The sequence below is a fragment of the Lepus europaeus genome, chromosome 23, assembly GCF_033115175.1.
Source record: "Lepus europaeus isolate LE1 chromosome 23, mLepTim1.pri, whole genome shotgun sequence".
NCBI lineage: Eukaryota > Metazoa > Chordata > Mammalia > Lagomorpha > Leporidae > Lepus > Lepus europaeus.
Window position 1 is genome coordinate 16,904,233 of NC_084849.1, and position 284,741 is coordinate 17,188,973.

The 284,741-nt window shown below is 53.5% G+C and overlaps 2 protein-coding genes across 4 annotated transcripts; one reads left to right on the forward strand and one right to left on the reverse strand.

Moving 5' to 3' along the window:
* Positions 1 to 1,717: 1,717 nt before the first annotated feature.
* Positions 1,718 to 121,734, forward strand: WSCD2 (WSC domain containing 2). Its single transcript, XM_062182557.1, has 9 exons — positions 1,718 to 1,931; positions 70,696 to 71,604; positions 83,678 to 83,792; positions 86,281 to 86,465; positions 98,227 to 98,348; positions 102,097 to 102,271; positions 108,261 to 108,425; positions 112,399 to 112,599; positions 121,280 to 121,734. Exons 2-9 carry the CDS (start codon positions 71,226 to 71,228, stop codon positions 121,630 to 121,632), a joined length of 1,695 nt encoding a protein of 564 aa, XP_062038541.1. The 5' UTR covers positions 1,718 to 1,931; positions 70,696 to 71,225; the 3' UTR covers positions 121,633 to 121,734.
* Positions 121,735 to 143,437: 21,703 nt separating this feature from the next.
* Positions 143,438 to 179,553, reverse strand: CMKLR1 (chemerin chemokine-like receptor 1). 3 transcript variants are annotated; one of them, XM_062182565.1, is made up of 2 exons: positions 179,286 to 179,553; positions 143,438 to 146,906 (listed from the first exon to the last, which is right to left on the reverse strand). In XM_062182565.1, the coding sequence occupies exon 2, from the start codon at positions 146,901 to 146,903 to the stop codon at positions 145,785 to 145,787; it is 1,119 nt and encodes a 372-aa protein (XP_062038549.1). In that variant the 5' UTR covers positions 146,904 to 146,906; positions 179,286 to 179,553; the 3' UTR covers positions 143,438 to 145,784. The 3 variants fall into 3 exon arrangements, with proteins under 3 accessions (XP_062038549.1, XP_062038550.1, XP_062038551.1); XM_062182566.1 differs by lacking the exon at positions 179,286 to 179,553 and adding an exon at positions 162,576 to 162,689; XM_062182567.1 differs by lacking the exon at positions 179,286 to 179,553 and adding an exon at positions 161,950 to 162,020.
* Positions 179,554 to 284,741: the final 105,188 nt, after the last annotated feature.

The following is a 284,741-nucleotide window of genomic DNA, read 5'->3' on the forward strand; positions in this document are numbered from 1 at the left end:
TGAGAGACAAGTGTGCAGTGCTCCATGTGCCCGTGAACATGCACCTGCTGGAACCAGGTGCATCCTCCCGTCACCACTGCAAGGCATCTATATTCTCATTTTACAGATGAGGTATGAGAGCGAGAGCGAGAGATCAGTTGATCAAGCAGCTTACCCCAGGGCCCACAGAGATATCTGGGTTCCAGGTGAACAATGAAATAAGCATAACTATGCCTCATGTAAAATTTCAGATTAATGCTGAAAACCGACGTTGGCATTGGCCTCAGCACCCTGTATTTTATCTGGCAACCTGAACGTCACACTCACTTCTCTGTTATTTCAAGGGCACCCTTTATCATGGGAGGTCTTCAAAATCATTCATGGGAAAAGGCATGTTATGAGAAAACCATGGATTTTTTTAAAGTTCACTCAGACTTACCTCTTCACTCCATTGCCCGTGAGCCTTTGAAGCCCCCTCAGGCAGGAACCATGAGCTGTGGAATGTGCGACCTTCACTGGCCGACCCTGACCGAGCGCTGGCCCCACACTCCACACTCATTTCCTCACATTCCCTGTGAGGTGGGCACCACATTTGTTCCCATTGTGTGAGGATATGGAGGCTCCTAGAGATGAAATAACCCTGCTAAGTCCCTGCTGGAACCCCGTTCTGCTTTGCTCAAGAATCGTCATTCGAAATACAAGATTTTTTTCCAAAGTTAAAAATTTAACCCACAGAACAGTGTCGGATAATAAAGGCTCAGTTCAGTGAGCTGTCACAAACATCCTTGTCACTACCATCAGGTGGGCGTTACCATCACCCCTTAACCTTACAGAGGAAGATACAGAGGTTCAGAGGGAGCCCCTGACTTGGCCAAGGTCACAGAGCTTGGAAACAGGCACAGAGAGGGTGGGTGATCACCGGGAGGTCACACAGCTACAAACTACCGCCTACTGAACACCAAAGAGCAAACCTGCCCCTTACTGGGTGTTTGCTACTTCCAAGGCGCAGTGTTCGCCTCTTGAACCCATAGAAGCAGCAACAAGAGCGCTTACTCCATGCCAGGCAGAGTGACACTTAGCATAATCGGTTCGGTAAATGCTCTCCAAAACCCCATGCTGGGGTCTTGAGCCCATTTTACAGGCAAAGACACTGAGGCTGGGAAGCTGAGGCCCCTGCCTGTGCGCCGCAGCAGGCCAGGCTCCGGGTCCCCCTAGCTCCCAGGGAGGCGGCGGGCGGGCCAGGTGGCACGCAAGGAGTTAAGCGGCAGGCTGAGCGGTGGCTCCGTGCGAGGAGCGCGCCGGGCCCAGGCGCGCTGCTGGCGGCGGCAGCGGAGGCGGCAGCGGCACCAGGAGCTGGGGCTGGGATTCGTGAAGTGCCGGGGAGCGAGCGAGGCAGCCAAGGCAGCCGCGAGCGGGAGGCCAGGCGGCTGGAGCCCCGCGCCCAGCCGCGGCCGGCAGTGCTGCACGCACCCGGCCCGGGCATCCCCGGGGCGGCTGCGTGCGCGGGGCCTCGCCGCGGCGCGGGGCACCCGCAGTGCTGCCCGCCAGCCCGCCCGAGCGCCAGGCTTGCGGGAGCCCAGCTTTCACTTCCTCTCGCCTCCACCCGCCTCCCAGGCTCGCCGGCTGGCGTCGCCACCTCCTCCTCATCCCCTGGCCACCGCTGTCGCCGCTGCTGCAATCCAGGGCGCACACTCTCCCACTTTCCCGCTGGAGGCGCAGAGGATGCCCCTGGCACGAAACCCGGAGAAATAGCCCCCGGCCCGCCTGGAGGAGCCTCAGTGGCCAGACCAGAAAGCCCGGCTCCGCTTTCCCGGGTAGCACTGCAGCAGCTGGCAGCAGGGAAGGCACCCACGGAGCGGGCGCGCTGGGCGGGACGCGGGATTCGCAGGCAGAGACCCCAGGCGCCGGCTGAGCTCTGCTGGCGGAGTTGGCGAGTGGCTGGGACTTCTCAGGTAAGAACTAGGGGCTCTGGACCTGGGAAGAGGGCTCCTTAAGGGAGATAGGGCACCGAGCTGCTGTGAAAGATTCCTACCACCCCCCCCCCCCAATCTGGGCTTCTAGGTCCAGCTGCTTCCCCCACCCCACGCTCAAGCTGGGAGCCCAGCTGGGTGAGTGAAGAAGCCAGCATGGTGACAACTGAGCTCTGGGAAAATGACAAACTTTCCTCTGGCCCAGGAGGGGACCTCCTGGCTCATCCAGGCACGCTTCCTCTGGGCATGTCTCTGTCCCGGAAAGGCGTGCATTTAGAGGGCGTCTCTGGCAAGGATGGCCCAGGGAGAAGGCTGGGGGCCCTTTGAATTTGGGGTGGGCATTGCCCCTTGACTGGTCTGGAGTGCTGAGAGAGAAGGAGCGAGTCCTCTTTCAGAGCTGGCGTGCGAAGGTGCTTCTTGAGGGCGATACTCTGGGGAAAGGGGTTCCCTGTGGTCTGGAACCTGCAACTGAGGGGTATCCGGCCAGGGGCTTTGCAGACCTGTTTATCTCCATTCTCCCAAGGTGTGTGTGTGTGTGTGTGTATAAGGAAAGAGAAAGAACTGGAGACCGGGGGACTCCTCTGGCAGGATCATATCCGAGCCCTTCCAGCAACCCCACATGTGGTTACAGGAGTCACCTCCTCTCCATGGCAGAGCCCATAAGGAGGGGTGGGGGTCACCTCCTGTTCCTTACAGCTCCAAAGGGGCTGTTCCTTAGGGGAGCAAAAAATTGGGGAAGTTTCCTGGGCTGCTCAATGAGGCGGTTCAGACTGGAGCCAGGGGAGGTGCAAACTTTCGGCAGAAAAGGGGCTTGAAGGGACCCGTGTGTAGGGGTGCCTGGCATTCTCATGCCCAGCTCGGGGCATGGGGACAGTGTACGCCTCCACACCGCAGGCCCCTTGAGGTTCTGCTGAGCCGCACGTGTAGCTTGCTCCAAAGAGGCTGGTCGTCAGGGATCATTTTGGAGCCACCCCTCTGATCACAGCCCTGTGGATGACATCATGCTTCCTCGCTGGGGTGCCGGCCTGGGGCTGTGATCGTCTTCATGCCCTGGTAGGTACCTAACGCGCCAGGGAGCAGGTGTGCTCTGGTCATGACCCTGGTTCTGTGTCTGCCCCTGGCTGTCTGCCTTCAGAGAGCAACATTTCTGTGCAGTACTTGAACAGTTCTCTGGGCTTCAGGCAGGTTTTCAGGATTGCCCATCCTTGCGTGGGGTTCTGATCCTGCACCAGTCTAGAAGCTGCTTCCCTAGGCTGCTGGAATCCAGGAATTCCTCCAGGGTGTCAGAGGCTCGTGCTGGGTGTCTTGGGAAAGCCCCAGCTCTGGGTCAGGAGGTTGTGCTTCACATTTGCCTGTAACTTGCTGTGTGACTTGGGGGGGTAAATCTAGCCCTCTCTGAGCTCCAGCTGCTGCTTCTCGGACATGAAGGGAGTTTGTGTATCCTCATAGGGTGACACTTGAGTGATGTTACAGATGAGATTTGAGTGTTGTTGGAGAGACCTAGGACTCAGGTCAGGAGTAAGTTTGGCCATTCACCTCCCTCTGCAAACCTTGGTTCCTCCGCTGTAACATGGGGAGTTCACAGTTCCTGCTCCAGACGGGTGTAGGGAGCAGAGATGGTGCCTACAGAGTACTCAGCCGAGCGTCTCACAAACATGGAGCTCACAGTGGCCGCAGCAAGGCTGTCTGTTTTGCGGTCTTGTACATGGGCATCTGGGTGCTGTTTTCCCCAGGGATGCTGTCCCTGTCCTACTGGAGCACCAAGTGATCCTTGACCGGGGGGGCTGGGGGTGGGGGCAGGGCCCTTGTTCTTGCCAATCACCTGATTACCTGCAGTCCCCGCCCCCTCCCTGCTTCCTCATAAAAGCGCTGCTGGACCGGCCGCTCCTAGTGGGGAGCCCTGGGCGGTCTGGGAGGGCTGGATGCACCCAGCTGCTGTGTCGCCATGACAACAGGAGGTGTTGAGGTAAGCTGTCTCGAGGGCTTCAACTTTGCAGCTGTCTAGGGACCCAAAGCAGAGAAGTTCAGTGTGTCTGGTGCCAGGCACCCAGGCTGCTGAGGGGCTGAGGGCTGCCCCACGCTGGACAGGTGAGGCTGCTGTTCCTGATAGGCACGGCCATACGTGTGTGTGTGGTGGGGAGGGTGCTGAGACTGTAGGGGGACACAGTGTTCTAGTCATTCCTATTTCTTTCCCAGTGGTCCTGAGGCTTGGGGGGTTGCCCCACGTTCTTTCTGGAACCACTGGGGAGGCGCAGCCCTCATCCACTGCTGGCTGACATGGAGTGAGTTCATGGGCATGCAGTAGTGGCTGGGGCCAGAGACATTCCCTCCTGTGCTGGCTTAGTCTGCACACTTGACTTTTAGGATTCTGAGAAAATGAAGTTGGCTTTCTTGTGGAGTAGGGTTTGTGTGTGTGTGTGTGTGTGTGTGAATTCATATGTGCACCTTCTCATGTAGCTTTGTGCACATGTGTTCGTGTGGGTATGATTTATGGGAGAACCTTAAGTGTGCACATCTGTGTGACTAGAGTAAGTAAGGACGTACTTTATGTCAACTATATGAGTGTGTGTGTGCGTCTGAAAGAGTATAGTGCCGTGTGTGAGTCAGGGTAAGTGAATGTGCTTGTGAGCATTAAAGCTGTTGTGTGTATGTTACATGTATGTGTGTGACCAGGCAGGTGCGTGCCTGCGCAGATGCCCATGTGTGTAGTGATGGTCTTTGTGGGAATGCCTGTGTTTGAAAAACTGTGCCTGTGTTAGTAACTGTATGTGCTGTCTGCATATGTTCGTGTGGGTGTTTGTGTCTGCATATGTGTGAGTATACACATGAATGTGCAATGATGTATGAGTCTAGGTTGTGGACTTAGTGACATATGAGTCTGCTTTTTCAGTGTATCTGTGTGTGTGCACACTCAATTGTCTGTGTGTGCACCTATTTGCCATGATGTATCTCTGTGTCTGTATCTATGCATTGCATGAGTTTCTGAGTGTGTGCACTTGTGAGTATAAAGTGTGTCTTTGCATCTCTGCATACGTGTGTGTGTTTCTATGGCTGTGTGTGTTGCAGTTGTGTGTACACACATTTCTGAACCTATGCCTGTGTGTAGCATTGAACACTTGGTCATATCTCTGTGTATGCAAGTGTTTCTGGGTGTATTTGTATTTGGATGTGTTGTTTGCGGTATGTATTTGAGTGTGTCTCTGTGTGCATGTGAGTGTCTCTGAAGGTGTGTTTCCATGTGTTGCAGTGTAACCTTTGTGCACGTGTATGAATGGCTTTCAGAGTGTGCATACCTGGGAGTTGCACTATAGCTTCTCACGTCCCTGAGTGTGTGAATATCTCTGTGTGTGCCTGTCTGCACAGCAGTGTAACTTTTGCACCAGTCTGTGTCTCTGCACTCCAAGTATGTGCATGCTTGAGTGTGTGCAGAGACGTCAATGTGTGTGTGTGTGTGTGGAGAGAGATGAGTGGTGTGAGCACACCCGAGAAGTGCCCATTAGGAACCAACCCTGGACTCTTCCCTGTTCCTCGTGTCTGATGTCCTCATTCTGTGCCTGATCTGAGTGTTTGCTCACCAGTCGGTGTTAGCTCTGCACAAAGCGTTGGGAGGTGGCGTGTTCATTTTTCCAAGTGCCTATTCCTTGCAGGGCTCCAAAGCCCCTTGGATTCCTCGTGCCTGCCTCCCTGGCTCCAGCAACATCCCGAGTCTCTCCCGCCAAAAGCTTCCACTTAGGACGCTTTCCGAACAAACCGACAGATGTTGGAAATGCAGGTATAATTTTAGGCAGAAGGTCTGAAAATAGGCAGCCTAGGATGTGCCGAGATCTCGACAGCAGTGTTTCTAATTAGGAGCAACTTGTTTTCCTTAAATAAACAAATCAAGTGAGGAAAGAAATTGCCCGAGATTAATGGCTCCCCGGAGCAGGTCCAGATGTTGGAAAGATGGGAACTAGGACGGGGTCCCCGTGGGCTGCAAATGCCAGCACTCAGGGTCCCTGCAGACTGTCACCCAGAGCTGAGGAGGCAGAGGGGAGGAGCAGGTGAGGAGGGCCAGCATGGGGCCCCTTCTGAGGTCTGGCAGGTGTTTGATTATTGGGGTGTGCGCATTACTGGTGCAATGCCTCCCTCTTCCAGCATCTCTGGCTTTCCCCGTGAGACTGTGATATTCCTACTCAAAGAGCAGGCAGGGTTTATGCCCTTGTTCCTTCACATGGGGGCCAGCCATGTGAGTCGGTCTGGCCATTCAGTGAGGCAGGGGCGACTGCACTTGCTCCAGCTTAGGTCTTTGGGGGCATGGGTGTTTGTGTCATGACTGAGAGAACAGCTCCCCTGCCATGGCTGCTGCCACCTCACCTAGCCCTAGAATGAGCAGACATGGAGTACCCCCAGCCTAGCTCAGCAGATCCCCCCTCTGACCACACACAGGCTGGCTAAGTAAATGATTGCAAATGGACGAGTTGGGTGTAGTGGCTGCTTGTTACGCTAACTGATGCAGTCATCGGTAGGTAGCCTTGATTGCTTTCTCTTGTTGGGCCACGGAACTCAGAGCTGCACAATGAGCACCTGTACTTCTCCCTGTTGCTGTCTGCTGTGGATGAGATGTGGTTTGGCCCTCAGGGCACTTGTATTGGAAGCTTGGTCCTCAGAGTGCTGATGTTAAGAGACAGTAGGACCTGTACTATTGGGGGCCTAGTGGGAGGTCCTTAGATCTATTTTGGGGCTCTCTCTGGCTCCCACCACTATCATGTGCTGAGCTGGTGTTGGTGTCGTGGCCCTTGAACCTCCTGAACTGTGAACTAAACAAACCTCTTTTCTTTACAAATGACCCAGGCTCGAGTGCTTTGTCATGATACAGTATCCCAGCCCTACCTCGCTTCCTGTCCATTCCAACGTTGATAATAATAGCAGACGACACTGGGGAGTGTTTGCCAGGGACCACACATACCACACATCTGTCACTCAGGGTAACCCTGTGCACTTGTTTCTATTAGTCTTCTGTTCTGATCTGTAAGGCTCAGAGAGGTGAAGACGTCACCTGGATTTTCAGTCTACCTGACCCTGGAGACCATGTTTTGGACCATGATGTCATATTGCCTCCCCAGTGCCAGTGTGATCAACATAACTGACATCATAGCATACTTTTGGGCATTCTCCCCTTAACTCACCTGGAACTTGGGGTTGGCAGGAATGACCCCTGTCACAGAAGTGGGAAGGGTCTGTTTGAATGTGGGTAGGTGTGATCGGCCATTCATTCATTCATTCATTCACGTTTCCCCTCCTCCCCTGTGTGGAGGAGACAGTGTCACAGCCAGAGCTGTTCTGAGGTGGGAGAAAGAGGGCACACAGGGATTCCAGACAGGGAGGTCCATCATCCTGGCTTGCTTGCAACTGAGGTTATTCCAGGCTATGAGACTCTCAGTGCCAAAACTGGGACAGCCCCATGCACACCAGGACACATTGTCAGTCTAGTCCAAGAGGAGAGCTTGGGGTGATCCAGACCAGGGGTCAGCAGATCTGACCCTCTGCCTATTTTGTAAATAAAGTTTTATTGGAACAAAGCCAAGGCTGTTCTTTTATGTATTGTCTGTGGCTGCTTTTAGACTACAATGGCAGAGTCAAGCAGTTGTGACAGAAACCATATGGCCTGCAAAGCTTGAAATATTTATTATCTGGCCCTTGACCGAAAAATTTTGCTGACACCTGGGCTAATAATCCCAGCCAGAGTCTTGGGTGTTGGCCAAGGGAGACTGAGACATGAATTCAATGAACTCGGATGAATCACTGTGGGTCATGTGACAGGTGAGGTTTGTCTCCATCCACAGGTGAGGTGCCCAGAGGGTCAGGAAAGGTACGGCAAACTTGATGACCTGGGGAACTCTCGGATGGGCAGACAGAAACCTAGGGAGGGGAGGAGACATTGCAAGGCCACAGAGGGAGGCAGGTGACTATGGCCTAAGTTCCACATGCAGGTAGGAGGACAGCTATGGCCCTAGTCTCAACTCCGGCTGGCGCCTCCTAGGGCCCTGGGGCAGCAAGGCCCAGCGCAGCGTGATACTTCTCATGTCTAGATATTCTTGTTTCTAGCGTGGCTGCCAATTACTGGGTTATTTGCTGACTGCTTTAAGTTCTCTGTGTTATAAGTGTGGGGCAAAGAGAAGAACCTTTGAGTGGGAAGTGAAGAGATCTGAATACCGGCTCTGCCACCTGACCTGGAGGCCAAGAGCAAGTCCCTTCCCCTTTTTGAACCTCGATTTTCCTGTCTATAGATAGGGTGGCAGAGGAATCATAGTTGATCACTGAGAGGTCTTCTCCAGTCTCAGCCCTTATGGTCCCATTCCTTTTCTAACTGGAGTGATTCCGAAGCCGTCCAAGCCGAAGCCGTTGCAAGGTGGCCCTGCAGGACCCTGATGTGCAGACCCTCCCGATGATGCTGATGATGGTGATGGTGGTGGGGGTGGCTTCTGTTTGTGGGATGTTGCAGTGCCTGGGGTTGTAATCAGAGCTTTAGTTCCATCCTCTCATTGAACCCCTGTGACAGTCCTATGGGTTAAGAAACCCCGTTCTCCATTTTAAGGTTGAGGACACTGAGGCTCAGAGAAGTTCATGTCTTGTCCAAGGTCACACAGAACTGGACTCCCAGCTGCCCTCTCACCTGTCGACCCCTCCCAGCACCACTACCATATGGCCCACTCTCTTTCCCAGGTAGGGATGATGGCCCACTCTTTCCCAGGAACGCCTCCGAGGAAGTTCTCTCTTTTCTTTCTCTCATTTGTGAACATGGAAGTGGCATGAGCCAGGCCAGGGGCCACCCTCACAGGCGAACCTGCATCTGTCAGCAAGGCTGGGGGCTGGCAGGACAGGGGACTGCGAATGGCTGGAGGGTCCCCCATCAGGACAGGTGGGTCTCAAGGGCTGTGCACTGGGCCATGGCTTTGCAGGTTTATGGCAAGTGCCTATTCCTCCAGCGAGCTGAGGCTGTGTACTGTTTGCTAGGATAAACTGTGTGGAAGTATCTGCCATGGCCTGGAGGTGGCAGCTCACCCATGTTCCTTCATCTGCTGAATTGCCCCCAAGGTGAGTCCCACTTTGCTGAGATGGCCTTGAACCACCCCACTACCAAGTAACCACTTATAGGCCACTTGCCCAGGCTCTTTGCATTTTGAGTGCCTGCCTTGGGGGACATATAGAAGACTCAGCAACTTTGGAACAATCAAACTAGTTTTCTTTTCTTTTCTTTTTCTTTCTTTTTTTCTTTTTCTTTCTTTCTTTTTTTTTTTTTTTTTTTGACAGGCAGAGTGGACAGTGAGAGAGAGACAGAGAGAAAAGTCTTCCTTTTGCCGTTGGTTCACCCTCCAATGGCCGCCGCGGTAGGCATGCTGCGACCGGCGCACCGCGCTGATCCGATGTCAGGAGCCAGGTGCTTCTCCTGGTCTCCCATGGGGTGCAGGGCCCAAGGACTTGGGCCATCCTCCACTGCACTCCCTGGCCACAGCAGAGAGCTGGCCTGGAAGAGGGGCAACCGGGACAGGATTGGTGCCCCAACCGGGACTAGAACCCGGTGTGCCAGTGCCGCAAGGCGGAGGATTAGCCTAGTGAGCCGCGGCGCCGGCCTATAGTTTTCATTTTCAAATAGCTCTTAGGTGTAGCACCATAAAAATCTGTGGTCCAGTTGTCCTGGAAACTCAACTCTATAGAAAACAGAAAAAAGGGCTGGCATTTCGCATAGAGATTAAGATGCCAACTTCCACATCGGAGTGCCTGGGTTTGAGTCCTAGCTCTGCTCCCAATTCTAGCTTCCTGCTAATGTGCACCAAGGAGGCAGCACATGATGGCTCAAGTCCCTGGGTCCCTGTCACCCATGTGAGAGACCCAGCTTGAGTTTCTGGCTCCTGACTTTGTCCTGGCTCAGCCAGGTTTTTGTGGGCATTTGGGGAGTGAACCAGTGAGTGAAAGATCTGTCTGTCTGACTCTCTCCCTTTCAAATAGATTAGATTAATACATTTAAAACAATAGAACAGGTAATTGGTCTAATTCAGTTGCCACAGTGTCCATACCGGAAAAGAGCCAGTGTTTGAGCCCTTCTTGGCATACCTTTCTGGTGAGCTTCGTGACCTGAGCCCCCAGACTTAGCATATACAGGAGCAAAGGAAGGGGTGGAGGATGGCTGAGAAACACAGTGACAGCAGCCAGACGCAGTGACAGCCCAGGGACAGGGTACAGATGAGGAGCTGACACAAAGGAACAGGGAACTGAAAGAATCAGCTTGGGGGAATTTAGCACAGGGGTCGTGATTGCTGTGCTCCACAGTCCTGGCCTCTGTGACAGCCCTGAGGAAGAGTTGAACACCATTGAGGAGGCAGGGCGACGAGCGCGGAACCAGCCATTGTCTAAAACAGTTTGGCCCCTTGGATGTTTCTGTGTATGCAGCCGCGGTGTCTGGAAAACTCACTTCTGTGGGACATTTCCTTTTCACAGTGTTGGGTAATTGACATTGAATGGTACCCAGAAGAGTGTCTGGCACATGGTAGACACTCAAGAAATAAACATTCTTTGACATTCAGCCGAATCCAGGTTCAGATCTGAGCTGCCTGACAACAGCGAGTGGCTCCGTCACTGGCCTCAGTGTCCTGCCGTGTATGTTGAGGACAACTACAAATGAGCTACAGCCGCCGCTGCCGCAAACCAAAATGACTTCTTGTCTGTGCTTGGCAGAAAGAATGGCATGAGGGCCTCTGGTTTGTGATGTTTGCTCCGGTGTTCTGCAGCTCATACAAGACTACTCACACACAGAAACCAGACTGCCAAGGGCTTGGAGAAGCAGGGTTCTGGCTGCCCGATGGCTAGCATTCAGGAAGGTTCTGACTGTCCAGTGGTTGGCATGGAGCACCCACCACCAGGACCAGGTCATTGGGGTTGAGCTGAGTGACCCAGGCTTACAGAAATGCAACAGCATCGTGCTATGTGTCCACTAGCTGCCCGTCCTGTTTAACTCTGGTTAGATTCAGGTGTGGAGACTTAGTGTCTACTCTTTGGGGTTTAACAGGCTCAGTGTTCTGATCTCTCCTGCTTCCAGGCTGTGTGATCCTAGGCAAGTTGTATGAGCTCTCTGTGCTTGCATTTCCTCCTCGGAATAGGAGTAATAATGGAATAGGAGTAATAATGCCTGCTTTATAGGATTCTTATGGGGGTTCAATGAGCTAATAATCAGTACTGAGTAAGCACTCAACAAAGATCATCTAAGTCAGAAAACCCATCGTTTTCTTGAATGGGCACACATGACTATGATTCCTCCTGGCACCGAAGTTGTCCATGGGCTTCTATTTGGGACCAGGGCAGAAATGAATCTGTCAATTTCTGCATCTTCTACAAACCAGCTGGGGCCTCCCCAGTTTTCTAAGTGTGAGCTTCCTCTTCCATGAACATTGTTTAGTGAGTACATGGATTCATAATCTTCTTTGTTCTTTCATTCATTTTTCCAGCATTCCTTTATTGGGCACCTACTTTATACCAGAGCTGCCAGGTCTTGTGCTAGATCCCGAGACTTGAGTCCCTTTGGCTGGGGCTGGCAGTGATGTGTCCCTGGGAGGAGGTAGGAGGCCTGTGGGTGACTGTCCTGGGAGGGCAGGGGGACTCACAGTCACAACTGTGCTCCTGTGCCGAGGCAGGATGGGCACGTAGTAGGTGCTCAAGGTTTGTTGAGCAAACAAAATGAATGAGTGTTCAATTCTTAGCACCATTAGTTGTACAGATCCTGTTACTATCGAAACCCCAGCGTTCTTGGGTCCCAGGCTAAGTTTATCAGTTTATCAGCTTAGGAAAGAAAAGAAGGAAGATGTGAGTGTCCAGATCATTTCTTAGAGGGTATGTCTGCAAATAAATTTGATGACTGCATGGGGTGGAATTCGTTGGGGAGAGAACTGATGGCTGAGTGCCTTGTGATATTCTAGGAGGTGGGCTTGTTTCCATTTGTATCAAAGGCTCCTGCCCCAGCCCTTCTGACCTGGGAACCTGGAACAGACCCAGAGCCCGCAGGAGACAGTTCTGGCTCAGCATGGGGTGGGGAGGAAGGGCTCACTCTCCAGAATGAGCAAATTAGAAGCTATGTAGTGTCAGAGTTCACAGTCTGCATTCAAGCTGCTTGAGCTTCACAGATCGGATCTGCTGCTCACTCACTCGCTTTGGGCAGGTGTCTTATCCCCTGAGCCTCAATTTTCTTATATGTATGATGGGGGGAGGGTGATAACATCAGTGCCTTTCCCTAGGTTTGCTCTGAGTATTTAATAAGCTAATACACACACACACACCCCTCGCACAAGGCCTGCCAGAGTCAGTCCTGTATTATTATCAGGGAGAGACTAAGCCTCCTCGGGCTCTGAAATGCCTACATAGAACACAGATGGCTTTACATAAGAGAAATGCACTCAGCCAGGCTGGAGTCAGTGGTGGATGGGACCCTAGCTCGACAGCCAAGAGCTACAGAGGGGCATTGGATTTGGGGTCAGGCAGACCAGACCATCGACTGAGCAAATGGCCTTGGGGCAGTGGGCATCATTTTCTGTGCCTCAGTTTCCTCACCTGTAAAACAGGGATGGTGAACTGGTGTCTCTAGGACTGTTGCAAAATGATGTGACCTTGTCCATGGACGGTTTTCAAAGCAGCAGGAGCTCAAAAGGTGCACGGGGGTGGGAAGTTAGAGCAATGCCAACGCGTGCCTTGAGACACTGCCTGGGTTCCGATCCCAGCTCTGCCGCTTCTCAGCTCAGTGGCCACGGGCCAGGATTTAACCACTCCATGCCTCAGTTTCATCGTTTGTAAAACTGAGATGATAATACTGCTGTCTGCCTGGAAGGACTGTGGGAAAATTCAGTAACAGAACATGGCACAGTGTGGAAGCTGTGGCAGTGCTGGTTAGTAACATTCTAGTTGTTACTAGGTAGCTCCTTCGCTATCTACAGGCAGAGTGTTTGTTTCAGAAAAGGAAGAAGTAGCTCCGTGGCTGTCTGCAGGCAGAGTGATAAGGTGTGGGGCACCCCCTGGTTTCAGGGCTTCTCCCTATAACACACACACACACACAGACAGAGTTATATATATAGAAAGAGACACACAGAGAGAAACATCTTCCATCCACTGGGTTCACTCCTCAAATGACCTCAATGGCTGGGGCTGGGCTGATCCAAAGTCAGGATCCAGGAACTACATCTGAGTCTCCCACGTGCGTGCAGGGGCCCAAGCACTTGGGCCATCCTCCACTGCTTCCCCAGGTGCATTAGCAGGGAGCTGGATCAGAAGGGGAGCAGCCAGGTCTTGAACTGGTGCTCATATAGGATGCTGTTGTCACAGGCAGTGGCTTAACCTCCTTGCCACAATGTTGACCTTCCCACCTGCCACTCTGTGGTCCCTCTGGTTTTGGGAACTGGCTGATCTGTGCCCAGAGGAGAGCCAGTCTGAGGGTGAGGCTTGGCGCTCTCATGGCTCATTCCTTGAGTGCCAGCGTTGAGGGTATCAGTGGCACCAAGGACTTCCTGAGGTCCTGAGGTCCTGAGGTCTTCTGCCCCTGGTGGATTTTACTGCCCACCCGCCATGTATCCTGCTGGCCCTTGGTGCAGTCTGTGGTCTCCAGCTGCTGAGACCACACATCTTTGAGTCTGTACTTCAGCAGAGCAGCTCAGCCAGCCAGTGCTGGAGGAAGTGCCAGGAGCAGCCCGTCAGCTCACCCCCTCCCTGGACATTGAGAGGTGGGATTTGTCTGAAGTCTGGCATAGTTGGTGGCAGAGCTGGGGCTCCATTGTGGACCTTCTCCCTCCTCATGACAGGCCCCATGGTCCGTTAGATTTCCTGCCACTTTCATGTGTGAGTGGATGAGTCTCTGTGATGAGACAGCTCATGTGGTGGCCTAAGTGATACACATCTGTGATCCTGTAGTTCAGGGGTAGGAGGTCTAAAATGGACAGACCAGCAGGGCTGTGTTCCTTCCCGAGGCTCCTGGGGAGAATCCACTTCCCAGACTTGCTCGGCATTTGTAGGCTGCCCGCATCCTCTGGCTCATTGCCCCAAATCACCGTCTAGGGTCTATCTAGGACATGGGGGTGCACAATGAGCAAACTGAGTTCCTGTGCCCTGGGGATGATTCCGGGGTGGAAGTTAGAATACATCAACCAATGAACGGTGTAGGTTCAGATTCTGGTGTGCGGAAAGCACAGCAGGTGATGGCAGTGGTGGCTTCTGACAGCTCCCCTCAGGGCTCTTCCCCCTTTGGGAACCTCCTCTTTCCCTTCCGGCCCAGGGGTTGAACCTCCTCCCCACTCTTGCTGGTGTTGCGTTTCCTGTGGCTTCCTCACTGCCCCCACCCCCATCACTCATGTTCTTCGGTCACTCAGGTAAGAGGAGCCGTCTGTGACCTACTGGGTCCTGACATGCAAACTCATTGATCCCAAAAACAACCCTTGAGAAAGCTACTCAGTTATCTCCATTTGCAAGTGAAGTTCACCTGTGTCCACAGCATACCTGATCACAGTGGCCCACAGGTGGAAGCAACTCAAGCTTCCATTGGATCAACAAAACATGGTGGATTAACAAAGCGCGATGCCTAGTGTATTGGCCAGCTTTTCGTCGCTTCGGTGAAACACGGGAGCAGCCCAATTTTACAAAGAAAACAGGTTGATTTTTGCTCACGGTCTAGAGTACAAAGTCCAGATGGCCTGGCGCTGGTGGCTGGCAGGTGCTGGTGGTGGAGCACTTCCCCAGGAAGGAGCCCATGGTGAGAAGGAAGTGGAGCTGAGCCCACACTCGGGCTTTCCTAACATCCTCTGGCAAGAACCCCCTTCCAAGGCACACCCCCAGTGACCTCCGCACCTCCCATGAGGGCACCCCCCACGCGCCATCACTGCGTTAAGTGCCCACCCTCTTAGTTCCACTAACTCATGACTTTGGAAGTTAAAGCCCTACGTGAGTTCAGAGGCCAAGCCATACTCAAACTGTAGCGCATGTGAGATAAAATATTAGCCTTAAAAGGAAGGAGATTGCGATGCGTGTCACAGCAGTGAAACTTGAATGCACTCAGCTAAGTAACACACATCAGGCATGAAAGGACGAACGCCGATTCCGCTTCCTGGAGGAGAGACGTCACAGGGAAGGAAGGTGGGATGGTGGTTGCCAGGCACGGTGAGGAGAAGGGAATGGGGAGTCAGAGTGGAGTGGGTACACAGGTTCAGTTTTACAAGATGATAGTTCTGGAGAAAGATGGTGGTGGTGGTTCAACCATTGGAGGGGTTCAGTGTCACGGAGCCGTACACAGAAAACGGGTTAAAATGGCACCTCTCATGTTGCGTGTATTTATCACAGTTAAAGTAAGTTAAGTTAAGGCCTGCAGAGACACAGTGATTGCTTAAGGCCAAGCATGGCTCCCGAGAGGCAGTGTTAGGGTTTGAACCCAGGTCTGACCCTACACACAGCCTGTGCTTGCTTTCTGGCATGGAAGGTCTCACCCCGCAGTGTGCCGTGTGCACCCAAGGGTGGAGTGGGTTTTGAGACAAGCTAGAGAGGGTGAGCTGGGAGTCTGAGACGCAGCAAGGGGAGGCCAGGCGTTGAGAGAACCCGTGTCATGCAGGTGCCATGTGCTCCCATCCCATCAGGGTCTCCTTGTTTGTTCAACAAATCTGTAATGAGCACCAACTGTGTGCCTGGTGCCATAGAGAGAGTGCAGAGAAAAACAAGACACCGCCCTGCGTAGAATTTCAACTCCAAGTAACAACCAGGAAGGGAGGGAGCACACTTTGGAGAGCACTGGACAGGAAGGCTGGGGTCTGAAAGATGAGAAGGAATATGTAGGTAAAGAAAGCCAGAAAGAGCCTTCTAGACAGAGGAGCCGGCATGTGCAAAGGCCCTGAGGTGGGAAGGAGAATGGCACAAGGGCATCAGAGGTTTTTGGGCTGGGAACGAGCTGGTGTGTAATGAAAGTGGACAGTCCTCAGGGCCTTGTGGGTCCCTACGTGTGTTCTGCTCATTATCGTCCCTGTGGTGGGATGCTATGTAGAGAGTTTGAGTCAAAGGGAGCAAATTGACTCCATTAAACCCAGGTCCCGGCAACAAAAAGCAAGCACATCCCCACATGGGGTGGGAGCCCATTGAAATGCCAGCAGAGGGCAGAGGGAACAGCAGCTATTTCTGTCTTATTATGCAAAACGCACAGCCTTGCAGGGGAGAGGTGAACACTGGGAAAAAAAGTCAACAAATTACTCTTTTAATCTGCTTGAAGTTGTTAAAATGCCTCTGTCTTCCTTCCATTGTCACCTGGTGGCCTGTAGGCTATTTTAACTTTTATTAGACATTTTTTTTTATTAAAGAAGCTTTCTTTTTGAAAAACAAATCCCAGCTGTGTTTTGATAAGATAGAATTAAAAATGGCAGTGGGAAATGCCACAGAGAGCTTTGATTTCTCTCCTTGCCATATCTGAACTGATTTAAATAGTAATTATATATTTTATTTCAGCTCAGCCTTCTGTCCTCCCTCCCTCGCCACCCCTACACACCACAAGGCCCAGCAGCTCGGAACACACGCTCTGTCTGGAGTCTCTGGCTGTCCTCTCCCAGAGGGACAGTGCTGTAGGAGACCAGGGTTCCTGACCCGACAGCTTCAGGTGTGGGCCAGATCCGGCTCCAGTGCAGGTGCTGCCAGCTCACAGCCGTGCGGCCCCGCGGGGTTTGCGTCCATCTTCCTGACCTCCAATTACTCACGTGTAAACTACAGATCAGACTTCTCTTAGCTGGAAGTGGCAGGAAACTCAAAAGGCATGACATTCTCTGTTCTTAGTTATTAAAGGAAGATGTTGGCGCCTGTGACTAGCGTCTAGCTTCAGGCTTGGCTGCACCCAGGAGCTCTGCAGCATCTCAAGTCTCTCCCCTCCCTCCTGCTCTCTTCCCTCCCCCCTCCCTCCCTCCTCCACCATCCACCCTTCTGCTGGCTCTCCTTTTCCTCTGGGATTCCTGCTGGGTTGGCTCCCTTCTTCTGGGCACAGATGCTTAACCACAGCTCCATGCTTATGTGGTGGTTGTGGTGGCCACCGCAAGCCCAGGTCTCGCAGTTCTGAAATTGACAGCTATGACCTCCTGGGACCCCATCCCCGTGTCCAGGGAAATGGGCTGTCCTGTTGCTGCAGGTCAGAGTCATGTGACCAACACTAAGCGCCTCCTGGGGTGGTGAATCACTGTTTGTACCTTCCTGAGCCACAGAGACCTGTAGTGGGGGAGGGGCGGGTCCCCACAGGAAAATCAAGACCCAGTGAACAGAAGAAGGGGAAGCGATTAGTGTTCACGTGAAAGGGAGCAATCAATAAGCCATCCAGTCCTCCTCTCCGAATTGCAGGGAAGAAAGGAAATCAGGCATGCAAGGTGTTTAGCACCCACCCCAGCATGCAATGGGCTCAGTACATGCCACCCATTAACACTCCTGCTGTGATTGCTCTTGGCATGCCAGTGGCACAGGCCAGGCAGGGCTGCAGTAAGATTTCCTGACAATGGGAGGAGCCCATGAGGAGAAGGTCCAGCTTTCTGTTCCTGGGGCAGCCTTGGGCCAGTCACTTCCCCTCCAGCTTTGGGTGACCAAATCAGCTGTTTCCTTACAAGCCCCCACCTCCCTCATGTGTCCCTTTACCAGCCGCAAGCTGTGATGACTCCGTGGGTGAAGGCAGGGGTCACAGATCAAGCAAACCCCAAGTTTCAGCTGTGTCCCGTAGTAGGCGTGAAGACAGAGCAGAAGGACTGTGGTGAACCTGCAACCAAGGGCCCTGTCTACAGGGGGCAGCTGCACCTAGCCCAGCTCACTGTGTCCACAAGAGAATGCGGGCCCAGGGTGGCGATGCCTCTTGATTTTTTAAAAAACGATTCTATTTATTTATTTGAGTGGTAGGGTTACAGAGAGGGAGAGACAGAGAGAAAGGTCTTCCATCCAATGGTTCACTCCCCAAATGGCCACAATGGCTGGTGCTGCGCCCATCCAAAGCCAGGAGCCAGCAGCTTCTTCTGGGTCTCCCACGTGGGTGCAGGGGCCCAAGCACTTGGGCCATCTTCCACTGCCCTCCCAGGCCACAGCAGAGAGCTGGATTTGCAAGCACTGCAGGCAGAGGTTTAACTTATTACGCCACAGTGCCAGCCCCTCACCCCCTGTTTTTTTTTTTTTTTAAGAGTTCCAAAGTTACGTGCACCATGTACCCGGGCAGCATCATTGGCTACCAGCTCCGGCAACTATAAAACTCAGGGCAGGCCAGATGAGTGTGTCTGTGAGCTCAGCTGGACCACTGCTTATAAAGCCAGGTCTCCCCAGTGTGGGGGACGTGGAGTCTGTTCTGTCTGAATCTCAGAGGGCTCTTGCTGTAGGTGACCTTGGCAGAGGCTCCGGCCCATTGTTCTAGAAATGTGGGTCCTGTGTGTTCCGCGTTTAGCGCTGCCTTTGATGGCCCCGGGGAGCACCTGCATTCCTCTGAGTGGCGCCATTTGTAATGGGCTCCGTGGATGGGATTCAGTGAGGATGGCTGCTCAGAAGCAGTTCGTTTTGCTGCCTGAGATTATGAATGTTCTCTCTGATTTCCTGCTTTGCACTATTGATTTCCTGGAATAAAACTTCTGCAGAGGCTGAGAAAATAATTCAGCCACCGTCCCTCCAAGTCAGGGAGGATTCCCTCCACTCTGGCTCTCCCGCTTCATAGCTGGGGGACAGAGGGCAAGTCACTGCATGGCTCTGAGCCTCCGCTTTCCCATCTGCAGCATGGGGATGTGCGTAGCTCCTGCCTCCTAAGGAGGTGTCAAGCACACAGTAGGTACGCAGTAAAACTTAGCTCCTCCTGTAAAACTGTCACACTGGCAGCCTTGGGGACAGGAGACAGATGCTGCTGCTCCTGTAGTTCCCGGTGCCAAGCCCTCCCCAGGCATAACCTCCTGTTCTCCTCCAGCAGCCCCAAGGGCCGTGGCCTTCTCATCCCAGTCCTGTTTGTTACAGATGAGGAAACTGAGGCTCTGTGCGGCAGAGGGACCTGCCCATGCTCACACAGCGAGATCACAGCGGACATGAGGCTTTGGCCTCTGGTCTGCCTGAATCCAGAGGTCCTGTTTCCTGTGAGCAGACCCTGACTTCTAACAGAACCAGTTTGCATCCACACATGGCTGCCCCATGGGCACCTGGAACCGCTTAGCAGGGGAGTCCAAGCCGAGCTCTGCTACTAACCTGCTGTGCCATTGTAGGAAACTTCCTTGAATTCTCTGGACTTTTTCTTCTTAAACTCACTCTGCTCCCTCCTTCCTTGGGGCCTTTGCACGTGCTATGCCATCTTGCCCAGCATACCTCCCCCTCTACCCCAACCGCTTTCATCTGGTTAATTGCAGCTCCTCCTTCAGGTCCTGGGATGAAGCATTGCTTGTGCGAATTCCTCTGGGGTTCTCCTGGAACCGGATCAGATCAGCCTTTGATATGTGATCTGCCAGAGCCGTATCATTCCTTCAGCACTGATGGTTACAGCGCTGGGCAACGAATTAAACAACCTCCATCACCCCTACAGGACCTTCTGCTTGGGGGTCAGGGACCTGGCTAGACTGTATCTGCACCCTGCCTACACGCCTGTGCCACGCCTGTGCCTACAAGACAGTCGTGGAGTGAACAGAGGAAGCTAGAAGGAGGCCATGGGACACACACACTGCTGGTGGGAGTGTGAATTGGTGCAGCTGCTTTGCAGACCTGTTTGGCAGCATTTACTACAGCAGAGCGGCACCTCCCTTACGACGCTGTAGCAAGATACACACTCTACAGGAAGAAGTGTGTGTGTGTGCTTTTGGTTTTTTTTTTTTTCCAGTATACTCATAATTGCAAAAAACCCAGAAACTACTCAAATGTCCAATATGATGAGATAGACAAGTAAAATGAGGCAGAGACATCCCAAGGGACAGTCCATGGCAGTAACAATGAGTAACCTATAGGACTGTACCACAAAAGGATGCCTCGTGCAAAAATCGTGCCAAGCCAAAAAGCCAGACACAAAAGGAATACGTGCAGCCTGGTCCACAGTAGGAACAGCACAGAACAGGAGGCACACTCTCATGTTTAGCGATGCAAGCTAAGGTGGGAATCCTATAAAGAAAAACAAGGAAGAAATGGCATGGCCATAATGTCAAGAAGGTGGTGGTCTTGGGCAGGGAAAAGAGGGGGCTTTGGGGGCACTGGGAATGGTGTTTCTTGCCCTGGGTGGTGGTTCCATGGCAGTGTGTTCACTGTGCAATATTTTTGTCATCAAAGTTAACATTTTTATTTTGTGTTGTTTTCTGTAGGTGGGTCATAAAAAAATCCCTGCCATCCCCCCTCCCCACCTTTAATTACCCCACTGGGATCATCCCTGCAAGCAGAATATCTTGGGACACCCTGCTTTAGCCAGGTATCTGTCTGGCTGTGCCGCCCTCCGTCCTGTGAGCCACCTGCCCGGAGGACACCGTTATCCACTTTTTTAGGATGTGATAAGGCTGGAAGGTTGATTGCCCCAGAAAAAGAAAATAAGAAAGAAAACACAAAAGAGAAAAATAAAATATGAGAAGCACTTTCAAGTCCCCGGTTTGGCAGGGTGCCGCCAGACAATGAGATGAGCTATCCTGGACAGAGGGGCCGCTGGGACAGGACTGGGACAGGGATTAGAATGAGGACATGGGGGCAGCTGAGGTCCAGGCCCACAGTGGGCTGGCATCCAGGTCCAGGAGAATTTCTTCCGTGGAGTTCCTGCCCTGCTTGTTTCCCCTGAGCTCTCTTTCTGCTTTTGAACCTCGGCCCTGCATAGAGAGCAGAAGCAATGTGATTGGGGGGGGGGGGGGGGTCCTTGAAGCTTGAATCAGGGTGGATTGAGGTTGAGTTCTTCCAGGGGTTCCCAGAAGTCTGGCTGATGGTTTTGGATTGTTAGCTCACTGATGATGTACTCCATCCACCTGCCACCCACCCATCCATCCATCTGCCACCCACCCATCCATCCACCTGCCACCCACCCACCCATCCATCCACCTGCCACACACCCATCTATCCATCCACCCATCCATCCACCCATCATCCATCCAGAAAGCATTCATCTCTTGCCATTCATTGAACAGGTAAGAATTGAACTTACCTTGGACTAGACTGTGTTAAACATCAAGGATAGAATTAACAACCTTTTTTGGTTTGCCTAGGATTTCTCCAGTTTTAACCATCCTGAACACCAAAGTTCCAGGAAAACCTGGACGATGGGTCACCCTAGAATAGTGAGCAAGATGCTCTGATAACCAGCCTCATGGAGCTCACAGCCCAGTAGGCGGGGCAGGAAATTGCAACCAGCATGGTCAGAGAGCATATTGCTGGAGGAAGCACAGGGCACTGCTAAAGCCTGGAGGAATCCCTTCAAGTAGCTGGCTGGTGCCCAGGAAGACTTCCTGGAGGAAGTGGCATTGGAACTGAGCCTCCCAAGAGGTGTAGGGAAAGGCAGGGTGGAGAGTGGGGCTGGGGAGGGGGTAAGGGGCCCAGAGACATCTTGTCTTGGCAGGCCTTTGGGTCAGGGTGGGTACCACTGAGCACTGAGAGCCTTGGGCAGGGGAATGAGGGCATAAAATTTCTATTTAAAAACTGCCTGGCTGCTGCATGGAGACTGGAAGATGGGTTGGCAGGGGAACGGAGAGTTACGAATGAGGATCAGGAGACCAAGTGGTGGGCTGCTGCGTCTGTTTCTCCTTCCAGACGCTCAGGGCAAAGCCCCTGGGGTCATGTGGGCTCCCTTCTCTCCTACCCCACGTGAGCGTGTCCGTAAATCTCACCACCTCCACCCCCATGCCTGCCTTTCCCCAGTTCTTCTCACCTTCTGGTCCACGACATGCGTGGCTTATTAGTTTGTTCACTGTCTGCATCTTTCCCCCAGAACAGAGCTTGGCAACCTTGGAATCATTGACATTTTGAGCTGAACAATCCCTTCTTGTGCGGGGGGAGCTGGTCTGTGCATGTGGGGTGTTGAGCAGATGCCAGCAGCACCATGGCCCCCTCCCTCGAGTTGTAACAATCAAAACTCATCTCCAGACCTTGCCAAGGGACCCCTGAGGCAGGGGACGGGCAGAGAAACTCCAAACTCCCTCCAGTTGAGAACTCCTGCACCAGTGCGAGTGCCACCAGGACTGGGGTGTTATTATGTACCTTCACCATGGTGGCCCCATGCCTGGGGTGGGACCTGGCTCAAAGCAGTGCTCGCTGCACGTTTGTTGAATGAATGCATGGATGGATGACTGTGGTGTGAGATGACAGGGTCCTGCGCTGGGGAAATGTAGAAAGAGAAGGGTTTGGAAAAGAGCTAAGTGACAGGGCTGCTGTTGCCTTTACTGCGGTCGGTGATCACCTGTCTGCCTCATTGTCCCCTCCAGAGCTCAAATTCCTTTGTCCTGTGACAGAGGAGAGTCACAGAGGGTAAGGGAGGTAAGAACTACACAGTAATGAGTGCTAGGACCAGGCTGGAGCCCAAGTCTTTGGAAACCAAGCTTAGAGTCTTTTCAAGTGCCGGGTGCTGTCACAGAACACGGCTGGGTACTGAGCTCTTGTTGCCATATGCCAGGCCCTGCGGATGGGGTCACCTCATCCGAGCCTCTCACCATGGCAGGAGATTGCTATTAACATCCTGTTGTACGGTCGGCACCTCTGAGCATCAGAGAGGTGGAGTGGTTGCCCAGAGCCACACAGCTGGGATGGAGCCTGGCCTGCCTGGCTCAGGAGTCTCAAGCTGACTTCAAGGCAGGGAGTGGGCCGCCCCACGAAGTGCCTTTCCCTTTCTTTTTTTGTGTGCAGAGAAGAAAACAATCAAAGGAGTCCCAAGGCCAGGTGAATTATTGAAGGCTCAGCCGGGGTGCCATGTAGAATTCACAGCCTCCCTCTACCTGGAGGTTCCTCGCCCACCGGGATGGGTGAGGGTTGGGCAGAGAACCAGAGGACGGGGTTTGGGGAGCACAGCAGATCTGCAGCAAATTCACCATGAGCAAGTCACTCCGTGAAAGGGAGGCCTTTCATTCCTTCCTACACAAGGTTAGCTTCATTCAACCTAGCAGTGGAAGCTGACGGTAGCAGTGGCTTTGCAGTTTAAAAAGAAAAAAAGAACCTCATACATTTTAACCCGTCCTTCCCACTTTCTGTTTATGGAAACTTACCGTGGGCCTGTCCTGAAAGCCGTTAGCATGAGCCCATGTTGGCTGAGCTTTAGCCAGGGAGATAGACAAACTCTCTAAGAGCCCAGTTTACAGACAGGAAAGCTGAGGCCCAACCTTCCTGGAGGGTCAGATGCGTGCTCTCTGAAAGCTAAAATGTTTTCTATTCCTGCATGACCATATTCCCTCTGGTCCAGGAGCTCACACAGCTAACCACTATGCTAACGATGCTGGTAAGTGTGATGATGACCACAGTAATAATGGAAGATTATTATCACATGCTGGTCGTGTTGCAAGGACAATCCCAATGAATCCTCACAATGACCTCACGGCAACGGTGCTGTGATTGTCTCCATTTGACAGATGGGAAAAGTAAGGCTCTAAGAGGTGAGCTGGATTGCTCAGGGGCACACAGTGGTGGCCAGAGCCAGGCTTTGAACCAGGGTTCGTCTGATGCCAACAGTTGTGCTCTTACCCATCCTGCTAACCTTGTCCTCTAGTCAAGCAGATTTTAAATACAACCCCACGGGGAAGGGCAGAGTACCAGGGAACAGAGGAAGGAGGCTCAGTTTATTTCAGGGGTTGGGGGGCCCTCAGAGGAAGGGATGTGCGGGCTGCTGTGGGGCGGGAGTAGGAACTGGCTGAGCGGAGGGGAGGTTGTGATGAAGGGAAGACGAGAGTCCAGGGACGGGGAGGGCTCACCACAGAGGACGGAGCTGGGGCTGCGTGAAGAGGGGGAGGGGGCGGGAAGGAGGTGGGCAGAGTCCTGGCATACAGCAGGCACTCGGTGCAGCTTGGGAATGGATCTCACTCCTTGTCTTCGACGTCCCTGCTGCCAACGATGACCTGACCTGATGCCGTGTGTGGGCGGCCTCTGGGCCAGGTGTCCCCAGGGGTTACAGGCCCTGGCGGAGACCTTAGTGAGAAACTCTGGAGAAAGGCCTCCTGTTACAGCCAGAGTCAGCCACAACCAGGCAGCCCCCAGAAGGTGGAAGCCTGGCCCCTGGCCCCCTGCTGCTCCCTTCCTTTGGTTTGAGGGTTTCTCCTTTGATGGGGAACCCCGTCCTCTGTCCTCTGAACACTGACCCATGCCCCAGCTGCTGCTCTTCTGCACCCTGCCCTGGGATCCTGTGTAGTCACCCTTCAAGGCTTCCCCTTGCCATCTTGCAGGACTCCAGCGAGGACCCTGAGCTTCTGGTCAAACTGCTGACCCACCAGCTATCGCAGGGGTTCTGTCAACGTCTGGAGCTGGATAAGTCCCTGTTGGAAGTAGGAGGGGGACCATCCTGTGCCTCGTAGGATGTTGGGCAGCATCCCTGATCTCGGCCCCCACCAGGTGCCAGGATCACTTTGTCTCCCAGTTGTCTCCAGACGCAGACAAATGTCCCCTTGGGAGGGGATGGGCAGGTTGCCTAGTTCAGAACCACTGGTTTGGGCCAGTGCTGCGGCTCACTAGGCTAATCCTCCACCTGAGGCGCCGGTACCCCAGGTTCTAGTCCCGGTTGGGGCGCCGGATTCTGTTCCGGTTGCTCCTCTTCCAGTCCAGCTCTCTGCTGTGGCCCGGGAGGGCAGTGGAAGATGGCCCAAGTGCTTGGGCCCTGCACCTGCATGGGAGACCAGGAGGAAGCACCTGGCTCCTGGCTTTGGATCGGCGCAGCACGCCGGCCGTGGCGGCCATTTGGGGGGTGGACCAACAGAAGGAAGACCTTTCTCTCTGTCTCTCTCTCTCTCACTGTCTAACTCTGCCTGTCAAATAAATAATAATAAAATAAAATAGAACCACTGGTTTGAACCAATCACAATACATTCCCTGCAAATGGAGAGATCACTGCCCTTCCCCAAGACAGGGGCTGTGTAGCTCGGGAGAGGGGAGGCGTGGCTGGAGGGTAGATAATGAGCAGCCTGTGCTGTGCTGCTTATCTCCCTCTAGCATTCTTGAACAGAAGTGGAGGACCCACGCTCATGTGGAAACTGAGGCCCAGGGAGAAAGGGACTTGTCCAAGGTCCTCAGCCAATTGGAAACAAAGTCAAGATTAAAATCTAGGCCTGACTTTGCCAGGAGCTTCCCCCTCCATGCAGCCCTCTGGGCGCCTCCCACAGCTCCCTTTGCACAGAAGCACCAGGCCATATTTATTAACCACGCGCACCCACTGGGGACTCCTTGGAGGGTGCTCCCTGGGACTGATCCAGTTCCCTGTCTAATCGCAGAGAGTTTTTAGAGATGAGAACCTACCCCATAGGCTAATGGCCAATTAATTTAACACTTCTCATCTTTTTCTAGAATGTGTGTTTGCCTCCCCTGAGGTCAAGCCAGTTCTTTCCAACAATTCTCTTAACTCTCTGGGTGCCCCGCTGTGCGATAAGAGTGCCATCGATCCCCTCCTAGGCGTCACTGCCCTCCTGGACCCATCTCAAAGCGTCGGGGATGCTTGGGTTACTCTCACAATGAGGGCATTTAGCCGGACTGGCCTCCCCCGGGGACGCTCAGAGGAAACCGGAGGAGGAGTCGAGGGAGGAAAGAGGAGAAACAAAACCCAGAAAAATTAGCCCATTCTGAGAGCGATGCACTGGGAGGAGGTGGCCCTGGGCAGCTCTGATTTCCAAAATCTTTAGGAAATATCTCTGCGTGGCTCGTTTCCCCCACTGGCCGGCTGATACGGGATGGTGCCCGTGGAAGGACAAAATGAGAGCCCCATTCAGGCCGCGGCAGGGATCCAACCTGAGCAGGGCAGGGTGGGGACCCGGGAGAACAAGGGCTCTGTGTGCTGCTGGGCGCAGCCATGTGAGCACTGTGCTCTCACAGGCTCCAGCCTGGCGCTGGGCACGATCCGAAATCCACAATGGCAGCCAGAGGAAGACAGGGTCACGCAGGCACTGAGACACGCTGTGTGCTGGAGTCCCCAGCAGGAGTGCTGTCATGGTGCACTACCTCGAGGGTGATGACGACTTCCCCTCCTGGTGGCAGAGCCTGCTCTGGGGTACGGATGACTCCCAGGAATTAACCACTCAATCCCAGGAGCCGGAGGGGGAGAGTTGGGTTCTCTTCTCCTGGGGACACAGCAGCCTCCAAGAAAAGGGTTGCAGCTGGCGCCTCGGCTCACTAGGCTAATCCTCCACCTGCGGTGCCGGCACCCTGGGTTCTAGTCCCGGTTGGGGCGCCGGATTCTGTCCCGGTTGCTCCTCTTCCAGGCCAGCTCTCTGCTGTGGCCTGGGAAGGCAGTGGAGGATGGCCCAAGTGCTTATGTCCCTGCAGCCACATGGGAGACCAGGAGGAAGCACCTGGCTCCTGGCTTCGGATCTGTGCAGCGCGGGCTGTAGCGGCCGTTAGGGGAGTGAACCAACGAAAGGAAGACCTTTCTCTCTCTCTCTGTCTCTCTCACTGTGTAACTCTGCCTGGCAAAAAAAAAAAAAAAAAAAAGAAAAGAAAAAAGGGTTGCAAATGCAAATGCATTTGGGGACCAGCAGGTGAGAGAAGGCAGGTGTCTCAGATGACGGTAGCGCACGGAGAATCCAGGCCACGTTTGGAGGCTCAGCTTACAGTGCCCACCCATGTGCTAGGTGCAGGTCCCAGCTCCACATGCAGCTGATGGACCTCAGTCAAGAGATGGAATTGCTGTACCTCAGTTTCCCCATATTTGAAATTAGCAAGGTGCTAGTATTCACCCTGTAGAGTTCTCTAGATGAAAGGAGTTGACACAAAAAGCCCAGACAAGGGTGGTTCACTTTCGCTTTCAAGAGAAGCACTGAGTAGCGTTCGTATTTAAAACCTCCCAATCATTAAGCGTCCACAGAGAATTCAAGTTTTAAAAGCAGGCAAATAATACCTGCACCCTAGCTCTGTGTAGCCCACAGTCCCCCGAGCTACCCTGGAAACCTCCCGCAGGTTTCACACAGAGACCCAGGCTCCAGAGTGGTTCTCTTCCTTCTTGGCTCCTGACCTTGGACAAGTGACCTGACTTCCAGCAGCATGTTGGTGTCATGCGTGGTATTGGTGGGGTCCTGGCTAGAGGTGAATTGTGGAGAAATCACTAGGGATAGTGCAGCACCCCAGAGTTAGCACCAATGGGCAGCTGCTCCACCCCCAGGCCCAACAAGACAAAGGACAGGGCCCTGGGGAAAGCAGCTGTGTGGTGTGGGCCACTTGCAGCCTCACGTTCTTTGGTTGAGGGGCTCAGCCAGCCTTGGCTGAGAGACAGAGGTGCGGGAGGAAGAAATCGATGCCCTCATATCCTGACTTCCATCCCCTGCTGGTGTCTCCCGTTGACTGACCTCAAGTGGAAGCCATGCAAACAGAGAGCACGCCTCCAGGCTCCCAGCAGGGCAGAGGGGAAGGGCAGGGCCTCCGGAGGGGCAAGGGGAAGACAGCGCTGGGTCTGAGAAGTGCAGGAAGCGCTGCAGCGTGGAAGCTGCTGGAAGGCTGCCTTAGTCTTGCAAAGTGTGATTCCAGACACACAGCAGCAGTAGTAGGTTGAAGGTATTCGTACTGTTACTGCAGAAGGGAGGGCAGAGGCCCTGGGAGCGGGGCACAGAGCGCCTCCCGACTGTCCTCCGAGTGGGCAAATGGCTCAGCAGAGACATTGAAGGATGTGTGTATTAGTTTCCTTTTGCTGTTATGACAAATGACTGCACGTTATTTGTCTCTCACAACTCTGAATGTCAGAAATCCAAAAGCTGCCCCCATTCCTTGGCTTGTGACACCCCCCCAGCCCCCACCACTTCAAATCCAGAAGTCCCATCACCCTGGTCTCCGCATCTGTGGTCATGTCTCTCTGACTCTGGTCCTCCTGCTATCCTCTTTTCCTTATAGGCATGCCCACAGGATAACCCAAGCTAAACTCCCCATGTCAAGATCCTTAGCTTAATCACATCTCCAGTGTCCCTTTTCAAGCAAGGTGACATCTTTGGGGGCCGTTGTTCTACCTACCACAAGGAGGTTCTAGGAAGCTTCTCAGAGGGGAAGCAGCTTCCCAGTGCAGTGCTTAGGAGTCCAAAAGTCCCTCTACAAATGCTTCTTTAGAATTAATGATATTCCCACACTGGAGCACTCCCCGATCTGTCTTCAAGAACTTTCCCAGAACCGTAAGTGTGGTTTTTTTTTCTGTAAGTCAATTCACAATGTCACTCGGCTTCATCCTAGGTGATAATACGTGGGAAATCAAAGTTTGATGTTCCCTTATGATTTTGTAACTCTTCTCACAAAAATAACTACATAATTACTGGTGCTTGAAGAAAGCTGGGTCCATGCATGACCTAGACATGCCATGGGCAATGCCCTGAGTGTGTGTCCACACACCTGATGGTGCACCTGCCCTGGGGCAGTCTTCTAGTCAAGGCAGATATACTGTTGGGAGGTGACTCTGCCCCCACAACTTAGCCTGAGGCTCCAGGGTGATAATGGGAGAGGGACTCTGAGCAAGGAGACTTGTGTTTTGGTTCTCTATGTGCTCTGTGACCTCCGTCAAGGCTCGGTCTTTCCTGGGGCCTCCATTCCATCATCTACATGGTGGGAACAGTTCCCAAGGCATGATGTGGTTTTGCTGTTAGCCTATGAGTGTGTCAGTCATGAGAGACTGGAACACAGGACGTGCAATTTTCAGTAAGGATGGAGGAAGGCTGGAGTATGGGGCAACATTAGGAGCATGGTAGAGGCTCACCCCACCCCACAGTCTGAATTCCTGTTCTTCCTGGTACCTATGTAGCACCACAGGCACATAGCAATCACAGACCTTAAATTTTATTCCACCTTGTAGCCACATCAAGCCTCAAATAAGGTTTCAGTATACTCAGTATTCTAAATGGCTGTTGAGTGACTGTTGAGTATGGCTTGTGATAGTCTACTAGGACAACATGATGGTCCCAGTGGCCACTGCTTATGGAAAGGCCCCCTGTAAGACTGGTGGCCATGTGGGCTCTGTGAGTCAGCTAGAACTCTAAATCAGAGTGCAAGTCTCGGCTCTACTACTTACAGGCTGTGTGACCTCGGGCAGGTTACTTCGTCTTCCTGAGCCTCAGTGGTCTCATCTGTAGTGGGCATAGTAATCATGCCTATCTCAGAAGTTTGTGGTGAGATTTAAATGAGATAATCCTCACAAAATGCACAGCTTGTGCCTGGAACATATTCCCTACATATTAACAATGACAAACACTATTATTGATTTTATCTCACTTCCTGCTTTGTCTGGAAAGATGCTGTCGTCTGGTAAGACCTCTGGCCTCTCCTGGGCCATTCAGGAGCTGTAGAGACCTGCTGAGGCCCCACATATGAAGTGGCCTGTTGGGGTCTTTGAAGTATACACTTGCACGCTTCCTCTCTCCTCTGTTCTTCACCAAGAAGCCATCTGGTGCAGCTCGAATATTGTTCAAATGTAATATTTTGAAAGTGTTTTTGAGATGCTTCCTAAGTGCTTGCCAAAACTCTAAAAATCTCACGTGAGCAAAAATAGAATTTGTATTTGGCTTTGCTTCATGTGCTAGAGTGTCAGATGGGGAGAAAAGGAAGGCAATAGATTTGATTCATCACAGCCAGGATAAGGGAGGGGCCTGTTCTCTGGAGCTAGGCAGGCCTGGGTCACACCCTGACCCTGCCACCTACCTGCAGGTGACCTCAAAGCAGCCATTCGGTACCTCTTGAGCAGTTTTCTGTATGATGTGCTAACTCACAGGTTAACCAATGAGGTTATCTCAGCAGCTACTAAGCACCCAACCAATACTAGGTGTTGTAACTATTTAAAACATGCCATAAAGAAGAATGCAATCCTGACATCTGCAGCGAAACGGATGGAACTGGAGATCATTATGTTAAGTGAAGTAAGACAGACAGAAAGACAAATACCGCCTGTTCTCTCGTATGTGTGGAGGCTAAAAATGTTAATGACAATATATTTGATCCAAACTTAAAGTAGTGATTACTGGGGGCGGGGAAGGGTCACGAAACAGATGGAAGGAGGTTGGCTAACGGGCCCCGAAACACAGCAGAGTGAATGTGACAGGGTCTAGTGTTTGCGGCACAGTGGGGCGGCTGTGACTCACAATGAGGTGCACTGTTCTGTATGAAGAACAGGAGTGGAGGCGCTGGTAGACTCCAAACACAAAGAAAAGATAAGGCAATGGAAAGGCTGCTTGTCTGGTGTGGATGGCGAAGGCCAATGTCCATGTGGTGAAAAAGTTGCACTCAAAAAGGTACAAGTATAGCAAGTTCATTCAAAATTGAGAAATAAACGAAAGCAAAAACAATAGTTGGGGAATGGCTGGCCCACGGGTGGGTCTTCATAAATGTCAAATTTCCCATAAGCCAGGCCCAGTAATAGAGAGATCAGTAGATGGATTTTGGTTCAATTTGAGCAGAGCCTTTCTAAGAATGGGTTGAAATCCAGCCCTGTCTGTCTAATTTAAGGAGCCTGCACATTTCAGAATCTGCTTTGACAGATTGCTGAATTCCGCTGGGGCGGACAGGTGTGGGTGGTGGGTATCAAGTAATCTATTTAAGACCGTGAATTCAGGTGTGCCAGAAATATCAACTTTCTTAAGTCTCTTTAAATTAGGTCACATTCAACTTGGAATCTCTACTGAGTTTAAAAAAAAAAAAAAACACACACAAAATTTTGGGGCTAGTGTTGTGTCACAGTGGTTTAAGCCACCACCTACAATGCTGCTATCCCATAGAAGCACCAGTTCGAGTCCTGGCTGCTCCACTTCCAATCCAGCTCCCTGCAGATGCACCTCAGAAAGCAGCAGAGGATGGCCCCAAGGACCTGGGCCATTGCAAACCACTTGGGAATTCCAGGATTCTGGCTTTAGCCTGGACCAGCCCCAGCTGTTGAAGCCATGTGGGAGTGAACCAGCAGATGGAAGACCTCTCTGTCTCTCCCTCTCTCTCAGTAACTCTGCCTTTCAAATAAATAAATACACACATCCTTTTATTTAAAAAAACATAATTTGAATCATCCCCGGGAATCCCTCAGTCCAGGACAGATGGGTGTCACCAGGGATTTGCCTGTCCCTCCTGGCCTCCAGCAAACCTCAATATTCCTTTCTATTTGTTTCCTCCAATTCTATAACTATGCTATGAGGGTAATTCCAAAAGTTTGTGGCAAAATGAAATTAAAAGATGAATTTATTTTGGTGCAAAAAAGTGAAATCCACGCATATGTGGGGTCTTTAAAAAGTTCGTAGCAAATGCATATGAAAAAAACTGTGCATACATTTCGAAACATATTTTGCATCATGATAAACGTATCCTTTCATTCCATTTTTCATGAACTTTTTGAAGTGCCCTGGTATTTCTGGGCCAAGCCTAGAGCAGGGAAACCAACACAGCTGGAATTTCTGGCGTCAAGGGGCCCAGCCAGGACTTGTTTACAACTTCTGGGCTGGTCCCTGTTGCACAGAAGTCATTCCCTGACCTCTAGTCTCTTCCCACCCACTGGCCCTGTGAATTCATCCCTGAGCACTCACCAGTTTGGAAATGGACAGATCCGAGTGGAAGGACACCCCCTACCTCTGGAGATGGTTCATTTTGAGTCACCGGGTGTTGCTTTGTTTTCCGTTTGCTGTAATGGACTTTATTTTGGAGGATGCATTTTCATTTACAGAAAATTTAATCAGAAAGGACGGAGAGTTCCTGTACACCCTTGCAGCCCAGCTCCCTCCATGTCTGGCTTGAATGTGGGACCGTTTGGTACAAATGCTGAACCAATAAGGACACATGGGTGCACCTGAGGGTTCATTCTGTGAGGTGGATCCTGTGTTCTGACAGGTACACAATGACAGGCAGAATGCCACTGCCCTAAGGGTCCTCCACACCCCGCCATTCATTTCTCTATAGCTTTGCCTTTTCCGTATTTTAAAAAAAAATAAGCAATTTAGCTCTCAAGATTTAAAAAGCAGATGGTTCAATATAAAAATCCAGTTGTCCAGTATCTTGTGAAAACTTGGAATGTCCCAGGCAAGCGCAAGATGGAACTGACTTTCGGGTGTGGCACCCCCCTCCCCCCAGAGGGGTGCAGGTACCTCTGTTCCTTCTTCCTCATGGACTCAGACTATTCTTCTAAAAGAATTAAAAGATAAGCTTAGGAACAGACATTTGGCTGAGCAGTTGAGATACCGGTTAAGGCACTTGCCTCCCACATCAGCAGGTCCAAGTTTGATTTCCAACTCTGGCTCCTGACTCCACTCTCTTGTCTGGGAGGCAGCAAGTGATGGCTCAAGTAGTTGGGTCCCTCCCACTCACATGGGAGACTTGGCTTGAGTTCCTGGCTCCTGGCTTTGGCCTGGCCGGCCTTTGGGGGATGAATCAGTGAATGGAACCTCCTCCCTTACCCTCCCTCCCCTCCCCTTGCTACTTCCCTCCCGTTCCTGACCTCTTTGCCTCTTAATACATGAAAAAAGATTTAAATTTGTTGTGGTGCAAAAAATTTTTTTGAAATTCATGTGTTGTTTTTTTTTTTTTTTTCACGATAGGCATTTTCCATGAACTTTTTGAAGTTCAAGCATAGCTTTCAAAGTATTTTTGCGCCAAAGTAAACCAACCTTTTAATTCCATTTTCCAGGAGCTTCCTGAAGCACTCTTATACTTGAAGCCCTTCCCCTCCCCTGGCTCCTGTAGGCCTTTGATTGCAGCCCTGGCTTGGGCTCCTATAAAGCCTGGAACAGCTTGTGGGCTGTTGCCATCTCCTGCCCTGCAAATATGTCCCCAAGGCTGAGTGCCACAATAAACCTGGCCACCTGCTTGAAAAACAGAGGGAAACAAATATACATTAATCTCTCTGGAAATTACCCTCCAATTCACGGAAGGCACATCCAGGCCTGCTCAACTGTGAGCTGTCTGAGGCAGGTTCAATGTCAGCCAACGTCCCCAACATGGCAAATTCTCCTATGTTCTCTGCACAGCCCGTACCCCAGCGTGGGCTACACACAGAGTCTTTCAGCAGCCCTCACAGCTCTGGGTCAATAATTTATGCAAATGCTGCAGTTCACTCTACTGACCTCCTTCCTGGAGCGACTCAGAGAACCGGACACCCGCGGATTAAGTTGCCCCTGGAGGGGTGTGGGTGGTGGTGGCTACAGAGCAGAGTGGGAGGTTCAAGGCCAGAACACGCCGCCAGGAAGGGAGGCAGCCCTTTCTCTCTGCTGCAAAGTTTTACTTGGGAGGAAAAACTTGAGTCCCTAAGTAGTGACACGTAACTTGGCGTGACACGGAGCAGGGCCTCATTCTTCTCCCCTGTAAGCCCCTGGGAGTCCACATGAGGAATCCTAGATGCAGAACCCAACGGCCGCCCTCTCTGTGCTGTGTCACCTTGGGAAAGTGGCTTCGCCTCTCTGAGCCTCCGTTCCTGACTCTGTGAAACAGGCAGCACTAATGCTCACCTCACAGCCGAATGCACAGGAGTGGCCAGTCCCTGAGGCCTCCTTGCCTCCTCTTCCAGCTCTGAGTCTACCCAAGTCATCATAGCCAGGTTTTTCTCTTTCTTGTCCTCCACATCTTTTTTTTTTTTTTTGGACAGGCAGAGTGGATAGTGAGAGAGAGAGACAGAGAGAAAGGTCTTCCTTTTTGCCGTTGGTTCACCCTCCAATGGCCGCTGCGGCCGGCGCATCTCGCTGATCCGAAGCCAGGAGCCAGGTGCTTCTCCTGGTCTCCCATGCGGGTGCAGGGCCCAAGGACTTGGGCCATCCTCCACTGCCTTCCCGGGCCATAGCAGAGAGTTGGCCTGGAAGAGAGGCAACCGGGATAGAATCCGGCGCCCCAACCGGGACTAGAACCCGGTGTGCCGGCGCCACAAGGCAGAGGATTAGCCTGTTAAGCCATGGCACTGACTATTGTCCTCCACATCTAATCTATGCACAACGCTTACTGAGCACCTACTATGTGCTGGACACTGGAGATGCAGCAGTGAGCAAGACAGACCGCAACCCTGCCCTCATGGAACCAACATCCCAGCAGTGACCGCCCTCGAGCCTTTGTGTTTTTGATGCCTGTACTGCCATCTCCAGCTACGCCAATCTAGGCCACCTCTGTCCCTTGCCTGGGTTCTCTAATATCCTCCACAAATGCAGAGGTCTTCATGAACTCCAACAATGGTCACTAAAGAGCTTCTGTGGCTCCCCATCACCATTTGTTTTTTTTGTTTGTTTGTTTGTTTTTTGGACAGAGAGAGAGAGAGAGAGAAAGGTCTTCCTTTTCCATTGGTTTACTCCCCAAATGGCTGCTATGGCTGGCACGCTGCGCCAGTCTGAAGCCAGGAGCCAGGTGCTTCCTCCTGGTCTCCCATGCGGGTGCAGGGCCCAAGGACCTGGGCCATCCTCCACTGCACTCCCGGGCCATAGCAGAGAGCTGGCCTGGAAGAGGAGCAACCGGTGTAGAATCTGGCACCCCAACCAGGACTAGAACCCCGGGGTGCTGGCGCCACAGGTGGAGGATTAGCCTAGTGAGCCGCGGCCCATCACCTCTAAAATAAACTAACAACTTACATGCTCCAGCCGCCGTAGCCTTCTTCTGTCTTTGAACCTGGTCTAATATCTCTTGCCTGCCGCTAGGTGTTTGCCTTGCTGTCCTCCCATCTGTTCCCTTTGCTGGGTGAGGAGGCGTCTTCCCAGATGCTCCTTGTTCTCCACTCGGCCCTCCATAGCTTCTCTGCTGCCCCACCCCAGCCCTGATGAGGCCCGGAGCCAACACGCGTACCAGGCTCTCTGAACGTCAGACTCCATTCTAAGCCCCCTGGTTGCAGGAGCTCATTCAATCCTCAGAACAGCTGTTTACGGCAGGGACAACTACTCGTGCCCATTTTACGGAGGAGAGAACCAAGGCCCAGAGAGGGCAGCAGCTAATGACTCATGACTGCCTCTGGCCCCTGGAGGCAGAACTGTCTTGTTCTTCTCTGTCTCCCAACACTCCGGGCCTGGCACACAGTAGGTGCTCAAGAAACTCTGAATGATGAATGTCCATCTTGCTGAATAAATGAGCTAGCAGCGGTGAGAGCCCAGCTCTAAGTACTCAGCATCCCCTGAACCTGGGGGCTCCTCATTGGTCCTGTCGGACTGTCAGTTGGTTCTGTCCAGGGAGGAATTTGTCTCCGTGCCCCTGAGGGCCCCTGGATGTCCCTGAAGCTGCTCTCCCCAGGGTACACAGTCACAGGGAGCAGCTTTTCTCCACCGTTTGTTTTTCTCAGTGCTGGTCTTTTCCAGTACAGACTGCCCCAGCAGGCCGCAGAACCAGAGCAAGCAGCCGCATTGGGGGTGTATCTGCCCACGTGGGCTCCTGAGGTTTCCCCCTGTGCCACGATGAAGCAGGTCTTTGCGATTGGAGTCTTAATGGAGATATTGGACTCAGTACAGTGACAGGAGAGTGGCGGCTCATTTGCTACAGCTTCCCAGTTAATTTAGGAGCTTGGCTGGCCCAGGGTGTGGGCAGCGTGGCCCGTGGAGGCCAATGAGGGCGGCGGCTGAGTGTTAGTTTCTTCCAAGACCCAAGGCTGTGGAAATGGACCACAGCCATGAGTCCTGCAGGAGGTGGTTCTTGGGAGGGACTTGTAAAAGCCTGAGTTTGACCCCAGCCTCTCTCTCTGCTTCCTGGCTTGCTGTGTGATGTCACCTCCTTGGGTGCTCTGCTGCCCTCCCAGAGACCAAACCAATGGGGCTGCCCAGTATTGGTCCTGAATCCTAAAAACTGGAGCGAAATAAGCCTCTCTTTACTTCTTAAGTTGCTCATCTCCAGTACTTTATTGTAGTTAGGGAAACACCCAAGTCTGCCAAGAGACCAGCAGGAGGCAGGGAAGAGGCCCGAGACAGTCAGAGGGCATCAACCCTAACAGCACCTTGTTCTCTGACTTCTGCCTCCAGACTGGGAGGTGACAAACTCCCGTCATTCACTAGGAGGTGACACTTTGTGGGCAGCCTGGGTGAGCTGACACAGGCACTTGGCACAGAGCTTGGCCTGAAGCGAGTGCCCACTGCGTAGTGGCCCGTTGTTGTCATCGTCTTACTCTGTTCTGCCCTGAGCTTCCTGATGAGAACCAGGGGGCGTCCTCTGCCAGGCTGGGCTGTGCGATGTGGGCAGGTTGCTCTCCCTCTCTGGGCCCTCGGCTCCCTGGTCTGCAGAAGGAAGGCGCCTGCTGATCAGAGTAACCAGTGAGACACCTCGTGTGCAGGAGGAGTTACTGCAGCGTCATGGCGCACTGTCTTCGCAAACCCTCACCGTAGCTCATATCATTACCATTGTCTCCATTTTGCAGATCGAACCACTGGGGGAAGACAGAGACGGACTGCCCATGCTAAGCATGGTCTGACCACAGAGCTCTGGTGAGAGCAGAGGGACTAGTGACCTCAGATTATCAAGCCTGAAGGTGACATTGGCCATGTCACTCTCACTTCCTCCTTGGGATCTCTCCAGCATCCCCCACCCCCCACAGGCTCCTGTAACCCTCTGACCTCTCGGAATCCGGCCCTTTCACTAGGGAGGGTCACAACTCCAGCTTCAGAATCACACTTGGAATCCCTGAGCACACACATCCAGGAAAATGGGCTGGGGGACCTCAGCCCCTCCAGCCGGCTTCACACGCAGACGGAAATGACACCGTTGGTCCCAGGGCTCCCGAATGAAGCTTTCTCATTCCAGCTTTATCAGCGTGCCCCGCACTTGCACGTGCCAAGTTCTTTTTTTTGGGAAAAGAAGAAGGGAAAAAGCTATTTCATTGCACATCTGGGCATCTGTTTATCTGTTTTCCCCACCGTGACAAGAGAATTCCATCTCTGATGAACAACGGGCAGCTACCAGAAGCGCTGAGATGTTTATTCCTTGCTGGGGCCAGGAATGGGGCTCAGACCTTCCTCCCTGAGCCCTGAAGAATGCATTCCAACATGCTCTGATGGGGCCGGGAGCTAGGACTTCCCTTTCCCCTCTCCAGGCAGCCTCTGCCCACACCTGGGGGTCCTTCGGGAAAGTTTCTGCGGGATTCTGGAACCAGACAGACGAGGGTAGGAAATGCCCAGCACCTAGCAGATATGCTTTCCCGTCAGAGTCATTCGTTCATTCAACACCACTGAACACACGGGAGGTTTGCTCACAGCGTGGGCTATATGCCAGGCTCTGTGGTAACTCCTAACTCCTCCCTCACCACCCCAAGCAAACCAAAGGTAGAGCTGAGGCACCCATTTCATGGGCGGGGTCGCCATCTATTCCAAGTCCAGGACCCATGAGGGAGTAGCTGACACTGTTGCTAGACCTAGAGCCCTTCATTTCGTTGTACTATTGTTAGATCCCCAGTCTTTTTACCGGGTGAGGCTGAAGTGTTTGAGAAACTTTTTATTTGGTGCAGCGGTTAAAACACTGCTTGGAACACCCACATCCCCTATGTGAGCGTCTGGACTTCAGTCCCAGCTCCGCTCCTGATTCCAGCTTCCTGTGGATGCACACCCTGGGAGGCAGCGGGTGACATCTGCCCAATTCAAGTAGTGGAGTCCCTGCTACCCTTATGTGAGACCCAGGTGGAGTTCATGGCTCCTAACTTTGACCTGACTGACCCATTTTGAGGGGTGGACCAGCAAATGGAGGTGTCTGTCTATCTATCTCTGTCTTTTTGCCTTTCAAATACAAGTACAATAAATAGGAAATTTCAAATATATATAGATATTTGATATATTCCAATATATAATATAAATAATGTTAAATGAAACTTCTTATTGTGGTATAACATCTACTTTCAGCAATGTAAAATATCAATAATTTTGACAAACATGTAGAGCCATGGAATCCTCACCAAGGTCAAGATACAGAACATTCTCATTACTCTAGAAAGTTCCTTTGCATCGCCTCCTGATAGATTCCCTGCTGACACCAGGAATTAGTTTTTCGTCCTTGAACTTCGTATGAATGGAATCAGGCATTGACTTTCCCTTCATGACGGGGTTCCTTCGTTCAGGGTCATGTCCGTGACACCGAGGCTATTTTATGAACCAGGAAATTCCTTCCTTTTCCATGCAGTTTTTTATCCATCCTCCTTTAGAAGGACAGGCAGCTGTCCTCTCCAGTCCAGGACTCCACTGAACAGAGCTGCCAGGATCATTCTTGTACGAGTCTTGTAGTTGGTTTTAAGCGCTCGTTTCTCTTCTATGTATACCTGGGAATGGGTTACAGGGTAATAAGGTAACTGGATGTTTAGCACTGGGTAGACACTGCCGGTTCTGCAGTGTGGATTGAGCTATAGGCATGCCTTCCTGGCCTCCACCAGCCTTCTCTCCGGAAGATCCGCCCTCCATCTCCATGCTGTGATGGCAGCCACGCTGGTACGCCCTCCAGCTCCTTGCTGTGATGGGAACCATACTGCAAGACAGGAGGCACAAGGGTCCCTCCCATTCCAGCCCAGGAAATCTTCATACACTTTCAGGTTTGGGGGAGGTGGGGTATGGGAAAGCATGGGGAGGAGAGAGGAGCCTTCTCTCCTTTTCCTATGGGTACATTCTTTCTATTAAAAATGCGTATTTTCATCTAATTGAAAGGCAGAGCAACAGGCATGCATGCACACACACACACACATAGGCAGAGAGAGTGAGAGCGATCGAGAGAGGGATATTCCAGCTGCTGGTTCAATCTCTCTCCTTAAGTGCCAGCAACATCCAGGACTGGGCCAGGTGGAAGCCAGGAGCCAGGAACGCCATCCAAGTCTCCCATATGGATGACAAGGGCCCAGGTGCTTGGGCCATCATCCATTTCCTCCCAGGGTGCATTAAGAGGGAGTTGGATTGAAAGTGGAGTAGCTGGAACTTGAACAAGCGTTCTGGTATGGGAAGCTTAACCCACTGTGCCACAGCACCCACCCCGGGCCCATTTATTCTATATTGGGTCCTATCTTCACTGGGTTGATGAGGAGGAAGTTTGGGGTTCACCTGGGCATTAGATGAAAACATCCTCCAAACCTAAGTCATTAGCACGCCACCTTCATGATTTTCCCTACATTTGCTGATTTATCTTTGACTTTTTTAACTAAAAAGGAAGTTCATGAATCTGCAAATATGAAATCGATATGACTTTCCCTAAATAAAGGTTAATCACTATAAACATTGAAAACCCAAAACAAGATAGATCAATGCTTGCCCAGACCCTGTTACCTGCCTGGGGCTCTGAGACCAAGGCCTCTGGATCATAAAGGCAGATTAGCGATCATTAGTGAGGCATTCAAGATCTATTAGCACCAAACCGAGACTTCCTTCTGGATGTAGCCAGAGAGATTGAATGAGACCTAAAAGTGAATTTTCTCACTTTGTGATTGAGATGGCCTCTTCCACTTCTGTTGAGGTCTCCTGGTGAGGGGGCAGACCTGTGTTGGAATGCTCCACTAGTCTGCAAGCCTGGAGCCCTGGCTTCACTTCTCGCCTTGTTTGCTGCATTTGTACAATGGGATCCTTGTAGCAGCTGCCTTGGAGGCCTGTGAGGCTGTCAGTGGCTGCTCCATTCTTGGTGTTGTCCTGAAGGGATTCCCCTTGGATGATTCTCGTAGCTGAAGACTGATGGCGGCAGGAGGAGTGAATGCCCAACATTTTTCTATACTGCACTTCTGCTAGGACTCTTACTCCTAAGCAGAGTCACTCGGTGGCTTCGGCAAGGTCTCTTCCGTTCTAGAGGAGTGTGTGTGGCCCTGGGGAGCCTACCAAGGTTAAGCAGAGAAAATGGCCCTGGTGAAATCCACCCACTTCATCCTTTGATCAAAGACACAGCCATGATGTCAAACCTGAGCCAAAGGAGGGTAGTAGGTAGTGAAGTGTGGGGAGCGGGAGAGTGGTTCCCTGCCAGACCCACCTGGGTCCAAGCCCAGCTCTGCTTTCTTTTTTGACAGGCAGAGTGGACAGTGAGAGAGAGAGACAAAGAGAAAGGTCTTCCTTTGCTATTGGTTCACCCTCCAATGGCCGCCGTGGCTGGCGCGCTGCGGCTGGCGTACCACGCTGATCCGATGGCAGGAGCCAGGTGCTTCTCCTGGTCTCCCATAGGGTGCAGGGCCCAAGCACTTGGACCATCCGGGCCACAGCAGAGAGCTGGCGTGGAAGAGGGGCAACCAGGACAGAATCCGATGCCCCGACCGGGACTAGAACCCGGTGTGCCGGCACCGCAAGGCAGAGGATTAGCCTATTGAGCTGCGGCGCCGGCCCCCAGCTCTGCTTTCTACTCACTGTGGGATCCAGCTTGCTCCTCTGTAAAATGAGGTAATGAGAAGGATAGAATGAGAAGATGCACAAAATACAAGAAGCCAAGTGTAGCACAGACAAAGGTAGTTGTTATAGCTACCCTCTTTGGAAGAGGCCGTGGACTACGTTTCAGTACTCTGCAGAGCTGGTTCTACCTCTTGCACTCATGATTATCCTAAATCTTTCTCTCAGAAAGCCCCTCCCACCCTTCTGCTTCCGTTTCATTGCCGCTGTTTTCTTGTGTGTTCCCCACAGCTCAGACCATGGGTGTTCACTCTCTAGGTAGGAATTCTCCAATAGCTCTGACTCAGATGAGATGTTTTAATATTGAAAGTGGCCGGAACACAACTAAAATGGACTTTCTAAAAAGAGAATAATTTATTTTGGCTCACAGACACCCACAAGTGTCTTGTTTCAGGTCTTGCTTGATCTAGGCTTGAAAAAAAATCCATCAGATCATAGTTTTTCTGCATCTCCATTTTTCCTAGGCTTTGGCTGTCTCACTGGTAGTAAATTGGTCCCAGGAGCCCAAGCTTTTCACTTATCCCAAATCCACAAGAAGAAATAACCACCCCTCTCTCTCCCAGTCAAAGTCTCATTGAGTCTCACTGGATTATCTACCTGTTCCTTAACACATCACCATGGTGCGAGAGGGAGGTGGGCTGTGCTGACTGGCTTAACCCAAGCAGGATTCATATTTGGAGCGAGTATGGGGTCAGCCCTACTCAAACGCCAGTAGTTAGTAGAGATGTGGATTCTGGAAGAAGGGAGAGACAGATAAAAAAAAAAAAAAAACAGATTTTTCTTTAGAAATTCCCCAATGCAGCAGGATTTTTGGCCCCCCTCCTCTCTCTCCCTCTCCCCCCAGTGCCATGTTGCCTGAAAATAACAAGGTTGAAGTCAGAGTGATGAATGGGGTAACATTGACGTGGCACTAATGTTGCCTGGAAGCCAGTCTATTTTGGGCTCCTGCTGAGCCCTGGTTTAGCTTAGCTGGTTAGAAGACCAGGCTCATGAGGTCAAGGGTATAAAGGGAGCAGAAACATGGGCCCAGAGGAAAAGTCCTGGACATGCTCATAATTCCACCACTCGAGCAAAAGTCACTTCCTTCCCCGGGTCACCATCTCCATGTCTCCTTCAAATGCTTTCTCCTCCTGACCCCAGCTCCTGCACCAGGTCCCCCCTGCGCGTCTGTCAGGTCAAGGCCTGACCTTCGTCTTTGCTGGAGTACAATGTCTCTCTATGTGCTTCTATAGCCTTGGACCTCTGGGTTCAAATCCTGGTTCTTCCACTTCCTGAAGACTTTGGGCAACTTCAGTGACCTCACTGCGTGTTAGTTTTCTCCTCTGTCAAATGGAAAGAATGTGGCTAACACCTGGTTCATGAGGTTGTTGCAGTGATACTGGTGGACAGTTTATGTAAGCATTTAACACAGGGGTAGGCTCAATAAATGCCATGGCTCAATAGGCTAATCCTCCGCCTGTGGCGCCGGCACCCCGGGTTCTAGTCCCGGTCGGGGCGCCGGATTCTGTCCCGGTTGCCCCTCTTCCAGGCCAGCTCTCTGCTGTGGCCCGGGAAGGCAGTGGAAGATGGCCCAAGTGCTTGGGCCCAGCACCCACATGGGAGTCCAGGAGAAGCTCCTGCCTTTGGATCAGCGCGGTGCGCTGGCCACAGCATGCCAGCCGCAGTGGCCATTGGGGGGTGAACCAACGGAAAAGGAAGAACTTTCTCTTTTGTCTGTCTCTCTCACTGTCCACTCTGCCTGTCCAAAAAAAAAAAAAAAAAAAAGCTACCTTGGCAGAGCAATGATTCAGAAGCCATGTGGAATACTGAGCAAATGAACTCAAGCTTCTCGTTTGCTGTCTGAGATCCTGGAGCTGGGATTTTGTGTTGTTCTCTCCAGCGCCCCAAGGCCTAGCATAGAAGCTGGCATATAGCAGGTGCTCAGGAAAATCTGTTGAATAGACGTTCCCGTTCAGCCTGCAATGGGCGTCCCCTTGGCTCTTCTGGGAGCACAGACTTGCACAAATCACACAGTTAGGTCATCTGCAGGCCTCAACAGGAATGTCAAATAATGTGAAAGGCCGGTGTGAACGGGGGCAGGCTTCCTGAGTGACTGAGTTGAGTGGCACTAAAACTGCTCCCTTCCTTTGAAATCCTATCCTGTGCTCTCTCCAGTTCCCACCCATCCAAGGGCTTGGAGTTGGAGAAAACACCCCCTCCCCCCAGCCCATACGCTTCTGCACATAAATCCGTTCTCAGTGTCCTGTCGCACTGGTTTTGGAGAATTCATTAGCAGTAGCAGCCTGTGGGAGCTGGGCACTGGACAGTCGGTTTTTCAGGGTCAGGGATGGAGGGATGAAGAAGTCACAGAGAGGCTACCTCCCTGGGAGAGAGGGGAGGTAGCCAAAGAGCACGTCTTTGATTCTGCCCAGAACTTGCCTTGCAGCGACTCTGTACACATAGCTGGTGGTGTTGGCAGAACAGCACGGACAAGGCCCCTCTGTGTGCACAGCACATCAAAGCCTGAGGGAGGCTGTTTGCCTTGGCGCCTTCCCTGCTGGGTGGCCAGGAGGCTGGAGGTGGGGGCTGTGCTCCTGTGCCTTTTTAGCCTGAGCAGGAGAAAATAAACTCCCCAGGACCTGGGCTGGGTAACTTATTTTTCCCCTCACCTCGAAGACATTCTGCAAGCTGTGTGCTGGCAGTGTTCTTTGGCCAAAGAAAATGTCCTACGTGTAGGTGTGTGAGTGTGTATGCGTGGTTTCCAAATGAGAATCGTCTTTATGGGGCACGCGCATGTGTGTGTGTGTGGGGGGGGGTCAAATTCAATTTACTGCTTGTCTAAGTCAAGAGACTCACAGCTTTGTGTCCAGTGTCCTGGTTAGTACTCACAGAACACATCAGAAGGCAGGAGATAATGATGAGGAAAAAGAGGTGATGATGACGACGGCAATGACTGTGACAATGTCCGTGTCGATGGTGTTGATGGTGACAGTGTTGAATGATGATGTTGAAAATAACGACAAATATCTCCTGCCCAGCACTCTTCTAACTGCTTTCTCTTAATTCCCTGACTTATTTAGTCCTCACAGCCACCCTTTGAGAAACTGAATCACCTTGTGATCTTGGATCTATCACTTGGTAGGTGTGTGATGTTAGGCAAGTTATTTCATGTCTCAGAGCCTCAGTGTCCCTCTCTGTAAAATGGAAATAAAATAGCAGTCCAGTGAAATATGCTTCAATCCCACCAAAAATGTTGAAGAACTAAAAGTGAATCCTTTGGGTTCCCCGTGTAATCCTTCTGTCAACCCAGTGAAACAGGAAGCGTTGTTACGACTTAAATTTTATAGGATGGAGGGTAAGTTCTACCACCCAGGAGTGGCTGAGCTGAGGTTCAGAGCCAGTCATGGCTTTGTCCTGTGGGCTTTCAGGAACTCTTTCTAGAAACTGCAGGGCTGTTCCTGATCCACAGGGGTCCCTGGACTCAGGCTGGGCTCAGAGGTCCAACCAAGTTCCACTCAGCTCCAGAGCAAGCAAGGCAGTCAGTCCCTAGCAGAGGCCTCAGTCAGCGTGACCTGGAACCACCCACAGGATGGACTGGGCCACGGTGGGAGAAGTCTGGTGCTCTTGTTCTCGTGGAATGAGTCATCGGGTACCTGGATGAGTCTGGGTGGCAGAGGCACACGTCACAGCGCTCTCTCACCTCCCACGTACAGAGCGGCAGAGCAGCTGTGACGATGCTTCTCGATTTGGAGCTGTAAGACTTCAGCTATTTTGTGCAACTCTGCAGATCTGCAGATATCTGTATCTGGGACTGTACCAGCCACTCTGGTGGCCGCTGGCCACATGTCGCTATTGAGCCCTTGAACTATGGGCTGGCTGAGTTGAAGTGTGTTCTCAGTGTTAAACACACCTCAGCTCCTAAAGTCTTGGTATGAAGACAGCAATGTAGACTAGCTTGTGAATGATGTTTCATAGTTGTTTTATGTTGAAATGACAATATTTATGCCTAGCGGGTTAAATTAAATATATTGGGCACGCGCTGTGGCATAGTGGGCTAAGCCTCTGCCTGTAGTGCCAGCATCCCATATGGGCACCAGTTTGTGTCCCAACTGCTCCACTTCCAATCCAGCTCTCTGCAGATGCACCTGGGAAAGCAGTAGAAGATGGCCCAAGTCTTTGGGCCCCTGCACCTGTGTGAGAAACCTGGAAAAAACTCCTGACTGCTGGCCTTGGATCAGCTCAGCTCTGGCCATTGCAGCCATTTGGGGAGTGAACCAACAGATGGAAGACCTCTCTGTCTCTACCCTTCTCTGTAACTCTTTCAAATTAAAATTAATTAATTAATTAAATACATTATCAAAATTTATTTCCCCTGGATTTTTTTATTTTTATTTATTTGACAGCTAGAGTTAGACAGTGAGAGAGAGACAGAGAGAAAGGTCTTCCTTCCATTGGTTCACCCCCCAAATGGCCACTATGGCCGGCACTGCACTGATCCAAAGCCAGGAGCCAGGTACTTCTTCCTGGTCCCCCATTGTGGGTGCAGGCGCCCAAGCACCTGGGCCATCCTCCACTGCCCTCCCAGGCCACAGCAAATAGCTGGACTGGAAGAGGAGCACCAGGGACTAGAACCCGGCACCCATATGGGATGCCGGCGCCACAGGAGGAGGATTAACCAAATGAGCCATGGCGCCGGCCCCCATTTCCCCTGTTTTTAAAAATATTTATATATTTATTTATTTGAAAGGCAGAGTTACAGAGAGAAAGAAATCTTCCATCCACTGGTTCACTCTCCAAATGGCTGCAGTGACCTAGGGTGGGCCAGGCCAAAGCCAGGATCCTGGAACTCCATCTGGGTATCAGGAGCCCAAGTGCTTGGGCCATCCTCAGCTGCCTTCCCAGGCACACTAGCAGGAAGCTGGATCAGGAGTGGAGCAGCTGAACTTAAAGAGGTGCACATATGGGATACCACCACCATGGGCATCGACTTAGTCCACTGCGCCACAATGCTGGCGCCTCTTCTTTTTTTTAAGATTTATTTATTTTATTTTAAAGGCAGAGTGCAGAGAGAGAGAAAGGAGGGCAAAGACACAGAGAAAGAGAAATCTTTCATCCACTGGTTTATTCCCCAAATGGTGGCAGTGGCTAAAACTGAGCTGATCCGAAGCCAGGAGCCAGGAGCTTCATCTGGGTCTCCCATATGGGTGCAGGAACCCAAGCATTGGGTCATTTTTTGCTAGTTTCCCAGGTCCATTAGCAGGGAGCTGGGTCAGCAATGGAGCAACCAGGTCTCGAGCCAGTGCCCACTTAGGCCCCTAGCCTGCTATGCCACAGTGCTGGCCCCTGGACCCTCTTCTTGCTTTATTAACATGGTTACCAGCAAATGCATACATACATGTGGCTCGTGTTGTGTAGATGTCTCTACTCCAGAGCTTTCAGTCACCTGCAGTTATTTAATAACCTGCTTTATAGCTACAGTGCCCGAGTCAGACAGAGCTGGATTCAAATCGCTAGTTAGCCGCTAAACAGCTGTGTGACCTCGGGCAAGTTTCTTCCCCTCTCTGGGCTTCAGTGTCCTCACTCATAAAGTAAAAGTAAGAAGGGTCTTGCCTCCGAGGGTCTTGTTCTGTGGTTCAGTGAGAGACAATGCGGGAAGTGAGAAAAGCAAGGCCATGCGCTGTATGACTGTTCCACAGAGGAGAGCGGCTATCGGGGGTCTTCCAAAAGTTTCTGGGAAATACGTGTCATAAAAAATGATGCATGGATTTATATGTTTATATATTTTATATGTTTATACTTTATATTTTAAGTATTTTTTATATTTACATTTTTCCACCAAAATAAACACTGTTCGACTCCATTTCCCAGTGCTTTTGGAAGCACCCTTGAGTTATTAAGCACTCTTGTTGTTACTGACATCGCTACCTCTTCAGACCCCCAAACTGCCGTGTTATTTCTCCCTTCTGTATTTGTTAATATTTCTCCTAAAGGGCATGATGTTAGGTAGGAATTTGTTTTTTCCAGTAAACTGTTAGAAGCAGTGATAATCACCAGTGAGGAACGCGGCTTGCCTTGCGCAGGACGCGCGCTAGCGCTGAGTCGGTCCAGTTCCAGCACCAGGCACAGAATGGCACCACTGCTCAGGATCGATGCTCAGTCTCTAGGAACCTTGGAAATCCTGGGAGATCCCACAGATCTACTACAGTGATCTACTATGGTCATCTACTACAGTGATCTCCTATGGTGAAGTCACCTACCTTGGTGACCACAGGTGAACGTGGGGACTGTGCGAGGGGGAGAACGGTGATCTCTTTCCATGGATGGTCAGAGATTGGGTGACTTTTCCAAGGTCATACAGCAAGTAGTTGTAAAAGCCTAGTTGGGGGAAGATCTGGGATTTGAACCCACATCATCTGACTCCAGGGTCTGTTCTCCTGATCACTTTCTTGCTAGACTTCGTCACTGTACCTAGTCATGGTGACAAGCCTGTTGTTGTCTCTCTTTAAAGATGAATAAACAGGATCAGAGAGGTTGAGACATTTGTAGTCACATAGCTGTAGGTGGCAGAGCTGGGATCCAGTGCCAGATATACTGGGTTGAATAGTGTTCCCAAAATTCCATGTCCATCTGGAACCTCAGAATGAGACCTTATTTGGAAATAGAATCTTGACAGATGTCAGTAGTCAAGAGGAGGTCCTACTGGATTCAGGTGGGCTCTAACTCCATTGGTTGGTATCTTTATATGAAGACAAAACAGTGGCTCAGACACACAGAGAGAACACATGTGAGAACAGAGACCCAGTGATGCATCTGTGAGCCATCACCTACCCATGGTTGCCTGCACAACCAGGAGCTTGGAGAAGAGCGTGGAATGGAATCTCTCTCAGTACCTCCAGAGGGAACCAATCCTGCTGAAGCCTTGACATTGAACTTCTGGCCTTCAGCTCTGGGATTGGATGGACTTGGGTTGCCTTAAGCCACCCCAGTCTGTGGTAACTTGCTACGGCAATCATGGAAACCTCCTAGCACACCATGGGCCGGGCTGAATGTGTGTGGTGTGTGTCCTCTCAATGCTGATTCAGATGCTGAGGCCCCCTGCCCCAAGGTGATGACATTTGGGAGGTGACTGAGCCATGAGGGTGGAGCACCCATGAATGGGATGAGTGTTCGCCTAAGAAGAGGCAGTGAGAGGTGAAGAAAGTGAGAAGGTGTCCAGCTTCAGACCAGGAAGTGGTTCCTCACCAGACACCAGTGCTACTGGCACCTTGACCTTGAACTTCCCGGAGGACTCTCAACAGCGAGAAATCAGTGTTTAGTGTTTAAGCCACCCGGTCTGCGGTTCATTTATTACAGCAGCCTGAACTAAGGCACCAGACATGACAGACAACCTTGTTTTAACAGGGTAAAAGCCCCAGCTCACCCAGGGAGCTGTCTTTCCTCCCTGTCCCCAGCCCAAACCCTCCCCCCAGCCAGCGGCAACTGCCGCTCCTCCCCATGCTCTGGGCTGCGGGCCCATCCCTTCTGCTCCCTGCAGTGTGAGCTCTTGCAGTTTACCGTTTTCAGTAGAAAGAGGCTCCAGAGGGCTCTCCAGCTGTGGCAGGAGATGCTGGTGCTCGTAAATTATTGTGGAGAAGCAGAACCGTCCATGGCTGATGGCTCAGAGCCCCCCACCCCGCCCCCTGCACCTGCCTTGGTCCTGTCCCTGGCCAGGCCTGGAAAGGCCAGTAGTACCTTTCTGTGGTTCCCACAAGGGCAGTCTTAGCAGGGGCCAAAGTCATCTGTGGGCTGCTCTGTGGCCTGGTCAGTGTCTGTGGAAAAGGGGTCAAGGGTGCTGACCTAGGCTCTCCAAAGGCCTTGGATGCTTGCCCACCCTGGTGTCTTATGATGGGTTAGCACATACACTAAGCCTTTATTTGCAACAATCAGTGCTTAGGAGGCCATTAAGAGTTGGCTCCTGCCTCAGTCTCTGGGTGTGCACGTCTGAGACTGTCAGGGATTTAAGCACCCTTGCCTTGCTGTGTGATTTGCCATACACTTGCTCTGTCTCCAGTGTCCACCTTAGCGGGGATAATGAGAGTGTGCCAGCCTCTGTGGTTAGAGCGATGGGTCCAGAAGAGACCGAGACAGGCTCACCCCCTCTCCAGGGTGCTGACCTGGGCCAGCATCCGCTGTCTCTGTGTGGTTTCCACCAGACCACATTTGGCATTATCCTGATTGTCATAGTGAGTGGAGGCTTCCTGGGGTCAGAGAGCAGAGGGACTGCTGAGTGTCCTGCAGTACACAGGTCACCCCCCACCTCTCCCAGAGAAGCAGCCAATCCTGCTTGTTAGTAGCACCGGAGGCTGAGAAAGGCTGGCCATGTGAACAGGTGAGCACCAGTGAGCACTTTGCACGGAGACCCCAGGATCCTGGGGGCTAACCCAAAGGAAATCCATGCCTCCAGCCTGCCTTCTTCCTTCAGCTACTCCCAGCCAGCCAAATCATCAGGCCTCCCCATGTTTAATAGGATCCAGGCCGCTGAGGCAAATGTAACAACAAAACTCTGTGCAAATGTGTTTTTATGTAAACACAGCAGGGGATGTCGGCTGCTTGCTGAGAAAGAACCCTGTGGCTGGTACTTCTCAGAGCAAAAATAAGCCTGAATGTTACCATTCTTGGAGCAGAGCAGGAGTGAGCACAGGGTCACGTGGGGAATCCAGGTGCTCGCCACCCGTTCCGGGCTGCGCCACCTCCTCCCTCCAGGTGAGCATCCCAGGCACCCGGGGTAAGTGAACAGGTGTTCTCTTGGAAGCATCCCTCCTTTCCTTCCGGAGGCAGCCAACGGAGCAGGAAAAAGCACAGTAGGTTGGTGTTTTCCATTGAGTACAATTTACCTACAGTAAAATTCACCCTTTTCAGTTTGCAGTTTCACAAGTTTTGGCGAATGCCTACGACCACGTGCCATCTGCCAGAATTAAGATAGACCGGAGCTTCATCAAGCCCTCTCTGTAGCCAATCCCCCCTCCCACCCTCTCCCCTGGCAACCGCTGCTCTGTTTTTTAGTTCGCCTCTTGTAGGATGTCATACAAATGAAAGCACAAAGCCTTTCGGGCCTGGCTTCTATCACTCAGCATGAGCCCTTTGGAGTTCCAGAGGACAGTGTGTCTGTCACACAGCTGGTCCCTCTTCACAGCTCTGTAGTACACCCTCACGTGGGTACACCTCTTGTCCATTCATCATTTGAGTAGACTTCATCGTTGGCAATTACAACTGAATCTTCTAGACACACTTGCTTACAGGTTGTTGTGTGCACACGGGTTTTCCTCTCTGGGGTAAGCACCTAGGAGTGAGATTGGCTGGGTTGTTGTGCTATATGGACTTTAGCTTTATAAGAAATTGTCAGATTCTTTCTCCAGAGTGACGGCACACCCTTTTGCATCCCCACCACCGACGCCTGGGAGTTCCAGTTGCTCCCCATCCCCTCCAGCGATTGCTACGGTTATTTTTGTGTGTCCGTTGGCATTCTGGCCATGCCAGCAGGTGTATGGTGGTCTCTCACGGTAGTTTTTGCTAAGGCACAGGTTTCTGAGTTCTGAGGTCCTGGTGCTGCTGCTTAGTGGGAGCTGGCAGGAAGCACCTGATGTCACTGGGTAAGGGCACAAGCTCTGCAAGCAGCCGTGCCCCATCCCAGCTCTGCCACGTGCTAGTCCTGAGATCTTTGATACAGGTCTCATCTGCTCTGAGCCTTAGAGCTCCCACTGTGAACGGGGTAATTGTGTTAGTGTCATCATGGCTGGTGATGCTGTGAAGTACACATTTGTCCCTTGTATCCATGGAAGATTGGTTCCAGGGCCACCCTTCCCCCTTGCCCATGCCCAAAATCTCAATGTTATGCCTTATATAAAATGGCATAACATTACATAGAACCTATACACATCCTGCAGTAGCCTTTAAATCATCTCTCCATGACTTCTTTTTATTTTATTTTATTTTATTATTTTTTTGACAGGCAGAGTGGACAGTGAGAGAGAGAGACAGAGAGAAAGGTCTTCCTTTTTGCCGTTGGTTCACCCTCCAATGGCCGCTGCGGCTGGCGCGCTGTGGCTGACGCACCGCGCTGATCCGAAGCCAGGAGCCAGGTGCTTCTCCTGGTCTCCCATGCGGGTACAGGGCCCAAGGACTTGGGCCATCCTCCACTGCCTTCCCGGGCCATAGCAGAGAGCTGGCCTGGAAGAGGGGCAACCTGGACAGAATCCGGCGCCCCAACCGGGACTAGAACCTGGTGTGCCGGCGCCGCAAGGTGGAGGATTAGCCTGTTGAGCCACGGTGCCGGCCTCTCCATGACTTCTAAACACCTAATATAATATAAATACTATGCAAATAGCTGTTGTACTGTGTTCTTTAGGGAACAATGACAAAAAATATCCGTATACATTCAGTGCAGATGCAATGTTTGCTCCCAAAGTCTGTGATTTGCAGTTGGTTGAATCTGAGAAGCAGAACCTGTCGATGTGGATGGCCAGCTGTGTGTGATATGGTTTGTGCCTATATGTAATCTGTGTATCGTGTGTGTGTTACCCTACATATTTTTAAAACCCTAAACTGCTGGTGTGAGAGCTGGATGGGTGTCTTGGCAGAGTTAGAGTTGTTGCTTCTAAGAAGTCACTATGTGTTTTCTGAGCACTCACTGCATGTTATAAAAGCAGTGAATGTAGTGAGTGGACCCAGACAGACCCACCCACACCCTCACTGTGTGGCCTTGAGCCAGTTACTGAACCTCTCTGGGCTTCTGCCCCTGCACTTGTGAAATGGACACAGTCATTTTCTCAAGATCATTTGTAGTGAGGGGCAGAGGAGCTGGGGCATGTAGTCTGGCTCCCTTCATTCCCTATATGACGCCCCAAGAACATACAGAATACATCCATACAGCTATGGTGACAGAAAAGTGATCATGGTGGGGAGGTAGAGATTACCCAGGGAGGGACATGAGGAGTCCCTGGGAGCGAAGAGAGTGCGTGATCTTCCTCTGGGTGGGTCACGTGGGTGAGTATGCTTGTAAGATTCCATCCACCTGAGCACTTGATATGAGCGTTTTCACCACACCATATTTGAATACTCTCATTGAAAAAAAAAAAAAGGCCTTTGCAGTGCTCTCTGCAGAGCCCCTGAGTCTTAGGCTCCTGGAGCGGCCGTAGTGAGCACCACACATTGCAGCTTCCACAACACCTTTACCGTCTCACCCTTCCAGAGCCTGGGCATCCCCCTTAGTGGCCCCACTGTCCTCTTTTTATAAGGACTCCAGTTTATATTTTATTAGTGCCCACCCCCAAGAGGCAATGATGCCATCAGAAGTCCCCCGGGTCTGCACAGTCCTAAATGATAATCCCACCTCTGCCACTTAGGAGCTGTGTGACTTCGAGCAAGTCACCTGACCTGTGTGCCTCACTTTCTCATCTGTGTAATGGGGAGAACAGCACTGTGAACATTAGGGCATTCTGCATCTCATGACCTGGAGCCCCAGCAAGCGTGATTGCAGTTAGTGCTTGAAACCAACACAGACCTCAGGATTTTCACTTTATTTAAAAATTTTTTTAATTTATTTGAGAGGGAGGGAGGGAGAGAGAGAGAGAAAATCTCCCATCCCCTTATTCACTTGTCAGATGCCCACAATAGCATTTTCTGGGTGAGGGCGACAGCCAGGAGCCAAGAACTCAGTCCAGGTTTCCTAGGTGGGTGGCAGGAACCCAGCTACCTGGGCCAGCACTGCTGTCTCCCAAGACCCACATTGGCAGGAAGGTGGAATCGAGGGTAGGAACTGAGAATGGAACCTAGCACTCCCATTTGCAGACATGGGCATCCTAACTACTAGGCCAAACATCTGCTCTGATTCCTAAGATTTTAAAAGCTACTAAGTAAGACATCATCTTCCCGATGGCAGGGGCCACATCTTCATGGCCTACAATAGGTACTCACTCAATAAATGTTTGTTGGATGAAGAAATAAGAGCATGCTCTTCCCCAGACTGGAGAATCCTGGGCTTGATGGATGGGAGCGGGGGTGTTTGGAGTTGTGGAAGGAGAGGTTTTCCCTAAAAATATGCATTTGTGCAGCGTGCACAGGAGCCCCGCTTGCCACGGAGAGAACCCCAGGTTCATGCCAGGCCCGTAGAGCAAACCTTGAATTGACACGTGTCTCACGCTCAATGTTGAATGAATGAATGAATGAATGAATTGTAGTTATAACATTGGGGACGGGAACAGGAAGTAGGAACCAGGAGAAATTTTAAGGTAGTTTTTGTTTTTGTGTTTTACTAAGGAAAAATCGGAGGAACAGAGAGGGTAATCCACTTAGCCCAGGCCACACAGCCTTAGAGTGAGCCTGAAAGTTGGGGGACCTGAGCCTCCCCAGGGGGCCTGCATAAAGCAAGGGCTTTCAAAGTTGTGAGCCGCCTTCCACCCCCAAACCACCCAAAGACCAGTGCAAAGTGAAGAGCAGGGCCTGTCGTCCAAAGGTAATCAAGCACAGCAGAGGGGCAAACCAGTCAGGAGCCCCTCCAGAGTTCAAGTGGGGCTGCACGGGTCAGGTTGCAAGAGCATGAAAAGGCCCTGCAAGCAAGGAGGCCCCTTGGGAGGCTGCAGGTCTCACCCAGGGCATCCAGTCTTGCAAGAGTTTACACCTGCGAACCTTAGGAGTCATTGACCTGACCCCCTCGTGGGACTGGACTTGCTGATGCTCTGGGCAGGGAGTGTCCCTTGTCACCTACTAGCCTGGAGAAGAACTTATTCCTCCCAGCCTAGCAAACCACGGTTGCCAAGGTCACGCTCACTCCTGTTCCCTTCCCCCTCCCTCCCTGGGAAGCAACCAGATAGACTACCCCCCCCCCCAACCACCGCCACCCCTGCCTGATTTATTCCTGGGGATGTGTGGGCGATGCCTGTTGCTGTGTGAGTTGTCTTAAATTTAAAGACATCATGACAGCAACGACCTATTAATGCTGGGGCTGGTGAGGACTCTTTGAAAAGAACCACAAATAAATTGAGAGATAAGGGGCGGCCCCCAGTTCTCACTTCTGTCCCAGTCCCACCTTTCCAGCCCTGCCTGGTCCAGTGCCTGTGAGCCCTCTGGCCTGGCAGCAATCAGCAGGCACTGGTGCCAGATGCTCACTGGGGACCCTGAGAGCTGGCAGATTGTACCCTTTTTAGAAGCAGGGTGAATGGAGGCTCAGACAGGTGCCATGCCCTGGCCAAGGTCTCAAGTGACAAAGCGAGAATTGGACAAGGACTCAGGTCAAGTCTTACTCTTTTCAGAATTCACCTGCCTTCCAAATAACAGTAGCCATAGTGCATATACACAATGGAATGTTATTTAGCCATGAAAAACTGATGCAATCCTGTCGTTTGTGGTGAAATGGATGGAACCAGAGGACATTGTGTGAAGTGAAATAGCAGAAAGATACTGTATGTTCTCTCTCATGGAAGACTGTCATTTAAGTCATGGAGACTTAAATGGAAAAAGTTGGTCCAATCAAAATAGTGATTTCTAGCATCTGGAAGGGGGGGAAGAGGGGCATGGAGAGGGTTTGAGTAACGGGTCTGGAAACCTGGTGAGATACAGGCATGGGTCCCAGTGTTCCCCAGCACAGTGGGGTGACTGAAGCTCACGGGAACATATTTTCTTTGAAGAATTAGATGGAAGAAGCTGGAAGCCTCCAGACTTAAGGATGGTAAGCCGACAGAAATGCTAATGAGCTGATTTGGTCAGTACGCACTGTGTCTATGTGTTGAACGATAGCACTGCCCATAAATACATGCAGATATTACCTGTTGCTCTAAAGAAAAAGGAAAGATATCTATTACCTACGGTTGTGTTGAGGTCCGGGAGTTCACTTGGCCCCATGCTTAAGCATTTTACAAGCATCACTTTAGCGACCCCTCACGTCAGTCTGGTGCAGTGGTACTTTATTATTTTTAAAAGACTTTTTTATGTATTTATGTCATTGTATTTGAGAGAGGCAGAGATCTTCCAACCTCTGGTTCACTCCTCAAATGCCCACACAAGCTGAGGCTGGGTCAGATCAAAACCAGAACCTGAGAACTCAATCCAGGTCTCCCATGTGGGTGGCAGGGACCTAAGTACTTGAGCCATCAGCTGCTGCCTCCCGGGGTGCACATTAGCCAGAAGGTTGGAATCAGGAGCACAGCTGAGACTCAACTCTGCACTCTGGTGTGGGATGAAGCATCTTCACTGCTGGGCCAAATGCTCGCCCCGTGGGTACCATCACCCTCATGCCATTTTATGCATCAAGAACTGTGGCTTGGAGGGGTTAAGTGGCTTCCTCAGATTCTCACTGCTGTTATATGAGGAAACCCAAATTCAAATCAAGTCTATTTATCGTCAAAACTCATGCTTTCTCTGTCTTCTTTCTTTAAACCAAAGCTGGGGCAAGCATGTGGTGCAGCAGTTAAAATGCCATTTGGGGCACCTGCATCCCATTTAGGAGTGCCTAGGTTCAAGTCTTGACTCTACGTCTGATTTCAGCTTTTTGCAAACACACCCTGGGAGGTATCAGGTGATGGCGCGAATGCTTGGGTCCCTGCCACACACATAGAAGACTTGGATTGAGTTCTGGGCTTCTGGCTTCAACCTAGCCCAGCACGAATTGTTGTAGGCATTTAGGGGAGTGAACCAACAGATGGTTGTCTGCTTCAGAGAGATTGTCTCTCTGACTTTAAAAAAAATTTTAAAAATAAATCAAAGCTAATTATGAAAAGTAAAACAGGAAAGGGCCTCCAAAAGTTCATGTGTAAATGGAGTTAAAAGGTAAGTTTATTTTGACACACACACACAAAAAATTGAGATCCAGGGCTGATGTGGTACAGTGGGTCAGGTTGTCACTTGAAAACCGGCATCCCATGTTGGAGCACCAGTTCAAGTCCCAGCTGCTCCACTTCTATTCCAGTTTCCTGCTACTGCTCCTGGGAAGGCAGCCGAAGATGGCCTGAGTAGTTGAGCTCCTGCCACCAATGTGGGAGACCATGATGGAGTTCCTGGCTCCTGGTTTCTTTACAAAAAAAAATGTGATCTGTACATAATTGTTTCATCAGGTGCATTTTCCATGAAGTTTTGGAGGCCCCTTCTAGGGATAAGCCTGGTGAGATTGAAAAACAAACAAACAAACAAAAAAACCCGACCTCGCTCCCGAACCTCCCACCAGAGGCAACGTCTTCACGCCTATCCGCATGTTTCCACTCAGCTGTTTTCCTCTGCTCAAGGGGAGGTTTTTGCTCCCAGCCGCTGACCCTGGGTGTTCTGTAATTGCCGAGCAATTTAGAGATGACTCGAAATATATAATTCATGGGCTCATCTTTCATCCCGGCCACTGGAAGGCAGCGAGGCATGCCTGTCTCCCAGGGAGAATCTCAACCTTGATGTGGGAGGAGATGGAGTCCTAGCAGTTTAGAGCAGAATTCCAGAATCAGAGACCCCTGCCAGTGCAGAAAGGGAGCCAGTGGTCTCGCATCAAGTTCTGGAAGCCAGGGACCCCATGGAACTTCACAGCAGAATCTTGTGGTAGAGCTCCAGGAGAAAACTCTCAATGGAACAGCACTGTGGACCTGGAGTCACAGGGAGCAAGAGTGATGCTCTCCTTCATTCTTTATTCTTAAGGGCTAAGTCTCGAACAGCACCCAGAGATTTTTTTTTTTAATTTGAAGGACAGAGTTACAGAGGAAGAAACAGAAGACATAGAAAGAGACACAGAGGCAGAGACAGTCATCCATCAGCTGGGTTGCTCCCCAAATGGCTGCAAGGGTCAAGGCTGGTCCAGGCTGAAGCCAAGAGCCTGGAGCTCCATCCAGCTCTCCCACATGGATGGCAGGGATCCAAGCCATTGGGCCATTTTCTGCTGCTTTCCTAAGTGCATTAGCAGGGAGCTGGATTGGAAACGGAGCAGCCAGGACTTGAACTACTTCAATATGGGATGCTGGTGTCACAGATGGTGGCTTAACCCACTGTGCCATGATGCCAGCTCTGAGAGAGATTTCTGATGGTCAGAACTTGGAGAGAAAGGGGAACAGTGCCGGCATCTCATGGGTGCAGACCAGGGGAGCCACTAAGCACTTCCCAAGCCCAGGCCAGCTCCCCTACACAATGAGGAAGCATCCAGTCCTGTAGGTCCATGGTGCTGAGGAAGGAAAACCCCGATCTCGACTTTTTAAGGCACATGGTGGTCTGCTCTTTGGCAGTCCCAGGGGATGAAGGAACTGTGTTTGCTTAGCAAAAGACAATTCCGTTTCTAATTTGATCCCGAATCCCAAGCATGTTTCTTGGGCAAGTTTCTTGGGCAAGTATCTGTTGTTGCCCATTTGCAGATTCGGTTTAAGGGTTCCTGCCGTGTGTTGTGAATGGGGACTAACATGGAAGGGTGAACATGCGTGTGCTGGGGGCAGAGGGAGGGGAGGCAGCAGGCACGGGTGTGTGCACGTGTTTACACCCACATGAGTCTCCGCTTGTATGTGCACCAAGGTGACCCCATGTCACCTTCCCTATGGTGTCCAGATGGCATAAAAGGAGATGAAGGATTGGTCAGTTGCTGGCAATGGGGGGCACCTCTCTGTTGGATGCTGGCAGAACTCCTGGGGCCACTTAAGAATGTGGTACAGATGCCACTGGGGCCTAGGGACCCTGTGCCTGCCTGAAGGTGCTTGTTCCCTACACAGTCTGTGAACACACAGAGGAGAAAGGCTTCCTCTTTTTTAAGGTCTATTTATTTATTTGAAAGTCAGAGTTACACAGAGAAAGAAGGAGAGGCAGAGAGAGAGAGAGAGATCTTCCATCTGCTAGTTCACTCCCCAGTTGGCCACAACAGCCGGAGTTGCACCAATCCGAAGCCAGGAGCCAGGAGCTTCCTCTGGGTTTCCCATGTGGGTGCAGGGGCCCAAGGACTTGGGCCATCTTCTACTGTTTTCCCAGGCCACAGCAGAGAACTGGATTGGAAGAGGAAGTGCCCATATGGGATGCTGGCACTGCAGGCGGGCTTTACCCGCTATGCCACAGTACTGGCCCCAAGGCTTCCTTTCTAATCACCCCTCTTCCCCCACAGAGAGGTGATTCCCAAGGTCAGTGTTCCAAGAATAGTATTGCAACAAGAGGTGACATCCAACAGGTTATTAAGGGTTCTAGAGTCAGACAGACCATCATAAGTCAGACATCTTGTGCTACCACTCACTTGCTCTGCCTTCTCATAAGTTGATCTAGGAAAATAGAACCCTCCCACCATGCAGAGCTGTGTGAGTGGAAGGGCCTAGCACATGGTAGGTGTGCAATCATTAGCAATTGATTCATTTTTCTTCCTTCCCAGGGAGAGCATTGGGTCTTAAGGCTGGGGTCCAGGAGCCCCGAGTCTGATGGAGTCACTGCGTGATCAGAGGGAGGCCCCCGTTCTCCCCAGAGCCAGTGAGGAAGCTGACCTGGAGGTTGTAGGGGGTCCTCCCCTTGTAGTGAGTTCACCCCTTAGTCCTACTCGGAGCCAGCTGCAGGATCCGAGACTCCTCAGCGGGCACAGGAGGCTCCACGAGGAAGGGAAACTTGAACCAGTGGAGCTGGGCTGGGACAGAGACCACACACACACACACACACACACGCATGCACGCCTGGCAGGAAGGTGGTGGCTTGGGTGCTTTGGGTGGGGACAGTGGGTCTTGCCAGGGAAACGCCTGATGGAAATTTCCTTTCTGGGGAAGAGTTGCTAATGGGAGCTGTCACGGCTCCTAAATTAGAGTTGAATCCACCGCAGTAAGCGTGGAGCTAGTGAGTAGTAATTTGCTTGTGGTTTCAGCTGGGAGTCTTGGGGGCTGGCAGGGAGCGGTGTACACACTGAGAAGAAACGTATAGGGCAGCAGGCCCTGTCCTGGGACCGGCATGGCGCTGATCCGGCTCTGTGGCCCTGGGTCACCTCGTCAGCCTCTCTGAGGCCTGAGTTCTTCAGCTGGGAAACATGAGAGTTGCATGAGCTGCTTTTTATTTATTTATTTATTTTTTGACAGGCAGAGTGGACAGTGAGAGAGAGAGACAGAGAGAAAGGTCTTCCTTTTTCCGTTGGTTCACCCCACAATGGCCGCCGTGGCCGGCGCACTGCGAAGCCAGGAGCCAGGTGTTTCCTCCTGGTCTCCCATGCGGGTGCAGGGCCCAAGGCCTGGAAGAGGAGCAGCCGGGACAGAATCCGGCGCCCCAACCGGCGCCCAGTGTGCCGGCGCCGCAGGCGGAGGATTAGCCTAGTGAGCCGCGGCGCTGGCTGCATGAGCTGCTTTCTAAGGACTCTATGTCATGACCACCACCACCACAGTAGCTAACGTTATCGAACACGTACTAGGGCCCAGGGCCTTGCACAGCACTTTACGTGGAGAGAGGCTAGCTCGTTAGGTTTTCTCTGAGCCTCACTTCCCCTTCACATCAAAGAAGTCTGTTTGGCCAGGGGTCGATCCCCAGGCTTCCTTCCAGCCCTTTGTCGCTTGCTCCAAAGAAGATGCTAAGTGGCCCATGGGTGGTCCTTGAGCTCTGGAAGTGGACAGGGCGACCTCCCCTGATGGGCCTGAGTCAGCACCCAATGCCGATGAAGATGCAGGACAGGGAAGGCTTTCTGCAGAGGGCCAGAGAGTAAATATCTCGGGCTCTGTGGGCTCCGTGCCCCAGAGCTCCATCCAGGAAGAAACCCTAGGGCCCGTGGAGCACCTACACTGTTGCCTGTTTTCAGTTCCAGCAATCAACAGGTTTTGAGCCCAGCTCAGCCCCCAAGAGCCATATCTCATTATGGTTTTAGCTTCTTGTTTTCCTAGCGTAGGATCTGAGAGTTCAGAGGGCTCTTAGAAACCTGCTTGCAGGAAGGAGCCCTAGACCCTCCTCCTCCAATCCCCCAGGAAAGAGGTGTGGGTCGGCTTACAGTTCAAAAACAGCCCTGAGCAGAAGCCAGGACCCCTGCGGGGTGGAACCCACCCCGTCCCACCCCGCAGGCTTTGTGCATCACCTCCCCTGCTACATCCTTGCCCAACGTCTTCCCCAGGCTTCCTCCTTCTTCTTCAGCTCTCAGCTCACCTACATTCTTCTTGGAGGGTCTTCCTGGGACCCCCACCCTGCACCCTACATAGCTCTCCCTCACCATTCTCTAGCACTAGGAGCTCAAATGAGCCAGACGGGCCCACAGTGAGAAACACGTTGTACACTGTGACGCATATGCACAGCTAATGCAAAGGTTCGCAAACTACTATTTCCCCTTTCTACGTGTGAGTCAGCACTCCCTCTATCCCATCGCCTTCCCTTCCCTTCTCTTCCATCCCATCCCAGTCCGAGCCCCCCCCTTTCCTCCCAGATCTCTGCCACCCCCTGTAGGTCTGCCCTGTGGGTAAACATTCTGCCCAGACAGAGCACAGCCATCCATTATCCCCCCCAGGCAATTAGCAACCTATTAAGGAACTCTATGCAAATGTGCACTAATTGACCCGCCACACAGCAGCTCCTGAAGAGCCTGATGACTCCAGATGGCTTCATGATGGGGATTTGGGGCCTTTATTTAGAAGTCCCTCTGGGGGGAGAAAGTGATCTGGGCTCCGAGAAGGGCTGCTGGCTGCCATACAGGGAATGCCAGGAGAATGGGTGGCTGCGTTCTTGGGTCCCTTCCTTCCAACTGCCAGACAGGAGGACTGTCGGCTAGCCCATGCATCTGCTGCCTACCCTGTCCCTTCCTGCATCCCAGTCCCTTCCCCTCGGCCCAGAGTTTGGGTGATTCCTGGATGTTGACCCCGATGAGTCCCTGCCTCTTCAAGTATGTCTGTTTTTTAAAAATAGACTAAAAGGAGTTTGGCACAGTGGTTAAGCTGCTGCTTGAGACAGCCACATCTCATAGCAGAGCGGCTGGGTTCAAGTCCTGATTCCAGCTTCCTGCTAATGTAGACCTTGGGAGCCAGCACGCAATGGATCAGGTAGTTGGGGCTCTGCCATTCCACAGCAGAGACCCACATGGAGTTTTGGGCTCCCGGCTTTGGCCTGGCACAACCCTAGCTGTTGTGGGCAACTGGGGAGTGAACCAGTGGATGCAAAAGCTCTGTCTCTGCCTTTCAAATAAAAATGAACATTAAAGGAAAAATAAAAATAGGCTAAAAAATTAAGTGGTCCATAACTTTACATATTTGTGGAATGCAGTGTGACATTTTAATATATGTACACAGTGTGTAATATGAGCAGATCAGGATAATTGGCACATCCATGATCTCAAATGCTTATCATTTCTTCGGGTGGGCAACACCCCAAATCCTCTCTATCAGCTATTTTAAAATATGCAATCAGTTGTTGTCAACCATAGTCATGTCACTACTGATGTTCAAAATATTTTATTTTATTTTTTTTTTGACAGGCAGAGTGGACAGTGAGAGAGAGAGAAAGAGAGAGAAAGGTCTTCCTTTGCCGTTGGTTCACCCTCCAATGGCCACCGTGACTGGCGTGCTGCGGCCGGCGCACCGCACTGATCTGATGGCAGGAGCCAGGTGCTTCTCCTGGTCTCCCATGGGGTGCAGGGCCCAAGCACTTGGGCCATCCTCCACTGCACTCCCTGGCCACAGCAGAGAGCTGGCCTGGAAGAGGGGCAACCGGGACAGAATCGGTGCCCCGACCGGGACTAGAACCTGGTGTGCCGGCGCCGCAAGGCAGAGGATTAGCCTAGTGAGCCGCGGCGCCGGCTATAAAATATTTTATTTTTAAGAGCACTTTTAGGTTCACAACAAAATTGTTCAAAAGGTGCAAAGGTTTCTCCTGGCTCCCACACTCACCCCCAACCTTGAGTGGTGGTATACTTGTTACGATAATTCAACCTATATGGATACAGCTTTGTCACCCAAACTCCATAATTCGCATTAGGATTCACTGTTGGTTTTGCCCATTCTATGGGTTGAAACAAATGTATGGCATGTGTGTCTGCCATAACACTATGATGTGCGTCTTCCATTACGTAGAATAGTTTCACTGCCCTAAAATTCTCCCTTGCTCTGCCTACCTACCCCTCCCTCTCCCGACCCCTGGTAATGACTGCTCCTTCGACTGTAGTTTCCACTGGGCCATTTGTAGTCAGAATCAGGTTGGCTTCTCTGCCTTAGTATTGCACATCTCAGCTTCCTCCATGTCCTCTCATGGCTTGACCGCTCATTTCTTTGTCACACATTGTCTGGATGTACGTAAGTTTCCAGCTCCATTGTGTAAACACCAGGGAGTGAGACTGTGATGTTGTATGGTAGGAGTTTACTCAGTTGTAAGTGGCTGTCTTATGAAGACTAGCCATAGTTAAAGCTTATTGAACCTTTGTGGGGTATCCAGTGTGATGGAAAGACAAGTACTTGGGTATTCTCGTTTAGTGTTGTCCACAACCTACAAAGGCTGGTACTTGGCCCTCCAACGTCAGGAGCCCAAGGCTTCCTCAGTCTGGACTCAGGGTCTATTCTGTGCCCTTCTACTCTCTTCTCCCTCTTCTCTTTGTTGGCTAACCTGTCTCTTTAGGCTCCTGATGACAGCTCCTGAAGTTACACGTCATTGTTCTGATTGCCCAGCAGAGACTGGGATGTCTCAGGTCCCAATTTCATATTTCTGGGGGCCAGTCCCAGGTAGAAGTCGACCTGTTGTCCACCAGCAATGCCGGCGGGCAGGATGATGTAAGCGGAGGGTGAGAATCACACTCCAGGCACTTTCTAGTGCGTCTTCCACACATCCCATGGGTGGTCACCAAGCACTGCACCAACTCATTGAGTCCTCGTCTTTTCCTGAGGCAAAGTCTGGACAAGTGGTACTGCATGAGAAGGGGGAAGTGCTTGGCTTAGTTGGCCAAAGTTACTGCAGGGAATGACCATCTGTTGAGAAGCTGTTGTGTTAGGCTTCATGAAGCTTAAGAGAGCAGACTCTAGGTCCAGACTGCCTGGGCTCACACCTGTTCCACCGCTCCCTAGCTGTGTGATCTTGCACAGGTGAATAACCTCTCTGAATCTGTCTCCTCATTTGTAAAATGGCAATTAAAAAAAAAAAAGGAACCTTTCTCAATGGATTGTTGTAAAGATTAAACAAGTTCCTATCTAGAGCAATGTCTGACACATGGTAGGTGCTTAATAATTAGGTCACACTATTATTTGTGTGCTACTTAAACATGTTTAGCCCATCTAACCCTCCTATCTCCTCAGAAAGGAGGAGGGGACCAGTCCCATTTTGCAGGTGAGGAAACTGAATGATAGATACAGGCTGCTCGCTGAAGATCCAGGAGCCACGGGTTCAAGTGCAGAGGCATCTGACTCCAGGTCTGACCTCCTTTCCACGTTTCCTCCCAGCAGCCATTCCCATTCACTGGGGCTCAACCTGATTGCCTGCAACAAGTGAGAACGGCCATAAAGTTTGCCCACGGAGCAAGAGGCACTGCAGTCATTATCCAGGGAAACAAAATTTTAATATTTATTCATAATGGGCACCATATGCTCACTCTGATTTTTTTATTTAATTACATCATGGCAGATGGCTGGGTGTTAAAGGCCATTAAGCTAATGGCACTTTGCCTTCCCATTTATTTTCTTGAGATTTGGGGAAGATGGATGGAAATGGACACGGATGATGAGCTGCGAGTGCTGGGTGGTGGCGGGTGAGTCCTCATCCCGGGGATGACGGGACGTGTGGGAGCTCAGGGGCCTCTTCTTGGCCGTGGCCTGAGTGTGTTCAGGAGGCAGTGCAGGCTGTGGTTAGGAACCTGGAGCAAGTTCCTCTTGTGTGCACATACGAATGTGCAGAATCTTTGATGCAGAAGTCCCAGTTTTTTGACCTTGAAAGTAAGTCTGTAATGTACAGACACACCCATTGCAGCTTTCCACTGAGGGCCCAGAAACCACTGCATGTTCAGGACGGGTCCACCCATGAGTGGAAGGATGTGTCCCAGGGGGAACCTACCCACTTTATGGGGGGCAAAGTTCTTCCCGTGGCTAGCAGGGTTCCCAGAATTCTGGATTTCTAATAACCATGAGTGAAAGCTGCAGATCAGCATTGGTTATGGCATTTCCTTGTAAGCTGTTTCATGACATCTTTCCCTGGCCATGTGGCTGGTCCGGGGCCAAGAAGGAAGAGAAGGAACTTTTTTTTTTTTACAGGCAGAGTTAGACAGTGAGAGAGAGAGAGAGAGAGAGAGGTCTTCCTTCCATTGGTTCACCCCCCAAATGGCTGCTATGGTGGCGCGCTGTGCCGATCCAAAGCCAGGAGCCAGATGCTTCCTCCTGGTCTCCCATGCGGGTGCTGGGCCCAAGCACTTGGGCCATCCTCCACTGCCTTCCCGGGCCACAGCAGAGAACTGGACTGGAAGAGGGGCAACCGGGACAGAATCCGGTGCCCCGACCGGGACTAGAACCCGGGGTGCCGGCACCGCAGGAGGAGGATTAGCCTAGTGAGCTGCGGAGCCGGCCTGAGAAGGAACTTTGATTAGAGGAGCTGGGAGCCCATCTACCTGGAGGAGGATTTGAGGGGTGGTCTTTCATGTGTTCATTGATGCTGGGATTCAATGGAGGGAGAGAGGCCTGCTTGGTGTCTATAGCGCATCCCAACATTGAGCCACAGAGAGTTTTCTGCTTGGATTCATGCTCCACTTCTTGCTAGTTTCAAGCGTGGGCAAGTTAATTCAGCTCTGTGAGCCTCAGTTTCTTCATCTGTAAAGTGGGCATGGCTCATCATTGCCTGTGCCTCAGCATTGCTGAATGTTGCCTTCCAGAACTCCGTGTAAAGATCTACACACCAGATGTCTGTCGTAGCATTGCTTGTTTTGAAGGGAGGGGAACTAGAAGCATTTACAGTCCAGTGATAAGCAAAATGTTGCATAAACCCTGGTCTCTTTCAAGTAATCGATATCATTGGAAATGAAGAGTAAGATGATTCTTCTGCTTCCTTGGATAGGGAAGGGAGACGGGAGGAAAGGAACCAGTAAGAGGTGTTACTGGGTCAGCTATTTTTGAGGGTGACTGTGGCTAAATCCCACAGGAGCAACTCAGGGAGTCCGTGTAAACACTCTCAGAGTTATTCCAGCTGAGGGGTGAGGGGGCTGGGGCATGTGTACCCCAACTCCCATCAGTCCTTGGTTAAGGCTGCCTCCACGTGCTGCGTCCCCAGCACTCCCAGGCCTCCAGGCACACAGGCACAGGAGCCACCCCTGGTGCTGGAGAAAACCCTCTAGCAGAGCGATGTAGACACGGCATTTGAAGCTTACTCTGCGGGCGGACACACACAGGCACCGTGTCTGTTACAGATCTGCCGGATTGGCGGAAGTGGAAAGGCCTCGCGACATAAGTGCTGACATGGACCTGGGGCAGCAGAATTGCTCAGTCAGGACTTGGGGGAACTGTGACTCTCACCACTTTGGGAAACAAATCGCCATTTCACAGGATAGTCCCAAGACGCCCATGCGGGAAGACCTGGCAGTTTCACTCCTGGGCTTGCTTCCACCCTGGGTTAATCCTCATGTACACGTACCAGGGAGGAGGATGAGAGTCCATTCTACCCAAGCCGCACCAACTGAGAATGAATGAGGGAAAAGGCCTGTGATGAGCATGGGATCCTCATGCCAGAGAACGGGGGTGATGGGCAGGCGAGCTGCATGCATTATCTGTCAATCATTATGATTACACGCAGCACAGCCAATATTTCTTAGTATAGTATACTTGCATATATTAACTCACTTAGTTCCCACATCAGCTGTATGCGATAAATACTCATGTCCCCATTCTCTGCAGGGGGAACAGGTTCAGAGAGATTGACCACCACGTCAGCTGATTACGGTGAATGCAGTGTTTCAACAGGGCCTGGCGCACCACTGACTTCTGACACAGCGGTCCCTCTATCCATTCACAGTCAACCATGGTCTGAACATATGAAACGGAAAACTCCAGAAATAACTCATACGTTTTAAATTGCGTGCAGTTGTGAGTAGCGTGATGGACTCGTGGGCCAGCCCGCTCCATGCCTCGGGCTGGTGCAGGCATCACATCCTCTCCCCACCCACGAGTCACGGCATCGCAATATGTGTGTTATTTTACTTAACAGTGGCCCCAAAGCACAAGGGTAGTGATGCTGGCCATTCAGAGACGCCGAAGGGAAGCTAAGAAGTGCTTCCTTTAAGTAAAAAGGTGAAGCTGTCACAAGTATGTATGTGAACGAAAAAAATGCAGTCTGCTAGGGTTCAGTACTATCTGCCCTTCCAGACATCCACTGGGGATCTTGGAACGAGACCCCATATATGATCAGGAAGGACAACTGTAGTTTTATTATTAGACGAAGACTAAATTTCACCTTGGACCTGGGTTCCCCATTTTTTTTTTGAGATTTCCCAGGTGGGTCTCCTACCCGAAACGTTCACAAACCTGGCTTCTAAGCAGCAACTTCTTGGCCAGGCTTGGGTAGTCAGGGGGTCAGCTGGTCCCTGAGCCTGCCCAGCCCTCCCCACCTGCCTCTGCCTCCTAAGTTAGGTTTCTGTGGGCCATAGAAAGGGCCTGTCCCCTCCCCAGAACCTGCATTTCACGGGTTTCAGCCCTGACCTATCTCCACCTCCATGACAAGAACCTGGAAGGGAGAAGCCCCCTCTGGCTCCCCGGGGAGGGCGCGGCAGGGTGGGCACAGCTCCTGTTCCTCTTCCCTGCAGGGCAGCTCCATCCCGCCCATCTTTTTCTTGGCAGCTCAACACCAGAGGTTCATTCTGGTGCTAAAAATAGGCTGTGTTTAGACACTCGGAGGCTCCTGCTGGAAACAAATCTGTGATCGCAGGACGCTGCCCTCCCCACACAGGGCAGCAGGGTTGGGGGCAGCCGCCACGTGCAACAGATGGGGAAACTGAGGCTCAGAGGGCCTCTCATAGAAGGAAGAGGGATGAAGGCGTGATGGCTGGCTCTTAGAAGCGCCGACTCCAGCCCCACGGAGAGAGGTGATCCCTGAGGATCGGCAGATCCTGCCTGTGACCTGGGAGGAGCATTCTCTGGTTGACGTGCTTTGTGGAGGGGAAGCTGCAGCCCACAGTGGGACAGTGAATGCCTGGAGAAGGTGTCAGTGTGATTGTGAGCCCCAACACCTGCTGAGCAAGGGCACACAGAGAGGGGAAGGGGTTTGCTCCAGGCCCACCACCCCTACCTGAGGTTGTAGATCTGTGGATTGGAAAGGACCATTACACCCACCTAGCAGGTCACCAGGAGGGAGGTGGATGTGTGAGTTTGCAAAACCTTGCAACTCGGAGTCTGGCATACAGTAGGTGCTCAGCCCCTGGCAGCTTCCTTTCCTCGATATATCTGGGGAGGGGGGCGGAGACAGAAAGAGAGAGAGAGAGAGAGAGAGAGAGAGAGAGAGAGAGAGAGAGAATATGGATAAGAGGTGGAGATTTGGAGAGACACAAATGACTGGCAGATGTGGGAGGTGGCAGTACCTTTGGAGTTCCTTTGAGGACAGGGAGCTATGGATCAGTGAGGGAAACCGCAGCACCACCCAGCACTGAGCAAAGCGAGATGCTACCTCTACGAGGTTATGAATTTACAGTACCCCATCACTGTCACCTGAGTGTGTTAGCACATGGCATGAAGCCATGGCTGCAGGTTGAAGCTGTGGGGGCTGCCGGGCACCCGCCTCTTCACTTGTTTACTGCACTAGTGTTGCCAGCGGTGGGCGGGGGCATCTACTGCGTGCAGGGCGCTGGTGATAAAGCAGTGACGGTGCAGACGCTACTCCACCCACCCTGGGAGTGGAGCTCAGATTCCTGAGTGCTCTCCCTCCTGGTGCTGGCAGGATGGTGGGGGTGGCTCACGCCAGCCCTTCCCTCCCCAGGGGGAGCAGGTGCTCCCAGAGTGGGGGTGGAGCAGTCCCACCCCTCACTGGGCCCCTGCATCTTGCACACCGCCAATGCCAGTCTCTTTCTGTTCCCTGCCTGCTCCTAGCATGCTCGTTATCACCCACAAGCCCACTTGGCACCACTTAACCACTTAGAGAAAAGATGCCACTGAAATCTAAGAAAGCGAGGATAAAACAGCAACCAGAAAAGCCGAGTGGGCCCAGAAACACCCGCAGAGAGGCAGAAGGACACAGGGGACGCGACAGCCGAGACCGTGGCCGTGACCTTGACAGCCAGTGTGCTGATGTGGCAAATGGAGTGAAAGTCCACTCACATGGGCCTGGCCATTCCTGGAGTACGTCCTAGGCACCAGCCGTGCTTCCTGCAATTTCTCGTTCAGTATTCCCAGCAATGTATTTTTTTTTTTTTCTGGCAGGGACGTCTGGGCCCTTAGCCCATCTTTACAGGTGAGAAACCCGAGCCTTGGTAAGAAGAGGGGTCTCGCCCCAGCCCCCAGTCACGCAGCTGGCGGGCAGAAGAGGCATGTTCAGTCCCAGAGCTCGTGCTCTGGCCTGGATGCCTCTAGAAGGGCTGGAGTGCCCCCGACTCCGCCCACCCCCTGGGGGCTGCTGCTGGCTATTTGTCAACCTGGCCCAGCTGCGGAAACAGCTGGCACATGTGTCCTCTGCACGGAATGCCACAGGGCCACCAGACACTGCTCTGAGGTCTTCAAGCTAAGAGATTGCTCTTTCTAAAGGGTCGGAGTGACCACTGAAGCACAGTCCAGGGTCTTGGGATTGGCATCCGAGGCTCCCTGTGGTCTTGTCCCTTGTCGCCTTGCTCAGCTGCATTCCCTCTGTGTCCCCGGCTCCTCTGCTGCCTCCACCCCATACAGCCCTCCTCGTGTGCTGTTCCCTTACCCCGAGAATCTTGACTCTTCCTGCAAGACCTTTGATGCCAGCTCAAAGACCCCTCCCTGGGGAAGCCCTCCATGATATCCCCAGGCCTCCCACCCAGGTAGTTCAAGCCACAGCCTAGGGACTTAGGTGCAAGGGCTCTTTCTGGGTGCATGCCTGTGGTCATCATCAAATCCCTGCAGGGATGTGAGGCCAGAAATGATGCACAGTGAGGAACAGAGGCTTTGATGTCAGCTGGTCCCAGATTTGCACCCCAGATACCACTCACCAGCTCTGTGACCTGGAAGAAATTACTTAATTTCTTTGATACTCATTCCCCTTCTCTCTCAGAATTGGTATGAGGGTTAAATCAGAGTACTTACATGTGTATAGAACAATTTCTGTCCTATAATAAATGCTCAGTAAACATTAATATTATCAATTATTGTTGCATTCTTGTACATACCAGGGGACTTCATAAAGTTCATGGAAATGGAATTAAAAGATTAGTTTATTTGGGTTCAGATAAATTTTGAAATCCATGCATATGAAGGATCTTCAAAAAGTTCATGAGAAGCATGTATTATGAAAAAACTGTGATTATAAAAATTACTTCACAGCAAAGTACACTTATCTGTTGATTCAATCTCCCACAAACTTTTTGAAGTGCCTGGGGGCACCTACTACAGGATTTATCATTGTTGGTCTAGGAGAGTGGTTCACGATGCTCGCTCTCTCTTGACTCTGGATTCTCTGAATTATTTATCCCGGCATCTCAAGCACACACCCATAGTACAGCATATATGTCTTTAAATTAATGAAAGATTGGGTCGATGACCGGATGGGGGAGAGTTGGATGGATGGATGGTGACAGTTCAGATGGATGGATGGATGGATGGTGACAGTTCAGATGGATGGATGGATGGATGGTGACAGTTCAGATGGATGGATGGGTTGATGGGCAGATTAATGAATAGAGTAATGATGGATGGATGGATGGATGGCTTAATAAATAGATAGCTAGGCAGACTGATGGATGGATGACTTGACTCCACTAGGACAAGAATTTTTATGTTTTGTTCATTAACTATTCCAGGTACCTAAGTGGATGACTGGTGCATAGAGAGTGTTCAGTACACAGCTTCTAAATGATTGGAGAGGCAGAGTCTATTCTGAACCACAGATGAGCTCCCCTGCTGCTGGCTGGCTTAAGAGAAGCTATCACAATTCGGATCTTCAGGGACTGACAATTGAATCCCACTGCATTGGCTAAGAGCATCCCCAGGCCACCTGCTGGTGGCCATGTGAAACAGCATTGCCCAAATGAAGTTACTCATTTTTCTAATTTACATCCTGTTTTCCACCTGGCTGATGACTCTGTTTACTCACAAGGCAGTGCTTATCAGCTCTGTGATCACTGCTACCATCAGAGTGTACCTTGCTACACCTGCAAGTGTTCCCCCTCAACCCAGATGATTCTGAAACACATGCCCCTCAGACAGCATCCTGAGGGCCCCTGCTGGTTATCCAGAGCTGTGGGGACTGTCTCTGAATTCCCCAGTGATGCACAGACCACGTGGGAAAAGGACAGAGTCAAGAAACTCAGTGGTTAAGAGCTGAGGTTTGGCCGGCGCCGTGGCTCACTAGGTTAATCCTCCGCCTGTGGCGCCGGCACACCGGATTCTAGTCCTGGTTGGGGCGCCGGATTCTGTCCTGGTTGCTCCTCTTCCAGGCCAGCTCTCTGCTGTGGCCTGGGAAGGCAGTGGAGGATGGCCCAAGAGCTTGGGCCCCTGCACCCGCATGGGAGACCCGAAATAAGCTCCTGGCTCCCGGCTTCAGATCAGCACAGCTCCAGCCGTTGTGGCCAATTGGGAAGTGAACCGTTGGGTAGAAGACCTCTCTCTCTCTCTCTCTCTCTCTCTCTGCCTCTCCTTTATCTGTGTAACTCTGTCTTTCAAATAAAAATAAATAAATAAATAAAATATTTTTTAAAAAAAGCACGAGCTTCATGTGGTTCAGACTCAGCCTGGTCTACCAGGTAGTTCAGCAAGAACCCACACATAAGTGTGTTTTTGACAAATACTGAGGAAACATGGAACAAAGTGTAGCCAGCCATGTGTATCCACAAGTTACGCCTCTACAGATTCAACCAACTGCGACTGAAAATACTAGGAAAAAGCTAGGTCTGCATTGTACCATAGAGACCCCTGAACAATGCAGTAGATGACTATCTACGTAGCATCCATATTGTCCTCAGTTATCCTAAGTGATCTAGAGATGACACCAGATGTTCGGAGGATGCATCTAGGTTATGTGCCGATGCTGTGCTGTCTTATAGAAGGGACTTGAGCACCCACGAATGATGGTGGGCCCTGGAAACCATCCCCCACAGGTACCAGGGGACGACTGGATACCACCTCTGTGCTCACCCAAGATAAAGTTCTTCAAATTAGGGCCCGGAAGATGCAAGCCCCCCAGTTGCCAGTTCAGAGAAAAAGGCAGTGTTCTGCAAGACCCAGGCCTGGGCTTCCAGCCAGCCCAGCTCCTGCAGAGCTCCCAATCATCACGGCTTCCTCCCATCCCGGGGACTCCGTGTCCCTGTTTGAGGATGCTCTGTGTGCTGCGCTTCTGTGAGGGACCCTCTCACAACCTGTATCTGTGCTGTTTTGCAGGTGGAAGCCCTGCACTTGGACACTTGACCGGATGGAGGCCCGCCAGCTTCTGCTCCCAGCAGGTGGACACACTGAGCTCGGTCCCCAGGCAGGGAAGAGGCCGAGATCAGGCCCCTCTGTGAAGTAATCCAGCTTCCACAGGCTGAGGAGCTGAGGGAGGGCAAGACGCGAACTGCAGCCGCTGCAGACCCGCCGGGTCCTCCTGAACTTGCTGTTTGTTAAGGCTCTCTTTGCAACTCTCCGAACTGAAGAACATGTAGGAAAATGGGACCGACTCCTGGGGGCCCTGAGCCTCAGAACCCCATTCTTGACCCGCAGAGGCTCACCCTGACTTTGGTGAGCTCAGTCCTCCTTTCTCTTGGCCTCAGCTTTGCCCTGGACGTGTCCTCCCTCTCCAGTCTTACCAATCGCGTTTGCAGAAGGAATAAAACAGAGGACCCCCAGGGGTTCCATCCCTAAGAGAAGCCCTCTGCTCCCCTTCCTGAGCCCCCTGGTCAAGCCCCAGCGAGCCAGTCCGGAATGATCCCACTATGGCCAAGCTCTGGTTCAAATTCCAGCGGTATTTCCGCCGGAAACCCGTGCGCTTCTTCACCTTCCTGGCGCTCTACCTGACGGCTGGGAGCCTCGTCTTCCTTCACTCTGGCTTCGTGGGCCAGCCTGCTGTCTCCCAGAACCAAGCCAGCCCTGCCGTGGGAGGCCCCGCCGAGGGCCCTGAGCTGCCTTTCTTGGGTGACCTGCATCTGGGCAGAGGCTTCCGGGACACAGGCGAAGCCTCGAGCATCGCCCGCAGGTACGGGCCCTGGTTCAAAGGCAAGGACGGGAGTGAGAGAGCCAAGCTGGGTGACTACGGCGGCGCCTGGAGCCGAGCCCTCAAGGGGAGGGTCATCCGGGAGAAGGAGGAGGAGCGAGGTAAGAGGGGAGGGGGCCGGAGAGGAGGGAGAGGGAGGGTAGGAACGTAATGACAGCAGTCAGTTCAGAGCATTTGAGAGGGACCAGCTGTCACGCAGTTAGAGCTGCCGAGCCCTAGTAGGTCTTGTGATTATCCCCATTCCACAGAAGAGCAGACTGACGTTCAGAGAGGTTAAGCAGCCTGCCCAGGGCCGCACAGCTTGTCAACAGCCAAGTCTGAACTTGAACCTCAGGTCTGTCTGAGTTCAAAGCAGGCCTTTGAAGTTATTGTTCAATGCAGATAAAAAGAAAAACCAACAATTTATTGAGCACTCACTACATACCCTGTATTGCTCTAAGCCTTACATGTATTGAAATGCTACCACAGCTCTATGGGGTCAGCGTTGTCAGTGCCATTTAATAAGTCGTGTCTATATTATTTATTTATTTTATTTTCATTTTCTTGAAAAGGGGTGGGGGACAGAGTTCATTCCCCAAGTGTTTGAAATAGCCAGGGCTGGACCAGGCTGAAGCCAGGAGCCTGGACCTCAATCCAGGTCGCCCATGTGGGTGGGAAGGACCCACATAGCTGAGCCTTCTGCTGTCCCCAGGGTGTACATTAGCAGGCAGCTAGACTTGGAAACAGAGCAAGGACTTGAACCCAGGTGCTTTGATATGGGAGTTGGGCCTCCCAAGCATTTTGACCACTGCACCAAATGCCCTATTACTTCCACTTTAAAGATAAAATTGAGCCCTAAGAGCCCAAGATTACGTAGCCACTAAGTGGCAGAGCTTTGACCCCACCAAACGACCTCTTGACCTCTTGGTCCACCATGCTGGATCCCTTGGTGATGGTTCTCAGGGGCTGTCACTGCCCCTCAGTTTCTCAGCCTTTGACAGACCACAGAGGCTTTTCTTTGTGAGTGCATTGTCTGGTTTGATTTTTAAAGCACTTCATGGGCTTGTGCAGAGCCCCTGTGATCCTAGGCCCAGGGAGCAGATGTGGAAACTGAGGCTTGAAGAAGTGAAGACACTAGCTCCAAGGCCAAACAGCTGCTCAGTGGCAGCACCAGAATTTAAATCAGATCCATCTGACCCGGATGCTTGGCTCTCTGTGTCTCCCAGAATCTACTGGCATCCGCCCACCCAACCAGCATGCGGGGGAGGGCCCCGCAAGCCTGCAGTCCATGAGCTGAACAGGAGTGGACAGCTCACGAGTCTGGGCCGGAGGGTTTGGGAGAATCAGCCGCCAACAGGCCAGAGGGGAAGCCCCAGCAGCCTTTGTGTGCCCTGACACTTGTCACACATACGAGGGTTCTTCAAAGAGTTCAGGAAAATGGAATTGAAAGATGAGTTCATTTTGGTGCAAAAAGTTTGAAATGTGTAGATATTTATCCTAATGTGCATTTTCCATGAAGTTCCCTCATAATTCTGTGACTCAACTCACTTCAAAGTCTCTTCTCCTACTGTGGAGGGACGCAGGGTTCTCGGTGGGGCTCCTGTCCTTGGAAACACAGTTCCCTGTACCAGGCCCTCCTTGAATCTGGCTTAGAACCTTCCAGAAGGCTCTACCCTCCCACATTCAGGAACTTCCTAGACTTCTGGCTCTTCAAGAACCCAGTGTCCACAGGGAGGTGAAAGGGAGGGTGACAGATGACAGAATGGATTGGGGGACTTGGAGTCACGTTCCAGCTCCACCTCCACCAGTCATGTGGCCCAGGCAGATGGCTTCACCTGGTCACACCTCTGTTTAGAAAACTGTAAAATGGGGGATAGCAAACCCCTCCCTTCTGGGCTGCTTCTGAGAGTTCAATGAGACAACAGTCATGAACGCATATAGCACAACGCTTGGCACAGAGCAGAATCTTTGAGGTGTTTAGGAAGTTCTTGCGGCATCCACCTGGGGAGGAGAGCCCATCACGCATGCACAGATGAGCTGTGAGGTGCTGGACAGAGACACTGTGACGTAGCCTCTCCCTCCTGTCTCTCCATGCATCAGGCTCCAGCTCACCCCAGCCACCCCAAACTCCAGATGGTTCTTGGAAAGCCCCAAACGTCTCACAGGTCTACACCTTGGAGTGTGCTCCATGTTATGCATAGGGACAGGCTCCAGACTCCCTCCCCTGGCTCACCTGTCTAGCCTCAACTTGTAATATCACCACTTCCTTTCTACACTCCACACAATGGCCTTCTTGCTGTTCACTGAACACACCAAGCCCATTCCTACAGATCTCTTTATTCAGCCCCTCCCATCTGGGATGCTGCTCCCCTACATCTCTGCATAGCCCCCTTTGTCTCTTTGAGTCTCCAGTCGAACTTCATTTTCTCATTGACACCTTCCCCAAAAGTCCTGACTCAAGTGGCTCCACTTCCCAGTCACAACCACATTCCCCAGGTTTGCTTACATCACAGCACTCATAACCATCCAAAGGTGTCTTGTTTATGCTTGTAGTTACAGCATCTTACTCCTGCTTCTTTGTTTGTGGTCTGCCCCCACCCCCAGGCTGTCAGCTCCGGAAGGGCAGAGTTGTTACCTGAATAGAATCTGAGCAGAATTGCTCAGATCTGTTTCGTCAGCACCTAGGACAGCGCCTCTGACAGTGCAAGGATGGCTCTCAATACCTACTTGTTGAATGGATAAGTGTTTGAATGATAAATGAACAGATGACTCCCGACTGCCTCTGCCTGGAGAACCTCCACAGGGTTAGCACCACTCTTCCTCCAAGTCTCTCAGCTTTGTGCATCTCCAGGAAATAGGCCCTGACCCTCTTCCAATCTTGATCACATGCTCCTCAAAGCTTCTGCCATGACTTTTGTTTGGATAGTAATCGCCTATTTTGGGGTAAAATCCCTTCATATTCTTGGTTGATCCCTGGAGAAAGGAGGTCCATGCAGTGACACTTGGAAATGTGGCTCCCCAGGAAGGTCACTGTACTTCGGTTGAATTCCTTGTGCACCATGGGTACATGCAGCAACACCCATCCTGTACTGTGAGGAGTAAGTACACTTAGCCCCCTGTATCCCCGTGTTCCTCCTCCTCAGATTCAACCAAACATTGACCTAAAATGTTCAGAAAACGATGTCTGTACTGAACATGTACAGACTTATGTTCATGCCATCATTCCCCAAATGAGATTGTGTAACAACTATTTACACTATGTTAGGTGTTATTAGGAACCTGATCTAAGGAGTCCAAGATTGTGTGTAGGTTAAGCGCAGATCCTGTGCCATTTGATAGCAGGGACTTGAGCATCCACAGAGTCTGGTGTCTGCCAGGGGTCCTAGAACCAATCCCCCAGGGATGTAGATGATTGCGCCTCTGCCACTGCTGCTAGTTATACCATTCTTGTGAAGCTGCCAGCCACTCTTCTCTCTGCTTTTCGTGATACCTGGATGAAATTATGTATATAAAATGCTCATCACATCTTCTAGCTCATGACCATGAGTCAGTAGGCAGTTGTCATTACAAGTAGCCAATCTTTGTTGAATGATCATTATGAGCTAGACCATGTTGTGTTTCATTGTTGTATTTAAATATCATAACTCAATGAGTTGGAGACTATTGTCCCATTTCACCGATGGTAAAACTGAGGCAGAAATCATTTATCCTGTGTTGTACAGGCAGCTAGCAGAGGAACTATGGTCTAAAACAGGGTTTGTTTAATTCCAGCATTTGTGACCTTCTTTGGTATCATGCTAATCACTGCCTGCCCAACATGTACTTATGCACTCATAATAACAATCTTATATATTTTATAAAATGCAAAAAAAGCAAGAAGATAAAATAGGAAAGTGGCGTGAGCCTGGGCTCTCAGCAGGCAGCCTTCGGAATCAGGCAGCGTTATTAAGGAAACACAAATCCAGCCCGTCCTTGATTAACTTATTCAGAGTTCAGCGAGGAAAGACAACATATTAGATTAACACTAATAAAAATGAGACACCTCTCTGACCTGATGCTAAACACATTTGATTCTCTCTGACGCTGGTGAGGGCTCTGTTGGGTGCAGTGATGCGGGACCTAAGCTATAGGGAATTCACAGCCGGTCCCCAGCTGGGATAGGGTGGGAGGAGCTGTACCTGGCCTGGGCTGGGCAGGAAGTCCATTCTTGGATGCCGCTGGTGTCTACACCATGTGAGTCCTTTACCTCCCACAAGTGCAGGGTTTGAATCCCAGGTCTGCACCTTGCTGGCTGTGCACCCTTGGGCAGCCGCTTCACCTCTCTGAGACTCAGTTTCCTTCAGCGGATGAAATGTCCCTAACATCTGACGCATGTTGGGATAATTACGTAAGGTACACACAGTATGTGCTCCTTAACATCACGTGCTCCTCCTAGCAATGCAGGGAGGTAGACGTTGATATTTACTCCATCTTATAAGGAGGAAACTCGGGCACAGGCAGGTTAGGTAACTTACCCAAGAGTACCCAGCTGAGGAGGAGGAGTAACCCAGTATTTGAGTCTTAACACCTGAACCTTAACCGTATCACCACCTCACTTCTTAGCACACAGAAGGCACCTGCCACAGCCTGGCATACAGTAAGCACTTAATACGCCACCTGTTTTAGTGAATACTGTGGTGTTTCAGGAGAACACAGAGGTGCATAGAGGTCATCTTGCCCAAGGTCACACAGTCAGTGAGGGGCAGAGCCAGGAGCCAAACCCAGTTTGATTCCAGTGCCTGTGCTGTTTCTGTTTCCCTGGGACCGCGGAGAGGCTTGGGCTGGGTGCTGAGGATGCAGTGGGAGATTTGGGCTGCACTGTAGGAAAGGAGGTGGTAGGGGCACCCCCACCCCCACCCCGTCTCCTCCTGCTGGAGATGCAGCAGCTGCTGTTCGCTGATGTCTGTTGTCTGTCGACTGTGCAGTCCCACTCTCAGCACAACCTCACATCAGCAACGAGTTAATGAGCATCGATTCAGATGAGAAACAGAGAGGCAAAGAGACTTGCCGAATACCACACAGTGCTAAGGGGCAGAGCAGACGTCAGCTGATTCTATCTGCATCCAACTCTCTTGTTCTTTTTTAAGGATTTATTTATTTTAAGGATAGAGTGACAGAAAGAGAAAAAATCTTCTACTCTCTTGTTCATTTTCCAAATGACGGCAACAGCCATGCCTGAGCTAGGCTGAAGCCAGGAGCCTGGACCTCTGTCTGGGTCTCCAATGTGGATGTCAGGGGCCCGAGTTCTTGGGCCTTCCTCTTCTGCTTTCCCAAGCACATTAGCAGGAGCTGGGTGAGAAGCGAGAGAGACACAGGTGGAGAGAAAGCTGCCATCCGCTGATTCGCTCCCCAGTGCCTACAATGGTCAGAGGGTGCTGAAGCTGGGAGCCAGGTACTCAACCCAGGTCTCCCATGTGGGTGATAAGGACCCAAGTACTTAAACCATCACCTGCTGCCTCCCAAGGACTGTGTTAACAAGAAGCTTGAATGAGGAGCGAGCAGGGACTTGAACCCCAATGTGGGAAATGGGTGTCCCAACTGATGTCTTAATTGCTATGTGAACACTCATCCTAAAGCCCTTATTCTTTTTTTTTTTTTTTTTGACAGGCAGAGTGGATAGTGAGAGAGAGAGAGAGAGAGAGAGAGAAAAGTCTTCCTTTTTGCCGTTGGTTCACCCTCCAATGACCGATGCAGCCGGCGCATCGTGCTAATCTGAAGCCAGGAGCCAGATACTTCTCCTGGTCTCCCATGCGGGTGCAGGGCCCAAGCACTTGGGCCATCCTCCACTGCCTTCCCAGGCCATAACAGAGAGCTGGCCTGGAAGAGGGGCAACCGGGATAGAATCCGGCGCCCCAACCGGGACTAGAACCCGGTGTGCCGGCACCGCAGGCGGAGGATTAGCCTATTAAGCCACGGCGAAAGCCCTTATTCTTAACCACTTAGCTATGCTACTTTTTTTTTTTTTTTTTTTTTGACAGGCAGAGTGGATAGTGAGAGAGAGAGAGAGAGAGAGAGAGAGAGAGAGAAAGGTCTTCCTTTTTGCCGTTGGTTCACCCTCCAATGGCCGCTGTGGCCGGCGCATCGTGCTGATCCGAAGCCAGGAGCCAGGTGCTTCTCCTGGTCTCCCATGCGGGTGCAGGGCCCAAGGACTTGGGCCATCCTCCACTGCCTTCCCGGGCCATAGCAGAGAGCTGGCCTGGAAGAGGGGCAACCAGGATAGAATCCGGCGCCCCAACCGGGACTAGAACCCAGTGTGCCGGCACCGCAAGGTGGAGGATTAGCCTGTTGAGCCACGGCGCCGGCCAGCTACTTCTTTCTTAAAACATGTACCCCCACCTTCCTTCCTTCTTTCATTCATTCATTCCATATGCACTGTGTGCATAGCCCTGTGCTGGGAGGCAGAGACACAGGAATAAATCCACCATTTTTCCTTCTGACAAATATTCCCAGCCCCTTGGGATGGTCAGGCAGGTAAAAAGATCAATTTTATTTTTAAAAAATAGAATTTTTCCTCAATTATCAAAGTCACACATGGTCATTGTCGATCCAGGAAGCTGGATCAGAAGCAAAATAACAGATTCAAACCAGGCACTTCGATATGGAATGAGAGTCCCATGAGGTAGCTTAACTGCTGCTCCAAATGCCTGCCCTCAAATAATAAAGAAAGAGAGATGACAATAAAAACGGTCAAACCCCACACCCAGGGCCAGCACTGTAGTGCACAAGGTGAAGTTGCCATCTGCAATGCTTGTGTCCCACATGAACACTGGTGTGCATCCCGGCTGCTCCACTTCTATCCAGCTCCCTGCTAATGTGCCGGGGAAGGCAGTGGAAGATGATGGCCTGAATACTTGGGTCCCTGCCACCCATGTAGGAGACCTGGATGGAGTTCAGGACTTTGGACTGGCTTTGGTCCAGCTCAGCCCTAGCCATTGCAGCCATTTGGGTAATGAAGCAGCAGACAGAAGATCTCTCTCTCTCCCAGTCTCTCTCTCTGTAACTCTGCCTTTCAAATAAATAATAATAAACCCACCATGCAGCAGTGTTCACAGTAACGTGGTGGTGTTACGTCTTGGCTTTCTCCTCTGTGTGTCCGTTTCTGAGGCGTGTATCCCATGTGTACATTACATTCTGCTTCTCCCCATTATAGCATTTGTACATCTTATTAAAAATTATTTTACAGTGTGTCAAAATTATTCCTTTTTTAAAAGATTTATTTATTTATTTGGAAATGTATTAGAGTTAGAGAGAGAAATACCTCCCATCCACTGGTTCACTCCCCAAATGACTGCAAAGGCTGGGGCTGGGCCAGGCCAAAGCCAGCAGCCAGGAGCTTCATCCAGGCCTCCCATGTGGGTTCAGGGGCTCACGTACTTACGCCATCTTCTGCTGCTTTTCCAGGCACATTAACCAGGAACTGTATTGGAAGTGGAGTATCTGGGACTCAAACCAACACGCTTCTGGGATGCCCGTGTCTCAGATGGCAGTGTAACCCGCTGCCCCACAATGCAGCCCCTGAAAATGATTTCTAATTTGAAAAACTCATGTATAGTTCTGGGGAATTGTTGAAGAAAGGGTCCTGAGGAGGTCAGCCTGGAGACTCCTGTAAGTCTCGGGCTGTATCACACTGCCCCCCCTACAGGGTCACATGAGGGAGGATGTGGCTGAGCCGCGGCCGGCGGATCTGAAAGCCTTGATCTTAGCACTGTGTTCCTTCTGCCCCAGGGATACCCACGTGTGAGCAGGAAATTCCATCTCTTGCTCAAGGAAACCCAGACAGTGCCGGGAGGTCATCCCGAGAGACCACCCCAGAGGGTAGGGAATCCCTAGCAGGAGAATAATTTCTCTTCATTTTAAAAAAAGATTGTATTTAGGCAGAGTACAGAGAGAGACATCTTCCATCTGCTGGTTCACTCCCCAAAGGGCCGCGACGGCCAGAGCTGGGCCAATTCGAAGCCAGGACCCAGGCACTTCTTCTGGGTCTCTCACGTGGGGAGCAGAGGCCTAAGCACTTGGACCATACTCTGCTGCCTTCCCAGGCATATCAGCAGGGAACTGGATGAGAAATGGAACAGCCAGGACTTGAACCAGTGCCCACATGGGATGTGAGTGCCCCAGGCAGTGGCTTAACCCACTACACCACAGCGCTGGCCCCAAATCATTCTCTTTAAAAATAAAAACTATTTTCACTTTATTTGAAAAGAAGAATGACAGGGATAGAGAGTAAGACAGGGATCTTCCATCTGAGAGTTCACTTCCCAAAGGCCAACTCTAGCCAAGACTGGGCCAGGCCAAAGCCACGTGCGTGCCGGGGACCCAAGTACTTAGCCATCACCTGCAGCCTCTCCAAGTGCACATTAGCGGGAAGGTGGCTGGGAACTGGGGCAGCTGAGATTTGAACCAGGTGCTCTGATACGGGATGTGAGCATCCCGAGCAGCAACATAACCACTGCTCCAGACTGCCTGCCTCGAAACAGGAATTTCTTGAGCCTCCTGTCTGTTTCAGGCCCGGTGCTAGGTCAGCGCTTAACTGAATCTTCCTTACAGTCACTCTTAATGACAGCCTTGTCTCAGTTTCCTGGGGCTGCTGTAACCAAGTTCCACAAACTGGTGGACTAAACAGCAGGCATGTGTCCTCCACAGCCCTGGAGCTGGGAGCCCAGAGTCAAGCTGCTGCCAGGGCCGTGCACTCTCAGGCTCTGAGGGAGACTCCGTTCCAGGCTCTGCTCCGGCCTCTGCCTCTGTGGTCACCAGGCAGTCTCTCTGCATCTTTCTGAGATCGTCTTCTTGTAAGGACCCCAGGAGCACTGGATGTGGCCGGCTTTACTCCAGGTTGGCCTGACAACTGAATTCTACCTGCAGTGCCTCTGTCCTCAAAGAAGCTTGCACTGTGAGCTCCTGGGGGGTTACAATAGCAGCCTCTCTTTCATTTTTTTTTTTAGGGAGAGGGAAGACAAAATCCAATTCACAACATCCCTAGCAGGCCCTCTGTTCCCACTCCTCAGGTGCGAGAACTGTACCTCCGAGGGCTGGAGTCATCTTTCAAGGCCTCTGCAGGGTCATGCGTGGGATTCGAACCCAGATCTGGTTCACCAGAGTACAGTGTGGGGCCGTGTGCTCTGAATCCATTCACACACAATAACTAAGAGCCATACAAATTAGTTCGTGTTTAGCCGCCCTCTTAACAAACCGCCTTTGCCAAAGAGAGCAAAATTTCATGAAAAGATTAATTGGAGCAAAAGATACCAGGAAAGGAAAGGAGAAAAGAAGAGAGAAGAAGCACACCCCCACGAGAGCTCTCTCGGAGGCTGGTGTCTGTGCTGAGATAAATAGCCCAGCCCGGGCAACCTGCTATCTCAGCAGTCTTGGAACAACTGCAGAGATGAGCTGATAGATGGTGCACACGCAGCCATTAATCCACCCTCAAGTGGCCTGTGATTCTGTCCGTTTTGCATACCTGCCCTCCCCCTTGTATCTGAGAGATTCTGTCACCGCAGCAGGATTGAAGGGGTGGCCCCGGGGACCGTGGCTGAAGAAGGTTGTCGTGGCTGGCAGGAGCCACCACACCAATGAGCTCAGCAGGATCACCAAACCCCAAGGATGGTGACCATGGTTGTATTGGCTGCAGCTGATGCCACTGGTCCACGGGCAGGGGGTCAGAGGTCACCCAGGAGGCAGAGGAAACTGACTCAGAGTTCTTCTCTTGACCCACAGAGCTCAGTCCATGTGTCAGGCCCTGGGATATAACACGCCCAGGTTCTCCAAGGCATTGATGAAGAGTCATCTTCCTCTCCCTCCTGTGGGAAGAGAAGGAAACAGGTCTTTGTGCACCTGTTGTATGAGGCATCTCAGCCTGCTGCCTGCCTGCCTGGCCTGGCAGAGGATGAGGGGAGGGGAACACGGACCTACAGTCAAACCCCAGCTCTTCTCCCAGGAGACCCCCCTCTTCCCGTGCCCCACTAGGACAAGTCTCTCTGGAGCCGGCATGGGCACGTGGGAGGGGCAGCTTTGGAATAGACAGGCTTGGGCTTGGGTCTGTTCCGAGGCGCTCACTGCTGTGGGACTCAGACAAGTTACTAAGCCCGAGTATTAGCATCTCAGTGCCCCGCTGATGGCAAGGGACAGAAATCCAACCTAAACCAGCTGAAGCTAAAGAAGAGACACCGTATCATGTCCCCAAGCTACAGACAGGGCTGTGGCAGGCTGGACTGTTTGAGCGACTGATGTGTGTTCTCTCAGATGGACTGACATAGATGCAGGGATTCCGGCTCTGGGCTTACAGAATGCCATCGTCAGAGCAGGCAGAGGCAGATTGCTTTCTCCCACCTGTAACCTCTAAGAATCCAACAAACGGGCCCTGGCCCTTCCCTGGAGCCAGCACTGTGGCTGCTGGCAAGGGCCCTTTGGTGGGCTCTGCCTGGGTCCGTGTATCCCCTCTGGTCAGGGCAGGTAAGGCCTGCTAATAGAGAAAGAAGACATGGGGCCGGCACTGTGGCGAAGAGGGTTAACACCCTGGCCTGAAGCGTCGGCATCCCATATGGGCACCGGTTCTAGTCCCAGCTGCTCCTCTTCCAATCCAGCTCTCTGCTAAGACTTGGGAAAGCAGTAGAAGATGGCCCAAGCCCTTGGACCCCTGCTCCCACATGGGAGACCCAGAAGAAGCTCCTGGCTCCTGGCTTCGGGTTGGCGCAGCTCCAGCTGTTACGGCCATTTGGGGAGTGAACCATCAGACAGGATACCTCTCTCTCTCTCCTCTCTCTGTGTAACTCTGACTTTCAAATAAATAATAAATCTTAAAAAAAAAAAAAGAAGAAGAAGACAACAGGGGTGTTTGGGAGGCAAACAGTACCCACTACAGTCCAGCCCCTCACAGTGCACATGGAGATGTACCTGCACACGTGCCATCTTATTCTCGTTAGTGCGTCCCTAGGCGTACAATCCTCTAGGGAACTACTGAGCTGAGGTTTGTGTGAAGCCCTTGCCAACAGGGCCCGTGAAGGTGTGGACAGCACCCACGCCCCGAGTCCAGTCTGTGATAGGAGGTGCATACTTAGCTGTGTCTCAGGTAGACCATTTGTCCTTTCTGGGCCTCTGATCAATCACCTGAGAGACGAGTGAAGATTCCCGTGGAGCACGGCGAAGATCCCGCAATTCAAGAAGCCAGTGGTTCAGAATGGGGGGCTCTGGAGCCAGGCTGCTTGGGTCCTGGCTCCACAAGTATGAGCTGTGTTACCTTGAGGAAGCGACTCAGCCTCTCTGGGCCCCAAGTTCCCCTTCTGTAAAGATAGGGGATCATATTTTCACAGGGTCATCGTAAGGATTCCAGGAGACAGTGGGGTCAAGCAGTTGCCGGGGTGCAAGTCTAGATAATAATGCTTTTAGGAACATGTGGGAAAAGACTATAAACCATAAAATGCTGTCTTTCCGTGGAAGAGTTACTGCTCATCATGAATTACAGGAAAATGTTCACACTTTAGGAAAATTAAGTGTGTGGTTTATAATTGGGTGGTTGTTTGACATCATTGAAAACTGTCCTTGGGGTGGAAGCATTCGCCTTGGCCCACAGTAAAGGCAAACTGTAAATCACGGCGCACAGCCCTGTCAGTGGCCAGCTTCTTCCTCCAGGACGCCATGGTAACAACACTTACGCAACCATTCTGTTTAGACCTCACTGGGTTGGTATTTTCAGCCCCACTACAGACAAATCCAGGCCTCTCCGAGATCAGCTTGGCTAAACTCAGTGGGCAGGAAGGAACTGGGGTGGAGTGAGGGCCTGGACCTTGACATGGCCAAGTCTGGGGCACTTTCCAAGGAAAAACGAAGCATTTGGAGGCAGCTTGTGGAAGCAGCAGCTGCTGTGACGTGTCAAGGCCTCCAGAGCTCTCCCAACAGGGTCTCCTCCTAGAGAAACAGGGGGCTCTGCTTGTGGCTTCGGGAGTGACCTGGGCCTGGGTCCTTGGCTGCCCAGCTGTCAGCAGGAGAGCCAGGGGACTTGGCTGGACCCCCCCTCCATGGGTGGCCCCCACTGCTCTGATTGGCCCAGACTCTGCCCAGGCACCTGAGTTTCAGTCTCTCTTGTTTCTGCGCAGAGGAAGGGATGGATAGCAAAATGTCAACAAAGCCACCCAACACCTGACTTTTCTTCTTTCCCCAAAGCCAAGTACATCGGCTGTTACCTGGACGACACCCAGAGCCGGGCCCTGCGAGGCGTGTCCTTTTTTGACTACAAAAAGATGACCGTCTTCCGTTGCCAGGACAACTGTGCTGAGCGGTAGGGCCCAGACATCTCCTTCATCTCAGGCCCCTTCCTGCTCAGGTTCCTTGCTGTGGGAGGGTACATAGGGAAGCGAACTCATGACCACAGGAGTGACAGGAGGGTGTGTGTGCGATGCAAAGGTGTGTGCGGGAGTGAGCAGGACTGTTTGAGAGGTGGTCTGCTGGAGTTTGTGGTTGCACACCTGTGCGTTTTAAGTGTAAGGTTTGCAAGGTCAGCTGGTTACGTGTGTGAGCTTCCGGCTGCTGTGTATTTGTCTTTAGCAGTGGCTGTTGTGCAGGCGTCTAGTACATATGTGTGCAGGGGCCCAGCACCATGCGTGTAGTATCTGGTTGCATTGCTGAATGTGCAACACTGTGTTGACGGCATGGGAGCTTGTGAGGAGTTGCACACCGCTTGGCGGCACACAATTGTGTGTACATGTAAGTGAACACCTGCAAGCTCATGTGAGGCTCATGCAATGTCTGTGTGAGGGGAGGTGGGGCTTGGGTATTGGAGGCATCAGTAGTGGCTCAGCATAGAAATACTTTGTTTTCCTCTCACTCACCCCTTTCCACAGTGTTTGCCAATCTAAGAAGATGATTTTTAAAAAATTAGAATATGCACTGGGCAGGGACTTGACGTTCCAAGTATGGGCAGGTCCCCAAAGGGCTAGTGAGCAGGGACAGGGCCCTGGGGCCACTGTGGGCTGAGCTGACCTGCTGTTCCCCTTGCCTGGGTCTCCTGATCTCATGCCTTGAATCCACTGAGCTCTTCAGTCCAGCTGGCTGGCTCTGATGTCCACAAGCTCTGCCCACTCAGCCGCATGGCTGCAGTGGGGGGGGGGGGTCAAGGGACTCTTGCCACTGTCCCCTTTGTTATCATCTGCCCTGGGAATCCACCATTAAAGGCCAGAGACCAGGGCACTCTCCAGCTTGGGAAGGACTCCAGGTCCCTGGTGATAAGGAGTCACTTCTTTGTCAAAGAGGGGAGCCAGAGAAGCTTTCCACCCAATCACTGTCCTCGCGGTGCTCACAGCCTAGAGGGGAGACAAAGCAACTGAACAGAAAGGGGCCCGGCAGTGAGCTCAGGACTGAGACGGAATCATCGCAGGTCGTCGGGAATGCTGGAGAGGTCCCGTAACCTGCGGGGATGTCAGCGAGGGAACAGCCAAGATGAGTCAGAGCTCCTCGGGCAGTTCAGGTCCTGCTGGCTGCCTACCTGGGCCAGACCAGCGCCAGGTGCTGGAGACGCAGAGCCCTGCCCTCGGGGAGCCCCGCCTTCAGGGAGCTCCACCTCTACTTGGGGAAACAGAGGCATGGCCAGGCGGTGCCAGTGCAAGAGCCGCAGCCTGCACTTAGTGCTCACGAGGCCCTGTCCTGAGCACCTGGTGAATGTAAATTCTTTAATTCACAAGGGCCCTGCGAGGTGGGGATGCAATGAACAGTAGATGAGGAAGCCAAGCCAGAGGTACCACACAGGTGTGGGGGAGTCGTGAAGGTGGGCTGGGGGGTGCCCCCTTGCCCCCTGTGCAGGCGGCTCCCTGTGGTTCTGGGGAGCCAGTCAGGGACCTCTGGGTGAAGGGGCTTTGCAGGGCCTGTCCTACCCCACCCCCACCCCGCTTTCTCCGTATTCCTGATCCCCAGCCCCAGAGCCAAGAGCAAGCAACGCCCTTTCCGTTTGTTTACAGAGTGGGGTCTGCTGAGAGTCCTTTTAAGGGAAGGATTCCATGGCTCCGAAAAAGTAACCACAAGCCTTGCAGTGCCTGGATTTCTTTTTTCATTTTAGGAGAAGGAATTTTTTACTTGGCTGCGTCTGTGAGCCCAGTTTTGCCATCTTCCGGAGATGAGAGCACCCCCCTCCTCACCACGCCCCAGCTCCCCTCGAGGGGCACAGAGGCATCATTCCTGGGCAATGTTTTCCAGAAAAATAGGGCTGGGCTCTGGAGGGATGAAAGCCTCCTGTCTCCAGACAGGGAGGGGCAGAATCTGGGGGGTGGCGAGTGTATCCTGTGGTGCCGGTGTGAGCAGGTGCGTGTGAGTGCAGACCTGGTGCGTCTGTGTGGAGGTGTGGAAGGGACAGTAGACTGCGGGTAGGGATGAAGGCAGCTGAGCATCCCTGCCCCTCCCCTGGGGCTCCCCATCCCCAAGGATCACCCTGAATTCCTTCTTGGCTTTCCTGCCTTCACGTCTCCCACCAAGGCTGTCTAACTCCTCAGGCTCTAGGACTCCTCTTGAGGTCTTCGCATCTCCAGATCCTATCAGTGTGCCCTGGAGCGTGCCCATCCCCAGGCCTCCTGGGTCCCCCTGCCCCCCTTCAGGGTCTCCTCATTTCCTTGGGGTACTCCTGTCTCCGGAGGGCCCCTATCTCTACTTGGCGTGGCTCTCCTGTCCCCTGAAATTCCCTATCACCCTCACCTCTCATCTTGGATCTCCCCACATTGAGTCTCCCTGTCTCTGGGGTCTCCATGGCGTCTGCTGCCCTGCCTGACTGCTGTCTCCCCCAGGGGCTACCTGTACGCCGGGCTGGAGTTCGGCGCCGAGTGCTACTGCGGCCACAAGATCCAGGCGGCGAACGTGAGCGAGGCCGAGTGCGACATGGAATGCAAGGGCGAGCGGGGCAGCGTGTGCGGCGGGGCCAACCGCCTCTCGGTCTACCGGCTGCAGCTGGCCCAGGAGTCAGCCCGCAGGTGTACGTGAGTCTGCCCTGCCCCTCTTGGCTGCTCCTCCCTCGCCTGCAACCCTCACCTACCCTTCCCAACAATCCCCTCCATCACCCCAAGTCCACCGCAACCTTGTCCCCGCCTTGCCGCCTACCCCATGTCCCACAAACTGCGAACCTTCTCACCTGGCCTCCTCTGCTCCTGCCTCCGTACCGGCTGCACCCCTCATTCTCACCTGTCTTCCACACTCAAGCAAGCTGGAGGTGGGGCTTGTCTCTCCCGATTTCCCCAGCATGCTTAGTCTCCAGGCCATCACAGTGATGAACCACAGCAGTGACAACGGTGACACAAACAACTGCACACACCTGGATGGTGCGTGTCAGCTCCATGGTGACTGGTGCCATAGGCACTGCTGTTCACCTGTTCCCATTTTACAGATGGGGAAACTGAGTCTCGGTATCACATAACTTGCAAGCAGTGGAGGTCACCTGACTCATGCAGACGAGAGACAGGCACGGAAATCCATGACGACATCCGTAGCTTTTTGATCAGAGCTCCCCCCAACTGGAATGAGTCTATGATTCCACACACCCCTCATCCGCCCCCTGCCCCACCCCAGATCTTCTTAAAAACGCAGATTCTGCCCCAGCAAGTCTGTGAGATGCTGCATTTCTCAGGTGCTCCCAGGGGCTGCTGGGCTGCTGACCACACCGCCAATAATGAGGCCCCAGACCTCCGTGGATTTTTCCGGAATGTGGCCCTTGCAAAAAGGCCTCTTTCACATGAAGTTCATCGTCTATAAAAATTCCTTGCTGGTTTGCTTGGTAATGTGTTCAGTGTTTCAAATCCCGTTAGAAAGCTACTTTATTTGAGAGGGAGAGGGAGAAACAGACTGACAGAGCTCCCATCCTCTGGTTCACTACTCCAGTGCCTGCAACAGCTCTGGCTGGGCCAGGCGGAAGCCAGGAGCTGAGAACTCAGGCTGGCTCTCCCATGTGGGTTGCAGGGATCCAAGCACCTCAGCCATCACCTGCTGCCTCCCAGGCTGGGTATCAGCAGGAAGCTAGAATTGAGAACAGAGCTGGGACTCAAACCCAGGCGCTCAGATAGGGGATGTGGGAGTCCCAACTGGCATATTAAACATTGTGTCACATGCCTACCCCATCACATCTCATATTTTGGAAGCTCTGTTCAAGCTTTGCTCCACAATGGGGCCAATGTGCCACCCATTTTTCAAAATGATTTCCACAAGTGGCTGTTTCCATCTACCCCCACCAGCACCACACACACACAGTTGCCACAGTTCAGGTCTAAAGGCTTGGCTGGCAGAGCCAAAGATGGGTCGTCTAACCCAGGATGGAGAATGCCCACCCAGTAGGCTTCTGGTTTGGCTGTTGGTGTCGTGAGCTTTTAACTTGGTGGCAGCTTTGTCATCCTCACAACCCATCCCTTTTGTGCCAATATTTGTTACTTTGATGGTGACACTTGGACCATCCAAAAAAGAGAGGACCTCCTTAAAAGAGAGAAAGCTGCTTCCAGGAAAACATCCTCATCCCAGAGGCTGAGATAGATAACAAGGATCGGGTTGTGTACGTGTCATCCAGACATTGCCTAGGCCTCTTTTTTAGTTCAAGTTCAGTTTGGCTGGATAATGTGATCTCTCTCTCTCTTTCTTTCTCTCAACGCACATGCACTCACTATTGTGAGCACCTGATATCCCAGCATTTTCCTGGGCTGTCCAAGCTGAAACATACAAGCCACAGCAGACAGGGATCACTAGAATCTGCTATGATAAGGTGCGTTCTGCACCTGTGGCAGTGGGGGGCCTGGGTGGTTGCTGGGGGCAGTTCCCAAGCCCGCCAGGACATTCCTCAGCTTGTGTGCCATCTGAGAAGAGCATCTTTGTCCTGGGTTCTCTGAGCCCACCCCGGTCCCTCTGCATGATCCTGTATAGGGTTTGAAGTTGGGGCACCTTCATCTGGAGACTCTAAGAACACATCAGCCTTGCTCACCTCGAGGCTACTGTGGCTGAGCGTATCACAGAGACAGCTTGGATAAGGAGACAGATGGGCAACAGTGTATCGGATTGGGTCTCCTGGTGAGCTCCCAGTTGGCAGTATGGTGTGCAGAGAGAGCACCAGGACTGCTCATGAACCAGAACACTCAGTGGGCTCTTCTGTGGACTGGGTACGGAGAGGTGCAGTGGGGAGGAAGGCACCAACCCAGTCCCCAAAGGGCTCATCATCTAGGGGGGACTGGTTTAACCACAGAGGGCACAAGCAGAGGATTGCACAGGCTCCATCTGCAGGACCCAAGGAGCAGCACCTGAGCTGACTCATTCGAAGGAGTCCCGGGGTGAAAGGGAGAGCCATGAGCACAAGTCCAGGGCAGCAGTGGTCATGTGTTGGAAGTCGTGTTGGAATCACCTTTCTCACATCCACATTTTACACTTGTAAAACCTGTGGCCTACAGTGCAGAACTGGAAAGTGGAATGGGGCTGGAGTAAGGGGCATTTCACTGGGGCCTTGGGAGATGCCTAGGATTTTGCCCAATAGAGAAGGGAAGGAAACACTGACCCAAGACAAGTCACTAAGGAGGAGGGGAGAAGACCACGGGGTCTCTTAGGGACTGAACTTGGGCTGGAACCCTGGTCTCGGACCTCCGTCTGTAGACACCCTGACCTCTTGTACTGGATTTAGGACTCTGTCTTCTCTTTTTTGGGGAAACATTGAGCTCCAGCTCAACTGCTTCCTTCCTTGGTCCCCGATCCCCCACCCCACCTCCAGATTCTGCTTTGTCTCCTGACTCTAAGAGATATGGAATCTCAGCATCTTTGTCTTGACTCAGTGGCCCCTTAGCTTCCTACGCCTCATATATGCTTTATACACAAGTAAATCAGAGAGGGATGTCTTCCCTGTCACTGGCACACACCCCCGAATGTGTGTTACAGCAGGCAGGGAAATGAGCGAACGCTCCAGGAAACAGATCTGGGGGAACCAGACTCCCTCTGTGGAGTCATTAGGTGGTACGAACACTGTGGCCTAATTGGGTTACCCTGAGCTATGGCACTGGACACAGCTTCGTGGTTGCAGAGAGCCGAAGGAGACTCATTATGTCCTGAGCACCACGTGTGTGTGTGTGTGTGTGTGTGATGGGAGGAAGAGGAGATCAGCTTTGGGTGGGAAGCCAGCGTGTGTTTCTGGCATGATGGGACCTTCCTGTGGTAGCAAGAGCACTGAAAGGTTTGACAGACACAAGTGCGCAGGTGCCCTGCTCTTCTGCCTGGACCCAGACTCTTGGGCTCGAGGACTCTTTTGCCCTTGTTACAAAACGTCCAAGCAATGGGCTTTCTTTGTGGCATTACATCTTGCATAGATAGCAGTTAGCAAAATGTGTTGGCAAGTAAAGCTCTCCTCCCAGGGGCGAGACTCACTAGGTGATTAAAGAGCAGGATAGTTTTACAGGATGCTGTAAGGAAATTCGTTTGCCTGAAGGATGCTCTCAGGATTTGTGCTGCAAGGTTCATTAGACACGGAGCTCCACAGGGCCGGCCCTTGGGGGTGTGTGGCTGTCCATGGTGCTGACCTTCTTTTGGCACTGGCCGGAACCCTGTGACGGCAAACCAGCTTCTCCAAGGGCTACACTGGGTTTTCCTTTTGTACCCCCCCCCAACACGCACTTTAATGAGGTTTACATAGGCACTGAAAAGATAGACCCCCGACTTACAGTTCACAACCTACATGGCAGATGCCTGCACTGTTGTTAGTTCTAGCAGGTGCTTTGTCTTAGAAATTCAGAAGGAGAATACTGTGCCATGCTTGTGCCTCGTGCTCATAGACTATTCCAACAGCTTCTGGGAGTCAGGGAAAGTTGCATCTCCTTGGGTGGAGCACGTCTAGTTTTCTTGCCAGGCCTGGAGGCTTCTGCTTCCTCTTGGAAAGACATGTGTTTGTGTCTTCAGGAGTTCCCCTGTGTATGGCAAAGGAGGGAAGTGATAGAATTTTTTCTCCTTCTGCACAGTGAGCAGGGGGAATTGATTTTCTCTTATTCCCTAATAAGCAAAATCCAGGGAGTCGGGGGACCCTTTTGGGTGATGTAGGTTTTGGAATCAGCAGGCGTTATTCCTAATCCAGCTCTCATCTACTTACTGTGTTGACTTTGGCCAAGCCATTGAATCTCTGTAAGCCTTGGGTGCCTCATCTGTAACATGGGGACAGTTCCAACCTGTCACGAATGATGTGAACCTAAAATGAGATAAAGTCTAGACACAGTGTGTCTAGCACAGTGTCAGTTACTGAGTGGCCATGGGGCCCCCCTCTTCCTAATGAAGACTCCCCCAGTTCACTGTGAAAAGCACCCAATTCGAGATATTTGAATTTCTAACAGCCTGCAGGAGCCTTTGGTAGCGTCTAAAAATAGCTGGTTTGAATTCTCCTCGGACAGTTAGGCTCTTTGTGCCATCCAATCTCTCTCTGATTATCGGTAGCTAGGTAGCCGAGAGCAGCTCCCAGCTCACTGCCGTTCCTCCTCGCCAGCGTCTTTAATACAGTAGAACCTGGCCTAATTACCCAGGGGGTGGTGGCCTCTTTCAAACCATGGAGAACTCTTCCATGCCTGCCTCTAAGCTGATGCCTGGTGACATTTGCCTCGTTTTTCTTTTTTTGTGAAGCCCCAGAACAAAGAGATGACAGGACTTCAGACACTTGCAGCTGGTTCCGGGCTGTTCTTCGTCTGCCCCCAGCCAAGGGAGCTGATGAATGGCTGCTCTGCCCACCTCTTGCTAGTAAAAGGCCCAAGCTGCTGCGGTCATGCACCGTCCCAGCTAGCCCGGCAGCAAGGAGCTGACACTGCCAGAATGTGGGGTGTGGGCTTCTGCCATCCTTGGGTCCTACTATGGGGCCCTAAGAGGGCTTCTGGGAAATTCAAGTGACTGGCATGGGGGTCTCTGGAGCCCCCCACCATGTTAGAATCAGGCAGGCCTCCTGGAGAACAGCAGAGAGGTGAGAAGCTGGGATGTGATGTCAGACAAGACGGAGGTCAAACCCCGGCTCTGCTCCCCACTGGCTGTGAACCTGGCAAAGCAACAGCAGCTTGCTAAACTCAGCGTCTCAGCCTGCAGCCCAGGCTGATGGTATTGTCTACCTCGTGGTAGGTACCACATGGAGCACGTGTGGCGTAGAGCACACAGCTGCTGTCGTCAGCTCTGTCGTGATTGTCTAGTAAGGGCCGGTCATTAGGAAGGCGCTGCTCAGAGTCGCTGACATTGCCATGGGCCGGGCAGTGCATGACCTCGGGGAATGCTGTCCATGCAGACTGTGGGCTGTGGGACGTTCCTTGTGAATTAAAAATGCTTAAAGATCCAAGATAATTTAAAAAAATTTTTTTTCATTGTATTTGAAAGGCATAGAGACACACAGAGAGGTCTTCCATTTGCTGGTTCACTCCCCAAGTGCCTGCAGAAGCCAGAGCCAGGTCATGCTGAATCCAGGAGCCCGGAACTCTGTCTGGGTCTCCCTCATGGGTGACAGCAATACTTGGCTATTTGAGGCATCACCTGCTGCCTCCTAGGATGGACAAGATGCTGAATCAGAAGCATGGGAATGGGACTTGAACCAGACACTCCGATATTGGATGTGGGCATCCCAAGCAGCACCTAATCCCTCTACCAAGTGCCCACCCCACACCCAGGATGTTTTAAGTTGGGATCCCCCAGAAGCAAAGACAGAAGCCTTGGTTGCCTTGCTGGTGATGCCGGGATGCACGTGTAAGGGAGTGGAGAGTGAGGGAAGGAAAGGTCCTCTACTGAGGGCAGCTAAGGCTGCATCTTTCTGAGATCTCTAGGAGATGCTACAGAATGAGCTTCAGTGCTGTCCTAGCTGAGGGGCCACAAGCTGCTGGGTTTATTCTCTGCCTGTCACCTGTCACTGGCTAAGGATGACCCCTGGGGAGATCAACTCCCTGGAAGGTTTGGCCTGTTTCCTCCCAAGTTATAAAGCACAGAGTCATGGTCACTCTCTGCCCATGCTAGAATGATGAGTGCCAGTGACAGGCATCTTACTGGGGACACTGACAGTGTCTATGACATACGATGTAGCCAGCCCCGGAGAAAGCAACAGGAAATAACATTGACGGAGCACTTGTTAGGTCTCACTGTTATAAATACGATTGTGTGAGCTCCCACCCCAGCCATGCAGGGCGGATTTGGGGAACTCAGATGAGGAAAGCTGAGGCTTGGTGCAGTGTAGACACCGAGGACACACAGCTAAGGAAGTGGCTGAGCCAGGTCTGCCCGACCTAAAGCCAGTGCCTTTCTGCGGGGCACCAGAGCTTTGTGCAAACCGGAAGGCGTCTTCCCACTACTGTAGAAATCCCAAATTCTGTGCACCATAGTGTCAGGAGGGCCACGGGGCCCACTGGAAACTTCCCTTCCATTTTCAGAGATGTTTCTCAGCACCAAAGGGGTAAACCAGGTGACCCCTGGTACAGATAGAGGAAGTGTGGAGGTAGGAAGATTTAAAAAAATTTTTTTAAGTTTATTTTGTTTATCTGAAAGGCAGAGAGATAAAGTGAAAATGAAAGAGAGAGGACACTCCCATCTCTTACTTTATTCCCCCAAAGCCTGCAAAAGCTAGGGCCAGGCAAGGCTGAAGCCAGGAGCCAAGAAGTTAACCCAGGTCTCCCAGGTGGGTGACAGGGACCCACGTACACACCTGGGGTGCACATTAGCTGGAATTAAGAGCAGAGCTGAGACTTGCACTCTGATATGGAATGCTGGCATCCCGAGCGACGTCCTAACTGCTGTGCCAAGTGCCCACCCCAGAAGCAGGAAGGTTAGGGTCTTGGCCACTGTGAGTAGCCTCAGTGTCCAGGTTACCAAAACACCATGGGGAACCACCTACAGACAGTAACGACCTTCAAATCACCCCCAGACCCCGGGGAATGGAACTAAACCATCCCCTTGCCTGCCTGGAAGCTCCTCCAGCCTTTCTCGATTCTCTCCAGCTTTCTCTCCAGCTTTCTACGATTCCATGTGGCATCTCCCAAAAGCAAAATGCGAAAAAACAATGCAGGCAGCCAGAGTTGTGGAACAGCGGGCTAAGCCACTACCTGCAACACTGGCATCCATGAGCGCCGGTTCCAGTCCTGGCCGCTCCACTTCTGATCCAGCTCTCAGCTAATGCACCTGGGAAGGCAGCAGAAGACGGCACAGGTGCTGGGGCCCCTGCCACCCACATAGGAGACCTGGATGAAGTTCCAGGCTCCTGGCCCAGCCCCAGCTGTGGTGGCCATTTGGGGAGTAAATCAGCAGATGGGAGATGCCTCTCTGTTTCTTGTCCCCCCCACCCCAAATCTGCCTTTCAAATAAATAAATATATCTTTTAAAAGCAACAACAAAAGATAGAATTTGGAACATTTTCAGCATAAAAAAACGTCAAATGTTTGAAGAGCTAAATGCAGTTACCCTGATTGGATATTATACAATGCATACATGTTCTGAAATATCACATAGTACCCCATAAATAGGTACAATTTTATGTCTGTTAAATTTTAAGTAAGTTCTTAAATTTAAATGTTTTTAAAAAAGCAGGACAGGCCAGATGCAGGGAAGTCCTGTATCTGGAAGATCCGCTGCTCCTGGAATTCAGCCTCCCCACCCCCCACCCCCAGCACACACCTCCACCTGAGACCCCTAAGACGCATGCACAGCAGAAGTTTCTCATCTGCCTCCAGCCCTTTAAGGCCTCTGCAAACCTTGCCTTGTTTGATATTCAGGGCACTCAGCAGAGCCCAGCTCTCTAAGCCCTGGAGTCAGGGACTCATTAGCAGATGCTTAAATGTCAAAGGGAGACCAGTCTCCCAGGAGCTCGGCCTACAAAGTCTTCTTCCTCCTCCCAGCCTTGCAGTGTGGCCTCCTGACGCCCAGGCGAGCTGCAGGAGACCTGCCAGAGCAGGGGCTCCCCAGCCCGCCCCTCTCCTTCTCAGCCTAAGGATGGCCGGCAAGTGAGACAGCCCTTGAACCACCCCCTGCTCAGTGCCCATAGCTCACAAGGCTCACTCCTGTCCATCTCTGAATATCCATGCCCCTATTGTACCAAAGCTCAGGAATGAGGAAACTCACCAGGGCTCAAAGGCAGGGAAGGGCGGAGCTGCTAGTAGGCACCATGGCAGAGGGCTGCCTCCCAGGCAGGTCAAGACACTGGCTTCCAGAGAGGAGACGCAGCTGGCCCTGGAACTTGCGTCTCCTCATCGTTAGTCTCTGTTTCCAAACCTGCAGGGCCAGGGACGTGCATGGCCTCCTGATGTGTTCTCAGGCTAGAAGGAGTCTTCTGAGACCCTGGATCAGGGCTGGGCCCTTCCAGGCCACCTGGAGATGCATGTTAATGAGGCCCGTTCAGAAGAGCAAGCCCAGAGATGGGTACCCAGCTGGGGGGCAGGGGAGAAGGCAGATTTGTTGGCCACGGAAGCCCAGATGAAGAGCACAAGGGCTCATGCAACCCTGAGAGATGCCCCGGTGCCTCCAGTTACTCAAGGTCGTGTCTGTAAGAGGAGGCAGGGGCGGCTCCTAACAGCAGGGACCCCCAAGATCACTGTGAGCTCTCTTCAGCACTTACATGCCCGCCATCAGAGGCATGCATTCTGGGGCAGGGGCTCCTACGGGAGATCTGCTGGGCCCATACCAGTAGCATCCCTGGCTGTAGGCACCAGGTGTAGGGGTCTCCATTGTTCTTGGTACCCTGGGGAGAGACTTCAACTGGGCTGGCCTCCAGCAGAGACACCCACCATCCTGTGGCTCACTCTTCATATGGTGCATTTCCGTTTGCGTTGGAGAAATAAACATTTTGTTCCAGAGTAGGTGCTGGCTGTTCAGGGCAATGCGAAAGCCCTGGTGCCATTGAGCCGGTTGGGAGGGAGCTTGGCTGAGGCGCAGCCTGGCGCTTTGCCAGGAGAGGGATGCCCTTCTCTCAGCTAGCTGGTTGCCAGGCAACCCACAGAGCGCCCTGGGGGGGGTTGTATCCACGTGCATGCAAACATGCCATGCTGAGACTCACCTCCGTCAGGCCTGATGCGCAGCCGCACAGCTGCTCGCAGAGGCACCCAGTCAGATGCCACGGCCACAGTCAAATGCTCACTGTCCCATCAGCCGGGTAGGCGGACACACACCTGCCCCAGAGTCCTCTTCCCCGCAGATGAGCTGGCCCACAGGGTCTCACTGACATTGTCAGAGTCCACATCCTCACTCTTCAGATGTGGGCCCATGAGCACCGCTGTGACGCACACAATGTCACTCAGCCTCACATGCACAGACACGGATGGTGCCCAGAGCCATAAACACATGGGTGTCACGCCCCATGCCCTCGGTGCTCAGCTGCCCCCCAAGTCAGCCCCATCGCTGCATAGCCAGATGCACACCCATACTCGTGTCCACCCACCCCCACCGCTTTTGACCTGGCCTTGACTGCTGCTTAGTTCTGTAGTCTTAGACCCCCAACAGGATGATGGGAGGGGACTTAGGGAGGAAAAAGCTCAGAGAACAAGAGGAAGTGGGCTTGGGACCCCTACAGTGGCCCCAGGACTGCCCCAGCCCTGAAGGGGCCTCCATTGGCTCCAACCCCCAAATTGCTGCCTGTAGCCACCCTCCTGCTTGTGACCCGGGGGCTTGGGGGACAGTCCCTCAAACAGGAGCCTGCTGTGGAAGAGAAAGGGCAATTTCTGATGGCTCTGAAGACTCAGAGGTCCAGCTCTGGACGTTTTGGGGATGCTTAAAGAGAGTCCGACTCTGGTGCCAAGTGGCCTCGGAGTGACAGCCCTGACTTCCTGAATGCTTTGTAGTCAAAAGTGGTATGAGCAGGAAGGGCAGGAGCGAGGAAGGATAAAGCCGTGGTGCCTTGCAATGCTAAGGCAAGACCTCGGTGGCTCTGTAGAGAGACAGCCCGGGGGGTGCGCAGGATCGGGGTTCAGACATTCCCGGATTGGAATCCTGCTGCCTGGGAGCTGTGTGGCCTTGGCTGAATCAGGTCCTGCCCCCCGAGCCTCTGTCCACCGTTCTGTATAATGGGGAGAGTGGGATTTTCCTGATAGGGGCCAGAGGGTTTCCCTTGGCTAAGATGTATCAGGTGTACACGATGCCTAGCACCTGGAGAGTACTTGATGATATCAAAAGGGCAAGGGGACAGACTGAGGCAGACTTAGGTACCGTCTCAGTGCTGGGTCTCACCTGGTGGGCGACCTGTGTCAAGCAGCTTCAGCTCTCTGAGCCTTGAGTTTCCTTATCTGTAAAAATGGGTGAACTTCCCAGCCGAGCTCCTGGCAGTCAGCCTGTGTCAACACATGGCAACACTAATGATACTACTATGAGCATCTAATCCTACTAACGGGATTAGTATTGTTATTCTTGGAATCAGCCTCGGCTTTGGAGACAGGGAAAGCTGGCCTTGATAACTCTGTGGCACTGGAAGCCCACAAGCCTCCTTGAGCCTCGGTTCTCTCACCTGTAAAATGGAGCCAGCCAGAGCACCTGCCGTACCTGGCTCTTAGGAAGATGGAGATGGGTCCCAAGTGCCCAGCACAGAGTCTGGCACCAGCCTCAGCAGGAACCCAAAAAACACTAGTGGGGTCAAAGGAGAGGGGCCTCCGTTGCCTCCCAGAGCAAGGCCAGCATCTCAGTGCCCTGTGGCCTGAGTTAGCATCTGGATGACTGAGCTTTCTGGTTGAGTGAGATCCACCTGCCTCTTTGCTGCGAACCATTAGCCACAATGCCTACTCCCCTCCTCCCCGCCCTCGCATTGTCCAACACATTCTGTGAGCATCATTAAGTCTTCCTCTGGGCCACCTTACAGGGCCTCCCTTGAGTGCCCCAGGCCACAGGATGGGAGTCTGTCCGGTGTTTCTCCATGGGGCACTAGTGATGTTAGGGGGAGGGCTCTCCTCTGCAAACCGAGTGCCATTGAGGCCTCAGCAGTGGGAGCCATCAGAGGTGGCCTCACCCCTCCCTGGATGCAGGCCTGAGTGTCATTGCATAGCCTAACCTCTTCTCCCTCTGCATATGTGGGGAAACTGAGCCCTAGAGGGACAGCCCTCCCCCCACCATGAGTCAGCCACATCCCAGTCACCACCACCACCACTGGCTCCTCTCCCCAGATCGGGGCATCTTCTCTCGAAGAAATAGCAATGACCTCCAAGCTTCCTCCTGTGCACCTGACATATTTCTGGATTCAGTCTTCCAGATCTATCAGTCCCCTGCAGCCTGTGGATACTCAGCACTAGGTAGGGAGAGACTCCCGAGACGCAGGGATTTTCCGCTAAGGTTCAGGATAGCGGGAGGGAGAGGGGAACCCTGGTACTGGCAGGCAAGGAGAGAGAGTACAGCCCCGGGCCCTTGGAGTCTCTCCATCCTCAAACACTGTGCTTCTCCCACCAAAGCCATGGAAGTCTTCCATGGACTGTGTCAGTTCCCTGAACGGAGAATTCGTGTCACTGAGTCTGAGGCACAGCCATGCTAACAAGGAAAAGGGAAGGAGCTCCATCTCAGGGCCTGGGTTGTTGACACAGTTACCTGGGTTGAGGGGAGCGTTCTTTGAATTATCGATCCATTGACTGTAAACAGACCCGCTCAGGAACAGAAAACGTGGCTGCTGTCTCTGCCTCTGCTTCTGCTCCCTGTGTGACCCCAGGCAAGGCTCCTGCCTTCTCTGGGCCTCAGTTTACAAGAGCTCCCTTCAGAAGGCGCTGGTCCCATCCAGATCAGACCCCTGCTAGATCTGACTATTCCTTTTCCCTCCGGCTCTTCAGATGGAAGCGCGGTGTTCCGAGGCTGCTTCCGCAGGCCCGACAACCTCTCCCTGGCCTTGCCCGTGACAGCCGCCATGCCGAACATGTCCGTGGACAAGTGCGTGGATCTCTGCACGGAGAAGGTGAGCCCAGAGATCTGCTCACAGAGCTCGAGCGGAAGGAGCAGCCGAGGGAGCGGGATGCCGGCCGGAGAAGCAATGGCTGTGTGGGGATGGCCGTGGGTTGTGACCTGTGATGGGGGAGAGGGATGTGACCATTCCTGTGGACCCAAGGGGTTGGAGTTGCGTGGGGAGGAAGTGTGTCTAACAGCAGGGGATGCTCTGGAAGGAGGGTGGCATTTGAACCAGACCTGGACGCATGAGTAGAAGATGGCCAGGTAAAGGCAGGGACAGTCCCACCTTGGGCCAAAGTGAGCTCCCTGTCCCTGGAGGTGTGCGAGCAGGGGCAGCACCCAGAACCCTGGGCGTTGGATAGCAGTTGCCCTGGATGACCCACGGTTCCTTCTCTCAGCCTGAGATCCTTACTAGCTGACGGTTTACTGCGGGGCCTTGCACACTTGGTGTGTTCTTCCACCCTAACCCCAGCACAGCACTGAGCGTACAGTGGCACTCGGTGACATCCAGGGGACCCCAGGTTTCCCTCAGGATGAGCCGATTCCATGAGTGAGCTGTCCCCTCCCCACCACGTTAAAGTAGTTGGGCATTTCATTTACTCACTGCCAAGGTTTAATGAGGACTCGCTATGTGCCAGCCCCAGGCTTGGCACCGGGGTGGTCCCTGTCCCCCAGGAGGCTGGCATTCGCATTTGCTCCTCCTGAGTGCTCGGAGCTCACCACCTCTGGCTGCCCCCTCCTGCCCCAAGCCCTGCTTGGCTGTTCCTCCCAGGGAGGCTCCTGAACCAGCATCGCTCCGGAAGCCTGAGAGGCTGCAGCTTGCTGGGAGCACACTCCGTGCAGCCCTCCGCACCCTGGCTCCCATGGCTGCCTTCTCCTGATATCCTGGGCATTGGGTACCTCCATCCCCACTCCACAGCTGAGAAAACCGAGACTCAGGCAAAGTCACTTACCCTAGCTGATGGCACCAGAGAGCGGCAGAGCTGGGGTTGACATCTGGGACTGACTCCAAAGCCATGCTCTCAAGTTCTGAGCGACCACAGGGAGGCCTCCAGGAGCTGTGCCCGGGCACCAGACTCCTTCAAGTCGCCCAGCTTTTCCTGAGTGCTGCCTGTGCTCCTCACGGGCATCCCGGAAGGTGGGGAGTGGAGTCTGTGAAGTGAAAGGAGGCGTGGCCATCATGGAGTCCCCCATCCTCGTGGCATCCCCTCCGGGTGCACATCCCTAACTCCCTGAGGGCCCTAGAGGAAGCTGCAGATGGGCTGGAAGTGAGTGGACAAACAAGCCTGAGACGGTGAGGTCAAGGCAAGCCAGTAGGACACTGCAACTGCACAGCCTGGGGAGGAACATAGGCGCACATCAGTGGACAGGAAGATCCCTCTGCAGATGTCCACTCCCCACTGTCTCTGGTCTCCTTGGGCACCACAGGAGAGACACTGAAGGGGCCAAATGGTAGAATATAGAGAGCCACTTTGCCACGTGGTAGATGCCCTGAGATTGAACAGGTCAGGGAGGCACCATGTGGGTTACTAGTTAGAAAATGTCATCAGTCATGGTCCATACAGACACACCTGCATAGCAGTGCCTCCCCTTCTCTCTCTCTCTCTCTCTCTCTCTCTCTCTCTCTCTCCCCCTCTCCTCTCTCTTCTCTCTCTCCCTCCCTCCCTCCTCTCTCCAGCTAGGTACCACAAGTCATATTTAATATCTGTTAGAAAGAAACCAAACCTGGGGTGACAAGTCTCACTGGATCCAGCCGTATACACAGGTGTGACCTTGATCTGTTACCCAGTTCTTCCAGCTACCAGGGAGGACTCTGAGCTGTGGGTCGGGTTTAGAGGCAAATTTGACAAGGACAACTCTTTGCCCTCAAACCCTCAGGTCCGCCCTGCTCCTGTGTAGCTGTTCGGTAGAACAAATGAAGCAATCAGGAGCAGCCCTCCCTGTAAACCCTGCACACGCATTGGTATCAGTATTCTCCTTGGCTTCAGAGAACGGATTCAGACAGCTTTCCCCAAGAGCAAGTGCTGTGTCTCTGTCAGACCAAGAGGGCATTTACCATGGACTATTGCATGATACTGAGAGAGCCATTTCTTTTTCAGTTCTCTTTCAAGTCCTCCAGGAGACAGCTCTGTCTCCACGCTAAAGTGCCTTTAATGTCTCTATCCTCCACTAATCTCCCCTTTGCAGGAAAGGTGGAGACAACCTCAGGCTCAGAATCGTGGCAGACAAGAGTGCCCAGGTAGAATTTAATTAGTCTTTGCTCAGGGTCCGCAGGGGATTGGTTCCAGGACCCTGCAGCTACCAGAATCTGAGGATGCTCGAGTCCCCGATGTAAAGCGGCGTAGTATTTGCATCCAACCTACACATGTCGTCTGTGCCTGTAAACCATCTCCAGATTGTGTGTAATACCGGACGCAGGTCAGCAGTCGCCGCACTGTATGCGGAATAATGACAAGGAAAAGAGTCTGTGTGCGTTCAACACAGATACAGATTATTTTTAAAAAGATTTTTATTTATTTGACAGAGTTACAGACAGTGAGAGTGAGAGAGACAGAGAGAACGGTCTTCCTTCCATTGGTTCACTCTCCAAATGGCCACAACGGCTGGAGCTGCGCTGATCCAAAGCCAGGAGCCAGGTGCTTCTTCCTGGTCTCCCTTGTGGGTGCAGGGGCCCAAGCACTTGGGCCATCCTCTACTGCTATCCCAAGCCATAGCAGAGAGCTGGGCTGGAAGAGGAGCAACCAGGACTAGAACCGGCACACATATGGGACGCCGGAGCTGCAGGCTGAGGATTAACCTAGTGCGCCAAGGCGCTGGCCCCACAGATACAGATTTTTAAAAGGGTTTTCCATCCACAGTCGGTTGAGCCCACAGATGTGGATTGCTGTACTGCATTTACTGTATGCAGCTGTGACTTGTCCACAAGGAATACCTGGGGTGGCAACACCAAGGTCCCTTTGCAATTTGAGTTCCGTTTATCCTAAGGAAATGAGAGCAGCATATGAAAGGAACACCTGCACTCCCATGTTTATAGCAGCTCAGTTCACGATAGGCAAGATATAGGGTAAACCCAGATGTCCATCACCTGATGAGCGGATACAGAAGACGTGGTACAGACAGGCACTGGACTATTACTCAGCTACAAAAAAGAGTGAAATCTTGGCATTCACAGCAGCGTGGATGCAACTGGAGATCACTATGCTAAATGAAGTGAGCCAGACCCAGAAAGACAAATACACGTTTTCTCTTATTTGTGGCAGTTAATATTCAGAGCGAGTATCAGAATTGCACGGATGACCTATCATTTGGTATTTAGTTGTAAATACTGCTTCACTGGCTCATAGCAGGTAAATGACAATATATTCTTTTTTTCCCATGTTAAGAAACTGGAGTGCGGGAAATAGTGAGGACTCTTGAGGTACTAATTATGATATTGTTCTTAACTCGGGTGTTGGTTATGAGTGTACTTGGAGCACAGAAAACTCATATGTACACTTTTATGTCCATTTCTTGGTGTATACACTGATTTCAATATAATGTTAAAAAAAATAAGCCCCCAAAAAATGTAGGTTTCAAGAAATGAGCTGAGTTAAAGGAAACAAATAACGGTACAGAGATTACACGGATGGGGTGAAATGATAAAGGCGGGGTTTCCTGGTGAAGGTTTGGGGACCCTGAGTGGGGGGGAAGTGGACATTGGGAGCCCAGATGGCCCAGGAACATGACGACTCTTCCGTCTTTTCCCACTCCGTCCCCAGGAGTACCCGCTGGCGGCTCTCGCGGGCACCGCCTGCCACTGCGGTTTCCCCACCACACGATTCCCGCTGCACGAGAGAGAAGACGAGCAGCTCTGTGCCCAGAAGTGCAGTGCCGAGGAGTTTGAGAGCTGTGGGACTCCCAGTTACTTCATCGTGTACCAGACACAGGTGCAAGGTGAGCCCAGCCTCCCCTCCTGGGGCCCCAGCTGCTCTCCCAGCCCATTCCACGAGGCCTGGAGCGAGAAGAGACTGGTGCCAGCTGGAGGGCAGAGGGCAGGGCTGGGGAGCCTGGCCCAGCTTCTGTGTCTCGGGATAGGGGTGGGAGGGTCGAATGACCTCACCGCCACCCCAGCCAGTGAGTGCTGCTGCCCACTCTTCTCTTGTGGTGGGGGCAGTGAGACTGGGGAGGCCGGCCTCCCACTGGCTCCTGCCAGATCCACTGTGTGTTATCCCCCTCTCCTGGGCCTCAGTCTCCTGTCTGTAAAGTGGAGCTGTGTGCTGTTGACTTCTAAGGATCATTGATGTGTAAGATCCTCTTTTCTCTCTCCTTCCTCTTTCTGTGTGTCACTCATCCTTCCCACTTCCATCCTCCTTCTTTGACTACTGGCATCCACACTCACTGTTTATGCCCTCTTCTACCTCCTGGGACTTTCAGACATGGTGATGGTGATGGTAGTGGTAGTGATGGTGATTGTGATGATGATGATGATGGTGATAATGATGGTGATGGTGATGGTGGTGGTGATGGTGATAACAGAGTAGTAATGGGGTGATGATAGTGGCAATGATGGTGATGATGATGGTGATGGTGATAATGATGGTGATGGTGATGATGATGATGATGGTGATGGTGATGATGATGGTGATGGTGATGGTGGTAGTGAAGGTGATGACAGAGTAGTAATGGGGTGATGATGGTGATGATGATGGTGATGGTGATAATGATGGTGATGATGATGATGGTGATGGTGGTGGTGATGATGATGGTGATGGTGATGACAGGGTAGTAATGGGGTGATGATGGTGATGGTGATGATGATGGTGATGGCAGATAGTAATGGGTGATGATAGTGGTGATGATGGTGGTGATGATGGTGATGTGGTGATGGCAGAGTGGTGAGGTAATGATGGAGTTGATAATGATGTCAACATGATGATAGTGGTGATGATGGCGGTGGTGGTGGTGATGGTGATGATAGTGATGATGATGATGGTGATGGCGATGGTGATGATAGTGGTGATGATGATGATGGTGATGATGGTGATGATGGTGATGACAGAGTAGTAATGGGGTGATGATAGTGGTGGTGGTGATGATGATGATGATGGTGATGGTTATGATGATGGTGATGGTGATGATAGTGGTGATGACGATGGTGATGGTGATGATGGTGATGATGATGGTGATGATGGTGATGACAGTAGTAATGGGTGATGATAGTGGTGATGATGGTGATGTGGTGATGATGATGGTGATGGTGATGATAGTGGTGATGATGATGATGGTGATGACAGAGTAGTAATGGGTGATGATAGTGGTGGTGGTGATGGTGATGATGATGGTGATGGTTATGATGATGGTGATGATGGTGATGGTGATGATGGTGATGTGGTGATGGCAGAGTGGTGAGGTAATGATGGAGTTGATGATGATGTCAACATGATGATAGTGGTGATGATGGCGGTGATGAGGCAGCAGCACTTGGGTTCCTCAGGGTCTTTCTCTGGGCCAGACTCCGTGTTGAGTGCTTCGTGTGCATTTTCTCACGGCATCCTCTCAGCTCTCTAGTGAGGTGGAGCAGTCATTATGCCCCACTTTACAGGGGAAGACACTGAGGCTGGGAACACTGAGGGACTTGGCAGAAGGCACAATGCTTATGCCATTTCTCAATGGAAACCTATTCTCCTGACCAAGACAAAGTGGGGGAAGATACCTGGGTGGGGGTTGGGAGACATCCCTTGCTGGAACCCTCAGCCCCAGAGAAGCCCCTGAGGTCTACCTCTGTATCTGAAACACTGACCATGTACTCTGCACTAGCCTCATCTCATTTAGTGATGCAAAGTCCACAGTAAGTGGTATCGTCCCGATTTTATAAACGAGAGAACCAAGACCTGGAAGCATTGGGAGCTGGACACAGTTGCACATCTATGAAAGGAATTTGCATTTAGGCCTCTGATTCCAAGGCCCCTGTTGGAAACCTTTGCCCACAGTGCAACTAACACTCCTCCCATCCCAGGGAGCCACCAAAACACCTTTGGGCCAGTCTTAGTCCTCCCCATCCACCAGGAACCTGTCTGTTGTGTATGGATGAGTAGGTTGGGCACTGCATAGGCATGGCCTAGGAAAAAACTGGTCCCTGAAAGCATCCCACATGCTGTCTGTCACACTGTGCACTGCAGATGACAGATCATCTGCCCAGAAGAAAGAGTGAATGCCTGGTTCTGATTTGCACAAAGGTGATGTAAGAGCTGGAGACAGCCCTCATAGTAGCCATCCCCATTTGGCCTGATGGGGTTCCAGGGTGGCCAACTGTGCCTGCTTCCATGACAGCTGAATTCCTGCTGAGAGCCTAGTGTGCAAGTGTAGGCTGGGCTCTGTTTCTAATCCATCGGAGAAAGCTGAGTGTTGAGTTTCAGGGGAAGTGTTGGTCATTCTGTGTGGCCTGGAAGTCAGGGTCACACACAGATTAGCTACCCTGTGACCATGGAAGGCTTTGATGCGGCCAGAGCAGATACTGGAGCCTTTCCAGCAACAGACAGGGAGTCTCTAATTGATGAGTTTACTCGTCCCCATTACTGCTCTCCAGTTTTCCATGTCCTTGCACTCTCTGCACACCGAGAAGGCATGAGTGGCTGCAATTCATCGGGCTGCCCAGAGCCTGGCCCACCATGCCTGCCACATACTGAGCACCTACTGGGTGCTAATTCCTGAAGTTCCTGCTGGGAACTAAAAAATTGCGGAACACTTAGAGAGTGCTAGGTGCCGTCTAAGCCCGTCATCTGGTTCAACTCATCGAATCCCCCCAGCAGTCCAGTGACATGAGCCCTGTTAGCATTTTACAAATTCAAGCACAGAGAGTTTGAATAGGCCTGTTAGAGTCACTCAGCCAGGACAGGGGAAGCTGGGATTCAGGCCCAGGCATTGGGGGTCCCCAGATTCCCAGAAGAATCTGTGATCACGTCACATTTGATTCTGTTGAATCTGTAAGGTTGGTTGGTCCTGTTTTATGGGTGAAGAGACTAGAGCTCAGAAAAGTGAAAGTCTTGTTCAGTGTCAAGATGGAAACTGGGGTCTGTCCGCATCCAGAGATGTACATAAACCGCCTCCGGCCATCTGCTTTCAATTATGGGGCTGAAGAACCAAATAAAATTTCTTTTTAGTGCTGAAAACAAACAGCCTTTGCTTCAGGGTTGGCCGTGACTTCCCAAGAAATATTTGAATGGAGAATTCTGTTTTCAGGGGGAATGAAGGAGCCAGTTCCCCTACCCTCAATGTTTTCTTATGAGAAAAAAATGCCAACCCTCCAGAAAAGTCCAAGGAATTACACAGGGAACACCCATCTACTCACAGATCTGACATTTGTTAGCTCTGCTACACTGGCTTGGCTGTCCGTCTCTCCAGGTCTCCATTCCCCCATCCTTCCTCCCAATCCATCATTGTACTTCAGTAGGTTTATCACGGATTATAATCCACAGCATATTCAATACACTTGTCACTTCTTGAAGCAACGTTTCCATACAGCGAAACACACATTTTACGCGTACTTAAAAATCAACTGGTTAGCCCACAGCCCTGTCAAGATATAAAGTGTGATCCCAACTCTAGAAAGGGCTCCTTTTTGCAGAAGGTTCCCGTGAAAACCACTCCCAGATCAAAGCCACAGACATTCCTTGGTTCATCGTCTCCGAAACCTGCGCTTCTCAGAAGCAACAGATTAAACATGACGGGAGAAGAGACCTGAGTCTTGATACAACAATACCGAGGGCTACAGTCACTGGCTCTTAGCGTCTGTGAGTCCTGCACACAGCGTGCTCTGTCCATTCCAGGATTTAACCCCCCTACCATTACTGCACCACAGCCCCGTTTTACAGGCCAGGAAATTGAGGCCCAGGTAAATCAGTATTTCAAGGTTACCCAGCAAATAAGAAGCAGAATTGGAATTTAAAGCTAAGATTTCAAACTCCTCCTTTGGGGCTGTTGTCAGAAATCAATGAGGCTCATCATATGACGTCAGTAAATGAGAGCTAATGGAGAACAGGAAAGACTCAGGTAAAACCCCGGGAAGGAATTATCAGAAGAGCAGAGTGACGTCCTGATGCTGCCGAGTGGTCACAGGAGGTGACGGGGCTGCACTTAGTGCCAGGAACTCAAGGGGAGCCTGAGCGAGAGCTGCTGTGGCAGGGGAGCAGGGAGGAGACACATACAAGGGTTGAGGAACGTGGATGGGAGGAGATGGTGCGAGGTGGACAGCTGTGTTGGACGTGCAGCTGTGATGGGGAGGAAGGGGAGGTGGTGGGTGCTGGAGGGGAGTTTCCTAAGTGCTGGAGCCATTTGTTTGTGTTTGAATGCCAGTGTGATGGAGCCAGCTTAGAGGGAAGATCTGTAGGGGAATAGATGGTGGAAGAATCCAGATATAAGGGCAGGGAGCTCAGAAGTGGGAGAGAAGGCAAGAGAAGGGCCAGTGGAGCCAGGGGAATGGCACTTCCTGGGAATGGCAAGTGAGGCCATCCACCCAGAGTGACGAAGGCAGGAGTGAGACCTGAGGCCTCCAGATGCAGACCTGGGATGCCCTCTTGTTCCTTTTCTTCAGCAGGGCCACCTATCCTGTAGGGACCATGAGAACCCACTGTGCCTTCCTAACTCCGTAAGGTTGCAGTGGGAGGTGCTGGGGCTGTATTTTCCTTTAACCACAATGATCGTGGCATCTCCAGGTGTCTGAAAATCCAGAGAATCAAGATATTAGAATGGCACTCCCCAGCCCCCAACTCATTTCAGAGGAGGACACTGAAGCTAGAGAAAATAATAACTACCCCCTTTTGAGCTCTTATATTAACACATTATAGGTATTATTATTTTATTTAAGAATTGAAAGAACCCTACAAAGTCGATATTGTTATCATCCACTTACCCATCTGCCCTCTCATCAATCCATCCACCCTTCCACCACCGTGCCCCTCCCTCATCTGTCCATCCATCCACTCCTCCATCTGTCCATCCATCCACTCCTCCATCTGTCCATCCATCCACCCACCATCCATCCAAACACCATTGCACCCCTCCTTCTGCCATCCATCCATCCATGCACTCATCCACTTACCCACCCACCTACCCATTCAGTCACCCACCTGAGAACCATTAAGCACCTGCTGTATGCCAGATTTTATAGTGGGCACAGCCCAGCACAGTACAGACGGGATTTCTGACCCAACAGCTCACTGCACAAACCCGAATCCACTCACATGACAAAGTCACCTAACGACACATTTCTCAGAACATCTCCCCGAGGTTAAGCAATGCATGACCAATTACTCCAACTGCGGTTGTGCTAAGAGATGTGGAGGAGACGGGCATGGTCGTCACAGTGCAGGGCGATGGGAAGCGGGGAGGACACAACCATTCTGCCAGGAGCTGAGAAGTAAGAACCAGTGGTGACGGGGACAGCGTGCAGGAAGGTGCCAGCCAGGAAGGAGCAGAGCACAGAGGAAGGGGAGGGAGACCTGGTGGGCGGGAGGGAGAGTGGGTGGACGGGGTGATTCTAGGGATATGCAAGGGCCAGCCACGCAGAGCTTGAGGCCATGCTAAGAGCCCTGGAAGGGGCCCCGTGTGGATGGACGCCGTTGAGAGTTTCCATCTGGGAGGGGGTGAATGTGAAAGACCTGCTCTGCTTGGGTGGAGACAGGCTGAGGAGAAGTTCGTCCTGCCGGCTGACTTTTACTGAATCCCTGCTCTGTGTGAGGCACACGCTTAGCCCCTTCACACATCATCTCATTAACCTTGATGCAGGAGGAACCATTGCCCCCATTTCGCAGATGGGGAAACTGAGGCCCACAGAAGCTTTCATCCTGGGTGCTGGGTCACACAGCTGAGAGGTGGCAGGGGTGGGACTCGTACACAGGCTCCATCTGCCCCTGATGCCGGACCCTGTGTGTCCCTCACTGTGCAGACAATCGCTGCATGGACAGAAGGTTCCTCCCAGCCAAGTCCAAGCAGCTCATCGCACTGGCCAGTTTCCCCGGCGCCGGCAACACGTGGGCGCGCCACCTCATCGAGCTGGCCACCGGCTTCTACACTGGCAGCTACTACTTCGACGGCTCCCTGTACAACAAAGGTGAGGAGACGGGATGGGGAGGGGGGTGGAGGCAGCAGGCAAGAAACTTCCCTGGGCTTGGGAAGGGATAGCCCTTCCTGAGCACCTACTGTGTGCTTACTGAGACCTACTGTGTGCCAGGAAGGTTCCACCCCTTCCTTTACTTACCGCAAACACATCCTGTGTATCGCGTCCTTCATGCCTCACCTGCACCCATGCAATAACTGACATTATCAAGCCATTGTCATGCACCTGTCCCTCTCCTGCACTTAGGTCACCACAGTCATTCCCCAAGCACCTACTGTGTGCTGGGTGCCTCACCACAGGTACTTACTGACCAAGAACTCTATGCTGCCATAGGGGTACGTAACTGTGGTCACTCCGGGAGCACTAATTGAGCACCTGCTGTTCACTGGTTGTCTCCTCTGCATTGAAGTGAACAGTATTTGTTGTGCAGGGTGTTCGTGTTCATTGCATTCATGGATGCAATTCCAGCGTTTAGCTTCCCAGCGTGCACTTATGGGGCACCGGCTGTGTGCCAGGTACTTCAAGTAGGCTCAGATTGCTGTGCATGATCTTGTGGCCTCCCAGGAGGCAGCGAGAGCAGGGCCAGGTGCCGCGTTCTTACTTATCTCAGCACAGGAACCCTGGGAGGTGGTGTGAGGGTGCACTGCCCACACAGGGAAACTGAGGCTCAGAGGAGAAATCGCTTGCTCCAAGCCACACAGTTTTTTCAGCTGGCTGATTGGAAATTGTCCCCTAGAATGTCCCAGTTTCAAAGCCCACGTCTTTCTTACTCTATGACATGGGTCAGGAATCCCTGGGCGGCTTCCTGGGAAGCCAGAGGCCATGGACGAAATGGCCCCCGGGCATGACGCCCCGTCCCAAATGGACATCAGGGCGGCAGGGTTTGTGTCGGCCTGTGGAGCAGCCCTTGGTGATGCCTTTGTGTCTGCACATCAGCTGAGGGAGACTTCCTGGCCGGGCGACCTTGGGCGAGAGTCTCCCGTCTCTGAGCTGTCACTTCCTCTCCCGTCACACAGGGCTGTCAGTGCCCGGCTCAGTGTTCCGAAGTGCAGCAGGGTACTGTTTGTGAGCTGACGCCCACGGGGCCGTGGTGTAACGTACACATTTTTATTTCTGTAAATAACATTTAACCAGGACAGCCGGCTACCTAGTCAGGGTCCAGGGGGCTGGCTGCTCTCTACACGGGAGACCAAGGGAGAGGCCCAGGGAGGGCTTTGATGGTCTGGGCACCCGGGCTGCACCCAGGCAGTGGGCCTGGGGCCTTGGTTGTTTTAAAGTTGCCCAGATGATTGAAATGTAAGGACCCCCGGCCCGAGACTAAAACCACAGAAGTTTTATTCCAGGCCTACAACATTCCCCAAGTTCAACTTTGGAATATCAACAGAATGAGATGTGTGCTATAATCTAAACGTGATGGGGTGGGGGGAGGGATGGGGAAGAGAGAGAGAGAGAGAGGAGAGATCCCAGACCTGCCATGGCAGTCCCCCTGCCTCAAGCTATGGCTGTGCCCTGGGTGGTTCCTTACGCCCCACTGAGAGAGGCAGGGGCTTGCGGTGGTCCCAGGAGCCCGGGCCCTCAGTGTCAGTGCCTTAAACATGCTTCCTGCAGCCTGAGCTCTTGTGGGGAACAGTGAGCTGTCCCTGGGAGCTTGGGTGAGGAGGGTCCCTGCCCCCAGCAGCACCAGGCGGCCTCGCGGCCCCCAAAGCCCTCTCCATCTCCACGCACATTGAGAGCCTTCGCATTTCGGAAGACTTCATCTCCTCAGGGCACGGAGGGCGTGGAGTTCTGTCCATCGCCCCTGCGAGGCAAGGCCAAGGCCAGCCCCTCCCTGCCAGGACGTCCCTCTGCCCTGATTGCTGCTAACGCCTCCACTTCCCCATCAGCAACACCAAACATAAACCGGCCCAGCCCTGTGACGGGCGCCCGTCTGGGCATGCGTGCCCTGGGGCTGGGTGGGGCCTGCGCAGACAGAGGAGGGTGTCCCAAGCAGAGCCGCGGCGGGGACGGGGATGGAGGAGAGCGGCACGGCGTGCTTGGTGGATGAAATCCTTTGCGGGTCCTGGACCGTGAAGGGGTGGGTGTGGGACAGTGGAGCAGCCAGCACTGGGCCTGGCAGAGCACCTGCAGTGCCCTGAGAGCCATGGGCGTCATCCTGAGGGCGTGGCCCGGGCATGGGTTATGGAGGGGGGATTTTAGGCGCAGGCGTGGTGTGCTGAGACTACCTCTGGGCAGTCCCCTCTGGCCATGGATTTGGCTTCGGACTGGGACGCATGACCGGAAACCGTCTCCGTGCTGCTGGTGGCTCATGTTTAGGTCCCAGACTGTTGTCTCCTCCCACGCGCTGTTCCTCAGCCAGCAGCTTTTCCTTGTCGTTGTGTTCCCCGGGCCGGCAAGGCCATGAACCGAGTGCTCATGGCCACGGGCCAGTGCTGATTTGCAAGGCAAGGCTCATGCCCATGACTTGACTTCCCAAGTCCCGTGGTGGAACCTGACCCAGGAAATCCCATTCCCTGCCTGGCTCTTCTGCCCAGCGACCCTGGGAGGCTCCGGGAACAGGGGCAGGTGCCAGGCCAGCCTTTACCTTCACCTTCGCCCACCTTAAAAGCCAGAACACAAACCATTAAGAACTTTTGTGAGCAAGCAGGCAAGGAGGACCCTACACTCCAAGGCCGGATGAGGCAGGGCGGCTTCTCGGCCCCTGACCTCACCCAGGTCTCCTCCTGCTCCACTATGGGAGTCTTACTACCCGCCCCATTGACTTCTCACAATGGCTGTGCAGGAGAGAAGGTGCATGGTCCCATTTTACAGGTGAGAAAACTGAGCCCAGAGAGGTGATGTCCAGGATCGCGTGGGTTGGAAGCACAGCCAGTATCGAAGGCCTGTGCAGCTGCATTGCTGCTCGGCCTTCAAGGTTGCATCCGAGTGCCTTAGCTCTCCAGAGCACGCGAGGCGTGGAGGGCCTGGGCCTGGGCCCTGCTCCCTAAGTGGGGAGAGTTGCTTGCCTGCTCTGTCTCAGTGCCCTCGTCAGTAAAACCACCCCCTGGCTCGTGGAGAGGATGGAACCGCTCACTCGCGTGTAGGGCTCAGGCCGGCATCCAACGCAGAGCCGCGGCTCTCGGCTCAACCCTCGTCCCCAGCTGCACAGAGCTCCTCGTGGCTCCTCAGCTTTTGGAGTGTGGCCCTCCTTCCTTTTGCGTAAATTCTCTTAAAGGCCTCCCAATCTCTCTGGTCTAGCACCCCTCCCCCCAACAGCACCCAGCCTCACACCCCCGCCCCCTGTGCTCCCTCAGCAGCCACTCACGCGTGACCTGCTCTCTCCACCCAACACAGGGCCTTTGCACCTGCTGCTCCCACTCCCTGGCCCTCCCTTCCCTCCTCTCTTGGACCAGCAAATTCTTCCCCTTCCCCCACCCCCAGGAAGCCAGGATTTGGGTTAGGCTGGGTGGGCTGCTCCACGCCGGGCCACAGACCGGGGCCACGCCTGTGCTTTGTGCCTCTCACCATCTGGGACCAGGGCCGTCCCTGCCTGCCTCCGGCTCTGCATCCTTCTCCTGGTGATGGTGCAGGGGCAGGAGCCCGAGCAGTTCCCTGGGAACTCCCCTCATTCCATTGGCCAAAGCAAGTCACACGGCCACGCCCCCGTTCAAGCCGAATCCTCTCACTCGTCTCTGTTGGACCCCTCTCCTGTCACCCAAGCATACATACTCCTCTTCTGTAGCCAGTACTTTTTTTTTTTAAAGATTTGCATCATTTGAATAATGATGGCTCTCAAATCATTCCTGTCCTACCTCCCAGCACTGTGCCTGGCACATAGTAGGTGCTCAGGAAATCTGAGCGTGAATGAATGAGTGAGTGAATGAGTGATTCCTGTGGCAGCCCACAAGGGGGTGGGGTGGGCCCCGCTCACCGGCTGTGTGCCCTCTCTGGCCCCGCTCACCGGCTGTGTCCCCTCTCTGGCCGCGGGAAGGCTTCAAGGGCGAGCGGGACCACTGGCGCAGCGGCCGGACCATCTGCATCAAGACGCACGAGAGCGGCCAGAAGGAGATCGAGGCCTTCGACGCCGCCATCCTGCTCATCCGTAACCCCTACAAGGCGCTCATGGCCGAGTTCAACCGCAAGTACGGCGGCCACATCGGCTTCGCCGCCCATGCGCACTGGAGGGGCAAAGGTACTGTGGGGAGGGGTGGGCGGGGCCGGGGCAGCGCCAGGGGTAGGTGTGGTCTGGACCCAGGTGGCCCGAACAGGGTAATCTTTCACAGGAGGAACCCAGGGGGGGCCTCCTGGTGGGCGTGGGTGCCACAGTGTAGACCTGCGTACCGCCAAGAAGGTGGGATTCCCACGACCCTCATACCCACAGGCGTGGCCCCGTGAGCCAGGCTGGTGCACCTCTGCCAGGCATTCAAGTCCCAGCTCCACGCGTCCCCAAGGGGTCGCGTCAGCTCTCTGGACTTAATTGTCCCATCTGTAAAGTGGGCATGGCAAAGCCACGAGGCTTTAAGAAATTAGTCCTTTATGACGGGGAGCTCATGAAATTGACGTGGGCTTGACTGAAGCAGGTTCAAGAGTCCTATCCTGGGAGTCTGGAAGTCCAGCCCAGCTCAGTGCCGAGTGGCTGTGTGGCCATGAGGTCCTAGTAGGTCATGGGCAGAGACTCAGTTCAATGAACCCTAGCAAGACCCCTGGGTAGGGAGGCTCAGGTTAAATGACTCGCCCCACTCGCCCATCACACCTCTGGGAGGCAGCAGTGTTGGCCCCCAGGCCCTGAGTCAGTTAAGATGACCTGGCTCAGGGCTTCAGCTCCAGCACTCCCAGAGGGCTGGGGGAGGACGCAACTCCTTAGTGACAGCCCAGGGTAGCAGCCAGAGCTTGGACGTCAGACCCAGCTTCAGCCACCGTGACTTTCTTTTTTAAATTATTTATTTATTTATTTATTTGAAAGGCAGAGTTGGGGCCAGTGCTGTGGTGTAGTGGGTAAAGCTGCCGCCAGCAGTGCTGGCATCCCATAAGGGTGCCAGTTCGAGTCCCGGCTGCTCCATTTCCAATCCAGCTCTCTGCTATGATCTGGGAAAGTGGTAGAAGATGGCCCAAGTGCTTGGGCCCCCAATCCCATGCAGGAGACCTGGAAGAAGCTCCTGGCTCCCGACTTCAGATCGACTCAGCTGTAGCCGTTGCAGCCAATCGGGGAGTGAGCCAGCAGAAGGAAGATCCCCCCACCCAGCCTCTGCCTCTATGTAATTCTGTCTTTCAAATAAATAACCCAATCATTAAAAAAAAAAAAAATAGAAAGGCAGAAGGGGAAGAAAAAGGGAGCTCTTGCATCTGCTGGTTCACTCCCCTAAATGGCCTCTACTTCTGGGGCTGGGCCAGGCTGAAGCCAGCATCCAGGAACTCCCTCTGGGTCTCCCACATGGGTGCAGGACCCCAAATACTTGGGCCATCCTCTGCTGCTTTCTCAGGCCATTAGCAGGAAGCTGGATGGGAAGTGGAGCAACCGGGACTTGAACCGGTGCCCATATGGAATGCCGGTGTTGCAGGCAGTGGCTTTAACCAGCTGCACTGCAACACCAGCCCCCACCTTGATTATCTTTAACTCTTCTGAATCCCCTTCCGTTAGGACCTCCATCACCATAGTGAGAATCACCCCAAGTGTCTGGGAAGGAAGGGGTTAACTCCTTAAACTCCCAAGGTAGTGACAGATAGCACCACGGAAGCTCCTTGAAGTTCAAGGACCTTTTGCCAGGGACAGGAGGACATGGCAACCGTTTGACCAGGGGAATAAGTTCCAAAGAGCTGATCTGCAGCATGGCGCCTGTAGTTAACAAGAGGTGTTCTGTACTTACAGTGGAAGGGGGTGGACTTCGTGTTACTTGGTCTGAGCACACGGACAAAAAACAGACAGCACGCACAAAGAAACAGTAACTACCAGGAAACTTTTGGAGGGGATGGAAATGTTGCTACTGTTTCAAACCTGGGTTATGGTAACAGAAACACAGGGTATCTGCATATCCAAACTCATCGAGCTGTATATATTGATTGCTGTATATCCAAACTGATCGAATTGTATATATTGATTCTGTAGAGTTTTTTAGTACACCATTTGTGCCTCAGTACAGCTGAGTGGAGAAGGAGCTTTTGCATGAAGCGGTGCATCTGGGATTTGAACACAGGGAGTCTTGCTCCTCCGCCTGTGCCCCTAAGCACTGCAGCATCAGAGTCCGTTCCCTGCCTTTCCCTGAGGGCAGCTGGATGCCCGGAAGGCAGAGAAGCGGGGTCGTGGCCAGTCCAGCCCTCCGGATGGCCCGCAACATACTGTGGGCCCTCCCCGGTTAGAGTTTCCAACTTCACAGTGGTGCCAAGCACACAATCCATACAACCATCCTGTTCTTCACGTTGCAAGACAGTTCTCTCTAAATTACACGATATAGCCAACCCTGTATGATAAAACGGGCTTTGTGTTGGGCCATTTGACCAACGAGAGGCTAGGCCACGCTATGCCAGGTACATTAAATGCATCACCACACGCAGTGGGCGTGTTGGAAATGGGAGCTGCATCTAACATCAGGAGCTCCAAAGCCCTGTCCGTCCCCAGAGATGACCAGAGCACGGCAGGATGATGCGAGCTCAGCGGTTCCCCCTCCCACCCTCTACATCAATGTCATCACCCCGAACCCTTGGGCCTGCCCAACCAGCTGTGCCCGGGGTTCCCGCTGTCCGAGGGGGCCCATCTGCCCCTCACTCTGCCTCACTTCTCCTCTCAGGCACGGGCTGCAAGCTGGAACAGGTGGTGGCATTGGCTCATGTATCCCCAGGAGGAAAAAGTCCCCTGAATTATTTATTTGTAGAACAGTCAAAAGTGCATGCTGGTCAGAGCCAGGCGGAGACGTCTGTGGGTGCAAGTGGCAGGAGCGTGGCCTGAGAACACGGACTGTTTGTCAGAGCTGCAGAGGGCCCGAGGGGTCACCAGGGCTACTGGCCCTCATTTCCATCCCCTCCAAGTCCCCAGAGGAGCATGGGAAAATCCCATGCGGACCGCACCCTGGACCACTACCAGGACGGAGCCAGACACTGGTATTTTCCAAAGCTCCCAGCTGGTTCCAATGCGCAGGCAGGGCTGAGAACCAATGCGCAGACTCCAGCTCCTGGTGGAGACCCCGAGGTCACTAGGGCACCTAGAACCCTGCTCCTCTGCCTTCCAGGAACCCAGTTGTCCTAAGGGAGAGGGAGGGAACTAACCCTGGGGGGCGGGGGCTCACGTGGTCACTGAGCATTCGCTGTCTCACTTTACTCTCAGGAATGTGAGGGGTGAGAAAACCACCCTGGGGGAGGGGCAGCTGCTTAGCCAAGCCCCCCGCGGTGACAACGCCTGCCCCCCCCCACGCTTGGACCCAGTGGCGCTGCTCACCTTCCAGTGTTCCCAGAGCCTCTGCCCTCCTGGATGGCTCCTTGCTTCAGGCTCAGATCATTCTCCTAAATGTTTTCTTTAATAATTCCTTTTTAGAATTAATTGATTTACTTTATTATTTGAAAGGCAGAGTGATGGAGAGGAAGAGGCAGAGAGAGAGGTCTTCTATCCACTGGGTCACTCCTCCAAGCGGCCAGAGATGGGCCGCACCGAAGCCAGCAGCCAGGAACTCTATCTTGGTCTCCCACGGTGGGTGGTGCGTTAACAGGGAGCTGGATGGGAAGTGGAGCAGTTGGCACTCCAGCTGGCACTGTGATCCGGCATGCAGGCGTCACCTGCCACCCCACAATACCAGCCCTCAGTCTCCCAATTTTGTGGAGCCACCTGAAAAGAAGAAGGAAAAAGAAAAAGCACTAAGGCAGGGTTCAGGGCTGGCTGCACCAGGAAGCTGCAGGGGCTACAGGTGGGGCGAGGCAGCACGCTCGCCTCCTGCTGGGGTTCTGGGGCCCCTCCCCAGGTCTCCAAGGGCCCTGGCCCAGAAGCTTCCCCGAGAGGCAGAACGCAGTCTGCACCTAGCCGCTTCCCCTTGCTAGCCTGTGCTACCCGGCCCCCTGGGGACTGGAGTGAGCGACCCCTGCTGTCCAGCTCTGAACCAGAAGTGGCACTGGAGAGCTTGTTAGAAATGCGGACTCTCAGGCCCCGCCCCGCCCTATGCCAGCAGAAGGTCTGGGAATGAGGCCCAGCCTTCTGTCTGCCCTCCCCGCCAACCCAAAGTGTTGACATCCCTGGTAGAGTCGTATTTTTATTTTGTATTTTTTTTTTTTTGACAGGCAGAGTGGACAGTGAGAGAGAGAGAGAGACAGAGAAAGGTCTTCCTTTGCCGTTGGTTCACCCTCCAATGGCCGCCGCGGTTGGCGCGCTGCGACCGGCGCACCGCGCTAATCCGATGGCAGGAGCCAGGTGCTTATCCTGGTCTCCCATGGGGTGCAGGGCCCAAGCACTTGGGCCATCCTCCACTGCACTCCCTGGCCACAGCAGAGAGCTGGCCTGGAAGAGGGGCAACCGGGACAGAATCCGGTGCCCCGACCGGGACTAGAACCCGGTGTGCCGGCGCCGCAAGGCAGAGGATTAGCCTAGTGAGCCGCGGCGCCGGCCTTTTGTATGTATTTTTAAATGCTTATTTGAGAGGCAGAGAGACAGACAGATCCTATCCACCGGTCCGCTCCCCAGATGTCCACACATAAAGACCAGGGCTGGGCCAAGGCTGAAGCTGGGAGCCGGGAGCTCCATCCAGGTCTCCCACAGGGGCCCTGGAGCCACTGCTGCTGCTTCCCGGGAAGCTAGAGTAGGAGCCGGAGCACTGGGAGCCGGAGCTGAATCTGGGACTCGGGCATCTTAATCGCCAGGCTGAGTTCCTCCTCCCCAGCCTCCTCCTTCAGCCCCAGCTTCCTGGATCGGAATCTGCATTTTAACAAGAGCCACCCTCACCCGGGGGCCAGGTGTGGCGTGTGCTTCAAAGTGTACCAGCTGTTGCTCCAGGATGCCCGTAGCGTGTAGAAGGCGCAGAGGGGAGGGGCATCCCTGAGAGCAGAGATCACCTGGGGGTGAGCACGTCCACCCCACCGCCCCCGGCCCACCCCCCATTATGGCTGAGTCCCGGCTCCCACGCCCTCCCCCCTTTTGGTTCTGTAACGTTAGTTTTACAACCTCCCTGGAGTGAGTCCAAAGCAAAATTTTATGTGATGTGATTACACAAGGTGAATTCTCCTGGATCTGTGTAATGAAACAGATCCTGTGTTTAATGATTCCGCGGGGAATTAAGTACAGTGGAGCTATTAATCAGGCCCCGGTTCCTCCTGCCGCCGACAAGACGGAGCAGCCACGGGCCCGGCCTCTGCCCCGCCAGGCTCACCTGCAAGACGGTTCTGGTTCCGGTGGAACCGGCCCTCATTAGTGCAGGTGCCGCTCCCACCTGGCCACCGCCAGGAATGCTGAGCTAATCAGAGGCTTTGGTTTTTAATAGTTATTCTTCTTTCTAAGGAAGTTTCAAGTAAGCTTTGCTAGAGGAGGGGGCGGGCAGACACCTGCTGAGACAGCTGGGGTCTCTATTGTGCTTTGGGGGAGGGCGGGAGTTCTGAGTAAAATAACAAGGCCAGTGGGTGTCTCACGCGATGTGAAGACGGCCTTAAGCAACATCTATCAAGTGTGTTCTGTGTCCCAGGCGCCACGCCAGGCTCTTTGCAGATTTTGTCACACTCCCTCTGCGCAGCATCCACAGGAGTGGAGCTGATGGGCACCGCTGGCCCGCAGATGGGTAAACTGAGGCCCACGGAGCGCTGATACCATCCCCACAGCCGCACGGCACCTCCGGGCACTTCCAGGCTCAGCGAGGCTGCCGGGAGCCATGCCCAGACTGCGACATGGGTTTGGATTCTGCCTTGGACATGCACTGTGTGGCCCTGGTCAGGCTGCTTCATGCCTCCGACTGTCCTTGTCCCCAGGTCTGAAACGGATCTGGACTGTCCTGCTAGGCTTCTCGGGATCATGGGATGAGCGTCCCATGTAGCCCCTGATGCCCAGTAGGTGCGCAGGCAACACACCTTCCCATCCACTCCTCAGACAGAAGAGCCTGGTGCCCCACAGAGACTCGGCATCCACAGACACAGGTCACCGCCCCCCGCCTGTGTCCACAGTGAGAGCACCTGGACTTCCTGAGGGACCCCAGCCACCATGCTAACCGGCCCCTCCTCCTGCCCACGCCCAGCACCGTCGCCATCATCCGGGCTTCCTCCCCACACTGGGGAGCAGCTGCCCCCACCCACCAGGGACACTGGGAGGTGACTCAGGAGCGGGGAAGCCTGAGCCGGTGCAGCAGATCTCACACTCACTCGATCTTTTCTAATCGCTCAGATCCATCTGGTCTTAAACCATTATAACAGTACGGGCCCAATTAGCCAGAGACATCATAAATAATCAATGTTAAGAATTTAAAAAAAAATAGCCTTGTCACCAGCATAAATATTTCCGAAGCAGCCGTGCTGTTCCGGGGGGCGGCCGGGGGGGCGGGAGCTCTCCCCACGGATTCTGATGTGCTCTGCTAGGAGAAGGGGCCCTAGATCTCGTCGCAATCTGGCAGCTGAGAATTTCAATTTAGTTCGGCAGCCATGCACTGAGCCCCTGTGGAGCACAGGGGGGGTGAGGGGGGCAGGGCAGGGCGGGGCCCAGGCTGCAGCGCCTGGGAGAGCCCAGGACCTGCACCAAGGCCTTGACTGGCAGGCCAGTCCGTGCTGGCTCCTAGAGCAGGTCAGACCCTGGTGACAGGCCCACAGTGGTGCCTTCCTCTGGGGACAGTTGTAGTCGGGAGGATGACACGCGATTGTGGGAATCGCCACCCAGCAAGGGGTTTGGACTTAGTTTTAAGGAACAGCGGGGCTCTGCGACCTAGCCTGGGGGCCTCACTGATACCCGTTCATTCAGTAAATGAATTCCTCCCTGGCCACCCTCCGGGGTCCGGCGTAGTCCCGCGAGAGGCCGAGTTTCAGTTCTGGGCTGCGGAACACCTGCTCTCTGTGTGCAGCTGGGCTCAGCAGTGAGGCTGTGGTTCCTGGTCTGTGTTCTGGCCCACCCCGCCCACCCCACCCCACCCTCTGCAGGTGCCTGGTTTCTCCCCGGGTCAGAGTCTCAGCAGCTGCAGGTGCTGGCTGCACCTGCCTTTGAGGCCCTCTCCAGGGCTCCCCGAAGAACCTCCCGTGTTCCCTATAACTGGTCTTCAAAGTCAGTCCCAAACGCACCCTCCCAGTTTGGGGTAGGACCCACACTGTCCTTCCAGTGTGGCAAAGTAACAGAACAGAAAGCAGAAATAGTGTGTGCTACTCCAGTAAAAGTAAAGACACACAGGGGCTGGCGTGGTACAGCGAGTGAAGCCGTGGTCTGCAATGTCGGCCTCCCATATCAGAATGCAGGTTCGAATCCTGGCTGCTCCACTTCTGATCCAGCTCCCTGCTAATGCACCTGGGAAGAGGGCAGATGATGGCCCAAGTGCTTGGGCCCCTGCCACCCATGTGGGAGACCAAGATAGAGTTCCTGGCTCCAGCCTGGGCTAGCCCTGGCTGTTATGGCCATTGGGGAAGTGAACCACAGGATGGAAGACCTCTCTTTCTCTCTTTCTCTCTCTGCCTTCAAATAAGTAAAAAAAAATCTTAAAACTTATTTTTATAGAGTGTAAAGTTGAGAGTGTAAGTGACCTGACTTAAGCTGTAACCCCAGATGCCTCATGGTCTGTCGGGGTCAGAGGTGACCCAGGTGGGAGTGACAGCACCGTGCAGTCAGTGCAGTGGGGATGGGGGGGGCGGGGAGCAGAGGAAGGGATGAGGCCCACAGGAGGCACCTGCTGAGCCCGGGGGCCAGGCCAGGTATCTCACCTGAGAACAGAAGCAACAGTAGCAATGCAGCCAGGCTGGGCACCTCCAAGGCACCACGCCAAAAAGCGCCATAGGTTTTCCCACTCACTGTGCAGTCACACAGGACAGGCTCTGAAGCCAGGGTGCATGGCTCAAACCCTGCCCTCTTTTTTTTTTTTTTTAAGATTTATTTATTTATTTGAAAGTCAGAGTTACACAGAGAAGGAGAGGCAGAAAGACAAAGAGAGAGGTCTTCCATCCTGTGGTTCACTCCCCGATTGGCTGCAATGGCCGGAGCTGTGCCGATCCGAAACCGGGAGCCAAGAGCTTCTGGGTCTCCCACGCAGGTGAAGGGGCCCAAGCACTTGGGCCATCTTCTGCTGCCTTCCCAGGCGCATTAGCAGGGAGCCGGATCGGAAGTGGAGCAGCCGGGACTGGACGGGTGCTCACATGGAACGCTGGCGCCGCCACAGGCCACAGTTTAACCTGCTGTGCCAGTCTCCTCTCCTGTCCAGTGGGAGGGAACCCTGCCACTGACCTCCTAAGACTGAGGATCGAGTATAATTAGCAGCTTCATTAATGCGTATTTTGAGGCCTCGTTATAACACAGTATATAATACTACAAGGGCACTTCAGAACATTCATAGGAAAATGGAATGACAAGTTTCTTTTGGCGCTCAAAAAACTTGAAACCTATACAAAATTTTTCTCGAAATACATTCTCCATGAACTCTTTGAAGATCCCTCTTATATACAATTTTTAGAAGTCTGCCCCCAAAATAAACGTTCTATTTTAATTTCACTTTCCCATGAACCTTTTGAAGTACCCTTGTGTAATCACAGCCATCTAGAATAGGAAATTAACAGATATTCACATACATCGGATTTCCTACAGTTTACACCCTGGCATTTGGTGAGCCCCGGTCGCGTGTCGCTGCCATCCCGGGAGGGGGCGGAGAGGCCGGGGTGGGTTCCACGCCCAGAAGGGACCCGAAGGGACACGGGGCAGCCCCCCGCTGACCACCTCCACCACCCTCTCTCCGCAGAGTGGCCCGAGTTCGTGCGGAACTACGCCCCCTGGTGGGCCACGCACACGCTGGACTGGCTCAAGTTCGGCAAGCGGGTGCTGGTGGTGCACTTCGAGGACCTGAAGCGGGACCTGTTCGTGCAGCTGGGCCGCATGGTCCGCCTGCTGGGCGTGGCCGCGCGCGAGGACCGGCTGCTGTGCGTGGAGAGCCAGAAGGACGGCAACTTCAAGCGCTCGGGGCTGCGCAAGCTCGAGTACGACCCCTACACGGCCGACATGCGCCAGGCCATCTCCGCCTACATCAAGATGGTGGACGCCGCCCTGCGCGGCCGCAACCTCACGGGCGTGCCCGACGACTACCGCCCGAGATGATGCGGGCGCCTGCATGACCGCGGAGGCCCCGGGAAGAGCCGGCGCTGCACCCCTGCCCACGCCCCGCCCCGCCCCGCCGCGGGCTCCGCTGGGCGCCCCTCGCGAGCTCCGCTTGCCACCTCCACGCAGGAAGAAAGGGTGCCGCGGAGTTTCCCCGTGGCCTGGGCCTCTGGGTAGCGCGGGCGGGCGGGCGGCCCTGTGCACAGGAGGCGACCTGGCCCCGCCGTGTGGGTGTGGGGTCCCCGGCCTCGTGAACCCACCTGCCCCCAGCCACCGCGCCCACACTGCGTCTGAGACACAAGCTGGTTGCCTTTCCACCTCCAGGGCTTCAGTCCCGCCCCCTCTTCCCTCCCTGTGCCTGGGAGGTGACCCCGGGGTCCTGGATCCCGTTTGTAGGGCACCACAAGCATTCACAACACCCCCCTCCCCCAGGGGGCCCCAGACCACGCGCAGGGTGCAGACCAGGGTCAGGGCCCCAGCGGCCCGGCTCTCCCTTCGGCCTGACACGTCGATCTAACACTGCCCTCCTGGTCCCTGCTGCAAACCCAGAGGGACTGTGCCGGGAAGAGACCTCTCCCCAACTTCCCCAAACCACCAGTCAGCCCTTGGGTACCGCCCGGAGTGTGGGGGGGTGCATGCCATGGCCCCTCCTTTCCACGCAGGGCCCTTGTCCTGATGCTGAGACGCCAAACCAAAGGATTTCGGAGGACCTGACTCAACATCATCTTACAAGGCCTTGATCCAGGTCCGGCCTCTTCTCCCGCCTTGGGTACTGGTGGCTTCATATCCAGCCTGCACCCGCTCCCCCGTACCCCCGCACCTTCCCACCGCATAGATGCAAAAGCCATAGGTCACAGCCTCCTTGCTGTTCCGCCAGAGCGGCCCCCACCACCCCCGAAGCAGTCGCTCGGAGGCCTTGGGGTGCAGATGGATGCTGGCTCCCAAGCAGCAAAGAAACCCTGGAGAAGGCGAGTGTACAAAGATATATTTTTTTAAGAGGAATATGACCAATACGTCCCGCCCCTCGGACCCCGGCCATGCAGAGAAGGGCGCGAGCACCAGGCCAGCGCTTCCCTCCCCAGATTCCCTCACACGTAGACCTGGGGCCACCCAGGGCCCAGGCACGGGGCTCCGAATGTATTTTGTACTGTGTTTCTCCTCCCCACCCCGGCGACTCTCTGAGGCCAGCTCCCTCTGGCTCAACCCCTGCCCCCGCCAGTTCTCTGCGGGTGGGGAGCTTCCTTCTGAAGATCCCTCAGGTCTACACCCTCATTAAATGCGAGTTTTGTTGATTATTGCGCCGGTGGTGGAGTGCTGTGCAAGGCGGGGTCACACAAGGATGTCCCCAGGGTGCATGTATGTGTGAGAGACACAGGGACAGGGTGGAGAGGCCCTGCGCAGTGCGCGGTGGCCTGTGTGTCTGTGGAACTTGCACACCCGCCTGCAAAGCCCTGCGTGCCTCCCCTAACAGTGTCACCCCGGGCTGTGGGCCGCATCTCCCAACAGGTGTCACCAGCAGGTATTTTTTTCTTAATGTATTCATTTTTATTTGAAAGAGTGAAAGAGGAAAAGGCGGACGGGACAGAAGTAGGGGTGAGGGGGGCCGTGGGGGGGATGGTCCATCTGAAGGGTTAGTGTCACTCAAGTGCCCACGACAGTTGAGTTTGGGCCACGTAGAAGCCAGGAGCTGGGAATTCAAGTTTCCCTTGTGGGTGGCAGGGCCTGCTGCCTCCCAGGGTGCCTGTTAGCAGGAAGTTGGAATCAGGTGTGGTCTGAGCCCAATCCTACGGCCTTGAACCTGGATCACAGCTAAGCCCTGATCCTGCACACATACACATCCCTGATCCTTGTCTCACGCTGATCCCTTATCCCAGTCCCCGACTGAGTGAGTCCCAAGACTGGTCCCACCCATGCTACTACTGAGTCTTGACCCTGGTCGCTGACTGCTCTCCAACCTGGGTCACAGGCTGAGCCCTGATCTGCCCCAGAACAAACACGGATAGTATCTTGACTGAGCCCTAATCCTTGCCAAGCTAAGCACCGAGTCAGTCCTGGCCCTGGGTGGGTCCTGGCCTTGCTCACTCTGAGCTGTGACCCTGGCCTCATTCTGCCCCCCCCCATCACAGATGAAGCCTTGACTCTGAACCTTGGCTGAACCTGAACCCGTGTCACGCCTCTAAATATCGGTGTGATCAAATCCTCCCTCCCTGCCAGAAGAGCGGACGCCAGGAAGCGTCCTACCCCAGGCTCTCCTGCACCCTCTCACCCTGCGGTCTCAGGGATCCTGTGCTGGGGCTGGGAGAGGCAGAGTAAAAGCTCTCCAGGCCCGAGGTGGGGCTGCCATGGACAACCCGCCTTGCCTGCGGCCAGAGCCCGCCTGACCCATCCCACATTGTGATTCCAGACCAGAAGGAAGCAAGGCGGCGCCCATGCACTCATTCATTCATTCAGCACTGTCTCCCGCGCATCTGTGCGCCAGGGGCTGCTCTCAGCTCCCGAGATAAGACAAAGGAGCGGAGCAGGCTGAACCCCCATTCCGAGCTCACGGGGACGGGACGTGGTGGGGACGAAGAAAGCCAAGAACTCCAGGGGCTCCCGACCCCTGTGGGAGGCTACGCAGCAGGAGCAGCTGCGCTGGAGCCCCCGGGGGGCCCTGGTTCCAAGGGCTTACAACTGCCTTCCACGTGCAGAGTGCCAGGGCCCTTGAACACGAGAGGGAGGCGCTGTGGGCCCCGGGGTCCCCAGAGCCTTGAGCTCTTTCTCTGCTGTGCCCTCGGCTCACCGTGACTCCAGGAGCCAGCATCAGATGGCGGGCTTCCTCCCCAGAGATGGCCGTGAACAGAGCCCAGGGCACAGCGTGGGAGGGGAGAAGTAGGCCCAGTGGGGTGGGGGGCAGGGGCTCCCCTCTCCCCTTGCCCCCATTCGCTGGTTTCCTGCCTGCCCCCGCCCACCGCCTCCTGCTCTGTTTCCCTCTTTGTGGTCTGTGATCTGCAGCTGCTGGTTAACCCTCCCTCCTCCTCATCCTCCTGTTCCCTCTCTCTTCCTCCACACCCCCTCCCTTCACCATCGTCTGCTTCTGCTTGTGCCCATGTCTCGCCATCTCTGCCTTGTGCTCTCTGCCCTCTCTTGTTCTCCCTCTCAGTCCCTCCCCACCCCTGCCGTCCTCCCCCAGGCTCTTCAGAGTCTTCCTGCAGAGTGGGGGCGGCTCAGCGGGAACCGGGCACAGGGAGACAAATGCTACCCAGGCTGGTAACCAAGGAAGTGGTTTCCTTAGCAACACAATCTGCAGGCAGTGTTCCACTGCCCCACGCCTTAGTTATCGATGGGGGGAGATTGGTGGAGGGAGCTTTAAGACAGTCAGTGAAGACCCTACCCTCATCGTCCCCACGAGAGGGGTGGTGACATACGAGCAGCACAGTGCCTGGCACCTTGGGGACACTCACAAATCTGAGAGGTGTGGGGCTGGGGGATTGGAGATGCATATAGAGTAGGGGGAGAGCCCACAGGACTTGGTGACATGGGGACAGGGAGGTGACAGGGCCACAAGGACCCCAAGGCTCTGGCCTGGGCAGCTCTGAGAGGGGGCTCCTTTGGGAGGGAGAGCACAGGGCAGGGTGGAGACGAGGGGGGGAAGAGGGCGCTTCAGTCCACCAAGGGTTGTGCATGGAGTGGACCGGGGAGGGGGCAGAAGAGGGAAGCAAGAGAGATCCAGAAGCTTCCTCTCACCTCTCCCTTATGAACTGCCAGTGCAGGAGGAGCCTGCGGGAGCCAGCCCAGCCTCGCTGGTGATGGGCGCCTCCAGGAAATCGGGGTTCAGCTCCTGGGTGGGGCGGGGTGGGGTGGGGAGACCCCACAGTTGGTGCCGCCCCTTGGATTTGAACCTGGAGCCAGCTGGAGTCTCCACCAGGGTGGAGTATGGAGAGGCGAAGAGGGAGAAAGAGGGAGACCTAATCCTGGAGGGGGCCCTCTCTCCCACCGGGTAAATGAGATCCTGCTCAGGTTTAGACACCAGCCCGGGGAGACAGCCACAGCTGGCGCTGCTACAAATAACCGTCCCCAAAGGAAACACCTGTGAGGACGCAGGCACTTCGGGAAGAGGCCTCGGTCCCCTGGACGGAGGCGGGGCCCGGCCGGGCAGGAGGTCGATGCGGGCCGCGTGGAAGCCCACGAAGCAGTCGGACGTGCGGGTGAGGGATGGTGACACCCGTCCTCGCCAAAGCAGCGTGTTTGTTTATCGCGTCTGCCGCTTTACTGCCTCCCCTTAACATTTACGCGCTGCAACCTGGCGGCGTGCGGGGCGGGCGCGCGTGGGGGCGGGGGCGAGGCGGCAGAACTCCGAGGGGAAGAAATGATGTAGTATTTACCCGCGAGCCCGCGCCTGGCTGCTGCGTGCGGAGGGAGCGGCGCTCCGGCCTCTGACGGCTGGTTGAGATGCCCGAGCCGGGATGGAGTAAAAAACCTCAAAGGCTGGGGCCAGTGTGGACAGAGAGCGGCCGGGAGGGAGGGGGAGAGGCGGCCCCGGGTGGGGGTCGGGCTTGTGCGTGTCCTGGAGTAGGGGGAGAGAGAGCAGCAGGGGAGGTGCCCAGTGCAGAACCGGGGCCCCCCAGGCTCCCAGAACTTGAACCGCTCAGCCCCAAAGATGGGGCCCAGGATATGACCCCCAGCCAGGTGTGGGGACCGGCGCAGCGACACGCGCGTGTGTGCACCTGGCCCGCTGTCCCCAGGGCAGTCCCCGCGGCAACAGGGGAGGACGAAGGGTTGTGTAGCCATCGCGAGCAGGAGCACGGGACTGGGTCCCCGCTGCTTTTCTGGGCACAGGAGGCAAAGGATACTGAAAGATACTGACTGACTGGGCGCGTAGCCACTAACCCCCGGTCGGTCCCCCCGCTGCCTGCAGTTGTATTTCCAGCGACCTTGAATTGTTGCTCTTCCTCTGTCCCCTGCGTGGGCCCCAGAAGCTGACGCTGCAGAGCGGCTGGGTCGCCCTGGGACCCCCGAGCCACGCATGCGCACCTCCTCCCAAGCTTCATCTCCATCATCTAGGGCCTAACTTGCAAGTGCCCCAGCTGGGGACACTCACACTATAGAAATGGGTGACTGCTGCCTGGCAGGAGGATTTGGGGGTGGGCGGTGGAGCCCGTGGTTTGGTATCGACCAACGCACCACCGTCCGGAGCTCAGAGGCACACACACACACACACACACACCCGTCTTCGCAGTGTCTTGCGGTCCCTGTAACCCGCCTTCGTGGGGCCCCCGCCTCCGTGTCTCGCCTCTTCCTCTTCCAGGCAGGCCTCCCCGGCCACAAGACTGGGCTCAGCTTCTCCCACCACTCTGCTCTGGACGTGGCAATTTTTGCAATCACTTAACAACCGTGTGTGTGTGTGTGTGTGTGTGTATGAGAGAGAGAGAGAGAGAGAGAGAGAGAGAGAAGGGTATTTCACAGCCCCACCAGGGTGAAACCAAGTCTTCACCTCGGGGAGTCCTGGGCCTCCCAGTGCAGACCAGGGAGTGAGCAGATACCAAGCTCAGGACACAATGCGGCCATCCCTGCACTCCCAGGAGCTTTGGGGCAGTGAGTAGAAGGATGGCCTGCCCACACGTTGCCCCAGGAGAAGGGAGGATGGGAGATGGCTCTCGGTGTGTACCCCCCGCCCCAGCACCACAGTCGGATCCTCACTTGTAGCACAGCGTGGAATCGCCACCAGCACCCTGACAAAGGGGTTCTGATTTTCCCTAATTTCCAGCCAGGGAACCAAGGATCAGAGAAGTGAAGTGATTTGCCCAAGATCACACAGCTCAGAAACGATGGCTCTGGACTTTGAACCCAGGCAACCTGGTTCCGAGGGGCATGGATTTAGTCCTGGTGGGAGACCAGAGTCCAGAGCCTGGAAGGAAGGGGTGCGTCTGGAAAGAGGAGAGGGGAACTGGGGGGAGGGCGGGGGCTGCGCAGCACAGAGGGTGGGGGCAGAAGCCCCCTGTGCCCCGGATCTTCCTGGGCTGGGCCCGAGCCAGAGGCCTGGCCTGGAGCAGGTTGAGAGCAGGGGGCCCAGCACCCGGGTGCTTAGCGGAGGGTTTGGTTTCCAGGTTCCCATGGCAACTGCGCAGCCCCAGACCCATCCATCCCGATGCTGGAGGAGTGGGATTCGGGTGGGGGCCAGGGGAAAGGGGACGAGTGCCTTAAAGCCTTGGAGGTCTCCTGGTCAGACAGGGACGAGACTGGTTGGGGGCAGGGGTCTCCGAAAGCTTGAATTATCTCCGCAGGAGCCTGTGTGGACACACACGCACACGCGCACACGCGCACATACGCACACACATGGAGTCTTAAGGCACAGTTTCAGGGAGCGCTGAGGACTCTTGGGGCCTAAATCAGGAAAGGAGACTTGGTCTGACCCAGCGCGGATCCCCAAGGCGCCTACTCTCAGCCCGCGCCACACTGCACTCCTCGGGCCGTCGGTGGCACCTGCACGGAGACTTTTGCCGCTGGCGTTGATCGGGTGGGGCCAGCCTTGTGGCTGACCACAGCGCAGCACCCCAGCCACGACACAGCACCTGCCACCCGGCCCCAGGGGTCAGCAGGGGTAGGTTCCACTGGCCCTGGCGCCGCCTCAGCAGAGGGGCCGCTCGTCCTGTGCCCACACGGTGCATGGGCGGGGAGCAGGACCGGGAGCTCCCCCAACCTCACACAAAAGCAAAGGGACCCTGGGACTCAGCTGGGTGGGATGGGGAGAAGAGCACAGATGGGATTAGTATGCCCATGGTTGTGGATGTTGTGGAAGGTTTGCCAGGGAGCAAATGCATCTGTGGCAACCCAGGAGCGCGCCCACGCCGGCTGCCTTGCAGCGTGGAGGAGAGCTGGTGAGGCGGCGGGGGTGGGGGGCAGCTACGGCGACACAGCCGGGGTGCAGCTTATTAACCAGCCCTGCGGTGCCTGAGGGTCTGGAAGAAACTGGACGGCCCACAGGTGTGTGCGGTGAGGGAGTTTGTATTAAACTGCCTTCCACGGAGTAGCTGCTTTGCCCAGTCCCCAGCGTTTATCTTTGGAGTGAATACTGATTGAAGAAATCTAGCTTCCACTGCTCGTCCTTGTTTGGAATCCCCCAAAAGTGGCCCCTGAGGCAAGGATTTATGTTCGGGTGGTTTAACTGAGATCCGGCGAGGGGTACAGAGAAGCCAGACAAGGACGAGCAGAAGCCCACGGAAGGTACATTATCGAAGCCGGGCCTGCCAGTGGTGTGACCAGCGCAACCCCACCAACAGCTCCTGCAAAGGCTGCAGACGGTCCCACCTGCCAGGACTTGGAAGCATCTACGCATCAGCCTCTCTGGTTGCCTGGTCCCTGGCGCTGCTGACTCCGTATCACGGGCCAAAGCAAGGTGCAGCGGAGTGCGTGACACCGGGGAGGCCCAGGGCCAAAGTCAGGCTGTGTGGCACCTGCCCGAGACAAGACACGAGAGAGGGAACCAATGGGGGCCCTCGGAGGACTGCTGGCGCCCACCCCAGCTGACGCCGGAAGGGAGCTGACAAGCCCACGCCAGAGCACCAGCGGCAGGTGCCGCGTGGACCCGTGATTCCTGAGGGCCTTGCTGGGCTCCTGCCTCTCCCCCGCCCACTGTGCAGCTCTGAGCTCTGGAAGGTGCCACGCCAGCCCGGTCTCGGCCAAGATGAGCTTCCGGGTGTGAAGTGCCCGGTGCAGGGCGGACGCGCAGTGAACAGAAGCTGCCTCCCCTGGACCCGAGCCGCAGCCTTGGCCCCAAAGCCGGAATCTGCCCCGTGTCACGGGCCTGTCTGCCAGAGCTGTGCCGGGCACACAGCGCATCCCGGGCGGGACCTGCGATTCTGCAGCTCGGATACCAAAGCTGCTTTCGTGGGCAGATGGGCGGGGCAGGAGGAAAGGCACCTCCTTGAGCCTTGGGGCTCAACAGCACCATGACTGTCTCCCGCGTGCGGGCCCATCAGTCACTCCCCGGTCCCTGCCAGGGGCTCCTGTTCAGAGCAGGTTCCCACCGGCACGGGCTCACGAGCACAGGCACAAATCTTGCTTTCCTCTTCCAAGTAGAGAAACCGCCAGACCCGCTGAGGTCGCAAGGTCAAGTGCTCGGGGTTGCAAGGAAATGAATCCTCCTGCTCTGACGTCCTGGTAACCCGGGGCCTCCCCGGAGCCCTTCACTGCTCGCAGAGGTACACAGGGGAATTTTTCTCTCCTACAAGAGAAACCCACCAGCAGTGGTGCTAACTCTGTGTGGAGGAGGCAACAGGGGACGGTGGGTTGGTGACCTGGATGAGCAAGAATGGGGGAGGCAGCACTGGGTGCTGGCCCCAGACTGGCAGGAGCCCCCCCCCAATCCCGGGCCAAGCCACACCCACTTCCTGCTCAGGTTGCCTTGGGGGAAGCCAGCCACCCATCTACCCTTCCCTCTTGTTTTTTTTTTGGAAAGCGGTTCCTTAATAAGCATGCCTTTAAAGCAGGCCGATGTTAAAGGGTGATATTTAAGTGCTAATTATTGTTATCATAGGCCGCTTTCCACCTCATTAAGTGCATGAATTTGCTAATTGTTAGCTAATTCACAAAGAGAACTCAGGGGCCCCCCAGAGGTGGTGTCAAAACTGCAGCTTTGCGTGGGGCAGCCAAGGTGGCCCCGAGCCTGCACCACAGCGCCACCTCCCTCTCTGCCCAGTCCGGTCCCGGCCTCTCCCTCCCCTAGCTGTGGATTCCAGGACACCCCAGGAAAAAATGTCCTGCTGAAACCCCTGTCCGACTCTCTGCTTCTTGGAAACCCCTGTGTGCAACAGGTGGGCGAACTCATGTCCCCTGCATCGGCTGTAGAAGTTGTCAGCTCGCCGGGCCAGCTCAGCTGCAGGCAGGCACTTGACGGAAGCGGCCAGGCGGGAAATATTTTAGGGTCTCTGTCGCAGGGACCCAGCTCAGCCCTTGCAGCCTGCAAGCCGACCCGGATGAGATATACATGATGGCTGTGCATTTCTAAAAATGGGCTGGGAGCCGCAGGCTACAGTTTGCCAACCCCTGAGCTAGCTCGACTCTCCCATTTTACAGCTGGGTAAACTGAGCCCTATAGGGGAAGAAACTGTTGAACAACAACCATGTGCTACAGAGCGGGCTTTTTGGCTTGCACCGTCATATGCAATATCGGGGACCCCATGGAAAGCCCCTGGTGAGAGGCCCCCGCTCGTGTCCGTGGGGTTCGCACCCGTGCATCCTCAGATCAATCAAAAACATCAAGCAGAAAATTGCATCTGTACCCCCTTTTTTTTTTGGCCATTTTTCCCTCGAGATGACTTCAAGGATTTGGGAGAGGGAGCAGGTGCTTCGCCGAGCAGGTGAGACATCCCCAGCCCACCCGAGGGCCTGCTTGGGTTCCCAGCTCTGGCTCCCGACCCCAGCTTCCCACCGGCGCAGCCCCTGGGAGGCTGCAGTAATTGAGTTCCTGCCATCGTGTGGGAGACCCGTGGGAGTAAAGTTCCCGGCTCTGGCCCAGCTCCAGCCCAGACACTGTAGGCGACTGGGGAGTGACCCAGCAGAGAGGAGCCCTCCCCCACCGTCTGTGTGTGTGTGTGTGCCTACCTCTCAAATTTTTATTTTTTACTTTTTTATTTTTATTTTTGACAGGCAGAGTGGACAGTGAGAGAGAGAGAGAAAGGTCTTCCTTTGCCGTTGGTTCACCCTCCAATGGCCGCCGCGGTTGGCGCGCTGCGGCCGGCGCACCATGCCGATCAGATGGCAGGAGCCAGGTACATATCCTGGTCTCCCATGGAGTGCAGGGCCCAAGCACCTGGACCATCCTCCACTGCACTCCCAGGCCACAGCAGAGAGCTGGCCTGGAAGAGGGGCAACCGGGACAGGATCGGTGCCCCAACCGGGACTAGAACCCGGTGTGCCGGTGCCACAAGGCGGAGGATTAGCCTAGTGAGCCGCGGCACCGGCCTCAAATTTTTAAAATAATAAACTACGTGGGGTGTCATTTTACATCAGGGACTCAGGCATTCTTGGATTTCTTTATCCTTGGGGATCCTGGAACGAACCTCCCACCCGGGGGTCCTGAAGGCAGGCTCTGCGTTCACTGTGCACCGAGCCCAGGATCTACTGTGTTTGGAGTGCTGCCTCCCCCCTCCCCAGCCTCCCCACTTGGCCTCGTCACCGCCCTCTCGGACGATGCTCTCATAAGCCCCATTTTACAGACACAGAGGCTGAGGCCGAGAGGCGAAGGATTTCTCCGAGGTCACACAGCTGTTGGGAACCCAGGTCGGGCTGTCTCCACCCACTGCCCTGCTCTGATGCAAGTGGAGGTGATGCTGGCTGGGGCTTTCCCCCAGAAGCGCCCCCTGGAGCAGGTGCGCCACCTCTGGTCAGGCTGGCCTGGGGCCGGAGACAGACAGCCAAGTCCCTGTAAGAGCCGGGGCCTCAACGTCCCACCCGGCCAGCACCAAGACCCCCACTCAAGAGAAAGACCACGTGGGAAGCCGCGGCTTCCTGGGGCGTGGATTTCACATTGTTTCTACGCGGACTCGCCTGCCTGCTGCGGGATGCTCTTGGGGGGTCCGGGGAAGCAGGAAATCTGGGATCTCTAGGAGCCCCCTTTTTCTCCAGCTCCTCTGTGTTTTGCGGTCCCCAAGCCGAGTCTGCCGTAATCCAATTAAAACGGACTTGTTTATGCTTATCAGCTCTTTATTTGGTTTGTTAAAAATGTGCAAATTACCCAGAGGCCTGCACACACCCTGAACCAAGAGGCATCAATAAAACTATTAAGCGAAATCCAATTAAATGCAGCTGCTGGAACGTGAGCTCCGTGGGGGTAGAACAGAACTGAGGGAGGAGGAAGGGCAGGGCTTCTCAGGGAGAGAGGAGATACCTGCTGTGGCCTCCTCTCGTGGCCCGGCTCCTCTCCAGTGCTCCCTGGGAGTGGTGGGGTGGGGTGGGAGGCCAAAGGAGGCCCTGGGTGTCTGCACAGCGGATCTCCGTTGTCTCATTTCAATTACAGCTCCAGCTCCGCCAGGTGGCTGCCTTGGGCCCATTTTACAGATGAAAGAATTGAGGTTCAGAGAGATGAAGCAACTTGTTCAGATGTCACGTGACTAGGAAGTGGCCAAAGCAGGACTTTACTGTCTGCCTGGGATGCTGGGGGGGGGGGGGTGTCAGCTCTGAAGGGGTCCCGAGAGGCTGCAGTGGGAATGCACACCCCCAAGTTTCCACATCTGTAAGATGGGCACAGCCTCGGGCTGGCGAGGGTTGGAGTGACAAGTTTCAGGAATACCTGGTGGTGGGCGTTCTCTCAGAGGGGAGCACGGCGTGGGACGCCCACGTCCTGTATCAGGGTCCCTGGGTTTGAGCCCCAGCTCTCCATCCAGTGCAGCGTCCTGCTGATGCAGGTGAGGGCTCCAGTGCTTGGGCGCCTGTCGCCCGTGTGGGAGCCCTGGATGGAGTTTCTGGTTCCTGCCTTCAACCCGGCCCAGCCTGGATCATTGTGGGCATTTGGGAAGTGAGCCAGCAAACAGAAGCTCTCCCCCCCCCGCCCCCCTCTCTCTCTCATTTTTTAAAGGCCATGTAGTTAGGACACCAGCTAAGACGCCCGCATCCCACATCACTGTGCCTGAGTTCCATTCCCAGCACCAGCACCTGATTCCAGCGTCTGACCAAGGCGGAGCCTGGGGGTGGCAAGTGATGGCCCAGGTGATAGCATCCCTGTGGCCCGTGTGGGGTTGAGCTTCTGGCTCCTAACTTCAGCCTTGGCCCAGCCCAGCCATGGCAGGCATTTGGGGAGCGAGCCGTGGTGGGGGGTAGGGGACATTCTCCTTGCCTTCTCTCTCTCAAATTAAGAATAAATGAGGGGCTGGCACTGTGGCACAATGGTTTAAAAGCCCTGGCCTATGGTGCCGATATCCCGTACAGACACCGGTTCAAGTCCTGGCTGCTCCACTTCTGATCCAGCTCCCTGCTAATGTGTCTGGGAAAGCAGCGGAGGATGGCCCAAGTCCTTGGGTCCCTGCAACCAGGCGGGAGACTGGGAGGAGGCTCCTGGCTCCTGGCTTTGGATTGGCCCAGCTCTGGCTATGGCAGCCATTTGGAAAGCGAACCAGCAGATGGAAGACCTCTCTCTCTGTTTCCTTCTCTCTATCTGTAACTCCACCTCTCAAATAAATACATAAAATCTTTAAAAAAGAAGAAGAAGAAGAAATGGAAATAAGGCTCATTACTCCCATCCTACTAAGCCTTTGGAATGGGGTAAGAGCAGGCAAGTTATTCCATGTGTTCCAGAAAGCGCTGTCTGGAGACCGCGGCCAAGGATGCCCCCCCCCCCCCCCCCCGAACACAGGGAGCAGCCTACGCATCTGCTCTCGTCATCTCCCAAGGGCCTGGGTGAGGTTTTCCTTCCTGGCAAGCTCAGAGCCGGGAGACACAGGAAGTTAGAAGCAGGTGCCCAGCGTTGCTGTTACAAAGACGCGAGAAACCTCCAGGGCTGGCAGGAAGCAGCCTGCTGTCCACGGAGCTTCCCGAACCCTGGCCCTGGCCCAGCCCCGGGTTCTCAGACATCCGGTAGTCAGTGCCACAGAGCGCAGAGAGCGCAGGTGCAAGCCCCCGGGAGCCTGAGCTGGGCGGCACCACGGCGCAGCCAGACAAGGCAAGGCCGGCCGCTGCTCCCACCCCGGCCGTCCCCAGCTGGGCCGCCTGGGGCAAGCGACGCCCCCTCTCGGAGCCTCCGATCCCTCCTCTGTGAACAGTGGGGACACGGGTGATGATGAGGGTCCCAAGAGAGAGCTCTGTGACTTTCGCCTGCCCGTGTTTAAGGTTCAGAAAGCCATGGTCGGAATACTGGTGTCCCTTCCAAAATGCGTGTGGAAACTTCAGGCCCGGGACCGCAGCATCAAGAGGCGGGGCCCGTGGGAGGTGGGGGGCCGCGGGGACCCCACCCTCACGGACAGCACTGGCTCCCCAGGGGGCAGGGAGCAGCCGCCAGACGCCAGTCCTGCCACTGCCTCCTGCTTGGCCTCCCAGCCTCCAGACGACAGGAGACGGACGTCTGTGATCTAGAAACCAACTGGCTTCACATCACTAACTGAAGACGGAAGACAAGGCGTTGGGAAAGAAGGAGGCTGAATTTGGTTATCGTCCTGGAGCTGGCCCCACGGGTCCTGCTGCCCGGCGAGGCTGGCTGTGGCCGTGGGGTAGGGGGGGCGAGAGGTGCGTGATGAGCCAGGAAATTGGCGGGGGGAGGTGCCTGGTGAGCCAGGCAGTGTCTCTGCCGCCCAGCAACACTGCTCTGAGAACACATGCCAAGGGCCCTCGCCCAGTGACCTGTGCACCTCCCCAGGGCTACGAACTGATGCATTTTGGGGTTCATCTCTGCATGAGCTGAGAAGCCAAGTCCTGGCCCAAACCACAGCACCAGGTATTTTGGTGCAAAAACACAAAAGAGACTAAGACACAAAGGCCGCCTAGAATAGTAGGCAGCATCCCAAAATAACTCTGGACGCTGTCCCGGAAGCGGTGAGGGGGCTCCAGTGGAGGGCTCCCGGGACGCTCTCTTTGTCCAGTTGGCACTGAGAGTCTGTGTGTCTGGGGGGAAGCCAGCATCCTCCACTGCTTTCCCAGGCCATTAGCACGGAGCTGGATGGGAAGTGGAGCAGCTGGGACTCGAACTGGAGCTCATCTGGGATGCCAGCACCGCAGACAGCGGCTTAACTGGCTGACCCACCAGGCCGACCCCTAGATTTTAATTTTTTAAATTTATTTACTGGAAAGGGGGAGAGAGAGAGAGAGAGAGAGAGAGAGGAGACTCTTCCATCTGCTGCTTTGCTCCCTGGATGGCTGCAATAGCCAGGGCTGGGCCAGGCTGAAACCAGGAGCCAGGAACTTCTCTTTTAATTCCAGTTTCCATGAACTTTTTGGGGGCCCCTGAGAGATGGCCATCTCTCCCTGTGACTGCACCTGGTCTCTGTGGCCACCTCTCTCCTGTCACAAGAACACCAGCTGTGACCGGTGCTGTGGCCTATTGGGTAAAGCCGCGGCCTGCAGTGCTGGCATCCCATATGGGCGCCAGTTCAAGTCCCGGCTACTCCACTTCCAATCCAGCTCCCTGCTATGGCCTGGGAAAGCAGTGGAAGTGCGTGGTCCTTGGTCCCTTGCACCCACGTGGGAGACGCAGAAGAAGCTCCTGGCTCCTGGCTTCGGATCAGTGCAGCTCCGGCTATTGTGGCCAACTGGGGAGTGAACCAGCGGATGGAAGACCTCTCTCTCTCTCTCTCTCTCTCTCTCTCTCTGCCTCTCCTTCTCTCTGTGTGTAACTCTGACTTTCAAATAAATAAATAAGTCTTTAAAAAAAAAAGAAGAAGAACACCAGTTGTGCCAGATCATGGCCCACATGGCCCACTGAAGGGCCTCACTCTAACTCGCTGGTCTCTGCGGAGACTCTGTCTCCAAAGAGGGTTCTCTCGGGAGGCATGAGGTTCGCACATCAGCGTCCAGGTATACGGGGACACCCTACAACAACCAGGGCAAAGCTCAATTCTTTGTTCTTTCATTTTTTTAAAGTTTTCATTTATTTTATTTTTATGTATTTGAAAGGCAAAGTGACACATGCAAATTCCATCCACTGATTCACTTCCTAAAGGCCTGCAACAGCCAGCGCTGGGCCGGGCCAAGCCAGGAGCCTGGGACTCCATCCGAGTCTCCAGCATGGGTGTCAGGGACCCAAGGACGTGAGCCATCGCCTGGAGCTTCCCAGGATGCACATGGGCAGGAAGCTGGAGTGGAGAGCGGAGCTGGGACTCAGACCAGCATCTTGGGACGGTGGCAGGTGTCCCAGCTGGCACCTTAACTGGCACACCACCTGCCTGCCTGTTTTTTTTTTTTTTCTCATGTCCATGTATGCTGGGAGAGGGGGTGTGGGAAGGGTATAAAAAGGACCCGACCAGCTACAGAGAAATTCATTTTCTTCGCACACTCCAACAAGCAAGCGTTAAACAGGCAACCCCAATACATGCTTTAGGCAGATGCGTGCAGCCTCCGGAGTCAATGGCCTGGATTAGGCATGGCCCCAGAGATAGCAAAGCAAATATAGTCTTGTAGTTTCGGTTAAAAAAAAAAAAGAAGAAGAAAACACGACGGCCGCGAGAGCTGCTTGGGTTTTAAGCACAGGCCATCTCCCAGGAGCTGTGTGAGCTCTGCACACGGCCCCGCCGGGTGTTTCTGGGACACCCGCCGTCTTCCCGGCGGAGCAAATGAAGCTCCGAGTGGAAGCTGGCTGCCCAGAGGGGCCGGACGGCCGAGTTGGAGCCCATGGGCTCTGCCCACCCCGTGCCCTCTCTCCCCAGCTGCCCGGCCTCTTCTGGAAGCTTCCAGAGGGCTCTTTCCTGTGCTTCAAGGGCGGGGCAGGGCTGTAAGCACAGGCAAGTTAGATCTGCCAGCTTCCCAGGGCTTGCTGCCGTCGGCAGCTCCACTCTGCCCGAGGGGGACCCATCGAGGACTCACAATCGTGATAACTAGAGTAACATGTCCTAGAAAGGAAACAAACTAAGAGGCTGTCACAAGGGCTGGCCGAGATGCACCATGGTGCTTCTGCTGGGTCTCCCACAACCACGGCTGCGCAGAGAAAACACTCGGTGACCGGTAACAGGAATAGCAGTGGTGCAGAACATGGGGTGGGGGGCCTGGCACAGCAGTTGAGACAGCACCTGGGGAGCCGGTATCCTGTATCAGGTAGCCTGGGCTCAACCCCAGCTCTGCTTCCAGTTCAGCCTCCTGCTGATGCTGCAGGCCCCGGGAGGCAGCAGGCGAGGGCTCAGGTGCGTGGGTCCCCGCCGCCCCGGCGTGGGGCTACTCCCGAGTGTCTGGCCGAGCGTCGCGTCACAGCGTTGCCCGGTGCCCAGCACAGCGATTGCTTCACTCATGATTCCCAAGAGGAGGCATAAACACAGGAAGTTTGTGGTCACAATGATACCAGCCAAAGCCTTCACGGAGTCCTGGCCAGGAAAAGGTTTACAAAACAATGGGGCGGGGGGGGGGGGGGGGCGTCTGAGTCTTTTCTTTCTGGACTGCAATAAATCAGGCGGGGGGGGGGGGCAGTGGTGGGGGAGGGACAAGCACTCAACGGGAGCCTCCAGTGTCTCTCATGGCTCCTTTGCTTCCAGATTAAGTGGCCTGGGGTCTCAGTTTCCAGGTCTGTGAAATGGGGGACAATCTTGGCCTCCCCCGAGTTTCACTGAGAGAGAAAGAAACATGACAACACTGTGGAAGGGCAGTCATCCTGGAGGTGGTGGTGGTGATGAAGGTGATGATGGTGATGGTGATGGTGATGAAGGTGATGATGGTGATGGTGATGGTGATGAAGGTGATGAGGATGGTGATGAAGGTGATGGTGATGAAGGTGATGATGGTGGTGATGGTGATGGTGGTGGTGATGAAGGTGATGATGGTGATGGTGATGGTGATGAAGGTGATGATGGTGATGGTGATGAAGGTGATGATGGTGATGGTGATGAAGGTGATGATGGTGATGGTGATGGTGATGAAGGTGGTGATGATGGTGATGGTGATGAAGGTGATGAGGATGGTGATGGTGATGAAGGTGATGATGGTGATGGTGGTGAAGGTGATGAGGATGGTGATGGTGATGAAGGTGATGATGGTGATGGTGATCAAAATAAAGGCAGCTTGTGGTTACTTCTCCCTTCGCTTTACGAAAGCATTTTGAGCAGCTTTTCTGGGCCAAGCTCTGCCTGCAACGCTGAGGGACATCGCTGTGGACAAGACGGAACAGGGACCTGCCCTGGCAGAGCTCACCACGCAGGAGGACCACAGACTCCAGGGAGCAGCCACATACATCAACACAGTGATCTCAGAGGGCACTAAGCGTGGGGCTCTGAGAGACAGGGACCGGGGTGGGGCCAGCTTCGAAAGGCCTCTGAGTGGGTGACGACTGAGCAGGGACCGGAAGCAGGTGGAGGAGTGGAGGCAGCGTGGCCCAGGGCCAGCAAGTGTGAAGCCTGCAGCGGACCCGGGCTGGGTGGGGGGTGCTGCCGCTGTTTTGTTTTGGGGAGACGGGGAGGGCTGCCTGGCTGGAGAGTGGCACGGGATCAAGAAGGGGAAGGAGTCCCCCACCAGACCTGTAGGGCTCTGTGGGCGGGGCGGGGCGGGGTGATGGTCTAGGCGGGCGCTCCCTCTGGCTGCAGCGTGGTGAGGGGGTCATGGGGCAAAGCTGAAAGGGAGACCAGCACGGAGGCTGCTGCGTGTGCAGACGAAGGGGGCTACACGCTGCCCCACGGCGTCTCGTTCACCCTTCCCAGCACCGCGGAGGCTGCACTCTCCTGTGAAACCCGCTCTACCCGGGCGGGGCTCTGGCACAGCCCTGAAGACACTGCCGGGGACACCCTCATCGCGCACCAGAGCACCTGGGTCTGAGCCCCCCAAGTCCAGCTTCCTGCTGATGTGCGCCCTGGGAGGCAGTGGTGATGGCTTAAGTGGCTGGGTCCCTGCACCCACGTGGGAGCCCTGGATGGAGCTGGTGGCTCCCAGCCCCAGCTGTTGCAAGCATTTCGGGAGTGAACCAGCAGCTGGGAGATCTCTCTCTCTCTCTCTCTCTCTCTCAAGTAAAATTAATTCATTAAATTTGAAAGCATTTTACAGATGAGGCTTTAGAAGTGTTGACTACCTTGCCCTAGACCAACCCTAACCCTAACCCCCGCGACCCCAGGCCATAACCACAGATGGAGCTTCTCCACATCAGGGCATGGGGAGGGGGCTCAGCGCTTTCTGGAACTCTGCCTCTTCAGCCAGGCCCTGTGAGACCACCCCCTTGGAGCTGCTCTCTTAATTACAAAGACGCCCCCAGAACTCCTGCTACCAGCTGCCAACGCGTCCCTGTGGGCGCCATTTTTTAAAGGAGCCCTATTAACGCGAGATTTACTGCAGGGGAGTGCACTTATATGGGATGTGAGATCAAGAGGGTTTTGCTTTAAGAAAAAAGACTTATTTTATTTATTTGGAACTCAGAAAGAAGGTAGGGGGAGAGAGAGAGAGGGAGAAGGATCTTCCAACCATGCGTTCACTTCTCAAATAACAAGAGTCAGCCCTGGGCCAGGCAGAAGCCAGGAGCCAGGAACTCTATCCGGATCTCCCCGTGGGTAGCAGGGGCCCAAACACGTGGGCCATCTTCTCCTGCTTTCCCAGCCACATTAGCAGGGAGCAGGATCAGAAGTAGAGCAGGGGCTGGTGCTATGGCTCGGGGGCTAAGCCTCCACCCGCAGTGACGGCATCTCATATAGCAGCGGTTCGAGTCCCGGCTGCTCCACTTCCGACCCAGCTCTCTGCTGTGCCCTGGGAAAGCAGAAGATGGCCCAAGTGCTTGGGCCCCTGCACCCGCATGGGAGACCTGAAGAAGCTCCTGGCTCCTGGCTCTGGATCAGCTCAGCTCCAGCCGTTGTGGCCATTTGGGGAGTGAGCCAGCAGGTGGAAGACCTCTCTGTCTCTCCCTCTCTGTCTGTAATTCTGCTTCTCAAATAAATTTAAAAAGAAAGAAAGAGAGAGAAAGAAGTAGCAGAGCAGCCAGGACTCAAACCAATGCTGAGGGAGGATGCTGGCACTGCAGGCAGCAGCTACACCTGCTGGGCCCAGCGCTACGTCTGAGGGCACCCACGCAGCCAGTGCCTGGGTCAACGTGGAGACGCCCTCTCCCACAGCCAGGACAGTGGGAAGGAAATCACACTTAGGTCCCACACACAGCATGCCCCTTCCTGGAGCTGCCCAGGCCTCTTCCTCCCCTTCAGCCAGCTTTCTCCTGGGAGCCCCCAGGCCATGGGCAGGGGTCCTGCAGAGCAGATCAGCGCCACAGCCCTGGTTAACGAAGCAGTGAGCAGGGCAGTTGGTGAATGCCGGGTCTCTGGGCCTGGCGGTTCATGCTGTGAAGTGATGCCCACGAGCACTTCCACAGCCCTCTTCCCCCCAGCGGGGAGGCAGGCGGCCCCAGTCTTGCTAGCCAGAGGTTCTCAGTTTCATTATCTGTGAAATGAGGGCACGGGGAGGAGCAGAGTATTTTTCCAAACTCAAAAATCCCTATGGAGGGGCCGGCATCATGGTTCACTTGGTTAATTCTCTGCCTGCGGCACCGGCATCCCATATGGGCGCCGGGTTCTTGTCCCGGTTGCTCCTCTTCCAGGCCAGCTCTCTGCTGTGGCCCGGGAGTGCAGTGGAGGATGGCCCAGGTGCTTGGGTCCCTGCATTCACATGGAAGACCAGGAGGAAGCACCTGGCTCCTGGCTTCGGGTCGGCGCAGCACCAGCCGTAGTGGCCATTTCGGGGGTGAACCCATGGAAAGAAGACCTTTCTCTCTGTCTCTCTCACTGTCTATAACTCTACCTGTCAAATAATAATAATAATAAAAATCCGTATGGAAGGGACAAGTTCCCCCAGACACCCCTGTGTCCTCCCTCCGGAGGGAAGAGCAATCCACCAGCCCCCACCGCCCACTCCCCACCTCCACCTCTTCAAAACCTGATGCTGGAAGAGAGAGCCTAGCTCCTTCTACCCCCTCCAGGGACGAGTCTTTCCAGAGGGCACTGTCACAGTTACAGCGAGAGCTCGGGAGATCAGCAGACTGGGCTTTGAGTCTCAGTTCCGTCACTTTGTAGCTGTGTGTCCTTGGGCTCTCTGAGCCCCAGCTTCCTCTGCTGTTGGCCCTGAAACCATTGTACGGATTCGCCGAGACAGCGCAACTAAACTGTGCGCCCCAAGCGCGGACGGATGATTTGCCTCAGCTGCTCCTGCAGTCGCGATGGGAGCTTTGTGCACCAGGTGGGCGTTCTGCGGAGGGAGGTGCGCCCTCCTCCCATGGCCAGTGCTCCCAGGCCCCACCTGCCTGGTTCCCAGGCATCTCCAGCAGTGTCTAGACCCCTGGAAACAAGGCTTCTGGGGTGACGTGGGCGGGGCTCGCCCTGTGTCCTGGGGGAGAAACTTCTGGAAGCTCCTCCAGGTCAGACCTCAGGTGACTTCCGAGGTTAAAGCCCATGTCTGTCCGTGTACTTGCAGTTCTATCTGCATAAGTTTCCACAATCCGGCCCCCGTAGCAGCCATAATGAGCCTCGGAGGTTAATATGCGCATTATTTATATGGCTTCCTTATACACTCACAGGGCTCCCCAGGGGGATATAATTGTGCATTGGGAGGGAAATTTGAATAATATTTACAATTAATTTCCACCAATAAAGCTACACGCGGAGGCCTCCGTGTAGCAGCAACGGGCCCAGGGTTGGTTTCCCGCTAACGGCTCCCCTGAGAAAGCTTGGGCCGCGTTTAAATCTCTCTCCGAGAGTCCTCTTCCTGCTACCTGAGCTTCCCCAATTCCAGCACCCATCGTGGCCCAGGAAGGCTGCAGCAGGCCCCCGCCCCGCTCTCTCCAATGTGTCCCTTGCAGAACAGCCCGGGACATCGGGACATCGTGCAGGTCTCAGTGGGCCCCCGCCCGCCCAGCACCTGGTGCTACGTTCACCCCCTCTCCAACCCGTAGGCTGCAGCCCCCACCCCCTTTTCAGTCCCTGGTGATCACTGTTCCCTCCCACACCAGCGACACTGCTCCTGCTGCCTCCTCCACCTAGACCACCCCCCCCACACACCTCCCCACCAAAGCAATGCCCACCCCTCCTCCCCAACGCAAATGAAGTGTCCCTCCCCAGGGACGTGGCCTTGGCCTTTGAACAGCCCCTCTCTGACGTGTGGGTGGCACCTGCAGGGGCTGCTTTCCACTGGGGCTGTGCGTATTTGGATTACTGGCGGTCTCTCCCACTGGCAGAGAGGAAGCTCGTGAGCACAGAGACTGGGTGTGTCTTGGTCACACCTGGATCCCACTGCCTACAGGGCCTGGCCAAGAGAAGAAACCAAATAGGCTTGTTAGGGAATGGTGAATTGGTGGATGTCAGGGTGGTTACGTGGACGGGTGGGTGGATGGATGGTTGGATGTCTCTCCCCCTCCCCTGTTTCCCTCTCCCCCTCTCCCTCCCCCTCCTTCCTTCCCTCCTGATACTGAACAAACGCAGCCCAGGCAGTAGACCTGGTTCATCACGTAGCCACCTGTGCAAGCCAGAACAGGGGAGGGTTGTCCTGGGACCCCACTCCCTGTGTCACCCACGTGGGTAGGACGGGCCTCTTCCCAGAGGGCCAACCTAGGCTTTGGAGGTTTGTGTCTGACGCACACTGGATGCTTGGTGGAAGACGGGTGCCTTTCCCTCGCCATCATGTCCTCCCCCTTGGTGCCCCCGCCCCCAACGTCTTCTCCTCCTACCCCTCTGCCTCTGATCCACCTGTCCAGGAGGCGGCGCTGTGGCCCCATGCCTGGGTCCTGGGTCTGGGCGGGCTCTGGGGCACTGGACAGGCTGCTCCCTGTGGACTTCCTGAAAACTGCAGGTTATGTGCCAGGGTGCTTTGAAAGGTTTTTGGGAAAATGGAATTAAGAGATAAGCTTGGGGCTGACACTGTGGCGTAGCAGGTAAAGCTGCTACCTGCAGTGCTGGCATCTCATATGGGTGCTGGTTCGAGTCCCAGCTGCTCCACTTCTGATCCAGCTCTCTGCTATGGCCTGGGAAAGCAGTAGAAGATGGCCCAAGTGCTTGGGCCCCTGCACCCACGTGGGAGACCAGAAGAAGCTCCTGGCTCCTGGTATCAGATCAGTGCAGCTCTGGCCATTGTGGCCAATTGGGGAGTGAACCAGTGGATGGAAGTGCTCTCTCTGTAACTCTGCCTTTCAAATAAATACATAAATGGCTTTTAAAAAGATAAGCTTGTTTTGGTAGGAAAATGTTTGAAATCCATTCAAGGCTTCAAAAACTAAAAAGTCATGGAAATGCATATTATGAAAAAACTATGTGTGGCTTTCAAAATGGATTTGCAGCCAAACAAACCTGCCTTTTAATTCTTCCCTGCAGTGAACCCGCGGAGACGTGCACAGGCAGCAGTGGGGTCCAGAGCAAAGTGGAGGTCATGGTTATGTTTATGGACTTGACAGGAAGCTACACTCAGACCGGGAAGACCCGGGCCGGCCAGAACCAGCCAGGCCTGGCTCCGAGGAGGAAAACAGCCGGCCTGACGTTCGCTTCTGCTGATGACAACAAGATTCCTGGCTCCCTCGGGCTGGCCAGGCAGAGCCCCACCCCGGGGCCTGGGAGGACCTGGGCCTCTGTGGACTGCGCTGGGACCTGGGACAAAGCGCACGCTGTCCGGGCCTCGGCTGCTGCATCGGGAAACTTGGGGACAGCAATGACAGGGGACTCTGGGTCCCGGGGCCATCGCCTCCTTTCACGCCAAGGCTATTCCAAGTTCAGATCCCAGGAGGCAGCCGGAGGCCCCAGGGTGGGGTCGCTTCAGAGCCACCTCGTCCCGCGTACCCAGAGCCAGGGACAAAGGAACAGCTGTGTCTTCAGGAGGTGTGAGTCCAGGAGCCCAGCGCCGGGCCTCCGTGACCTGTGCTCCCTGTGTCTCGCTGGAGAAGTGGCTTCACGAGTAGAGACCAGGGTGCGGGCACGTTGAGGCCACGGGACCGCGGGCACACAGGGGCTGCCTCCCGCCAGGCGCCCAGCCCCGGCCTGCTCTCCGCGGGGCAGGAGGTGGAGCTGTTTGCGGGCTGCCCATGTCGGGTCTTTGGCAAACAATTCACAAAGCTTCTTAGAGGCCACGTACATCTGCTCAGACTCAGCCCCGGTCTCCCCAGTTTCCTTCCCGACGCTGACTGGCAGACGGAGACTCAAATCTGGGCTCTGGCAGAGACCAGCTGGGTGCCGCTGGGTAAGTTACTTAGCCTCTCTGAGCCCCGGGTTCCTTGTCAGTAAAAGGGGAGTGAGACTTGTACCTAATGGGGGGTTGCTGGGAGGAATAAATGAGACAACATGTGTAAAGTGCTTAACATAGGAGGTGCTATCACACTCCAGTCTAGAAAATTCTCCATAGAAGAATGTAGCCAGACAGAGCCAGGGCTGGATCTGGTCTCTGACCAGCTGTGCGGGATGCTGGGCAAGTTTCCTCCCCACCGCTGGGCCTCAGCAGTGACACCCTCGGCAGGTGTCGGTGCCGGGTGAGGACCGTGGTGCCCCGCAGGTGCACACAGGCGGTGTCCACAGTCTGCATCGCAGGAGCCACTGTTCCCAGAGTCGCCGCAGGCTCTGCTCGGAATGCCGCGCTGAGTCCTGGGACCTCCTCCTCTGCCTGGGAGGCCGCCGAGGTTGCTCCCTGAAGCTGCACGTGGGGCCAGTCTCCAGCCAGGCTTTGAGACGCAGGAGAAGTCCCACCCCTTCTGCCCCCACCCCGAAGGGTGGTGCTGCAAGCTGAGTGGATTAGAGGGGGAGGGAAGAATCCCAGCAAGAGGGCGGGAGCTGCAGGTGCGCCCCCCCACCCCCACCATGGCCCCACTGCCAGGTAACAGATGCTGGGTGAGAGCAGGGGCGAGGGCTGGGGGCTGGCACCCCCCACACCCCTAAAATCCTGCAGTTGAAAGCACCATTGCCCCAGCTGCTCCACGTCTGCCTCCTCTGAAGGGGTCTTTGCTCCTCCTGTCCCATTCCTTCCCCGCGGCCCGCAGCCCTCACTGACCCCCGTGCTGGGACCTTGCAAAGGGCCCACGTGGAAGCCATGGTCCCAGGAGCTCAGGGGTTAAACTGTGCCACCTTCCTCTCCCAGGCAACCTGTGCACTTCCACCCAGAGGAAGGCCTTGAGGGGCGGGACTCTGGCTAATGATTGACAATGGCTGACATCCGTGGAGGTGGGCAAGGTGGGATTGGCCTGGCACTGGGTTTCCTCTGACCTCCCCTGCCCACACCAGGAGGTCGTTTGAGTCATCTCTGGGGCACACACAGTAGGGAGCTTAATCCCCCTGCTTCTTACCCACCCCGGACGAATTCCTGACAACTCCTTTTTTCAGAATGTATCCTCCCGTTGGCTTTGAGTTGGTCGAGGCTGGTCTCCCAAGAAGCACTGGTTGCAGGTCCAAGGCTGTGTCATGGCAGACCCTCCCCCTGTTCCATCCAAGCCCTGGATCCCCAGTTCTAAACACCGCCCTCCCCCAGGCAAAATGCAGCGGGCACTCAGGGTGCCGAAGAGGTTCTTGCCTTGGTCTTCTGTCCCTGGGGGCTGGGAGGGGGGGTGGGCGTCTCCCAGGCGAGGCTCAAAGCATGCTGGTCTCCCTCTCGTTCATCGACGTCCTCTCGTTCACGGACGACATCTTGGTGAAGCTCCTGTGGCTGGGGAAGGAGGAGTGGCCGGTGTCTTCGCTGAGGGCATTGACCAGGCGGGAGAAGAGGGTCACCTTGAACTTCTTGAAGTCCTGCCCCATGAAAACGTACAGGATGGGGTTCATGCAGCTGTTGGCGATGGCGATGGCGGTGGCCAGGGGCACACCCAGGCTGAAGACGGAGCCGGGCACGGCGGTGTGGTGCAGCTCAAGCAGGTAGAGCGTGTGGTAGGGGCACCAGCAGAGGAAGAAGGTGATGATGATGGTCACGATGATCTTGAACGGCTTCTTGTTCTTGGCCAGACGGTTGCGCTGCAGCTTACAGACGATGGTGAGGTAGCAGGCCGTGATGACGAGCACGGGGACCAGGAAGCCGCAGAGGAAGCGGGTGACGGTGACCACCACGTGCCTGCTGTACCCCACAGCGTCCAGCTGGGCGTGAGCGGGCCAAGGGGAAGAAGGGCCGGCCGCGGACAGGCTGAAGTTATTGAAGCAGGATATTTTCCCGTGCAGGTTGGCCGTGTCCCGGAAGACGAGGGATGGGGAACTCAAGAAGAAAGCCAGGACCCAGATGACCACGCAGGCCATGTAGGCCAGCCGGGGGCTACGGTGGTTCTGGGACCAGACGGGGAGGAGCACGGAGACGCAGCGGTCGAAGCTGATGACGGTCAGCAGGAAGACGCTGGTGTACATGTTGTGGATGAGCAGGAAGTTGCTGATCTTGCACATGGCCGTCCCAAACACCCAGTGGTAGTCCATGGCGGCGTAGGCGATGTGGATGGGGAGGAAGACGTTGAACAGGAAATCCGCCACGGCCAGGTTGAGGAACCAGACCGTGTTCACCGTCTTCTTCATCTTGAAGGTGGCAATGACGATGACTAGGCCGTTGCCCAGGATTCCCAGGAAGCAGACGACGCTGTAGACCGCCACCAGGCAGATCCTGGCCACCTTGGCCTCCAGGGGAGAGAGCTCCTCCAGGACCACAAGGGAGTCAAAGTCATCAGGGTAGTCGTCTCCGTAGGCGAGGGAGGCGTTGTAGTCTTCTTCCTCCATGCTCTGTAAGAGATGCCGGGGGCCGTTAGGGCAACAACCAACAGGGCAAGGGCAGCGGCGTCTTCCCCAGCTCTGAGCACGGCGCTGCGGCGGCTCAGCCATTCCCTGCTTTGTTCCTTCGTTTACGGAACAGACTCTCCTATGAGCCAGGCACGAATCTAAGGACTTGGTGTACACGGGCTCTCGTAACCCTCACAGCAACTCAATGATGGAGCAAGGTTTTAAACCCCGGTTTTCAGGTGGGAAAATGGAGGCACACAGAGTTAAGTCACTTGGCTAAGGTCATACGGCTGAACAAACACAGAGCTGTGGTTCAAGTCCAAGCTCCTGTGTCCCCCCAAAAAACAACCCTGGCTTTTCTGAAGTCTAGTGGGGAAGACAATTAGAAAAACATGAGAAAATTGCCAGCGTGCTAAGTGCAATGAAGGAGAGATGTGTGGGACGGTGAACTTGGCCCCAACCACACTTCCAAAAACCTGCACGGACAGTGACCACTGACTCCCGCCCCCCACTCCCACCAGGTCAGTGGTCACTGGTCTCCCTCGGAGACACGAGTCCCTCACCGTTCACTGTTGTGCTAGCCAAAGCTGTCCAGGGTGGGCCTCAGCCAATCAGTCTCTGGGCACAGCAGGAAACAGCACCGGGAAGAAAGGGAGGCGGTGGTGGGTCCAGGTTCAAGAACCAGAGAGTTGAGTGGGCTCAGCGCCACACACACACGCATACACGCACACGCACACGCACTCCACTGTCACTATCTCCAGTTCACAGAGAAGGAGACAGAAGCTGGAGGAGCTGGGAGGTGGTGGAGCCCCCGGAAGCTGCATCGATGGCTCCGCTCAAGACGGCTCTTTGATCCTGGCCTAGTCCAAGGCTGTTGCAGCCATCTGGGGCGTGAACCAGCAGATGGAAGACCTCTCTCTCTCTCTCTTTGTCTCTCCCTCTCTAGCTCTGCCTTTCAAATAAATAAATAAATAACTGGTACCAAATAAAGACCCTTGACCGAGCACACAGGCACAGGGGAGGACAGCCCGGGTTTGAGCCCGGTCTGCAGAGCCTGGGCTTGTAGCCGTCACCCCGCACTGTCCCCAAATCATGATCTGTCCAGGTTGACGGCCACCACCAAGCGTGTCCTCGAAGAAGAAACGGCTGCATCCACGCGCTCCGGGCCAGGCTGGGCAGCCCCAGGGCTGAGGGAGTGGCTTTGCTCTGGTCCCCTCCCACAAGGAGCTCACAGCGAGGGCTGGGGCAGGACAAGCTCAGGTATCCTGAGACGCCCAGAGGAGGGGCTGGCACCCAGCCTGGGGCCCCGAGGCTCCAGGAGACAGGTGGCATCTGAGTTTTGCTTTTTAATATTTATCTATTTTTATTTATTTGAAAGAGCCGCAGAGAGAGACAGACCTTCACTCTCCAAATGCCCATAGCAGCTGGGGTCGGGCCAGGCCACACCCAGGAGCCTGGAATTCCATCCCGGTCTCCCATATGGGGTAGCGGGGCCCCAAGTACTGCTGCCTCCCAGGGTCCACACAAGCAGAAGCTGGACTGTAGGCGGTGGGACCTAACCCAGGTGCCACAGCATGGGGTGTGGGCCTCCCGAGGAGTGGTTTAACCTGCTGTACCACACTGTCCACTTTGCCTCTGAGTCTGAAGGACAGGTGTTAGGAAGGGGGAGGGAGGACCTGCCTGCTCTCTCTCCAGCCCTGCAGCCCTCCTTGGCGGCACTGGGCTGGCTGGCTGCTCCCCATGGTGCCTGCAGAGACATGGCTATACACAGATAGCGTCATGTCTGTCCTCCAGCCGGCTGGAGGCAGCTCAGGGTCAGAGGCCACGTCTTTGTGTCTTTGAGCCTCTGCCAAGTGGGGCAGGGACCGGGTGGCTCTGACATCCTCTGGGTGTGTCTGTCCACCCCTCCCAGCTCATCCCACTGGGACTGACTATGTCAGCATCCCCCGCTGGTGCACACCCCACCCGGGGCCTCTGGGCCCCTGCATGGAAAGATACAGATGGGCCCCAACTTTGCCCTTAGCTCCTACCCTTTCCTTCCTGTCCTGAGCCCCGTGTGGCTCACAGCCCAGGCAGAACAGTGGCCCCTGGGGCCCAGCAGGCTGTGAGCAGCTGTGAGCAGCTCCTGGGTCTGCAGGAACCCCCCTGGGACCTTGGGCAAGAGAGTTACTTTCTCTGCACCACAGCTGCCTCACCTGTATAATGGGCGTGATGATAACAGTTCCTACCTTGCAAAGCGGCGGTGTCAAGGACACTCACCCCTCCGTGTCCACGGGAGACGGGTTCCAGGACAACCCCGCCCCCAACCCTGCAGCTGCAGAAATCTGCAGGCGCCCAAGTCCCTTCTATAAGCAATGCAGCCTCCCGTGCACCTCACAGCCTCTCTAGCTGACTCACAGCACCTTGTAGATGCAAACGCCACAGAAAGTGTTATTAGAGCCTGCATCCGGGGACTCACAACAGGTGACAAAGTCTGCACGTGTTCAGGCACAGTGCTTTTTCCTAAATGTTGACGGTCGACGGCTGGTGGAGTCCACGCGTGCACAGCCCCTGGATACAGAGACCACGGGAACACGCGGCAGGGCCTGGGATGAGGCCGGCACTGCTGTCGCCATGGGTATCACAGTGATTTCTCCGGCGTCCGCTCTCTACTCACTCCTATGATGGCCATGGCTGGCACAGGTGGGCAGAGGCCAGGGTGTCCCGAGGACCACTGCGTCCTGTCCTATTGCCTGTCTGGCCCTGGGTTCAACGGCAGGTCAGGAAGGCACCACTAGAGATGTTGCTTCTCTAAGCTCCAGGCTCCTCCTCCCTGCATAGAAATAAGACACCTGCCTCGTGTGATGTGAAATGCCCCCGGTCCTGTGCCGATTACCGATGTCCAAAAGCTGTAACTAGCGACTCCTATTCCTGAAAACCTGCACAGCCAGGAAGCGTCTTCATGCTCATGGGGGAAGCAGCATGTGTCACTCTACACGAGGCTACCTCCAAAAGTTTGTGGGCAGAGAGGCTTCTTCCGTTTGTTTAGCTGCGAGTGTTTGCGAAAGCCGTGCCTAGCCTTTTCGCCGTATGCATTTCCCTTGAGCTCATCTCGTAAGCACGGATTTTAACATTTTCTTTTTGGCACTGAAATAAGCTTGCCACTTAATTTCATTTCCCACAAGCTGCCTAAAGCTGTCTGAAACTCGCTTATGCCGTTTGGGTCTGCACACAGCTAACACCTACTTGGGGGCTCATGCTGTGCCAACACGGTACCACGCGAGACCCCATGCGCGGCTACTGACAGCCTTGTGAGGATAACTCCAGTGCGCAGGCCCAGTGCACAGGTGAGGGGGAGACCTAGGTTCAGAGAGGGGAAGCCCCTTGCCTGAGGATCCCAGATTAAAAGGCTCACTGGCTCCCCCTGCAGGGCTAGCTGCCCCCAGTCCCATCCACCGAGAGCCCCACAATCCTCAGATCCTATGGAGCCCAGCCCCCCAGGGGTCTGCCTTCCCAGGCCACCTTTATCTTCCCCTCCAAATCTCCAAGGGCAATGACCCCACAAAAGCCACACCTGCGACGCTGTGTAATTAATCCCTCCTCAGTGACATAGCCCTGAGAGCCGAGAAATGCCCTGAGAATTAGGGGTGAGAACAGCATTGCTTCCCCTGGGGGGAGCTGGGTTTCTTCCCCATTCTTGGTCACCGGAGAGCTACAGATGGACACATTTCCTCTCTGATGTGGCCACAAGGGAGCTCAGAGGCACGTGTGCAGGTCAAAGGCAGCAACTCCCTAAGGAGTCCATGCGTGCTGCTCTGCAGGTGTCTGACCGGGCTTGGGATGCGCCTCAGGTCTTCACCTAGTAACACTTTCTATTGGTTCCTGCCCCTTGTGATGAACAATAATTGACTGACTACGCCCAGGAGTCCAAATGCCACGAGGCCCTTTAACTGCATCACTCACCCATCTCTGGTCACCTCCAGGATGCCTCCCGTGGCGAAGGTCAGAGTGAGGCTGACGTCACAGTCAGTGAGGGATTCCCAACCAGGTAGCACGACTGCACAACCTGCTTTTGGCCACCTGGAGCTCCGGAAAGCAGCACAGTTTTTGGCATCTATTCACACCCTTCCTGGTGCGCACCCCCAGCCCCACCTTGCAGGGACACCCTCTGTGTCGCTCCATTTTGCTGACCCCTCAAGGAATCCACCTGCTCCATTTTCCAGGACAATCTGGCTGAGGTCTGCGGCTCACGTGGGGCTCACTTTTGTCAGAGACCACGTTGTCCACCCCACTCCGGAGGACAGATGCACGCTCTGCAGGCATGCACACACACACACAGAGGAACACATACACACACAGGGTACACACACACACAGAGGAACACATACACACAAAGGTGTACACATAGAGAGGTGCACATACACACACGGAGTACACACACACACAGAGGAACACATACACACACAGAGTACACACACACAGAGGAACACATACACACACAGAGTACACACACACAGAGGAACACATACACACAGAGTACACACACTCACAGAGGTGCACACACACATAGGTGCATACACTCACACAGAGGTGTGCACGCAGACACAGGTACACACACACAAACACAGGCACACTCACACAGAAGTGCACACATATACAAACTCACAGGGCACACACAGGCAGGCACACTCACACACACATACACACTCCCTGCCTCCACTGGAGGAAGACATTTAGAATCCACAAACCCAACATTGCCGTCTAGGAACTCCTTCTTGCAAATCCAAAAAGAGCAACTACAACAGGAAAATGGGTTGAAAGCAGGAACAGGCGATTCACAGGAAGGAAACCAGACCCAGACATGGGACACACTGGAGATCAAAGACATGCAAAAGCATGACAAGGTAACACTCTGCTCCCACAGGCTGTGGCCAGAACTAGAACGCTGGGCCCTACCCCGCTTGGCCAGGCGGGGGCACAGGGAGCTCTCTTCAGGCATCTGCAAGCCCCCGTGGCCACTGCAGAGTGAAGACTCCCAGGCAGTGCCCACAGCCCCACAGAGAACTGTGCAGAGAGAATACCTACAAGCAACTTGCGTGGGATGTGTCTTCTTTTTCCAGAAGCAAACCCTCAAATGAGGAATCCCACAAAGTGATCTGAGGAAAGCTTCCAAGAAAAATCAGTCAGGGAGTGTAGAAGTAGGATTGGGAAGGGGAGTGGCCACACAAGGGGCAGCATCCGACAGAGTCCCACAGAGGGCGGCCGAGACTCACGCCCAACAAGTGAGCACTCTGAGAATTGCTGGTCACATCCACGAAGCTGGGTGCCTGCATCCCTCCACCCGGCCTCAGGTGCTGCTGGCCTCTGAGGTCAGTCTGCCCACAGAGCCGCAGGTGCCTGCCAAGGAGAAGACCTCACAGGGAGTCAGGACCCAGGCACGCACGGCACAGGTGCATGGCAAAGGTGCATCGGTGGAAGGCTGGAGGCCCCGAGCGTCCATGGTGGGAGAGGGGCTGGGTGAGATGGGCTCTAAGAAACAGCAGCTGGTCCAGTGTCCACACACCAGAGTGGGGCAACCTGAGCGCTGAAGGGGCTGTGGCCCCCACGAACGCCAGAGCAGGTGCCTCAGAGCAGCCACGCGCACCAAGTAGCAGCGAGACCCCCGCTGGGGTGCTTGGGAACGGATCAGTGTGGCCTGGCGGGGGTAGGGCAGGGAGGGGAGGAAATGGGAAGGCAGTGAAGAGAGAAAACCGGAGGACGATGGTGGCAATGCGGCTGGACAGAGGCATAATTATGTCAGCTCTGCCTCCTTGCCTGAGGGCCAGAGAAACCCCAAACAAACACCCCAAATTTGTGCCCAGGGTTCATCCTTGGGTGGTGCCCAGCCCAAAGCCTGGGTCATTGATTCCTTGACCAAGCCACACTGGGCAGGCACAAGGCCAAACCAGCAGCCTCCAGAGCCCCAGTCCACAGTCCTCTGTTGAGTAGGAAATGAACTTGGACTTGGAGGCACCAAGGGAAGTAAGAGCTCTGGCTCAGGTAGAAGCGGCTGTGCAGGGCCCCAGTACCTCCTGGGCGAGTCCAGCCTGTGCCAGGGCCGGGTCGGTCACCAGGCAGATGGCCGCGTCCTGCCCACACCCCCACCGCAGGACCGTTGCTGGGAAGGGGGCACATCTGGTTCCTCCGGCTGCAGAAAACAGGACCTCAGGTGGAGGCCATTGGCTTAAACTGTGTTAAAGAAGTAATCCCACCACCGTCCTAGGCACTGTTAAAAAGGCGGAAGCTGGGCCACAGAGAGAGCCAGCCATGGGCCCAGGTCACACAGGTAGCTCAGGGAGGTGACAGCGTCACATCAGCCCTGCTGGACAGGGGAGCAAACCCAGAGCAAACTCTGAGCCTGTGCATAGCCTGACCCACTTCCTTCCTCGCCCCCTTGGAACCTTCCAGAATCCTTTGGCCCCTGCCCCAGTGGAACCTACCATGAGGGTTCAAGAGTAAATCTTCAGATGGGGCAGGCGGAGGCTCTAGGCCGCCAGTGCTTGCCTCTCCCAAGCCCCTGGGCCCCTGGTTGCTGGTCTGGGAAGAGCGTGTGATGGCTGACCTGCAGCAGGAGCTCTGTGGAGTGGATCCCCTCAGCCTCCCTCCCAGGGTGTGGAGGCTTCCGTCCAGGCACGGTCTGGATGCTGGGATATGGCAGCCCTGTAGTCTTCGGTCTGGGCACGGCCTGGATGCTGGGATAAGGCAGCCCACAGCAAGGCCAGTGCCACGGGCCACATGCTCCCAAGGCGATGCTGGGGGCTGGGGTAGAGAGAGCAGGCATCTTGCCTGGGGTCTCACCTCACCCCTGCCTGCTCAGCGGCAGCACAGGGATTTAAGCCCATCTCCTCCAGCTGCTTCCTGCTGGAGCTCCCAGCTGGCCGGGGTCCCTGGGGGCTCAGTGGGCCACGGGTCATCTGGGCAGCAGATGGTTGCCTCTGCTTCCGCTCCCGTCACTGCCTGCTCGGCCGGCCTCTGCCTCCGTCTCTCCCTCCCAGTCTCTGGCCTCCTCTCTGTGCCTCGGCCTCTCGCTTTCTCTTCTCTCTGTAGTCTCGCTCTGTATGCCCCCCTCCCATCTCCTGCCTCTTCTCCCATACTGCACCAGCGACATCACTCACCTGTGTGCCCCGCCAGCCCGCGTTGCCAGTGGCCACTCTCCCAAGGCGCTGTGTCTCCCCTTGCAGGCTGCAGCTAACCTACTCCCCACAGCTGGACCCAGGGCCAAATACAGGGGCCTTATCAGAGCCCGTGGGTGTGAGAGCCCATGGGGAGACTGGGAGCCCTTCCCTCTGTCTGCACATAGCCCTGCTTGGCCCAGCTCCTGCTTCCATCTCCCACCTCCTCCAAGGCCCACCCTGACTGTCTGGCTGGGTGGCCTGGACACCTCCTTCCGCTCTCAGCCTGCAAAGAAAGCCTCTGAGGGCAAGGGAGGCCCCTCGGAGAGCACCCTGTGTTGTAGCTGGGGAAACTGAGGCCTGGAGATGGAGAAGAGGGGCTTGCAGTCTGGAACTTACGCCTCAGCAGGATCCGAGTCCTTACTGCACAGATTTGCAAACACAGGCTCAGAGAGGGGGAGTGAGCAGCCCAGGATCACACAGCCTTTAAGCATCAGCTCCGGATTTGAACCAAGGACTCGGACCTCAAAGCCCCGACATGGCCTCTGCCAGTGGCTGAAATGTCGGGGGGCTGCCAGGTGCCTCTGGGGCCCTTGACATTGCTCCTTCTCAGCAGCCGCCTGGACAAGGGCGGGTCCTGACCGCTGTGCCCGCGTCCTCCCACGCGGAGACAATGGGCCTCTCGTGACGCTGGGGGCCCCCAGGGGCCCCTCAGGGGCTGGAGTCCTGCATCCCCGAGGCCTGGAAACCGCACGGCGCCTGCAGATGTTCCAGCCGCAGGCCTGGCTGCCAGCCCCGGGACGGAATTAGCTGCGTCGGGGAGAGAGTTTCCTCCCGAGCTGCACGCCCACGAGCAGGCTGAGTCACCCAGCAGAGTGGGAGGCCCCCTTTGCCTTGTCTGGGCTCAGGACCCCATGAGCCCCGCCCCTTCACAGCCAGAAGGTCCCCGGGGGTCCCTAAAATCTCCCTGCGGCTGCTGGCATCCTCCCCACCCCCACACCGAGCCTTCGAAGCATCTCCCCTCCCCAGCAAGCTCTGGCCCCAGATCCACCCCTCTCCCTGCTTGGCTGCCACAGACTGAAGACCCCTGGGTCCCTTGCCCTCTGACCTCCCGTTTGACCAATGAGAGTTTCCGGCAGGAGGGCCAGATGCGCATTCTTCAGGTGTGTCCTGCAGGGTCTCCGGGGTCGGTCACCCCGAGCCGTGCCATGTGTGGAGCGCTGTGGGGTCCCTTACTCTGTCCACCCCTCTGGGAGGCCCAGGCTCCCATCAACCACCTTGTTGGAATGTGCTGAAATACCCACTGTGCCCCAAACCCACGTGTGACCACTCCGTGTGTGTTAAACCTGAAAATGCGCTCAGACGTGCTCACGAACGCTCCCTGTCTGAGTGGGTTGTCCGTTTCCTGCTAAGACCCTGACTCCGGAACCGCGCGTCCCCCGGTCCTCAGCCCACGTCTGCCCACAGGCCCTGCCCACTGTGGCCCCTCCACAGCCCTCAACTCTGCCTGCCTTTGTGGCTACCCCTGGCTCCTAACCAGACTCTCGCTTCCACTCCGATTTCATTGTCCACCTGGTGGACAAAGCGCAAGCGGAGCCGCACCCCTCCCTGGTGCAAACCCTCAGCAGCTCTCCAGCAGCCTCAGCATCCCCAGGACTGCAGGTCCCGCCGAGCTTAGGCCCAGCTGCAGAGCCCCCGCCAGAGCATGCTGGCGGGCATGCGGGCGTCTCTCCCTCTGGGCCAGAAAGCCACGCCGGCCCCCAGCAGTGGGTCCCCACAGCCTCCCAGCCCACACCCAAGGCCACCAGACAGCCCATGCCTTTTCCTAAACACCGCTCAGCCCTGGAGGTGGCCGATAAACAAATGTCCTGCTTTGCTTACGTCCCCAGGAGCCTGGGACGCGCAGCTCCAGACTCCACTAATCCCCTGAATCAGCCCCGAGCCCACCCCTGCTACGGGTCCCCGAGCTGTGTACACAGCGCTCCTCGGGGCGCTGATGGGGACCGTTCAGGATGTGGTCTGAGAAGGCTGCAGGGGTGGCTGACTTCCCCCTACGCTGGGAGCCAGCCTAGGGCACGTGTCCAGGATGCTGCTCAGAGCGTGGGCTGCTGAGGGCCCCCTGAGAGGCTGGGAGCCCAGCCCTTACCCTCCTAACCCAGGCCAGAACAGCCCATTCCCAGCCAGGCAGGGCAGCTGAAGCTAATATGGACCCCAAGCATCGTGTCTCCTCCCTGGCGACTGGAGATAGCCGGGAGGTGGCAGCCAGCAGTGCCGCGCGTGCTTATGGGAGAGCAGAGCAGAGAATGGAGACCCCAGCCTCCTCTGCTCCTGGGGGTTTGACCTTAACCCTCACCATGCACTCCTTCCTTCCCGGCTGCTCCATCAAGCCAACGAGAAAAGCAGCTCGCCGGCCCCTCCGTCCCACTCCAGGGCCCTGGCCATGGGTAGGAGGCCCAGCAGGCCACCCTCCAGGGACCCTGGAACTGAGTGCAAAGGTCATGGTCAGCAATACCATGGGGCTTCAGAAAATGCATGGAAAATGGAATTAAAAGAGAGGTTGCTTTGGGTGCCCAAATGTTGAGAGCCACACATAGCTCTTCCATTTTCTATGCACTTTGGGAAGACCCCTTGTGTTAACAGTAACGTTTGATTGCACACCTGTGTGTATCATTCGAACCCAAGATCCATGGGACAGTGGCCTTGACGATGGCTCTGTTGCAGGTGAGGAAGCTTAGGTCCAGCAAGGGCTAGTGTCCTTCGAGAGGCCAGGAGGACAGTGAGCGACAGAGGTGATGTTTAAACTCAGATTAAGGATCTTGGGGCCAGCGCTGCGGCACAGCAGGTTAAGCTGCTGCCTACAGTCCTGGCATCCTATATGGGCACTGGTTCGAGTCCCAGCTGCCCTACTTCTGATCCAGCTCCCTGCTAATGGGCCTGGAAAAGCAGTGGAGGATAGCCCAAGTGTTTGGGCTCAGGTACCCATGTGGGAGTCCCAGATGGAGTTCCTGGCCGCAGGCTTCGACCCAGCCCAGCATCGGCTGTGGAGATCACTTGGGGAAGTGAATGAGTGGATGGAAGATCTCTCTCCTCTCTCTCTCTCTCTCTCTCTCTCTCTCTCTCTCTCTGTCACTCTGCCTTTCAAATAAAAGCATCTAAAAAAAAATAAGAATCCAGTGCTCCTTATTACATCTCTCACAGCCCCTACTTACAGATGTTCTTAGAGACACATCTGGCCTGTTTCCCTGGAGATAAAAGAAAGCAGTTAGAGCTGACGATCCCAAAAGTTCCCTTCCATCTAAAAAAATCCATCATGGATTGGGCCCGGTGTCTGCTCCCAGCTCTGCGCTGGGGGCTGATAAAATGACAGTGCCACTCAGCTCCATGCTGTGTGGTCCTGGGCAAACTGCTTTGCCTCTCTGAGCTGTGGTCTCATTGCCCATGAAATAGCAACAATGGAACTTGCATTTCAGGAAATTGAGGAGGGGACGTCAGCATAAAGCTGCCTTTTGAGACCCCCCCCCCCTGCATCTCTAAGATCCCCTGGCCAGAGGATCAAGGTCACTTTGCCACCCTCCCTAGAGCCCTGCCACTGGGGCCCCTGCTGACTGCGACCAGATTGTCTGAGGCTCACGCCCCAGCCCAGGCTGCATGGTGACTGACGGCCCACACCACAGCGTCAGCCGGACCAGGCTGCGAGACCAGATCACCTCTCTTCTCTGAGCCTCATCTGTGAAATGGGGCTAACACTGTTACCTCCCTCGGACGTGGACACTGTGCCGGGCGCCTGAGGGCGCTCAGCAGATGTCTGTGTCGAAAGCTCAGACCGTGCCAGTCCCCCCCAATCCCATAATGCCGAGCGCAGCGGCCTGACCCCAAGCAAAGCAGATGGCTGTGTCCCCGGATACTATGAGATGAGCCCCGATGGTGTCCCGGAGCAAAGGGGGGCTGGGACCAGGCTGCTCCCAGACAGGGCTGCGCTGAGCAGGTGAGGCAGCCGTGGTCTGTGCCATCCCCGCCCTGGGCTCAGGTCCCCACATGCTGTGCCAGAGCCTCCGAGAAACACTTCCACCCTTTATCAAAGTCTCTCGCTTGGAACCACGCTATGGTCCTCCCTGGCCGCCTCTGCCAGTGCAGGCGCTAGGGCTGCGCGACCTCCAGCCCCTTCGCTGAGCCTCAGCTGCCACGCGGGGCGCCTGGACGGTCCCGGGCATCCTGTGACGATGTAGGCCCTGCACGGTCCTCCCAGCAAAACAGCCCGGGTTGTACACACGTCAACTCCCCTTCGTGCCCACTTCACAGATGAGAAAACTGACAAACGTAGTCATTTCTGAGTAACGGGTCACGTGGGGAGCTCCAGGCCGGGCTTCCAGCCTCTGCTCCCTGGATGGAGCCCGAAGCGTGTCACAGACCCCAACCCCCGCGCATCCCGGCTGTGTGACCCTGAACAGGCTCCGGCACTTCTCTGAGCCTCAGGCCACTCATCCGGCTCAGGGAGTCGGGAGGGTTCAACGGAACAGGCTGGTGACGAGCTTGTCACATCATGGTCGCTGCACCGTGTCACAGGAAAGGATGGTTTACCCCGGGGGATAGGACCTTGGAAAGCGTTTCCACGGCTCACTCGCTGTAGGAGCCAAGGAGAACTTGGCAGGGGACAGGCCCCCTCCCAGGCTCGCCTCGTGTTCCATCCGCCCGCCAAGGCGCTCGGCACATCTGGCCGGAGCAGCCCCGCCAGGACCCCTGGCTGGCCGGCCCATCCCGGCAGCGCCTTCGCTCCAGGCCACCTCGTTGGGAAGACTTCCTGTCTCCGCGGCTCCTGTCTCAGGAGGAAGTGCGCTCAGCATGGGCCCCGGGAGCCAGGAGCGCGGTTTGGCACCTTCGCCTGGGAGAGGTCAGAAAACAGAGCTTCTATTGGAGGGGGAGGGGAGGGCAGGGCGGGCCGTCCCCGGCAGGCTGACTCAAGCCCTCCGAGAGGCTGGGAAGCTTCCGACAAGGAGCTTGGCCTTGACGTCCTTGGGCTGAGCTCAGCGGGCCAGGGAGCCTTCCTTCCAACTCTCTGATCCTCCTCTCTCCCTTCCTCCGTCCTGCCGAGAAAGATTTATTAAGCACCTATTACGCGCCAGGCCTCAATCTGGCGACTGGGAGCACCTCCAGACACGGCCTTGCCGCATGACAGATGCCAGCAGTGATACACACATGAACCCACCATGAAGAAGTGACACACGTGTGAACCCGCCATGAAGAAGTGACACACGTGTGAACCTGCCATGAAGAAGTGACACACGTGTGAACCCACCATGAAGAAGGCAAACACCTCTGGAGCCAGACCATCTGGATCTGGGTCTCTGCTCTGGCCCCAGCCTGCTGTGTGGCCTTGGGAAAGTCGTGACCCCTCTCTGTGCCTGTTTCCTTGTCCGGAAAGTAGAGGCGATTGCATGCCTCCTCCCTCCCTGGACAGAGTCCACGTTGGTGATGGTTTAGAAGCGTGCCTCGTTCATGGGAAGTGCAGAACCCAGTGACTGGAACAGCGGAGGGAGGGGTGTGGCAGAACCACAAAGGGGTGTGCTTGCTCAGGTAGAGAAGTCTTTCTGAGCAGGTGATGTCCAAGTGAGTGCCTGGGGGGGCGGGGGGGGGGGGGGGAGACGTGCAGCTCTCTGGTGACAGAGCCTTCTGGGCTGTGCAAAGGGCCTGGATCAAGAACAGCAAAGACCTGAGGGTTCATCCATCCACTGAGCCAGTCCCCAGCGGGCACCTTCTAAACACCACACACCTTCCAGAAGCTGTGTGAAGAAGAGGGCCCAGCCCCCAGCCTCACACAGGGGAGGTGGCACAGGATGGGATCATGGCATGATTGGTCACCTGAAGTCCAGGCGTCCAGCACACTGGCCTGACTGGGCCTGCTCTACAGGCAGGGTGGGCTCCCTCACAGTCCCCGCATAGCCCTGCTGTCTGTCTCCTCAACTCTGGCGTGAGCTGTCAGCTGCAAGTCTCCTGTTCGGCCCTGGTGGCCACTGAGTTTGTGGCCCCGGCCCTGCTTGAAGCTAAAGGAAGGTGCTTCTTGGAGGAGGTGGCATTGGAGCTGGACCTTGAAGGGCGCACAGCCTTTGGCAGGTGGAGCAGCGGAGGGAAAAGGCACTGTGTGTGCAAAGGCAGAGGATTGACAACGTGTGCGTGTGCATGTGTGGTGTGCGTGTGTGCGTGCATGTGTGTGTGCGTGTGCCTGTGTGTGGTGGGGTGAGGGAGGTGGCAGAGGAGAGAAGCGAGGTTCAGACCAAGTCCCTCTGCAAGCCGCCAGCTTCATCCTGTGGACAACAGGGAGCCATGGGTGGCCACAGGCAGAGGGTGCCCAGCTGTCTGAAGAGACTCCGGCTCCTGGCACAGGCGGCCGACGAGGAGGCTGCGGTGCAGGAGGGGGCCTGGGGAGCCGAGGGTCAGGGGCAGTCACCAGGGGCTCCAGGAACCAGGGGTCCCGTGGGAGAGCTGAGGAGGTCTGGCAATCTCCTGATTTTTTTGAGGACTGTCCCTCAGCCCACGTGCACAGGTTTGCTAACAGAGCTGTTTCCGTGGCAACCACCGATGCTGCAGGAAGAGTCTTGGATGTGCAAACAAGGAGCAGGGACTCTCAGATTATTGAGTCTTCGTGGGTAAAAGCCAGGTTACAGAGTGGGGGCCCCCAGACTGAGGCCCATCTCTCACCAGAGTCCCTGATGCTGCAGATGAAGACTGGTCTCCATGGTAACTCTGTCCTCACTGACCCAGGGTCTCCGTGCCTGGGGGAGGGGAGAGACAGCATGGAGGCCTGCGGAGGGGCAGCCTGACAGGTGCGCAAGGCAAGATCCATGCTGAAAAGGTAGGCGCACCCCAGAGCAAGCGTAACGGCAGGTAAGTCTGAGACGCTCCCCAGGAGACGAACGTGGCTGCAGGCAAAGGGGCGGCCCCTCCGTCTGATTCAGAGTCCAGAAAGCTGTTCTCCCAACCAAAACTGCCCGGCACAGCCCACACGAAGCCTTGAGCGCTGCCACCAGCCCAGAGTTCGACGGTTCACTCCCCCACACGGCAGGAAGGGCAAGAATGCTGACGGCAGAGACCCGGATGCCCCGGAGAAGCAGGAAGGGGCCTTGGGGCCACAGGTGTGCCGCCAAATACTGAGAGGACCCGAACCCATTCCTACTAACCCGGACCCAGCTAGCGGCTAACAGGAGAGCGCGTGTGTGTCCATCACCTCGAACCTTTGTCACCTCTCTCTGTGATGAGAACATTTCACGTTTCCTCTTGTTGACAGTCTCGATTAGACCATGCAGTACGGTTACCCATAACCACCTGCTGTGTAACAGGCAGGACTCCAGGACTCACTCCTCTCCCGTACCCAGCCCCGGCCTCCTGGGCTGACTGACGCACGGGGTGGAGATGTACCCACACACACCCTGTAGCCCACAGACGCCCAGTTGCACTCCACCAGTCCAGACGTACTCAGCTCTTTCAGCACGCGAGTGGAGGAAGCGTCTGGAACTGGTCCTCACCCTCGAGGAACACACTGAGTTTATTAACAACAAATACATAAATAAGCGTGCCAGGGTGCGGCTGCAAGGGGGAAAGGGCGGCACGGAGCCTGGGGCAGGGAGGGGAAGGGGGAGGGAGATAACAGGCAGCCGGGCGGAAGGGAGGTCCCCTGGGATTGAGCACCAGTTGCCCTTCCCCTTGGCCAGCCTGGGTGGGGTCAGCAGCCTGGGGTCACTGCAGGGCTGCTGGGGGCGGGAGGTGGCTCAGAGCCCAGGGCCCTTCCGCCAAGTCGAGCTCTGGGAGCCCAGCCAGCGGGGTGCTCCAGGGCCCGTCCTCGCAGGATGGTCGGCTTGGGGAGTGCGTCTCACCAGAGTCCCCTCACCCCTCCCAGCCTCACCTGGCACTCGACACAAACCCACCTGGAGCAGGCGGCAAGCGACAAGGAGGAAGGGGGGTGGCACTCGGCACCGCGGTTAGGACTCCACTGGGGACGCCCGCACCTGGGTTCCAGTCCCAGCTCTGCTCCCACTTTGTTTCCTGTCCGTGCGCATCCTGGGAGGCAGTGGCGATGGCTCAATAGCTGTGTCCCCGCCACCCACATGGGCCTCCCCTGGCATCTCCCAGCATGGCTTCTCTCCCGCTGCCTGTTTTAGGTCCTGGAGAGCAGCTCTGGGCTCAAAGTAACAGAAAGCAATAGGCCGTGGGCAACGGTATCAACCTGTCATTTATCAGACCCCAACTGCACACCCAGAGCCTTCACGCACACCAACCTTCGAGGGTAGATATTTCCATTCCCATTTTTCATATGTGGAAACTGAGGCAAGAGAAGCAAGGACACGGACCCAAGATTCCATGGTGGGGGAGCAGCTGAAGTGGGATTTGAACCTGGGCTGTGCTGACTCCAGGCCCACAGCTCCAGACACCCTGCCTGTCCCTTAGTTCCTGCAGCCTGGCACCTGTCGTCCCACGGGTGCATAGGGCTGGCAGGTGGGCAACATCTCATGCACCCCAGCCCCATCTGAGAGCCCTGGGAAACCCAACTCACCCGCCTCCGCACAGGGCAGTCTCCACACACGCCGGGCTCCTGGGTCCAGCAGAGGGGCTGCAGAGGCCGCACCAGCCAGGTGGACCCCTGAGAGACCCCGGGGGCTGGAGCAGCCCTGGGAGCCCCCTGCCTGGCTGCCAGTCCCAGGCACAGGGGCCGTGGGGCCGCCAGGCAGGTCTGGTCCCCTGGAACCGCCTGGCTCCAGGCCAGGCAGCTGACGCAGGGGCTGGCAGGGCTGGCAGTGGCCAGGGGGTGGAGGACGAGAGTCCGCCCTGTTCCCAGGCACTGGAGGGAAGGACAGGCTGCCCTCCCTCTTGACCCCATCACCACGCTGTCACCTCTCCCCAGACCTTGACCAGGGAGGGGTCTGGCTGGGAAAAGCCCCCCCTCCCCAGCCCCTGCCGCTTCCCACACCCCAGCCTCTGTGGGAAACAAAGCTGGTGGAAGACGAGAGGAAATTTCAGGATCCGGAGAGCCGCTGCTGGGAAGCCTTTCTGATCTAGGGGTCTGCCGCCCTCGTGTCAGACAGAGAGCAGAGGGGCTCGCCGCGTCAGAGGCTAAGTCGCCCTCAGGACAGGAAACCAGCTGGGCTGCCAGCCTCGCCGCCGTGTCTCCTCCGGTGTGCGGGGTGTGTGCGTGTGTAAGATCCCCTCTACAGTGGTCCCCGTTCACTGCTGTGACTGTCCCAGCCGAGTCCCAGGGGGCCGGCCACTCCATGCATACGCGAGCCTGGCTCAGGCTAACAGAGCCTGGCCCATGGCTGCTGTGAATGAAGAGAGAAACTTCTGGGGTCAGAGGAGAGCCAGTGTGCAGCCCCACCAGCGGCACTTTAGGAAAATCTCATCCCATCCTTAGCAACGCTTCCTTTTTTTTGAACTAAACTGAACTTGAGCAACCTGCTGGGTTCATTGCTGGCTTCAACCCTGCCCCTGGGGTCACACAGGACAAGCTGGCCACCTCCCCCCTCCCAGCAGTGGCCACTTCCTCACTTTGACCTTGGCCAGCACTTCCTCCTTAACCCCTGGCAGCCGGCTCCCATCAGGCCCGTGGAGCCGCTCTCCCCTGGCCAGGCAAGGGGGTGGCCTGCCGGGTGTGTCTGCCTATAGGTCCGTCCATCTGCTTGTTTGCTTGTCTATGAGCTTGGCCCAGAAGGGGGAAAAGACTCACAAGACGCTCAGCTGTACTGGGAGTGAAAATTCGCACTGAGGGTGGAAGGAAGGAGGGGAACGCGGGTGGGGAGGGACATGGAGCCAGGAGCGGGGGAAGAATGCAGACGATAAGAAATGTCCTAACTGCTTAGGGCTGTGTGGGGGGAGGAGGGGTGCCGACGCTCTGGTCTCCCAGGGCCCTGGTCTAAAAAAGGGAGGCCGGTGAGTGGGTCACGTGCTCCTCACCCCAGACAAAGCCCTAGGGAAAATACAAGGCTGCCGGCTGGCTGCTGGGAGCTGGACTGTCTGGAGATCTCTGGACAGAGGGTCCTGCGGGACCCAGGCTGGCCGCGGCCACCAGCTTCCATGGCACTAAGCCCCCACTGGACACAGAACTGTGCTTCCCAGACGTGCAGCGGGGACGGGTCCAGCCTCCCAGGTGTGTGCGGAACACCCCAGAGAGGGCCAGAACCCCGAGGCCTCCGGGTCGTGCTTCCTGTTGTCACTCCTGCCCCTTCCCTAAGTGCTTGCTTTTTGTTTTGGGAATATTTGCTTGTGCATAATGAGATGTCTTAGGGATGGGACCCCGGGTCTAAACACAAATTCACTTACGATTCATGCAACCTCACCCACGTGGCCGGAAGGTCTCTCTGTACAGCACTTTTAAACAATTTTGTGCAGGAAACAAAGCCATCACGGCACTCAAGACACACTTCAGGTTTTGGATTTTGTGATTAGGGACACTGGGTCCATGTCTGCAGCCGTGACAGGGACATAGCCACACCTGTAAGGGAGGCCCTGCCACCCTCACACATGCTTGTGTGCTAAGCCGTTTCATGAAACAGGAGCTCCCGACGAGGTCGCCCATGACCGCTATGTCCTGCGTGCCGGTTTTCCCAGGACAACTCCCGCCTACACCTATGGTCCCAGCAAAAGCTCACACGGCTTCCTGACTCCCAGGTTTCCTGACTCCTGTGTCCCAGGTGGGGAGAAGGGCCAGTGGAGTTGAAGCACCTGTGTGTGGCTCTTCCCCACCCACCTGTGCCGGGCCCCACAGGGAGCACTTGTCCCGGGTCATTCAGTTCCTAAAGCTGTGGCCACCACTTGCCAGATGAACACACAGAGGCTGGGAGCTACTTTGCCATGTGCCGAGCACCTGTGCCACGACCTTTCCAGGATTTGGATGCCAGCTGGTTCTACACAGACTGCTGTGCTCCCTGCCTCCGTTCTCCAGACGTAGGGACTGAACTGAGCTCACAGATGAAAGGCTGGCCAGCCAAGGTCTCTGCCATCCAGGCCCACGAGCTGTGGGCCCGGGGCAGGTGACTTGGCCTCTCTGAGCCTTAGTTTGTCTCATCTATAAAATGGGGATGAATCTAACCTTACCACTGGGTGAATGGGTAGCAGAGGCAGGACCAGCACCTGGACCCTGCCCCTCAGCCCCGGCTCCTTCAGCTGCAAGGGCAGGGGCCATGCCTCCTACCACCAAGAAGCTCACACCCTCAGGAGGACCAGCTGCACACTGGGCAGGACCCACGTGAAGTGCAAACCCAGCCCCTCATTCAGAAGTCACTAAGAATTTCAACAGTGACCCCAGAGCATGAAACCAAGCGCAGGCTAAATTTGAGCCCCACCTGCCCAGGAAGCTGGCCCTGCCCTCGGCTCTGATGCACAGCGGGTGGGGAGGGGGATCCTTTCTACTTCGCCGGACAGGAGCCTCTCTGTCTGGGTTCCAAGTGTGCCCAAAGGAACCTCCTTCTGTGACACTGAGGGCCAGGTTTCAAATCCCAAAGGCATCCCCGTGATAGTCAAGGAGATAACAGGAATGGAAACCACAGGACTTAAATTTTTAATGCACTACCTATTAACATAATAACACTCACTCACAATACAATAACGCTTATGAGTAATATAAAACTCTCACTGTTAACATAGTAACACTTGCTGTTAGCTTAATGGGCAGCCATTCACAATGCCAATTTGGCTTCTTCCATTTAAGTTCCTGATCAGGCAACACAGCTCCATCTAACGGGTGACGTTCAAGCCATCTAAAATCACTCAAAGGGAGCAGGTCGTTGGCACAGCAATGAAGACGCTGCTTGGGACACCCATGTCCCACACTGGAACGTCTGAGTTAGAGCCCTGGCTCGGTTCCCAGTTCCAGCTTCCTGCTAACTCCCACCCTGGGAGGCAGCAGGTGACGGCTCAGGTGTTGGAGTCCTGCCACCGACGTGGGAGACCTGGCTTCAGCCTTGCCCTGCCCTGGCTTTTGCAGGTGTTTGAGTAGTAAACCAGCAGATGCGAGAGTTCTCTTGTGTTCTCTCCCCATCTCCCTCTCACCACTCTCCCCTTGCCTTTCAAATGAACAAATAGATTTAAAATACCAGAAGTTCAGAAAGCAAAGCTTTGCTTCTACCAGACGCCGTCCACCCAGTTCCTCACACATCCATCTCCTGTGCTAGTTTCTTACATCCTCTTCTAGTTCCCATAGGCAAACACAAACGCATATCTTATTTTCTCTCCTATTTTGTATCCAAGTTAGTATGTGACACACGCCTTCTTACCTCACAATTTATCTTGGAGATGATTTCGTATCAGTATGCAAAGGACTTTCTATAGTTGTTGGTAGCTGCATAGTATTCCATCTTAGGATTTGCTAGCGTTTAATGAGTCTCTTACTGTTACAACATCGTAATTAATTACCCTGTGATTAACTATGTGATAATTAGATGTGTTACCATGTCATAATGAGGCCTGTACTTGGAGGTGTTGCAGTGTTACAGTGAATCACCCCGTAGTTCTCAGTGTTACAATGTTACAATGTTATAATTAACCACCAGTGTGCTTGTGTTACTACAAGGCCACAATTCGCCTTGTATCTGTGTCCTTTGTCCCTTAGTCTCAGCAGAATCCCGGGCTCTCAGGCCCTGACCTTTCAGAATGGGCAGACGGGGTTCAGGCCCTCCCTTTGCACTGGCTGTGCTGTTTCAGTCCATCCAGGACACCCCTAGACCTTGGACGAGGGTTCCTCATAGAGCCTCGACCGTGTTTGCAGGACGAGGTCTCAGGAAAAGTCAGGGAGTCTTGATTCCAGCTGTGCCGACTCCTAGCACTCAGCTTCCACGTTTACCCAGGGAGGTGACGGTTGTCAGCAAGGTGGCTGTGGGGGTCAGGGAGCAGGCAGGGCTTCTGCAGGTGTATGAGAGGGGTGGACTCAAGCCCAAGGCCTCCTCGCCAGCCCCAGACAGCAGATCTGGACTCTGAGACCACAGAGACGTGGTCAGGCAGGCTGGGAGAAGGAGCCCCTGCAGAGACCCACAGGCGAGCTGTGTCCCATGCTGTCCCTGTTCCCCGGGACCGGAACCTGAACCCAGCAGGAGCCGTGTTCTGGAGGTGGCTTAAGGACCTTACAGCTACAATGTTCTCTTCCTGGAGCACAGAGGGACTTCTCCCCTCCATGAGCTGGCCCCAGCCTTCCTGCCCCCTCACCCTGCCAGATGATTACGAAGAGCAAAACCTGACAGAGGGCAGGGTGTCCGTCCCATTCCCAGGCAGGAGCCTGCATTGCCCTCTTTGTAGCACTCCTGTCCTCCCAGCTTGCCTGGCCCAAGGCCCCAGGGGCTGACAGAGGAACCCTTTGTCTTTCTCCTCGGCCTCCTGCCAAGAACACAGGCCCATGGCCTCTCTGCTGCCACAGGTCTCCCCGGCTGTGGAGAGGGGATGGGCACGCAGCTCACCAAGGTGGCACCTTTTCAAGTGGCCTGGGTTCAAAGCCTGCCACTGCCACCGACCAGCTGTGTGACCTTGGGGAAGTCACTCAACCTCTCTGTGCCCCTGTTTTCCTGGATACCACTTTCCATGGGAAGGGCGAAGGAAAAAGATGGTCCTAACACCCAACAGTCTGTGTGCTCTCTACCAAGAGTTGGCCACGATGTTCATCTTCAAATACTCAGGCAGATGAGGGGGCCTCAAAAGCTTTGCAGAAAATGGAATTAAAATAAGTTTATTTGGGGGCAAAACATGTTGAAATCTGTGCATGTGAGGAGTCAAAAAGTTCACGAAAAATGCATAGTAGGAAAAAATATGCATAGATTTCAAAACGGCACCAAAATAAACATCTTTCTGTTCTATTTTTCCATGAATTTTTCAAAGTATCCTCCCATGATCAGACTCCATGTAAACTGCCCTGAGCTTTTTAGGCAAAACAAACATGGCGTGCGACCTTAAACAGCTGCGTGGATTTTAAAAACAAAACAGATACATAGAAATGCACAACCTCGGAACAGTCCCAGGAAGCGTTGGGTTTTCTTTTCCCCCAGGGGAGGGGGCTCCCAGGTCATCTCCCCCCAGTGTCCGTGGGGCTGGCACAATGGGTCCGGTGCAGGGCGGCGGAGGCTGCGATGCCTGTCCCACACAGCCCAACCCCACAGGGGAGAAACCACCATGCAGGCGGGGGGAGCTCGAGGACGCCTCCAGCAGGGACAGGCGGGAGCCTGCTTTAGCTCAGAGGTGCGCCACGCTGGGAGGCCGCAGCGGGCCCGGAGCACCCTGCCATGGAAGGACAGGGTGGACCACAGACAGGGAACAGGAGGAGAGGATGCGGCAACTGGCCGCGGGGCCCTGGTTGGGGGAGGGACTCCAAGAACACAGCACCACGTGCCATGCCTGCTCCAGCTCTGCACCCCAGATCTGCAGAGACCCCCAGGATCCCCGAGCCTCGGAGCTTCCCAAGGACGCTGTGAGTCTGGGAATCTTCTCCCATTGCTCCCACCACTGCCCTGGGAGAGCCGGAGGATGCTCTGCAGTGGAGGAACCACTGTGGCCTCAGGCCGTGTCCCCTGCCTGCTCTGGCAGGCAGTGTAGACAGCGGGGGTGGGGGGGGTGCCTCCAACTCTTCAGCCCCCAGGCCCTACTCAGCTTCCCAAGCGTGGTTTCTCCAAGCTCGGCTGTGGGGCAGTCTTTTCACATTGAAAAGAAAAGAAAAGAAGGGAAGGGAAGGGAAGGGAAGGGAAGGGAAGGGAAGGGAAGGGAAGGGAAGGGAAGGGAAAAAAGAGAAAGAGAAAAAGAAAAAGAAAAAGAAAATCCACCCTTTCCTGGCCTTGTGGTCTACAAGAAAAGGGAGGGAGAGAGAGACCCAGGACTCCTACAGCTTCTCCCCTGGCATACATGCAGGACCTCCCTCACCCCACGTCCCCAGGCGGCCACTCTCCGCTGGCCAAGACCCCATGCTCACAGCCCCATTTCCGCCGCTGCCATGAGCCGCAGGCACCGCAGTGCATGGGGGTGGATGGCTTTGGTTTCCAACTGGACATCTGGCTAGCAGAGGCGCTGGAGGGCGTGGGGTGTGGGCCGGGTTGGTCGACCCACAGAAGCCACAGGGATGGCCCTGTCACAGGACCCACGCTGGCATGGCGCCACAGCAGTGTAGCGAGGGTCTGTGGAACAACACGGGGTGCCTGGACCCTGGAGACGGGGACAGGGAGATGGGGATGGGCCAGGCACTGTGACCTCAGGAGGTCAATTTGGCCTCGCTGAGCCTCACCCTGGATAAGAGAAACCGGGTGGGGGGGCAGGGGGGTGAAGACTGAAGTCAACCCCATTTCAGGGGCTATTTTCTGAGGGTTTTTTTTTTTTTTTTGGCTTGCACACAACTTGTTTTTAAATTTTATTTAAGAGAGAAAAAGAGAGAGCATCTCCAAGCCACTAGTTCATTTCCCAAATGGGTTGAGCCAGGCTGAAACCAGGAACCAGGGACTCTACCGGGTCTCCCACATCGGTGGCAGGGACCCAAGTACCTGAGCTGTCACCTGCTGCCTCCCAGGCTCGGCATCAGCAGGGAGCTAGAAGCAGGAGCAGAGCCAAGACCCAACCCAGGCCCTGAGATGCAGGGATCCCAGATGGCACCTGAGCCGTGGTGCCAGACGCCCGCCCTGCTCCCTGTGGTAAGCACCCAGACGTCTCAGGCCTGATGCTCCCCCTTCTAAGCAAGCTCACTGGGCTCACTGCCGTGCTGGTCCATGAATCCCATCCTTTATCCTCCCCGCACACCTCGTGGCAGACCCTGTCATCACCTCTACTGTGCAGGCGAGGACTGATGCAAGGCCACCACCAGCAGGTAACAAGAGATGCAGAATTCGAACCCAGGTCTGCTTAATGACACAGGTCCCACCAAAGAGCAACCCACCAGGGGGTCTGTGAAGGCAAAGAGGTGGTGCGATAGGAAGAGTGAAGGAGCAAGGGGTCCCTGTCCTCTCTCTGGGCCTCAGTCTCCCTGGCTGTCAAGTAGGACCATGAGCTCCACCCCTGCCACTTCCCGTGAGTGTGCGAGAAGTCAGCGGGTGGGGACTCATTTTACAATGTTCTGTTGTGACCAGTCTGAGAGGTGTGACTGGCCCCAGAGGACAATCCGGGTGGCAGGAAGTGGGACTGGGCGAGAGGCCAGCCTGGACCCCGCCTGCCGGCGGTAGAGGGAGGAGGCCACGGGTGGCCCTGCCGTCTGGCCAGCCCCCTGGAACATGTGCAACAGGACCAGGCCTGGGGAGGAGCAGGACGGGGTGGAGGTCCAGGGCCCAGCCTGACAAACTGCCCCACCCCTACACTGGATAGGCACCGCCCACCGCACCCAGGAGAGCGGCCCCCACCCTGCTCCTGACTTCCTTTTTGTCTGCATTTTTCCATGGCAGGGAAAACGTGAAAGAGAAGCCCGTGGGACCAGGCAGGCCTGGCTTCCTCCCGGCACAGCGGGGCTGACAGTTCAAGGTCTCCGCCCAGCCCCAAAGGAGATGGCAACCAGGACCCCGCCAGCGTTGCATAGCCTATGGAGGCTCAGGAGCCCTGGCTACCCCCGTTCCCTTGCCACCTGGCGTGACCACGGTGAAGCCCCCACGACACCCCATGAGGAAAGTCCTGGTGGGGACCTGAGGCTCAGAGTGGCTCAGCGGGGACTCAGTGCTCACAGCCAGCAAGAGGCAGACACGGGTTGTCCATGAGCCACGCAGGCTGCAGCTCCTGCTCGCCCGGGGCAGGGGTGGGAGGCAGGGAGGTTGTCCCAGTCCCACTCAAGGGACGTCCTTTTTCTTCATGACCCAAATCCCTAACAGCCGACAAGCCCCCTGTGAATTGAGTCCGGTTGCAAAAGAGACTGAAAACTGCCCGTTCTCCCTGAAGAGCTGCTCGTGACGTCAGCCGGCCCTGCCTCTCACCAGTGGGAGGGCGTCAGGCCCCATCTCGGATGCCCAGCCCTGCTCTGTCCAGCTAGGGCAGGTGGCAGGTGGTGGCGGGGTCTCAGTCCCTCTTGTACACTAGGTCTATTTGGTGACCTTGGACAACAGGTGTGGTCCTCAACCAACTCTCTTCAACTCCAGAGAAACCCTCCCAGCCTCCAGCCACATCCGTCACAAGTCCTGGGCAGGGGGGGCGGGTTTAGGGGAGCTGGTGGGGGTAGGGACCCACACTCAGCCAAGACACTCTTCTCTCGAGCTGGCTTACGAGCCACAACACCCACGAGATAAAGCCACAAACCCACATGCCCTCCGCTGGCTGGGAGTGTCCAACTCAATTAGCTTTGGGTTGTCTGGAATCTTCCTGACGTCCAAGCATTCAAGTTCAAGCGTTGAACTTGGAGGATGCTGAAGTGTGTCAGAACCCCCGGGAAACTGGGTGGGACCCTCAAGGCCATGCAGAGGGTCCCGGCTCCCTCCTGCCAATCCTGCCGTTCCCTGCTCCCGCCCCCACCCCCACCCCATCCCCCAGCCAGACTCCCCACAGGGGCACAGCCTGCACTGCGCTCCCTGCTGACATCTCGCTCATTTCTGGCCAACTCCCCCTGCAAGCAGCTCCAGGCCTCTCGGTCCTCTGATCCCAGCTCAAATACACACAGCCTTTCTGAAGCCCTGCTTCTTGGCTTCCCCAGTGAAAACTGTTCCCCTCGGCTCCCGCACCACACATGAAACATACCAGCCAGGCGCTGTGCGCTTGACAGTCATGGCTCCCTGGGCCCTTACAGCACTGAATGGATGATGAAGGGCGATTGCACCATGGACAATTTCCCCTGAGCACCCCAACACCAAAGCCAGTCTGCAGGACAAAGGGGACCCTTCCGTCAACTCAGCTGGGCTTCTCTCTCTCTCTCTCTCTGTGTGTGTGTGTGTGTGTGTGTGTCACATGCTCCTGGCACACAGCAGATGCTTTGTGAATAGAGGCTCTATCCTGGATCCTTTCCATGAGTCCTTCTCCCTCTCTGATCCTCAGTTTTCCCATCTGAAGAATGGGCACATGGACTAGCTCAGATGACAAATGTTCTTTCTGATGGCCATTGTCTTCCACTGGGTTTTATGATCAAGCCTGGTTGGTGGATTGTTTTTAAAGATGGACTCTAGGAGCTGGCACTGTGGTGTGTTGGGTAAGGCTGCCGCCTGCAGTGCCGGCATCCCAGATGGGCACTGATTTGAGTCCCGGCTGCTCCTCTTCCAATCCAGCTCTCTGCTGTGGCCTGGGAAAGCAGTAGAAGATGGCCCAAGTCCTTGGGCCCCTGCACCCACGTGGGAGACCCAGAAGAAGCTCCTGGATCCTGGATTTGGATCAGCGCAGCTCCGGCCATTGCAGCCATCTGGGGAGTGAACCAGCAGATGGAAACCTCTCTCTCTGTCTCTGTCTCTGTCTCTGTCTCTCTCTCTCTGCCTCTGTGTCTCTGTAACTCTGCCTTTTAACTAAATAAATACATCTTTTAAAAAATAAAAAATAAAGATGGACTCTAACCTTTCCGCCCCTCTCCTCCCATGGACTCTGCCTGGGCTGAGGGGTCGCCACAACCAACAGAATGTGGCACAAGTGACCCAGGGCTGGTGCCAGACCTAGGTCTCAAGAGGCCTGGGAGCTGTTTCTTCTTTCTCTTCTCTTCTTTTAAAATTTATTTCTTTGAAAGGCAGAGTTACAAAGAGAGAAGGGAGAGACAGAGAGAGAGAGAGAGAGAGAGAGATCTCCTACTAGCTGGTTTACTCCCCAGATGGCCTCCATGGCTGGGACTGGGACAGGCTGAAGCAGGAGCCAGGAGCTTCCTCTGGGGCTCTCACATGGGAGCAGAGGCCCAAGCACTTGGGCCATCTTCCGCTGCTTTCCCTTTCTTCTGTGTTCACTCTTGCAGAGCCCTGGGCCTGCAGGCTGAGATGTCCCCCACCCCCATCCCAGCCCCTCTGGAGGGGCCCACCATGTGTACAGAGATAGCTGGGGTCCCAGGGAAGCACAAGGCCATCTTTAACAACCCAGTCCCAGTGGAGCTCCTGATGATGCAGCCCACATACAACACAGCCAGCACCACGGGAGCGAGATGAACCGTCCCAGCAGAACCCTGCCCCACTGCAGAACCTGGACAACTAGTGATTCCCAAGCCTCTACATCTGCGGGGGGGTTTAACACTCTGAAATGAAAGACTGAAATGTCTGGGTTCCCCCAGAGGGAGAAACACGAGTGACACATGGTGTCTGGGTGAGGAGTAGGGGTGGAATCCATCCCTGCTCTAGATCATGTCAAGGTCAGGGTCAGGTAACCTTGATGTCAACTCGAGATTCTTCCAGGGTCTGCTGGAAATGAAGGCTCCAGACAGGGAGGGGATTCATCCACCGTCAGCGGAACCTGAGAAAGGGAATTCCTTTGGGGGATTTGAGCCGGTGACTTGGGAGGAAATGGAGCAGTTGATAGCAGCTTCAAGGCACAGAGAGAGAGAGGCACACCGAGGGGCAGCCACTTGCCACAGCAGCAGTTAAGTCACCTGGGACATCAGCATCCCATATCAGAGTGCCTGATTCAAGTACCAACTCCTGCCAGCTCCAATCCAGTTCCCACTAATGCACTCTGTGGGGGGTACGAGAGGATGGGCCAAGTGCTTGGGTCACTGCCTCCTATGTGGGAGACCTGGATGGAGCTCCTGCACCCTGGCTTTGGCCTGGCCCCATCTTAGCTGTGGTAGGCATTGGAGGAGTGATCCAGCATATGGAGGATCTCTCCCTCTCCCCCTCCCCCCGCTCCCCCTCCATCTCTCGGGAGAGAGACACATAGAGGCAGGAATCAGGAGAGCTGAGCCGCTGTCTGAAGGCCTGACACCACCTTCACGGCAACAGGAAAGGAATCCATCTGCTACCTGAACTTGGCCTTCATCTAACACATAGGAATTCATAGTTTCTGGAGACTGCTCCAACCAACTTGGCTAGCAAGGCGTGGACGTGTTCTTTGATCACAACCCCAGATTATCAACTGAGCGGCTGCTACAAGCCACAGAGCACAGCAGACCCCCTCTCAATAAGCCCGAGATGAGAGAAAACCGAGGCTCAAAGGCATACGTAGCCATGTGACAAAGGCGGCAGGTGCCACACAGGGCCAGAACCCAGGACTGCCCTCACCCTGCTGCACAACGCCCTCTCCCTGCTGAGGCTCCCATGCCTCTGACGCCTGGGTTCCAGGAGGAAGGTTGCATCAACCCCCCCCCCCGCCCCCACCCTCCTTGCACAAGAGCCACCCTCAGCAGGAGCTCAGGGCCCGGATCGCAGAACCCAAGTCACGTTCGCCGCAAAAGCAGAACCGATCCTGACATCTGACCTCCTTGCTGAGCCAGCTGCTGGTGTTGCTGGCATCACCGGAGCACGCCCCGCCACCCCCGGGGTCAGACACGAAGCCAAGAGACTGGCGCAGAGGGCTTTACCACCCCGAGAACCCAACGCCACCAGGCCCCAGACGCCCACACCCACCCAGAGGTACAATTTCAAAGTCCACTCTCCTGAGAGTGACAATGGAGAGTTCTTCATGGAGCTGCCCACCTGCTCTACCAAGTGCTTTGTGTGCGTTAACCACTGGATCCCCACAACCCGATGAAGAGGCCTCACAGGACCCCCACCTTACACACGCGGAAGCCGAGTTACAAAGGCAGAGCAGAGAGCTAAACCCTAGGGCACTTGGCTCTGGGCTCTGTGAGCATCGCCACACCACTGCCGACCACCGCCACCCACACACCAACGTTCCTTTCTTCGACGGCTCCATGTGGAATTACTGCTTCTTGGTTCTACCTAGCAGGTCAAGAAATTCTGATCTTTCCTGGTCTTACTTGTGCCCAATTCTACAAAATGTAGAAGCTGAAAACAGAAACAAATTTACTGAAGTTTCCCAAAACTGCCTGAAACCAGCATAGCCTGAATCTGGAGGAAGCACAAAGGGGCTGCCAGTGACTGGTCCCCTTCTCTGCATCCCAGGCCTCGCCTTGGGCCTCCGAAAGCAGCCCAAGTCCTGTTCCTACCATGGTATCTGAGAATGTCACTTAACCAGTCAAGGCCTCATTGTTGTCACCTCCACAGTGGATGCAGGCATGACTAACCCGTGGTCTCTCTGATGTCCCACAAGGACAGTGAGCCCATCTTTCTCACCATCCCGGCCTGACGAACAAAGCGCTGGGTACATAGCAGGTGCTCATGAGTGACTGTTGAGTGAACGAGGACAGCACGTGTCACACGTCTGTCTCCCGCACGCAGGGGTCTCCGGAACAGGAACTGGGCCTGACTCCTCCTCCTGTCTCACGTTGCCTCAGCAGTCTGTGCTCTGGCTTTGTTCATTTGCTCTGTGCTTGGCCCACTCAAGGCCTCGACACCACCCAGGACCCCAGGACTCCCGCCCACGCTGCCCCTTCTCTTTTCCATGGCTGGCGGCGACACTGGGCTTCCTCAGGCTGGGAGAATCAGCGACCAAAACCCATTCTGGGGACTGGGACAGTGACTTCTACTTCCTTTATGCCCGGCCCCGGGAAAGTCCAGCCCAAGAAAATCCCCAACCCTAACCAAACACACACATGTGCACACACACACGTGTACGTGAAATTCAGAGGCGATGGACACAAATACATTTGGCTCAGTCGCTGACACTCTCAATACAACTTGGACTCTCGTTTCTCTTTTCCGGGAGGGAAAGAGAGGGGCCGTGGCCCACATTCCAGAGCCATCCCTGTTTGGGGGTCTGGAATCTGGGAGTTTACTCAGTGTGTCTGGCGGGGATTATCTGAAGGGCAGCAAAGCCCTTGTGAGTGCGATGTCACCACCATGATGACTCTAAGACAAAATGTAGACAAGCCCAGAATCGGATCATGGGAGACACCCACGCGGCCACCGTGTCCGCCACAGCAGTGGTGAGCTGCCCACGAAACCTGCGCAGCCTTCACTGGGGCACAGAGGCCACTGCTGAGGACTCCACGTTTGGCCCAATGTCGTCTGTGGCTAGGTGGACTGCGGGACCTTCTGTCCCATGTGCGCGGATGCGATGGATGCTGCTTCCAGGCCACGGCAGGTGACAGGCACACAGGCCACCTGCACACCTGCCTTCACCTTCTGCAGCTAACAGGACAATGAGGATGTCCCAGGGGAGGGTCGGTGGCGGGCCACCTGATGGGTCACCGATGCTGTGGGTTGGAGAGTTACGCACACTCCCCACACTCTCACGACAAGGACACTGGGAGGGTGGGGATTTAACCCAGTGACGTCTGCAGGTGGGGCTTTCAGGGGCGATGGAGTTGGGTTGTTTGGTGGCTGAATCCTGGTGGCTTCATAGGAGCCCATGAGGACACAGACAGACACGCGTGCTCCCTCCTGCCACAGGACATTCTGTGCTGCCTCTGAGCTCCGTCAGCAAGGGCACCACTGCCAGAAGCCAGACCGAGGGGACCCGGGCCGTCCTGGGCTGTGACCCTCCAGAACTGTGGGCCACAACAAACCTCTTTCCTTCATCGATTTTGTTTTTAGCCACCACATGCTCTGAGCCTCCCTCTCTTACTGCAGCTGCTACCCTAACAAATACAACCTCCAACGGATGGCACGGGGCTGGCCAGAGAGCCGGGAGTGCCTTGCACGAGGTCACACTGCAAGTTCAAGGTCATGCAGCCAGGCCTACTCCTTGGAGTAGATGTGTGGTTTTCAGCCATCCCACAGATCCGTAAGGTTTCTCAGAGGCCCCTCGGCAATGAGAACAAGGGTGAGCAGGCTCCAGTCCGGAGTCCTCTGCTTCTGTCTCGGGGCGAGTCCCACTGCTATCCGCTTCGAAATTGCACTTCCCCCTACACTTTCGCTTGAGGGAAGGAGTCTGGTTTGCGATCGTCCGAAAGCCCCTACCCTGGAGGTGGCCAGCGCACTCCAACCCTCCGCGGGGCAGCCAGTTTCACTTCTCTGCCAGCCTCCCTGTCTCAGCTGCTGACACAGGCGTGTGGCTTGACAGCAGCACACAGATATTTGCTTAGGAAGGAAAAAAGAAACCTCAGTGTGGAGCACCCAGACATGTGAACAGAGGGCAGGACCACTCTGGACCAGCGGTTCTTCGCTTTTGGGGGTGCATTCAAGCCTCCTGGGGTGCTGGCCTCTCACACAGACACCGTAGCCTCAGCCTCAGAGGGTCTGATCCCCAAAACTGAAGCTTTAAGAAATGCCCGTGATTGTTCTGACACGAGTGGTGCACTGGGGGCTCTCTGAGTCTTCCTCATAGCCTTGTAGCTGGCAGTGATGGCTGCACCAGGGATGTGGCTCAGAGACGGTGAAGGGCGCCTTTCCCTGGGGATCTGAGCTTTACCACGCCACTGTACAGAAATCAGCACTAATCTCTGTGTGCTCCAGAGGGGCGCCCCAGGCCTAGGCAGCTTGGTGACGCACGAATGGCTGTGTATATGACACCTGACGTTACAGGGCCCTTGGCAGGCGACAAGCCCCCAGCTCAGGGCTTTCCCTGTGTGATCTTATTTAATCTTTATGAGAATCCCATGAGGAAGTTTCTCTTCCATTTCCCATTTTATAGATGAGGAAAAGGAAGCATGAAGGTCGCTCCGGGTCCCTCAGTGAGCAGGTAGCTGGCCCATTCAAACCCAGCCCCACAGCCTCAGTGCCCTGTTCTGTCTCATGGACGTCTGGAGTCAGAACCCCTCTCTAGCCTTCAGTTTCCCAATCTGTAAAATGGGCACGTTAGTAGTGCCTTTATCATAGAACCCTGGTGAGGAACCAGGAAAAGCATCTCAATATAGTAGACACAGGGCAAGCTGAGAAAAGTTGCCAAGTAGCATCTGTGGGATGTGACCTTACCACATTTCACAGATGGGGAAACTGAGAGCTGGCTACTTTATCTGTCCCATGAACCTAACATATGCTAGCTCTTGTGCACAGGGCTGGGGACTCAGGGAGAATAACAGTGCTCCACGTCTGGTTCCAGGAGCGTCAGGCTAGCAGGAGAGGCAGATGAGATGGCTGACATGATACCAGCGTGGCAGGTGCTCTCACAGGGGAAACCCAGCAGACAGGCTGGTCCCAGCGGTCAAGCCAGAGAGGGGAGTGACTTACCCAAAGTCAAGTTTATTTACGCCCTGAGGTTTTAGGGGAGTCAGACGAGGCCCCTGTGCACCAAGGGGGAACCTTTCCCCTGCGCTTCCCTGTACCTGACACCCACCCCCGAGCCTCTGCCATGTGAGCATCACTAGTTCAGGTTAAACCTTCTGTCTAAAGAAAATTCCAGCCACTCCTCCTTGCACCAGGGGCCTCCCGTCCCCCACGGCCACCACGGCAGGCGAGACAGCAGGAAGGGCAGCAGACCTGCAAGGAGGGCTGGGCCCTGAAAGAAGGCTGGGGTACAAAAGGAGAGGCTGCAGCTTCTCCTAACTGAAGAAGAAGGCAGACTCGGGACCTGCTCACTTCCTTGCTGGGTGAGCTCAGGTCGGTGACCTGGCCTCTCTGAGCCACTGGACTCACATCGGGTAGCAGCTGCTCGATCCACAGCAATGTGGATCACGCACCTAAAATGTGATCTGAAAGCAGTCAGTGCGGGAGATGGGGCGGGGGGAGTGGGCTATTTTCAACAGGGTGCTGGGCAGAGGGTTCGTAGCCTCCATATACAAAGGACTTGTGAAGAGGAATAAGAAAGGATCAGCAGGAGCATAGTGGGGGGAAACGAGAGTGGCCTTGGACAGGATAATCCCACAAGAAAAGTGCACAGTAAGCTTGCACAAGGCATCAGCGTTAATAAAGAAATGAAAACGGAAGCATCCTGAGAGCTGACTCAACTTCTCTTCAGGGACAGGGCAGGGAGAAAAGTCGCACCCCGATAAAACACACAGCATGTCACCTTCCGGGGGACCCAAGCGTTTCACCTCTGGAAAGGTGGCCACGGCCCCAGCACACAGAGGTGGGGTCCCAGGTGAGCCTCCACGGCTGCACAGCTACAGTCACGAGAACCCACGGAAGTTGGTACAACATCAAAGAGCTGAATCCCAAGACACGGTCTCTAGGTAGCCATAGAGGGGCAGCGATGGGAGGGAGGGGAGCTCACCCCCTACCCCCCACCCCCCACCAAAGACTAAGTGGGTGTGGACGCGTGTGCACACTCATCTGTGCATGTCCTTGCCACCTCATACGATGGGCGTGCATTGCTTTAAAAATCTGGAAGTGATGATCAAGCACTTTCATGCTGAGCATCGCTAACCGGTGAGAAGAAGAGAGCCGCTCTGTCCCTGGCGTGCCCCGGCCCCGGCCCCTCCGGGAGATGCCCAGGTCAAGGGCAGTACCTGCACACTGCTCTCTGCTCAGGCTCCTGCTGATGTCAGGTTACCCAGGGTTCTTCCAGCCGGCTGTGTGTCCCGCTTCTTCCTCCCAGCCACGCCGCTCCTCTGGCTGAGGCTGTGTCTAGAAGGTCATTCATTCATTCATTCAAGATTCCCCCACCAGAGCGCAGCCCTTGGAACACTGATCCTCTGAGGGCTTCCCAGGGAGCTCAGATGTTTCCCGAGTTCCCTCCTCGCTGGGGCTGCTGCCCTGAGTGGGACAGAGCCGGGACTTAGCCCGAGACACAGCTGGAGGGAGGAGAGCGGGAGGGAGGGGCAGGAAGCGGCGCTGGCTGAGGGCGGGGGCCTCCAGCTGCGGGAGTGGGGCCGCCTGCCCGGGAGGCTGTCCCTGCCAGCCCGGGACTGGGCTCGTGGGTGGCAGCAGGGCCTGCTGGGGATGACCCGCCCCTCTGGCGGCCTGGCGAAGCTGGGCTCCCTGCCCACTGTCTGAGCACAAACCAGGAGCATATGCAGGCCCCAGGCTGCTGGGGGGGGGGGGTAGTGTGTCTGCTCCCTGCCAGGGGCCTGGGAGCTGAGAAACTGGGCCATCGGTCACCCTGCCACTCAGCCGGGCTGCCACTCAACCCAGGCCTCGTTCATGCTGTTCCCCCCCACCCTGGGTGCTGTTCCTGCCCTTTTTTCTTGGTCCTGTGACCTCCGGTTCCCTCTCCAGGCGTCAGCTTGGAGGCCACCGTCCCTCCTCGGACCCTCGGGGTTGCTCTGGGCTCCGCTGGGCCACTCAGGGTCACCCCATCAGGGCACTGATGCAGCACTGACCTTGCCTGCTGGGACCTGCTGGGGAAGGCGCTGAGCGTTGCCTGCTGTCCTGGGCCCAGTGCGCGTTCCACAACGCAGCGCATCAGCACCACAGCCCGGGCAATAACCAGAATAGTCAAGGACCAGGGAACGGGCCGGGCGCTTGGTGTTTGCCCCTCAGCACACGCCTAGGCTGTAGGGATTATTAGCACCCCCAGTTTACCCATGGGAAACAGGGCCACAGAAAGATTAAGTCATGGGGCCAGCGCTGTGGTGTAGTGGGTAACGCTGCCACCTGCAACCCCATGTGGGCGCTGGTTCGAGTCCTGACTGCTCCAATTCCCACCCAGCTCTCTGCTAATGGCCTAAGAAATGCAGGGGAAGATGGCTCAGGTCCTTGGGTTCCTGCACCCACATGGGAGTCTCTGATGAAGCTCCTGCCTCCTAACTTCAGCCTGGCCCAGCCCTGACCACTGTAGCCATCTGGGGGGTAAACCAGAAGATGGAAGACCTCTCTCTGTCTCATTCTACCTCTGCTTCTCTCTCTCTCTCTCTCTGTAACTCTTTCAAATAAACAAATAAATCTTAGAAGGAGAAGGAGAAGGAGAAGGAAGGAAGGAAGGAAGGAAGGAAGGAAGGAAGGAAGGAAGGAGAGAAAGAAAGAGAGAAAGAGAGAGAGAGGGAGGGAGGGAGGTAGGGAGGGAGGGAGGGAGAGAAAAGGTTAGATCACTTGCCCAAGACCACACAGCCAGTAGGGGGCAGAGCTGGGATCCCCATCCAGCTACCTTACTCTGAAGGCAGCCCTTTGCCAGGAGACCAAAGAAATGGAAGCATCCCCTGTGTGCACGCCCTGGGCGGGGCGGGGGGAGGGGGAGTGCTCCCGTGGAGTACATCACACGAACGTCAGGCAAGCCTCCCGCGGTGCCAGAGGCATCATCTCCGGCCCATTTTACCCATGAGGATGCTGGGGCCACAGAGAGGAAGCTGTTTGCCTGGGGCATCAGCTCGTGCCCACAAAGCTAGGACCAGACCCAGGTCTGTGTGAGCACAATGCCCAGGCCCAAACCCCATCTGCAGGAAGGAAAAGGGCGGGGAGGCGGGGAGACTAGTGAGAGGCAGGAGGATGAAGAAAGAAGGGAGGGGAGAAGAGGAAGGAGGTGACAGGGGAGGGAGGAGAGAGGGCAGGGGGACAGGAGGGGCGTGTGCTCCTCCAGGAGCTCACGGTGGGGGCAGGCGGGCAGCCCTGGGGAGACCTGCCTTCGCCATCTGTGCCCTGCTGCTGTGAACTGCTTTATAAACCGTAGACGTTTGTTTGACTCTCAGTTCTGGGGCCCGGAAAGCCCAGGATCGAGAGCTGTCGTCGCTGCCTTACCCATGGCGGAAGGCGAAAGGCCAGGGGAGGCGAGAGACCCCGAGGAAAAAGCAGCCAAACCCGCCCTGGCTACAGGGAACACTTCCACGCCGTGGGGGACATTCCGTGCACCCTGGCCTAAAGCTCTTGGTACTGGGGAGGGGGTGCTCCCCGCTGTGGTTTGCAGGCCAGCACCGGCTGCTACCTCCCCTGGGAGCTCTGAGAAATGTACATTCTCAGGCCACCGCAGAGCGGCTGAAGCCGAGTCTCTGTGAGCAGGGCCCAGCCACGAGCGTTTAAGAAGCCCACCCAGCAGAGTTCTGGTGCCGGCTTCGGTCTGAAGGCCACGGGCACGGACGCGCAATCAGGAGCCACTGAAGGGGGCCCTGGCATAGCTCGTGTCAGTGCCCAGAGGAGCAGGAAACATCGAACGCTTTGCCATCCCACCTGGAGGCAATTCCTGGCCCCACCACCGTGTGCCGCTGCTCTTTGTTTTAGGTTGTACTTTATTGATTTGAAAAGTAGAGAGAGAGAGAGAGAGAGAGAGAGAGAGAGAGAGAGAATATCTTCCAGATGGCCACCACTTTGGGGGTTAGGCTGGGCAGGGCCATCCGGGACTGCCATGTGGGTGCAGGGACCCAGTACTTGGCCCATCCTCTGCGGCTTTCCCAGGCGCATTAGCAGGGAGCTGGGTTGGAAACAGAGCAGCTGGGACAGTGCTCCGACGGGGGATGCCAGTGGCAGTGGCAGTGGCAGAGGCTAAACCCGCTGTGCCACAGCACCAGCCCAAGCTGTGTGTCTTGAGTGAGTCCTGTCGCCTCTCTGAGGAGCAGGACTGGGGTGGAGGGGAGGGAAGAGGGGGAAAGGGAAGAAGACGGGGGGAGGGGGCAGCTGTGGAGGAAGAGCAGGCTCACGCAGGAATCCTGGGCGAGCAGCCGGTGGACCCTGGCGGATTCGCGAGACTTCGCGAGACGGCCACTTCCTCCTCTAAGCTGTCCCCCGGGGCCTCTCAGTCCCAGGGCAACTTGTAGGAGACCCAGCTTCTCTCAGCGGGAGCCACAGGGACAGGGGTGGGGGGAGGAACATGGGGCCTGCTGAGGCCCCAGGGAAGAGTGCCCTGGGCCACGGGGCCACTGCCTTCCATCGCTGACCGACCCAGGCAATCCAGGGCTGGGGGCTCTGGGCACCCTCTGAGCACAGCTGGAGGTTTCACTTTTCTTCCTCAGACTGGAAAGGATGCTCGCGTTCTCTGGTGTTGCTTTTGTTTTAAATATGATTTTGAAGCCGTGGGCCTGGCGTGAGGATGCTGGGACGAAAGAGAGAGGTGGGGCGGGGGGGGGGGGGAGAGGTGGGCCTCTCCAAGGCACACAAAGAAACCTCTGTCGACAACCAGGGAAGCTCGGTGGAGAGTCAGGATGCAGGATCCGGCCTCACTGGGATGCTCAGCTGCAGATGGTTGGGCTTGGATTCCTGCAATCAAGAGACTCCAAGGCCATAGCCAGGCCTGGCCTGAAAGAGCATGGTGATCGATTAGCAATGCCTGCCCTGGCTGTACTGGGGCAGCTGTGCCTTCTCATCCCATCTGTCTCCCTGTAAATATCCATCTTGCTGACCCAGGAGACTTGGGGGTGGGTTCTAGCTCTGCCACTCCCCTGTCTCAGCATGGATTGACACAGAGTGAATGAGCTCGAGTCTTAATTCCCAAGCCCCTTAGAATTTGTTTCTGATATTTTTTTTGAAGATTTATTCTATTTATTTGAAAAGCAGTGAGAGAGAGAGAGAGAGATCGTCCGTCCATCTGCTGGTTCACTCCCCAAATGCCACAACAGCCAGGGCTGGGCCAGGTGGAATCCAGGAGCCAGGAGCTCCATTCAGGTCTCCCACATGGATGGCAGGGCCCTAAGTACTTGAGCCGTCACCTGCCGACTCCCAGGGTGCACGTTAGCAAGGAGCCAGGACTGGAAGCGGAGGCAGGACTCAGACTCAGGGACTCCATGTGGGATGCAGGCATTCCCAGCGGCGACCACACTGCTGCACCAAATGCCCCCCTGTTGACAAGGAGTGAATACACAGGGGCCACAGCCAGCTGCGCCCAGCACCCAGGGACTCCCGCCTGAACTAGGAGTTCTGGTCTCTCATGCCCAAGAGGACCGCCAGGTGCCCAGGACAGGAGTCAGCCAAGCGCCTTCAGACACACATGTGCCTAGAAACGTGGTTCGTGTGCGCACGGAGAGAATGACTGCTCCTGTGTCAGAGACCAGGCTCAGAGGGGAAGCTGGAGGGGTGTCCCTCACACTCTTGGGAACCTTCCAGGGTCAGGGGAAGGGGGACAGAAAGGGGAGCCTGAGTTTTTGGAAATGAGAAGGAGGAAGTGCTGAGATGCTGTCCACGGCCCAGGCGATTTGGCAAGTGTCCAGGCTGGAAATGATTAAAGGTGCCGAGGGAGAGGGAGTGAGGAGTCCACAGTGCTGAGGCCAGCGGAGGGGGCTCTCCTGGTGGGGATGAACAAGGCCCGCTGCCCTCCCCTCAGAGCCCTGGAAGAGCCAATATTTCTGTTGTGTTCCGGGGGGACTGGGACCACCCTGGATGCCTGGGAGAGCAGGGTCACCCTGGCCCACTTCTCCTGGACCCAGCACAGAGATGGGGGGAGCATGGAGCTGGTGTGGGACATGTGGCTGTTCCCCAGCTCCCGGGTGATGTTCAGCTGCATGTAGCTTGGTTCTGGGAAAACATCCTAATTCCAGGGGGTGGGATGGAGGCCCAGAGAAGGTTAGCAACTGCCTAGAGCTACACAGCAAGAACTGAGCCACTGTCCAGTGCCCTCCAGTTCCCAGAGCTCCCCAACCTTCCCACATAAGCAGACGCATAATATGCACACACAAATACACACATGTACACATAAACACACATGTAAACACATATGCACACACAATCATACACATGTACACGTGTGTGCGTGTACCTAAGCGTGCACACACCTATATGTACACATATGTACACATAAACAGGCATCACAGGCATGCAAGTGTACGTACACACAGGCTTCTCGTGACCTTGTCCTGCCCACCTCTCCCGTGACAAGGCCCCCCGTTCCACTCCCTGTACCCTGAACCTGTCACGCAGTTTCAAATCTCTGCTCCCTTGCTAGAAACACCTCCTCTTGCCACCCTGTGCCTGGCCACCTGGTAACCTGGTCATCCTTCAAAGCCTGGCTCAGATGTCCTCTCCTCCAAGAAGCCTTCCAGGTTTACCCCTTCTCTTCCTGCGTGCCTGGGGAAACTGACGGTCCCTTTCACCAGGCAGGTCTGCATTGGGCGACATTCCTCGCCCTTTCTGAAGTCGCACTGATTTCCTCATTTGCTGGGTGCATGTCTGTCCGCTTCTAGACTGCTGTCACCCTGGCTTGAGCACCAACCCTGACCCGAGCTGGAACCATCCAATGACTTGAGCCAGCCTCAGCGCCCGCACCTCCCTCCCCAGGACCAGTAGCTGGGAGGAGGGACTAGAAATGGATCAGACTCATCAAGACCATGTAGACTCGGGCAGGTCGGCCTCGTGGTCGAGGACGCAGCCTTTTGAGGTCAGAAAGACCTGGGTTTGAATCCAAGCCGGCCACGTTCTTGCTGTGCGACCTTGGGCCACCCCCTTCCCCTCTCTGGTCCTGCCTCTCCCCTTCTGTGTCATGGAGACCGTAATCCTGACCCCAGGGGACCCATCGAGAAGACGCCCTGAGATGATTCGGGCAGGGGACAAGGCACGGCTCCACCCCTGGTGTGGCCACGGCTGAGAGGGTCATTTCTGGAGGCCCGTTCCCCCGTCTCCCTCCAGACTCTGGCCTGCGTCGTGTGCTAAAGTCCCCGTTCTCGCTGCCCTGCTCACATGGAGGAAGTAGAGCCGCACTCAGAGCCAGTGTCCAAGCCCGCATCTCAGCTGGGACACTCGCTGGCTGTGTGTGACCTTGGGCAAGTGACGTCCCCTGAGCCCCCCGTTGCCTCCTGGGTAATGTGAGGATAGAAGTAGCAGCTGCCTGGCAGGATACGGTGAAAATGAAAGAAGGGCTCAGTGCCAGCAGGCAAGGGAGTGCAGACTGAAAACTGCTCGCTGGTCTAGTCTGCACCACTTCCTCCTCCTCCACCTGCCTCTCCTCCCTCCCCAGCCCAGCGCTGCAATGGCCCCTGCCTGCCAGCCGCCCCACCCACCTGTCCCTAGCCAATGGCCCAGCTTCTTTTCCTGTTCTCTTAGGAAAACCCAGGATGCTCCAGGTCCTCAGAGCTGCCCATGCCCCCAGCCCCTCCATGGCCACCCACCTCTGCCTATAGGGACCCCTTGCTTCCAGGAGAACCGACATGGAGCCCCAAAAATGTAAGTCATGAAAATGAGCCCATCTGGCCAGTGCCACGGCTCACTAGGCTAATCCTCCGCCTGCGGCACCGGCACACCGGGTTCTAGTCCTGGTCAGGGTGCCAGATTCTGTCCTGGTTGCCCCTCTTCCAGGCCAGCTCTCTGCTATGGCCCAGGAAGGCAGTGGAGGATGGCCCAAGTCCTTGGGCCCTCCACCCGCATGGGAGAGCAGGAGAAGCACCTGGCTCCTGGCTTTGGATCAGTGCGGTGCGCCGGCCGCAGCGGCCATTGGAGGGTGAACCAACGGAAAAGGAAGACCTTTCTCTCTGTGTCTCTCTCTGTCCACTCTGCCTGTCAGAAAGAAAGAAAGAAAGAAAGAAAGAAAGAAAGAAAGAAAGAAAGAAAGAAAGAAAGAAAGAAAGAAAGAAAGACAGAAAGACAGAAAGAAAGAAAGAAACAGAAACGCACAAGAGCAGGAACACGAGGAGGAATTTCTTCGTGCAGATATTACATATCATATCATAAATGATCAGATTACCCAGATCAGTTTAAAACCTTACTGGATATCTCTGTAGACTGTGCATTAGTGGTGGGGTCCGTGGGGGTTTCCGAGGATCGCTGGGGACGTGGGGGGCGGGGCATGGGTCTGGGGTCCCCGCGCCTCTGGAGCCCTGGCCCAAGCTCTCCTGGCCCGTGAGCCCCGTGGCCGTCGCTCCCACTGGGCAACAGATGGAGATTTTTTTTCCCCCTGTGTTTTTACAAAGAAACTGTGTGTACCTTTTTATGTGGGTCATAAGAAAAAATAAAAAATGTGGAAAACACGAGGCCTTCGTCATAGCAACGGGGCCGCCGCTCCTATTTCTGAAGAGTGAGCGCCCCTCCTCCCCCGAGGGCAGAACCTTTATTTTCCTGCCGGAGCCCCAGCTGCAGGGCAGACGCAGGGCCCAGGAGAGGCGGGGCAGGGGTGCCCGGCCCAGGCCTGGGCAGGGGACGCTGAGTTGATTCATCTGGGGGTCCCAGGCCTCACGACCAGCTAGTTCTCCAGGAACCCCATGGTCCTGGTATTTCTGGTGGCCCGGGACCCCACCTCTGCTCTGTCACGGACCCCCACCCCTGGGCTGCTGTGCCAGGGCACCGCTGGGAGAGCCCCAGGCCCTCGTCCCGGCAGATGGTAAAGGGCAGATCGCGAGGCCCCAGGGCGTCCAGACAGCACCTGGGCCTCCCTGCTCTCAGCCTGCCCAAGCTTCCTACACGATACACCTCGTTCTGCCGCCTCCCTGCCTGCTCGGCTGCAGCGGGCTGCCTCCTGCTCCCAGCTCCCAGCTCCCACCTCCCGCGTGTGTGATATCCCAGAGACAGGAAGGCAAGGGGCGTCCCAGAGCTCATCTGGAATTCAGCAGATTCACCCCAGAAAGAAGTCCCCCTGTCTCGGGGGGTTCCAAGTCCCAGGCAGGTACACGGGAGCACCTGCCATCGTTCTCCAGCAGGACGGTGGCTGTGGGGGGCTGGAAAGTGTCGCCCCAAGTCCATGTGGGCTGCCCAAATCCTAAGGCTTGTAGTAGCTGCACCCCGTGGCTGCGATCCCGGCCACAGATGTCTGCCTTGGTCTCCACCAGTCCAGGAGGATTTCTTCCTAACTGAGGCCTGTCACCATGGGAGAGCCAAACCTGGGCTCAGGGACCCCCAGCCTCTGCCGCTGGGGCGAGGTCCAGGCACCCTGATGGGCAGAGGCCCCTCCCTCCATGCCCTTGCTTCTGCTCATTTCAGCGCCTGTGTCTTCCTGGCACACACATGAGGAGAGCCAGAGTTCACACGCTCTCCTGATCATCTCCTGTCCCCCGAGGGGCCTGGGTCAGGCGCAGAGGGCAGGCCCTCCATGGACCGCAGGCTGCGTGACAGCACACACCAGGTCCTGCAGAACCTCAGATGTGTGGGAGACCTGGATTGAGTTCTAGGCCCCTGGCTTCAGCCTGGCCCAGCCCTGGCTGTTGTGGGCATTTAGGGAGTGAATCAGTAGGTGGAAGGTCTCCTCTGTCTCTCTGACCCTCTGCCTGTCACATAAATATAACTGAAAACGTTTCAAATAAAGTAATAAGAAGAGACCATCAGATTCATGCACAAGGATCTACCACTATTAAAATATAACTTAGCCTATTACAGAATATTAGTAATCTGTTACCAAAGATTAATAAGTGAAGAAACCGGAAACACTACCTGTATTGAACAATGGCTATTCGTTAACCAAGTCTTGGCATGACTTTATGAGATATGAAATAATATCATAAACGATGTCTTTAAATACTCCTAGAATTTCATAGAAATTTTTAAAAGGCTTTTGTGCTTTAAGGGATGCCATCCGGAAAGTGAGAAGACAGCCCAGGGATGGGAGAGAGTACCTGGAGCTCATCTCTCCAATTAGGGACCGGTAACCGGGGAGGGGAGAGAGTACTTGGAGCTCATCTCTCCAATTAGGGACTGGTAACAGGGGGAGGGGGGAGTACCTGGAGCTCATCTCTCCAATTAGGGACTGGTAACCGGGGGAGGGGAGAGAGTACCTGGAGCTCATCTCTCTGATTAGGGACCGGTAACCAGGGGAGGGGAGAGAGTACCTGGAGCCCATCCCCTGATTAGGGACTTGTAACCAGGACAGAGGAGGAGCGTTCACAGCTCAACAAGAAGAAGACAATCACTCAACTTTGAAAGGATCTAAACAGACATTTCTCCAAAGAAGATATGCAGATGCCTTGTGAGCATATTAAATACTCAGCATCATTAGACACTGGGGAAAGGCAAACCTAAACCAAAGCGGGGGGTGTGCCTTTGGCCCTGAGCTGAGCTGCGGATCAGGACGTCCAGGTCCCAAGGGTTCGACCCCCGGTTCCAGTTCCTGACTCCTGGCTCCTGCTTGTGCAGAACCTGGGAGGCAGTGATGATGGCTCAAGTACTTGAGTCCCTGCCATCTACGTGGGAGACCTGGATGGAATTCTGGGCTCCCAATTTTGGCTTGGCCCAGCCCCAGCCGTTGCAGACATTGAGAGAGTGAACCAGAGGTTGGGAGCCCTCCCCTGCCCCCACCTATCTCTATCTCTGTCTTTTTGCCTCTCCAAAATACATACATACATATATAAATGTATAATTTTTTTATCAGACAGGCAGAGTTAGACAGTGAGAGAGACAGAGAGAAAGGTCTTCCCCATTGGTTCACCCCACAAATCGCTGCTATGGCCGGCACTGCACCGATCAGAAGCCAGGAGCCAGGTGCTTCCTCCTGGTCTCCCATGCGGGTGCAGGGCCCAAGCACTTGGGCCATCCTCCACTGCCCTCCCGGGCCACAGCAGAGAGCTGGACTGGAAGAGGAGTAACCGGGACTAGAACCTGGTGCCCACATGGGATGCCGGCACCACAGGCGGAGGATTAACCAAGTGAGCCACGGTGCCGGCCCCTAAATGCATAATTTTAAAAAGCGAGATAACACTTCACAACCACTAGGATGGCTGTAATAACAGGTGCTGGAGAGAACGTGGAACAGTTGGAGCCATCACAATGCTGCTGACCGGAACTAGGGATGGAAGGCCTCTCTTGTTCTTGCTCACTTGCCCGCTCTCTTGCTCAATCACTCTTAGTCCAACAGACAAGGCCCAGAGGAGAGACACCACGCAATGTTTTTCTGAAGATGACCTGGCCCAGTCCGCCTGCCCCTTGGGTATGCGCAGCCTGATCTCACACCCCCAGGATCACAGCTGGGCCTCGGTGGGACTGTGTGTGCACAAGGAGGTTCCCAGCATCCCCTGCTCTCTGCAGGTGCTGGTGGAGGACGTGGGTTAATTCCTAGACAGCACAGAAGCCAGAGCCTTTGGAAAGGTCTGGGAAGAAAGACAAGCATGACAAGGGCTGGAGGAAGACAGTAAGGTCTGGGTGTGACGTGGAGGGACCGAGCTCTGGACTGAGCCCCAGGAGCCCTGGGTTCGAGGCCCTGCCTTGCTTCTGATGGACTGGATGACCTTGGTCAAGTCACCTCCTCCCTCCAGACCTCAGCTCCAGCCGCGACAGAACAAGGGAGCTGCGTCCTTCTCCTCCGATGGTTATGATTCTGACTCTGAGCTTTCACGTCTGCTGTCTCCATTTCCCAAATCCACGTCACTAACAGCTTGAAGCCCTTCAGATCAACCACCCAGCACAGCCCCTGGTCCCCAGGAACCTCAGGGTTCCCTCCAGGTCCCCCCCCCAAGGACATCTCTAAAGTGCCACGTGACACTTTTCAACCCACCAGATGCAGCGCTGGCAGACGGCCTTCCTCACCCTCTGCATCGCTGACCTTGCTCGAGGGCCAGATGTTTGCTGAGTGCAGGCCAAGTGCAGGCCAAGTGCAGGCCCTGGCGCTGCGAGCAGAGCACAGCCTGTCCTGCTCTCCTGAACTCGCAGGACCCACAAGAACTACCGACTGCCAGTGGGCGTGGGGTTCGAACGCGACACTCTGTTAGTCTCCTGTCAGCCCCGGGGGTGCTGCTGTGCTGCGGAAACCTGGGCTGAGAGAAGCGAGCGCTTTGCAGAGGTCGGAGAGTAAGCAAGGGGTGGGAGCAGAGCTCCGTCCAGGGTCGGCTCCACGCCGCACGCACCTGTGGTCGTCAGCTCTTAACTCCTCGGCTAAGGCAGGACAGAAGACCCCCCAGACCTACCCCGTATCTCCACCCTTGTGATTTTGGTGTGAGAACTAGATGGGGCCGGCGTCGTGGGGCAGCAGGTTAAGTCACTGCCTGGGACACCAGCCTCCAGGATGAGCACTGGTTCAAGTCCTGGGTGCTTTGCTTCAGATGCAGCTCTCTGCTAATGCTCCTGGGAAAGCAGCAGCAGGTGATCCAAGTGCTTGGGCCCCTGCATCCGCGTGGAGACCTGGGTGGAGGTCCAGGCTCCTGGCACAGCCCTGGAGGTTGCAGTCATTTGGGGCAGCGAGCCAGTGAATGGAAGATCTCTCTGCCTACCCCTTCCTCTCTCTTTCTGTCACTCTGCCTTTCAAATAAATCTAGGGAGGAAGGGAGGGAGGGAGAGAGGGAAGGGAGGGAGGGAGAGAGGGAAGGAGGGAGGGAAAGAGGGAGGGAGGGAGGAAGGGAGAAAGGGAGGAAGGGAGGGAGAGAGGGAGGAAGGGGAGGGAGGGAGAGAGGGAGGAAGGGAGGGAGGGAGAGAGGGAGGAAGGGAGGGAGGGAGAGAGGGAGAGGAGGGGGGAGACGACTGGGGAAAAGCAAATTAGATTGCAGTACACTTGATGCTGAAATATAAGATTTGCTATTGACTTGATAAGAACTCATGCAGATGAACGTGTCTGATGAAACAATGGCCAGAAACACAGACCGGACACTACCTGAATATTCAATTACAACAAGAGGAAGTTATTCTCTTTCCAATGCTCCAATCCTTCTCATTGGACCTGGGGAAAGTCTCCATTTGGTACTAATGAGTCTTTAACACCTTTTCCAACACTTACCCATCTCCCTTTAATAACAAAGAGAGCACAGGCTTTGTTACAGTGTGTAGCTGACTTGCAATAGTACAATTTTATTTCCCACTGTTTAAGTGGGGGTAGTCACTTACAGCTTCCATCCATTTGAGGCAAGTGATATGCATTATCCTTTGGAGCTTCACTTACAGAGATCTTTAATAAATACATTTACTGGCATTTTAAGTGAGGAGATTTAAAGGAAAAATACTAAATTCACAACACCCAAGAGGTTGTATAGCAGGAGGAAAATAAAAAGGGGGGGGGAGCATTGGGACGATGGAGGTCTGAGAAATGCTGCCCATGAAATTAAAAATAACTGAGCCACGTAGTGACGTGGTCCTGCAAGGAGGCTGTGTGTTACCCAAATAGCACAGTCGCAGGGGCCCACCAGCAGCGAAGCAAATTTCTGAGGGCTTGCGTAGCAGTTGCTTTAGCAACAGAAGGGTAACTAAATAATATTCAACCACAAGACATCGGTGCCCGAGAGTCTAATCGTTGAAAATTACAGACCCAAGACACACAGCTATGCCTCCCCGTGCTCTGCAGAGCTGACCCAAGACCTCGTGGTGATCGGATAAACCAGGTCTACACAGAGGCTGTGCGGAAGGGAAGACCCTGCCCCCAGCTGTGGCACCCCCAGGGATTCATTCATTCCCTCATTGCCTGCTCTATGCACTGGAGTGCAATGAAGGGCTGCACAGGCCCTGTGGCTGCGCCCAGGAGGTCTCCAGGCCAGGAGGGGGTGCCTGACATCAGGCCCTCCCAGGCCGCCATGCCTGACAATGTTGAACACGTGCGGCCAAGGGCCCTGCCTGTTCTGGAGGTGGTCAGAGAAGGCTTTCCAGGGGAAGCCACCTGTCATGTTGAGATCTAGAGAAAGACTAGGACGTGGCTAGGGGCGGGGGGAATGGGATGGGAAGGGCAGGGTCTTCTGCTCAAGTAGATGTGGCCTCTCGACCTCAGCTGAACATTTCCCCCTTGGATCCCTGAGTTCCAAGATGCTACCTCCTGTGCCTCGGCCCCTAAGTGCAAGCCAGCACGGTACCTGCTCTGTGGGAAGAAAGGGGTTATCCAATACCAGCAGCAAGAAAATACTTTCAGTGTCAGCTTCGCTGTGGGATTTAGAGAGTTTCCCACCACTCAGAACTTTGACCCGAGGCACTGATGCTAAATTAGGGATTCTCAGCGCTTGGGGATGCTTTGGGCTCAGATGAGCTTTCTAAACCTTGGTGACCAAGCCATGCCCAGACCACGCCTACCACACACAGGCCACGCCCCCATCATACCTGAGCCATGCCCAGAAATCTAAATGAGACTCTCTAAGGGAGGGGCCCAGTGATCAGTAAAATTTAGAGCAAGCATTTTTTTTTAAAGAATTATTTATTTATTTGAAATTCAGAGTTACACACAGAGAGAAGGAGAGGCAGAGAGAGAGAGAGAGGTCTTCTACCCACTGGTTCACTCTCCAGTTGGCCACAATGGCTGGAGCTGTGCCAATCTGAAGCCAGAAACTCCTGGCTTCGGCCTGGCCCAGCCCATCATTGCAGCCTTTTGGGAGTGGACTAGCAGATGGATGAAAGATCTCTCTCTCTCTCTCTCTCTCTCTCTCTCTCTCTCTCTCTCCCTCTGTGTGTGTGTGTGTGTCTTTGCCTTTACAATATAAATAAATAGTCAGCAAGCTCGCTCAGGTGCTGCTGGGTCAAGATCCACACCTGGGCAGGTTCTAAAGAAGAGGGATGTCTTAGAGCTCTCTCCCCCATCCTCAGCCGTCTTGACCATACAAGAACCAAAGGGCTCCAGCAGCCTGCCAGGTGTGGGCCCGTATTCTCTCAGGGCACCCAAAGCCTCCAGACAGCCCCCACACACCCCTCCAGTGCACAGGGCAGATCCCCAGGAAGACTGAGAAGATGTGAGGGCAGGGAGTGTGTGTGGGGGAGATGGTTGGAGCCCCCCACTGCTCCAGCTGGAGGCAAAACAAAGGCAGGGAAATTGGAGAGGCAGTGGAGATCAAAACAGCCTCAGAGGCACTCCTGCCGTGCCTTCTCTTCCAATTAATCTCCGGCCCTGGGCAAATCAATTGTGTGCGTGTTTTAGTGCTTGTTTTAAAATCTCTATTCCAAGGGGCAGGGGTGAGATGGGAGTTGGAAGCAAGAAGTGTTTGGAGCTGCGAAGCCTTGGAGGGGGGGTAGCTTGTGGCCGGACCAGGGGAGGTAACGGTGGTGGGGTCAGCCTGACCCATTGAGCAGGGCCCGAACGCCCCCAGAGCCCAGGCAGGGCTTGGGAACGGTGGCCTTGGCAGAGGTCAGTGGAGACTGGGGCCCAGGGGAGACCCTGCGCGCTGCCTAACCTGACAGGGTGGCCGCTGTTCCAGGCCCACGCCATCGGGCGGAGTAGAAATGTGGACCCGGCTCTGCTGGATCATTTTCGTTGTTGAAAAGCTCTGCAATGGCAATTCCTTTAGATCTGGAACCTCCTGACTCGTAGAAGCTGCCTGGGATTGCTTTGCAGCATCACGCCGGCCCACCAAACTGTGGGAGCCACCTACCCAGTGCGAGCCACCTACACAGTGCAGACCACCTGTGTGCAACCCGAGAGGGAGACTAGCAAGTGCCTGGAAAACGAAGCCTGATTCCCGATTACTTTAAGCCCAGATCCATCGGATTCTCTGGGAAGCCTCAGCCGAGACTGAGAGAGAATATGCACCCTGTGCCTGGGCCTGGGATACTTTGTCTTTCCATTGATTCACTCATTCCAACAACTCCTACTGAGCAGCTACTGTCGACCTGGCCCCCACCACGCTCCTCCTCTCGGAACAAATCCTCTCAGAAAAAATCAGTAAGGGTTTCAAGAGTCCCCAGGAATGAAACAGCCCCAAAGTGCTGAGTATGGGCAGGTGACACTGCCTGCCCTCCCAGGGGACTCTGCTGTGGTAGAAGCCACTCTGAAGACCCCAAGGCTGAGACGGGCATTCAGGGGTGCATCTGAAGTGGATTGGGAACTTTAAACTGCAGCGCGGGGCAGGGAAAGACCTGAGGGCTGGGGTTGGGGGCAGGCAAGGGGATGGGGAGGGGGGCCTGGCTCCCCTTTGCAGACAGAACTTGGGGGACTTAGCAGCAACTAAACATGGCAATGAGGATATAACCTGGACAAAGACCTCGCCCCAGCAGCAACCACAAACCAGTTCTTGAACCAGAAACACGAAATCAGATGAACCGATAGCATAATTCACAGAGACTCTGCTTCTGGGGGATGGACATTTTGGCTGTAACCCCGTCTTGCTCTTCAGGCAGCCCTGAGAGTCATCTCAAGCCCTATGGGGTCAAAGAAGTCATTAAGATGACCGAGTGGGCCCTGGACTGTTACCTAATGCCCAGAATGTTGGTGTGTCTGGGAAAGTCCGCGTGCACTTGGTTTAACACATAACCCCCTTACCGCTGACTTTCCGTGTGGTCGTCCGAGACCGCGCCTCTGCCAAGTCCTCCCAACAAGCCATGCTCTAGGCCACCTTGGGTTTGTCCTTTGCACGGTCTCCCAGTCACCCTCCCACCTTTGGCACTGGTTTCCATACACAGGACTTTTCTGCAGCAGGATTGTAATTGAGGCTTTGGAGTTGACATCTCTTTCCTTAGTTCCCTCTCTCTCTCTGGGGCTCCTTGTCCTTCCAGGTGAGATAGAGCCGGCCCCAACTGGGAGAGCTGGGGGCTGGCTCTGTCCAACCCCCAGGGCGGCCTCTGGGGAACTCCGGATCTCCTAGGCAGGCTGGCTGTCTCAGCGCTGTCTCCCCGCTCCAGCAGGGGCGGCTTAGATCCCCCCTGAGGCGCAGTAAACATCCCCCACTGACCTGCCCACCAGCGCCAGTGGCTATCACTTGGTTATTTATTCACAGGGAGGTTTTGATTTATTGCTGATGGGTCAGCTCTGTCCTTTAGGCAGCTGATGGCTGAGCCATTAAATTTTTAGAGCTTAAGAGCAGGACAGGGAAGGTAAATTTAGAGACCAGCGGATTCTGGGAGAGCGGCTTGATGCTCACCCAGCAAGAAGTGAGTTCTTTCCTGCTTCTTTTCTTTTCTTTTTTAAAACGAGACATATTTTTTTTTTTTGAAAGGCAGAAAGAAAGAGAGAGGGAGGGTCATCTTCTGTCTGCTGCTTCACTTCCCAAATGGCTGTAACGGCTAAAGCTGGACCAGGCTGAGCTGGGTCTCGCATGTGGGTGACAGGGGCCCAAGCACTAGGGCCATCTTCCGCTGCCTTCCCAGGAGCATCAGCAGGGAGCTGGATCAGAAGTGGAGCAACTGGGACTTGAACCGGTGCTGTGATATGGGATGCAGCATCCCAGGCAGCTGCTTAACCTGTGGCTCCATGACTCCGGCCCCTACCTTTCTGCTGCTTTGTGTGAAAGGTAGGAAGTGAGCATCCGTGAGTCGGAGATCAGTTGCCGGGCTCTGAAGTGCCGTCCTGCCAGACTTACAGAACGCTGGGATGGAAGAGCCACAGACGGTCAGACTAAGATGAACCTTTGAAGTCTGGCTAAATGCCTGTGCTCCCCTGGTCCTGTTGTATGTGTTAGGAAACTGACACAGTTTTAGCCAGGTGGCCGCATGGCCCAGCTACCTGAGCCAGGCTCCACCCCCATCCTAATGGGATTCGCTGCTCCTGCTTCCCTGCCCGCCCTCAGGCAAAGTTTTAAAAGGGCCTGTTCCTGAACACGTGCTCTCTTGGCTCTGCTCCCTGCTCTCTTGGCCTCCCTTGGCTCCTTTCCTCCTCTCGTCTCTCTTCTCCCTCCTCTCTGTCTCTCTCTCTTATAGTCTCCTTCTCTCTTTCCCTTTGCTGCCCCTTCACTCTGGTCTGTTGGGTGTTCCCCAATAAACCCTTTCCCTCACTCCGGTGTCCGGTGTGTTTTGTGATGGCTAACATTAATATATAACAGTACGTATTTCAGATAGCGGGGATTTTCCTGTAAGGTGTGGTGGAATGAGATGAAAAGGTCATGTCAAGATGGCCGCTGAGGTGAGAAGGTCATGCCAAGATGGCTGCTGACAACAGAAACTGCCTGGCAACAGGCTGTGATTGGTTAGGGCATAGACCGCCCCTTAACCAGATTGGCTGCCTTGGCTATATAAGCAGCTGTAGCAACTGAAATAAACGAGTCTGCGGGCTGCTCGCCTCAGGCCTGCTTTCATCCAGCTTCCGGGGTCTGTGCGTCCTGGTTGCTCCACTTCCAATCCAGCTCCGTGCTAATGCGCCTGGGAAAGCAGCAGAGGATGGCCCAAGTGCTTGGGCCCCTGCACCCATGTGGGAGACCTGGAAGAAGCTCCTGGCTCCTGGCTTTGGCTGGTCCAGCCCTGGCCGTGGCAGCCATTTGGAAAATGAACCAGCGGTTGGAAGACACCCCTCCCCTCCAATTCTACCCTTCAAATAATTAAAATAAACTTGAAGAGAAAGAGAAAGAAACAAACAAACAAACTTGGGTGAGGAAATGCAGTTGGAGGCTGCACGTACTTGGCCCTCCACTGACATGCAAGTGGCGGAACTTCTGAGTGCGTCAGGCTCCCAATGGCTCTGCCCCAGAACTCGGTAGTCCAGCATCCTGGGGGGATGGACCACCTCTGGGCTTCCATTGCATTCTGCCAATTGGAAACTTCAAGTTGAGTGCAGTCATGGGAGACTCTCACCATCCTCTAGCAGATGAGATCGAGGTTTGAAGGAAAGGGTTCTTCTAGGACCCAACATTCACATCCTATGGGTAAGAGTAACTTTGACCTAAAGCCAGTGGCATAGTCTCATTGAACTCTGACAGTAGCCTTCTGTCCCAAGCATTGGGAACCTGGAGTCAAAGAGGGACAATGGCCCCCATGCCTACAGGTAGGAAGTGGGGAACCGAGACCCGATCCCTCTCTCCAGCCACCACACTCTCTCACAACTCCAGGATCGCTAAGGTTTCAGACCCCACTGGGTCTTCTCCAGCCTGCTGTCCTTCACCCCAGTGGCCCCTTCTCCCACCACTTGGGGTTCTGAGTACCAACCCTGGTGCCGGTGGAGAGCCCCAAGCATCTGCCCACCACCAGACCAGGCCCAGAGCAGGGTGAGCACACAGCAAAAAGAGCCCAGTGGACCTGCAGCTCAGAGCCCTGCCTAACGAGCTCAGAACTCTGTCCTGATGCCACGATCAATTAAGATGAAGACTCCCAGCTGCGGCCATTCCATGCATTTGTTTGCAAGATTAATGACAAATACAAAATTGCTTCTTCACCTTGGGACAGTCAGGAAAACCTGGAGAACATCGTGCGACAGCCCCATAAATATTCCGCGAGGACACTCCTGTCATTTACCACACCTCTTGTTATCGGAGTGTAGGATCATCATGTTTTCCTGTCCACACTTTGCAGTGCCAGAGGGTGGACATAATTCTCTGAAGATTTCAGGCCCCTTCCTTCCTGCTCTCTCCATCTGCCCTTCCCAAGGGTGTGGGAAGGGAAGATGCTTTGGGTGGGACCTCAAGTGGCTCCCGTCATGTATTCTTTCTTCCAAGACCAGCTTTAACAGTTGAATAAAATAATCACAACAATGAGACGTTAACTCACTCCCGACACTGCGAGCCTGGGGTAGCCCTACGGGCATGGACCGGCTATTGTCCCCATCTTGCAGATGCGAAGACTGAGTCCCAAGTAATGATTTTGTGGAGGAACCTGGTCTTGAACCAGGACTCTCAGGCATCGGAGCCAGAGCTCTTCCCCACAGTCCATACCATGTGAAGCTGCAAATCTTGCTCACCCTTCGCTAAGGGGCTTCACCAGCTGGTCCCCGGTCAAGACTAAATGGGGAAAGTCAGTCCCTGGGTATCTCCAGGGCTGGACTCTGAAACGTTGGCTGCCTTTGCTTTGCACATTTCTTTTTTATTTCCTTTTTAAAGTTATTTATTTCTGGGGCCAGTGCTGTGGTGTAGCTGGTAAAGCCACTGCCTGCAGTGTCAGCATCCCATGTGGGCACTGGTTCAAGTCCTGGCTGCTCCACTTCTGACCCAGCTCTCTGCTATGGGCTGGGAAAGCAGTAGCAGATGGTCCAAGACCTTGGGTCCCTGCAGTCGTGTGGGAGACCCAGAATAAGCTCCTGGCTCCTGGCTTCAGATCTGCAAAGCTCCAGCCATTGTGGCCATCTGGGGAGCGAACCAGCAGATGGAAGACCTCTCTCTCTCTCTCTCTCTCTCTGTCTCTCTGCCTCTCCTCTCTCTGTGTAACTCTTTCAAATAAATAAATCTTTTTTTAAAAAAGTTATTTATTTCTTTGGAATGCAGAGAGACAGAGACAGACAGACAGACAGAAATCATCCACCTGTTGGTTCACTCCCCAGATGTCTGGGCCTGGAACTCAACCCGGGTCTCCCACATGGAAGACAGGGACTTAAGTTCCTGAGGCATCCGTCACCTGCTGTCTCCCAGGGGCACATTAACAGGAAGCTGGCGTGGGAAGCAAAGCCAGGACTCAAACCCGGGTACTCTGTTATGGGCTGCAGGCACCCCCGGTGGCATGTAGCTGCTGTGCCAAACACCTCCCCCTGGACTCCCCATTTCTGTTCGAGCCCCCCTGGCGGTCACCTAGGTTGGTGCAAGCTCAGGCTCTCAGGTCAGGCAGGAGGTCCCAGTCTCAGGCTCCCCACTTTCTAGCCCTGTGGCTTTGGACCATCTCTGAGCTTCTGTTTCTCCTCTACAAAACTGTTTGCTATCAGGTGGGGTGTGTGTGTGTGTGTGTGTGTGTGTGTGGTGTGTGTGTCTGGGGCTACATAATAAAAAATTCCAAACAGACAGAAGAGGAAAGTCTCCCACCCCTGTCCCTTCTTCCTTGCAAGGTCTCCCGGTTGTGGCCACTATTAGGTTTTCTCACGCATCCCTCCACAGCAGCCCCATCTGGTGGAACTCTGTGAAGAAGGAGACCTGTCAGACTTGCATCCACTAAACACTGGCTACTGAGCACGCAAAGTGTGGTTAACGTGATTCCATAAAGTCTTGCTTTTATTGAACTTCGATGAACTTCACTTCAAGTAGCCACATGTGGCTAACAGCTACCACATTGGACAGCACGGGGCTGGAAATCCAGCAATCACTATGCCTGCGGCAGCCCCTGTTCTAAGCACTTCCCATGTAGTAACTCCTAAGTCCTGTAGGAACCCCACAAGGTGGGTCCTATTCCCACTGTCTTGTCAGGAGGAAATGAAGGGCAGTGAGGTGACGTTCTTGCAAGGTCACTAGCAGGGTGAGGAGGAGCTGCAGTCCAGAGTCCAGGGCCTGGAATCTGGGCTATCGTAGCGCAGGGCTCCTCCTGAGACAATGAGCAGCTTCTGTGAGAATGTGTTGAACTTGGCACTGCCTGGCATGGCCAGGTGCTGGGTAGCTCGCCTGCTCCCTGTGTAGACCCCACCCATCCTTGCCCCTGGGGCTCTTGCTTAGGCTATATTCCACTTTCCAGAATGCTCCCCTCAATCCATTCAGTCCAGCCAACTCCTCCTCACCTGTTGGGAACCGAGCAAAGATGGTTCAAGTGGCTCTGAGGCATGAGTTGGCCTGGCCGAGGCCTGGAGGGGGAGAGAGCTCAGAGATGAGTGTGTGACAAGCCACAGCCCAGCGAGACATAAAGCAGACATTCTAGGGTGTGGGCTGCACATTAGAGATAAGGGGGAAGGGAGGTTGGGACGAAAAGGCTGGGATGGGTTTGGGGAGCTCTGACCGCCAAACATTGCTTTGCATCTGATTTAACCAGTGATGGGGGCTGGTGTGGAAATGTTCATGCATTTAGCAAACATTTAGTGAGCACCTACTGTGTTCCTGGCCCTGTGCTAGGCACCCCAGATACAGTGGTAAGAAAATGGATGCTATACTAACTGGGTAATTATATTATCTCAAGCCAGGTGCAGTGATGGGCAGAGAGGTGGGAGTGTGCCTGTCTCCTACGAGGGAGGGAAGATCAGGACCGAGAGGTCCCCGAGAATGGAGGGGAGGTAAATCAAGATATCAGGGATGTGAAAGGAGTGCAGAGGCAGAGCATCCCTGGGAGAAGGGACACAGAGAAGACGCATGTTCCGAGAACTCGGCGTAATGCAGAATGGATACAGGGAAGGGGGTGGTTGATGAGGGTAAGGACAGAAGCTTAGGCCAGACCTTGCAGGGCCTGGCAAGCAGTTAAGACTTTATCCTGAGGGCCACGGGGAGCTGTTGAGACATCTAAAGCAGGTGGGCATGCTCATAGAATCTTCTCTGGCTTCCAGGGTGGACGTGGGTTGTAGAGAGGCAACAGGAAGCAAGTCAGCAAGAGACTGACTAGGTCTGATAAAAAGGCAACGTCTGTGGGGCTGGAGAGGAAGGCATGAGACATTCCAGAAGACTTAGGATGGACAGGGTTTCAGCCCCATGGAGTATGAGAGAAAGGATGGGGAGTGCTGGAGGCAAGGTCCTTGTCTTCTCTCAAGCTCATTCAGTGCCAAGGGACTAAGACTTTGTACCTGCATTTCCACTGCTGAGCCCAAGGAGGCACTGTTGGGTAATACAAATACCAACAGGTTCCTCTCCCCCAACCCTCACTGCTCAGAGTCTGCCCATCCTGTCCCCAGCAGAGCTCCTGCCTGCTTCTCATTTCCCAGAAGTTGTCCAGCAAATATTCATTGAGTGACTATCCTAATCCAAGCCCTAAGTTTGCAATCAAGGACACAAAGCTGACCACAGTCTCTCCTTCCAAGGACACATTTCTAATTCTTTCCATCTCCATCTCCATCAGATGTATTTATTTTTCATTCTCTCTCCCCAGAATGATGTATCTCAGAACAACAGGCAGAAGGGTTGAGCCACACAAAGTTATGGAGGATGTAGATTCCTGGTTCAGGGAACAGCAAGAACAAAGGACCAGCATGGGAGATGCTTCCTGAGTCTAAGAAGCAGTGTGTGAACAGTGGAGCGTTGGGGGTGAGGTCAGAGAGGGGCCAGATCCTGTACAGTAGAGTCTTCTTGTGTGCTTTATCACTCACCTACTGCTGCACAACAAAACCACAAAGTGCAGATTCACAGTAATTACCAATTAGTGGCTTAGGACAACATCTATTTATCATCTCACAGCATCTGCAGACCAGGAGTCCTGGCAGAGCTGAGCTGGTCCTCCTGCTTCAAAGCTGCAACAAGCTGCCAGTGGGGGCCGAGGTCTTACCAGGAAGCTCAGCTGGGGAGGGACCAGCTTCCAAGTCCGCCAGGGTTATTGGGAGAATTCAGTTCCTCGAGGGCTGTCAGACCAACACCTGGGACTGTTGCTGGCTGCTGGCAGGAGTTGCCCTCAATTCCTTGAAATGCGGGCTTCACCATCATGGTCCTTCACCCAAACATGGCAGCTAAGACAGCACTGAAGAGAGACTACTAGTAAGACAGCCCTTACAGACATATATAGTATAATCATGGAAGTGACACCCCATCACCTCGGTTAGCAGCAAGTCAGGGTTCCCGCCACACTCAAAGGGAGCGGTCACACAGGATGTGGCTACAGGAGGTGGGGATCTCTGATGTCCTTGGAGAGTCTGCCTATCCCAGGGCAGACAAATTGGGCTTTCTGGTATACCTCCTTACAGAGTGACCTCTTCTTAGTAAGAGACTGTGGCAGGGCAAGAGTAAGGTCATTTGTCTTCCTCCTGTTTACCATACCCCAGGGGTACTTCTTTTGACACCAACCCATTCAATACCCTCCATGAAGACAGTAAAAAGAGTATCATGATCCCATTTCACAGATGGCAAAGTAGATGCTGGGGTTCAGACGATTTGCCCAAGGCTATTTGTCCTATTTGTGGATGGCCTTGGATGAGCACGCAGGCTCTGGGATGCATTTCTCTCCCTTTGTGTCTAACTGTTCCCTTTCAGGGCACCAAGGTCTGTCCACTCCATCTGCCGTGGTGGGCTTCGCCAGCAAAGGCATCCGGGTGTCCGTGGCACCAACTCGAAGGATTACCTGCCTGCTGTGGAGGGAGGGAACCCTCTGGCTTGGCACTGCACCTGCTATTTTCCACCTAGATGGGTTCTAGTCTTGCACATAACAGGGATCTAAGCAGCCCACCACCCTGGGGGAAGTAGAAACTCAAAGCAGCCCGGGAAGGGAAGGGAAGAGAAGGAAGGGGGCCTCTGGTCCATGCCCTGTGTTCCAGGCACAAAGGGATAGCTGTCTGGGCAGGAATCCCAGAGACTAAGAGATACAGCATCCCACACAGAGCCTGGGGGAGAAAAAGAAGATACAGGGTCATCTCTGGTCTCCAAGTTGGGGCTCCCTTGGGGAAGGAGTGTGGCTCACCTGTCTGGAAGGACCCCCTGACCACTGCTTCCCACAGCATCTGGGCCCGTTTGCCTTCCTAGCCACACCTCACACTGCCCTGGCTCAACTCTGCATGGCAAGGGGCCTGATTCTGCAGACTGAATTTCCCAGGCTCTGGGTCAGCTTGGTTGTGTCTGGGTTCAATGGGAAGCTCAGACAAGAGCCTGCTTTGGGCAATGTCTTAATCCCATCAACCAGGAGATTTATAATGAACGAAAGTTGAATTCTCAGTTCTGGAGGCCAGTGAGCCCAAGATCAAGGTGCCGGCATCTGAGGAGGGTTTCTTGCTATACCACAACATGGTGGAAGATCAGAGAGAGAGATAGAAACAGGTAAAGATGATAGGGATAGATAGACACATAGATATGATAGAGATTGAGATGATAGGGATAGATACATACATACATACATATGATGATAGAGATGATAGGGATAGATATTGATATAGATAGATGGAAAGATAGATACACAGGCAGATAGATATGATAGAGATAGATGATGGGGATATATAGATAAAGATAGATAGATAGATAGATAGATAGATAGATAGATAGAATAGATTGGATAGAGAAATAGAAATAGAAATAGAGATGATATAGAGGAGATTAAAGATAGAGCTAGCTCGAGATAGGGATAGGGATAGGGATAGGGATAGGGATAGGGATAGGGATAGGGATAGGGATGGAGATGGAGATGGAGATGGAGATGGAGATGGAGATAGGGATAGGGATAGGGATAGAGATGGAGATGGAGATAGGGATAGAGATAGAGACAGAGATAGAGACAGAGATAGAGATAGGGATAGAGATGACAGAGAGAAAGAGAACAAGCTTGCCTTCTAATAACAAACCCAGTCCTCTGGTAACAGCCTCATTCCATTCATGAGGGTGGAATCCTCATAGCCTTTTCACCTCTCAACACTGTTACAACACCCACTATATTGCAACACAAGCTCTGGAGTGGCCGAACACACAAACCTCAGTAGGCAGCAGGTCTGACACACCATGTGACTCCATGGTGGCATGAGTCCCACTTCTGCCAGATGACGGAGGTCCAGACAGACAACGACTGAGAGTGCAGATGGCGTTGGCTGGAAGGGGGCAGAGGGTCACAGCCTGGGAAGGAGGAACGTTTTCTGTCTCATCCCGAGTGGTGGCTTTGCCACATTCACAATACAAACGTTTATCAAGTGGGACATTTACGACGCTGTTCCTTTTATGTAAATTCTCTTTAATTTTTAAAAGTAAAAACATGAAAAGAGATGAATGGACAGCCCCACTCTTGGGCGTCCTGCTGGAGGCCCTCACTTGGTCTCTGAGGGTGCGGGCGCAGGTGGCATCCCCAGCTTCAGTTAAGGCAGGAGGCGAGGGATGGATGTGCCCAGGCCGAACTCGGGAGCTGCCGATGCAGGAAAAACACTCGCTCCTGCCAGTGAGTTATGATGAAGAATTTTCTCCCTGGCCTCCGAGTGTTTTACTGGCTCATTCGTCAATCTGTCAGGGCAACCGTCAAGGCAAGAGGAGCAAAAAACTAACAACTCACACCCAAACAGCCTGAATAATTCAACGCCCGTCTCCGCCTCCGGATGCTAAGAACATGCGGCTAATTTTTTATTTATTTCCCAGGCCCTGTAGTGAGTTCATTTCCATGGCCCTCGGGGCTCATTGAGTGGGTGTGGTACAACCACGGGCCAAGAACAGAGAATCCAGTCCACGGAGGCTGGCCTATCTCTCCCCGGCACCCAGGGCCAGGGTGGGGAGAAAGCATGCCCAAACCAGTGGGTTCTCCAAACAGGGAGGAGAAAGAGCAGGTGCTAGGGCATAAGACACAGCCTAAGACCCTGGGTCCAGCCACCTCTTTGTGCGGTGATGTTGAGCAAGTTGCTTACTCCCCTGAGCCTCAGCTTACCCAACGACAAGAGGTGCATGGCAGTGTGACCCTCAGGGAGTGTTTACTCTGTGCCAGGTGCCAGTCCAGTCACTGACAGGCGTGAACTTGTTTAACACTCAGATGACCCTATGTGGTCACTATGGCGTCATCCCCATTGTCCACATGAAGTAACTGAGCCCCAGGTAAATCAAAGTGCCAACCTCGTAGGGTGAGAATTAAGGAATTAGAACTTAACGGCCTCCAATCATCATGGCCAGAGCGTAGCAGGTGCTCAATAAAGCATAGTCAATTCTGTTACACTATTCAGATCTTTCAGGGTCCTTCTTTCCTTTGCCTATAACAAATACCACCTGAATCTGATTGGCATTGTGTAGCTGTCAATGGGAAAACTGAGGCAGGGAGTGAGGTCAAATGGCTTGCCCAAGACCACACACATTTACACTAAAGACACTGCCGTGGCCGGTGCCATGGCTCACTTGGCTAATCCTCCACCTGTGGTGCCGGCACCCTGGGTTCTAGTCCCAGTTGGGGCACCGGATTCTGTCCCAGTTGCTCCTCTTACAGTCCAGCTCTCTGCGGTGGCCCGGGAAGGCAGTAGAGGATAGCCCACGTCCTTGGGTCCCTGCATCCACATGGGAGATCAGGAGGAAGCACCTGGCTCCTGGCTTTGGATTGGCGCAGCCCACCAGCCATAGCGACCATTTTGGGGGTGAACCAATGGAAGGAAGACCTTTCTCTATGTCTCTCTCTCTCACTGTCTAACTCTGCCTGTCAAAAAAAAAAAAAAAAAAAAGACACTTCCCTATCCTCTGATCCACCTTGGCTCCGTTTGCAACTGGGGCCAAGTCCCAAGTTGGATAAAGCCAAACAGGCCCTGAGACACAGACTCCGATGCTGACAGGAAGACCCGGATTCGGATCCTGCCTCTGTCCCTCCCCAGCTGTGTGAGAGCAGAGTGCTTCCCCTCTGCTTCCTTGTCTGGAGACAGGATGAAACAACCAGTTTACTAGGCAATCAAGAATAGCCTTGGACGAGACAGACAGAGATAGACAGATTGATAGATTGATAGAGATGCATGATAGACAGCCAACAGATAAGATAGATATCAGGGCTTGTTCCCCTCCCTGCACTCAGGCGCTGCAGGACCTTGAACAAGCTAAATTCTCTCACCAGCGGCTTCCTCATTTGTAAAGTGGGAACCATAATTCCAACTTCACAGGGATGTGCTGAAGAGTCCATGAAATGACGTTCGTGAACACTCCAGCCCAGGGCTCGCCCCACGAGTGGATGCCGTTAGCATGAGACGTGGTTCTGATCTGCTGCTGTCATGTTTGCAGAGGATCTTGGGAGATAAAAAGATGGCCTGAGAAACAGAAGCCCTGCCTAAGCCAGGGCAGATCTGTGCCTGCCAGGAAAAGCTTAGGCTCTTTGAGAAATAGCTGGATTTATGTAGCAGCACACGGGCCCATGGATGCTCCAGCAGCCCCGGCCATGAGTCACACGGCTGAGTGATGGACTAGGGGAGGCCCGAGGCCTCTCGGGATTTCTGAGTCAGGAGGCAATCTGGGGCTGCCCCAGGTGGTGGTGGTGGGGGGAGGGGAGACAGCCCCTTGGCCACAGCCCCCCGAGCTCCAGGGCTGATGTGCTCCGGTTCTACCCATCAGCCAAGTCAGACACCAGGGGACTTGAGTACCGGATTCCTTTGTTCCAAGAAGTGCGTTACACTTTCCCCCGGAACAAGGCGGAAGTGGTACCCTGATGTCACTAGACCCTGGACTCCCAGGGGCCTGGTCCCAGGAAGAAGGGATCCAGAGTGGCCCAGCTCTCCTGCCTCAGCAAATGCCAGACGCCTCCTTGCGACCGGTGTCTTTCTCTCCCGAGCAGGACGTTCTGATGGAGAAGAGGACAGACGTTCCGGAGCAGGGGCTCTCAGATGTCACCAAGCATCAGGACCCCCCGGAGGGTTTTGTGCGACACAGAGGACTGGCCCCACTTCCAGAACTTCTGGCCTGGAAATAAGCATTTCTCACCAGTCCCCAGGCAGTGCTGATGCAGCTGGACTGAGAGCAAGTCCAGAGGAAAGACCGGACAGCTGGGGTGCACGTCAAGGCTCTGTCTTTGCTTTGATGTGTGGCTGCCACAGTTTGGACATGTGTGATGTGTCAGATTCATGTGCTGGGTGCACGTGCCGGGAGCTTCATCCCCCACGCGGCAAAGTAGGAGGAGGCGTAAGGGTTAAGAGGTGGGGCCCGATGGGAAGTTACTGGGGGCCTTGGAAGGGATGAACACAGCTCTCGTGGAAGCCATTAGCACCTGCCAGAGGTTGTTACAAAAGCATGTTGTGGTTCGGATGTGAGTTTGGGTGCCCCCCAAAGACTTATGTGGTAGGGGTATGGTCCCCAGAGTCCCATGTTAACGGTCAGTGAGTCAAGGTAGAGATTTAACACAACTGTGATGTCTGAAGATAGGGCCTTCAGGGAGTGATTAGAGCAGGTTAGGGTGCTAAGGCCGAGCCCCCAGGACCAAATCCGTGTTGTCTTGATGAAGAGGACCATGTTGGGGGCTGGCATTGTGGCACAGTGGGCTGGGCTGCCATCTGTAACACTAGCATCTCATATGGATACTGGTTTGTGTCCTGGCTGCTCCATTTCTGATCCAGCTCCCTGATGATGGCCTGGGAAAAGCAGTGGAAGATGGCCCAAGTGCTTGGGCCCCTGCCACCCATGTGGGAGACCTGGATAAATCTCCCGGCTCCTGGCTTCAGCCTAGCTCAGCACTGTGCTTTGCAGCCACTTGGAGAGTGAATGAGGGGATGGAAGATCTCTCTGTGTGTCTCTCTCTCTGTGTCTGTAGCTTTGACTTTCAAATAAATAAATAAATACAATTTTAAAGAATGAAGCCCTCCCCTTTATAATACCTTCTTGTGGATATTTGTTATGGTGATGACAGCTGACTGGTTCAGAGTGAGTCTGGCCCCTCTCCAGTCTCTGGCTTCCTGCCATGCGATCTTTCTCTCTCTCTCACACTCCCCCACAGTGATGCCATTTGTCACAGTGTGGTGCAGCCAGGGGGGCCCACACCAGAGCCAGTGCATGCTGTCTGGACTTTCTCCCTCCAAAACCATGAGCTAAATAATCTCTTTCCTTTGTATAAGTACCCAGCTATCAGTACTGTGTTATGGCAACTAACAACAGACCTTGGGAAAGCTATTGGTCTCTGTGGAACCCAGACTCTTCAGCTTTAAATTGGGCAATTAATGTCTACTCCAGAGACTTCTTATGATCAAAGGCAACACACAAAGTACCTGCTACCAGGGCTGGCTTTTTGGCTCAGGGGGTTAAGCCACCACGTGAGATGCCAGCATCCTATATTGGAGTGCCGGTTCAAGTCCCAGCTGCTCCACTCCAGATGCAGCTCCCTGTTAATGCACCTGGGAAAGCAGCAGATGATGGCCAAGTGCTTGGGAGCCTGTGGTCCACATGGGAGATACAAATGGCATTCTGGGTTCCTGGGTCTGGCCTGGCTCGGCCCCAGCCATTGCAGCTACTTACGGAGTGAACAAGCAGATAGAAGATCTCGCACTCTCTTGGTGTCTGTCTCTCATTCTCTGTCACTCTGCCTTTCAGATAAATAAATCTCAAAGTAGCTTCCACTTAGCAGGCTGTCACCAGGAGGCAGCTGTAGGTGAAGCTGCTCAGGAGGCATGAAAGTAGTGACCACTACCAACACAACAGCCTACTGAAAATCGGCTTTCGGCTGGGTGGATGAGTGGACGATTCCACAAAGCATAATTTCATGAAGTCAGCGACGAGGGCTCCCAGGGACTGGGAAGCTCACAGGAAATGCTCAGGATACACCAGGCAGAAATGATGCTGCCCAGATTTGTCTGTGTGCACTCCACAAGGCTAACCTGAAGAAGCCATGAGTTCCCTGCCAGACAAGCTGCCCTTACCACAGAGCCAGAGACTGCCCGCCTGCCCCAGCCACCCTGAGCACCACGGGAGGAATCTTCCAAGTCATTTTCTTTTGCTGATGTCATTGAAGGATGAGATGGGTCATTGGGAGACAACTGTATTAACAGCTCCATCGACAGCCAATGTCATTGGCTGGGTTGTCCTGGGAAGGGGACAGTGGGGGAGGGGGCAGGTGCACTTTGGGTGCAATGTGATGCAGTGTGGCCTGCCACCTCCTCACGGTCCTCTGTGACCAAGGCCTGAGTCTTTCTCAAGGGCATTCTTTAGCCATAGGGTACAACATGATGGTGGGCAAATCTTGGCTCTGAGCCTCAGTTTCCTCCTTACACTATAGAGGGGAAAGAGCTGACTTCTAGGACCCTCCAGCTCCAATGTCGTATAATCCTATGTACAACAGTCTCAGGTGGAGTTGGGAACAGGGACCAAAGGGAATCAAGGAAGTCTGGGTCTTAGTGTTCTGTCTACTTCAGCACCACAGATAGCTCCAAGTCGGGCATCTTGAGAAAACCACCTGACTCTGTCTTGTGGCAGGTGGATAGAGGAGTGATGTTCACGTTGCAGACCGAGCCAGGGTTTCTCATCTCAGCACTGCTGCCATTTGAGCCAGGTCACGGTGGGGTGCTGTGCTGTGCATTCTAGAATATGTAGGCGTATGCTTGGCCTTTGCCCGCTAACTGCCAACAGCACCCGACGCCATCATCAAGTCATCAAAAATGCCTCCAGATAGTGCCACGTGTCCCCAGAGGGTAGAGACAAAATCACCCCCACTCGAGAACCATCGATCTAAACGAGCAGCTCCCCTTGGAGACCACCTTCATAGAGCTCTTCGTAGAGACCACCTTCTTACAAGTCCAAGGACAGATCTTCATCTGTCCTCTGGTGCCCCATTGGGCAGCAGTAAACAGGTGCTTTTCTTTTAAGTAAAATATAATTACAGATGGCAATAAGAGAATAAGACAGGCAGATGTGATAAAAAGTTAATGTGAGGACATAAATCACCTTCCACAAGATGGATGGGAAGCGGTTACTGCAGGAAGGAGTGCAGAAGTGCCTTCGAGACAGAAGAAACAAACTCCAAAAGCTGTGGTGTTGGAGAGAGCCTCTAGGTTCAAGTATGGGCAAGGTCGTTGTGACCTTCAACAGGGGGAGAGGCAGGGAGGGCAGCAGCAGGAGGAGAGGCATGAGGCGGGGCTGGGGTCTGATCACCCAGGGACTTGGCAAACAAGTTGTCTTTTACATTGATCCTTGGAGAAAACTTCTACTTGTGGAAGGTCCTCCTGTGCCTTCAAAACTCAAGGCAAACCTTCCCTGTGGGCAGCTACCGAAGCTGTGGACCAGCTCCACTCCTGCAGCCAAGGGCCAGGCCGGCATCTGTCAGGATGCTCAGAAAACACCGCTTCTCCGAGGCCTGGGCAAGGTTCCTGTTTTTCTAACCCGGAGTCCGGATCAAGGAGATGCTGCACGTTTCACAGCATCCAGGGACCAAGCTTGGCCTTCCCTGAAGTGCGTTTCTTGCCCTAGATCCTGCGGTGTGAATAAGCTCCTGAGATCCTGAGACCATTGTGTGACTTGGATGGCAGATGTGGGGGAGGAGAGAGAAAAGAGCAATTTCCTGAGGGCTGTGACCACACAAACCAGCTCTGCTTCCTGCATCGTTGTCCCTTCTCTGCTCCCTCCAGCCTCCTTCAATATCTGACTTTAAAGCTTCAAGAACCCACTCCACCCTCCCTGGAGCAAACTCGGAGCACCTCCATCATGGCTGTTTAATGAGCACTGGGGAGCAGTGAGGTCTTGTGATGGGTTCCCCCAAGGGTCCCTCTTAAAAAGTAATCCCAGCCGCCTACATGCACACTTTTGCTCATCTCTGCCTGAAAAAAAAAAAATCTGCCGAAGAAGAGACAACTGGTGGACTCCCAGGGAATTTCAGGGAAGAAAGGGACATAGCTTCAGTCCTTAGAAAGGGCAGTGGGAATTCAATTCCAGGAGAGAGAATTACAACAGTAGCATCTAACCATTAGGGTCAAATCTCAGCTCCTCTATTATCTGCAAAAACCTAGGAAATTTGATCTTATCTTCCTTTTTAAAAAAGGATCTGTCTGCTTGAAAGGTAGAATGACAGAGAGAGATGGGGAGGGAGGGAGAGAAGAAGAGAGGGAGGGAGGGATGGAAGGGAGGAGAGAGGAGAGAGGGAGAGAGGGAGAGAGGGAGAGAACCTCTTATCCACAGGCTCACTTCCCAAATGGATGCAACATCCAGGTCTGTACCAAGCTGAAGCCAGAGCCAGGAACTCCATCCGGGTTTCCTACACAGGTGGCAGGGGCCCAGGTACTTAGGCCATCTCCCACTGCCTTCCCAGGTGCATTAGCAGGGAGCTAGATCAGAAGTGGAGCAGCTCAAACCGCCTTGTTACACACCAGCAAAAAGTTCGGCATCAGCATCACTTGGGGTAGTGTGGAACATGTGGTGAGTCTACTGCGTGGCCTGGAGAAGGAGATTTTCAGGCAGTGTTGACGATGGTACCTAGGCCTTCTTGCCACTCCGAGTGACATTCAGGAGGCAGAGAAGCTCAAGACTGGCTGTTAAATCAGAAGAAGCCAGGGTTTGCTAATTTTGAGAATTGCTTCTCTCTAGGTAGAAAATGATGCTAAAATCAAAGAAATGTCTTTAGGCAAAGATAAAATCTAGGGCACTGTTAAAAACATTGTAAATATGAATTAAGAGTGTGACTGTAGGAACAGGCGCTGTTGCCACTGCCTGCAATGCCAGCATCTGATATGGGCACTGGCTCAAGTCCCAGCTATTCCGCTTCTGATCCAGTTCCCTTCTAATGCACCTGGGAGAGCAGTAGAAGATGGCCCAAGTGCTTGGGCACCTGCACCCACGTGAGAGACCTGGAGGAAGCTCCTGGCTCCTCGCTTCAGCCTGGACCAACCCCAACTGTCGTGGCCATTTGGGGGAGTGAACCAGTGGATGGAAGATACCTTTCTCTGTAACTCTGACTTATAAATAAATAAATCTTTCAAAAATAAGAGTGTGACTATAAAAACCCTTTATTAAGGCCTCATAAAGACTTAGGATAGTAGGTATGCATTTGGCCTAGGGGTCAGGCTGTCAACTGGATACGTGTGTCCAGCATCAGAGGGCCTGGGTTAAAATCCTGACTCCAGCTTCCTGCTAAGGCACACCTGGGATGGAGGAAGTAAGTGACGGCTCAAGTAATTGGGTCCTGCCACTCATTTGTGATACCTGGATTGAATTTTTGGCTCCCCAGCTATTTGGGCATTTGGGGAGTAAACTAGCAGATGGAAGAATCTCTCTGTCTCTGTCTCTGTCTCTGTCTGTTTCTCAAATACTATAAAGAGTTAAGATAGTCCCTTGGGGCCAGTGTTCCAGCATAGCAAGGTAAGCTTCCACCTGCAGTGCTGGCATCCCATATGGGTGCCAGTTCAGGTCCTGGCTGCTCCACTTCTTATCCAGCTCCCTGCAAATGGCCTGGGAAAGCACTGGAGGATGGTCCAAGTGCTTGGGTCCCTGCACCCATGTGGGAGACCCAGAAGAAGCTCCTGGCTCCTAGTTTTGGCCTGACCTAGCCCTGGCTATTGCAGCCATTTGAGGAGTGAACCAGCATATGGAAGATAACTGTCTCCCCCCTTCCCTGTAACTCTGCTTTTTAGATAGATAGATAGATAGATAGAACTTTTGTTTCAAGATTTATTTATTTATTTGAATGCAGAATTGCAGAGAGAGAGAGATAGAGAGAGTGAGTGAGTGAGAGAGAGAGAGAGAGAGAGAGAGAGAAGTCGTCCATCTGCTGGTTCACTCCCCAAAAGGTCTCAGTGGCTGGAGCTGGGCCAGCAGTTTCTTCCAGGTCTCCCATGCGGGTGCAGGGGCCCAAGGACTTGGGGCATCATCCACTGCTTTCCCAGGCCACAGCAGAGAGCTGGATGGGAAGAGGAGCAGCCAGGACTCAAACCAGTGCTCATGTGGGATGCCGGCACTGCAGGCAGCAGCCTTACCCACTATGCCACAGCACTGGCCCAAATCTTTTTTATTTTTTTTAAAGATAGTACCTCAGACAACACATCAAAGTTTTGTGCCTCAGTTGCCTTAGGATTCTCTGCAGGAGCCCAAAATAGAGAAGGGCTTGCATCACTAACAGTCACCTGTATGGATTTTTTTCTGATGGGATGAGCCCCACCCCTAAAAAGATCCACACAATGTCTAAGAGAACGTCCTTGGTGGGAACACGACCAGCTTGTACTGAGGGGACAGAACCACACAGACTGTTCGTGTCCATATCTCTACAGAAAGTCAGCTGGCGGGTCACCTGCAAACACAGCTCACCCTCACAGGACAGGGAGACAGCAGGGGCTCAGAGGTGGAGCCCACAGCCGGAGACGGATTCCCAAGATGAGGTCCTAATTGTTTAACCATCGGCCAGGGTATGTCCTGGGTGTATTTCAGAACTGTTAGAGACCCATTACCCCTGTGTGCCTGCTACCCCTGCCCTGTGAATGAGGTTGTCAGGACAGTCATCCTGTGGCTGCCCCTCTACTATATGAAGGGTGTAGTCTAAATCTAATCTATGTTGGCTGCCACCTAAATCTAGTATGAGATTTTTGCCTTTGAGCTGATGCTATAATGGTGGAATGATGGCACGAGTGAATCCGCCCTCAGGAGGCAAGTGAATCACATCAGAGGGGAGACTGTGCTACCACCCCTAGTCATGCCCCGTGTGGTCCCCTCCTGCATCAAATAGGGATGGGGCCAGCGCAGTGGTGCAGTGGGTTAAAGCCCTGGCCTGCAGTGCCAGCATCCCATATGGGCGCCGGTTCGAGTCCCAGCTGCTCCACTTCCAATCCAGCTCTGTTACAGCCTGGGAAAGCAGTAGAGGATGGTCCAAGTCCTTGCGCCCCTGCACCCATGTGGGAGACCTGGAAGAAGCTTCTGGCTCCTGGTTTCAGATCAGCTCAGCTCTGGCCGTTGCAGCCATTTGGGAGTGAACCAGTGGATGGAAGACTCTCTCTCTGTCTCTACCTCTCTCTGTAACTCTGTCTTTCAAATAAACTAATTAAAAAAAAATAGGGATGACCCACATAACAGAGGAGGTATCTCAGAAATCATCATTCCCATCTTGCAGTCACTCTGTTGGGAAGGCACTGCAGTGAGCCTGCTTCACCCGGGCAAGAAGCCGGGGTCTTCTGCCAAGGGTCTTCACCAACTTGGCAGTGACATCAGTGAGCCTGCTCGGAGCAGATCCTCCAGTCCAGTCCAGTCTACCGACAATTGTTCTAGCCAGTATCTGTACTATAACCCCAATCCAGAACCAATTATGCGAGCCACTCCTAAATTCCTGACCCACAGAAGCTGTGAAGTAACACGTTTATCCTTGTTTCATTCTGCTATGTTCTGGGTTAGTTTACTGAGCAGCAATCAATAATGAGTATACAAATCCCAAAGTGAACAACCTAGTCCTTGTATCAGACTAAGGGCTTAGGAAATTGTACTTGATATTATCATTAGCAGAAAGGAGATTTTACTCCTGAACAACACAAGACCAGGACAGAATCAAAGTAAGGTAAGTAAACAAGGACATTCGGGGCTGATTTGGAAGAGGAGTGATGCGGTGGGACTTCTTGATGATCACTTAAGGATCTGGAAAATACTCATAAATCTCCCCTCCCATCAGCTGTCAGGCAGCTGTCGGGAAGTTGTCATAAAGAAGCCAGAGCTACAAGGAACCTCGTCATGCCCTGGAATCCCAGGAGTGGGATCCAGGTCGGGGCGATCTGCCCCGACCTCTCCTTCCTGAGCCATGCAGGCCACAGCCCCAGACACCAGCATCCTCAGGGCAATCTTGCCAAAAATCAGCTGTCTGAGTCCAGCCCATGGAGCTTCCGATTTCCATAGCTCCCGGCCACTCTGTTTATACATGCTGAGCAGTAGCTAGCCACATGATCTGCACGTGAGCACACAAAATTGGCCTCGATTTGAATAAATAGTCAACTCAAAAAATTTTCATCAGAGAAGTTCATCTTTTAAACTGAGATCCTTGAATTAGCAAAGAAAGGCTTTGAAGCCATGGAAGGGACATTTGTCGGGAAGGGTTGGCCACCAGGAATTCTCCTCTCCCAATGTTCGTCTCTGAGGTGCTGACCCTCGCGTGGCTGGAGGGATCCCTGTGGTCTGAGTCCCGCATTCCCCTGGTCAAGATGTCGGTCAAGGATGGGGACCCAAGATTCCATCACAGTCAGTGAGAGGGGAAGAGGTTTTGCAAAGACTTCTGGGACTGGGTCAAGCTCTCCTCTTCGCTGGCCTCCAGCCCGAAGGGACACAGAGTAGCAGCCCCTACTAAGATTACTGAGCGCAGAGAAGGAATGGCATGGAGGGAGGGGTTCCCAGGAGAGGTGGCATGAGCTGGGTCTTCGTGATAAGTTAGCAGGCAAGCCGGGTAGGGGAGAAAGGAGTCCTGGAGGAGGGGAGAGTGTGGACAAGGCCTGGGAGGAGGGGAGAGTGTGGACAAGGCCTGGGAGGACTGAGACAGCAAAGGGTGCTTCATGGGCGAAGAGTCTCCTGATGATGGGAAGAGGCTTGGTGGGAGGTAAAAAGAGAAGACGGGGACTCAACTGCAAAGGACCTTGTAAGCCACGCAGGTGAGTTTGGACGCTACCCCAAGAGTGCCGAGGAGGGGCATGGACACCTTGTTTTGGAGAAAGACCACCCTGGCCACTCCTTGACAGAATGACTGGGGGAGCCTGCCCAGTGCGGTTAGACAGCATTCAAGACCACAGGTAACAAGAGCCAGGACTCTATGAGCGGGGCCCTCAGGATGGGTCTGAGGCCACAGATTGAATCTGGAGATTGAACTTGTTAGGATGCAGGTTCCCAGTGACCTCATCCCACTGATTTACGTTCTCCCAGAAACAGACCCTAAGACAAAGATGGGGGTGCAGGTGACCCTAAGGAACACCGGTGGGGGTGAAGGGAAATGAGGTCGGGAAGGCATGGGAGCCAGCTGGCAGGGCATTGATTGTCAGATAGATCACTTTGTGGGCGCTGGGGGCTCAACCCCACTGAGAGCTTCCGGGAGACAGTGTAGAACATGCCTAGGGTTGTTGCCCCTGGAAGGGAGGGAGCTGGGGTATTTATCCACCGACCACCATTCATCATTTGAGAGCCGTCCCCACCCAGCATTTCTGGCCAGTTTCACCGTAGGCTGAGTTTCCCTATGGCTGAAGAATGCACTTGGACAGGAAGACTCGGGCATAGGGGGCTGTGGGGAGGTGGCCGGTCTGGAGGGATGGGGGTGGGGCACAACAGAATCTGCTACAGGATGAATGGAAAATTCCTTTTTTAAAAAAGATTTATTTATTTATTTGAAAGTCAGAGTTACACAGAGAGAGAAGAGGCAGAGACAGAGAGAGGTCTTCCATCCGTCTGATGGTTCGCTCCCCAGATGGCCGCAACGGCCAGAGCTGTGCCGATCCAAAGCCAGGAGCCAGGAGCTTCTTCCGGGTCTCCCACATAGGTGCAGAGGCCCAAGGACTTGGGTCATCTTCTACTGCTTTCCCAGGCCATAGCAGAGAGCTGGATCGGAAGAGGAGCAGCCAGGACTAGAACCGGTGCCCATGTGGGATGCCAGAGCTTCAGGCCAGGGCGTTAACCCGCTGCGCCACAGCGCTGGCCCCCAGAGAACTCTTGACAAGGCAGAGAGGAAGGAGGGAGAGAGTGAAATATGGGGGGGAGATAGAAAGGGAAGAACAAAGGGATATTTTCTGAGCACCTACTATTTATCAGGCTCTTTCTTAAGCCTCACTTTCATGTTGTGAGGAGGATTGATAGATAAGAAACAGACTTGGGTAGGCAAAGCCAGGCAGCCCCCAAATCTGGAGTTAAAACCCAGGTTGTGTGACCCCCAAATTCCACAGAAGTTCCATCACCCCTATTGCCCCTTGATGTGATGTGATGTTTGGCATGTCCAGAAATGCAGGCCTTGAGGCTGTGGCCCCCCAGCTATGGGACCCTTGGCTGGTGGCAGTAGGTATTCGGTACCACACCCGTGGACCCCGCGGGAACCCATTGTGCCAGACGTCACTGATTATCTGGAAATGACTGGGTGCTGGGTGGCACTGGATGAAGACCAGCTGAAGGTATGGGTCATTTAGAGGCAGCGGCATTACTCAAGTGTAGTGGAGCTCACGGGGGCCCGGGGCAAGGGGCTGAGCCCAGGCCCTGGTGACCCATCCCATGCCCACGGGAGAGTGGACATGCTCTTGGGGAGTGGCTTTGAAATTCTCCCAGCCGCAGCCCACGTCATAGTCATCTTCCACCCACGGCCCTGCGGCTTCTCCGTCATGATCATTAACAGATGCCCTGGGATGAAATCCATTCATGAGAGAGCTTTGGGGGAAGGGAAATAATGCCACTTAGGAACATGGGGGCTGGGAAGGTCACATTATCTCTCTGACCCTCAGTTTCTCATCTATAGAATATAGACTGTGGTAGTCAGGGCTCTCCAGAGAAGCAGGGGAGAGGGAGAGGGAGAGGGGGAGGGGGAGGGGGAGGGGGAGGGGGAAAGAGAGAGAAAGAAGGAATTCAGGCTTTCATCACTTTGTTCCATTCAGGTCCTCAATGGTTGGATGATGCTCACCACATCCGGGAGGACCATCAGCCTCACCCTGTCCACCAATTCAAATGCTAATCTTTTCCAGAAACATCCTCACAGACGCACCCAGGAGCAACAGCTCTGTGCTGGGCCCAGCTAACCTTCTCGAGGATCTCACTGGGACCCACCTGGATAGTCCATGAGTCACCTGCTCCCCGTGCCCCACTTCAGAGCACATTGGCCCATCTTGCTGCTGTCAGCACCTGCGCACTTTCTCAGATCCAAAGTTGGCCAGAGTGCTGGGGTGCTGGGGTAGCTTCCCTCAGCCAGGGACAGCACCCCAGCTCCCGAGCTCCTTAGGTGCAAGAACAGTGAGGCACACAGGCTGCACAGTTTCCTGAATCTCCAAGTAGGATTAAGCTCAAGTCACCCATGGTGATAACTGATTTAATATGAGAGCTGGCATCCCATATGGGCACCGGTTCGAACCCCAGCTGTTCCACTTCCTATCCAGCTCCCTGCTAATGTGCCTTGGAAAGCAGCAGAGGCTGGCCCAGGTCGCTGGGCCCCTGCCTGTGTGGCAGGGAAGAAAGGTAGAGACAGACGGAGTTCACATAAAGGTTGGGGAGGCACCACCAAGAGTGAGTTCAAAGATCACTTGCAGCTAGGGAAATCAGGGAGCCTGGCAGGCTTCCTGGAGGAAGTGGTATCTGGGCTGAGCCCTGAAGAGTGAAGAAGAATTTCCCACGGTGAAGTGAGAGAGGAGAGCATTCTAGGCTAGAAAAGCAGCACAAGGAACACTGTGGGGGTGGCAGCGGGTGGAGTGTGGCGAGCAGCAGGGGGCTGGTTAGGCTGGAAGGCAGGGAAAACAGTAAGAGTGAGAAATGAGGCTCCATGGGAAGTGGGGCCTATGGCTGGGGGGCTGGTGCCAGGCGCAGGGAGCCTGGACTTCATCCCATTGGCAGAAAGAGGCCAGGGAGGCCTGTGGGATGGAAACATGAGAGCAGCTGGGGTTCCCGGCTCCCAGCAGCACACAGAGGCGCGCTCCAGTGGGAGAGTCTTTCCTAGAAACCCTGTTAGGGATGGCTGCAGAGCCCACAGCAGGTGCAGGGCCCGCACAGTGAGAGCGGGAGGGAGGAAGGCTGTCAGAGCAGGCGCTGCCTAGGCTGGAAGGGGCCAGCCTGCCTGGGTGTGAGTTCTGCACCCTCCCCACCCTGCCCCGCCTAGCTGGATACGCACAGGGGAGTGAGGTGGGCTCTGTGACTCCCCTGCCTGGATCCCCTGAACCCTCACCTCCTCCCGGGCTCTCCACCTTTCCTTGACTACAAAATGGGAGTGGTGGGCATTTGACCTGGTGCTCAGGGCACTGGGTAGGATGCTCGGATCCCACACTGGAGTGCCAGGGTTTGGGTCCTGGCTCCACTCCGGACTCCAGCTTTCTGCCAGCATGCGCCCTGGGAGGCAGCGATGATAACACAGGTAACCGGGTTCCTGCCACGCACACGAGAGACCTGTATTGAATTCCTGGCTCCCAGTGTTGGCCCCGTCCTGGGATGTTATAGGCATTTGGGGCAGGAACTAGCAGATGGGAGATCTTTTTGTCAGTCTCTCTGTCCCTGTCTCTCTCTGATTCTCAAATAAATAAAATAAAAATAAGCTAACACTGGAGTGGTAACACTCACCTTAGCACTACATTTTTACCGTCATCATTATTATGTGACAGATTGAGCCTCCTGAGTTCAGAGCGCCTAAATTCAAACCCTTTGGAGCATTGAGATGAAGACGCAGTGGAAGATTCCACACCTGACCTCATGTGATGGGTCACAGTCAAAGTGCAGGTGCACTAACATGCCATATGCAATGATTTTAGTCTGTGTATAAGGTGGCTAGGAAGCACAGGGGAATTCTGGGTTTAGACTTGGGTCCCATGCTTAAGATACCTCACTATGTTTATATACAGACTCCAAAATCCTAAAAATTCCAAAGTCCAAAAGCACCTCTGGTCCAAGCATTTTAGATAAGGAATTCTCAGCTTGCATTGTCATTACCAGTATTATCAGAAAACCTGGGCATCACACAGCGCACAATACTCATTGTTGAGAGTCATTGTATTACAAGTGTTTACTGAGCACCTACTGTGTGCCAGGAAGAGTGGATATGTAAGTGATTAAGACATTGGTCCTGACCTTGCAAAGTTGGAAGCCTGGGTGGGGCACAGCATCACAGGAATGAATCAAAATGTAAGATACCATGAGGGACCCTGGGGACATCCAAAAAAGACCTTCCCAAAAGTAAGTTGACTTCAGCCATGCAAAGAGGGAGACAGTGTTCCCAGCAAAGGGAACAGGATGTGCAAAGCCCAGAGACGCCTCAACAAGAAAGTGAGAGATACACAGTGTGTCCCAAGCACAAAGTGTTAGGGGCGGGGGCAGAGGTGGAGACAGGGCAAGAACTGAGCTTGGGGAGGGCAGCAGGGAACAGATCCCTAAGGGCCTGGCAGACCTGTGTGGAGAGTCTGGGATTTGTCCAGGGCAGTGGGGAGCCACAGGGGTGCCAATCGCCTGCCAAGGTGGAGTGTGGACTGCAGGGCAATGGTGGAAACAAGAGGTAGAGGTAGAGGTGATGAGTGGCAATGGGCGACCAAGGTGGAGGAATAGCCAGGGAGCAAATCAAGTTCATGGTCACAGAAGTTGTTATAAACTAAAGCAACAGCAATGGGAAAGGCAGTCCTGGGAACTTCAGCCTGAAGTCCACCCTCTTACAACCACCCCCACCCCCAACTCCACCCAGGACTCTGCCTCGAGTGAGCTGGGGAAACAGCTGCAGGTCCCCCAACTTGCTCCAGCCATGTGGCTAGGAAATAATTGCATTTTCCTAGCTCCCCACTGAACCAACCAGGGTGAGGGGGACCCAGGGGCAGTGGCTATAGCAGCTGCAGGTGCTGCTGTGTCCACTGGGAGCCGCTGCTCTGTCTTCACCTGGATAGATCTAGTTAGAGAAGCTGCCACTGTGCTAAATGGGGTGGCTCCAGCAGACAGAGGCCACAGCCGCTGCCGGGCGCCCAGGCAGAGCCGTCTCCAAGGACACCACTGTCTCACAGAAGAGACTCAGAGGGACGCTCTCTGTAGCTGGGCTTGTTGGACATGTGCAGCCTGGAGGACTTGGGGTTCCATGGACACCACAGCCCAGGGTGTCAGGGTTCACTGAGACTCGCTGGGTGTTTCTGGAGCTCCTGACTCGGCAGGTGCCAGGACATGAGCCAGACTCGGCCCCTGCCCTTCTGGACATGAAAGTTTGCTGGGCGAGACAGATACAGGGGTCTCCGAAGAATCCATGGAAAATGAATATCATGAAAAACCCATGCATGGTCTCAAAATGTTTTGGCGTCCAAGTACGTTCTTATTTTAATCCCATTTTCTGCAGATTTTTGGAAGCACTCTCATAATAGACAAATGCTTGTGCACAGAAGGAAGTAATCACAGCCCAACACAAGGAGGGGTTCCCAGGGGCCGTGAGAAGGCGAAATGAGAGCTGAGGCTGAATGACTGTTTCTCCCACAGGCAAATTATCCCACTTCGCCGGCACAGTCTCCTGAAACAGGGCTGTTTATGGCCAGCCCCGCTTTGCAGCTGAGGGAACAAAGGCCCAGAGAAGGGGAGTGACTTCTCCAAGGCTGCCCAGCTGAGGTCAACAGAGCCTGTACTGGAAGCAAGTGCCCCAGCTCCAGCAGCCAGGTGCCCAGCCGCCAGGCAGAGGGCTGTGCAAAGGCCCTGGGGAGGGAAGGAACTTGAGTGTGGAGAGGGAGGGGTGGGGCACACGCATAGGCACACACAGTCACACCCAGGCGGTGGGGAGCTACGGGGAGTTTCTAGCAGGGGACAGGGTTCCTACTCCCCTCTCCCCATGCAGAGGCAGCAGGCCAGGAGCAGGACTTGCATTCCACGGATGAAAAACCTGAGGCCAAAGAGACGGGGAGGCTCGACCAGCTCCCCCAGCCTAGCACCCTTGCCCCGGGATTCTCTAGAAATAAGAGATTGTGGGGAATTTGGAGGCAACAAATAGCAGGGCAAGCGACTTGGCCCCTCTGGCCCTCCACCTCCCTGTCTGCAAAGTGGGCACTCCGGGTGGTCCTCCAAGACCATCCCAGCTCTGATCTGTCCAGGGCACGTGGCTGCTACCTTCCTCTCCCTGACCTCCCTCCCAGCTCCTCCTACCCCAAGTTCCTCCTCCGTGCAGGTGCCAGGTGCCGCACCGGGACCGTGCACCGCCCTCTGCCTCTCGCCCGCCCCCATCCCAGGCCCCCAGCTCGCCCTGCCCCCACACCACCCACTCTGGCAGTTGTGGTCGCAGCAGGCCTCCCATCTCCACTCGGGATCGTTTTTCCGTCTGATAAAAACAGATGGAGAGACTTGGCGGGAACACAGGCCAGGCCCTGTCCCAGGGCTCAGGGCTCTGAGGGGTGGGCAGAGCGCCAGAGCTAATTCCAACACCAGCTGCCTGCCCCCAGGCTCCAAGCTCCAAGGCCAGCTTCCCCTGGGGCTTCATCTGCCCCTCTGCAGGCCACAAGGAGCTCCGATTTAATTTCCTGCAGCTCCAGTTGCTCCAAGTCCGGCTTCTCTTTCTGCTGGCGCAGTCTCAGCTCCCCAGCAGGCGCACCGAGCGCCCTCCACTCAGCTCTCTCTCCAAGGACTTCCAGGGTAGGGGCGGTGGACAAGACCTCCGGGTCTCCCAGCCCTCCCTGCACCCCGAATGCAAGGACCTTCTGTTCCGCAGGGGTGGAAATTTATAAACAGTTACAGAAAGTTTCAAAACGGACAGATTTCCTCCACCCTGCAACATGTTTTTTGGAAATTCATCTCTCAGAAATATTTGCCCAAGTTCATGGCCATGTACTTGTCTGCAGTTTTAAAAAAAATCCGAGAGACTTTAGAACAGAACGTGTTCTCCTCTTAGGTTTGTTAACCTGGCAGCAGAGCCCAGCCTGAACTGATGGAAGTCTGGTTAATCTTTATTTATTCTACTTAGTGGGAATATTTATGTGTTTCACTGAAGAATTTGCTAATGCATTTGATTCTGGGATCCTGCCTCAAGCCACACCCCTGCCCCCTTGCAGGCTTTTTCCATAATGTATGATACACACAGGGTCTTCAAAGAAGTCACAGAAAATGTATATTACAAAAAAACTATGCGTGTGCTTCAAAAAACTTTGCATCAAAATAAACTTAGTGTTTGCTTCCATTTTCCACACACTCTGTGAAGTCCCCTCATGTCTAACACCCCATAATAACACTGAGTTCCAAACCACAGGGGGACCCGGGGGGACTGAGCCAGGGACCGGGGGCTGTACTAGCCAGACAAGGAGAAGATCTGGAAGTCCACTCCCAGGGGACTAGTTCATAAATCCAAATGCAGCCTCATGATGGAAGGGCAGTATCAACAGGAGGCAGGTTCTGTCATCCCCATTGCACAGACAGGAACACTGAGGCTCCTGGAGGAAAAGCCATGAGCTCCCCCGCCCCGTCCTGTGCCCAGGGAAAATCGTGGCTAATAGAAAAAGAATGAGGTGGTTGCTGATCTGAACAGAATGAGAAAGAATAGCCAAAACACACTGGACAGTACTGCTTCTTCTGAAAGGTAAGCTATAGCGCAACCGGTAAGGCAGAAACCCATTGCACATTAATATGACAGAATATTACTGTCTTCGTGTGCATGAGCCTGAATGTGAGAGGGCTTCAAAGGGTTCACGGGAAACTGAAAAGATGAGTTTATTTTGATGCAATTTTTTTTAAGTCAGTGCTTAGTTTTTCGTAATGCACATTCTCCATGAGCTTTTCTGAACGATTTATTTATATATTTATTTGAAAGGCAGAGTTAGAGAAAGCGAGAGGTGGAGCGAGAAAGAGATCTGCTGGTTTATTCCCAAATGACCACAACGGTCAGGGCTGGGCCAGGCGAAAGCCTGGAGCCTGGAACTCCGGCTGGGTCTCCCACCTAGGAGCAGGGACCCAAGCCCTTGGGCCATCTTTCACTGTTTTCCTAGGTGCACTAGCAGGGAGCTGGATCAGAAGTCGAGCAGCTGGGACTTGAACCTGCACTCCTATATGGGATGCTGGCACAGCGAGCAGTTGGCTTAACCCACTGCACCACAATGCCAGCCCTTCATGAACTTCCTGAAGACCCCTTGTGCACATGCGTGTGTGTGCCTGTGCGTGTGTGCATGTCTGTGTGTGCATAGAAAAGACAGAACATTTTTGTGGTAAGGTTAAAGCCGCTTGTCCCTGGTGAGGGAAATGAGATAGACGGAGGCAGTCAAGCTGTATGATTTTTTTCTTCTTAGAAATTCCTTGGATTTTTACAAGAACCATGCGTTGGCTGGGACATTTATAAATGCTCTAAGGCCAAAAAGCTTTGGGGATGGAGACCCTGGAGGCTCATCCCTGATTCATGCTTGGGCGTGGTGCTGAGGATGAACATGAGTTGGCTGGGTGGGGAGGGGACAGAGGCCGTGGGAGGGAGGTGATGAGGGGAGGAGAAGTGGTGCTGTGTCTGGGCTGCGGACCCCGTGGTGCCTGAGAAGGCGGCATCCATAGCAAAGCTCCAGTTCGCATCTCTGCTCCCCTGCTCTGATCCAACTGCCTGCTAATGCATCTGGGAAAAGCAGTGGGAGATGGGCCCAGTGCTAGGGCCCCTGCCACCCGCGTGCAGACCCAGATGGAAATCCAGGCTCCAGGCTTTGGCCTGGCCCAAGCCTGGACTTTGCAGTCATTTGGGCAGCGAATCGGCAGATGGAAGACCCCTTTCTCCCCTCTCCTTCCTCCATCACTCTGTGTTTTTAATATAAATAAATCTTAAAAAAAAAAAAAACAGAAAATGTTAAGGACAGAGGAACAGCACTGGGGACTTGCTGCATGGGTCACAAGAAGCGCTGGAAGGGAAATAAAAAGCGGACAGCAGTCCCACGTGGCTCCAAGCCATTCGCCTTCCCGCTGCTGTGTGTGGGGTCCATTTCATGAGCCCCCACGGCTGAGCAGTCGGCCCCATCATGCCACCAAACACTAAGTCAGGTGTCTACTTTGTCTCGCCTTCATCTGTCTCTGTTTTTATTCACATACAAGATAGTAAGAGGACCCGGGGATGGGTAATCTTTTTCATGTAGGCCTAGAACTCTGTATTTTTGGTTGTTCCTTGCTCCAAATCAAATCTTACATGGAACACTGCACGAAGAAATGACTCTTCCCCATTCCAAGGAGTCTGTGTTAGGAAACTGGCGCAGTTTTAGCCAGGTGGCCGCATGGCCCAGCTACCTGAGCCAGGCTCCACCCCCATCCTAATGGGATTCGCTGCTCCTGCTTCCCTGCCCGCCCTCCAGCAAAGTTTTAAAAGGGCTGTTCCTGCACACGTGCTCTCTCGGTTCTTCTCTCTTAGCTCGCCTCTCCTGCTCTCTGCTCTCTTCTCTCCTTGCTAGCTCCTCTCCTCTCTGTTTCTCTCTTATACTCGCTTTCTCTCTCTTTTTCCTTTGCCGCCCCTTCACTCTGGTCTGTAGGGTGTTCCCCAATAAACCCTTTCCCTTACTCCAGTGTCCAGTGTGTTTTGCGATGGCTAACATTAAGATACAACAGTCTGGAGAGACCACCAGTCAAACCACCCCCTGCCCCGACCTTGCTTGTGGGGAGGCAGGAGTCCCCAGCTAGGCGCATGGGTGGGAAGGTATTTTGCAGCTGTTCATTCTGGGGTTAAGCAAAGGAGATTATCCTGCAGCGTCCGGGTGGGCCTTGCTCAATCCACTGAAAGCCCTCAAACGGAATGGCATCTCTGGGAAGAAGAAATTCCACAAAGAGGCTGCAGCTCCAGCTCCGTCCTGGAAGCCACAGCCTGCGCCCCCCGCGTCTGCCCCACAGTCCCAGCCCTGCAGTCGCACAGGCCGGTGCCTTGCAGCACATCCTGCCCTAGCCCCGCACTGGCCCTGTTTCTCCGGCTGATGGCGGATGTGACGGACAATCTCCTCGTCTCTTCCCACCCACGCGATGTACCCTGTGCTTTGGGAGGTACTGGTAAGGGTGGGTGCCCCTCCCAAAGTTATACGAGCCTGCCTTTGGGTGGGCCCCCTGGGTGCTGGACCCTGTGCCCAGTGCTGTCTCCATCAGTTCTGCCTGACAACCACCCGGTGAAGTGGGTGCAATGATTGGTCCCACTCGAGAGACATGTCTCAGATGGGGTGGGCAGTCTCCCAAGGACACACGCACACACCTGTGACTCCATTCTGCCTGACTTCAGCACCGATGGGGAAAAGCACCCTGGGATGAGACGGGAGGACAAGGAACAGGGACTTCAGTGTCCCCTCCAGCCGGGAGGCCTGAGAACAAAATTGATGACCAGGACGCATAGTTCAAGGCAGAGGCGATGGCCCCTTCATTGGCCAGTTTTGTCTCCTGCCTGCCCTGTCCCTCTGCCTCCGGAGTCCAGCCTAGAGGCCACGTGCTCAGGCCCTGAAGGCTGTGCCTTCTCCCCAAATGGCGCAGCAGCAGCCAAATGGCAAAGTTCCCTGAAGTTCACGAAGGGCCTGGGCCAGTAGGGAAGAAATAAAGCTGCATGAGGACCTAGGACACCAGGCTCCCTCAAGAGAGCTGTGTGACCCTGGGTCTGCCACCAAACCCCTCAGAAGCCGAGAGCGGAGAAAGCAAGAACCAAGCGGCTGGAGTTCTCTCACCTGCGTCTCACAGGTGAGGCGATGGATGGAGAGCTGGGAGTCACACCACTTGCTCTCGTCACACGGCCAGAACCTGGCCAAGTGGAAATGCAAGCCGAAATCCACCTGCCTGCAGAGCCCAGGGTTCTCAGGGCTTCTTGGCAAAAAGCTCCAGGCCCCGTCGGAGCATCGAGGCAGTGGGGATCCTGGGCGAGTGGGAACCAGCCTGGCCCAGTGCCCTCAGAGTGCAGGATTTCTTGGTCTCCTCGCTGCTACAGAACGGCCCACAGTTGGAGAATTACTAAACAAGAAAGCACAGCGGCCGCTGATTTACGAGATGCACGGATGCACGGAGCCGTGCCAGGCAAGCCAATCAGCTGGCAAAAATTTGCATATTAATGAAACCTCACAAATAATGCAGGGAGGACAGACAGAGTTGGTGTTCACCACCAGAGCAGGGGGTCTCAAACGTGGCTGAGCATCAGAATCACCTTCAGGTTACAACACAGGCGCCCGCCCAGGGGTCCGGGGTGAGGTCTGGAAATTCAGATTTCTAATCCTTCTCAGGTGCTGCCCCCAGGACCCCTGCTTTGAGAACCAGTCCTCTAACCCACGGCAGCTGTCCCTCCCTCCCTCCCTCCCCTCCAGCAAGGACACTGAATCCAGGGGCTGCTGCCCACCAGCTGAGTGGCTCTTTGTTCCTTAGTCTTTTTGTCTGGGAAGTGGGAGGGCAGCACCCACTTCAAGAAGCTGTTGTGACGATCAAAGGCGAGGAGGCACAGAAAGGGTGCCTCAGGCTCTGAAATGCAACATGAATCCAAGAAATTGAGTATTTTCACAAAGGAAGCGTCAGCTACCACGGAGTCCCATCAGCGACCCTACTGTTATTTTCAGGTTTTTCTTTGCAACTTACAATTGGAAAAACGGTACATGCATATAAAGTTAATTAAAAATGAATCTTAATGAAGAATGGGATGGGAGAGGGAGTAGCAGGTGGGATGGGAGAGGGGGTGGGAGGTGGGTGTGGAAGGAAGAACCACTATATTCCTAAAGTTGTACCTATGAAATTTGCGTTCATTAAATAAAAGGTTTTTTTTTAAAAAAAAAAGTACATGCAACTCCCGTAAGACTCTTCTACCAAGATTCTCCAAATGTTTGTTTTTACCATGTCAGCTTTGTCGTCCCCTCTGAGCCACAGACTGGAGAGAGGCAGGGGTAGAGCATGAGTCTCTGTGGCCTCCAGCTGCACGCCTTTGCTCTGTAATGGTCCCAGGGCTCAGACGTCTGCAGCTGGGTCTCACAGGGCTCACAGGAAGGTGTCATCAGGGCTGGCTCCTCCTGGAGGTTCTTGAGGGTTCTTCATGATCTGCCTTGTCTGGCTCCTAGAGACCGCCTGCCTGCCTTGACCCCTGACACCTTCCTCCCCCTGCAAGGCCTGTAGCCGATCACTCTCTCTGCTTCTGTTGCCATGTGATCTTTCTCTAATGTGACCCCCTGCCTCCCTTTTTCCCTATAGAGACCCTTATTGTCACTCTGGACCCACCAGGGTAACCTCTCCCCTATCAAGATACTTCACTGAACCACATCATCAGGGCCTGGTGCTGCGGCGTAGCAGGTAAAGCCGCCACCTGCAGTGCCGGCATCTCATATGAGTGCTGGTTCGAGTCCCAGCTGCTCTACTTCTGATCCAGCTCTCTGCTATGGCCTGGAAAAGCAGTGTAAGGCAGCCCAAGTCCTTGGGCCCCTGCACCCACATGAGAAACCTGGAAGAAGCTCCAGGCTCCTGGCTTTGGATTGGCTCAGCTCCAGCTGTTGGGGCCATTTGCGGAATGAACCAGCAGATAGAAGACCTCTCTCTCTCTCTGCCTCTGTAACTCTGCCTTTCAAATAAATAAATAAACCTTTAAAAAAAAAACACATCATCAAAGGTCCTTTGGTCTTGTAAGGTGACATGATCACAAGTTCAAGGATTAGGAGTGAGGCTATTTTGGGGTGGAGGGGACTGTTCAGGTAACAGCATCTCTCAGTATTCGTGGAGGATGGGGGCAGGACCATCCTCACACCAAAATCTGCAGATGCTCAGGTCCCTTATATAAAGTGGTGGAGTGTTCACAAGAACCTAAGCATATCCTCCCCGATCCTTCATTGATTCATTCAATTGAAAGGCAGAGACAGAGATGGAGAGACTTCTCCCTTCTGCTAATTTACTCCTCAGATACTGCAACAGCTGGAGATGGGCCAGGCCAAAGCTGGGAGCTGGGAACCCTGTCTGGGTCTCCCATGTGGATAGCAGTGACCGAAGCATTTAAACCACCACCTGTTGCCTCCCAGGGAGTGTATTAGTAGGATGCTGGAATCCAGAGGAGAGCTGTGGGGGCCAGTCCTGTGGCGTAGTGGGTAAAGCTGCCGCCTGCAGTGCCAGCATCCCATATGGACAACGATTTGAGACCCGGCTGCTCCACTTCTGATCTAGCTCTCTGCTATGGTCTGGGAAAGCAGTAGAAGATAGCCCAAGTGCTTGGGCCCCTGCACTCATGTGGGAAACCTAGAAGAAGCTTTGGGCTCCTGGCTTCAGCCAGGCCTGTCCCTGGCCATTGAGGTCATTTGGGGAGTGAACCAGTAGATAGAGGATCCCTCTCTCTCTCTCTCTAACTCTACATTTCAAATAAATCTTTAAAAAAAGAAACTAATATAATTTAATATTTGCTTTGGACATATTTTAAAACTGTCCACCACTGAACTTTCACTATGTTCAATGTCTCAATATGCTTACTGTCAAATTTATTATTAACATTAATATGGCAACATACTGAGCAGTTCCTGTTTAAGGAGATAAGCACTACAGATTTATCTAATTTAAAGGTTACCATAATCCTAGGGGGTTAACACTTTTTATAGCCATTTAACAGACAAAGAAACTGGTGTTCCAAGAGAAAGAAAGTTCTGCCTGAAACACACAGGTAGGAAGTACTACAGCTGGGACTTGAACCCAGGGAGTCTGGCTCAGAACCCACTCTTCAGACCTTCACATCCCATCTGTCATTCTCTGGACTGATCTTATCCTCTCATTTTAGAGGTGGGAAGATGGCAGCTGGGAGGTGGGGTAACTTTCCTCAGTCTATACAGTGGAGTATTCTGATTCCACGCCCAGCTGTCTCTCCACCACGCTCAGCTAAGTTCTTTCAGCCTTGTCACCTGTGTTCCAGTGGGAAAATCCAGCCTCTCTCCTTGAAAACCAAGTAATCATCTGTGTCATCCCACCAAGGAGAAGTGGAATTTGTCATAAAATGCAATGATGACAAGTTGCTATGGGCCTTAAGTTCCTGCCAATGAAATCTCAAGTTCAAGCAATGCCAGACGCACGGGAGCCCAGGGTCATGCATGGTGCCACCTCGTTTCTCCAGTTCTTACGCATGGGTTGTTGTCTCACAGTGCTTTCAGCTCAGTCAGGTCAGTGACAGCTTCTACGCAAGTAAGACAGCCCCACAGATGCAGTGAATACCCACGGAGGTCAAAGACATCAGTGACTGAGTGGGCGCTGTCCTGGGTGCTGGAGGTACAACCGTGACTGACACAGACACTGCACCTGTCCTTTTGCAGCCTGCAGGTTAAAGGGGACATTCAGCACTTGACAAGCTCATGCTGGCCACCCCATTTAGACAGTAGTCTGGCTGCTCCGTGGTTGGCATGTTGGTGAGTAGATTATGTCACTATATATAAAGATCTTTTTGATAGCAGGATGCAACACAGTGACACTCTGATAGATGAAAGGCAGAACTCTTCATTACCTACAGCTCCACAGGAGAGAAGGCCACCATGCATTGCAGGGCCACACAGGGAGGTACATCAGAGACAGAACAACAGCAAGCTGGAACTGTGAGGGGCAGCTTATGTACAGCAAGCAGGATTGGGGTAACTGGATTTCAAGGGCTCCCTAGGGATTGGTTCATTTGAGTAATGTACTTGGGCTTGGAGGCACAGGGGTCATCTCTAGTTGTCTGGTGCTTGGCCCTGCTGCAATCAAGGTAGGTGCATGGTGTCCCTGGTGTGTGAGAGCCCATACAAGAAGTGGCTGCAGTATGGGGTTAAACTCAACAATAGGAACCTACCCTTCTAGCCAGTGCCTCAAAACTGGGACAGGACAGCAGAAAACAAACAAAAACCCTACCTTACAGTCATGTCATCCTCTCTGAGTCTCATCTGTTAACAAAGACAATAACGCCTAGCTAATAGGACTAAGTGTATTAGAGAGACGGTGGGCAAAGTGCCTATATGTGCACAGGAAGTCCATGCTGGGAGTCATCCTTTATATCAGCACATATGGGGAAAATTCATTCATAATTTAAAAGTTTCCATTGGAAACACCTGAGGAAGGTGCATATCTCTCCCACAAAATCACACATTCTCTGGTGTTGGGACAGACTTTCATCTCAGGGAGCAGCAGGGCAGGTGATTGACCTGTGTTCGGGTGCTGTCCTGGATGAAAATGTGAGATTCTCCACGTGGTGACATGTGTACTGTGAGAGGAATATAGACCCTGAAGCCAAACACACAGCCCGGATCCAACTCCTGCTCACCGTGGCGCCTTTGCTCTGTGGGTTGATCTCTCTCTCTCTCTCTTTCTCTCTCTCTCTTTCTCTCTCTCTCTTTCTCTCTCTCTCCCTCTCCCTCTCTCTCTCCCCCTCCCTCCTTCCCTTCCTCCTTCTCCATCCCTTTCTCTCCCCCCCTCTCTTTTTCTTTCTCTCACCCTCTCTCCCCCTCTCCCTCCCTCCCTTTTTCTCTCTCTCCCTCTGTCTCTTCTTCTCTCCCTCTCCCCCTCCCTCTTTCCCCTCCACCCTGTTCTCTTTTCCTCTACCTTTAATCTCGATCTCATCCAGGTATCTATGCACAATTCCTGTTTGAGGAAATACCAACAAAATAAAAGTCAGCTTCTGCTTCTTGCAATCAAGATGTCTCACAGGTCTACAGAAAGCATTAACTTTACAGAGGCTAAATATACAAGTGGGCTTCAAAACTTAGTATAAAATGGAATTAAAAGGGGCTAGCGCTGTGGCACTAGCCCTGGCCTGAAGCGTCGGCATCCCATATGGGCGCTGGTTCGAGACCCAACTGCTCCACTTCTGATCCAGCTCTCTTCTGTGGCCTGGGAAAGCAGTAGAAGATGGCCCAAGTCCTTGGACCCCTGTGCTCGTGTGGGAGATCTGGAAGAAGCTCCTGGATCCTGGCTTCAGATCAGCACAGCTCCAGTCATTGTGGCCAATTGGAGAGTGAACCATTGGATAGAAGACCTCTCTCTCTCTTTCTCTCTCTGCCTCTCCTTCTCTGTATAACTCTAACTTTCAAATAAATAAATAAATCTTTAAAATAATGAAATTAAAGGCAAAAAATGAGACTCATGAATATGAAAGATCTTCAGAAAGTTTATGGAAAATGTGTATTGTGAAAAAAAACTATGCTTGGACTTCAAAAATTTTTTGCACCAAAATAACCTTATCTTTTAAGTCCAAGGGATCACCACAGTCATGAGCACCAGGGGACTCTGACATCAGGGGCCTGAGTTGGTTTCTAAAGGCTCTGAACCTTTAAGTCCTGTATCTTCATAGCCTCTGGGCCAGATTCCCATCTGGTCCTTGTGATCACCCTCCTCCCTCCCCCACCACCCCGTCCATTGTGCTGGACCCTTGTGTCCTGGAACGCCCTGGGGTGAGGATCATTTCCAGGCTTCTCCTGCTGACTTTTTCCTGAGTTGCTACAATACACCCAGATCCCCATTTCCTACCCCCCATGCCTCCTTCACTCTAAAATCCCTGCCAGTACCCATCATCAGTTCTGACCTTCATCCGAACAACCTCATCTTCTCCCAAATCCTAGTCCATCCAACTAGTGGTAGGTAGGACCAGGAATGGGATTGAACAGCTGGCTCTGTCCATCACTAGCTGTGTGACTGGGATAAGACATCCACCTTCCCTTGGTCCCCATTTCCTCATCCGTGAAATGAGATGGGGTTGGAGCAGATGTCTTCTGCAGTCATTCCCAGGTCAGCCCCACTTCTGCCTTCTCCGTAGACACTACTTGGCTCTCAATCCAGATGACGTGTAAACAGGCTTCACTGAGGTTGGACCATTAGAACCAGGCTGGAGAAAGACCACATGGCTGCTGACATATGTCACAATTTCTGAACTTTCTCTGACTCATGGATTGGCCAACTACACAGGCTAGTGAAAACAATGAACTCTCTTTGCTGTTGGTTAGGATATGGAATGAAGAAGAGGAGATGATAATTTAGAATACAAAAGACCTCCTGACTTGGAAGGCAAAAATCATGTTAGATTTCCTTGAAATGATGAGAATGTGTAATTTAATTTTCGAGTTCAATTGATCCTTAATGCTCTACTTTGGATGATGAACAAGCAACTTGCATTAACTAAAAAAAATGAAGATCTCCAACTCAAGGGTTTCAAGATGCAAAGCCCCCCAGATTGACATCACCACATGCCAGGTTTTGTGACTCAAAAACATGAAATCTCAATGATCCAGGACCAGGAAGACACAGAGGAGTAACTGAGGCCAGTCCAGTTCCAACGCTGCAGCCAGTCCTCTCAGTGAATGCATAACCAAAGGCAGCAACTCACATCCTTCTGGCTGGTGCCAGATTTCATCACACATCTTGATTTCATCACACATCTTGATTTCATCACACATCTAAGTAGTTTGAAGCCCACCGGTAGCTACAGAGGGCAAGAGCTAATACAGTGTGCTTATGACTCCTGAGCCCCATCTTGCCTTGCTCACCTCCTCCTACTCATTCAGGGGCCTTGGTCACTGAAAGCTTCAATTTCCTCATCTGTAAAGCGAGAATATTAGGAGTACCTTCCACTTAGGGTGACTTAGAGCAGTGCTTCCTTAAAAAAAATGTATTTGTTTGCTTGAAAGGCAGAGTGAGAGAGAGAGAGAGAGAGAGAGAGAGAGAGAGAGGATCTTCCATTTGCTGCTTCACTCCCCAAAAAGGCTGGGACTAGACCAGGTGGAAGCCAGGAGCTCAGAGCTTATTTCCAGGTTTCCCACATGGGTGCAGGGGCCCAAGGACTTGGGTCATCCTATTCTGCTTTCCCAGGTGAATTGGCAGGTAGCTCCATCAGAATTGGATCAGCCAGGACATGAACTGGTCCTACATGGGATGTGCAGACTGCAGCTTAACCCACTATGCCACAGCACCAGCCATAGAGCAGCGTTTCTTAACTGACATGAAATCACTGTAGGCTCTCATTACAGGAAAATTCTGATTAAGTCGGAGGCTCTATTTCTGATTTGTCAGAGCAAGATCCTAACAGACTAATCATCCCACTTACAACAACTAACAACTCTGAACAAAACACAAAAAGCATTACCGGGGGCCAGTGCTGTGGCCTGAAGTGTCGGCATCCCATATTGGTGCCGCTTTGAGATCTGGCTGCTCCACTTCCTGTCCAGCTCTCTGTTGTGGCCTGGGAAAGTCGTAGAAGATGGCCCAAGTCCTTGGGCCCCTGTACCCACGTGGGAGACCCAGAGGAAGCTCCTGGCTCCTGGCTTCGGATCAGCGCAGCTCCAGCTGTTGCAGCCAATTGTGGAGAGAACCATCGGATGGAAGAGCTCTCTCTCTCTTTCTCTCTGCCTCTCCTCTCTCTGAGTAACTCTGACTTTCAAGTAAAATAAATAAATATTTTTTTTAAAAGGAAACAGATTTTGGAGAGAAGTCAAATCTTGAAGGAAGGCGTCAACGTAGGATGAGTTTCTTATTTTTGCTACTTCAATCCAATTCTCCCCTTCTAACAAAACTTCTAGATGACATGAATGGACTACACTTTGGACAGTTCTACTGGAATAGCATTATCCAACCAGAATTTCCTACAATGCAAGAATGATCTATACTTCTCTGTCCAAGATAGCAGCCACAGGACATATACGGCAATTGAAAACTTGAGCCATGGTTAATATTATTGTAATACTTAATTTTAATTTTAGTTACCATAGATCTAAATTTTAAAAGCCACATGTGGCTACCAGCTGCCATAATGAATGATGCAGATATAGAGGATTTCATGGGATACATTCATAAAGACTTGCATGATGCCCAAGCTAAATAGTTCTTGATATAAGCCAACTATTGTCGTCACCATCATCATCATCATTGTCACCCACCTACTCCATCCCTTCTCCTGCATTAGCCCTGCTCCTCACAGCCCCTAGATCACAGCCACCACAGAATCATGATTGACAAGGATCCGAGTCCTCTTTCCAGTGTCTTCACCTGGTGTGGGAAGAGGACCATTCCCTCACCCCAACACTTTCACGTCCCTGTGAATCAGGCACAGTTACCCCATTTGGAGGAGGTTATGGCCACTCAGTCCCTATGGACAGTGCTAAGTTGCATTGGGTCAATAGGCCGTCTGGAATTTGAGATGGTGTGAAAGTGGTGTACATCTGGTAGAAACCACATTTTGACTTTGATCTTTTCCCAGGCTACTGATATGCAGTAGGCTCCTCCTTCATGATGCTGGTTAGTGGCGGTGAGCACAGCTCCCAGTCAGCCAAGCAATCACAGGAGAAATGACAGATACTAAGGTGCTGGGTGCTAGAATTTTCTGAGCACAGGTATTCAATAAATGGCATGAGGAGCAGGTGCTTTGGTGAAATGCCTGCACCCTATATTGGAATGCCTGTGCTTGAGTCCTTGCTCCGCTTCCAATTCCAATGTCCTGCTAATGTACACCCTGGGAGGCAGCAGTTGGTGGCTCAAGTATGCCACCCACATGGGAGATCAACAGTGAGTTCAGGGATCCTGGCTTTAGTCTGGACCAGCCTTGGTTTTTGTAAGCATTTGATGGGAATGAACCAGCAATTGGGATCTCTCTCTTTCTTTCTCTCTCTCTCTCTCTCTCCCTCTCTCCCTCCCTCTCTCTGTTTCAAATTTTTTAAAAAGCAAATAAATAAATTGAGCAAAAGGAATTGTAAGTTGCTTAGATACTGAGACCACAGCCACTCATTTTAAAATAAATATGTAAGTTACATGAGACAACCAATACCTCACTATAAAATAGGCTTAGTGTTGGATTATTGTGTCCAACTGTAAGTCGCTGTAGGTTTTCTGAGCATGTTTAGCACAAGCCAGGCTAAGCTAGGACATTTGGTGGGTAAGGTATATTAATTACATTTTGACACTTAGGATATTTTAAACTTGGGAGGGGTTATCGGTAGGTAACCCAATCCTAAGTCAGGGTGCAGCTACACATCTTTTACTTCAAAGGATCCTCAGTGCTTACGTGAAAGGGGGTGAGGTTTTGATTCATGGCTCAAAGAAAAATCTGTGAAAACCTCACAGCACCCCGGCACTGGGGAGGCCTCTGTTCCCTCTCACTGGGCTCCTGTCAATTCTCACACACTCGGCTCACGCACTTGTGAGGATCAAGTCTGGGTGTGAGTATCTGTTAACTCAATGGGAAGACAGGATATCATCCTAGGCCACTCCTCTACTACACTCAGTGTTGGCCACTGGGAGCGTCTCTTATTGGCAAGATCCCCCTTCAGCTAGGAGGATAAAAGGAAAGACATTCCCTTCCCCAGGAATGGGGAGTCATCTGGGGGTTACTTCCTGGTTCCAACTAACCTAAAAGCCCAAGAGGATATGCAAAAGCCTTAGAAAAGGCTTCAGAAGGCTCTGTGTGGCTTCAGGCAAGTTCCTTAGCCTCTCTGAGCCCCAACATCTTTATATGATAAGTATAGGCAATCATAGGACCTACTGCGTAGAGCTATGTTAAGGCATTAAGCACGACAAAGGCTGTGGTCCCCAGAGCAGGTGCCAATGTGAGCACATGAGCATCCCAGTGATCCTACAGAATGACGTTTGAAGCTCCTTTGATCAGAAATATCTCCCAGTTTCCATGTCTGAATGTTCACCACTGTAGTAGAGAATTGCATTTGCCTGTGCCCAACCCAAGGCTCAGAGGACTCGAACCCAAGGCTTCTCCGCCTTGAGAGGGCCTTCAGATTGCCTGTGTGCCACGTTACAGACGGCGACCTGGGTCCACAGTCCTGCGGTGGGCCTGAGAGTCTGAGTTTCTAACTGATCTTCCATAACACGGGTGCTGCGATTCCGCAGCCAAAGTTCAGGCAATGCAGCCCCTTGTATCATAAAACCAGCTCCCCTCGTGAATCTATCCTGTGCAGAGTGGCACAGGGAGTGCCCAAATGTTCAGACAACAAAATGGAAATGCCAAGTAAGAACAAGAACAGCATTTATGGAAGGCGTGAAGCACACCAACACTGTGTCAGGCTGCGTATACACTAGTTCATTGAATCCCTACAACATTCCTGAAAGGGGCAGTGCGGTATTAATTCTCTAGTCTAGGTGAAGAAGCTACATCTCAGAGTGTTTAAGGTGCTTGGCCAAAGGCACACGGCTACTGAGAAAAAGACCTGGGGCTCAAACACAGGGCTGTCTGGCTCTTTATGCTCCACCACTGAGAAGAACTTGCTAAGTCCCATGACCAGGTTACCATCCAAAGGCTCTTCCGTTCCTATGGGAGGGAAAGCCAGTAGCCTAGAATACCAGCCCACAACATGGCAGTGGCTGTCTTGTCAGCACGTTAGGATCACCCAGGGAGATATTTAAGCTACCAATGTCCAAAGCTCAGCACAGACCCATCAAATCAGAAACTTCAGGGTGGAAACCTCAGGTGGTAGCATATGCCAAGGTGTTCCCCATCTGCAGCCAAGGAAGACAGTCCTCGGCTCCTGACTGGGCTCAGAGCACCAAGGGAGCAGGTGCAATGGGAAAGAGCCACACGGCTTGGCAAAGAGGCAGCTCCCATGCCACCAGATGCCAGCAGCCTCTCCCCTGCTCTCATCCGACTCTCCCCTGTTCATCATCAGCAGCACGTGACAATCCCAGTGTCTCGTTATCAGTGCAGGAAGCTGTCAAGGATTCAGACGGGTATGCAACAATGGGGAGGAGGAGGGACGGAGACTTTCTGTGGGCAGAGAGTGACTGCGGCGTGACAGCTGCTCTGCTGCATCTCCCCATGGTGCTTAGCGAACAAAGCGAGAAGGGGAGAGCCACCACCCTGCATCCCAGGGCTCCACCTGGCAGGAGTCTAAGAAACACAGCACTCCTTGGCGGGGTGCGGTTCTCTGCTGGGAAGCTGGAGGGCCGTATGTGGCAAGAGTCAGGGGTGGCACAGAGAGACCTCTAGAACTGGCGTCCTACCACGGGATAATCCTGCAGATGGGGAGAATGGGCGATCGCTGCCCAGACCCCCTGTCATCCGTCCAAACCCAGACTCCACAGCAGGCTGCTACTGGGTTTTGACTACGTAGCACCCCTTTCCCTTGGTCAACTACCAGAAGCTTCATTTTTATTTGGGGACTTGTTTTCCCCCCAACATACATCTCATTGAATACAGATTTTGGGGGGGGGGCTGTCAATCAGAGTGTCCCTTCTTGTCTGGACAGAAGGGCCAGCAGGTGACTCCATCTGGACTACTCAGCTCTCTTCTAAGACTCCAACCTTAAACACAGTAAAGACAGAGTCCAAGTAGATGGAACTCACCCATCGGGGTCCCCGAGCCTTGAAGCCATTGGTTTCCACCTGTGGCTGGAGTCCCAGGATGCCAACATCCTTGTCACTCCTGGAATCTGTCATCCTTTGGTTCTATGAGATAGTCTCACTGTTTCATTTTTTCACTGGAACTATCCAGGAGCTTGATGATAGAGTGCCCAGGGTTTCCTAAACCATAGGCTTATGGAGTAACAAAGAGTTGGCTTCCATTATCACAGGGCTTTGAACTCATAGACTGTTAGGATGAGAAGGGACTTTGAGCATCTCCCCGCCTGCCGGGCAAGTCCTTGTAGGCTCTGCCGAGTCACTGTCCAGCTCCCAGAGGGAGGTCCTCTGCATCCAAGTGAATCTCCTTTCATGGGTTTTGAGTAACTCTGCCACTTACTGGCTGTGTGATCTCAGACAACTCACTTCGCTCCTCTGAGCCTCAGTGTGTGTGTGTGAGAGAGTCATTGTGTGTTCTATATGAGACAATGTGTGCAAAACACTTTGCATATATAGTATATACAGTAACCCACATGGTTTACATGGTCCAAAATCAACATGGTCCCAGAGACTCTCATGCTAACTTCATAGAACCAAAGGTCTTTGACAAGGGAGGTGCTTCTGGGTCTTTATGTTATGAAAACAGCAGGCCCAGAGAGCCTCGGGAAGAAACCCAGAGTTGCACAGCCAGCCACTGTGGTCCTGGCCTCTTGCTGACTGGCTGATGTCTTAGCCTCACCTTCAATGTTATCTTAGCACCTGGACACGAGCTGAAATCACCAAGTCAACAGGGGAGAGAACAGTTCCTTGTGGCAGGAGAAAGAAAAAGGAAATTATTTGGTCCAGTGCGCCGAGATCCCATCTTGGACACGTCCATCGTCCATCACCTTGCTGGGTAATTGCACACACAGTCACTGAGTTACAGCTCAAATTAGGTGCTGTGGCCTACATTCAGGAAACGGAATGATTCACTCTGTTAAATCTGGTGCTGGGATTCTGCGTTTACAAATCCATCTTGGTGTCCAAATAAAACTCTATTCCCTGGACACGTTCAAATGAGGCATCCATTCTGATTGCCAAGCCAATTAATGCCCCTCAGAATGGCAAGACTTGTCAGGGATGCCAAACTCCAATGCTTGCAGAGAGCAGGGAAATAATGCCAGTGACTGAAGAGCGATGGGGTCCCACGGAGAACCAAACACGAAGACTGACACCACTACTCAGCGCCCGTCAATAGCTGCCGTGTGGGGCTGAGAGTCCAGGGTTGCCAGTCCTAGCTCCATCCCTTACCATGTGACCTTGATCAAGTCACTTAGCCTCTCTGCCTCTCCATGTCCTCACCCGCCAAATGAAGATAATAGCGATGCCAGCTAGGGTGGAGGTGGGAGCTCCATGAGTCATTCATTGGATGATTTAGAACATTGCCTATCCCCTAGTAGGGACTCAGTAATGGCCGGCTGTTGCTAAATCAATGGTTTAGAAACAAGGAGTTCTTTGCGCCAATAAAGGGGCAAAGGTATTCAAGTTGGTCACGATAAAGAGAGGCTTGCATGCGATCATACCAGACGGTGTAAAGAATCTTCCGTTTTGTTTGTATTAATTTTACTTATTTGAAAGACAGAGAGTGAAGTCTGCCATCTGTTGGTTCACTTCCCAAATGCCCACAACACCCAGGGCTGGGCCAGTCAGAGGGCAGGAGCCAGGATCTCAGTCTAGGGCTCTCATATGGATGGCAGAGTTTGAATTACTTGAGCCATCACCCACTGCCTCCCAGGGTGTGCATTATTGGGAAGCTGGAATGGGAAGTGCAGCCAGGACTTGAACCCACACACTCCGATATGGAACGCAGGCACCCATAGCAGCATCGTAACTGCTATGCCAAACACCAGCCCTGATTTTTTTTATTTTGGGTAAACTGCTGGCAACCCAGGACAGTCACTGAGATTCTTCTGCCGATCACACAACTTTATTTGATTCTTGATTATGTCTCCAGTGTATTAAAATGTGGGCAACTAATTAATTCTTATTTTATGCAGTGGATTCAGTGCGCAAAATATTTTCAATTAAGGAGTTCTGAGGATAGAATAATAGAGTTCCTGGTGAGAGAAAACTTGAGCACTGTTGTTCTAAAACCAGAATATAGAAGGTCTGGATTTGACACCAAATATACTTAAATCCTTGACTTCTTTCTGGTACTCAACAAGGAAGCTCACTGGTCATAAATAGAAGATGCTAGTGAACGACCTCCTTATTGTAAAGACTTGTAAGTAAAGGGAGAGAAGCCTTTCCTAAAGGAACCTTCCAAAGAGTTAATATTTTTTAGGTACGCTTTAGGTAATAAATAAAAAAGAGAATTATAGAATTAGAATATCACAGTGTCAGTGCTGTGGCCTAGTGAGTTAAGCCTCCACCTGCAGCGCTGGCATCCCATATTGGCACCAGTTCGAGTCCTGGTTGCTCCACTTCTGATCCAGCTCCCTGCTCTTGTGCCTGGGAAAGCAGCAAAGGATGGCCCAAGTGCTTGGGCCCCTGCACCCATGTGGGAGACCCAGAAGAAGCTCCTGGCTCCTGGCTTTGGCATGGCCTATCCCCGCAGCCATTGCAGCCATTTGGGGGAATGAACCAGCAGATGGAAGATCTCTCTCTCTCTCTCTCTCTCTCTCTCTCTCTTTCTCTCTACCCCCCCTTTCTTTCCCTCTCCTCCCTTCTCTGTATCTCTGCCTTTCTAATAAATAAATAAATCTAAAAACACTAGAATATCACCCTTCAGCGACCCCTATACATACAATCAATAGGTTTAGGCATTGAGCATCAGTAGCTGTTAATATCACAAAAAAGTATGCTATCTGCTGGGGAGCAGTCTTTCCTAAAGAAATGAACCTAAATCTGACAAGGCCCCAGGGCCTGCTGCCACCTTTCAAGGAAAACCGAGAACAGAAGAACATTTTAGAGGATCCAGGAGAATAGAGCAAAAGATGGACTGGGAAAACAACCCAGTTTCCTCAACAGTAAGTTGTTAAGCCAGACGAAAGTGATAGAGCAGATATTAGTGCATGTATAGCTTAAAACAAATTTAAAGATTTATCAACCAAACACAGTGCACAGACTTCATTTGGACCCCGTGGAAGGTAGAAAAGAATGGTCTCCAAAGATGTCTACCTTCTAATCCCTGGAACCTATAAATATGCAACCTACGGCCAACCCTCACGCATGCAGCTGAGGCCAAGGACTTTCAGATAGGGAAATTATTCTGGATTGTCCAGGTGGGACCAACCTAGGTACAGGAGTCTTGGAAAGTGGACGATCTTTGGTGGCTCTACTCAGAAAGAGATGTGACTACTGCAGAGGGGTCACAGGGAAGCAGTGTTGCTGGCTTTGAGGAGGAAGGGGTCCCGAGCCCAGGAATGAGAACAGCCTCAAAGAACGTGGAAAATGCAAGGACACAGCTCCACCCGGAAAGCAAGATAGTCCCACAACACCTCCCTTTTAGCTCAGTGATAACTCTGTCTGAATTCTGACCTCCTAAACTGTAAGATAATAAATTTAGATTGCTTAGGCCACCAAGTTTATGGCAATTTGTGATATAAGTAATAAAAAATAAATACAGAAACAAACTGTAGTCTTAAAATTAATTGGGACCATGCTAACACAGACTGAATATTCAATGGTTCTAAGAAATTTCATGCATTAAGGAAGTATCTGATGATATTAAAAATTATTTGATATTATCTTGATATTTTATATCTTTGGTTAAATTAATTCCCAATTTACAATGTTTGGTGTTATTTTTATGCAAAGTGTTTTTTGATTATTTACAGGAGAAAGGAGGTGTTGGAAGCAGGGCAGGGAATGAGGCAAAATCTAAGTGAAGTTGTGGTCTCAGCTGGAAGCCAGCTCAGCCTGACCCTCCAGGGAGCTCTAAGCACGGAGAACATCACCTAGAGGTGAGGGCCTGGATTTTGTCTTCTTGTATTAATCTCATTGTCTGTGGTCTGCTCCCAGGTAACAAGGGAGCTGACATCAACTCACCAGAGAATGGGACATCCATGAGACATGCAGGCTGCACCCTCGGCCTCGGGAAGATGGGTCTCACTGCGCATTGACGGGACCTGGGAGGGACACCCACAGCGTCTATTACAGTGCACTCCTTGAACTGCTCTGACCCGTTGCTTCAACCTCTAGCGCTTTCCATGCAGGCACAACTTCTCTCTAGGACGCTGGTTGATCACAGTTATGGGCAGGATGAACTATTGCCTCGACGGCTGCTGTGGTCTTGAGGCCATAACTAACACTCATCACCTCCATCCTGCAGCACTCTGTCCCCTCCTGCCTCAGTTAGCACTCTTGCTGGACTATGGGGCTGTCCACAGACCCTCATCCTGGAGGTCTGAGCCTTTGATTGACACACTGTTAGCAGCAGCAGCTCTTCGCTGCCCATTTTCAATAACAAATAGGCACGGAGGAACCAAGGGATGCCCCAGTGAACCACCTAGGTTCTGCTGTGCAGCTGCCGCCCCACTGCCTCATGATGAGCCATGCCGATCGCTCGGCTAGGATACTGACTCTTTGCCTTCTGGTCTGCCCCCAGGGCAAAGGTGGCAGGTGCAGCTCTGTGTACGCTGAGATTGGCATTGTGTTCCCTGGTAGAAGCGTTGACCGCTCTGGATACTAAGACCTCGAGATCGGCAGGGACTGAAGACCCCACACAAGTACTCCAAGTAGTTCTGTGGGAGTCATGGACAGTGTAGCAGTGCCTACTTTCACCTCTGTGTCCCCAGATCCAATACTCTATCCCTGAGGGACACTGCAACGTTGAATGGTCATTCATTTGAAGAATAGTCTGCATCCTTAAGGACTTTGTGCTGACCCTGCAGGGCATCAGCACCAAGCTGACATCTCAGCTGTCCCTTGTCCCTTCAACACATCGTTCTACTGCTCTACCAGAACAGATGCAAACGCTTCTGGATAGTGCAGAGTATGGTGGGGCCAGTGGGTGTGTGGCCACGTGGCCACTGCTGCATCACCTTGCACAAAGCAATGTGTTCCAGTATCACCTGCTAACACACACATACGAGCCCTTAACTAGAGGTGCTGGCTGGGGTTCTGAGGAGGAAAGGCAAACACATTCCTGGAATACATGTCAAGCTCCATCAAAATGTCCATGGTGAAAGAATCTCATAGAATCCATTTGCCACCATGGGTGCTTTCCTCAAGGGGTTATACCACACTGAACACTTAGCACTGGCCTGTATTATGAGCAGGTCGTTTATACAGCAGTAGCAGTACCTAGATCAGCATTGGTAAAAGGCACCATGATGTTTGGTCCATACCTAATCTCCATCTCAGCCACCAAGGCCACTCCATGGCAAGCACTGGGCTTGTGAGGGAGAGAGGATCTTTACCTTCTATCCGACAAGCCACCCTGTGCACACGATTTCTTGTGCCTTTGCAATAGATGTCCCCTTGGTTGTATTCAACATACAGTAAATAAGCCCTGTGTGTTGTGTCCATTCCTGTATCTCTACATGCCTTGTCCCTAGAACTCATCACTGTATCTTCCAACCTTTCTCCTCCCAGGCTTATGAGCAATCAACCAAACCACTCACCCCTTTCCACAAGTTATATTCTTATCCTGCACCATTTCTCTCTCCACACAAAGTGAACAGCCTGATCCACATCCAAGGATGGTTCACTGGGAGAATGCCCCTCAGTGTGTGGCTGAACTGCTGCCCCAGTCCATTTTAAGCTTCCACTCCGGTAGTGAACAGAGCTTTGTCCTCTTCCATCAGATGGAAGCCCCTCCATGAGTCACAGGTGAGAGCTAAGACAGATGCCCAGAGAGCTTGTGTTTCCTGGACCTGCTTGAGCTCCACCTTGCAACAAATGTCTGCAGCTCAAGATGAGACCAGCAGCTTCTGCGTGCCTGGTCCCTTGGTATCACGTAACCAGACATTCAGTTGTCACTGGAAGCCAGTAGCAAGCTGGGAGCTGATTTTCAAATGGCATGCAGCTCTGTACTTCAGCTGTGTCTGTTAGTTTGCTAGGGTTGCCATAACAAATTACCACAAACTGGGTGACCTAAAACAACAGGAATTTGTCCTCCACAGTTCTGGAGGCTAGAAATCCAAAATCCAGGTGTGAGCAGCACTGGCTCCTCCAGAGGCTGTGAAGGAGAAGTGGTCTATGCCTCTCTCCTAGCTTCTGGTGTAGCTGACGGTACATGGTGTTCCTTGTCTTGCAGACGCATCACTCCATTCTCCGCCTCCATTGTCACGTGATATTCTCTCCCAGAGGGTGACCATGCCTCCAAGTCACCAATCATCACGTTTAAAGTAGAGCTGAATCCAGTATGACCTCATTTTTGTTTAATTAAAGACACTATTTCCAAACAAGTCCTCATTGCTAGGTTCCAGGAATTGGGATTTCAACATTTCAGTGTTTGAGAGACACAATTCAACCGGCTACAGGTAGTATGGCCATCTTCAAAACCCCAGCATCCTTCTCCACCGAAGGTCCCTGGAGGTCTAGGACACCTGCCACGTCCTATGGCTCAAGCTGTGGAGCTTAAACCCACTCCAGAGTTCCTTCTGGCTCTCGGCCCAACCTGAAAACTAGCAACCCTTTCCATCACCCAATAAATGCACTGGCTACGTATTTACAAGGGCAGAATATTCTGCCTTTGAAGCTCCAAAAGGCTCACCTTGCATTGTGCTTCTGTCTTAGTGGTAAGAGATACCAAGGACAATGACTTTTCCTTGACTTCAGAGAGGATGTGTTTGTGGATTGCTAAGCTCCTAAAGACTTCACTTACGTGGCAAGCTCTTGAATCTTAATAAGCTGTCTCCTCCATCTTCTGGATCAATGTTGAGTCACTAAGGCACCCAAGGTACTCACCACTTCCCGTTCACCAGGTCTGCTTAACAGGATTCCTGCATGTAGTATATTAGTGTGATATTCTGCAGGCTTTCTAAGGTCTCCCTTGTTTCAGACTACACTGTGGCAGAGAACTGGAGATTAACATAGCCCCTGAGAAGGCAGAGAATGTATCTGTCATCTGCCCCATGTAAACAGAGGCTGCTTCTGATCCCAATTCTTGACAGGTATTGAAAGGGACGCATTCCCTAGATCGATGGCTACACATCTCCCATCAGAGGCTGTGCGGCTCTGCTCCAGAAAAGACACTACACCCAGCATAGTAGTCAGGCTGGGCTGGTCCTTGATTACATTTCAGATACTCCATTCTCACCTGCTTGGGTTTTGCAGACATTCATCTGATCTAATTTTTTAATCACCGAACCAAACTTGTGTATCCTACAAATCCTTAGGGTGGTACTCATCTCCACCTTTTCCCCAGGATGTAGTATTTTTTATTTAGTTAGTTACTATCTTGGCTGGGACTGGAAGGGAGTAGTTTCAGAGGCTGCCGTTTGGATTCTCCTACTAAAATAGATCTTACTTCTCAGGCAGAAGAACCAATGCAAGAGTAAAGCTGGGGCCGGCGCTGTGGCATCCCATACGGGCGCCGGTTCTAGTCCCAGCTACTCCACTTCCAATCCAGCTCTCTGCTGTGGCCTGGGAAAGCAGTAGAAGATGGCCCAAGTCCTTGGGCCCCTGCACCCACATGGGAGACCAGGAAGAAGCTCTTGTCTTCTGGCTTCAGATCGGCACAGCTCCGGCTGTTGCAGCCATCTGGGGAGTGAACCAGCGGATGGAAGATCTCTCTCTGTCTCTACCTCTCTCTGTAGCTCTCTTTCAAATAAATACATCTTTTAAAAAAAAAAAGTAATGCCAACAATTAAGTATATCCAGTCCAACTGAAGATTTGGAAACAAGAATGCCCAATAGCTCATCTGTGGATCTCCATGTGTTACTTGGCTTACAGGTTCTACCACTCTAACACAGGAGCTTCCATGGTGCTTTGCGTCTCCAGAGATCAATGTTAATTCCCACCCTACGTCCAATATCCCTCAACTGCCCTGTAATAATTTTCTATCACTGCTATAACAAACTTCTACAAACTTGGCTTAGAATGGTGCTCACTCTTAAACTCTTGGCCTCATAGATCAGAAGTCTGAGCATAAGACGACTCAATAGGTCCAAGATGTTGGCCTGGATTCCACTGTGAAGGTTCTGGGGATGAGTCTTTTTCCAACCTTCTTCAGGAGTTGGCTGAACCCAGCTCCTTCTGGTTGTAGGACTGAGGTCCCATTTCCTTGCTGGCCATCAGCATTTAGTCCTGCAAGCTGCCTACATTTTTTTTCTCATATTTTCATGTGTTCTCCTCCTCCAAAACGGAACATGCTCTGCTTTTTTTTTAAGATTTACTTATTTATTTGAAAGTCAGGGTTACACACACACACACACACACAGAGAGAGAGAGAGAGAGAGATGTCTTCCATCCGCTGGTTCACTCCACAAATGACCTCAATGGCCGGAACTGGGCCCATCTGAAACCAGGAGGCAGGAGCTTCTTCCCAATATTCCACATGGGTGCAGAGGCCCAAGCACTTGGGCCATCTTCTACTGCTTTCCCAGGCGATGGCAGAGAGCTGGGTCGGAAGTGGAGTAGCCGGGACTCAAACCGGCACCCATATGGGATGTGGCACTGCAGGCAGCGGCTTTACCCTCTATGCCACAGCACCAACCCCAGAAAGTGTTCTGCTTAGTTTGGGCCCATTTGGATAATCCAGGGCATTCTCCCTACTCTAAAATCTGTCGTCTTAATTACGTACAAAGTCCCTTTCTGTATGTACTGTAATATGAGTATACTTATAGAATACAGAGACTGGGGCATGGACATCTCTGGGGAGGCCATTACTCCATCTACCACACTTCAGAATATAGTTACCTGAAAAAATGGCACTGGGGCTTTGGAAAGAACTAGAAGAATCACTACTGCAGAAAACTCCATAATGTTGCAAGGTGCTATCTTGCAGGGCTGCTATTCTGTCAATGGTTTCTAGCTTTGAGAACTCAGTAAGGGATAATGGATTTCCCTGGACATAGCTAACATGAGCCTTATGCTCACCCATTCTTGGTCTCCCTTGATTTAAGCAATAGCCTTGTTGGCTGTGTATCTGCTCTGCCAGGGAGTACAATACTCTATCAGCCATCTCCATGCATCCCAAAAGGTACAGCTGCCGTGGGTGCCATTCTGCCTCACTGCCCATGACTGTCATTGTGCCCTTCATGGTCCTCTGGTTAAGTCCCGCCACCTGGCCTCTGCTACTCCAAGATCCCATCGTTCCCATTGCTGTTAGAATACAAGTTTCTTTACAGCATCACTGCCATCCCCACCCTCAAAGGGCAGCAACTACAGAGCTTCCCAGTGGCATTTGCTGGTGCCTCACATCCCATATGGCATTGGCTGGAGGGGTGTCCACCAGGCTTTCCAAGGAATAGAGTCAGCCGGAGGTTTTCTAGTCTTCAGCAGTAGATCCATTCTTGCACCTTGCATCTCTGAACCTTCCTCTTCCTCTTCTTCCAGTTGGCTGTATCTACTTCATTTCATGCGAGACAGTTTTCCAAGCATCCCAGCAGCATTCCAGGACTGGCACCTGAGGTACATAATAGGATGCTAAATCCTGTTACCAGGATGGGGAGAACGCTACATGTCAGCAAATTCTCTTTTGTCCAGATTTCTACTTGTCTCTTGCCCTTGATTCAGCACCATCAGGATCCACCCCTGCACCATAGTCTAGGTCCTCCAAACCCTCTGAGATCAATAACCTCCCCTTCAGCAGGTGGATTTTCCCAACCAAGCCGTGTTGGGACTTCTCTCTTCTTATTGGTCTGAGGTCCAGATGGGGAGGTGGGGGGTAGATCTTGAGGAGGGAAAGCTTTGCTTTGACAATTTATCTGGGGTTTCCGAATAATTTCCAAGCAAGGGAAGGTGGCTGTCTTCTAACAAAGTGGCATGAGCCACCTCTGCAGCCTGCGGGTGCTCAGGGAACCAAGAGATCCGAGGCCCCCCATTGCATCTACCCGGACATCTTCATCTCAAGTCTCGAGGGCTCAGTCCCTCCCTATCAGGGCACTGATGTTGGTGCAGCAGACCCTCCTAGGCGGGAACTATGCTTTCTTTGAGGTTCACAGGCTCTTTGACATCTGGATCTTGTACCTGGTCTTCAACTTGGTCTGCTTTCCAGTGGAAGATGACAAGCATCTCTTTAAGTGTTCCTACGGAGACTCCCTGACCCTCATCTGTGTTTTCCAATTCTAATGAATAGATGTGAGTCTGTTATTCTCCCTGTTCAAGCAGTCCCATGACTTGTGGGAACTTACCAACAGATGCTCAATGTATAATTCTTACCGTTGTTATTCCCTCCCTGTCTTTTAAACGCCAGGGACACTGCACAGATTATTTCATCTTCTTCCACCACAATCCATCCCCATTCATCACAGGTGGAAGTCTTAGCAATTGCCTTGCTAATCATGCCAGGGACCATCAATACTCCACCTACATGGGTTCCCTACTGCCTTTAAGCCAGCAGGTGCTCCAACCCCACAATCTCATGCTTCAGATCTGTTTCTCAAGCCACCCTCAGCCCCAACTTCCTAGGACGAATTCCTTAGAAACAGGGCCTGAGCCAAGCATTTGTGCATGGGATTTGTTGAAGAGTTCCCAGGAAAAATAGGGAGGCAGCAGAGAGCAGGGGTGAGAGTGGGGGTGGAGGAGGCTACATCCAGGTGTGGTCTCAGCAGGATTCTAGCATCATCCTGATCCCGTGGGGATCTTTGGAGCATGAGCACCACAGCCTTGGTGTTACTTTGAGGCCAGGCAGTCAGCCTTTTGTGCCCACCGGGCTGTAGACTGACTCCTCCTTCTGGGGAAGGCAGCTCTCTCCCAAAAAAAGGCCTTCAAGCCATCAGGGAGCAGCTGTGAGCCACCCACACTCACAGTGGCTGGGCGTGGGTACAACAGGGGGGTTTCTGAACAGGGGCGCATCAGACAAAGATGTGAGAAGCAGGAATAGGTGTCTGAGGCATCGGCAGCTGAGGCATTGTCTCTATAACAACCGTACGGCTTTCTCTTGTTTAAAAAGTATTTTTCACACCTATTACCTTATTTGAGCCTTGCAAAAATAAAACCCACAAAGGAGACGGGGTAGGCGTTATTATTACACACAACTGCACAGATGAATCTTAAAGTAATTATGTTCAGGAAAAAAAGAACGGCAATCCAAGAGGCACACACTGTGCTGTTCCATTCCCATGCAATTCTTTAACACGCCAGCTATTCAATAATGGCAAAAAGCAAATCAGAGGCTCCCTGGGAGAAGGTAGGGTGGGGAGTGGGGGCAGGAAAGAGGAGAACGGGCACAAGGGTACCTTGTGGAGTGTAGGATGAGCTCCCTGCCCCAGTGATCGGCATGGTTTTGTGGGCACATACATGCATAAACATCCATGAAATCATGCACTTTATATCTCCAGCAGGCTGGAAAATGGGTTTTACAAAGAGAAAAAGCACTTTTTTGCAAATACTGCCTTATCTGTGCCTAAAAAAATACTGAATGAAACAAAGCAATCATTTTTAGTACCTGCATGGATAGAGAAACTGAGGCGTGGGAAGCATCGTCTTGGCCCCAGCTACACAGGTGGGAAGGGGCAGTGCCAGGGCTCCAGTGTGGGCCCCATGTCTATGCACTGCAGCCACAAGTCACAAGCAGCCAGTACACTTAGCAGAGCCCCAACCTCTTCCTGAGTTGAGGGCTCAGGGCCAGCTTGGACTCACCACCTGCTTGGAGCATTAAGACCTGAGCTCAGAGGGCTGGCATTGTGTACACAGTAGGTCAAGCCACCACCTGATACACTGGTATCCCATGTGAGTGCCAATTCCAGTCCACTTTTGATCCAGCTCCCTGCCAATGGACCTGGGAAAGCAGTAGAAGATGGCCCAAGCACTTGGGCCCCTGCACCCACGTGGAAGACCCAGAAGAAGCTCCTGGCTCCTGGCTTGAGCCTGGCCCAGACCTGACTGTTGCAGGCCTTTGGGAAGTGAACCAGCAGATGGAAGATCCTCTCCCTCTTTCTCTCTGTAACTCTGCCTCTCAAATAAATGTTAATATAGAAGAAGAAGGAGAAAGTGAAGGAGGAGAAGGAGGGGAGGAGGAGGAAGAAGAGGAACTGAGCTCAAGAACCAAACGGCCCTGGGTTCAAATCCCAGCTCTCAGCCCCAGTCATGTGACATCACCTCCCTGCCCCTCTGAGTGCCCAGCTGTAAGATGGCAGTGAAATCTCTTCATTAACTCATCAGGCTGATGAAACTTAATTTAGGTACAAAGCCTGGCAGGTGGGGAGCTCTCATGAACAGCAGTACAGATCCCACATCATTGCTCCTCCCCTGGCAGGAGGGCTGAAGGGGACCCGTGGTCTCCCACAGGTGCCTCTGTAACACCCCCCCCCCAGGAGATTCTCTCTCCTCCCCTCCACCCACATCGATTTCATGGCTTCACCAGCAGGAGAACTCACCTGGGACTTGTTTGCACCTGGGCAGCATTTCCTGGGACAAAAGTGCCTGCTCTGGGGTGACGGAATTGAAATGAATTCAGAGGATCTGGTTAATAACATTGAGGGAAGCTGCAAACGTGGGCGAGGTCACCTGAGCATTGGTGATGCTCTGTGCCCCATCCCCGATGACTTGTCCTCCCCTTATGTCCTTGGGGTATCCTTGGGTGGGGGCCCTCACTGCAGATGGGGGAGGGAGTGGGGAAGAAATCTGGGGGCTGGGAGTGCATCCAAGGCACAGGGCGGGAGCTCAGGGAGAATCCCCATGATGGGAAAGCTAACCTGAAGACTCCCATTGTCCACTGGGAGCCAGCTGCCCTCTGTTCAGGGCAAGAGGTCTTCCCCTGTGGTACAAGGTAGTCAGGCCCAGCCCTGTACATACCAGCTGCATGGCTGGGGCACCTTTTTTTTTAAGATTTATTTTATTTATTTGAAAGACAGAGTTACAGAGAGAGGTAGAGACAGAGAGAAAGGTCTTCCATTTGCTGGTTCACTCCCCAAGATGACCACAACGGCTGGAGCTGTGCCGATCCAGAGCCAGGAGCCAGGAGCCAAGAGCTTCCTCCGGGTCTCCCACATGGGTGCAGGGGCCCAAGGACTTGGGCCGTCTTCTACTGCTTTCCCAGGCCACAGCAGAGAGTCGGATCAGAAGAGGAGCAGGCCAGCGCCACGGCTCAATAGGCTAATCCTCCGCCTTGCAGCTCCGGCACACCGGGTTCTAGTCCCGGTCGGGGCACCGATCCTGTCCTGGTTGCCCCTCTTCCAGGCCAGCTCTCTGCTGTGGCCCGGGAGTGCAGTGGAGGACGGCCCAAGTCCTTGGGCCCTGCACCCCATGGGAGACCAGGAGAAGCACCTGGCTCCTGGCTTTGGATCAGCGTGGTGCACCGGCCACAGAGTGCTGGCCACAGCGGCCATTGGAGGGTGAACCAATGGCAAAGGAAGACCTTTCCCTCTGTCTCTCTCTCTCACTGTCCACCCTGTCTGTCAAAAAAAGAAGAAGAAGAGGAGCAGCTGGGACTAGAACCAGTGCCCACATGAGATGCTGGTGCTTCAGGCCAGGGCGTTAACCCACTGAGCCACAGCGCCAGCTTTGGCTGGGACACCTTAAGGCACCTCGCTGAGCTGCTGTGCTCCGTGGATAAAAGGAGCTGAGGTTGAGGGGCATGGAGCCAAGCCTGAGGGGCCTTGGCAGGAGGAGGTAGGAAGCCATGAGTTAAATCTGTGTTGTTAGAGTGATCGCACTTGGTATGTGGAAGGCTTCCAGCAGACCTGGCTGGTGACCGGCTGATCCCTCACACATGCTGGCCATCCCTCTTATGGAAAGAGGCAAGACCCACTTCCTTCTTGGGTGCCTAACACTCCATTTCCAGGAGAGAGGCTGGGCTGGTCCCAAGACCACGACTATACCTGCTTACTCCTTCCCTTTGGGAGTTAAAGACACAGATTCCTACAGAGGCCACGCTGGTTGGAGGCACTGGCTGCAAGTCACAAAACCCAGGTAGATCAAAATGAACTTGACGGGTTCAAGGGCAAGGGTGGAGGCGGCTCAGGGGCACTCCAGTTGCTATTCCTGTCTCCCCCCACCTTTAGTCTTTGACTCTCTGTGCACTCTGGCTGCATTCTCTCAGGCTGGCTCTCCACAAGGCTCCCAGCACAGCCACCAGCAATTCCTGGGAGCACAGCCCCTCATCTCTCTGACCATAGAGGACCAGGTTCTCCTAATTCTCCCAAGATTCCCAACTTCCCGGGAAGTGCTCCAGTCAGCTGACTTGGGTCATGTGCCCATGTCCAGCCAATCCCTGGGGAGAACAGAAGAAAACAGCCTCCCCTTAACTCTGTTTCAATTGACAGAGGAGAGCAAAACAGAGTCCTCATAACAGCTCTGTGTGGACAAAGAAGAGGAAGGATCAGACAGAACAGTAAGCGCCCATGCTCTGGTCTGGGTATAGTCCAAGTACCCCCAAGGCTCCATAGGCTGAAATGTGTTCCCCATTGTGAGGGAAGAAGAGAGTGGACACTTAATCTGACCACGGTGTTTCAAGGTGGAATGTGGTTAGGGTTACCTACGGTCAGCAGAGTGGAGCCCCAGTGATGGGATGCTCCTGGATTGATGAGACACGCACAGGCACACTTCCCTGCCTCTCACCCTGAATGCCCTGTCTCAGGGCCCTGCCAGCAAGAACACCTTCCAGCAAGGGGCCCCTCAACTTGTCCTCCAGAACTGTGAACCGGAATAAACCTCTTTTCTTTATTGAGTAGTCTGCCTCAGGTATTTTGCTTCTGTGATGAAAAACAGACCAATACTGCCCATTGTGAGCAGGTGCAGACATCAAACCCAAAGAACAAGATGAAGCTACGTCCATGCAGACAGGGCTCAAAGCCCTGATCCCGACTGTGCCCCACCTGCTCGCCAAACACCTAAGCTTCCATCCTAGCAATCTCTCCCTGGGGAGAGAATCCCAGGACCCCATGGGATGTGGGAGAGGAAGCACTCAGCCTACAGGGACCAGAAGATTCCAAGACAGGCTTCCTCAAAGCTAGACCTTTGCCTGGACAGTGATCTTTCAGCTGCACATGCCAGGAAAGGATTTGATGGGCAGTCCTTGGAGGAAATGCCTGTCAAGTCCAAGGGAAGAGGAAGCAGGAACAGGCGGGAGAGTGTGCAGACCAAATTCCAGGTCTAACCTTTGTGGAGGGAGGCAGGGAGCAAGGACTGGATTGACAGAGGCTTGGACCCCAGAGCTCCAGGACTGTCTCAGCCAGAAAAGGGGTTACCTTCAGAGGATGTGGTATGTTGAGAAATGGCTCTCCCAAAACATTCACATAAAACCCATGGAATGTGGAGTGTAATCTTGTTTGCAGAGGTAGTTAATTCAGATAGATTATTCTCAGTTATCTGAATATCCCTAAATCCAGTGACAAGAGTCCCAAGAGAAAGGTGGAGGGGCCAGCATTGTGGCACAGTGGGTTAAGCCACTGTTTGTGGTGCCCAGCATCCTGTATCAGAGTGCCAGTTCCAGTCTTGGCTGCTCCACTTCCTATCCAGCTTCCTGCTAAAGAGCCTGGACACAGCCAAAAAAGGCCCAAGTGCTTAAGCCCTGCCACATATATGGGAGACCTAGATGGAGTTCCTGGCCCACAAGTGGCTGTTGCAGCCATTTGAGGAATGAACCAGTGGGTGGAAGATCTCTCTCTCTCTCTTTCTCTCTCTCTCTCTCTCTCTCTCTCTCTCTCTCTCTCTCCTTCTTTCTTTAAAAAAGAGAGAAATGTTTGAACCAGGCAGAAGAATAGGAGACACAGAGACACAGAGAGAAAGAGAGAAGAGGGAACGGTGATGTGAAGGCAGAGGCAGAGGCTGGAATTGTGCAACCACAAGGAAGCCTGGCCATCATCAGAAGCTGAGAGAAGCGAGAAAGGATTGTCCTCTAGAACCTCAGAGGACAGCCACCACCTCCATTTCAGACCCATGACCTCCAAAATTGGGAGCAAATACACCGCTAATGTTTAAAGCCACCAGTCTCCAGGCCGTGGCATCTTCTTAGAGCAACCTCAGGAAACTGAGGCAGAGGGGTTCGGGTGGGCAGGACTGGCCAGGCTCCAATACCCCACAGTATTCAGTCTTAGGCTGGGAGCACCTGGGAGAAGCACAGCGAAGCATCAACATCATGCTGGACACAAAGACGCAGCAGTGGGAGGGAGTCAGCTGACTGCCTGGGAGGGAGAGCCAAGCAGAGCACCTCGGCAGTCGGCCGGAACCCAGCACGATGTCTAGCACACAGTCGATACTTCATGGCTATTGCCGGCTACTGGCTGGAGAAGAGACAAATGTTTCTGTCCAGCCTCATGAGGTAGAATCAGTAGCAGAGAAACACAAAGAAGCAGATTTCAACCTGGTATGATAATAATAATAGCCAACATTAGATAGGAACCACCAAGTACCATGCACACTTGCACAAACACATGCATGTATCTTTATATATGTATGTGTGTGCACGTAGGTGTGTGTGCACGTAGGTGTGTGTGCACATGGGGGTGTGTGCACGTAGGTGTGTGTGTACATGGGGGTGGTGCACGTGGGTGTGTGTGCACATGGGTGTGTGTGCACATGGGGGTGTGTGCACATGGGGTGGTGCACGTGGGTGTGTGCACATGGATGTGTGTGTGCACATGGATGTGTGTGCACATGGATGTGTGTGCACATGGGGGTGTGTGCACGTAGGTGTGTGTACATGGGGGTGGTGCACGTAGGTGTGTGTACATGGGTGTGTGTGCATGTGGGGTGTGTGCACACGGGGGTGTGCGCACATGGGGGTGTGTGCACATAGGTGTGTGTACATGGGGGTGGTGCACGTGGGTGTGTGTGCACATGGATGTGTGTGTACATGGGGGTGGTGCACGTAGGTGTGTGTACACATGGATGTGTGTGCACGTAGGTGTGTGTGCACATGGGTGTGTGTGACACGGATGTGTGTGCACATGGGGGTGTGTGCACATGGAGTGTGTGCACATGGGGGTGTGTGCACGTGGGTGTGTGTGTACAGATACAGATGTTCTTCAGTATCTGGGGAAATTATTCCAGGACTCCCCATAAATACTAAAGTCCTCAGATGCTCCAGTCCCTTATTTGAGGATATTTCAGAGTTCATGGGAAGATGAAATGAAAGATAAGTTTATTTTTGTGCAAAAACATTTTAAAATCTATGCATAGCTTTTTCATAATATGCATTTTCATGAACGTTTTTATATGCATAGACTTCAGTTTTTTAACACCAAAATAAACTTATCAGTTAATTCCATTTTGCGTGAACTTTTTGGAGTACCCTGTATAAAATGGTGTTTGCATAGAACAGATCCACATTTTTCTGTATACTTTAGATCATCTCAAGCTTATTTCTATTATGCTATGTAAACAGTATATGATATGACAATATAATATACAAATAGTGGCTATACTATGTTGTGTAGGGAGTAGTGACAAGATACAACCTGTGCATGTTCAGCACAGACTCTTTTCTTGAATAGAGTTCATTGAGTCTAGAGATGCAGAACAGACAGGTAGGAGGGCAAAGTGCATGGAGCGTCACACAAGCAGTTAAGTCAGTTTAAACCTCACAGCAGCCTTAGAGGGAGGTGCCATCAGCCCCCGTGGAGGAAACTGAGGCACAGCGTGTCCATTACTTGCCCAGGGTCACATACAGCTTATAAGAAACAGAGCAGGAAGTCGCGTTACCACCCTGTTACTGCTCTTGGATCGGTGAGAGGAAGAACGTAAGATCCTCAACAGCCACGCAACAAAGCCCTGTTCTAATTTAACAACTCAAAGAGCTTCCATCAGGAGCCGAACATGTGTCATCAGGGGAGGTAGGCAAGCAACAGCCACCTTGTTGATGGTTTAATAAACACACAGTCGGCCCTTCCCATTGACAGGCTCCACTCCCTCAGACACAAGGTTGAGGGGGTTCCGGGCACAGGACGTGGGGGTCAGTCCTGGGAGACTTCATCGGGACAGACACAGCTGAGGTGTGGAGGGGCAGGACAGAGGAGAGGTGGCTGAGTCAGAGTCCAGCCTCGGATGCAGCAGGTGACCTGGGGCGGATCACTCACCTGGGTAATGAATGCTATGTAGACCAGGTGCTCACATGGTGTCAAACAAACCTAAGTGGGGTCCCAGCACTGGCACCAGCAGGCAGGTAACACTGGGCAAGCTCGTGAACCTTCCAGGCTCAGTGCCTTCATGCAGGAAACAGCACTTATACACAGGGTGGCTTCGTGCCCATAAGAATGCACTCACTGGTTGGCGCTGCGGCTCACTAGGCTAATCCTCTGCCTGCAGCACCGGCACCCCGGGTTCTAGTCCTGGTCAGGGCGCCGGATTCTGTCCCAGTTGCTCCTCTTCCAGGCCAGCTCTCTGCTGTGGCCCAGGAAGGCAGTGGAGGATGGCCCAAGTGCTTGGGCCCTGCACCCACATGGGAGACCAGGAGAAGCACCTGGCTCCTGGCTTCGGATCAGCGCGGTGTGCCAGCTGCAGTGGCCATTGCGGGTGAACCAACGGCAAAGGAAGACCTTTCTCTCTGTATCTCTCTCACTGCCCACTCTGCCTGTCAAAAAAAAAAAGAATGCATACACCACTGTGGCAGGGCCCTGCACATAGTAGGTGCTCGAGCAAGAGGGTGATTCCTACCCACACCACCACTGCTCGATGGGACAGCGAATTTCTAAGCCACCTGGCATTCCCATCTTGGTGAATCATGAAGTTTGGAATCGGGATCCATTCAAGTGTGGCCTCAACCATGTCTGATCTGAAGCCATTCACTCATTCACTTCATTTGTTCACCCCCACATACTGGATCAACGTAATCAATGGTCACATATTTAGAATGACAGGTGACACTGCCACTTATTGAGGACTTCCATAGGTGGTAGATAAATAAAGACAACTATGACTCAGCGTCGACCCTTGAGCAGTTCTCTGACCCTCTGTTTTTCCATGTGGGAAATGGGCAGAGATCCTGCATTGCTTTGCGGGCTTGTTGTGCAGACTGAATAGGATGCCAACCTCCACTTGGGCATTATCTCATTTAACTCTGTGGCACCCCCATAATTCCAGGTGCAACTTCCTTCCCCATTTTACAGGTAAGGGAAATGAGGCTCAGAGAGGGAGAGTGGTTCCCTAAGGTTGAACAGTTGACAAGGGGAGCCATGGAGAGTGAAACCCAGGCATCCTGGCCCCAGAGCCCTCACACCTGACCACTCCAAGCTTTCAGGAGAAGCCGAGGCCCCCTCGTCCCCAGCATCCTCCCAGCCTGGCCTCCCTATTTTGGCCAAGTACCACAGGTGGGGAGAATCTGGAGGGTCCCTCCTCCCAGAGCTCCCCGAATGCAGCTCACGCCCCTCATCCCAAAGAGCTGGACTCTGAGAAGAGCAGCCCTGGGCTTATTCTGCTCGCTGGGCTTGGTGGGTCCCCTTCAACTTCTGCTGAGCCTTCGGAGACCCAACAGCACTTCCGCCCTGTTGCAGCCACAGGAGCAGGACCTCAACATCCCTCTGTATTTGGCGGCTCTGTCTTCTTACCAGCAGGGTCACTGTTCCTACTCATTCCCTGCCTCTGTCCTTGTTTCCTTCCCAGCTCCAAGATCCCAGGGGGTGTGGTGCTCGGACGTCCATGCCCCGGTCACAGAGGAAGGTCTCAGCCCCGAGGGGGACGTCACATCCCTGAGTTTGCCCAGGCCACACTGCTAGATCCTCAGGACCAAGCATGGAGCTTGGCTGTCAGAAACTGTTAAATACGTAGACAAACATCACATGAGTCAAAGCAGTGGTGATGCTAACTACAGTTGTTCATGTTTACTGAGCAGCTAAGGTGCCCTCGATTTCTTACCTAGAGTGTCTCATTTATCATCTTTCCTCCAAATGGGTGAGGAAGTCGAGGAGCACGCATGCCCTCCATCCTTGCCCCTTGCAGACAACTGGGTACAAAGCAAGGAACCTGATGCTGGGTCAATGCTATCACCACCCTGGCAGCAGCTGTCATTTCTGGGGCATCTTCTCCCTGCTGCCTCCCTGCACTGCAACTTCCTGAACAGATAGGATGACCTCCCATTCTGCTTAAGGCGCTCGCTGCTGGGTGACTGAGCCAGGACTCAGCCCAAGTCCAAGGTCTGTGTGCTTAGCTACTGTGCCACACTGCTTCTGCCCTCCCCTCCTGAGACCTGAGGGAAGAGCAAGTGTGAGGGGACATTGCCAGGGTCAGCATGTGTGGTCACTTGGAGGAAAAGGAGTCAAATCACAAGCCCCCTGGTCAGTTTCCAGCATCCCCACAGAGAGGACCCCACTTCCACCCTGAAGCCCCTGCTGCCCATGCCCTTACCATCACCCCGCACTGCCCTGGCCAAACCTCTGACCTTGACTGTCCATGCTCCTGGGGTTCAGAAAGGAGCAGGCAGGGGTGCCAGGAGGAGGAAGAAGAAGCTGATAATCTGGAAGCCTAAGACTTCCCTGGGGAAGAGAAACAAATGGTCTCAGGGCCGGCTCTGTGGCACAGCAGGTTAACGCCTTGGCCTGGGGCGCTGGCATCCTGTATGGGCACTGGTTCTAGTCCCGGCTGCTCCTCTTCCTATCCAGCTCTCTGCTGTGGCCTGAGAGAGCAGTAGAAGACGGCCCAAGTCCTTGGGCCCCTGCACTCTCATGGGAGGCCTGGAAGAAGCTCCTGGCTCCTGGCTTTGGATCGGCACAGCTCCGGCCAATGTGGCCATCTGGGGAGTGAACCAGTGGATGGAAGACCTCTCTTTCTCTCTGCCTCTCTCTGTAACTCTGTCTTTCAAATAAATAAAATAAATCTTTTTAAAAAATGGTCTCTAACAAAGAATTGGGAAAGGAAGGCAAAGGCTTCCTGTCCTTGGGTCAGAGAAGCATCATTGCCAAGGCAACAGCAGAGGCTGTGGTGGGAGCACACTGTGGGGTCACTGATGGCGTCACCTGTGCTGAGAACCGTGGCTCTATGGGGCAATGGATGGGCTCATGCACTTGGTGTGCTTGTCAAAGGGGAAGGATGGTCCCACCATGTTTGCTGAGTGTCACAGGTTGGAAAATGCTATGGATGATTGGTTAGTTAGGACTTGTGGGATGTACTTCTCCCTTACAGGGCTCCAACATGGCGCTGCTACAAATACGGTCCTCACTGCAGGCTTCCACCTGGCCGTGGCAGGCACCCAGGGAGTGAACCAGTAGATGGGATCTCTTGCTATACATGATCTCTCTCCCTCAAATAAATTATTTATAAGCTTATGAATAAATAATTTAAGATGAATAATATGCTCAACCCTGGACGATGAATGAGGAGTGCCTAAAGCAATCACAGTACAGTTCCCTCCTTCCAGCAACTGTTCTAGAAGCGGGGGTGTAATCCAGACACGGCTACGGAGACATAAGAGAACTCTGGTGAGGGGTTTTCACAACGTCATCTTTCTATGCACTCCAGCAAGAGAGGCATGGGCAAAGAAAATGCTTTTCTGCTCCGGCTGTCTTTCCTTTTCTGTTGGGTGCGATGAGATTCCTGGAGCTGCAGCAGCCTTCTGTTCCCAGGAAGGAAGCCACTGCCTACACGTCAGGGAAGACAGGACAGAAAGATGATAGAGACATCTGCCTTTGGGGACACTGAGCCATCCTAGGGCCACCTTCTGTGGCCACCTCCCCGCAGGCGTCTTAGTAAGTCAACGTCTGTGGTTTCAGCTACCGTTGGTTGTTCCTCTTTCCACAGGACTCTGGGTTGCAAGGTCCAGAAACCCCTTCCACCGAGCTGACTTGCAAAGGGAAGGTTTGACATAAGGGTGCTCAGAACACTCGAGGGTAAGATGTGGCTGGGTTATGGACGAGATCCCTGAGTCTCCTTCTCCTCCCTCTCAGTAGGTGGCTCTCGTCGGCTTCCAAGGCTACCCTGTGGGGTGGAATGGCCCATTCCAGATTCTCCCTGCTCCACCTCAGGTGTTGGTATGGCTGAGGCTGGAACCCTTTGGTCTCCACTCCAAGCTTGGCTGGCTCAGGCTGTGTTGGGTGCCCCTGCCTGACTTAACCAACCACAGCCAAGGTCTGGTCGTGGTACCCCAGAACCATGGACAGGAGTCCAGTGGGAAGATGTCCAGTTTGTAAAGGGGGGACAAGGATGCTCCCTAGACATAGGAACCACAGCAGGTTCTGGAAGGATTGCACCCCACCATCTAACAGCGTCCACCTGTTTTATTAGATTATAATTTTTTCTTCATGTGTGTCTGTCTTCTGTCCCCCTCTCCCCAGCCTTGTAACTCTGCCTTTCAAATAAAATACATAAATCCTTTTTTAAAAAAATGTGTATCTGTCTTTTCTAGCTTCCCTACAATAAGCACATAGACCTGGCTGGGCCATTTCACCTCTCTGACCCTCTGCTTCCTCGGCTCTAAAAATGAGCATACGCCTTCCTGTTCCATCAAGTCACAGGAAGAGCTCCAGAGGAGAAAGCCGGTGATGAGGTTGACACACCATAAATCGAGAGGTGTCGGGGTTAGTGGCCAGGTGCATCCCCCATGGTGTCTGCACCCTAAAATTCTTGCCCACCCAAAAGCATGAATGAGACCTTATTTGGAAATAGGGTCTTCCAGGATGTTCCCAAGGAAAAGGGAGATTGTACTGGATTGGAATGAGTCCCGAATCCAGTGACTGATGTCCTGATAAGAAGAATACCTCAGAGACACAGACACACAGGAAGGACGGCCCTGTGAAGACAGAGGCAGAACCTGGAATCACGTTGCTACGATCCAGGGAATGCCAAGGACCACCGGAAGCTGGAAGAAGCCGGATGGGGTCCTTTCCAGGGGGTATGGTCCTGTCAACATCTTGATGCTGATCTTCCAGCCTCCAGAGCTACGAGAGAATAAATCTCTGTTGTTTCAAGCCACCCAGTTTGTGGTAATTTGTTAGGACAGTCTTAGGAAATGAACACAGTCATTAACATAGTACCTTGCACATGGCCGATCCTCAATAAATGTTGGCCGAGTGAGTAGATGCACGAATAAATGAATCGGGGTGGGATCTGACGGGTTTTGCTAAATAGCTGTGCCAGCCTCTCTTGGCAGCCGTAGCTGATGTGCAATGGTCTGTACTAATCATTCGTTCATTCATCCATCATTTCTCATTCATATTTGTTGAATTCCTGCTTTGGGCCAGATACTAAACAGCGGGTGGTAATCCCCACTTCAACTAGAGCAAGAATTTGGGAGCTGGTCTCTTTTCTCCAGCCCCCACCTCCCCACGCACCTGTGCTTTGATCGATGGCTCCCCAGAAGCCACCCAAGCGCGCTCACACAATAAAAGGAGAGGAGAAAATTTAATAAGATTCCAAATTGCCTTCCCTTGGAATCAAATTGCTTCATATATTATGTTCATGATAACTACTGTAGCTCCCTTTTCTCTCAAGCCCACCGCCTCCTTTCTAGTACAAGACAAGTTCTTATGTTAATGAATTCTAGGTTTGCATTTAATACATGTTGCGTGGGAAGCTTCATTATTTGCAACTTCATCAATCTAAAGGAGACACACAAATGCCCCTTTCTAAGCACCTGGAATCAATGGAGCATGGTTCTCACGTACGTGGGCCCTATGCACTGCCACCGAGAAGAATTCAGTAATTGAAAAGACCTTATAAATCAATACAGCCAAATTGAAAACTCTACCAGAACTCCACATCATTCACGGAGGCGCTTGTGAAGAGCTCTCTTTGCATTTAGAGGGAAAAAAACAACACTAGGACAAGGTTGAAGAAGAGGTGAAAGAAAACAGATATTTCTATTTAATCCTAACCACTCGATGGGGACAGTGGGCCATCTACTTAGCATGTGGACTTAATTTAGATTTGATTACTTGTCCTGATTAATCTTTTGCCTTTGCCTCTATTCAAACACAAGTTCTCCTCACTGGACCCCTAGCAATGGCTTCTGAGCCTTTGCCAGGGAAGCACTTAGGGGAAGACAGAATTCCAATGTTCATCATTAAGACGACCACGCAGCACGTGCTCAACAACTCTGGGTTTCAATCGAGTTGCATTGAACCGAGAAACCGCTAGTCTAGACCTTTGAAGAATGGGGATAAAGCTCAAGAACCACTTCCACTCAGCCCCCGACACATTTCCCCTGCCTGACAGTTCCCAGTCACAGCCACAAGACCAGAAGGCGATGGTGGTTGAATTCCCATGATGCAGTTTGGATCGGTTTCCGCCCTACCCCGGCCATTCCCTTGTTTGTTTCCTGCTTGCAGTAATGCAATAAGCTTTAGAAACCGTAAGTTTCCCACCCAGCAGGGAGATGGCAGTGGATGGCAGTGCCTGGGGATTTGGATGTTTCAAAGATGTCTCGGCATGGGAGTTCGGGCTGACAGTTAAGATGTTGCCTGGGATGCCTGCAATTCCGTTTCAGAGTGAGTTCCATTGCTGATTCCAGCCCCTGGCTCCAGCTCTCTGCTGGCGTGGAAGCAGACCTTGGGAGGCAGTGGTGATGGCTCAAGTAGTTGGGCTCCTGCCACCCATGTGGGAGACCTAGACCTTGACCTAGACTGAGTTTCTGACTCCTGGCTGCAGCCCTGTTGCTGGCACTTGAGGGAGTAAACCAACAGATAAAATCTCTCTCTCTCTCTCTCTCTCTCTCTCTCTCTTCTCCCCCTCCTCCCTCTCTCCCTTCCCTTCTTTCTCTTTGTCTCTCCAATAAAAACAAATTTCTAAGTACGCCTCAAACCATGCAAATTTCACTGAGCATTTGCCTCCTTGCCTCCCAGCTGCCCTCAGTGCATTTGGTTCCCACACGCGTCACTCAACAATGACCCTCCACTGGGCCACAGAGCTGTCAATGCCTCCGCCTTCTCTCCCCCCTCCCCTTCTCCTTTAGACACATCCATTGCCCCAAGTCCCCAATGCCACTCTTCTTCCTGAATGTCTGGCTTCCATTCGTCTCTCTCCAGCTCCATCACCACCATCACCTCCACAACATCTCTCTCTGGTGTCACCTGTCGCCACCACTGCCTTCTACCTGATTCCCCTGGCTCCATCCTGCCACCCCCAGCCTGAGGGGTCTTCCGGGATCTTCCTACACCGCATATTTAACTGGATACTTCTCCTTATTTAAAATCCTTCAGTGGCTGAGTGGGCATTTGGTACAACAGTTAAGACGTCCGCACGCCATACTGAAGTACCTGGTTCCAGTCCCAGCTCCACTTCCAATTCCAGCTTTCTTCTAAGACACACCCCGGGAAGCAGCCAGGCGTGGCTCAAGCCGTCGGGTCCCTGTCACCCAGGTGGGAGGCCCAGATGGAGTTCCAGGCTCTTGATGTCAGCCTCAGCCCAGCCTTGGGCTGTTGCAGGCATTTGGGGAAGAGAACCAGGGGATGGGAACAAACCAGGGGATGAGAGCGAACCATGAGATGGGAGCTCTCTGTCTCTGCCTGTCTTTCACATAAATAGTTCATAAATAAAACCATGTGGGAATGGGCACTTAAGAAGAAACCCTTCAACGACTTTCCAATGATTTGGGATCAAGGACAAGTTCCTTACATTCTATAAAGAGGTCTGGTTCCCCAGCCACCTTCCTTCCTCGCATTGTGCCAAGCCCATCCCACGGTGCTGCGCCTGTCCCTCAGTGCTCCGCAGCCACACCGGCCTTTCTCCTGTCCCTCAGGCAGCTCCTTCCTCGCTCGGAGCCTTTGCACTTGCTGTTCCCCTTGCCAGGAACACTGTTCCCCCCATCCTCCTTCTCTCTAAGTCCTACTTTCCTTCTGGTCTCTCCTTTTTGGTACCCCCGCCATGAGAACCACTCTTCTGACCCCTCCAAGTTCAGCAAGTTTACTCTACAATGGGACTTCAAAAAATTTGCAGAATATAGAATTTAAAAATAATTCCATGCCCGGCGCCGTGGCTTAACTGGCTAATCCTTCACCTTGCGGCGCCGGCACACTGGGTTCTAGTCCCGGCTGGGGCGCCGGATTCTGTCCCGGTTGCCCCTCTTCCAGGCCAGCTCTCTGCTATGGCCCGGGAAGGCAATGGAGGATGGCCCAAGTCCTTGGGCCCTGCACCTACATGGGAGACCAGGAGAAGCACCTGGCTCCTGGCTTCGGATCAGCATGATGCGCCGGCCATTGGAGGGTGAACCAACGGCAAAAAGGAAGACCTTTCTCTCTGTCTCTCTCTCTCTCACTATCCACTCTGTCTGTCAAAAAAAAAAATTCCATGACAAATTAAATCCACACATCCTTTTTTTATAACACACATTTCCATGAATTATTGAAGCCTTTGCATATGCATGAATTTCAAAATATTTTTTGCACTGAAATCAATGTATCTTTTAATTTCATTTTCCATGAACTTCTTGAAGCACCTTCATACTCTTGAAGATCCCTGAGGATTTTTTTCTTGTACCCCTTGACCCAAGTACACTGGAGACAACTGCGTGTAATCGCTTGTTTCGGTAGCTGTCCAGTGAGCTGTCAGCATGTGAGGCAGGACTCCCCCCCTCATGTCCAGCACCCCGAGAGTTGTAGGCTCACAATAACTAGTACTCAAGCACAAAAATGAGCTGTGCCTGGCAACTTGGAAAGAATGTTCATGATTTCGATACATTAGTTACATGTTGTTAAATGAAAAGCCACTCTGCTTGTATAGATGCCAAGAAAGTGGCTATAATACCATGCAGAAAGAGGATTTTACAAAGGATCTTGGGGCTGGAGTTGTGGTGTAGCAGGTAAAGCCACCTCTTGAGACATCAGCATCCTAAATGGGTGCCGGTTCGAGACCCAGCTGCTCTACTTCCAATCCAGCTCCCTGCTAATGCCCTGGGGAAAGCAGTGGAGGACAGCCCAAGTCCTTGGGCCCCTGCATCCATGTAAGAGACCTGGAAGAAGCTCCAGGTTCCTGGCTTTGGCCTGGCACAGCCTGGCCATTGCGGCCATTTGGGGAGTGAACCTGCAGATGGAAGACCTTTCGACCTTTCTCTCTCTCTCTCTCTCTCTCTCTCTCTCTCCTCTCTTTGTAACTCTACCTTTCAAATAAGTAAAAGATAAATCTTTAAAAAAAAAAAAAGAATCTCTTCTCTGGAAAGTACAATTATCAATTGTATTCATCAGGAGTCTTCAGAAAAACAGAACCAATAGGACAGAGAGAGAGAGGGAAAGGGAGGCAGAGGGAGAGAGCGAGACCGAGAGCGAGAGCAAGAGAGAGAGAGAGAGAGAGAATCAGGAATTGGCTCATGAAATTGTGGGGCTTGAAAAGTCCCAAGATCTGTAAAAGATGGCGGGTAAGTGGCCTGTGCTTGTCTACAAGGCTAAGGCGAACTTTCAACAAGAAAAATATTGATCCCTCAAGGTCTTCAATTTATTTGAATATGGTGGGGTCAAAACAGCTGACCTAGATATTCAAAACTCAGGTTCAAGGAGTGGGCATTTGGCACAGCAGTTGAGGTACTGCCTGGGACGCCAGCATTCCCTACCGTGTCTGGTTCACATCCAAGGTCTCCACTTCCAGCAGTGCACACCCTGGGAGGCAGCAGGTGACGGCTCAAGTACTTGGGTCCCTGCCATCCACATGAGAGACCTGGATTGAGTTCCTGTCTCCTGGCTTTGGCCTAGTCCAGACCTGGCTGTTGTGAGCATTTGGGGAGTGAACCAGTGAATAGAAGATCTCTCTCTCTCTCTCTCTCTCTCTGCCTCTCAAATAAATAAATACTTACAGAGAGAGAGAGAGATATCTTCCATCTGCTTACAGAGAGGCAGAGAGAGAAAGAGAGGGAGATCTTTTATCCACTGGTTCACTCCCCCAAATGACCCCAATGGCAGGAACTGGGCTGATCTGAAACCAGGAGGCAGGAGCTTCTTCCAGGTCTTCCATGTGGGTGCAGGCACCCAAGCACTCGGGCCATCTTCTACTGCTTTCTCAGGCCATAGCAGAGAGCTGGGTTGGAAGAGAAGCAACCGGGACTGAAACTGACACCCATACGGGATGCCGGCACTGCAGGCCGCGGTTTTACCCGCTATGCCACAGCACTGGGCTAAATAAACACTTTTTAAGAAGCAATCCAATGCTGCAAGCTTTGGTGTCCACATTTGGAAACGGGAAGAACACGAACACTAACTTCCCCGGGGCTTGCTGTGGGCTGTGGGCACGACATGAAGCCCTATAACTCCAGGCTCCGGGCACGCGCCTGCTGCCTGGCTCCTGCATATTTCGTGTCCTGGCTTTTGGTATTTACTCTACCAAGTCTCCACCCCCACACCCAACCAAGCCGGGTTCCACCACAGCTACCCCCACACTCCTAATCCTTACACATCTGTCCTTGGCTTGGTTGCAAAATCACCATCCTTACACGATGTCCTTGGGGTCCCAGGAAGCCCCAGTCCCACCCAACCCACAGGGAGCCAACCCCCTGGCCCCAGGAAATCTCTAGGATAAAGGGCCCAGAACACCACTGCCTCTGGAAAGTGATCAAAGTTAGTGTCCTAATTCCCCTAAATGCCATACAGAAAGGAATGCAGTGAGGGGCTTAGGGCTGCTGATGAGGTTGGGCTAATGCTGTCCTTGAGGGCTCACAGCCCTGAGAGGGGGCAGGTGACAGCCTGGCTCAGCGCTCACCAGCACACAGAAGGGAAAGGCGGATTCGGAGAAAAAGGAAGTTGTTTGAGAGCGGCAGGAACAAAGGAAATTCGCATTAAAACAAATGGCGATCTCTCTGCCAGTCAGACAACTGCCTCCCTTGACAAGGCAGAGTGAGGGGGCGCGCCCTCTATGGCAGCTCCTGTCTACGAAACCTCAACGCCTGCATAGACTTCTCCGCTCTCAGGGCTCAGCCTGGCAGTTGAGATGTCTGCGCCCGCAGCAGGAGTGCCTGGGTTTGATCCTCAGCTCCTCCCTGGCTCCTGTCTGCTCCAGCTCCCAACTCCCCTGGGAGACCCAGATTAGATCCCTGGTTCCCAACCTGGGGAATAAACTAGCAGATGGGAGCTCTCTCTCATGCTCTCTCTTGCACACACACACTCTCTCTCTCTCTCAAACATATAAATACATAACGTTTGGGGCCGGAGCTGTGGCACAGCTGTGCTGTGGTGCAATGCTCTGGCCTGAAGCGCCGGCATCCTATATGGGCGCCGGTCCTAATCCCAGCTTCTCCACTTCCCATCCAGCTCTCTGCTGTGGTCTCGGAAACAGTAGAAGATGGCCCAAGTCCTTGGGCCTCTGCACCCACGGGAGACCCGGAAGAAGCTCCTGGCTTCGGATCAGCGCAGCTGCAGCCATTGCAGCCATCTGGGGAGTGAACCAATGGATGGAAGAGCTTTTTCTCTGTCTCTCCCTCTCACTGTCTGTAACTCTACCTCTCAAGTAAATAAATAAAATCTTGGCAACTCATGACGACAGCCTAGGGTGGTTACTGGCGCCATAAACTAGAGTGTCAATTTGTTGGGTCAACAACAGGAGCCACTGTGCGCTTGCTCCTGATGTGGGATCTCTGTCCTTAATGTACTGTACATTTTGATTTAATGCTATAACTAGTACTCAAACAGTATGTTTCACTTTGTGTTTCTATGTGGGTGCAAACTGTTGAAGTATTTATACTAAATTGATCTTCTGTATATAAATAGAATTGAAAATGAATCTTGATGTGAATGGAAGGGGAGAGGGGGCGGGAGAGGGGAGGGTTGCGGGTGGGAGGGAAATTATGGGAAGGGGAAGCCATTGTAATCCATAAGCTGTATACTGGAAATTTATATTCATTAAATAAAAGTTAAAAAAAATAAAAAAATAAAAAAATAAAAAAATAAAAAGAAAAGAAAAACAACTTACAGACACTCAGATGTGCAAAAACAGAGAAAACCTGCAAGGGTGCACTCCACACTGTTAAAAAGTAAACGCCCCTGGAGAGAGGTTCTATACAGAAAGGGGGAAAAGCTAAGTGAGCGAGGAATATGATTTGTCGATTGAAAACCCACCCATTCCAACATCGCCTCCCACCCTTGCCATTCTTCAATAAGAATAATCAATAAGGTAAATTTAGGTCCTAATTTTAACTTTAAAACAGGCTTTCAGATATACACCTTGATTAGTTTTCTCTGATCACTCCACAAGCCTACAAGCTTAAAATTCAATCCATTAGTGTCTGCCCAAATACTGAGAGAATCTAAGGAAAACTCACACATAACATAGTTATGCTCCTGCGTGTTCTCCCACTTTCTGTCTTTTGCTGATTTAAATTTGCTTGATTTAAATTCTGCTTCCCCGGGGAACATTCTCTCCCCTTCCAGATACTGCACTGGACACTGAACCGTATAGGACTCTCTTGGTTCCAAGTAAGAGAAACCACATTAGCAAAAGGTGGAATTCATTACAAGCATTCAATAAATGTTTGCTGTTGCTGCTGCCGCCCCCGCAGTTGTTATTAAAGGCAGCTCCTGGCTGGCTTTCAGGAACAGCTGGACCCAGGAATTCGTACATCATCAGAAATCTTAATCTCCCTGTGTTGCTCATCTCTGTTCCTGTGTCAGCAGAGTCACTTGTGAGACCTGAGTCAAACCAGCTTTAGCAAAACAAGAAAACAAGCAAAAAGAGGTGGGACACTTACTGGCTCCTGTAACTGAGAAGCCCAGGCTCTGCCTTCAGGAACTTGTTCATGTAGGTACTGAGCTGTGTGAATGGCACAGCCTGGGAGCTGGGGCAGGGAGTCAGTGCCACCCAACACCCGTGGACTCAGGTGGCTCCCCCAAGAGCCAATGAGGGTGCTGTCACCAAAAAGGTAGAAGGGCGGACAAAACAACACGCATTCAACCAGAGCTCTCTCTTCACTCAATTCTCCCTCTCTCTCCCTCCCTCCCTCTCTCCCCTATTTGTGAAAACTGGCTTCCCCAGGCACTCTTGAGCTTCGTGGTGGGAAGCAAACATGGCCACCAAGAGATGCCAAATCCATTTAGCATGGCTCTCTGCATCAGGGAAGAGTCTCCTACAAGTCACTTGTCTGCCACTGCATAAAACATTGCAAGTAGGACCAGTGCTGTGGCACAATAGGTTAATCCTCCACCTGTGGCGCCGGCATCCCACATGGGCGCCAGTTCTAGTCCTGGCAGCTCCTCTTCCAATCCAGCTCTCTGCTATGGCCTGGGAAAGCAGTAGAAGATGACCCAAGTGTTTGGGCCCCTGCACACACACAGGAGACCTAAAAAAAAGCTCCTGGCTTCAGACTGGAGCATCCCCAGCCATTGCAGCCATTTGGGGAGTGAACCAGCAGACAGAAGACCTTTCTCTCTGTCTCCCCGCCCTTTCACTGTAACTCTACCTCTTAAGTAAATAAATAAAATATTTTTTAAAAATTACAAGCATCCCTAGAATCCATGGAGGGCTGGTTACAGCCCTCCACCACAATACCACACCTCAATGATGCTCAAGTCCTTTGTAGAACAAGCATAGTTTTTGGAAATGAATTACGCACATCCTCCCATGTATTTTAAATCATTTATAGATGACTTTTAACACCCCTACAATAGATACGCCATGTAAATAGTTGTTAGACTGTACTGTGGAGGAAATAATGACAAGACAATCCATGCATGTTGAGTACAGATGTGATTATTTTTCTTTTTTCTTTTTTTTTTTTTTTTTTTGACAGGCAGAGTGGACAGGGAGAGAGAGAGACAGAGAGAAAGGTCTTCCTTTTGCCGTTGGTTCACCCTCCAATGGCCGCCGCAGCTGGCGCGCTGCGGCCGGTGCACCGCGCTGATCCGATGGCAGGAGCCAGGTACTTATCCTGGTCTCCCATGGGGGTGCAGGGCCCAAGCACTTGGGCCATCCTCCACTGCACTCCCTGGCCACAGCAGAGAGCTGGCCTGGAAGAGGAGCAACCGGGACAGGATCGGTGCCCCGACCGGGACTAGAACCCGGTGTGTCGGCGCCGCAAGGCGGAGGATTAGCCTAGTGAGCCGCGGCGCCGGCTGATTATTTTTCAAGTATCTTCAATCCATAGTTGTTTGAACTCAGAGCTCTAGCATCCATGGATTTCAGAAAGCCGACTGTAGCCCAAAACCCAGTGGCTTCAAGCAACATTTGCTGTCTTACAGGGACTCTGTGAGTCAGGAATGCAGGAACAGCTTGGCTAGGGGGTTATGACCCGGGGTCTCTCATGCCAGCCATTATCTGAGGGCTTGAGCAGGACTGGGGAACCCATACCTGAAATTATCCCCTCAGATGGCCCGCAAGCTTATGCGTGCCCTTACCAATTCCCATGCTGTGGGTCTCTCCACAGGGTGCTGGAGAGATCTCACGTGTCAGCCTTCCCCGGAATGAGCGATCCACAACAGGGAACGCCCAGGCAACACCATCCCTCCACCACTACACTCAGACCTCACTGGCTGTTCATCTAAGCAAATCAACAAGCCCAGCCTGTGTCCCAGTCGAACGAAATTTTACTTCCCCTTTTGAATGAAAGATCAGGGAACTCATGGCTATATGTTTTTTAAAAAGATTTATCTATTTATTTGAAAGGCAGAGATACAGAGAGAGAAGAAGAGAAATCTTCCAACTGCTGGTTCACTCCCCAAATGGCCACAAAGGCCAGGGCTGGGCCAGGCTGAAGCCAGGAGCCAGGAACTTCATCTGGATCTCCCACATGGGAGCAGAAGCCCAAGCACTTGGGCCATCTTTTACTGCTTTCCCAGGTGCATTAGCAGAGAGCTGGATTGGAAGTGGAACAGCTGGGACTTGAACCGGCGCCCATGTGGGATGTCAAGGCTGCAGGCAGAGGCCCAACCTTCTCTGCCACAATGTCAGCCCCACTGTGACTATATTTTTAAACTACCATGGGACTGACTGACCAGTGTGTCTCAGACCAGAGACAAGACCACATGGTAACATGGCTGCTCCCTGTACAGTCTTGTGGATTTGAGCAAAAATGTCCAGGAAGGGGAACTGCACAAGGAGGCAAAAAAAAAAGAGCAGCTTCTCCAGCTCAAGGTAGAACACTTTCAGGGAAGAATTTTGATTGGCTCAGCTGACATCACGTGGCCCTCTCAAGAGGTATCAGTCGCGTGGTCAGGGGCAGGCTCTGGTGCTGGAACATGAGAATGGAGGGGGTCCCAGATGGTCACGTATGATACCCTCCACCGTGTGACATGCCACTTAACATTTGTGTCTCTTAGTTTCTACATCCACGTAAAGGAGATTAGAAGGCTTTCTTTGGAGCCGGCACTGTGGCATAGCGGGTAAATGTACAACCTGCAATGCCAGCATCCCATATGGGTGCCCATTCAAGACCCGCTGCTCCACTTCCAATCCAGCAACCTGCTAATGCACCTGGGAAAGCAGTAGAAGATGGCCCAAGTGCTTGGCCCCTGCATCCATGTGGGAGACCCCAAAGAAGCTCCTGGCTCCTGGCTTTGGACCAGATCAGGTCTGGCTATCCCAGCCATTTCAGGAGTGAACCAGCAAATGGAAGTCTCTGTCTGTCTCTCCTTCTCTCTGTGTGTGACTCTGCCTTTTAAATAAATCTTTAAAAATAAAAGACCCATAAGAAAAATAAATTCTAAAGTTTTTTTAAAAAGAGAAGGCTTTCTATGTTAGAGCTGTTGTGATTGTTTAAGCAGTTGGTATCTGTAAGGCACAGTGGTTAGCCACTTGAAAGTCAATTAAGATCCTTACTGCTCCAAGTGCATAGAATTCATCTCAAATTGGTACTTTACAAAAAATAATTTGCAATTACAGAATCTCAGGGCTCACTCTTCATTTCTAATTCTCTTAATCTTTATGTCCTCCATGTGGTTGTCTGCATCCACAATCAGGTTTTCCTCATGGGAGCAAAATGGTTGCAGCAGTTCCAGGTCTCAAGTTTGAAACCCACACAATTCACAAATAAGAATGTCTTCTTCCCACCTTCACAAGAAGTCCAGACCTATCCTGGATTGGCTGACTTGGGTCAAATGACCAGTTTTTTTTAAAGATTTATTTATTTATTTGAAAGTCAGAGTTACACAGAGAGAGGAAAGGCAGAGAGAGAGAGAAAGAGAGAGAGAGAGAGAGAGAGAGTCAGAGAGAGGTCTTCCATCACTGGTTCCCTCCCCAGTTGGCCACGGAGCTTTGCCAATCCGAAGCCAGGAGCCAGGAGCTTCTTCCAGGTTCCCTATGTGGGTACAGGGTCCCAAGGATTTGAGCCATCTTCTAATGATTTCCCAGGCCACAACTGAGAGCTGGATCAGAAGTGGAGCAGCCCGATCTCGAACTGGTACCCACATGGGATTCCAACGCTGCAGGCAGCGGCTTTACCCGCTACGCCACAGTGCCAGCCCCATGACCAGTTTTGAACCAATCACTGTAACCAGAGAAAAGGAGCATCTTGATTGACTTAAGCCAATCAAAATCAACCTCTGATGGTTAGAGGACTCATTCCCCTAGGAGCCCAAGGGACATATGAGAGGAGTGGAATGAAAAGCAGGAAGAGGCTAAGAGAGAATGGGTGCTGAGGGCCAGGGCAGGCTGACCTGCCAGTTCCAGGCCAGCACTTGTTTTTGTAAATAAAGTTTTATTGGAACACAGCCTCATTCCTGGGTCGAGGTATGGTCCATGGATGCTTTGGGGCTACAATGGCAATGTTAAATAGCTGCAGGAGAGACCATACGGCTGAGAAAGCTGAAAACATTTATCATGGAAGCCTTTACAGAAAATGTTTACAGGCCCCCTGCATGCAGGCAAACACACCAAGTCCAAGCAACAGTACTCAAAACATACCTTTCACTTCCCCGTTCTCTGCTGAGAGACACCGTGACAAGCCAGCAGAGGGCGCCTAAGAGTCCTCCCAGCGTCCATCAGCTCCTACCCCAAAGCCAATGAGTAAACACAGGTTGGTGAAGGCAGGCCAGCAGAGGACTGGCTTTCGGGGCCACAGGAGCGTGTGGGCTGACTCCATCACCCACCATGGAACTTCACCATTCAGAGATCAATGACTTGCAGCCTGGACGACGCTGGCAGGCCAGGGCTGGCGGATCCCAATTTTTTCCCTCTGTGATCAATGGGGAACAATCCGCAGGAAATCTAGCCTGGAAGACAGCCCTAGTTAAATGACTTTATGTCCAGCTGAGAGACGGGCTGGCTGGGAGGAGATGAACTTGGGCAGCATGCTAACTAGAATCAGCATCAGCAGACGGCTCCTTCCCCAGAGCGACACACGCCCCTCTCACCCTCGCCAGAAGGAGAATTCCAGCCTGGAAGTAGCGTACAGAAGCTGCTCCCCTTGCCGGTTCCTTGGCAAAGGAGAGACGGGCTCTGTACAGTCTACACGCACCTCGCCTGGACGCGCCCAAAGAGATCACTGCTTTTGGACTTGTCAAATGGCAGGGATCCTGCACATCAACCAGGTCTTCCTAAATGACTTGAAATGCTGGAGTAGCAAACTTAAAGGAAAACTCACCACATCTGAGGCTCCCGTCAACACAGGCCTCTGCCTGATGGGAAACCACGGGCTTTGTGTTTGGGTCCTTGGCTGTGGAGAAGGTTCTAATGGGCCCTGGGGGCATTGTGCTCTTGTAGTTTGTCACAACATCCTAACGAGACAGAAGAGCAAAGAGAGACAGAAATGAATATCCATTGCGAACCAACTGTACAGACTCCACATGCCTAAGCAGTATCTCCTCTCTCCTCGGTCCTCACAGTACCCAGTACAGAGGAACACTTGCTAGTAGCTCCCATCCATTCTGACTTGTCCCATAACAAGACAAAACACAAATTAATACTTCAATGAATTATCCTGGCACATAAAAATCCTGTGCTCAATCAACTATTATCTCATGCCAAAATCAAATGTAAGCCAGTAGCAAGAGGCAACAGTGTAGCAGCAACTGGGGCGGGGGGGGGGGGGGGGGGGAAGGGCCTAAAATGTACGTTCTCTTCATTCAGGATTTGGTGGGGCAGGGTCCTGTTAATTGGAAACAAGTTCATTTCTGTAGAAGAGAACGTCTGGTATACAGTAAGCGCTCAATACAAGTTCAGTTTGGCAGAGGAGATGCGCTGCTCTGAAGACATGTCCTTGCTTTGAGAAACAGACTTTGTGTTACCTCTCTGGGAGTGGTTCAGTTCTGGATTCTCAAAACAAAGTACGTCCTTTCCCCAAGAAAATGAGAGAGTTCACAGGAAATAAAATGGTCTCATCCCCGTCAAATGAAAGGTACGAAATGTCAGATAGATAAATCGCAGCTATTTGGCTCTCTCACTTTTCCAAAGGCTCTCCCCTCGGTCGTGACGCTGTGCGAGGTTTCTTGGGTGTCAGAACTCCAACTCACACCGACGTCAGAACCCAGGGAAGCTCACTGGCTGGCACAGCTTGGGCCTTCAGGTGCACCTTGATCCAGGAGCTCAAAAGACAGCCTCGAGACTTGGTTCTTTCCCTTCTATGTTGGCTTCACTCTCAGGAAGGCGTTCGCACCAGCACAGCCAAACAACTGACAGCAGCTCCTGGCTCAGAGCCCCCCAGCTCCAGACCCCCAGCAGAAAGAGAACATCACTTTCATTCTCTCTCCCTTCCTTTTTCCTCCCTCTCTCTCTAAAATCCTAGAATTCATTCTGATTGGTCCAGCTGGGGTCATGGTCCTTCCCTGAACCAGTCATTGTGACTAGGGGATACAATAGGTGCTCTGATTGGCCAGAACTAAAGTTGTCTGTCCTGGGACCCAGGAATGGAGCTAAGCCAAACCACACCAGCTGACAGTGGGCAAGCAGGCTGGCCTCTGTGAATCAAGTGAACCTACCAAAGATGGGAAAGGTGTGGCTGGCGGGGACCCTTCAGGATCCCCAGCTGTCATCTGATTATCAAAATGACCCCGAAAACAGCTGTTTGGGCTTCTTACCTCCTTTTTAATCTCAAGGTTACACACACGGTAATCATTACTCCTGCTGTACAGACTGCAAGACCGAGGCTCGGAAGGGCCGAGTGACGCCTGATTTCTCAGAATCAAACTTGACCTGGAGTGAGTGGGGGTCCTGACAGCGAGCACACCGTCCAGCAGCTCACAAGTCATTTCCAGGACTGTCCAAGATCTTTTAATGCAGGACGCGAACCAGAGACGGCAAGCATGCCTCTCCCCCTTGCTCCACAGCCAGGGCAAGCAAATTCCAGGAGCCCATTTGCAGCTACCTTTGAAGGAGAGCTGATTACTGTGCCTGTATTTTCAAAAATTTTATCTGAAAACTAAAGAGGGGGTGGAGGAGGAATATTCCATCCACTAGGTCACTCCCCACGTGCTGGGGCTGGGCCAAACCGAAGCCAGGATCCAGGAACTCCACCCGGTTCTCCCATGTGGATGGCAGGGACCCAAGTGCTGGAGCCATCACCTGCTCCTCCCAGTGTGCACACTGGCAGGAAAACACACCAGTAATTGTGTGCGTTCTGGACTAATGCATTTCCTGGCTGACTCCACCACCACCTCTTGGTGCTTGGCCAACGTCAGGGAGGAAGCACAAACTACATTTCTCCCTGTTATTACTGGGCCTCCACCTGTCCAACCCACATCTTAAAAGTAGGTGAGCAGAAGCGGCCAAGGAGATGCCGGTCACCGCAGTGCAGCCGACGGTCCTGTGAGGCCCCGTGTCTGGGGGGTGTGGACAGGGGCGCCCTCTCCAGGGAGCTGTGTGCTAACAAGTCATTGAGCTTGAACATCTTGTCACCCAGGAAACACACTTCTGGAAGCTGATTTTGAACATAACCAGAGATGTGGACGATGACCACCTGGGTTCTCGAGTATGGAGGGGGGTCCCTAGGGCAAGTGTTTGGTGCAACAGCCAAGGTGTCCCTTGGGATGCCTGCTTCTCATATCAGAGTGCCCGGGTTAGAGTCCGGCTTCTTGCTAACTCACAGCAGGTGATGGTTCCAATCCGTGGGTCCCCACCACCCACCTGGGAAACCAAGATTGAGTTCCCAGCTCCTGACTTCCGTCTGGTCCAGTTCTGGCTGTCGTGGGCATTTGGAGAGTGACCCAAAGGATGGGAGATATCTTTCTCTTTCCCTCTCTCTCCCCTCACCCCCTGGTAACCGCCATTCAAGTAAAATGAAAATAAAGGAATAAACTGTACCGGGGGACCCCTGAGCTCCACACCGTGCCCATGAGGTCAGGGAGCAACCGTCCGTTCCTCCCAGAGGATCCCCGAGGTCCCCACTGCCCTGTGGGTCCCTTGAGCTCACACCTTGTGGGAACTTCCCCCGCGCGTCAGCCAGGCTGTGTCCTCATCGGGACACTGCAGGAGCGGGGACTGCTAGAGTTTGGGGGCGGTTACCGTCTGGCACCCGTTATTCCACAGGGTGAAGCCCAGATTCTATTCTGTGGGCCAGAGGCAGACCCAAGTCACACCTCCTCCGCAGGTCCAGGATGTGCCTGTAGCAGCATTTAGACAGTGACGCCGGCGCCCCCCAGGGGATCCAAGAAGCAAATGCATGTAGGACACACTTTTTTTTTCCCCAATATTTCACGACTGAATGAGAAAGCAGTTAATACTCACCCCATGCATCACGCAAGGGCATTTCAAAATGTCCACGGAAATGGAGTTAGATATTTTATTGTGATGTAAAAATTTTTTGAAGTCTATGCACTGTTTGTTCTCAGCACGAATTTTCCCTGAACTTTCCTTGGATCCCATGCATAATGCTATTTTTGTTGCATACAGAGCATTATTATAGAATCCCGTATGCCTCAGCCCGTGAATGCAAACCCGTCTTTTATAGCTGAAGAAGTTCTTTTTACTCCCAAGTTATTAAGGTGCAAGCTCACGGCAGCCCAGTTGCTAGAATTAGCTCTAGCCGTTGCTGAAGGTTCCCAGGAGTTCACTCATCTGAGCTCAGATCCTTCTGGCCTTGGCCTTGGCATGCTGCTATCCTGTCCCCATCCTCTGCGGGGACAGCCCATGCCCCGGCCCAGGTCACCCCACGTCAGGAGCATCCCAGTGAGAGCAGTGTGGCTGTTAGTTTGTGTATTTCACACACAGAATACACAAAAATAATCTCAATGCAGAGAGGGGGAGGAGAGGGGGTGACGAAACCCAGTGACTCAGACCCCGACTCTTCCGGTGCTGAAGTCAGGCCCACTGGACTCATCCCTTTGCTGTTGGCCCTGCGCCACTCCAGAGCCACCACCCCTGCTGCTCTCCTGGTATGAGGGGTCCCCAGAACGTCATGGGAAATGTGCACCATGCAAAAAAACAATGTCTGGGTTTCAAGAAAAAAAATGCACCAAAATGAGCTTAAAATTCCTTGTCTATGCCACCTCCAGCAACCATGGCTTTGTTTCCTCCTCTGTGAGTGGGCGTTATCATGGTGGCTCCTAGGGTCATTGTTAGGGTTGAAGGAGTTGATTCCAGTGCTGCCACCACGAGCACTCGGCAGCTGCCACCTGTCGTGTCGTTATTCACATACGTTCCTCCAAGCTCCCACCTCACTCCTGGGGACCGAGAGGAACAGGGCAGAAGACATCCCATGCAGGAGAGCAACATCACCTCCCAGGGATCAACCCTCCGTCCCCCAACAAGGGGGGGTCCCGCGGTCCAAATGAGACAACTGCATAGCTTAGCAAGACATTTCCAAGTCCACGACCATGGGGAGGCCACCAACCGGAGCCTCCACCCTTCCCCTCTCCTCCAGCCTCCCGTGGGATGTGGGAGGTCAAGTGCAGACATCCCCCCCTTACACCTTCTGGTCCTCACTACCCCCTGCAGTGAGCAGACACTGGGATAGGACTACACACCCCACGTCCCAAGAGCAAAGGTGCCGGCTCAGGCCAACTCCAAGCTGAGAGCGGGTGTCTGCCCTCCCCTGCAGGGTGCACTCCGCTAACACACAGAGCTCACCCTCGGTGCTCTCTAGAACCGTAACCGCTCCCTCTGCACCTTCAGAGCCTCCCCAAGAACCACGAGCGGGATTTTGCTTATTTCCTGTTCACCAAGCGCTCACATTCAGCCTCAAGCAGAGGGCCTCCCACAAAGGTCCTTTCTGGAATGCTTAAAAGGTGCATCATGGCATCAAGGAGAGCTTTCTGAGCTTTGGTGGGGAACGTGGGTACAGACTCCACCCAGGGACTCTACTAAATACACGTTTACATGTGTTCATTCATTCAACAGTATTGCTGCGCACCTGCTGCACACCTGAGGACACGGGGAGAATGAAGGACACCCCGGCATCGGGGTTACGTTCTGGAGTGTGTGGGAGAAACACCTGGAAAATCTCTTTCAAGTTGTCATGGTTATCTCTGAGTCATGATAGGGATTTTTTTTTTTTAATGTTTTGTGTTGTTTGAAATTTTCCCCTTTAGAAAAAAACAATGATGAAGTAGATGAATAGAGCTGTGGGAATAGGCACACAGTTCAGGTGCTCTTTAAAAGACTCATGGAATGGCCAACATTGTGGTGCAGAAGGTTAAGCCACCACCTGCCATGCCGGCATCCCATATCTGAGAACAGGTTTGAGTACTGGATACTCTGCTTCTGATTCGGCTTCCTCTAAGGCACCTAGGTAATCTGCGGAATATGACCCAAGTGCTGAGAACCTTGGCACCCCCATGGGAGGCCTGGATGGAGTTCCAGGTCTTCAGCCTGGCCCAGCCCCAGCCACGGTGGCCATTTGGGGAGTGAACCAGCAGATGGGCGATCTCTCTCTCTCTGTCACTCTGCCTTTCAAGTAAATAAATCTTTATAAAAGTTCATGGAAAATGCACCTTATTTTTTTAATTCACTTTTCCATGACCTTTTTGAAGAACCATCATGTATGGCAAATGACATTTCCACCAGTGAGGGACTGTTGTAGGAGAGTGGTCCCAGAATGGAGCTGAGAAGTTCCTACTGCCCAGCGACATCACAGCTGTCACCATGGAGTAGAGCAACACGTCACTCACACATGCATGGTGATGCTGGTGGGCCACACTCAGGGCACTGCCGGGCGTGTGAAATAAAGTACACCCAATTACATACAGCACTTACTACCTGAGGATGATGATGTGTGACTAGGCTGCTGGTCTGTGTACCTACCACACTACAGTTCCTGTCACTCCTTCTACGTGTCCTCCTTCTTACAACAAAGCAAAGTTGACTGCAATGCCAGATGCTGTGTTACACCCTGTGTAGCTGGTGTGTATTGTGTCTCCCGACTGCAGCATTCTCTCTTGGGTTTGATTTATTCTTGTGTTCTTCAGTTGTTTGTGGATCAGGAACAGTAGGCTGTCCCATAAACAGAGCATCCAGGCCGGCACCGCGGCTCACTAGGCTAATCCTCTGCCTGCAGCGCCGGTACACTGGGTTCTAGTCCCAGTTGGGGCACCGGTTCTGTCCCGGTTGCTCCTCTTCCAGTCCAGCTCTCTGCTGTGGCCCAGGAGGGCAGTGGAGGATGGCCCAAGTGCTTGGGCCCCTGCACCTGCATGGGAGACCAGGAGGAGGCGCCTGGCTCCTGGCTTTGGATCAGTGCAGCACACCGGCCGTGGCAGCCATTTGGGGGGTGAACCAACTGAAGGAAGACCTTTCTCTCTGTCTCTCTCTCTCACTGTCTAACCCTGCCTGTCAAAAACAAAAACAAACAAAAAAAAAAAAAAAAACAGAGCATCCAGCCGAGGCGTGGGGCAGGCTCTCCGGTCTGGGTTTGTCTAAGTGCAGTCTGTGACATTGGCATGACAAAATTACCTGGTGACACGCTTCTCAGAATACATTCTTGTTGCTCAGTGATGCTCGATGGTAGGCACATGGGAAGTGTGTGTGTGAGTGTGTGTGTGTGTGAGTGTGTGTGTGTGTGTGTATTACTGGTAATTTTGACCAGCGGAATTACAGAGGAGTTTGACATTTCTTTTCCTTGTGCTTCTCTTTGTTTTCCAAGTGTTGTGCACTGAGCACACATCACTTCTATAAATGAGGAGAAATATTATTTAACAACAGGCAATCGCAGCCTAACCTTAAATTATTCCACCCCTTGCTGTGGGGGAACACCTGGAATTTCTCCACTGGAGTCCCTTGTTTGACTAAACCCTGCCTTCATGGAGGCTCTTGTTTCACTACTTTGCAGGAAGAAATGCACTGTCCTCTCATCACCTGGGAAACAGAAACGCGAACAAGGGAATCTGGAAGTGAACTGTCGCTCTGTAGAGCAGAGTCTGCCCCTGGCTCGGTGGAGCACGGGTGGACACTGACGGAGATAGGAAAGCCCAGACCAGCATGGAGTCCTGCGGCTCCACTCAGAGTGGGAAAGAGGAGCCTGGACGAGAGATGGGAGCTGGGACCACCCCCACCATGCCAACCCCCAGCACCTGCTGTGGAGGCAAAGTCAAAGGGAATGGTTCAGCCTGAGTCTGCAGACGCCCCATGGAGAGTAGCTCTCTCTTGCCACCTGGGTGCCACCTGGGCCACCCAAGGGACTCGCACACCTGGCTCCCTCCTGGTAGCAGTAGAACTGTCAACTGTTGCCGTTGAACTAACTGACGCTCGCTTGCCAGTGGCCACCTTCACATGGTCTTCTCATTCCACTACAGTCAACCCCACGGACTAGGGGTGGTTACACGAGGACGTGGGACAGGCGTTCACCGCTGAGCCTTCAGAGAGAACCTAAGCTCAGCCTAATGGGCTGGAGCAGGGACGGAGTTTAACAAGGGGCTCACGGGTGGTGGCACTGTTTTGCATCCAAGCCAGACCCCGAGTGATGAGCTATTCATTAGCATCTGATGTCCTCAGGGCTCCTGATTTATTAAAGTTTTACAAACTATCCAAGAAATGAGATATTGACCTCAACATTTCACTCTCCCTCTTTTGATCATTCAGCCAAGATTTCCTAATACTTAGCAGTCAGGGACTGGGGTTCTGGTACAAGATTCTTTTGGTTTTGACTATGTCTGAGGATAACTTTATCTTATAAAAACATAATTGAATTTTTAAAATTTTTATTTTTATTTATTTACTTGAAAGGCAGAGAGTCAGAGACAGACAGAGATCTCCCATTGGCTGGTTCAGTGTGCCCACCATGGCAGGCCAAAGCCAGGAGCCAGCAGATCAATCTGGGTCCCCCAAAGTGGTGACATGGACCCACATACTTGAGCCATCACCTGCTGTCTCCGAGGGTGTGCATCAGCAGGAGGCTGGACCTGGGAGTGGAGTCGGGACTTAAACCTCAGTACTTCAGTATGCGATACAGCCATGCCAAACTGTGCCTTACCCACTTTGCCAAACAGCTGCCCCCTAGGTTATTTTTTTAAGTTGGCAAAGTACTCATTATAATATGTTCAACAACAAAGTATAAAGAAAAAATCAATAATATCCCTACTGCATTCTCCAGCTCCACCCCTGAACCTGCCCATGGTAACAGACTGTGCAGAGTTCCCATCTCTGCCTTTTCCCCTTCCAAGGAAGGGCCGTCCTGTCCACAGGACTCCTCGTCTTGCCTTCTCCCCTTTGTTACGTATCGAGGACATTCTGTGCAGGTGCCTCAGACATGGAGCCTTTTCCCAGCTGCTTGGTACTGCACAGTGTAGGTGTCCTGTGGTTTACTCTGCAAGTGGCAGGTAGGTGGGCACTCGGGACGTCCCCAGATGTGAGGTGGACTCACTAGACATCCCTGGGGGGGACGGGCAATGTGCCACGCCAGCTAAGATGAAGCTTGGGAGGCCCACGTCCCACATCGGAGTGCCTGGGTTCAAATTCCAGCTCCGCTCTCCATTCTAGCTAACACACAGCCTGGGAGGCAGCGGTGATGGCTCAAGTGGCTAGATCCCTGCCATCTAAGTGGGAGACCTGAATTGGGTTATTAGCTCCTGGCTTTGATCTGGCCCAGCCCAGGGTGTAGTGGGCATCTGAGGAGTAAATCATCAGATGGGGGGGTGCACTCTTTCTAGGTCAAAAATGCTTAAAAATATATTTTTAAAAATCCCTGGATATATCATGCTTTCATGAATGTCTGCAGAAAAGACTCCCCAGGGAGGTCACTCACCCAAGATGTGGGAATCTAACAGCCACAGAGCATCCCTCACAGCACCAACTTATGGGAAATTTCCCAATAGTTCTGCCTGATCCCCTCTGGATGGGGACCAAGGTTACCCCTCCTCCCCTTCTCCACACAAGGAGTCCAAACCCCCTGGCCCTCTTTCAGGGAGCTGGAGAGTTGCTAGGATGGTTGGACAGTGAGTAGGGGTAGGAGGCGGCTCCTCTACAAGGCAGCTCACTGCTCAGCCCCTGGCCCTGTGTGCCCTGGCGCTCACAATGGAAGCCCTCTCCCACCCCCTCCTCTGCTTCCCAGCGGCCTCCACAGAGTGCAGAGGGAAAAGAGGGAAAGGAACTCAGCTTCCTGCTGCAACCTGGCCACACGCGCTTCCCCGTCACCCATTTCTACACTCTGAACAAGCACGGTTGCCGGTGCCCTCATCCGAGTGGTCCTCAAAGCTGCCCCTGCTCTGACACAAACAGCACACCCATTTCACAGAGGAGGCGCTGCGCCAGGTTGCAGTTGGGAGCAGGATGTGATGTAGCCAAGGTCGCTTAAACGGGAGGGGAGCAGAGACAGGACGACTGCCCCGGCCCTTGACCTCACTTTATTCTGAGCTGGTGGGAAGATGGTGACCCCACTGTCCCCCAAGCCACCTGTTCTCCCTGAAATCAGAGACACAGCAACGTTAATCACCGCAGAAAGGTAGCACAGGGCCTGCGTTGAGGCCACCAACCTCAAGTCTGTCACTCTCACAACCCCATCCAACCCCATCTGCGGCAGCTCCTGCGGGCGCCTCCTTCCTGCCTGTTGGGAGGCCCCCGCTCTCCATCCATCCAAGACACCAGGCTTTCTGCACTGGCCCTGCTCCTACTCCACACACACATCCTCCACTCCCATCTCACCAGCGTGCGTCCCTCTTGCAGGAAATTTATCCCCATGGGAAGTCATCTTGTTCTCCTATTTGTTGAGCGTCTCTTCCCAGACAGTGATCCCAACACCACCAGGGCAGGGACCAGACCTTGTTCATTCAAGCACTCAGAACATAGTAAGTGCTCAGTAGCCTCTGAAGAGAAAGGAAGGGAGGACAATGGAAGAGGGTGAGGAAGGGGATGAGAAAGGGGCACAGGCATGAGCTCCTTCCAGGAGCATCCATGCCCAGGGCCCCAGACACCCAAGGAAAAGTTAGCGAAAGCCCTGAGGCCAGGCCGACCCCCTCCATCAGCACTGTCTTAGTTGCTGTAGTGGGGCCTCCAGTGAGGCAGCTCCTAGAAGACCCAGAACAGCGAGGGCAGGGACTGAGCCACCACTTTCTCTTTTAAGCTGTCACATGCTGTGAACACAATCTCTTTGTGTCGGGTTGAAGTGTCTCCCCCACCCCACCCCCGACTCTCCTACATGATAACGAGCCTGAAGGAAACAGCCCACACTTACAGAGCTTGTTCCCACCCCCGGTGGGGGGGGGGGCTGGCCCTGTGCTAAAAACCCCTTCCGTGTCATAACTCAAGGTCACAGAGCCGCTGGTGGCTGAGCTGAAACGCAGCCCAGGCAGGCTGAGTGCAGACTCACTGCTCTTGACCACTGCACACGACACTTCCTGGCACTGAGGATGCCCAGGGTGAGCGAAGCCCCAGGAGCTCCCCAACCCTGGGCTACACAGATGACCACAGCATGGCTCATCAGTCCACACGGCACTGGGGAGTGGGTCCATCCCAGTCTGCAAGGTGCGAAGACCCAGCTCAGATCAGCCATGGCTGGTTCCCCCAAATCCTCCTTTGTCTCCCAGTCAAGGAGAAAACAACAGTGACTCTGCAGGCTCCTATCAGACAGGCTCTGCTGGGCTGGGAAGAAAACAAACCACCCCAGCACCTAAATCCAATAAACCTGGGAGAGGGGTCAGTGAGGTCACTGGGAGATGGAATAGGGGCCGAGAGATTTGATGGGGGAGCCAGCAGTAGGAAAATGGGATGGCTGAGCCCCACCTGTTGCCAGCTCCTGGTGTTTGCACTCCAGGCCTAGTTCATGGTTCCTGGGGGCCTTATGGGACCTGTCAGCTTCTCCTCCTAGCCTTGGAGAGATTAACCTCTCACCCAGAAGGGACGTGTGTGGGTGTGCCTGTGTGCACTTGTTTGGGTGTATAAATTTGTGTGTTTGCCTCAAAGGTTTTGTGTGTCTTTGGGTATGCCTGTGTTTGAGTTCGGCTCCATCTCTCAAATGTACTGTCACTATCATGTCCCATTAGCCTTTGGGGGTTCCCTACAAGTTTCCCTTCCTCCCTCTGCTGGACACCATGCACATCCTCTCCCCTCCTGGGAAGCCAAGGCCTCTTCTCCCCAGCTGGCTACAAGGCAGATCCAGGAGGTTATGTTGGATTATATTGAAGGATAAGTCAAAGTCTGGAATTGAGACATACAACAAAATGAGTTGAGTGGTCCCAAGCCCCCACCTTCCTTCTTGCAAGTCAGCTCTTATTTAGAGCAAAGAATCATTTTACTGATGAAAAATATTTCTTCCAAGTTAGTTACATTATGCCATACTTATTCTTCTCAACAGACTTGTGATACCACATCTTTGAAGTCATTAATAATGCTGTCAAAATAACCTTTGAAATCTCTCAAATATTTAGCTTTTACAATCTAACCAATAACAGAAGACAAACAAGCAATCAAATATTTTTAAAACATTTATTTGAGAGATAGTGTACTCCCACTCACTGGTTCACTAGCCAAATGTCCATGATGGCCAAGGTTGGGTAATCCAAGTCTTCCACTTGGGTGGATAGAACCCAGTTACTCGTGGTAAGATCAAGTCAGAACTGGAATTGGGAATCAAACCCAGGAACTCTAATAGAGGACAGAGGTACCTTAATTGCTAGGTTAAATGCCCACTGCCAGGTTTTTTAATTCTATGTCTATGGGCACCTTTTTTGCAACATGTGCAGCCATCCAGATCTCTTGTCTCTCTCTTTTTTTTAAAGATTTATTTGTCTATTTTAAAGACAGAGTTACAGAGAGGCAGAGAGAGAGAGAGAGAGAGAGAGAGAGAGAGAGAGAGAGAGAGGTGTTCCATCCACTGGTTCACTCCCCAGATGGCTGGCATGGCCAGAGCTGGGCTGATCTGAAATGAAGAGACAGGAGTCTTCCTCCAGGTCTCCCATGTGGGTGCAGAGGCCCAAGGATTTGGGCCATCTTCCACTGCTTTTCCAGGCCATAGCAGAGAGCTGGATTGGAAGTGGAGCAGCCAGAACTCGAACCAACACCCACATGGAAAGCCAGCATTGCAGGCAGCGGCTTTACCCGCTACAACACAGTGCCAGCCCCATAGATCTCTTGTCTCTTGCCTTCGTGAAGTAGAAGCTTCATGAGGAGATGGCAGCACCACAAAAATCAAAGTCCCTTTATTCCTTGAATCACCACGTGAAGACCTAATTCCGTGGCAGATCAACTGACTCTTATCAGAA

What these genes read in the sequence shown, in the direction of transcription:
- WSCD2 (XM_062182557.1), top strand. Translation starts at nt 71,226, where the DNA reads ATGGCCAAGCTCTGGTTCAAATTCCAGCGGTATTTCCGCCGGAAACCC. An exon ending in TGGATCTCTGCACGGAGAAG is followed by an intron (nt 98,349 to 102,096) that starts GTGAGCCCAGAG and finishes CTCCGTCCCCAG; the next exon opens with GAGTACCCGCTGGCGGCTCT. An exon ending in TGCGCACTGGAGGGGCAAAG is followed by an intron (nt 112,600 to 121,279) that starts GTACTGTGGGGA and finishes CTCTCTCCGCAG; the next exon opens with AGTGGCCCGAGTTCGTGCGG.
- CMKLR1 (XM_062182565.1), bottom strand. Translation starts at nt 146,903, where the DNA reads ATGGAGGAAGAAGACTACAACGCCTCCCTCGCCTACGGAGACGACTAC.